General features: G+C 53.7%; 5 protein-coding genes and 1 long non-coding RNA gene across 22 annotated transcripts; 3 read left to right on the top strand and 3 right to left on the bottom strand.

Annotated features, from left to right (window-relative positions):
• On the top strand, positions 15,005 to 20,049 carry LOC106503231. Its single transcript, XR_001296853.2, has 3 exons — positions 15,005 to 15,490; positions 18,287 to 18,331; positions 20,024 to 20,049. It is a non-coding gene; the product is annotated as an uncharacterized LOC106503231 (long non-coding RNA).
• On the top strand, positions 33,831 to 128,818 carry MPRIP (myosin phosphatase Rho interacting protein). 12 transcript variants are annotated; one of them, XM_018064810.1, is made up of 26 exons: positions 34,192 to 34,231; positions 56,736 to 56,813; positions 58,698 to 58,763; positions 72,222 to 72,360; positions 74,540 to 74,597; positions 81,350 to 81,501; positions 87,931 to 88,015; positions 92,556 to 92,769; positions 93,853 to 94,366; positions 97,366 to 97,507; positions 98,291 to 98,395; positions 99,703 to 99,759; positions 100,695 to 100,763; positions 102,839 to 102,928; positions 104,565 to 104,674; positions 106,756 to 107,293; positions 108,447 to 108,563; positions 110,995 to 114,645; positions 117,216 to 117,363; positions 117,897 to 118,014; positions 118,930 to 119,089; positions 119,814 to 119,933; positions 120,216 to 120,302; positions 120,736 to 120,898; positions 121,789 to 121,874; positions 124,645 to 128,818. In XM_018064810.1, the coding sequence occupies exons 3-26, from the start codon at positions 58,700 to 58,702 to the stop codon at positions 124,714 to 124,716; spliced, it is 7,059 nt and encodes a 2,352-aa protein (XP_017920299.1). In that variant the 5' UTR covers positions 34,192 to 34,231; positions 56,736 to 56,813; positions 58,698 to 58,699; the 3' UTR covers positions 124,717 to 128,818. The 12 variants fall into 12 exon arrangements, with proteins under 12 accessions (XP_017920309.1, XP_017920303.1, XP_017920302.1 ...); XM_018064814.1 differs by lacking the exons at positions 72,222 to 72,360; positions 74,540 to 74,597 and having other exon boundaries at positions 33,991 to 34,231; positions 93,853 to 94,012; positions 94,103 to 94,366; XM_018064813.1 differs by lacking the exons at positions 72,222 to 72,360; positions 74,540 to 74,597 and having other exon boundaries at positions 33,991 to 34,231; positions 93,853 to 94,012; positions 94,100 to 94,366.
• On the bottom strand, positions 135,357 to 138,144 carry PLD6 (phospholipase D family member 6). Its single transcript, XM_018064066.1, has 2 exons — positions 137,710 to 138,144; positions 135,357 to 135,865 (listed from the first exon to the last, which is right to left on the bottom strand). Exons 1-2 carry the CDS (start codon positions 138,125 to 138,127, stop codon positions 135,618 to 135,620), a joined length of 666 nt encoding a protein of 221 aa, XP_017919555.1. The 5' UTR covers positions 138,128 to 138,144; the 3' UTR covers positions 135,357 to 135,617.
• FLCN (folliculin) lies at positions 144,324 to 160,642 on the bottom strand. 5 transcript variants are annotated; one of them, XM_018064804.1, is made up of 12 exons: positions 160,531 to 160,642; positions 156,587 to 156,858; positions 155,264 to 155,410; positions 154,267 to 154,488; positions 153,311 to 153,471; positions 151,886 to 151,977; positions 150,359 to 150,549; positions 148,410 to 148,523; positions 147,536 to 147,659; positions 146,429 to 146,560; positions 146,219 to 146,324; positions 144,324 to 145,574 (listed from the first exon to the last, which is right to left on the bottom strand). In XM_018064804.1, the coding sequence occupies exons 2-12, from the start codon at positions 156,833 to 156,835 to the stop codon at positions 145,373 to 145,375; spliced, it is 1,740 nt and encodes a 579-aa protein (XP_017920293.1). In that variant the 5' UTR covers positions 156,836 to 156,858; positions 160,531 to 160,642; the 3' UTR covers positions 144,324 to 145,372. The 5 variants fall into 5 exon arrangements, with proteins under 5 accessions (XP_017920293.1, XP_017920295.1, XP_017920296.1 ...); XM_018064806.1 differs by lacking the exon at positions 160,531 to 160,642 and adding an exon at positions 160,425 to 160,443; XM_018064807.1 differs by lacking the exon at positions 160,531 to 160,642 and adding an exon at positions 160,337 to 160,425 and having other exon boundaries at positions 154,309 to 154,488.
• Positions 172,999 to 190,836, bottom strand: COPS3 (COP9 signalosome subunit 3). 2 transcript variants are annotated; one of them, XM_005693627.3, is made up of 12 exons: positions 190,677 to 190,836; positions 188,910 to 189,039; positions 186,716 to 186,828; positions 186,583 to 186,632; positions 184,181 to 184,273; positions 182,824 to 183,003; positions 180,630 to 180,770; positions 179,083 to 179,256; positions 177,052 to 177,138; positions 174,813 to 174,926; positions 173,818 to 173,898; positions 172,999 to 173,571 (listed from the first exon to the last, which is right to left on the bottom strand). In XM_005693627.3, the coding sequence occupies exons 1-12, from the start codon at positions 190,729 to 190,731 to the stop codon at positions 173,518 to 173,520; spliced, it is 1,272 nt and encodes a 423-aa protein (XP_005693684.1). In that variant the 5' UTR covers positions 190,732 to 190,836; the 3' UTR covers positions 172,999 to 173,517. The 2 variants fall into 2 exon arrangements, with proteins under 2 accessions (XP_005693684.1, XP_017920290.1); XM_018064801.1 differs by lacking the exon at positions 188,910 to 189,039 and having other exon boundaries at positions 190,677 to 190,793.
• Positions 194,725 to 207,598, top strand: NT5M (5',3'-nucleotidase, mitochondrial). Its single transcript, XM_018064802.1, has 5 exons — positions 194,725 to 195,122; positions 197,719 to 197,819; positions 202,671 to 202,731; positions 203,968 to 204,082; positions 206,987 to 207,598. The coding sequence occupies exons 1-5, from the start codon at positions 194,865 to 194,867 to the stop codon at positions 207,127 to 207,129; spliced, it is 678 nt and encodes a 225-aa protein (XP_017920291.1). The 5' UTR covers positions 194,725 to 194,864; the 3' UTR covers positions 207,130 to 207,598.

Below are 233,693 nucleotides of genomic sequence, written 5' to 3'. Positions count from 1 at the left end.
GGTCCTCTGTGGGCCAGAGCCTCCCACTGCCTGCTCAAGCCCCTCCCCTGCCTGCTCAGGCCCCGCCCCCCTCACCACAGGAGGTCCCCAACGATTCTTGTGAATCTAGCTTGTCTTGTTGTCCACTTCCGGGAGGGCCCAAAGTGCCATCTTTGCTCAAGGCTGCAGCCCCAGTCCAAACCCCCCAAGTGAACCAAGAAAACACAGCGGGTGCTACAGAAATGTGTGCCGACCCCAGCAGACTGCTGAGCACTGGGAACCAGCCGCAGCCGGCGCACCTGAGAGCGGCTTCCAGTCACATTGGCTGGGCCCTTTGCCAATGAAAACAGGAGGCGAAAGTGAGGACCAAGCTGTCTGCGGTGGCGGGGGCCCCCTTCCTGCCACCTGCAGGGCAGGGTCTTCCGGAGCCCACAGAGGGCACAGAGGGAAATAGCTGCTCCAGCCAAGGCAGCCCCGACCTGGGCACCTGGAGCCCAGGATGGGGTTTGTTGACAGCGACATTTTTCCCTACAGCTGCTGTCTGTGGAGATACTATTCAGGCCATTCATGCCCCCATGCCCCCGCCACTGGCCATCAGGGGAGGAGAGGACATGGAGCCTGCTGCAGGAGGGCTGGACACCTGTCTGACAAGCCTGGTCTGCAGGTGAAGTGCCCCATCACGGCAGACATGATGGAGGGGTGGGGGAGGCCGGGGTTGGGCTGAGAAGGCAGAAGTAGGCACCAGCAGGGCTGACCTGGGGCAAAGCCACAGACAATGATTCTAGATCATTCCCAGAATTCTCTGGACGACGACCAGTCGATTCCCTTCTGGAGGAAGACTGACCTTGTGTGCAGACCCTGGCCTGGACTGGGGAGGGTGCTGACGCACAGGTGTGTGGAGCACTATGTCAGACCAGGGAGGGGTAAGCAGGCTGCACTCCGAGGCTCCAGAGAGACCAAAAAGTTAGAGGGTGGGCCAGGATGGGTCAGAGAGGTGGACGGGAGGGCGGGTAGGATCCTGGGTGGGGTTGTGCCGGGCAGCGAGGAGGATGGCCTTCTGGCTTTCCATGAAGGACTGGAGATGGGACAGAGGGTGTGTCAGCCTAGGGAGTGGGCAGGTGGTCTGGCAGAGGGAGGTTGAGAGTGGAGGATCCCTAGGACAGAAACCAGAAAGGACAGAGAGGGGGAATGACAAATATTACATGAGTGCAGGAGGAAATGCCTCCGAACGCCAAGCACAAAGACAAAACAAACACGCAAACCCTCATCAGCAGGGCTGCAAGTGAGACAACCAGCTGAGGAAACGTAACCCATCACCCAGAACAGGTGGAGCGCTACCATCCACCATGTAAAAAGTTCACACAAATCAGCAAGAAAAAGGCAAACAGATAGCGATCTCCGAAAAGGACACCAAGAGGCGACATGCCCAGGTACCACAAGCTTCAGATGAGTGTCCCACACGTGACGCTGGGGCAGAGAGGCAGGAAACGGGACAAGACGCCACGGGCCCATCAGGTCGGCACAAACTTACAGTGAGGACAGGAGGAGAGGGCCCTGGGGCAAGAGCATTGCGACTGCAAGCTGCACAGCAGGGGCTGGGGTGGGGTAGGGAGGACACCCACCAGGTTAGGGGAATCTGCACACCTGCGCTCCATCATCCAAGGCCCTGCCCCGTGAGGAGCAGCCCAGGGGAGTGTTCGCCCTGGTGTGCACAGGTCCACGCACACGGCCCCTGGTTACGTTGGTCACAATTCAGATTTCTATCTACAAAGGATCATTGAATAATAGTATGTTCACAAGATGAGAAAGCCACAGCAGCTATGAACTATACAGTAGATCTGTGTAGACTCCTCCCCTCCCCTCCCTCTCCCCTTCCCCTCTCCCTCCTCCTCTTCCTGGCTCACTTGTTAAGCCAGTTTGAGTTGATTTTCCTCACTTGCAACTAAAAGAACCCTGACTAACACTGATTGCAATGGTAACAACTAGCTTTAGGGCATTATCTTGAAGAGACCTAACGTGTGCATTGCAGCCATGTGGGGTGCGGGGCGCTGAATGCATACTAAGTGGGATTTCCTGCTTCTGTCCCAGGACCAGAAGCAAGCTGGGCCTCTCAAATGGGGGCCGGGAAGGGGCCCCCGGTGCAGCTTAGGGTGGGGGTCAAGGTGGCTCCACCATCCTGCGCTGGCCCAGTACCCCAAATGCCACAGGGATGGTCACTCTTGAGTGAAGCCCTTTTCAAAGCTAACCCACCTGCAAGGGAACACCCAGCCCTTCTCATCAGAAGTTCCACCAGAGTCGTGACGCCACTTATGGAGACCCCACTACGTGCTAAGCCTGCTTTGTGCTACATCTGCCCAGACCAGGGCACCACCCTCCTCTGGGCCCATCACCGCCTATTCTCCATAAATTCAACCCACACAGGCACGTCCACAAATTGTAAGTACACAGCTCAACAAACCTTAAAAAGTGAACATGCCTGTGGGACCAAAGCCCAGATAAGAACCAGAACCTCACTGGCACCCAGAGTCTCCTTGCCCCACCTGCTGCTTTCCCCAGGGTCACGGCCTTCCTGGTGTCCCACCGGCAGATGGGTTTTGCCTGGTTTTGAACTTCACACTCAGAACAAAATCATGCAGCTGAACCAACCATATCCGGCATCTCCTCTTGGATGTCATGCCTGTGAAAGGCACGTGTCTCCCCCAGGCATTCAGTGGCATAGCACCCCCGGCTGAAGACACACAATGTGCCCATTTTACTGCTCATGGATGTTCAGTTGTTTCCAGGGTTTTCCCCGTCTTAGGAATCATGCTGCTCTGGGCACTTTGACTCTCTGTCACGGTCACTCATTAGATGGAGGGCCCACAGAGGGAGACTGGACTGGGTCCACTTCTGGTTCCCCCTTTCCTGTGCAGAACCAGGAGCTGCCTCCCCCTCCGGGGTGTTGGCCTGTCTCCACTCTGGTCCTAGGCCAGAGGATGGACTTCTCCGATTGTCTTCAGCAGACCTGGGCCCCAGGACTGGCGTAGTTTTCTCAAGGATGTAAAGGGTTACCTGCTTCTTGTCATCAAGCCTCTGTGAGCAGGACCAGGTGACCCTGTTGAAGGAAGGTCAGGAAGAGAGAATCCTGTTTCACTCTGGACCAAAACTGTAGACCTGTGGTAACATCTACACTAGTTAGGAACTGTATTTAACTACAAGTAGCAGAGACCGGGGAAATAGTGGCCTTAGATAAAACAGAGGTCTATTCTCACAGGTCCAAGAAGTCAGGTATTCCCAGGGCAGGTGAGATAATTCCAGAAGCATCATCCAGGACCCCCCAATCCTTTCTGTTCTGGCATATTTAGAGTTTGGCTCCATTCTCAAGGTCACAAAATGGCCTCTGGAGTGCCAGACATCATGTATATGTCCCAAGCAGGGAGAAAAGGGAAGAAAACCAGTGGCGCACATGTGCGTGCGTGCTAAGTTGTGCGGTCGTGTCCAGCTCTTTGCGACCCCGTGGACTGTAGCCCGCCAGGCTCCTCTGTCCATGGGATTTGCCAGGCAAGAATACTGGAGTGGGTTGCCATGTCCTCCTCCAGGGGGTCTTCCCCACCCAGGGACTGAAACTATGTCTTGCCTCCTGCTTTGGCAGGCGGGTTCTTTACTACTAGCGCCACCCGGGAAGCCCAAGAGGAACACACACAGCTCTTTATTGCAGTTCTACCCAATAGCTTCTGCTTCCGTCTCTGGCTATCCTGCTTGCTAGGGAGGTGGAAAGGTGGTCTTCGCTGCTCACCTGGTCATCTTGGGAGATGAGACATTAGGCGGGTGACAAGCAGGCTCGTGCTCAGCATCCAAGCCCTGTTTCCTCCTGCCTCATTTGGGATATCGAGGAACAAGGGGCTCTCCAGTGGCCAGCCGTTCCTAGAATCAAGGAAGTCCAATTCCTGAAGCGAAGCGTTCTGGAGTGGGCCTTGCCGACGTGGTGCGTCCTCCTCCTTTACTGGAGGCACACAGAGCCCCTCGGGAATACACACAGTCTCGCCTCTCCTCGAGAACAGGGCTTATCATCCATAATCATGGGTGCTTTCCAAGATGAGTGATAAGAGCGGCTCTCTTACGGGGTCAGGTCAGGTGGGCCTGAGCTCTGTGGGGGATTTATGCCAGAGTCTCTGGCTGGTTCTGGAAGCAGTCCCCCACACCAACAATTGTTGATATGAGTGTTTTGTTGGGGAGAAGCCCCACACCACCCAGATGCTGGCAGGAGGCTCAGGGCACAAATTCCATCTCAGGGAAGTAGGTGGGGTCTGGCCCTCATGAGTCACTTAGCTGGGGCCCTTGGGATGGGCTGGAGGAGGGTCACCCACAGGCTCTGCCTGGGGAGGCCAGGCCAGGGTGCCAGGAGTGAGCCCTGTGAGGCGGGGGCACACACGGGCAGTTCACGGGGTGCACAGGTCTGATGAAAGGGACCCAACAGGTGTAGGCAAGTGTCAACAGCACCCCTGAGAAGTCTGGGGGGGAAACAGAGGGCCAAGGAAGGGACAGGGCCTGTTCAGATGTCAGAGGTGAGATGCTGTTCTGCCCTGAACGTCACCAAAGACCCAGGTTATGGCAGCACGTGCGTTCCTCCCTTGCTTAGGCCAGCTGTGTGCAAAGCCTGAGCTAGCCCTCCAGATGGGGATGCCTGGCCCTCCAGACAGGGGTGGAGTGCCTGGCCCAGGTGTTCCTCCAAGATGAGTCTCAGACTCACCTGTCACTGGCCCCACGTCATCACCAGAAAGTGGTCAATCTAAGACGTGACACAGCACCGGGATGTGTGAACTCAGGGCCTCCTGAAGGATGGGCACGCAGAAAGGCGGGTGACCCGGCCTGCCGAGGGGCTCCAGGAGGAGATGGGCTAGTCTGCCGGCTGAATCCAGGGTTAACCAGCTTCTCTTTGGGAGGAAGGAGGTGTCTCGCCACTGACGCAGCCCGTGGTCAAGAAGGTGCCCCTGGGAGCAGGCTTGGAGCTTTCATGAAGCTCCTCCTGGACACTGCCCCTGAGACTGTGTAGTCCAGGCAACCTGGCGAACACTGTTTCCTCAGAGGGCATCAGCACTCCTGGGCCACCCAGGTTCTCCAGGAACTCCTCCCCGCCCCGCCACCACACACACCTGCTTGTTATGGTATCCCTCACCAGTGGTCTTTTAATCTCTACTTGCATACCTCCAGGGACAGGGAACTCACCACCTCTCAAGGTCACTCTCTTAATCACTGAAAGCTTGTCTCTGTCCTGAGCCAACACTTGCCTCTCTACTGTCTGGCTTTGCTTCCAGGGGGCAGTGAAAATCCTGCTGGTCCATGAGAGCAGAAGCCCAGGCAGTGTGACCACCCACGGTCACACACCTGTCCCCAAGCTGGTCTTGGACTGCTGCGGCTGTGGACAGACCAGGGGCACAGCAATTCCTCCCCCTTCTTCTTCTCCTCTGCCCTTGAAGGCACCAGGCAGCTTCAAAACCTTTATGCGTCATGTGAACACAGTTACATAAATATTACGTGTGCCGATTTTAAGGATCATAAGTGATGAGGTTTCAAGGTGACAAGATTCTTTGTCTTTTTTTTGGAGAAGATATTTGAATGCAGTGCTTTTTTGGGAAGGAGATGGGAGGTGGAGGTGGTTCTGTTTCAGAAACTTGCCTTCCTGGCTCCTTGGCCCAGCTGGACACTGCAGGCTGGATCAGGCTCACATCTGGGCATGCACTCCTGGCTATGCCCAGGTGTGGGTGTCACGTTGCAAAACACAGGCCACTTCTGATGCCAGTGAGGGGCTTGTTCTGCCATGGGGGGGCATACACACTTATGGGAAGGTCCTGAAGAAACAGCCCTGGAGCGGGGTGGAGGGTGGGGAACAGGTGCCTCCCACACCATGCTTGTGCACAAATATTCAGAGCAGCACAATTCACAGTAACCAAGAGGTGGAAGCAGGCAAACGTCCATTCACAGACGAACCAAGTGTGGTCCATACCTGCGATGGAGAATTACTCAGCTTTAGAAAAAGAGATGCCGACCCTGGTTCCAACGTGGATGAAGCTGAAGACATTATGGTGAGTGAAACACGCCAGACACAAAAGGACCGGCTGCATGACCCACTTACATACGACACCCAGAGCCCAATCCATAGACACAGGAGATGGTTCCCAGGGGCTGGGGAAGGGGTGGGGAGCGAGAGCTTAATGGGGACAGTTTCGGTTTGAGAAGATGAACAGTTTCTGGAGGTGGAGGGTGGTGACGGTTGCCCAACAACGTGAACACAAACGCCACCCAGCTGCGCACACTTTAAAATGATTAAAATGGTAAATGCTACTGTTACGAGTACCTAACTATAACAAAAATACTAACACAACCCCCACCCCAACATAAACACCACGATCATCTGGGAAGGCGCCTCTGCTCGGTGCCTGGTCTGTGGGCGGAGTGCGTCTCCGCGTGTCTGCACGCTTCGGTGCAGGGCAGGTGCGCAACCCAGGGGTTTCGGAGAGAAACAGTCGGGGGGTCTGGGGGTGCGAAATTCGGACTCCGCGCACCTTTCGAGCCCAAGTCCTTCGGGGCCGCCCCGAGGGAGGAGGACGGGGGCGCTGGTTTAGGCCCGGGAGCAGACCGGCCGCAGCGCGCTCAGTAGGAGGCTTGACTCAAGCCTCAGGCATCAGCAGGCCTAGCCGGCCAGCACCGCGCACGCCCTGCCCGCAAACGCTGCCCTCCGCCACAGCTGCCCTGAAGGCCACGCCGGTCCTGAGGCCACGCCCGGCTGCGCGGCCCGAGCGGACGGGCGCCACCTGCCGGCGGGGAGGGCGCTGCGCGGGCGGGCGGGGCTTCCTCCGGCTGCCGGCGGGTCTCCGCGCCCTGGGATGACAGCGACCCTCCTTTATCTTCAAAGTCCGAGCCCAGAGACCGCTCTGAAAGCGGCCGGGGTCGTTCCCAGCCCCAAACCCCGCTCGCGGGGGCGGCGGGGCCTGGCCCCATCTCTGCTCCGTCCTCCAGTACGGCCTCATCCTACCCGGGATCACGTCTACAAGACCCCATTCCAGAACGGTCAATCACCTGCCTGGGGATGTGAATTTGAGTGCACGCTAGTGAACTCACTAGAGCCGCTGATGTTTCCTCCTCCCGGCAACCTTCCCCAACCGCCGGGACCAGCCACTGTTCCGCCGCCGGGCACCTGGGCTGTAGAGGGGCTGCACTGGACTTGCCTCACCATGCCCAGCTCTGGGAAGGGGAGTCACAGCCTCATCTTTTTCAAAACTGACTCTGTGCCTCGTGGCTTGTAGGATCTTATTCCCTAGCTGGAATAGAACCCCGGGCCTCTGGTACTGGAAGCACAGAGTTCTAAGCGCTGGACCACCAGGGAACCCCCAGTCCTGCACCATTCTTATGTGGGCAGGAATGGGACCAGCCCCAGGTGGGTATTCAAACTCAACAAAATTTTTTTCCCCTCTTACTAAGACACCCTCATGGATGCCTAGACCTGGACTATTTCAGATGCAATTCGGGATTCACAGGATGAACCCACAGAAAGAACTATCAGATTCTCGGTGGTGTGGCATGTTCACAAAGCAAATTCTCACACCTTTACCCACATGTCTCAGTTGAACAGCTATAGTTCAAATGGTTGAAAGCAAAACGAAGGAACACTTGTCCCGGATCTTTTTTTAATTCTTGACCCTGCCAGCCAGCAATGTCAAAAACCATGTTCAAGATGGCTTTGCCCCAGTGCTTTGGAAGTTAGGGAGGCCTGGGGCAGGGGAACAGATTTCTGCCCAACCACTTACTGTATATGACCAGCCAGCAAATGGGTGTGGACCACATTAGCAACAAAATGGAAACATGCCCCTGAGGTAAAATGTTTTCAGAAGCGAATCAAATGCAGAAAGTGCTAAAAAGAAAGGTTACATCAGCACACTGTGCCACATTTGGGAAATGGGCAGGGTGTGACCTATTGCTGACAACTGAACCTGGCAGCAGGGAGCCTTGGGCAAGCCCTCTGCTTCTTGTCATAAGAAGGAAAAGAAACAAAAGCTTTTATTCAAAGTAGATGACAATTCTGGTTACACATAACAACACATTAATATCACTCACTGTGTCTGTCGCTGGCCCTCTGTCCTCATTAAAACCCCATACAGTGGCGGCAAAACCCTGGTTCCCTGGTGAACACGGCACCCTGAGACCTCCACTGCTGGTGTTCAGGAACTTTCCAACTTAAGGCTTTAAAAATGACACTCAAGGACCTTCCTGGTGGTCAGTGGTTAGGAATTCACTTGCCCATGCAGGGCACATGGGTTTGATCCCCGGTGCAGGAGATCTCCACGTGCCGCGGGGCCACAACTAGTAAAGCCCATGCCCTCTCTAACTGTAGCAAGAGAGCCACCAATGAGGCCAGGCACTGACAACTAGGGAAGCATGTGTGCAGCAGTGAAGACCCAGCACACCCCCAAAATTAATACTTTTTTAAAAATGACACTCAAGTGTAGGCTTAAAACCTTGCCTATATTTTGGATCCCTCTTCTGTATGGGCCCTTGGAAGTGGAAATTCCTAAGTCAAAGATAATTTTTAAGTTTTTTGATAGAGATTTCAAACTGGTGGCTGCAGAGCCATTTTGTCTCCAGCTGAGTCTGATTTGTTGCTGTTGTTCAGTCACTCAGTCGTGTCCGACTCTTTCGACACCATGGACTGCGAGCATGCCAGGCTGCCCTGTCCTTCACCATCTCCAGAGCTTGCTCAAACTCATGTCCATTGAGTCTGATTTGCCCCATGCAAATTTTTTAATTCATGTCAACGTTTTTAAAGAAAGAGAAAAAAGAATAAAAAGAATAAAGATTTTCCAATTGGAATTCAGATTTCAGCTTGTCTTAGAAAATCAGAGCTAGCCAATCAATCAATGTAATACATCACATTAATAGAAAAAAGGGGAAAAGCCAATTGGTCATCTCAACTGATACAGAAAAACACATTCAAAAAGCCAGGCCTCTTAAGATAAGACACTACCAAAATGGGGAGAAAGGAAACATCCTCAGTGTGATAAAGGATATCATACTCAGCGGAAAAGACTGTAATGCTTCCCCCTAAGACAGGAGCAAGATGAGAATGCCTGCCTCACCACAGCTGTTTAGCTTAGTGGTGGAATCCTTGCCAGAGCTGCTACTGCTGCTGCTGCTGCTGCTAAGTCGCTTCAGTCGTGTCCGACTCTGTCTGACCCATAGACGGCAGCCCCCAGGCTCCCCGTCCCTGGGATTCTCCAGCCAAGAGTGGGTTGCCTTTGTCCTTCTCCAATGCATGAAAGTGAAGAGTGAAAGTGAACTCGCATGGACTGCGCCTACCAGGCTCCTCCGCCCATGGGACTTTGCAGGCAAGATACTGGAGTGGTACTCTCCGCCTTCTCTGCCTTGCCGAAGCAATTAGACAAAAACAAAACAAAACAAAACAAATCAACAACAACAACAAAAAAAGAACAAATCATCAAACTGGAAAGAAGAAGTGAAGTATCTCTGTTCCCAGATGACATGACCTTTGTTGTTGCTATTGTCTAATCACTCAGTCGTGTTCCACTCTTTGTGACCTGCCTGTTAGCCCCCAGGATCCTCTGTCCATGGGATTTCCCAGGCAAGAATACTGGAGTGGGTTTGCCATTTCCTCCTCCAGGGGATCTTCTTCAAACCCAGGAGTTTAACTCAGGTCTCTGGCATTGGCAGGCAGATTCTTTACCACTAAGCTACTAGGGAAGCCCCAGATGTGAACTCACATACAGAGAATTCAAAGAATCCACTGAGTAACTATTCAGTCAGTTCAGTTCAGTCACTCAGTCGGAGTCCAACTCTTTGCAACCCCATGAAATGCAGCACGCCAGGCCTCCCTGTCCATCACAACTCTCGGAGTTCACTCAGACTCATGTCCATCGAGTCGGTGATGCCATCCAGCCATCTCATCCTCTGTCGTCCCTTTCCTCCTGCCCCAATCCTCCAGCATCAGAGTCTTTTCCAATGATTCAACTCTTCAAATGAGGTGGCCAAAGCCTGGAGTTTCAGCTTTAGCATCATTCCTTCAAAGAACATCCAGGACTGATCTCCTTTAGAATGGACTTGTTGGATCTCCTTGCAGTCAAGGGACTCTTCAAGAGTCTTCTCCCAACACCAAAGTTCAAAAGCATAAATTCTTTGGCACTCAGGTTTCTTCACAGTCCAATTCTCCAATCCATACATGACTACTGGAAAAACCATAGCCTTGACTAGACGGACATTTGTTGGTAAAGTAATGTCTCTGCTTTTGAATATGCTATCTAGGTTGGTCATAACTTTCCTTCCAAGGAGTAAGTGTCTTTTAATTTCATGGCTGCAATCACCATCTGCAGTGATTTTGGAGCCCCAAAAATAAAGTCTGTTTCCCATCTATTTCCATGAAGTGATGGGATCCAGATGCCATGATCTTCGTTTTCTGGATGTTAAGCTTATTAACGGCAACTTTTCTAGTCTTCAGAGGAGTCCTTGGGCGCAGCAGCTGGAGGCTGTCACCTGACTGCACGTCCTGTGACAGTCTCTGGAAGGGCTACTGGGCAGTGCTCCCCCACAGCTGCTGCCACAGGGAGATGGGAGGCAGCTGACATCTTCCCGGGGTTCAGGGAGCAGCCAGTGCCAGCGTCTGCAAGCAAGGAAGGAAACGCCCCTCCTCTTGTCCTCCCTGGTGGTAAGGACAGGGATGTAGCTGTGAACCATCTCTAGTCTTGTGGATGAGAGAAACACCCCAGGGTGGCCAGACAGGAGCCAGGGATCCAGCTCTATGAAGCTGAGCCTCACGCCAGCCCTGATCGGTGGACTCCGTCTGTTTAAGACACTAGTGTGCGGTACAGCCGAACCTGGTTCCTAAACATAGATGTCCCCGTCTTCTTGTCCACAGCCGGAGTCTGCAGCAGACAGTGGCTGGAGACCTGCACAGGCCCCAGCTCTTAGCGCGGAAGCTTAGTTGCAGAAGGGACGGCAAGAGAGGAACTCTTCTGGGGCACATGACGCCTTTTTCTATGTGTAAAATACATATAACAAACGTACCACTTTAACCACGGTGTTTAGTTCAGTGGCTTTACGTCCATTCACATTGTCCAACCATCACCACCATCATCTCCAGAACTTATTCATCTTCCCAAACTGAATCTCTGAAACCCTTACTCCCCACCCCTCCCCCAGCCTCTGGGACCCACCTTCCACTTCCTGTCTCCATGGACTGGAAACTCTAGGGACCACCTATGAATGGAATCATGCTGTGTTTGTCCTTCTGTGTCTGGCTTATTCCACTGATGTCCTCAAAGTTCATGCATGTCCTCGCAGATGTCAGTTTCTTTCCTTTTTAAGGCTGAATAATATTCCATTGTGTGGATGGACCATATTATGTCCTCTATTCATATGTTGATGCACTTGGGTAGTTTCTTACTTCACTTATGTAATTTTTTGGCTGCTCCACATAGCATGTGGGATCTTAGTTCCCCTACCAGGGATTGAACCCACGCCCTCTGGAGTGGAAGCTGGAGCCTTAACCACTGGACCACAGGCAAGTCCCAAGTTTGTCTTCGCTGAATGATGCTGCTGTGAACATGGTGTCCAAGTATCTCTTTGAGTCCCTGTGTTCAGTTCATTTGGGTATATTTATACCTGTAAGTTGAAGAAGGCAATGGCAACCCACTCCAGTACTCTAGCCTGGAAAATCCCATGGGTGGAGGAGCCTGGTGGGCTGCAGTCCACGGGGTCGCTAAGAGTCGGACACCACTGAGCGACTTCACTTTCACTTTTCACTTTCATGCATTGGAGAAGGAAATGGCAACCCACTCCAGAGTTCTTGCCTGGAGAATCCCAGGGACGGGGAGCCTGGTGGGCTGCCGTCTATGGGGTCACACAGAGTCGGACACGACTGAAGTGACTTAGCAGCAACAGCAGCAGCATACCTGTAAGTGGAATTACTATCTAACAGGATAATTCTGCATATGACATTATAAATTGTTTTCAACTTACTTGGAGCCTCAGTCCTAACAGGGCTAGTCCCTCCCAATCCAGCTGGGAGGTGGTCAGTCCGGTTGCCTGGAGCTCTGGGCTCCATGGCCCGGGAGGCCTGAGGCGTGTGGCTTGGGACCAAGGCTGATGGCATTCCTTGGCCCTGTTTTCAGGGCTGGGAGTCTTGGTGTGGCCCCCCTTACAAACACTTCTCCTGTGATGCTGCAGGTGCCAACAGGTATGTCTCCCAGGAAGTCCAGTTACAGCTCTCCAGAGGCCACCACCAACCACCCCACCCGGGCTCCTCCAGGTGGAGGGGGGCTCCTCAGGAATGAGGGGCAGGCTGGGAAGATGGGGTGCCAGGTACCAGGCCTCTCCTCCCAAGTCACAGGGAGGGCGCAGGCTGAGCCCAGAGGGCCTGTCTCCCTTCCAGGGCCGGGCCTGTCTCCCTTCCAGGGCCTCGCCTGGCTCCCAGTGCACCCTGCCCACCAGATCCTGTCGGGGGCTCTCTCTGAGGGTTAAGCCCCTGCTGTCTCCCCGCCCAGGATGGGGAGAGACACAGGCGGGCAGAAAGGGGCTGGGGTCGTCCTCAGGCAGAACCCCTGACTGCCGACTGGGAGGCTGCTCCCAGAGGAAGTTGCGAAATCTCCCTCGGGACTAATTTGGGCTTTGGTTCGGGGCCAAGCAGGCCTCTCTTTATGACTCTGGGAATGTTCCTGGCGGTAGACATTCCTCCCGTGACGTGGCTTCATGAACACTAGACTCCTGGCCTCCTGCCCTTCCCAGGGGACTGCCTGCTCTGCTTCCCCGAAAAGGGGAGGAACCACCAGCAAAAGGATCAGCCCCTCCGGTACGGGTGATGTCACATCGCAGGGCTCTTGGCAGGGGGTCTGGTCCCAAGCCCTCTTTTTGGTGGCTCCCTCAGTGTTGGCGGAGGAGAGGCCTCAGGCTGGCAGAGCCAGGCTGGACCCCGGGGCACGGCACCCTGGGCTCCCTGTGTTGTTCCTGCTTTTCCCAGACCTGCCCTCACCTGCATCCACATGACCAACACATGGTGATGAGAAGAAGCTGTGACAGACGGAGGAAAGCAGGCCAAGGATACAGACAGCGTAGAGAAGGGAAAGACCAAAAATGGGTGCACTCCACTTGAGGGAAACAGTGAGGCCCGCCTGGGGCGTGCCGGACTGGCTCGGGGCTTAAGAGTTTACCATGAACCCGCAGTCAGGAAGTGGGGAGGACAGGTGCCCCGAGCGGCCGGTGTGGTAGTGGTTCACCCTTTCTGGAATGCTGGGACGCCACCAGGCGGGACCTGCCAAGTGCCTTTAAAAGCCAGCAGTGTCCCCCGCCTCACCCCGGCCTCCCACCTTAGAATCTCCCCAAAGAGGCTGAGCAGAGGCGCGGCAGAGGTGAACGGACAAAGTGTTGTTTAGAAAGGTGACCAAAGGAAAGAGCTGAGGCCGCTACTGGGAGCTACTGAGAGTGGTATTTTGGAAGGAGTTTTTGTTACGCAGGAAAATGCTCATGATATAATGTTACACAAAGAGGCCAGGGTACCCAGTTGTGCGTCTTCAGGGAAGGAGGCCAGGTGATGGCTTGCCAGCCAGGCTGTGAGCAGTAAAGGGGGTATCTCCCCAAGGACTGAGGGACCCGGTCCAGGGCCTTTAAAATTTCTGTTCTGGAGTAATTCTAAACCTACAGAAAATTTCTGAGAGTAAAGAAAGAACTTCCAGGATACCCTTCGCCTCGCATCACTATGGTTCTCATCACGTTTGTTCTCTCGTCATGCTTTGTGATGACATGGGGAGTAACGTGATGCTACGCTGTGTCATGCGTGAGAGTTATGCAGGGCGGTGTATCATGTATGCATGTTTACTGAGGTGTTCTTTGAGCCACTCAACGGTCAACTGCACACCTCAGGCCCTTCACTGTGAAGACTTCCAGGTGATCCCTTGGGGTCCTGAGATCAAGGGCATTCTCTTCTCAAGGGCAGTGACAGAATTCACAAAGTTAATGCAAATAGACTTGGTATACGGTCCACTTCAAACTTTGTCGCCAGCCCAGTAACAGTCTTTATAACCCTTTCCCCCACCCTACCCCCACAAACCAAGGCCACGTCTATTTCACTCCCTTTAATGCTGAAAATGGCTCTCTGCCTTCCTTCGTTTTCCACGACTGTACAGAGTTACTTTCTACAACATCTGTCACTTTGGGTCTGTGAGGACTTTTCTGGTGATTAGATTCACGCGTGCACTTTGGGAACGTGGTGGCAGAGACCCCTCAGGGGACCGAGCCTGAGCTAGAGGCTGGGTGTCCTTGCTTGCAGGAAAAACCCTTGCACAAGTGTCTGGGGGCCTGGCAGATCGGGGAGCCCAGGTGCCCTCAGCGGGGCCTGCCCACCAGTGCAGCCCACCTGGGCTCCTTCCCTCCCCTTCCCTGCCTCGTTTCCCCACTCATCTATTCTGATCCCCTCCACCCAAGCCGCCTGCCCTCAAAACCCATCTCAGGCTAGGGTACCCCCAGCCAATGGAGCTCGTGCAAGAGCCTTGATGCTCTCCCACCCACCGTGGCCAGCCATGAGGTGTGACTGGACATTCTCAACCTGTAAATTCTACACAGTCCCGACCTGCCCTCGTGCTCATTTCTGGTCCCCTGCCCTGGGGGGGCTGGACTGTGGGAGGCACATGGCGGGTGCTGTTGGGGTGTGGTTCCTGAACAGAAGGCAGGAGAGGGGGACCTGAGTGACACAGCGCCTTTCCCCAAGTGACCTGGCCACAGTTTGGAAGGGCTGAGTGCCATCCACAGCAATCCTGCCAAACCGGCTGGAACCTGCCTGGCTGCATGCAGGGCCCCTGAGACTTGAGTCTCCCCACTCGGGGGCAGGTGGCGTCAGACAGGCCCCCAGAGGCATTCCCAGTGCGGGGCCCCTCCCCGGACAGAGCCCACTCCAGAGCTGCCTGGGGCCACACCCTGCGAAGGTCTGGCTCTTTTATATATAAACCCAGACGGACTGCAGAACTCTGGTCATCACTGAACACATCCAGTGTGCTGGACACCAGGCTGGGCAGTGGGATCTCATGGGACTTCAGCCTCCTTGGGGAACTGGGCCTGAGCTAGTGTTCTGCTCTCAAAATTCCAGTGCTGGGCAGGGAATGAGTGGGCGGCCCTGAGGGCTGAGGACAGCGGGGCAGATGTGGGGGCAGATGGAGGGTGGCTTGGCTTGCAAAGATGAGTTCAAGCAGAGCAACCGCAAGTGCAAAGGCCCTGAGGCCAGAGACCCCAGAGGGAAGCCAGAGGGGCAGCAGGTTGGGCGAGGCTAGGATCATGGTTGCTGATCAAGAGAGATTCTGGGTAGGCTGAGAGGCACCCCTGGGGGGGTGACAAGAAGACAGCCAGAACTGAATCTGTGTTTCTAATCAACTCCTGTTCAGTTAGGACTTCACCGGAAGGTGCACGGGGAGTCGGGCCATGACCGACCTCAAGACGCAGGCCCTGGGATGAGTGTGGAACCTCTGCGCACTTTACACTCCAGGTAACTGAGGCTCAGAGATGGGAGGGAATTTCCCAGGCTCCCCAGCGGCACCCTGTGGAGCCCCTGGTGCCAGGCTGTTCTCCCCCCATGCCCTGATGTCCTCTTGTGGCAGGTGCATCTGTCCCCTAAGAGGGAGGAGACCAAAGAGGGAGGGGTTTCCCGCACGAGCTCTGGCCCGTGGCTCCGCCCCACCTCTTCTGTGTTCTCACAACTGCCCAGGAGGCAGTCACACGCAAGCGCAGGGGACTGAGCGGGTCATGGGGCTAACGGGTAGATGTGAAGGAGTGCACTCAGGCACCCTTCTCTGCTCCTCAAGGCCTGACCCTACCCACGAGGCCAGCCCACATGACCTTGGGTCTGAACTCACCTCCTGCTGCTGTCTCCTTTGGAGCTTCCTGACCCCTCCAGCCTCCAGGCTCCCAGCTGGAACCAGAGGATACTTAGAGATCCTTCCAGCAGGTCTGGGCAAGCAGGGCCTGAACGCGGGCCAGTGGCTGCTGGCCCCCCACCCATCAGCTCCACGGGGTACCTCCCACTGAGGCCTGGGCCAGGCTACTGGGCTACACTGGGGCTTCTGTCATGACTCCTGGGGCTGGCACGCGAGCTCAAGGCCTCTCTCAGTCCTCTCCAGCCTCAGTTTCCCCTGCAGTGAAGGGCGGGAAGGGTCTGGAGAGGCGGGAACAGATTCCCAGAGTCCCAGGACCGCCCACGCCCTTTGTCCCAGGATCCTGAGAAAGGCCAGGCTGATAAGGCTGTGGGTGGCCAGATGACAGCATTCTTGGGACTGCAATGAGGTGGGAGGGGCCCAGGGGGCAGCAGCCTGGGCCCCCGCTGGCCAGGGCGCGCCTTCCTGGCATTTCAGCAATGTGGAAGGCGGGGGCCACAGCTGGCGGCCTCAGTCTTAGGAAGGTTGAGGGTTCGAGGGCAGAATGCTCCTATGCGGGAGGGAGGCAGGGCTCTCCCATACAGGGCTCTCCCATACTCTCCGGAGCAGCGCTACTGTACCTTCTCCCTGGAGGGGAGACCACTCAGCCCGTCTGGGGGTGGGGTGCAGCACAGCACTGCCCCCCTCCCCACTACCTTCAGCCCAGCCTCACCCCTAGGCCTCCAGCTGTATTTCAGCCCATGCCTAAAATTCCACCCTCAAGGTACAGTTCTTCCCAGGTGAGGCATCACCTTGGGTGAAAAATGTAGATTTCCAGGCCATAAAATGTGAGCAGGATGGATCCAAATGGTTTCGAGGAAACTGGCTACATGCTACATGCATGCGTGTTAAGTCACTTTAGTCATGTCTGACTCTTTGCTACCCGATGGACTGTAGCCCACTAGGCTCCTCTATCCATGGGATTCTCCCAGCAAGAATAGTGGAGTGGGTTGTCATTTCCTCCTCCAGGGGATCCTCTCGACCCAGGAATCAAACCTGCATCTCTCGTGACTTCTGCATAGGCAGGCTGGTTCTTTACCACTAGCACCACCAAGATGGAATCCAAATGGTTTCGAGGAAACCAGCTACTCTGCCAATGCCCAGAGAAAGCTGCTGCAATCAGGCCCAACAGATGGAGTTGGTCCAGGCCCAAAGCTGCCTTGCCCAAGGGGGATCTTGAAGGCCTTTCCCGTGGGTTAGGGGAGTAGGGACCCCAGATCAGTTAAGGGGGATCCCAAGGCACCTGCACTGGTACCTTGAGATGTGGGTGTGGGGGAAACGGGAGCCCTGAGTGCCCCTGCTTGCCATGGGACCTGTGCTATCTTTACCCCACTGAGCACCATCTTTCAAAGGGGTGGGGTCATGTGGTCCTCCTCTTAGAGCTGCTGAGAGGAGAGGTGTGAAGGCGGAGCCAGGGCCAGGCATACCCTGGGTGCTCAGTAAACACTGGTGACCCAACAGATTGCACATGGTCCCCAAACACGTTTGACCTCCCAGCCTTTTTCCACGGGGCATGCCCAGTGGTGCCTGGCAGTGGGAAGACCCCCCTTGTGAGAGGTGAGCTCCCTGTTGGTGCGTGAGGCAGGTCACCAGAGTCTGGTGGGAATGGGCCTCCAGTGGAGGAGGAGGAGGAGGAGGAGGAGGAGGAGGAGGCTGCAATGGCTGGGGACCCAGGCGGGAGGCCCTGGGAGCCTGGCAGACCCCTTCCCACAGGACCAGGCTCAGGAAACATCCATATTTCCTGTGAGCATGGCCCCAGGCTGGCCTGCTGGGAAGGCTGCTGAGGACTTGGCGGACAGGGCTCCCGGCGGGGCTGTTAAGTAGCATCCCTGAGGCTGACTTCCGGTCTGGAGGGAAGCAGGAAGCCGAGGTTCAGGAATCCTTTTTCTTTTCCCTTAATGTTAGACCATCTTTTCTTTAGTACATTAGCAACCATCATCTCTCATCAATGCTCAGAGACTCACTCTCTGCCTCTTCTGATATATATATGTATAATATATATATATATTTATATAACATATATATATTTAAGCGTATTGGTTGTTGTTTACTTGTTATGTCTCTCTGTGACCCCGTGGACTATAGCACACCAGGCTTTCCTGTCCACCACCATTTCCTGGAGCTTGCTCAAACTCATGTCCATTGAGTCAGTGATGCCATCCAACCATCTCATCTTCTGTTGCCCCCTTCTCCTCCTGTCCTTTCCCAGAATCAGGGTCTTTTCCAATGAGTCGACTCTTTGTATCCGTATATTGGTTAACACTAAAAATTATGATATCTTTCAGACCTCCAGAAAAATGTAAAGAACATAACAAATATCCACATTTTCACCTCTTGAACTTAACAAATGTGAGCATTTTCCCATGTTTCAGGTCTTCTTTCAAAACAAAATTGGACTACGCATCAGAGATGTGTAGGTAAGTAAAATGTGGTCCATCCATAGAAGGGAAAATTGTTCAGCCTTGAAAAGAAGCACTGACACACACTGCAACGTGGATGAATCCTGATCTAACTCTCACACTAAGTTAGAGAAGCTGGCAAATCTGTAGAGACAGAAAGGAGAGCAGTAGTTTCCAGGGATGAGAAGTGGAGAGAATGAGGGTCCAGGGTTTTTGTTTGGGGTGAAGAAAAATGCTGTAAATTTCTATCAGAGTGAATAGAATAGAATGAAGAGCCCCTTGAGAGGTGCACAAGTCCATGAATAGAATGAAGAGCCCCAAACTGCACATTAAAAAAAAATAACTCCATTTATTTATTTAGTTTTGGCTGCACTGGGTTTTCATTGCTGCTCGGGCTGTCTATAGTTGTGGCGAGCTAGGGCTACTCTTCACTGCGGTGCTCAGGCTTACCGTTGGGGTGGCTTCTCTTGTTGTGGAGCATGGGTGCACAGCTTCAGTAGTTACGGCTCCCAGATTCTAGAGCACAGGCTCAGTAGTTGTGACACACAGGCTCAGTTGCCCCGAGGCAAGTGGGATCTTCCTGGATCAAGGATTGAACCTGTGTCTCCTGCATTGGCAGGCGATTTCTTTACCACTGAGCCACGAGGGAAGCCTGGATTGTACGGTAAAAAAAATTCTTCATTTATTTATTTAACTGGGTCTTAGTTGGAGCACATGTTATCTAGTTTTCTGATCAAGGATGGAACCCAGGCCCCCTGCACTGGGAGTGCAGTCTTAGCCACTGGACCACCAGGGAAGTCCCTAAAGTATGTTTTAAATGAGTGAATTTTGTGATGTGTGAGTTACACCTCTGTAAAGACATGCGTTAGTTTGCCAGGGCTCTGGACAAAGCCCCACAGGCTGGGCAGCTTCAATGCTGGCACCTCCTGCCTCCCGGAGCCCACGCAGGGCTGGTCCTGTTGCAGCTGCAATGGGAGGAGCCACCCTGTGCTGCAGACGGTCGTCTTCATCCCTCGATGCCTGCCTCTGTGTCCAAATATCATCCTTTTAAGGAGACCTGTAATACTGGGTCAGGGCCCTGCCCTCATGACCTCATTGTAACCCCGAGCCCCTGTGAAGACCCCATCTCCAGGGAAGGAGACAGTATCATTCTTTCAGGCATGTGGTCACTGATGCAGAGACCCTGAGGGCTCCAGCCAGAAAAACGCACTCCACACACCCATGGTCACTGGAGTCCAGAGCTGCAGTGTCTCCCTGCCCCCTGCCCCCACCCCCAGGGGCTCTACCTCATGCCCTGAGTTCCCAGCACTAAGCTCGAGAAGAGCCCAAGGACCCTCGATGGCCACAAAGCCTCAGACACAGGAGCAGAGCACAGGTCAGAAGTCTGAGGACAGAGAAGGAAGACCAAAACCCAGCCTCAGAGACCATCAGGGAAGGCTGCTCGGCCTCAGCCTCATTCGCTGGTGGGGAGCAAGGTCCCGAGCCCTGTGGGGCCAGAGCTGGGTGTTGGGGGTGCCCAGGGCGGGCGGGGTCAGCAGCAGTGCCTGTGGCTCCTCTTCTCCAAGGGTGTTCTAGAAGCGCCCTGCCCTGGTGGCGGTGCTCAGTAGTATCTGACTCTTTGTGACCCCATGGATTGTAGCCTGCCAGGTTCCTCTGTCCATGAAATTTTCCAGGCAAGATACTAGAGCGGGTTTCTGTTCTCTTTTCCAGGAGATCTTCCCAACCCAGGGATCAACTCCCCGTCTTTTGCGTCTCTTGCATGGGCAGGTGGATTCTTTATCACTGAACCACCTGGGAAACCCTGGGAGATACCCAACTCCATCCCCTGAGTGGGTGCATTCCATCTCCCCGAGGCCAGGACCAACCACTCATCCTGCTGAGAGCTAGCCACCATGGCCACCAGTGAACCTGGGGCCAGGAGGGCAGCCGGGTCCTGGCTGAGGCCACAGCAAGGCTCCCTATGCCCTGCAGGACCTTCCTGAAAGTCTGCGTGCGTGTCCGGCTGTCCTGGAGGCCAGTGCCATCCTCGCCCCTCTGGTGCCCGCCCCCCCCGGCCAGTGGTGGCTCTTTTCAGTGGGTTAAAAGCAGACTCTGAGCAGAGCATCTGGGGGCAAGATTGGAATGGGGTCGCTGGAGATCCGTCCACGGACTCACGCCCTCAGTGGCACCAACTGCCAGCCCTTCTGTCTGCTCCTCTTGTGGTGACAGGCACAGAGGGACATCAGCTGGCACAGCTGGAGGAGCCGGCCCAGGATCCCGGCCGAGGCCGTCACGAGCTATGCAACTTCGGGAAGTCACGTCCTGGTGGAGGAAGGAGCCAGCCTGTCAGCCCCCAGGGAGAGGCTGAGTCGGCCCCAGCACGTCCGCTCCGCCTGCCTGGCCCAGCCCAGCCCAGCCCCACGTCCACACGCAGAGCGCTGAGGGAGCGCGTGTGAAATAAATGTCTCACAGCCCCTGGTGTCAGTCTTCCCTTGATGATGACAACCAGCCACTGGACCTTCCTCCAGACCAGGCCTCCCTGTTCAAGCGTTATGCCTGGCCCATCCTGCAGAGGGCTTCCCAGGTGGTAAAAGAATGCCTGCCAAGGATGGGGAAGATCCCCTGGAGGAGGGCATGGCAACCCACTCCAGTATTCTTGCCTGGGAAATTCCATGGACAGAGGAGCCTGGTGGGCATGGGGTCGCAAAGAGCCGGGCACGACTGAATGCTAAACAGCAAACAGCAGCAGCCGCCCTGTGAGACCCCACCCCTCAGAGGTGGTGGCTCAGCCGGGCAGGGACAGTGTGTCCCCGAGGCCACCCACTCGAAGGAGCAGCAGGATTTACACCAGACTGCAGAACTTATGTTTCTTTTTTCAGGGTTACCCATTTTAAAAAATTGTGTAGATCTGGCATGTAGTTCAGTGAGCATGTGAGCACACACGTGTGGCTCCAGATAGGGACCTGGCTTCGTCTCTGTGGTCCTTCCTTGCTGTTCATTCCTCAGGTTTTGTCATGATCCCTCTCTTTGCAGGGGAGGAGATGAGACCTCTCGGGGAGGGAGGGGGAGGTCACACCCAGAGTCGGAGAGACCTGGAACCACACACCACCCCTGCCCCGACACCCGTGTGCTCCAGGCAGGATCTAGGGACCCTGGTAGTGCTGAGAGTTATCTGGTGGGGGCTGTGTAGGCTGAGTCCTGACTCCCTGCCCACTAGCTCTGCAAATGGGGTAAGTGCTCCCAGCCTCTGCTTCACCGTCTGCAGAATGGGCGTGATGGGGTCAGGAGGGTTAGACAAGTCAGGGCAGATGTAACACAGGCCTGCACCAGGATAGAACACATACTGTGTTTTACTCCTGTTATAAAGTCTCGGCGTGTGGTCGAAAGGTCAGATAGTGTCAGTCCTCATTCCTGGAGCTGCTCGGGCTATCGTGGGTGGGGGTGGGGAAACCCTCCGCCAGTGCCTCCCCGGCCCCTGGACAGATGGACAGCCTCCACCTCTGGGTGGGGCCGGGAAGGAATCCTGGCTGATCGCTGACAATGAGCTGCATTCTTCCGAGAGGCTGCCCAGTTCATGGTCCACCCCAATGACTGACGTAAGCCCAGGGCGTGGCCAAGCGCACCCAGGGGCAAGTCTGTAGCCTGGTGCCCTGACCATGACCCGGGGATCCGCACACGCACCCAGGCCTCAGGCTGCCAGGCAGCCCAGCGACAGCCACCACAGGCAGGACTTCCAGTTGCACCTCCTTCATGAGCTGCAGAGTTCCCACGCTGAACCACAGGCCAGCGGCCTGGAGAGGTCACACCTGAGTCTGACCCATCGTTGGGCAGGGCAAGAGTAGATGCCTGAGGCCGAGCTGTCACCTGGGAAGTGTGCCCACAGCCGCACCAGCCTCTGGCCTGTGACCCACCAGGCCTCTCCAGTTTGGGCCAGACTGAACACTCCACTCCTCTATTGGATCCAGGACCACAGTGGGGCGGCCGGTGGTGGTGGGCGCTGCTCTCCTGAGCTGTCTGTTCATTCCAGGAGCCTCGGAAGCCTCCCACGGCCAGGCAGTTTCAGAAGGAGACTCTGGGGCGGGGGCGGGATTTGTGCAGAAGGAAACAGGACACACACAGCTCTGTTCTCAGCACTGGCCGGCCAGTGCAGGAGACGTGGGGTTTCAGAGTGAGGGTGGCCACAGGAAGCACAATCCCAGCTCTGCCCACTGCTCAGCATGGGGTTTCCCATCCCATTCTTAGGGCCTTGGGGGCTCGCTCCTCTGTTAGTGAAGCGTGGCTATGCCATTGCTGTGTTTAAAGAGGACGTTCTTTCTACAGTGGCACCAAAAGCCCCTTCTCTCAACATGAAGCCCCAGATTCTTCTCTAGGCCTCCTGGCCCCAAAGCAAGCTGGCTCCTCTGGCTGCCTCTGCACCAGCTCCAAGATTCCCATCGTGGTGGGGAAGTTAATGAAATGCCAGGTGACCTAGAGCATCTTCCTGTGCACCCAGGGCAACCAGATGGGGCTGTTTTATCAGCCGGGGGATGCAGGGAGAGGAGCCAGACCCTGGAAGGGCAGCCGGACCCCGGGCACTGAGGGAGGCTGGGGAACTGGTCTGAGCACTCCATATAGTAGGGACTGGGGGAGGACTTTCAGGCAGCCTGTGGGGGAGGGGGAGCCAGGTGGACAGTACTAGTGAGGCTGTTCAAGTCAGTGCCCAGGAGCCAAGAGGAGAGAAGGGAGCCTGAGTATCAAGTGAAGCTTAGCTTCAGGTACGGTTTGCTGCAGGACCCTGAGGTTAAGGGTGTGACTAGTGACTCCCCTCCCCCATTGTCCCCCAAAGCATAGTTACCTTCCTCCCTGGGACACAATGGTGTTCTTAATAGTCTCCCTCCTTCCACTCTCGCCTCATCCCCTACCATGTATCCATTCTCCACGCATTTTAAAAACCATACCCCTCCCCTGCTTTAACTCACGGCCTGTGCCTTCCTGATGCCCTTACAATAAAGCAGAAACTCCTGGCCAAGGCCAGTGGCCCCCAGCAACCTCCCCAGCCCCATCTGGGTGTCCCCTCTGTCCCCACCCCACTCCTTTCGCCCTCACGGGCTTTGTCCCTGCTGTGCCTTGCTGGCACATGACATGTGGCAGCTCCTTCTCTTAGGTGCAGCTCAGGTGTCCCCAGTCCCGGGCCACCAACATTGCGGCCCCTCTAGTCACTGTCCAGAGTGTGCCGTCCAGCAGGAACTTCTGTGATGATGGAAAAGCCCTCTCTCTCTGTGCCGCCCAGCTTGGCGTCCACCAGCCACACGTGGCTAAGGCTCAGCTAAGCAGTGGCTGCTGCAGCCAAGGCACCTTTCATTTTACTGTGGGGAGCTGTGGCCGGTGGGTACCCTGGGTGGAGCTGCCTGGTGTCACATGGGTGCGCTTGGCATGAGTCGACATGGTCTTATTTCTGTGTTTCTTGTCTGTCTCTCTGACCGGAGGGTAGGCTCCATGAGGGTAAGGGTTGTGTCTGTCTTGTCCGTGCCTGTATCCCCAGGGCTCAGAACTGAGCCTGGCTTCAGTAGGTGCTCAATACGTGTTTTTAATATATTTATATTTATTTGGCTGTGCTGGGTCTTAGTGAACTCTTAGTTGTAGCAAGTGAGATCTAGTCCCCTGACCAGGAATTGAACATGGGCCCCCTGCATTGGGAGCACAGTGTCTTAGCCACTGGACCATCAGGAAAGTCTCCATCAATACATGTGTGTTGAATGAATGAATCACTCCTATGGGCTGTGAACCCTGGGATACCGGGCTCTATGAAGGGAATGCTAGTTCTGCTGGGGACTTGCTGTGTGTCCTCAGGTCAGGATCTTGCCCTCTCTGGGCTCAGTGTCCTCATCTGTAAAACTCTGGGGCTCTGAGGATTCCTGCACCTGTTACTCAGTCCAGCTGCTCCCATTCACCCATCACCTCAATCTCCCACCCCTCCCCCAGCCCACAACCCTGCTCACCTGTAAACAAATTACCTTCAGGTAGTACTTTTGGGGGTGATGAAGCTGTGGGGGATGTGTCTTAGGTGAAATACTCTCTGAAGGGCAACGTCAAGGGGCCCCTGAGCTGAGCCAGGCTGGTGGCTGCATCATGTGTACACAAAGGAGTGGACTCCTGAAGCTCTGAGCCTGGACTCTGCAGCTGGCCTGCCCTTGACCTTCTCACCCTGTGGCTGGGACTTGGGTGCTCATGGGGCTGCTTAGACCCTACTTAGGGACTTGCAGGAACCAGGGAATTGAGAAGCTGGTGCTGACTGAATGACCCAAACTCTGAGCCTGGATCCCAACACTCCCACATACATGCACACATATGTACACTCAGTGGATACAACACACAACTACATACAGTAACATACACAGAGGCATGGACATGCCTGAGATGCCCAGACATACAAGAGACATACAAGCAAACACAACCCAACCAAACAGATCAGACACACAAACATAAACACACACAGGCACACTTGTATGCATACACAGTACAGACACGCAGGCAGTCCCATGGAAGCACAGATATGTAAGCATCAGGGCCAGCCAGACAGGGCAGCTGCCCACAGACACACATAAGCATAGAGCCTTGTCTCACATGTGTACAACAGAGACACAGATGTGTGCATCTGTGCAACACACACACAGAGAGTTGTGGAGCTGTGGGTGACATGCCAATACTCGTGTAGCATACACGAGTAGTGTACACTCGTGGTAACACACCAATACATAACATGGCCATGCCCATGTACACCCTCAAAGATGGCCAGACACCCCAGATACACACAGACATGGACGCCCAAGGGGATGCTGAATCCATCACTCATATGCACACGCATAGAGTGACCTGCCCAACCAGAGGGTCAGAACCTGGGCATGCGGGCCCTGAGCAAACCTCTGCCCCATCCTGGCTGTGTACATGGCCGAGGCTGGGATAGTGGCATGCCCTCCCTATAACCCCCCTCGACAGCTGGCTGTCTTCCAGGCCCAGGTGCAGAGAGGGGTGAGGTGGGATGGTGCTGCTTGAACACGGCTTGCAGGCCTTTTGGCTGCTCAGCCCTCTTCTCCTTGGCCATGTGTCCCTGGGGGGCCTCTCCCCACATCTGAGTGAGCCCTAGAGACTTTGGTAACAGCCTGGATTTCGATTTCTTCTGAAAAATGAAAAGATCCATCAGGACTGGTTCCACGTCCTCCAGGACGACTGGTTGGAACCAAGAGGCTGCTGTCCATTTCAGAAGGACATTGGCACCTCTCCCCAGCCCTGGGCCTGCAGCCATGGGAGTCTGTGCGCTCAGACATAGTCTTCCCGCGTGTTTGTGCATGTATTTTGCATATACCTCCATTTATGTATATGCACACACTTGGTTGGTGACTAATTACAAAACTGGGGTCATTCAACCAAACTATATGAGCCTAGACACAGATTCCCCCTTTAATGTATCATGTACCCGTCCCTATGCTAAGAAATACCTATCTTCCGTTGCCTTAAAATACTCTACTTTTTGGAATGACTTAGCTTTGTAGCCAGGAGAGCACACTCTGTTCCTGTCCACGCTTCACCCAGCCTCCCTGAATGCGAACCTCCCCTACTAAACCATGGCACGTTTGCCAAAACTAAAACATTAACATTAGTAAATTATCATTCCCTAAACTAGGAGCTTCATCAGGATTTTGCCGGTTCTTCCGCAGCTGTCCTTTTCCTATTTCCAGACCTCGTCTGGGATCCCACTTGGGGTTCAGGCCAAGCTGCTTCCTCTCCTCCTGTTCCGCAACCTTGACAGTTTTGAAGGGTGTGCTCAGGCATCTTGTAGAATGCGGGTTCATTTGGGTTTGTCTGATGTTTTTCTCGTGATGTGACTAGGGTGGCAGTTTTGGGGGAGATCGGTCTCACTGCATCGAATCTGGGCACCTGAGGTCTGTGTGATTCATCACAGCTGATGTCCGGGGGGAGCGCCTGCTGGGCTTCTCCACTGTGACATATGACGGTCCCCTTTCCCTACCCCGAGCCTTGGATGCCCGCCGGGACGTTGGGCCACACTCGAGGAAATAGGAGCATCTCTGTGCATTATCACAACCAGCTCACTGACAGGGCCACATTTCATTTCGGACCCGCCCTTGCACGTTGCGCTGGGACCCCAGCGTCTGTCAGCTCTGTTGCTTTCGGTGTTTCCTTTCACAAACAAAGCAGCAGAGAACGACACTGAAGCTCAACCTCACATTCAACAGATATTTTCCAAGCAGCCTCTCTGTGACAGGCGCGGCACACCCGGCAAAACGGCGTCTGCCTCCCTCTTTCATCTTGTTTTCCTGGAATAAATTCGTGGGTCGGGATTGCTGGGTCAAAGATAAGCACATTTTTAAGGCTTTGATAAGTGTCACGAAACAAACCTCCAGAAGGATTGTACCAGCCTGCCCTCTGGACTGGCTTTCTTTTCTGTTTCAACCTTTATTATTATTGTTAGGAAAATAATTCATGTTTCTATGAGATAACTAGAAATGACTTACTGGACATTAGATGATGTTAAAGAATTATTATGTTTTTAGGTGCGATCATGGTGCTGTGGCTGCTTTAAAAAAAAAATAGTCCTTATCTTTTAGAGACACATGTTGAAATTTGTGTGTGCGTGTGTGCACCTTGCTTTATTGCAAGATTCATTTTATTGTAATGGTCTGGAACCAAACCCACAATGCCTCCAAGGTGTGCCTGTGTGTGATCTTTGCACACAGTGAAGTGTTTATGGAAGAAATGGTATGAGTTGGGGATCTGCTCTAATATAATATGGGAGGGGAGGAGGGTGCCTAAAAGGAGACTCATCCTGAGCTGGTGACTGTGGAGCTGGGGGTGGGAATACCAACCTTCATCACAGGATTCTCTATATTAATAAAAACCAAATGTTTGTATACTATAAATCTGTAGCTTATCTGAGAGTTTCTATTCTTGTACCTCCCAAGGTTAATTTCAACAGTCTGGCATCTGTGCCTTTAGACTTCCTCTGTGCAAATGCTGTGTGTGGATATATTATCTATCTCTCTATCTCTCTATCTCTCTATCTATCTATATACACTTAAGGCAGGAATCAGCACAATACACACCATTTTCCCATCAGCTTTTTTTTAAAAGGTTTATTTGAGATGACATTGACTCCTTTATTAAATTTTTCTTTTCTTTTTAAATAATGATTTTATTTTTGGCTGCATTGGGTCTTCGTTGCTATACGAGGGCTTTCTCTAGTTGTGATGCGTGGGTTTCTCATAGCGGTGGCTTCTCTTGTTGTGCAGTACGGGCTCTATAGAGTCTGGGCTCAGCAGTTGTGGCCCACATGCTTAGTTACTCCACGGAACGTGGGATATTCCCAAACCAGGGCTGGAATCTGCGTCTCCTGCACTGGGAATGGGGCATCTGGGCCACCAGGGAAGTCCCTCTCACCAGCTCTTTTATTTTCAAGTAAAAACATAATATTTTTAAATAATTGACTGCATGACATACCCCTATGCTTTCTTCCTACATTTACTTTTTTTTTTTAATTGGAGGATAATTGCTTTACAATGCTATGTTAGTTTCTGCTGTACAACAATGGGAATCAGTCATGACTATATATATCCTCTCCCTCTTGAGCCTCCCTCCCACCTCATCCCCAACCAGTTTTTAAACTTCACCTTACATTGCAGAAGGCTGAACACTTTGACCCTCTCACTCCTTATTGGCTTCATGGCACTCCCCTATATCAAAGAACTATCATTTATTTATCAGATCTCCCAGAGGTGGCCAGCTGGAGTGTCTCCATGTTTCTGTCCTCGAGAACAATGATGCCTTGAGCATCCTTATCTGTGACATACCTTTGTGCACCCACGTGAGAAGTTCCACACCTCTCTTCCCAGAGGACTCACTAGGTCAGAGGGTGTGCATGCTGAAAATTTTAATAGGACAGCTAAATTTCCCTCCTGCTGGACTTTATCTGCCCAGGGCCTGTCGTATCTGAGGACTGTGGTCATTTGGTGCCTGTGGGAATCAGGTTGGAAGGCGCCTACACGCTCCTCTGACCTCTTCCGAGGGCAGCGCACCTGAGCCCCAGGGAAGGTCAGGGCCCACCTGCCCACAGCACCCTTGGCTGTGTAGTGTAGAGCACTGGTTATAAATGGACTGCACACGTCTGAGTTCAGCCTATTTACTGATTCTATCACCTTGAATGAGGTCCTTGACCTCCCTATGCCTCAGTTTCCTCATCTGTAAACTGGGAGTAATACTAACCCCAAGCGGCAGGCAGGGAGGGGCCGACAAGCTGAGCTTGCAACATTTGAAGTATAGGTCATTTGGGGTGGCTTTGGGGGGGACTACTGAAGATGGAGGGTACCAAGAAGTCCCACTAGGCACAACTTGGTGCTGCAGGAACTGATTTGCATTTAGTGAGATTATATGTGAGGGAACACAGAACCCAGCATGGAGCACACTGAGAGCGCTCCATGGCCACAGAACCATATGATTCGACGTGATGGCTGACAGGGGCTAGACCAGGACCGGGGAGATCCACGTTTCTGAGAGACTGGTCAGGACAGGGAGGCCTGACCGACAGGAAAAGAGGGGACTCAAGGGAGAGGGCCAACCTGGCCCTCTACTTGTTAGTGTAAATAAAGTTTTATTGGAACCCCATCTCACTCATGCACTTATGTATTGCCTATGAAGCCTCCCTGGAACAACAGTTGAGTGGGTGCTTGTGTTAGAGACCAGGTGGTCTGCAAAACCTAAAACATTTACTAGCTGGCTCTCTACAGAAAAAGCTTGCCAACCCCAGCACAGGGGTTCTAGGCACAACAGTAAAAGCAGAAAGCTTCTGAGCAACTACTGTCACAAGTATCAAACTAGACATGTCCTGTGTACTAATATATTTCATCCTCACAGTAACCTATGAAACAGACAGTGTTTGTGGCAGCCAGTCTCAGGGGCCCAGGGAAGCACTCCCAGGGATGCAGGCCCTGGGGCGGTGCTGGGGCTGGGCAGTGACACTGACTCGGAAGATGGAGGGATGGTGGACCCGGTGCCAGGCTGGGAGACGCCTGCTGGTTCTGCCTCCTCCCTCCTGGACTTTGGGGATCCCTGAGCTGTGGGGAGAGGCCACGGAACAGAGGCAGAAAGGAAAGACCTCAGCCTGGACACTGTCTCACTGTGCTCTTGTGAGACCTAGCAGAGCCACTTGTTGGGCCCAGTCAGCTCACAGAACCGCAAGAGGCAGTAAAGCAGTTGGTCATGAGCTGGGTCGGATGGGTGTTTTCATGCAGCCACATGACCTCCTGGGCCCTCCCAGGCTGGTGACCTCTCAGCTTGTTACTTCCATTCTGCCTGAACCAGTGGGCCACACCCCCCTGCCCCGACAGCAACCCCTCAAGGAGTTTTTCCAGAGGCTGATTAAATCAGAATATGTGGGTGTAGGGGCCAGAGTAGGTGTTTTTTAAATCCCTTAAGACTGAAGAACCTCAGCTCCACCACTGTTTCCAAAACTTGCCCAAAGATCAGGCAGGCCTGGCACAGCATCTACAGCATAGCTTCCTGAGTGCTGCTGGGCCCAGGTCCAGCATCTCCGAGGGGGGCCATGAGCTGGAGGGGCAGTGTGGCCCTTGGTGAATCTCATTGCCAAGTTTAAAGCAAAGGGGAGAGGACAGCCAGCCCCCAGGTTGGAGAACTGTTTGGCAGTTTCCTGTTACGTGAGACACACTCTCACCAAATACCCAGCTAACCCTTCTTGGGTGTATCCTACAAAGCAAGTGCTTTCCTCAGCCAGAGTCAGGCCAAGGATGTTCCTATGAGAGTTACTCATCATGGACCAGACCGAGAGCATTTGCAGGGCAATCCAATCAGCGGACTCTGAGGCAGTGTTGAGGCACTGACACGCATGACAACGCGGGATCCGCAGACCCACAGCTGAGCGAGGAAAGCCAGACACAGTGCAGATTCCATTCACATGTGGTTCAGGGCAGAGGAGACTCATCCACGGTGACCGAGATCAAAGGGTGGTTTCCCTCTAGGTGTGTCTCTACCCTGAGGTTCTGTCACTGAATCTGAGACTGGGTACTCGCACGTGTGTGTGTATATGTGTATGTGTGCATCTGCGTGTATGCACGTGTATATGTATTCGTGTGTGCACATGTATGTGTGCTTGTGTATGTGTATGTGTAGTGCTTGTGTATGTATGTATGCGTGTACATGTGTTTGTGTGTATATGTGTACATGTATATGCATGTGTGTGTGTAGTGTGTATGTATGTGTGTTTGTGCATGTCCATGAGTCCTGCTCCCTTATAGGATGGTGTTGGGGCACAGAGCAGTGAGATGCCCCTGTCTGCATTTGGAGCCCATGTGAAAAGCACTGCTTGCCTCGTCATTGCCCGCTTGAGCTTTACATCATCCATAGAGATGTCTGCAGTGGACAGATTGTGAGTGGACAGCCCAAAGAGCATTCACGTGCAGTATTTGATGTGGTCCCAGGTGCTGTTCTAAGATCCCTGAAACAAGCCAAGGTGATAAGTTGCCCCGTGTGCATGGGTATTATACTCTGGTGTGGGAGACACAACAGTGAGATGGGACAGACAGTTTTTGTCCATTCACTTTGTAAGTGCCTACTCTGTGCCAGGCAGGGAAGCTCCGGGGAAATGGAGCAGGACTCCTGACCCAGCCCTGCTCGCATGGTGCCATGGTCTGGTCCTGTCTGGAGGACAGCACTTAGAAGGTTAAGTATACCTGATTCCCTCTTGGATATTCCCAAATTCATTCTGATCGTCTCCTTCTGACTCTGTCCTAGTTGAGGCCACTACCTGGGCTGTGGCAGTAGTTTCTGATCAGTTGTGTTTCCAATCTCCTCCTCTGCTTCATTCTCAGGCCAGCAGCCCTTCTTAAGTGTTCAGTCTAACAACATCACTTACTAGTTTCCACCTGCCCGGGAAGCTTTGGGGTCGTTTGAAGCCTGTGTGAGTTTGAATCCTCTCTTAGAGGGTATGTGTTGTGACCACAGGCAAGTTCTTTAAACGCCCCGAGTCTCATGTGTGTTTTCTGTAAAATGGAGATAAAATGATGATAATAAACACCAACAACCCATCTCCGTGAAGAGGCCAGGCTGTAACCCATGGTAACAGGTGTCCGTTCTGCAAGGGCTGAAGCTCTGTGAGCGCGGTCTGCTCGCTCTTTCTGGATCACTCTTGACTCTGTCCTACTTCTGTCTGGAAATGCTCGCCCTCTGCCTCATCCTGGCTGGTTCCTACTCAGCTCATGTCTCAGCCCTAGCACTGCCTCCTCCAAGCACCCCTCCCAGAAGGTGCACGCACACAGCTGGGTCCCCTTGTCTGGACCCTCACAACAGCCCGGGTTGACTGTCTCTGCCCTCTGCTCTTATCTGTCTCTGCTTGCTCAGTGTGAGCTCCTCTCAGGTGGCTTGAATCACACGTCATCTTCTGCCCAGCTGCAGACCCTTTCCATTCAAGGCAGGTGCCACCTGTGTGTGCCGACTAGAGCTGAACATGCCAGGCATTTTCTTTTTCACTTTTCTTTATTTTTTGGTCACCCCACGCAGCATGCGGGATCTTAGTTCCCAGTCCAGAGATGGAACTTGTGCCTACTGAAGTGGAAGTGTGGAGTCTTAACCCCTGGACCATCAGCGAAGTCCCCCAAGCATTTTCTTAAGGGCAGGAGCCTATGAGTTGGCCTTCAGGCATGGGTAAGACTTTAAAAATTATTTTAAAACAAGTTGTGAAGCAAAAGTTAGTTGCTCAGTCGTGTTCCACTTTGTGACCCCACGGACTATAACCCGCCAGGCTCCTCTGTCCATGGAATTCTCCAGGCAAGAATACTGGGGTGGGTAGCCATTCCCTTCTCCAGGGGATCTTCCCAACCCAGGGATACCACATAATACCAAGTCCAAAGAAACAAAAGGGCTCACAGTGAAAATTAAAAGTAGGTTACCTCTCACCACCCAGCTCTCTCCCCAGAGGCCAGCATTGGTGTCAGTTTCTGAGGATTCTGTGCAACTCTCTCTGTCCCCTGACACACACACATTTTTTTACTCTGCAAAAATGTAAACCAACAGAAACATTACAAGGATAGGACAATAAACACCCTTTGCCTAGATTCACCAATTAACATTTTGACACATTATGCTAAATATTTTATAAGGATTGTGTCATGTAATGCTCACAACAAGAACACAATCATGCCAGTTTTGTAGATGAGGTAACTGAGGCAGCCGGCAGGTGACGGCACTTGCCCACGGTCAAGAGCTGGCCTTTTGCCTCAGGTGGCCGCAGGATGTGGATCCACCTTTCTTCAGCTCCCTTTGGAGGGAAGTATTGTCTTACACTGACTTGAAATCCACCTCCCTGCGATGTTCATCGGATGCTCAGTGGAAAAATACACAGCCCTGGAAGCATCTGCTGCTTCTAAAACCTTCCATTCCCTAAGCAACAGCTGCTGTCCCTGCCACTAACACATGCTTCGGTGTCACCTCCTCTGTGAGGCGAGTTGGCTCACCCCCCCCCCCACCGTTTGAAAACTCCGGTGGTGGACTCCTGACTGCCAGCAGAATGACCTTTACCCGTCAGAGCTGGAAACCCGAGGTCCAGGCTGCCAGCCCCATCCCGTCCGGCTCCTTCCTCCCTTACCCCAGCCCCTCCCAACCTCTCGCCTTCTGCTTGGATTCTCCCTCTTCCCTGAAGCCACCCCCGATCTCCCCGAGGAGCCCCCTCTCTGGGCTGCTGAGCCTTCTGCCTGCGCCTCCTTTACGGTCTTCGCCAAGCGGTCTTTTGGTAAGGAGGCTGGCGAGTGGACGACTGGAGAGTCGGCCCGCCTAGCGCAGCGACCCCTCCCTCCCCCAGTGACTTCGGGCGTCGGAGCCTTAATATCCTCCAGCACGTCATGGGGGCAGGAATGCCTGGCTTAGTAGCTGGCATCGCGTCAGCCCTCGCTAATCTCCCGCAATAGAACTGACAGCTCTTCCAGGCTGACGCCTCTTAGTCACCCCTCGAAACCCTACCTCCCTCTCCTTAACTTCTCCGCTCCTTAGTGTCCGCCCACGTAAAATGTGGATGGGGAGGCTGTGAGTCTCGCGCATATCAAGTACTTGGAACTGTATGGAGCCTTACTGACCGCCACGCGGGGCCCGCGCCCAGTGGGTGTCAAACTAATCCTCTCCGCGTGGGCGCGCGACCGCGAGGTTGCAGGAGCTGTTTGCGGAGCCGGCTGGTAGGCCCCTCTCCTTCCCGCCCCTCCCACAGGCCCCGCCCCGCCTTCAGGCTCCGCCTCCGCAGCTGTCAGGCCCGGCGGCCGCGCGCCCGTCCACCAAGCCTGAACGCCCCACGACTCCCCTCCTTCCTCCGCCTACACAAGTTACCTTGCGCCAGGCCGCCTTCTGTCCCTCCCCCGACTCCCATTGGCTAGAAGGTTTCTTTGTTAGCCGGGAGGTGGAGCTGCCATTGGTCTGACGAGGCGCCGATCGCGCCGGGACGCGGGCCCACCCCGCGCGCTGCCCCTCCCCGCGCGCTGGCCCGTCGCCTCCTCGCGCGCGCCCGCCGCCCTGGAGTGCGCCCGGCGCTCCGCTCCCCTTCGCTACGGCCGCGGGCGCCGAGGGCTGCGCGGGCACCGAGCGCGGGGACCGGCGGGGCGGTGGGAGCGGGAGCGGGCGCGCGAGGCCGCGTCCATGGGCCCGGGGCCGGCGGGCGGCGGCGGCGCGGGCGGGCGGCGAGGGCCGCGCGCTCTCTGAGGCTCTGGCCTGCGTGCGCGGCTGGAGGCGGCGGCCGGGGATGCGGCGGCGCCCGGCCTGAGCCCGCGCCCGGCCATGTCGGCGGCCAAGGAGAACCCGTGCAGGAAATTCCAGGCCAACATCTTCAACAAGAGCAAGTGTCAGAACTGCTTCAAGCCCCGCGAGTCGCATCTGCTCAACGACGAAGACCTGACGCAGGTGAGCGGCCGGCGCGGGCGGGGCGGACAAAGCGGCGCCCGCGGGACGAGCGGCGCCCTCCGCTCGCCGCCCGGTGACTCATGCGTTTCGGCGGCTCGGGGCGCCCGGCCGAGCGCGGGAACAAAGCGCGGGGCCGCTTGCGGCCGTCCGGCTCCGCGCCCCCCCGGCCCCCCAGGCCCCCCCGACTCATCTCTCGCCGGTGGCTCCGGGCGGGGGCGGCCTGGGTCCAGGTCTCGCTCCGGGCGCGACCCCGGGCCGCCGGCAGGAGGGGCTCGCGGCCTCCCCGCCCCCAGAGTCGCCGCTCCCGGCAGTGTCCCTCGTCCCCGGGGGGCTTCGCAGGCTTCGTCGGCGGAAACCCGCCCACAGCGCGGCGCCGGGCCGTCCCGCGTGCCCGGGCGGGGTTGCTGGGGCGGCCGGCCTCCGGAGCTGGGCTCTGCGGCCCGGCGCGAGCACTCCCGCTTTCCGGGCCATCTGGCCCCCACGCGGCCTCTCCCCGGCCCCCATCTCCTCGAGGTCTCCTTGGTCCCCCTGCGTGGGGCTGGGAGCTGACCTCGTCGCGGCCGCTTCCATCGGCGCGCCGCTTTCGAGTGGCCGGGGCGGGCCGTTTCTCTCGCTGCAGAGTGGGTGGCCTGGCAGGGATGACGGCACGGGACCCGCCGCCGTCCCCAGCGGCCAGGAAAAGACTCCCGTTACCGAGACTCCACACCCGGGGCCGCAGAGTCAGAGCGTCAGGACCTCAGGACCCGTTTCCCGGTGGTGGTCCCGGTGGTGGGTGGGCTTCTAAGGGACATGCCCTTCTCTCCACCGGGACTTCTCTCCCGGGGAAGCAGTTCCTGTGACGATGAGGGTCCTGGACCAGGACTCAGGAGACCCGAGCTTCTAGGCTTGCTGTCACTGGCAACTGCGTGACCTTGAACAAGTCCGTTTGCTTGGTATAGTTTCATTTCCTTCTCCATAAATTGGGAGCAGGAATCCCTGGCTCTCTTCCCTCACCAGGCTGTTAGGAAAAACGGCGTGATATCTTAGTAAACTTTTTCCTTTTACAGCTTAAAAAACAAACAAGAATCAACCTGAAGAATAGTAAACTTGAATTTAGAAAGTTTCTGGCCTTGGCAAGGGTTATTCTGAGAGTTTTCTAGTTATTCCAGGCAGCTGTTTAAATTGGGTGTTTACACCTCAGAGGGCTTGTTTTCTGATTCTTAAGCTTAGTTGAACTGGAATGAAATCTGCATATTTGAAATGTATCTTTTTAAAATGCTGATTATTAATTGGATTCGTGGGTGGATGTTGCAAATTTAAAAGTACCTTATTCTTGCAGTGTATTCACAGTTGAACTGTATGTAGGTTTTGAAATAGGCCTGGGCCCTCCCGGGTACAAGTGGAATGGTAGTTTCTGAAATGATTGGGTTATTTGTGCCTGGAGGGATTACGCCAGGCTTCTACCTCCTGGGATCTTTCAGGAAGAAACTGCTCTTGAAAAGAGGAGGGAGACTCAGGGCCGTTGCCAACAGCCTTAGCTTCTGCTCCCTGCATCCGGCCCTCCACCCCCCGCCCCATCCTCATGGCTCCATTAGGAAACCTCAGCCAATCGGTTCCCATCAGTCTTCCCCAAGTCCTTGCTTCCTGTTGGCCCTCCCGCCCCGAGCTTATTTTAGACCGTCAAGGCTGGAAGATAGATCAAGGATCATCCAGGCTACCTCCTCTTTAAGGTGTTTATCCGTTAGTTGTTCTCCTATGCATTTCTCTGCATACACACAGTCAAGTACAGTGAAAAAAAATCTTTTTTAACCTAAACTGTGTGCATTTTTGCTCTGCCACATAATTTTTTTTCCCTCTCCTTGATGATATCTTGTAGCCATTTTCATGGTCATACATGTATACCAAACTTGTTTTGCATTTTATATGGTCAGGGATGTACCATAGTTTAACCATTACCTTATTGCTGGGCAGCAAGGTTCCTTACTGGTTTTGTTGTTATAGATAGTGAATGCTTCAGTGAACAGCTTTCTAACTGCTTTTGGGTATGTGTGTGTGCGTCTGCACCCGCAAAAGTGCAAGTATTTCTCTGGGGGCAGATCTGTAAAAATAGAATGAGTGAATTGATATAAAATGCATTAAATATATATATATATATATATATATATATATATATTTTACAGATAATCATAAAATTGTCTTCCGGAAAAGATTGTATATCTTATCATTGCCACAACTGGGTATTATCAAATGATTTAGTTCTATAATTCCCAAGTTACCAGTGAGGTTAAGCCTCTTTTAATAATATTTGTTGGGTATCCTTTCTTCTTTTGTGGATTTTCATATTACTTCCCCATTTCTCTATCAGGTTAGTCCCCCCAACCCCTCATCCCATTGAGTTGTAGGAGTGTTCTGTATATATTCTAGGTCAGGAGTCCACAGACTTTCTGTAAAAGGTCAGATAGTAAATATTTCAGCCTTGTGGGTCATAGACCTTTGTGGCTACTATGGAGCTCTACCACTGTACCACAGATGCCGCTGTGTGAAGCTGCTGTAGACAAGATGTAACCTAAGGGGTATGGCTGTTTCCAGTAAAACTTTATTTACAAAATCAGACAGTTGAGAGGATTGGCCTGGAGCCATGGTTTGCTGACTCCCACTCTAGATATTAATTTGGTACCTGGGTCGTTTTGTGGCGTGCAGGCTTCTACAGCACGCAAGCTCAGCAGTTGCAGTACCTGTTATATACTATGTTTAAGTGAATGTAAAGTGTTTTCTCTTTAGTCGCTCAGTCGTGTCCGACCCTGTGACCCCAAGGACTATATGTAGCCTGCCAGGCTCCTCTGTCCATGGAACTCTCCAGGCAAGAATACTAGAATGGGTTGCCATATTTTTCTCCAGGGAATCTTCCCGAACAGGGATTGAACAGAAGTCTCCCACACTGTGGGCAGATTCTTTACCTTCTGAGCCACCTGGGAAGCCTTTATATTGTAGTTTTAAACATGAATGCAGTTAGGTTTCCATGTTTTCCTTTATAGTTTGTAGTTTTACTCTCATGCTTATAAAGGTTTTATTTCCAGCATTATAAAATAGCCTCTAATATTTTCTCTAATATAAGTAAGCAAATATTATTTTTATGCGTAACTTTGTTTGTGGTTTTTTTTGGCCACACTCTGTGGCTTGTGGGAATCTTAGTTCTCTGACAGGGGATCGAACCTGGGCCCTTGGCAGTGAAAGCAGCATGGTGTCCTAACCACTGGACCTCCAGAGAATTACCTGTGCTTAGCTTTTTAACCCATTGGGTTTGTGTTGTAGGAAGATAATAATTCTGGCTAAAGGCAGAAGCTCTAATAGATGCTTTTGAAGAAGTCCAGGTAAATGTCCGTAAAGGTCTTCTCCAGGTCAGTGCTGACACTGGGAACAAGACATTGGCAGTCGATCAGAGGTGGGAATTGAGGAAACCTGATTGGGTAAAAGTACCTTTAACGGCAGTTGAGAATAGCAGATTTGGAGTAAATTTGGGGGAGTAGGGAATTCCCAAGTTAAAAAAGCGGTAAATTTGACTTCAAGGAGGTGGAGGTCCAATGTGGTCCTTAGGTGGAATCACTACTTAGGTAGTTGGTTAGAGCTGGAGGAGGGGTTGGGGCCCAGTGGGAATTCTGATGTCGTAGGAATGAATGGAGTAGCTCACGAGGCTGTGTAGAGTGAAACGAGATGGGGGAGGCTTGTTGGTCAGTGGGAGCAGCAGATCTGGAACTCAGGGGTCTTGGCTTCCAGGTCCTCGTCCAAGCCTGGGTTCCTGGTGGCCATTGGCTGGATGTCTCCCTCTCCAACTGACTTGTGCACCATTAAGCATGGCTTTTTGTGAAAGAAATCACCAAACTGCAGTTTTAGTCCCTGGTCTAGCACTGTTTTGTTGGTGGGACCTTGGCTGGGTTGTCTCTCTCCAGGAGAAAGAGGAGGTTCGTCTTGGTCTTTCCCGGCTCTTCAGCCCTGCTGTGTCTTCCCTCAGCCCCTCAGTCTTAATTCCGCCCTTGCTGAGCTCATCCTCCAGTGCTGGGGCTTCTGGGGCATTGGGGTAGCAGTCCCAGACATGGAGGTGGGTGGACCAGGCCTTGCTCCCCTTGTGAATCATTTCACCAGTCAGTTCATCATTTCTCTTTGTTCTGTGACTTTCTTAGATGTTCCAGGGTATGGAACTTCTTTATTTGACTTAACATTTATCTCAGAAACAACGGAAAGATTTCATGCCCACCCATTTTAGAAGATTTGTGATTATTCAGCTTGGTAGATAGTTTGGTAAAGGGTGTGTCAGAAATCCCAGACCTTACAAATGACCAAACAAGCGCATGAAAAATGGTTAATATCGTTATTAGGGAAATGCAAATTGAAACCGCAGTGAGGTACCACTTCATACCCACCAGGATGGCTGTAGAAGAAAAAGGGAAAGTGTTCAGTGTGGTGAAGATGTGGCGACGTTGGAGCACTCGTGCATTGTTTCTGGGAGTGTAAAATGGTACAGTTGCTTTGGGAATCAGCTTGGCAGTTCCTCAAAAGAATCAGCACGTGACTCAGCAGTTCCATTCCTAGCGTATACCCAAAAGAATTGGAAACAGGTATTCAAACAAACAGTTTTATGCCTATGTTTCTAACAGCACTATTTACAATAGCTGAAAGTAGCACCAACCCAAATATGCATCAGTGGATGAACAGAGAAATTATTGTCTGTCCACACAATACAATATCATTCAGTTATAAAAAAGGAATGAAGTAATGAGACGTGCTACAACATGATTGACCCTCAAAAACTAATATTAAGTGAAAGAGTCAGACACAAAAGGTCAAACACTGTATGATTCCATTTATATGAAATGTCCAGAACAGGTAAATCTGTAGAGACAGAAAGCAGATTAGTGGTTGCAAGGGTTTTGGTTAGAGGGGAACAGGGCACACCTGCTGATGATGAACAGAACCTTGAACAGAACCTGATCAAGGTTCTGTTTTGGAGTGATGAAATGTCTTAGGCAGAGATGCTGTTTCCCTAACACTATGAATGTACTAAACGCCACTGAACTATTCTGTTGAAAGTGGTTAATTTTATGTGATGTGAATTTTGTCTCAATAAAAAAAGTTCAAGAATCACACACACACACACACACACACACACCCCCACACACCACACCCACACCCACACACACACCCCTAAACCTGCCACACACATACACACACCCACCCTAAACCTGCCTTCTGCTTCTAGTGTCTCTGGAGTGAGTATCTGATTATTTTGTTTCCAGAGTCTAGGGATTGGCAAATACTTACTTAAAGCGCCAGATAATATTTTCAGCTTTGTAGGCCCACAGGCAAAATTGAGGCATTTAGGTATGTACTTATATAACCATTTGAAAATGTAAAAACCATTCTTGGTCTTGGGACCTTAAGAAAAAGTAACCAGTGGGCTAGATTTGGTCTCTAGAGTGAGCATACAGAGCTTTCCAACCCCCAACTCAACTGCCACCCCTCACCCCCTGCCCCCGCCCCATTAGACCAGCCCTGTCCGGTAGAACTGTAATGCAAACCAGATACGTAATTTAAAATTTTCTGGTTGCCACAAAGTAAAAAGAAACAAGTGAGATTAATTTTAATTATATTTAACCTAATGTATCTAAAACATTAATTACTGTTTCAACATGTAAACATGCTGTTATATGCACTTTTACCTTTACAGCACCTTTGGTCCAGACTAGCCTCATTCCAAGTGCTCAGTGGCCACATGTGGCTGTTGTCTACAGTGATGAGTGGGGCGGCTCTGGCTGCAGTGGCCTGGCCCACAGCTGGGTTCTTGAGACCCTCCGGGGAAGTCCAGGGTGGGAAGGCTGTGCCTGTGGATTTTTTCTCCTCAGCTCGCGTTCGGAGTCCTGGAGCTACAAAAAGAGTTATCAGCTGGGTATTGATACTCTTATCTGCATCCCCTCATGGTGTGTTTTTGCCAACTTCAGGGGGTTCTTTCTTTGAAAGTCACTTTTTTTGGGGGTGACTCCTTTCATTGTATTTGAGAGCTCTGGGCTCTGGTTCCTGCTGCCCCAGCAGGGCAGAGGAGAGCAGGGTGCCGGCTGGTCAGGGCTTAGTAGACACATGCTGTGGGGAGCGAGTGAGAGCCTAGGGTGGCTTGGTGGGGCACGTGGAGGTGGGGTGCCTGCACCCCGCACCACCCTCTGTTTGCTTAGTGCTCCGCAGCTGCATCCTAGCTGCTTTTCCCAGCATTCTAGCTGCCACTTGACCTTTCTTTCCGAGTTCTTGTTCCCTGGCCCCGCAGAAGGGCTACAATGGAAGACCTGTGTTCTATTCTTGGCACAGACATTGCAGGGTGACCCAGAAAGGTCACCTATGTTCTCCTGGCCTCGGTTTCCCAACTCCAAAGCCACTGCCCACATTTTGTTCTCAGGAGTGGTCAAGTTCGCTAACAGAATGGATGGAGAGTACTGACCAGGCCTGTGAAGGCTACTGAATCCCTTTGTGGTAATTAATATTCCAGAAAGGATGCCAAGGGCCTCTGCTGTGGGGAACAGCCTTTGTTTGGGCTCTCTCCAGATCACTGGCACCCTGATGCTGTTTAGCTGAAATAAATTTGACTTGGAATACTTATCTTTAAGTTGTTACCAAGTTGCCATCTAGACTTGAAAAAGGCGCCTTAAGCCAAGGAGGAGAGACTAGAGGGAGCTGCGCTTCTGTTGCCTCCATCCTCATGCTGTGGGCGGCGGCCAGGACACGGGGCAGTGCGAAGCGCTGGGGGCTGGTTTCGAAGCAGTTAATCTGAGAAAACAGGCTTCCTTTATCCCTGAAAATTTACTCTCTGAGCATCACTTTCCCATCTGAGACGACACGGTTGAACCACGTCAGCGGTTTTCAAACTTTAAATTGCGGAGCCTTTTACTCAAAGGAGTCTCGTACAGAAGCGTGTATGAAGCCGGAAAAGTGACACGGTTCGGGCGGCACGCGGTTGGTGCTTGGCCTCTCAGCCGTTTGTTTGTTTCCCACACGTGGGACCTCCGCTTGTTTCTGAGCGTACAAGGGGCAGGTTTGAAGACTTTGCCTGAGATCTCCCTTTGATTTTAGCAGAGGGCTCTGTGACTGATCTGGGCTCTCTCACAGCTGCCCTGGGCTGGGACCCCCGAGTGCCCAGCGCCACTGCTCTGATGCTCTCATTTCCTTTGGGGGCAAGAGCCAGAAGCTTGGCATTTTGTCTCTGGAGACTGGACTAGACTCTTCCAAACCACTTGCTGGTTTCCTCAGGGTCATCCTAGTTCACATGAAACCATAGCCTGATTCTTGCCTGGAGCCTGTAACCCTTCTGGCTCCTTCCTCCCCTTGCTCAGCTTGGTGTGTGTGCTGTGCTGGATGGCGGGGGCAGCTTGCAGTGAGGGTGAGTGGACAGGCCTGTGGAGTCCTCCCGAGCCTGCGTCGCCCTGGGTCCGGTGTTGTGAGTACCATGACCTCTTTCCACTGTCTTCAGCTGGGAAGGCGAGCAGGGCTGGGGGCAGCATGGCCGCCTGTGGGGCAGGGACATGGAGAACCAGTCAGGCTTAGGTTAGATCAGCCCTGAGGTCACTGAGCTGCCTAGGGATGGGCTGTGTTCCACCTGGTTCCCATGCCAGCTTATATGCGGCCAGGAGCCGGGCCTCCCTTCTCCTGGGAAGGCCACTGTGACTTGTTAACCTGTTAAGGTTTCAGTAGGAGGCCGAGGTCTGCAAACTAAGTTGAAGCTGTTTAATGGACTTCTAATTCCTACCCCGAGGAGAAGGGGCCTGAGGGGCTGGGTGATCCACCCACCCTCAAGCAGGTGAAGGATTGTCCCCGTTAGCAGATGGAGCCACTGAGACCCAGAGAGGTTCAGCCTAGGTCACAGGAAGGCGAGTGTGGAGTTTTCAGAGTTCTGTTTGCCCACTCTGTCTGAAAGCAAATGTTAACCTTTCTGTCAGAGACAGGGCCTTGCCCTGACTTGGATTCCTTAGTCGGTGGGGGGCATGGGAAGGGCAGAGCATTTCGCAGGTCCTAAAGTCTCAGCGTTGTGGTATTGCACATCTCCTGGACAGGCTGCTGGCCTGTTGCAGTGACCATACCTTTGGTGAGCCTTGGACGGGAATCACTGTTTTCCCCTGAGGGATTCCCAATCAGGAAGTAGTTGTGTCCTTGACTCCAGATCCTAAAGCCCTTGTTGGAACAGGGAGACTCCATGTTCTCTCCCCTCCCAGTGTCCTGGTGCGCAGCTCAAGGGGCCAGGCAGGGGAGCTGCTGCTGGGAGTCCCAGGTGAACCAGAGAAAGAGTCCAGGTCCCCTGGGTGCTACTCTCAGAGCCTCTCTACCTCAGCTGGCGGGTCTTCTGCTTGGGGACCGCTCTGACCTACAAATCTGACACAGTCCCACTTTTAGTTCACACGTGCTCGGGTAAGGGAATGGGAGGGTTGAGGACGGGGGCTTTCAGCTTGGATTTGGGTCTTATGCTGCTTAAGCAACTTACTCAGAGTCTAAGTGTCTGCATCCCTCCTCTGAAAATGGGGGCTGCAACAGGACCCATGTCTGGGTGCCTGTGAGGATGGGGGTTGCAGGAAAGAGCAAGCCTCAGCTCTGTAAATGCCTGAGTGTGTGGTGGGCACGTGGAGACCCAGAGAGGGGACCTGCCTCTGTGATGAGATTCTGCAGCATGGCTGCCATCAAACTCTTTCTGTCTACCTGGTGCCCACACCACAGAAGCCCAGGCTGCCCCTCTCTTGTGAGCTGCTTGGCACCACTTAGCAGCTGCCCCACATGAGCCCCTAGGGATTGGAAGGACCATAGTCCGTTTGCTTGTGGGGGTTTGATTTTCAGAACGTATTCAAGTATAAAGAGTGAACCAGTTTTAAGAATTTTTAGAGTATAAGAAGCGAAGAGGCAGGGTTCCCCTGGTGGTCAGTGGCTAAGACTCTGTGCTTCCATTGCACGAGGCACAGGTTCTGTCCCTTTAGTCAAGGACCTAAGATCCCACATGCTGCTCTGTGTGGCAGAAACAACAACGACAAAACTGGAGAGACCAGGTACGCTGGGCTAGGACCTACCACTGGAGGGTGTGGGCTGCTCCAGAGGCCAGCAGCCGGGGCAGTAGCCACCCCTGAGCACCTGCCGAGCCCAGAGAAATGCACACTGCCAGTCCCAGGAAGGGCAGCTGGTTAGTCGAATGGCAGTGGCATGCCCCAATTTCAGAAGTCACTTTGTGTGGAAGTGTCTCAGTTGCCATCAGCAAGGTGGCAGAGGGTTAAGAGAAGCTGCTTATCCTGCAGGTGCTCCTGGGAGCAGTTATCTGGGAATCCAAGCTCTCGTGCACTGGGCCTGGGTGAAAAGGGCAGAGGAGCATAGAGAGCAGCCTGGGCCTAGTACTGAGTCGCTGGGCAGTGAGCAGGAGATTGGCCCAGGCCCTTGGGTCCCCAGCTTTGATAACTCCCCTCAGCTGGCAGGGGGTCCTCTGGCTTCCTCCCCCCCCGCCCCACATCCTAGGGATCACACACTTTTCCAGGGGGTAGAGCCTTCTGCCAAGGGCACCCTTCCGTGGGGTCTAAATGAGCAGATGTGGCTCCTTGTGAGAGTTTGCAGTCTAGCTTGTCAACAGGCAGGTGCCATCTCAGCAGACAGCCCATTGACTCTCATCCCTACATCTCCCTTCCCTGCTGGAAACTTGTGAGCTTGGGTTTTCTTCCTGGGAATGGAGCCAGCGTACTGGCCACATAGCCGTCTCTGGTGTGGTTTTCTATACTTAGTTGGAGGAGTAGTTGATGTGCTCTGGGATTATTTTCTGGGGCAGTGGTGGGATTCAGAGCTGACAGTTATTGCTGTGTGCTCCGGCCACTGCTAACCGTTTACATTCACTGCAGCCTTATGAATTAGAGAGATAAGAAAACTGAGATGGAAAGAGGTCCTGGAACTTGTGCAGACAGTCTGACCTGGACCCTCCTCCCAGGGTTCCCAAACGGACCTGAGTGGGCTCAGGCCAGCCTTCTGGACCTTAGATCTCTGGCCCTGTGTGGCCTCTGGCCCTTCGCGTCTGGGAGCTGCCCTGCCAGAGTGTGTGTGTGTTGGGAAGGGTGGAGTGGAGGCGAGGCTTGGGCTGAACTTGTTACATTTCCTGTCTCTCCCTTACTTCCTTTCATCAGACTCTCCTGTCCTACCTGTCACTTTATAGGAAGCACTGCTTTTTGAGGGACAGGGTGTGACTTTTTCCTGCAAAACCATTGGCTCCAAAATTTGTCCCACGCATTCTCTGGCATTCCTCCCTTTGCCACAAATGGCGTCATGTTCCAAAAATCCCGTGGCCACGGGCTCCTAGTCAAGCCCAAACAGAGAAGGGTTTTTTTTTAAAGTGTTCCTTTCCCCTCTTCCTCCAGCTGCTGCAGTCCAGGGAGGAGGCCTGGGCATGGACTGGACTTGCAGGGCATGTGTGTGGGCAGAGGGGTGAGCAGGAAGCTGAGCTGGGGAATGAGGGTTGGTGGCCAGCAGGCTGGCGGCTGCATGCCCTCCCATCTCAGGGCCTGGGATCCAGTGAGCTCTGTATGTGAGTTTTTGTTTTTTTGTGGTAAAATTCATGAAATGTAAAATTAATAATTTTAAAGGGTTCAGTTCACTTGCATTTAGCACAGTCACAATATGCTAAAGTCACCAGCACTCTAATGTAAACATCTCGTCACGATATGCTAAAGTCACCAGCACTCTGTAAACATCTCATCACACCAAAAGAACATCCATTAATACTGAGCAGCTTTATCCCACTTCCCACCCCCATCCTCAGCATCCACCAGTCTGCTTTCTGTCCCTACTGATTTACCTATTCTAGATATTTCATCAAAATGGAATTGTAGAAATTGTGACCTTTTGTCGGGCTTTTTGCACCGAGCATGTTTTCAGAGTTCGCACGGTAACACGAAATCAGTGTGTACTGCTTGTTTCTGGATGGATATTGCATTCTATGGCATAGAACATTTTGTTTATGTCTGTCTGTAGATGGACACTTGGGCTGTTCTGCGTCTGGCTATTGTGAATCGTGCTGCTGTGAACACACATCTGTCTGACCCCTCAGCTCTTCAGGGTGGAGACTGGCTTGTGGGGGTATTGCTGGGTCCCGTGGAGATCTGCTGTGAGCTGCACCGGGAAGCACCTCATCAGGCAGACCTCAGCACTGTGGACAATGGGGTGCAGGGGCAGAGATGGTGGCACGGGCGGGTGGAAGAGACCAGGGTAAGGACCTGGAGGGGCTGTGCCTGTGTGCAGGAGCAGCCAAGGCCACCCCCCACCCCGACCTCCATTCCCTCATGAAGATCCTGTTGAGCAGGAGCTAAGCTGGGGCTTCAGTGTCCTGGGGTAGGGGGCCATGGGAGCTGAAGGCCAGGCGATGCAGGGAGACGCTGGTGCACCCCTGAATGGTGAGGTGTGGGGAAGCTGCTGGGAGCCAATGCCAAGGGGCCTGGGGTCAGTTAGACAGCTGTTGTTTACTTCTTTGATCTCTCCTAAAGGATTTTTAAAAACGGTCACCAAAAGGGGGAAACAACCCCAGTATCATCAGTAAACGAATGTGGTCCGTCCACACAATGGAATATTATTTGGCCATGAAAAGGAGAGAGACAAGCACCCACTATGGCACAGCTGAGCTTAGAAAACATACACTCAGTGAGAGAAGTCAGGCACGAAAGACCACGTGTTACCTGATTCCGTTCGTGTGAAACATCCCTATTAGGCAACTTTGTGACGACATAAAGCAGCTTGGTGGCCGCTGGGGACCCCAGGGGAGAGTGCGGGAATGGCAGCTGAAGCGCACAGGGCTGCTTTTCCACGGTGACGAAGCTGCTCTAGACGTGATGGTAGCAATGGGTGCAATACAAACCTGGATTTGTATTGAATTTTACACTTGTTGTACAACAGAGGAGTTGTATAGTGTGTGAATTATGCCTCAAAAAAGTAAGTTGTTACAAAAATAACCTAAAGCCATTATTATCCCCATCTCAGTTTTGGTTTCTGCTTGTTGTTTGGTCGATAAGTCGTGTCCAACTCTTTTGCGACCCCATGGACTATATACAGCCTGCCAGGCTCCTCGGTCCGTGGGATTTTTCCAGGCAAGAAGACTGGAGTGGGAAGCCATTCTCTTCTCCAGGGAATCTTCCCAACCCAGGGCTGAAGCCCACATCTCCTGCTCAGCAGGCAGGGTTTTTGCCAGGAAAGGAGCCACCAGGGAAGCCCAGCCCACATTTTGCCAAACCATTATTTGACATCTTTGTTTCCTGTATTTCTGTCATTTTTGGCTTGGTGTTTGCTGCCCATGTGTAGCTAACACTGCAGATTCCACCTCTGTCCTCTGCGCCATCCTAGTTACCCCAGGTCCCCAGGAGCATGCTCGACTGCCATGGCATTGGCCTCACCGTGTCGCACCCACGTGTGCACATCTGCACACACAGCTTGGGGCTCAGCTGTGGTCAGGTGTGTGGCAGCAGCGTGGATGTGTTCTATGCTGAGAGCATTTGGCGTTAGGGTGATTGTTTCATCAAGTATTTACTGTCTTTGCCTCCGTCCAGTGCTACTTCTGATTTGGCCGAAGGGTGGGACTGTCAGAGGATTCTCGGACTTAGAGCTCCGGAGGAGGGCCCCAGAGGCTCCAGCCGCATGGCAGTTTGGATGCGCCCCCCCACCCCTGGGAACCCCGCTCTGTAACGTGCTCCCAGGGAGGGGGCGGCACTGTGTGAGAGGCTCTGCTGCTTCTAGGGGGAGCGTGGGGCTCCTCACATGCCAGCCGGCCTCCCTGACCTCCATCTCTGCCGTTGGCCTGTGCTCGCTCCTCTCAGAGGCCTCGTCCACATCCTTCCTCTCTGCTCCCTGCTGCCGAGGACCTTACCCTTAGCTCCAGGTTTTGCGTCTTTGTCTCATTGTAGGTATTCTCAGTGGCTGTGTTGTCTTTGCAACCTGACTTTTGGCACCAGGAACGTGTAAATTGCCTTTCTTGTAAGTTTCTTTCTTTAGGGCCATGTGTCCTGGTGTAATTAGTAGGCTCCCTGCTCATTTCCCAGAGTGTCCCAGTTTGGATGCTAAATGGATAGAGTTGCTCTACTTGTGAGGCTCTGCTTTTTCTGGGCGGAGGTGGGAGCCTGTGCTCGCACTTCTGTCTTTGTGTGCACAGATAGGAAAGGCTCCTCCTTCCGAGGAAGAGCCCCATGGCCTCTGTCTGCTCCCTAAACCCCTTCATGACCCTTGGTGCCTGGCCATGCCGGGTGGACAGCTCCATGGAGGGTGGCTTGTGGTGGTCCATCCTGTGGTGAGCTCCTTACAGAGACCACGAATCAGGACTCCACGCAGATCCCAGGCCTCAGGTGGAGGGATATCTGGGGAGGCCCTAGTGACGAGGTCAGGACTAGACCCTCAAGGAGAATACCCACTAGGGTTGTGCATCCTGCTGGGGTGGCGCCAGCTTTTACTCCTGGGAGTGGCTCACTGATGTGGCCTCGCCCTCGCCTTGTCCCAGCCAGGGCCTTGTCCCGCCCTCGCCTCTGTGCGTCCAGAGGTTAGAGGCATGATACGGGGCCAGGTAGCCTTGACTCACACTTGCTGAGACGCTGCGGTTTCCTTGTATGTGAGATGAGGAAGAGTGGTACGGAGTGCGTGAGTGAAGTGCCTGGAGCAGTGACCTGCCTTGTAAGTCGTGGGTGTTGACTGTTGGCACTGGGGAGTAGGACGGCTGGGTAGCAGAGCAGATTGGAGGGCATTTCGGAAAGCCTGCCCACGCGCCCACTCGATGCAGCCTGCGTCCTTAGGGCCACTCGCCTCGTGGCTCCCCTTTCTCAGAAGCCATGCTTTCTCTCACCCTGGGTCCTGATGGTGTTGAATCTGGCGCAGGGGCTGCCCCGCGACTGTGCTCGTCTTGGCAGTGGCCGATGGCCCTCTGCTGGCTTTCAGAGGCAGATGGCATGCCCGGGAAGCTCATGCCGGCAGGTGTGCCCACGTGGAGGAGTGTAGTGTGGGTCTAGAACAGAATAGCTGTAAAGCAGCAGGACAGTGTCCTCTGCTGAGGGCTTGAGACCCTTGGATGTGTCTTAGAGACGACTCCCAGCACAGTGGCCCGCGTGGTGTTGGGAGGAGAAGCCTGAGGTGGGATCTGCAGGGATGGCTGACCTGGTTGCCCCAGTAGGTTTGCTCTAAGTGAGAAGCCCACGCTCCTGGGGTCTTGCTCTACTGGCTTGTGGAGGTGTGTGCTGACCGAGGTGTGGGTCAGGCAGGTGGGACAGGCGTCCCTCTGCGGTCTGCCCAGATGGAGTGTTCTTTCTCAGGTGGCCGGGACAAGGCGAGGGCGAGGCTTCAGACTGACCTGGATGTGTGCCTACACTTTGTGTTACTGACTTACCTCCACATGTCCCAGAAGAGACAGGCGACCTCACAATCTCCTGTGATTTACATGCTCATAAAGATAGCCAGACAGCTGCTACCCAGGCATCATTTCTCCTTTTGGAATAGAAATGCAGAAAATATCGAAAAGCCTGTTTGCTATGAGCGCATGGAAGCGTTTCCACAAAAACTCTTGGGGAAAAGAGGAGCAGGGAGCCAGCCTCAGAAGCACTTAGCTTCAGTCTACAAACACCCCATCCTCGGAGCGTTCACTAGATCCTCACCTCCGGCCCCTGTGCAGCTCCTCATCCTTCAGCTCAGCCCAGGAGTGCCCCTGAGCTGGGATGCTGGCCCCCACAGTATGGGTCTGTCTTCAAGGCTGTGTGGCCGCTCTCCTTGAACAACTTTCATGAGGCTGGTGCTTGGAGTTGACATGTCCAGCCTTGTGTGAGGGTGCCTTTGTGGGGTTCGTGTGCTTTGCCCCGCCTGAGTCAGGCATCCTGGGGTCCCCTCCGGGCTGGCCTTGGATACTCTCTACGGCCCTCCCTTCCACGCTGTTCTGGGGCCGTCTCGTACGCCAGGTCCACTCTGGGGCTCGTTCCCCTGAGCACTGCTGGCCCTAAGCCCCGCCCCCGGTTTGGTTTGAGCTCCAAACCAGCACTGGTTTGCTGGTCTGTGTTGTCTCTTTAGGCTCCGTGTCTGGCTGTGGGATTACCAGGGAGGAGCAGGGAGACGAGTTCTCTCCTCATGTGGCCGCTTGGCTACTCTGAGAATGCCGGCTTTCCTGCGTCGTCTCTGCTTTCTGTCGGGGCCACTGTGGCGCACGCGGTATTGGTGGGGATTGGATTCAGTAAAGGGAGGACAGTTGGAGGCCAGCCTGTCCACGTGCTCCTCAGCACTCAGCTTGTCCCTCAGTATTGGGGATGGACAGGTTCCTCCCGGTGACTGGGCTCCATGTGTGGAAGGAAGAGGTGTGGCCTGGGCTCACCCTGTCCTGGCTCAGAGGCCTTGCAGCAGCACCTGGAGGACAAGTGGGGAGCAGCTGAGTGCTGCCTCAGTGTGTCCACTGACTCACGCGTCAGGTGGCCCTACTTTGCAGTGGGCACCTTGCTGAACAAAGGTGGGATGTGAAAGCAGAAGGGCTGGAGATGGCGGGGGGCTTGGAGAAGGGCCTGGGGGTAAGCAGGGTGCTGCTGCAGAGTGGGGTTTCCTCTCTGCAGAGGCCCATGTGTGCAGAGCCCCGAGGCCAGAAGACAGTTTTCTGTTCATAGGAGGTGTGAGTATGGGCACAGCTTGCAGGAGGGGAGCCCCAGTAAGTTCTTGGTAAGCAGCTGGCTCTGGGTTTGTTACTCTACTTGAACGGACCCGCGTAGAGACAAGGGGCTACTCCTGCCCATGGAGGAGAGGTGCTTGTGGGGGGCCTTTAGGATGACAGGGGTGGGAAGGTGGTACTGCATTTATGCGTCTGCTTTTCTCAGGGCCCCTTGCACTCTGGGGCAGGTGAGTCTGAGGGGCCAGAAGAGCGAGCTTCGCAGCCTGTCAGAAGTCTGTCACATACGTCTCCTTTCTTTGAGCCTCAGATGGGCCCTGTGGAGCTGAGAGCCCAGCAGGTAATGCCTGGACGCCGTAGGGCTGGTTGTGATTGGGCAGTGGTGTCCAGAGTCCTGGATGTGTCAGGGCAGCATCAGGGGGGCAGCTGGGTGATGTTCTGTAAGGCAGGCTGGGTGCCTGCTCCTTCCCTGCCTGCAGCCCGCCCTGCCCACTTGGCCCGATGGAACCCAGGCCTGCCCCGGGAGGGTGGTGCAGGGGGAAGGGGACGAAGAAGCCCGCATGGTCCAGTCGACAGTCTTCAGAAACTGCGTGTGCCTGTGGCCTCAGGAGAAGCTGAAGCCATGGCAGGCTGCTTGGCCTGGGGCTGGCCCCTGTGAACTGCAGAAGCAGAAGCCTTCGTGGCTAAGCCTCTTTGCTGTTGGGTTGCAGTGGGTCCTCTTCTGGGGGGGCATATGCCTGTGTGAGTGGAGCAAGTATCCTAAAGTAATAGGTTTTTGGTTTTTTATTTTTTAATTAAAATTATTATTTTGAGATCATTGTAGTTTTGCACGCAGTTGTGAAATACAATCCGGAGAGATCCTGTGTATTCTTTACCCAGTTTCCCCCAGTGGCTGCATCTTATATTAATAAAATTACAGGGCATCGTCACAGTCCTCCTGCCCTCTTACCTCTGCTGCCTCCTTAACTCCTAGCAGCTGCAAGTCTGTCTCCGTGTCTAGAAATTCCACATTTCAGGCATGTTGTGTCAGTGGAGTCGAACATCATGTAACCTCAGGGTTGACTTCCACTCACCCTAATTCTCTGGAGACTCATCCAAGTTGCGTATATCACCAGTTGTTTCCTTTTAATTGCTCAGTAGTATTCCAGAGTGTGCATGGATTAACCACTCATTCGCTGAAGGACATCTGCATTGCTTCCAGGTTTTCTTGGCCCTTTACAAATAAAGAGACAGTAATCACTCACATACAGTTTTTGTGAAGTGTAAGCTTTTATTTCTCTGGAATGTGTCCAGGAATGCGGCGCCTGGCTTATGTGGTAGTTGGGTGTTTGGTTACTTGCTTATGGCTGCACTGGGTCTTGGGTGCTGCGCCCCGGCTTCCTCTGGTTGCGGCCAGCGGGGGCTGCTCTTCCATGCAGTGCTTGGGCTTCTCGTTACTGTGCTTCTCTTGCTGTAGAGCAATGGCTCTGGGTGCGCAGCTGCAGCACGTGGACTCAGTAGTTATGGAGCGCGGTCTTAGTTGCCCTGTGGCATGTAGAATCTTCCCAGACCAGGTATCAAACCCACGTTTCCTGCATTGGCAGATGGATTCTAATCTGCCGAACCAGCAGGGAGGTCCAGTATTTCATTTTTTTTTAATGATTGTAAGCAGTACTTTTAGGAAGTACTTGTTTTGCTGTGCTGAGTCTTCGTTGCACCACGTGGGGTCCTTGATCTTCGTTGCAGCATGGTAGCTCTTGGTGCGGCGAGTGGGATCTAGTTCCCTGACCAGGGATCGAACCTGGGCCCCCTGCATTGGGAGCTCAGAATCTAGCCACTGGACCACCAGGGAAGTGCTAGTATTTTAACCCTTCTCTCCTTCCAGGATTCTGACGACACAGATATTAGGTCTTCTGTTCCCACAGGTCCCTAAGACTCTGTTCTCTTATTTTTTAGTCTGTTTTCTCTGTGTTGTCTGTGCGATTTCTCTTCTCTTGTTTTCCAGCTCACTGATTCATTCCATTGTTCCCATCTTTCTGCTTTTTGAGCCCATCCATTGAGCTTTTGATTTAGCTATTGTATTTTTCAGTTTGAGAATTTTCACCTGGCTCTTGCAGCTTCTGTTTCTTTGCTCAGGCTCTCTGTGTTTTCGTTTATTCCAAGCATGTTCATAATTTCTTGTTGAACCATGTAGCATGGCTGCTTTAAACCTCCAGCAGATAATTCTGACATGCCTGACACCCTGGTGTTGGCATCGACCTTCCTGGTTCTTGGTATCATGGTGATTTTTCAACCTGGACAGTTTTGTGTCACGCCAGGTGACTTTGGGCTGTGTTTGACCTCTCTCTTTCAGTCGGGTTTTTCTAGCACTGCCCAACAGGGGAAGCAGGGCTCTGCCTCCTGCTTCTCAGTGGAGGTAGGAGTCTGGCTCCTCACCGGGCTCCGTGGACACTTGAGGCAGGAGGTGCGTGGTTGCTGCCGTAGGGGGCGGGGTTCAGCCCCTCAGGTGTCCTCCTCGGATAGCAGGGAGAGGGAGGGGACCTTTACTGCTGGGTGGGCAGGGCAGTCCTGGGCCCCTGCCTGTTGTCCCACACCTCGCCTACTGAGTAGGAAGTCTCTGGAAGTCTGGCCTCTGCTGGGGGAGGGTGGGAGTGTGGCAGTGTCTCCTCTGTCCAACTTGGGTAGGCAGGTTACTCTGGAAGAGTTCTTTGTTTTGCCAAGTTGTCCCTTCCCTGGTTCTTCGACTAGGGAGAGCCTTTCCTGAGGCTTTTTCTGTTTGTGCCTGTTGGCGCTTCCATGTGGCCTCTCCTCCAGACCCCGATCTGGGACAGTGAGGCCAAAAGAAACCCAGGCTGCACACTTCCCAGCGGTGCCTCGGCTCTTCTGCAGTCTTCTCTCCCGCTTTTCAAGTCTCCTTAGTTTTGTCTAACATACAGTGTCCAGGCTTTTACTTGTGCTTAGTGGGAGGCATAGGGACGTTACATCTCGAAGCAGAAATGTCAAGTGAGCAATTTCGAAAGGGCTTTGGGCTGAGGAGTATGGCACAGCCACCAGCAAGCAGCCTCTTCCCAGAGGTCAGCGGAAGTGCAGCCTCTGGTTTATTGGTGTGTGAGGCGGGGCTGAGTTTAATGGAAGGGAGAGAGGCCTGGCGGGTGGTCCCAAATGGTGACTTTTGCACAGGGACTGGACCAGTGGGCTTACTCCCAGTGGCCTGCTTGAAACAGAACTCCCAAAGTCCCATCCTTTGGGCCCTCAGTATCAAGAAGAGTTACCTGCTTCTCCTGTCCCCCTGCCCCTTAAAGTAAACCCGTCACCCAGGCAGAAAACAGCAACAAAACTACAGGCCACTAGGAGTTTCTAGAGCCCACTTCCTGTGCCAGCTGCCTTTGGGGTCACCAGAGCCTGTATGTCAGGTCACTTGGGGCTTCCAGGGGAGGTGAGGCAAGAACAGGAGGGATGCTGCCCTACAAACCTCTGGCTTGTGGCTTGTAAACCTCTCCTGTGGGGACAGGCTGTGTGTGGCGCTTCTGGACTCACCAGCATGGCCAGGTTGGCTGTTGCCATTTCTAGGCCCTCTGAGAAACAGTGAGGGCAGCAGCTGCATGTCTGGGGCACCCTTCTTCGGACCGAGGGCAGGTGGGCATGTCTAGCTTGAGGTTCCCTGAGGAGCAGGAGGCTCAGAGCGTGTGTCCCCGGGTGCGGCTCTCCAGGCTTGTGGAAGGGGTTCCAGGTCTGGAGCCTTCAGTGAGAGGCACTGACGAGTTGAGGGAGGGCGGCAGCTGAACCAGCCCCACTGGTGGACAGGCTCCTGCCTCCGTCTCCGCTTCGGCCGTGCCCATGATCACCAGTGCTCCCCTCCCCAACCACTGCCTCCTCACATGTCATTTGTTCCCAGTTTGCTTGCTGTGGACTGTGAACCCATGGAGGGGGAGCAGTTTCTTATTTATCTCTGCTTCCCCACTGCCTGACATAGGCCTTGGTAAATGATTTTTTTTTTTAATAGCTTTATTGAGATGAAACTCACATACCATATATAGTTGACTTATTTAAACTGTGCAGTTCAGTGATTTAATGTATTCCCAGAGATGTGCAGCTATTATCACAGTTTTAGAACGCTTTCATCCTCCCAAAAGGAACCCTGTGTCCTGTAGCCGTCACCCCCCACAGCCTATCCATCCCCTCTGTCCTGGACAGCCCCGTCTGCTGTTTGTCAGTAGGGTTTGCCTTGGTAAACGCTCCTGCAGAACACTGCCCACTTCCCGGGCTGCTGGAGCCCTTGTCTCTTGCCCCGTGCCCTCCTCTGGCCCAGCCTTCCCACCTTTCAGGACTCCCTACTCACCTGGGTGGGGTCTGCTTTGGGGTGATTCGCATAAGGAAGTCACACCAGGTGAGGTGGGTGCTAGTAGGCTTGCCAAGGAGATGTTTGTGGAGCGAATAATGATGCTGCTTGCAGGCCAGGTTCTGAGGGACCTGGCCAAGCCCATGTCTCTCACTGCCGTTTTGAGGAAAGGACAGGTAGGTGTAGCTGACAGTGTGGTCACCCCAAAGCCCTGGAGCCAGAAAAGGGGAGGGTGGTATGTGATGGAAGCCAGACAGAAACTGAGGAGACATGGCCTTGGGCTCTAACCTCCTGATTTCGCAGGCCAGAGACCTGCACCCGTGGCCATGGTGGGGAGTCACCTGGCTGGGGTACAAGGGGTCAGCCCCCAGCGCCAACTCGGCTGTCCTGTGTGTGCATCTCCCAGTGGGGCAGAGAGAGGCCGAGTGTGCTTGTCTGCCTGGGGGACGGCTGGGTGCCTCTGGTGCTTGCTGAGAAAACAGACCTCGGTTCTCTTTGCTTCTGCTTTCCCAAGCAGTATTTCAGCCCACATACTCCACGGTCCTTCTGGGCCATGTCCCTCTAACTCCTGATTCCCTGCCAGCACCCACTCCCATGTTTCATCAAAGCCAGTCTTGCTTCCTTCCTTCAGCCTACTCCATACCCCATGCCCGAAACCCCTCTTTCTGTTCACGGGGAGAAGCCAGTGCTTTCCCTGGGTTTCAGGCCCCTGTGGGAGCCTAGATACGCTCACCCCACATGCTCTGTGACCTCTGGCAATTGACCTCCCCTCTGCAAGTCACAGATTCTACAGCTTTTCAAAATGAGGTGATGTGACAGGGCCTCCCAATTTGGAAATGATGAGTAAAGCGCATGCTGAGAGGACCCTAAGGCTCTCCCTGGGGTAGTCTATGTGTAAACAGCAGCTGGAAGGTTTGGGTTTTGATTTGTTTTGCTGTTTGTGCCTCAGCTGCCCTTTCTCAAGTCTGGTGTGGCCAAAAAGGGAGGTGGAGTCTGAGTGTCTTCATCCTTTAACTCCTGTTGAACTCCGCTGCCAGGCTCTCGGGGGAGGGGGCACTCTTTGGATGTAAGAAATACAAAACTAGCCATCATTTATTTAGGCTTTTTAGGCCAGACACTGTACTCAGGCTATTTTTCCCCCTCTTAAACAATTTTTGAGATAATTGACATACCATAAAATTCAGTCTTCTAAAGCATTTGTTGTTCAGTCGCTAAGTCGTATCCCGCTCTTTTGTGACCCCACGGACTGCAGCCTGCCAGGCTCCTCTGTCCTTGCATTCTCCAGGCAAGAATATGGAGTGGGTTGCCATTTCCTTCTCTAAGGGATCTTCCTGGACCAGGAATCAAACCCGGGTCTCCTGCATTGACAGAAGTCTCCTGTCAAGAATTCTCGACAGGAGAGCTCTCTGTCATTTCATTGGCAGGGCCACCAGGGAAGCCCTTTTAAAGCACAGGATTTAGTGATTTTTAGCATAATGACTCCCCTGTCTGATTCCAGAGCATTTTCATCACCCCCAAAGAAACCCCACACCTGTTATCAGCCACTCTCCATTTCTGGTCCCTCGACATCCTGGTAGCCACTCATCTGCCCCCTCTTTCTGTGGATTTCCTGATTCTGAACCTTTCATATAAGCGGAATCGTGTCATTTGCGGTCATTTGTGTTTGTCTTCTTGACTTAGCATAAGGTCTTTAAGGTTCAGCCGTGTTGCAGTGTGTCAGCGCTTCGTGCCTTTATATCGCTGGATGCCGTTCCGTTGAATGGATGGGCCACATTTTCCACCTGCTGATGGCCGCTGGGGTTGTCTCTACCTTTTGACAATTGTGAATAGTGCTGCTGTGAACATTCACATCCAGGTTTTTACTTGAGCACTTGCTTTCAGTTTTCTTGGGTATGTGTACACCTAGGAGTGGAATTCTGGGCCGTAGGGATTCTAAGTGTAACCTGAGGAACTGCCAGACTGCTTTCCCAGCAGCCTTGCCGTTTTCTTTCCTGTGCTGGGCCGTATTTCATCAATCCTCACGTAAGATTCGTGAGGCGCAGATGCAGCTGTTGCCGCACTCACTTTTGCACGTGAAGATGAAACTGGAAAGGTTTTCAGCAAGGTCATGCAGCCGGCAAGTTGGTGATTCTCTGGCCACGCTCGTGGCGATGGCTGAAGCAGTGTCTCTGCTCCCAGGCTTTGTGCCCTCGGGACGAGGGCCTTTGGCTGTGCTGGTCACAGGCTCTCCCTGGTGCCTGCAGCTCCCGTGGTGATGAAGAACGTGACCCTGGTGGCTTGATCAGGAGCTTGTGGGGCGGTGTCTGCTCCTAGGAGTCTTGTGTTCTCCGTTTGTCTGGTCTCCCGCTGGGTTTCATGTTCCTGTCTCCATAGCAGGTGCTCCAGGCCTGCTGGAGCCTCTGGCTCCCCAGTGTGTCTCCTGCTGGGAGTGGGTGCATGCATGGAGGGCTTGGAGTAGAGGTGGATTCTCTTCCAGCGGGCACTTGTCAGCTTGGCGTTAGCTTGCCCGTTGAACCTGTCCAAGGCCACTGATGACCAGCCCTCCTTCTCTCCTCTAGGCAAAGCCCATTTACGGCGGCTGGCTGCTCCTGGCTCCTGATGGGACGGACTTCGACAACCCAGTGCACCGGTCTCGGGTAAGGACTTCAGAGTGCATTCTTGGGGGAGGACTCACCAGGGAGGGCGCTCTGAGGCAGATGGACCATGGGAGGAGGGAAGTGAGCTGTGGGTCCTAGGGTGGTAGGATCCAAAGGAAACCCTTACTCAGTGAGCTTGCAGAGCCCACAGGAACAGCCTCAGTTACACATAGTTGCACCTCGCCCTTCATTCAAAAGAATGCTACCTGTTCTGTGAGTCAGCTCTAGAAACTGGTAAATGGAAAAGGTCAGCGGGCAGTTCAGCACATGTCTGCATTGTGCTCTTGAGGCTCCCTGTTCCTTCAGTGCTGGGGTCCTGCTCCTGCAGCCCCCTCTTCCCCTCCTTTCCTCCCCAGCTGGGGGCTCAGCAGATGAGCACGAGTGAAGGGAGGCAGCCTCCAGGGCCCATTTGGCTTCTGTCCCATCTCTGCTGGGCACCCAGCCCCTGGGGGGCGGGTTCTGCTGAACACAGGATGCTGCTCAGGCAGGTGTGAGAGGAGCAGGGAGATGTCAGACCAGCAGCACCCCAGTCAGTGCTTATTCCTCTGTCAGAGGTCCCCTTGGATTTGGCTCCAGTTAAAGCTCGCTTTCCTCTTCCACGCATGCTCCTCTGGGAACTGCCGCCGACCCCTGCCATCCCCTGATTCCGGAGGGCCTCTTCTCCCACTCTGGGTCTCTGCTGCCCCAGCCTGAGTGTCACACACTGGAATGGGGCCGTGGTACCCATAGAACATGCCTTGTATCTGGGGTCTTCAGGCCTTCTCTGGAATGGGTTTTAATTTTAAAAACAATGCACAGGAGCCTTGGGAATATTTCTCGGGAAAGGCCCAGGTGGCCCAGCCTTCTGCAGGTCCTCTTGCAAGGCCACGTGAGTGCCCTGTGCCTGCCACCCAAGCATGAAGACCATGGGGCTACTGTGTTCAGTGGCTGCAGTACCTGGGGGGCAGCCCTTTCTCCTATTTCATATTTAGGTCACTAAATGGCAATAGAATTGCCTTTTCCAGCTTCTGATGGGAAATTCATTATTATAAATGATATAATTCTGGTCCAAACTAAAGAGCCATGATATTTTAGTTCATTCTTGTGGCCTTATTGCCAGTAGAAGTATGAATTCTGTTGGACTTGTGGAAATGTTGAAGATAGATTATGGGTCTTCATGACGAGCCCTGAGATTTGGGGCCCAACGGTCTCATGTTCTAGACGTGCCCCCTGCCCCCACACATTCAAAAGGAGGGCCTCTCTACCCCCATGTCAGTGCCATTGGGCCTCCATCAGCCCCGGTGGCCTGGCCTTTGGGTAGAGGGCAGGCAGGGGCCCCTTTTTCTGGTCAGTCCCTCCCTGGATATCAGAACCATTCCCACTGGTTGCCCCTTCTCAGTTTTGACTTTTGTTACTGCTCTCCTCCTCAGTGAGTCTTGGAGCCTGGCTCACTTTCCCCTTTCTCACACTCCCTGTGGCTCACTGGAACAACCCTTTTATATCACTTTTCCAGAAGTGGGGAATCAGTGCCTAGCAATTCTCAGGTTATCCCATAATCAGGTCAGGTAATTCAACAAATCATGAATTCACACGTATTGTAATAAGCTCTGTACTCGGTACATGAAGAATAGAGAAAGTTGATCTGGGCATGGCTCCTGCTCAGCAGGAGCTCGCAAATTGAAACAGACCAGGCAGCTTTTTCAGCCTCAGTAACTGGAGACATGCTGGGTAGTTTGGGCCTCTCGCTGGCCCAGTCCTGACTGACGAGGCCTTGCTCTTCCACCCCGGGGCCCCGGAAGTGGAAGCTGTGCTGCCAGCAGGCCTCAGCGGCAGACCTGTCAGGCGCAGGGGCTCCTCGTGAGGAGGCGGGCCAGAACCCTCCCTATCCTCTGTGTTCTGTTGTAGAAATGGCAGCGCCGGTTCTTCATCCTCTACGAGCACGGCCTCTTGCGCTACGCCCTGGACGAGATGGTGAGTGCGCTCTTCCACCCCACCCTGCCCCAGCCTTTGCCAGGCCTCTTCAGCTGTGTGCTCTCACTGGGGCTTCTGCTCCGAAGCCTGGAATTTTGAAGCACGTGTGGCAGCTAGTTGCAGTGGCCCTTAACAGCCCTGACCTTTGCTTTGAGGTACCTTCTGTGGCCACGGGTGAGAGTCAGTAGGGAGGGAACAGGTCCTTTCTGTTCAGGGAGAAGGAGCCCCTCAGTAAGAAGTGGAGGGACTGCAGGGCAGGTGGGGTGGCCCTGTGCCCGCCGGGCTCTGCAGACCCCCCTACTCTGGCCCAGGGCTCCTCTCATGTCTGTGGCTGTAGTTGCTGTTGCTCATCCAATTTATTGTTCAGAGGCCTCCTGGCCATGGGGTTGGTGTTCCTGTCACTAAGTTGGGGTGTACAGACCCTGTCCTGTCCTGCCACCTGCCTAGTTTGCTTCCTGGGCTGGAGGGACATTTACCAACCTGGTGGAATATTCTGGCTTTTCTTTTCCACTCATTTTGTCTCCTGGCCTTTTCTCTAAAGGAGATGGTCTCTCCTAACTAATCTAAAGTATGACTGAATTCCAAAATTGAGTACCTTTTCCTGTCCCATTGGAATGTGCGAGTGTGTGTGCTCAGCGTTTTTAATTGGGACGGTTCGGGAACATCCATTCACACGTGTAGCACGGTGGACCCCACCCTTTCAGAGTGCATCTGCTTGCTGCAGGGGTGTGAGCAGAGGACGCTGCAGTCTGGTGGACACGTGGATTTTTGGTGGTTTTCACAGCGGGTACATTACCAGGTCATCAGTGCTGTTTCCACGTGGGGGCTCCTCATCATTGTGATGCCACGTGGTCACCATTTTGCGTACGGGACATGTTAACGGGTCTGATATCTAAGGATGCAATTGATAGGTACGGTACTTTGTTCTGTGTCAACTAGTGCCTCGTTTCCTTCTAAAAAAGAATTTTCTTTTTCTTCTTTCTTTCTGATGAGGATGTTTGTCAACAGGATGGGCGGCAGGGGCTTTCCTGTGGACCCATCTGTGTCCAGAGCAGCAGGAGGTACTGGGGTGGTGGCACTGTGGGGGTTGGGGTAGAGTAGAATTTACTGGAGGCAGGAGCAGACAAGTGGATTCACCTGGACACACGTCCTTTGGTGATTGCACTGTCCTGTGTGTTTGCCCAACCTGGCCATCACCCCAGCAGGCACCCTGAGGTGGGAGCTGGGCCCGATGCATGGGGGTTTACTTTGTCCTCCTTGTGCCTGGCTAACTGCTCTGAAGTCCTGCAAAGACTGACCATGGGGAAGGGGCCTCGGAGTTCACTGGATGACTTCCAGGCAGGACTGCGCCATGAACCATCCTGAAAAACAGTTCCTGGACTTGGCTTGGAGACTGATGATTTTGATCAGGAAATCTTTCTTTAGGTTCAGCTGGGGTTTGGTACAGGCCATGGTCTCTTCAGCTCAGCTGCACAGCATGAGGGCGGCCGCTGGGTAGACACGCAGTGCACACTGGTCTGAAAGCAGGTCCTGCATGGCCCCCCACACCCTCTACACTCCCTGCCGCCTGCCCATCCTGAGATGCTTGGGCAGAGGTGGGGTGTGCTGCACTCAAGAAGAAGGAAACCCTGGAAAAGCAGGGCTGTGGGGAGGGCGGTGCCGAGTGGAAGAGCTGGCCCTGCTCGTGGGTGAAGGGATTGGCTGGCGCTGCCCTCAGTGCAGGCATACGGCCCCTCCAGGAGTAAGGGAGCTTCGTTTCTCTGTGTGCCAGGGAGCGGTAGCCGTTGTGTTGAAACGCCTGTAAAGTGACATGTTTCCTTGTTGCGTTAGGAAAGCCCCCATGGTGGATGTTCTGAGAAAGCCTCCGGAGGTTGGCACTGTGGGGCTTGCAGGGCTGGAGTGGTCTCTCCAACCCTGTGGTCTGTGTCAGGTCCTTCTTGACAGCTCACTCCCGCCTCTACCTGGAGCAGGTGGCCACTGTGCCGAAGTTGCTGTGTGAGGCCTCCAGGGCCGCATGGCAGAGCTGCTGTCCTGAGTCTCAGCGGTGCCAGGGCGCACAGGTGCTGCTGGACCTCGTGGAGGCCATGTGCCGTCAGACAGAGTGCAGTGCCCAGGACGGCCCCACAACCAGTGCCGGCTCAGAGACCCTGTGTGGCCTGGTCAGTGGCTTACTTATGTTTTTCTAAGAGATTTAAGCATGTTTGACTTGCTGTCTTCTCTGTTCTTACAAGGTTCAGAAGGACTTCCCTGTGAGATGTCCTGGGAGCGGGGGAGGTGATGGGGCGGGGTATCCTGCTGACTGGGACCATGCCAGTGGAGTAGTCCTGGGCTTCTTGCTGCTGTGGGGGGGTTTCTGTGGGGTGTTCTGCTCATCGGGCAGCTGCAGGGCCAGCAGAGCTGTTCGTGCGGCTCACAGCCAGGGAGCAGACGGGCACCGCTTCTCGCGGCTGCTCAGGGCAGTCAGACCCCGTCCCCACCCCAGCCCATGTAACAGCCATCTGGTTGTTGGTCTCCAAGAGCACCAGCTCCACACCCGAGCACTAGCAGGCCTCTCAGATCAGAGGAACAGGCCCCTGGCGAGAGCAGCAGCTCTGAGCCGCCCCAGCCACTGCTAATCTGCCACTGTTTCGGAGTTTAGTTTTGCCCCATCCCTTCCCAGGTAATCTATTGCATGTAATAAATTGTAGCATTTTATGGCTAGGCCCTTAACACTTAGTCACAGTTTGTTTCAAATTGTTACTTGGGCTTTTACATTTACAGTATTACTATTTGTTTTCATTTGCTTAAGTGTGGTCTAACAAACTGGCTTTTTTCCCTGCGTCCCTAGGACCCCGATAGTTCTTGGTACCCCTCTCTGCACTGTCTGACTTGGGGTCTGGGGAGCACAGGTCCTGTCAAAATTGTTGAGTTGAAATCATCAACTTTGTAAGTGCGTTGCAGCAGGACTTCTGTTAAGCATGGGGAGGAGGTGGGATCTGGGTACTCCTGGGGGAAGGATTAGGTGTGTCCTGCCTTGAAGCTCTTAGTGGTTCCTCAGCAGAGAGAGAACACACTCCAGAGGGCTCAGAGCACAGGTGGGGACTCTGAGTGCGAGGGGGCTTTGGTCCCTGGAGGGCTCCTTGGAGACGCCTTTCTGTGTGGGGTCTCCTGCTGGGTCTGGGGCCTCAGGCTAGTTTGACTCCAGAGGTAACTGTTGCCTTTCTCTTCCAGGCAGCTCTGAGATGGGACTAACCTTCGGGATCACTTTTCCTTTTTTGGGAAATTTCTTTCTCGATACACCCACATACCCTGTAACTGGTGGGTGTGGAGGAGAGGCAAATTGCCCAAAAAAGGAAAAAAAATTTCCCAAACGCAAGCAGAGGTGAGGTGGGCTCAGGGCAGTCTCACAGACAAGTGGGAGCCTGAGCAGTTGGGCTGGGCCTCTGGTTCTTGCGGAGAGGACAGAGTGAAGAGTCTGGAAGCCCAGCCGGCTCCCCTTCTCCTCTGCCTTTGTTTCTGTCCCTATGCTGTGCTGTTCCTGTGTCTCTGCCCTTGAGCTGTGGTGCTAGGGTCACTAGAAGGCTTTCCTGGGGGAGCTCCCCATCCAGAGGGGAAGCAGCCCCCAGTCTCAGGTGAAGTTGCTGGGCAGTGAGACTCGGGGCGAGGGGAACCTGTGGCCAATGAGCTCTGGTAGCCTGTCTCTTGATTTCACTTTCTCTTCCTTTTCCTCCTGGAAGCCAGGCAAAAACATTTGTTGTTGTTGTTTGCTTTTAAACTGTGGTAAGATATATGCAACAAAATGTACCACTTCAACAACTACAGTTGAGCGGCATTAAGCACACTCACGCTGATGTGTACCCACCACCACCATCCCTCCACCCCTCTCTGGAGCTCTTCCCATCTTCCTGGGCCAAAGCTCTGTCCCCATTAAACCCTTACCACACACCCTTCTACTTCCTGTGCCTCTGGATTTGGGGACTCCAGGGACCTCCTGTAAGTGGGGTCATGGTACTTGTCCTTGTGTGTCTGGCTCGTTTCACTTAGCATATGTCCTCAAGGCTCATTCATGTCGGAGCACATGATAGAATCTTACCGTGGAAGGTCTGATGTAGTTAACTCTGCCCTGAAGCGAACTGACCATGGGTCTCTCCTCTGTGATTCCTGTGGAGAGGCTGTGCCCACACTTCCAGGGCAGGTGTGTGGAGCCCTCCCAACTGTGTGCCCTGAGATTCCTGGAAAGGCAGCCCAGACCACAGCTCTGCTGAGCCACCTTCATGGGGTCCCTGCTGCCGGCTCCTCAGTGTGTGTCACACCCCAGTCGTGTAGTGGGGAGTCTGGTAGCCCTCATGTGCCTTGCTGGAGGGCAGCTGTGGGCTCATCAGTCCCCTGGGCAAGGCGCTCCAGCCAGAGGAGTCACCTCAGGGTCTGCTCACGGGCGAGGTGGTGGGCTTGGTCTGAGCACTCCTCAGAGGAACTGAGAACTGCTGGGCTGTGGGTCTGGCTACTTTACAGTTTTCTTCCTTAGGACAGTCCTGGAGGATGCTTGATCCTGGGACCTTTGCCTACTTGGTTTTCCATGTGTTTGGGCCCCAGGGCAGAATGGGGAGGGTCTCAGCTTGGCCTGCTGCCCGTGGGGACGCTCCTCTGCAGCCCAGTCTCCATCACACCCCTGCATCAGAGCCTCCAGATTGCAGGGCTCAGGGACCGCAGTTTCAGTAGCCACCCCTGTGACATGAAGAGGCATAGGCACCAGAGCAGCCCTGCTCTAAGTGCCAGCCCTCCCTCCCCCGACCTGCCCCCACCTGGAGCTTTCCCAGGCAGACTGATTATTCTGATTCACTGGCAGCCTTGGTGGCTATCATGTCCACAGCCATGGCGGGAGGCCATGTGGCCACAAGAAGGTCCCTTTCACGATGAAGCACACAACTCGTTGGGATGCATGTGAATGGTAACCACAAAGCTGAACCACAGTGCGCACCTTCTTCAGGGCAATGGGTGGATTGTGGAGTCAGAGCTTTCTGGAAGGAGTGGGGGCCTTGGCCTCCACCCTGCTCGTCATAGGGGTTGCAGGGGTACCATATGCTCAGCCCGGTGCTACGTGGCTGCTCTTCAGGCACCTCCTCTAACGTGATGTTCGCTTCAGTTACTGCTTGACAGGTACTGCCCTTCCATTTCACAGAAGAAAACTGAGGTCCCAAGAGATGGTGGCATCACTCAACTTGTGAGTGTCAGAACTGGGAGTTTGCGAGCTGGTGAGATGCCTTCTGGGAGAAGGACGGGTCCTTTCCCCAGCGGCCCCACCCCTCTGCCCGCCACTGCTGCTGCTGTGTCTAGTGGTGGGCGGCTCGGCTGCACCTGGCCACTGCGTGCAGTGTGGGGAGGGGTGCTGGGTGCGGGCTGGCTGGGCTCTTGGCCTCCGGCCCACCCTCGGGTTTGTCTGTGGCCGCAGATGGGAGCTCTGGTGGTTTCCCGTGTGCCTTCCAGCTCCTTGAAGTAGACTCGCTTCAGGTTTGCAGTCGGGTGTGTGGATGTACGTTCAGAGGTGTGTGGAAAGTGCAGTGTAGAGTTCACCTGTGCCTCCAAGAGGCGGAGAAGCTTCCTCTGACCCCCATCTGATGCTTTATGAATCAGTCTCATGTCTTTAGATTTATTTGTAAACCTTTCATGCATTTGGCCTGGCTTTGACCTTGGTACTTTTCCACCTGGGTTCAGCTTCCAGGGCACGGAGGCAGACCTACTGTGTTGGGGCTGGGGGCCCGAGGGGTGCAGGGAGAGGGCACTGGCGTGGAGTCCGTACCTGGAGGGTTTCCTCCAGTCCCCCCTCTCTGAGAAAGTGGCCGGTTTGCCCTCCACATGACCTCAGGGGCTGTTGGACCCGCAGTGACTCCTAACTGTTTTCCTTCCCTTGTCTGCTCAGCTGTCCCTCCTCAGTCCTGTGGTTGCTGTGGTAAAAATGGCAGTTTTAAAAAGTAACTTTAAACTTGGAAGTGTTTTCATCCTCATGTCAGCCTGTGAGCAAGATGGGGGCTGTGAAAGAGCAGGGGCAGCCCCAGCCCTGTGGGTGCTCCGCGTCCTGCAGGGCTCTCCCGATGCTCTCACAGGCAGGCTGGTGACCTCCATCTTCCCCACGGAATCCTGCACAGAAACGTAATGGGAGCTTTAAACTGACGCAGTCTGGTGCTACTTCAGTTGAAGCTGTGCATGATCCACCCTTCCTTCACCACCCCCCACCCCAGCAGCCCTGGCTGGACTGGACAAACCTCCCCAGACAGAATCACCCTGGTGCCTCAAGGCCCAGCCCGCAGTCTGCATGAGCAAGCCTGCACCACCTCTTCCGTGTCCGCCAGTTAATTATTTTTCCAAAATAATGAACTTAAAAAGCATTTGCCAAAGTCTGAGTGCTTTACCAGTGTGAACAGCCACCCTCCCTCCCCCTCCCCCCCCCCTACCCATTCTGTGAGCTCTGAGGCCTCCACAGGGGCTGGGTGAAGGGGAGAGCAGCTGGGGGCCGGGGAGGGGCTGCTGCAGGACAGCTCAGCGGGAATGCTCAGCAGCCAGGCCCCAGCCACATGTCAAGAAGGTGACTCCAGGGTTGAGGCATTGCACCCCTGCCTGCCTTCATTTTTAGACTTGAGGGCTGCAGCTGAATTCTTGTCCTGTCTTTACTTAATCATGACAGCTACACATGATTTTCACGTCTCTGGGAGGGATGTTGTCACAGTTAATTCCTTAATGACTCTTAAGTATAAGTGCATTGGGGATGAAATATAGTCTGTAAAGGGCTCTGCCTCTGGGCTTCCTGCAGGCTGCTTTGCCCTGGAGCATCCTTGGGTCAGCTTCAGGTTACTTGGAAATGTTACGGTGGGTGACAGGAAAGGGCATGATGAACCCAGCTGGGACTGGGAACTCCTCCCAACCAAGCCCTGTTGTCCAAAGATCAGGGGTCAGCAGTGGCACTCAGAAGTGTCACGCACCTTCCTTCCTCAAGTATGACTCCCTGGGACGCAGAAGGCCGCACCCATTAGAGTGAAGCATCCTTTGGTACAGGTATTCCCTGGAGACTGGTGGCCAGATTGTAGGCCCTTCTCACTGAGTGGCTTAAGATGTCTGAGCGTGGTGTCTACCGGAAAATACAGCATTCTGCATCTGGTAGCTTTTTGTTGTCATTTACCACTCTTACCTGCTGGCCTGGGTGACATTTCTCAGTGTGGAACAGCTTGGGGGTGGAGGCGACCAGTGGTTACTTATGGGGCTGTTTGGAATGAAGAACAGAGCAGACTCCTGGGAGTTACAGCAGAGGGGTTTCAAGAATGATCGGGTCCAGAAGTCCGTTTGTGGCTGGGGAAATCCACCAGTAGGTATGGGGTTACCTGGTCCTGAAGGGAAGGGCTTGCTGCTTCCACGGGGCCTGAATCTGGGGCAGGATGGATGCTCTGTGCTGCCAGTGCCTCAGAGAGCAAAGAAGTTAGAGGAGAACATGCAGGAGTGAGTGGGTGCAGAGGCTCAGATAGAAAGGAGCACGTGTGTACCTGCCAGGTGGGGTGGGAAGGCTCTGCAGGTAACCCTGAATCATTCAAAGAGCCAACAGAGGACATAGGCACCACTCCCAGGGGGCCTCCTTCCTCTGTCCCTGGTCCCCAGGACGCAGATTTCCGTGTGAGTCTTCCTGCACAGGGCAGTGAGTGCTTTAAGGGAGAGCCTTGCTATTTGCCTGCATAGACAGAACCTTAAACTATGCATGTGGGTGTGGGAGAAGCCTGGCACCTGTCAGCTGACCCAAGGGTGGAGATCAATCTGCCATCCCCTTTGACTCTGGCACGTCTGCTGTACGCGTTTAAGAAGCCTCTCCCTGCCCCGGAATCCTCCCTCTCTGACTTTGAGACTATTGAGAGGACCTGGCCCGGCGAGTGCCTTTCCGTGTCACTGGGGCCATCCCGTGTGCCTTCATTCCTTCCCAGTTACCCACGTGCTCAGTCATGGGCAGCAGGGTAGAGATGCACTCCCTACTGTGTCTGGTGCCCTCAAGCCTAATGAGAACCACGGTCCTCTTTCTGACTCTCCCGGTGTGCCCACAGCTGTTGTGGGACACCTGTGGCTTGTGAACAGAGGGGCTGCAGGTGATGTTACGTCCTGCTGCCCACTTGGGGCCCCTGCCAGCCCTTTGCATGTGCACGGCTCTTACAGAGTTGGAGGGGGTCATGGGATGGTTGGAGCAGCAGTTCTGTGAGCTGGTGGAGGGATTTCTGGGGACCTCACTCTTCAGGGGTAGCAGCTGAGACTGGGCTGTGGTGGGCATCCTTGGTGGAGGTCCTTAGAGCTGTGGGTGGACTTCTGTGGCGCTGCGACTCTGGTCTGGAGGGTGAGCGTCTGCGTTAATAGGCTGGGTGGGTCTGGCCCTCCTGCAGGGACAGGAGTGACTTTGGGTTTTAGGAAAGGGAGCAGCTTGGAATAATTGGTTAGGGAGCAAATTAAGTAGCAGTAGGGAGAGAACTGTCGAAAAAGAGTCATTTTATGAGAGTCAGCAACAGGAAACATTTGGGGTCCAAGAGACAAAGCCAAGTGACTGGTATCGGTCTGTGCACCCATGGTGCCCCCACACGTGCCTGTGCAGGGCCAGGTGGCTCGAGGCCAGGCTGCAGAGTCCTCCAGGGCACAGCCCTGCACCCTGACTTCTTGGGACCCCATTGTGAGCCAGCCCTCCCTGCCTGACCGTGGTTTTTTTTTTTAACTTTCCTGGGAAACAGGCAATACAAACAGTCTGATAAGCCAGCCCATGTAAGGTATTAAATGGAGGGCTAGATCAGTCATGTTTATGTTATTCTGACCCTGTGAAAACTGCCACTCAAGCCACGTAATGACCATGGCTGTACTTCCTTCCACACTTGGTTTCTCTTGACGTTTATGGTTGCCCTCCCCCATTCATTTTGATTTATATTTAACTAACCTTAATTGAACTTTGCACTTCCTGACAGAGCTACAAGTTCTCCTTAGTGTGGGCACGTCCTTCGGTCAGAGAGTCTTCTTTTTTTCCTAGTCACATCCCTCATGGCGACCTCTCTCTGCTTGTCCCATTTGGCCTGGCTCTTCTCCAGGCCTGCTGCTTAGCTCTTGGCCTGGGGCTCCCTTCAGCCTTCTCCTGAGTGTTTTAGGTTGATCTCTTGTTTTTGGTTTGCTTCTCTACTTGGTAAAGCCTCTTGAGAATGGCACAAGGGGGAGAGCTTTGAGACCTTGCATGTCTAAAAATGCCTTTTTGCTTATACTCTCGATTGGCAGCTGGACTGGTTATACAATGTCAGGCTGGGAACAGTGTCCCCTTGGAGTTTTGAAGGCACCATTGTCTCTTATTTCTACCATTACCGTGGAGTAGTTCACGTACGGTTCCTGACCCCATGGTGAACGAAGGGCGTTTTCTCTCTGGAAACTCTGAGAGCCCCTGGGCTCTAGAATTGCATGGGCTGTGCTTTGCTGTGGGCCTGTTTTCTCTCACTGAGCCAGAAGCCTGTGTGCCTTTCAATGAGGAAAGTTCAGTTTTTCTGGTCCAGTAGTTTTCTTGTTGTTTTTTTTCTTCGGGTGATTTTTTTGTTTTCTCTTCCCTGGTCTCAGAGCCTCTGTTCCTTGGCTCTCGGTTCCTGTGGACAGTCTCTAACTTTATTATCTTTTTGCGTGGCTTTGTTGTTCCTGAGACCTCATTAACCTTGCTGTAAACCCTTCTGTTTCTGATCCCAGTGATCCTGTTTTGTTCTATTCTGGTTCTTATGTCAGCTGTGATACTTACAGTTTCTTGGGGCTCATTTCTTGTTCTTTGTGTATCCCTTTTTATAGCATCTTATTCCAGTTTCATGGACACAGTACTGTCTCTTATAATTCCAGTTATTTTGAAATTCCATTCTGTCTCTGGTCTGACTTGCTTTCTTCTTAGTTCCCTCCCTGCCTGTTTTGGTCTTGGGCTTTCTCAAATGACTGTGACCCATAGCTGTACATTTGTATTGAAGAACGAGGTTATGTGTGCGCAGGGTTTATGTGGTGATTGGCCGGCCTTGTCTTAGAAGGACAGTCAGGCTGGGAACTGGAGAGCCCCCCGATCCAGGTCCTCCCCTCTCCTGTCTGAGGTGGCCTCAGCTTTCAGGATGATGACTTTCATGGAATCTTCCACCTCCTGCCCCTCGCCCCCACCCTGCCATGCACACACACCCCCACGCCCCCACACATACCCCCCACCCTGCCATGGTGCTTCCTGCCCTGATTCCAGAACCTTTTCAGAGAGCACCTTGTGGGTGCTGCCCATGGGAGCCTGCCCTGTGGGCTGGTGCTCCTTGAATGGGGACTGCCCAGCCCTCCTGCCCATCTCGCCTCTGAGGTTGGCGGAGATGCTGGGCTACTCCTGAGCATGAGGAATTCTGGGACCCCTTGAATCTGCTCCCCCGGGTCCCTCTCCAGGTGTGCACAATTTATTTACTATCCCACATCTGCTGCTCTCTCCTGTTTTTTGTCTTTGAGAGTTATAGCTTTTAAAAATCTGTGGTCATTTTTTATTAGAGTTTTATCAGCAACTTGAATGCATCTCTGATTTTGGCCGTGCTTGACTGGAGGCCCCTCATGCATTTCAGGAGTCAGTGTCCACCCTGGGCCTCCCCCTCGTGAGCCCCACTCCTCTGTCCTCTCCTAGATGGTCTGTGGGGCAGGTTGTTGCCCTGGGTCTGCACAGCTCGTGTGCCAGGTATGGTGTCTTTGAGAGAGAGTGTAAATGTGCCTGCTGCGAGTGTGTGTTCACCTCCTGAATTAAGGCTGCAGTGCCTTTTATGAGAAAGAGATACTTTTCATCTCTTAGGGAACAGTTCTTCTGGTCCAGGAGTTTTTGGATCAAGATGAAATTGATTCTCTGGTTGGAAACCCCAGGGTTAACGATGACTGCTGTTCCAGAAAAGTTAGAGGGAGACTCCGTCTAATCTCCCTTTGGCGAATGAGGCCCTTGACTGACTGGGCCCAGGCACCTACTTGCACCAACAATAAGACGCTTGTTGGCAGGGGCTGGGCAGGTCCCGTAACTGATACTCTGGCCGCCGTGAGAATGGCCGTGGGGGTGTGCGGCACGGGCCTGTCCTCGCTCCGGGCCTCGCGCGCTTGTTCCCTCTCTCACACCGTGTGTTTTCCTTACGGTGCTCCCTGTGACCTGAAGGAGCCAGGAGAGGTTGATGCATTCATCCACTTGCTGCGTGCCTTGGGCAGGCTGGGAGTTGGAAAAATGGAGATGAGGAAGAGTCCTGCCCTCCAGAACCTCACAGCCCATATCAGGGAGGAGGGTTAGCTGGCACAGGGGCACGGCGCTGAGAGACACATGCCCTGCCTGGCTGCAGAGGTGTTCCCCTCAAGCTCTGGATCGCCCTTGGGAGAGACAAACTCAGAGCATTCCAGAGGTGGGCGTTCAGGATTGGTCAAAGCACACAGATGGTGGTAGAAGATGGGACTAAAGAAAGAGGGATTTCTGCCCCCTAAAGCCAGAAATAAATATTTCATGGCAAAGAATTTGGGAAACAGTAAAAGGCATGTAGAAAACAACGTTGCCCTGTGCCCCGAGGCGAGAACGTGCAGACGCCATGGTTTGTGTGTCCTCCCAGGGTGTGTAGTTGTACACTTGAGTGAGGCCCCAAAATAAGATTGTTGTATTTAATGAAACGATTCTAATGGTTCCCTGTGTCACCCGTCACAGCACAGTCTTGAACAGCTACCTGTTAGGTCACCAGGTAGCTGTGTTTACTGTGTTCCATACTGCAGGCATTCAAGTCGCTTTGAAGTGTTTTCTTTTTTTTCTTTCTTCCCTACTCTCTTCCGTTCCTTCTCTCTCAGTATAATGGTTCAGCCGACGATCCCAGAAGCAGAGTTGCTGGGTCCAGGCTGTGAACCATCTTGAGGCAGTTGATAGTTACTGCCAGATTGTGCTCTGGAAACTCCGTGCTCCTCAGCTGGGAGGAGGGTGTCCTCTCCATTTTCCTCCCTCCATGTCCGGATCCCCCAGATTTGTGTGGTTGTCCTGGAGGTTGTAGAGGGGTGCTTTCTGAGTGAGGCACCCCACAGATGGTTAGACCATATTTATAGTCTTAAAGAACTGAGACAGCCTGATGCATTGGAACCCTGATGATAACTGAAAAGCCTTATTTTAGCTCCCATTTCATTCCTCCACAGTCAGACCAGAACCCGCAGCAAAGGAAGTTGGAGTGGTTGGCATCACACCTTGGCCTCTTGCACCTCCCCATGCTTCTGAGAGCTAGGGGACTGGAGCAGGCAACTGAGGGGCGGCCCTGCCAAGAGCCGGGCACCACTGCTCCTTGCCACAAAGCTGCTGAGTGGCCATGACATCTGCCCGGCTTATAAAGCGTGGCAACAGCCTGGAGGGGTGGGGTGGGGTTGGAGGGGGCTGCAGAGCCCTCTGCTCCTGCTTGCTTCCTTTTCCCTGGAGTCCGAGGCACCCTCCCTGCCTGCCGCGCGTCGCCCCAGGCTCTTTTCTCCATCACCCACTGGCCTTTCAGAGTTGGACAGAGACAAAGGTTTCCGGCCCCAGAATGTCCCTGCTTGCTTAATTCCCATGCTCTAAAAATATCCGTACAGAGCTTCTTCCTGCCCAGTCTCCAGTCTCCTCCCTACAGAATCCGCCTCGCTGCCCCCCACCCCTCCCCCGGGGAAGAAATAAGATCCCCGTTTCATTGCTCTTTCTAGGCTCAGAGTGGAATAAATAAGAAACGATGGGTTTCCACAGTTAAAAGGGGAAAACTGCCTTTGTTCGGCCTGGAGGGCTGCCACCCGCCTGGGTCTGGGTCCACACTCTGAGGGTCCTGCCTCCTGCTCTGGGAAGGGCACCAGAGAGGAAGAAAGGCGGGGGGAAAAGCAGCCCACGTGGGGTGGCGGAGGGAGGCCAGCCTTCTGCAGCCGGCGGGCCTCCTGCAGTGAGTTGCTGTGGGAGTGAGGCCGGTCTCCCAGGCCCCTGCCCGCCTGGTCAGTGTGGACCAAAAAGGAGTCTATGGGAAGCCTCCACCCTGGGAGGCTGTGGAGACTCCTGCAGCTTTCTCAGGCATTCCTGGATTGGGCTGGAGCCTCGGCCCCTCCCCCAACCCCCAAACCCTGGATGCGTGCCTAATTGAGGCTTCATTTATTCCCCCGTTTTCTCAGCTCCGTAGAAAGAGACAGGCAAGTGGGTGAGGCCTCCCAATCCTCAGAGCATGGGGGTAGTAAGGGGTAGCTGGGGGAGAGAATTACTCCAGGGTGGGCCTCCTCCATCCCAGAGGGGCTGTGGAGGGGGGAGGGGCAGGGAGGGGAGCCAGGGCAAAGGGGCTGCCAAGCTCGGCAGTGGTGGGAAGAATTTCTTTTTTTCTCCCCACTCAGAAACCCAAAAATAGCCATGTCAAAGGCACAAGCCTTGCAAGCTTGGGGCCAGCTGAAAGCCATTTGCTTCTCAGCCCTCCCTCTCTTCCCTCCTCTTCCTCACAGGCCCTTTCCTTCCAAGCTCCTGCCCAGTCACGGGAGGACAGGGACTGCCCCCGCAGGAAGAATGGACACCCTCTCTTCCATTGCTGCCCCAGACTGCACCTTCACTGGTTCCCACAGAGAACTCTCAACCTACTGCCCTGTATCCTGGTGTGAAAAGTGCCCCTGCATTTGCTTTTCTTATAACTTTGAATTTGCTGATTAAGATTTCTTAAAATGCAGCAAATCTGTGGCTAAAATGTAGACAATTAAAAATATGTAAATACTGGATTGGATCTTGAAACCAAGGGGAGTGGTCATACACAGGGGAGCAAATGCCACAAAAACTGTTTGCTGTTACAACTGTTTTTCCCAATCATAAAAGTAACATACTCGTTGTACAGATTTTGGGAGAACAGGACAGCACAAAGATGAGATGATAATACGACAATTCAGAAAATTCTCTGATAGGAACTTCTGGGGTTTATATGATGAGATGCCCTTTCTGGTTTCCTTGATCAGAGTTACTCCCGCTGGGCATCACGTCTCTGCTTCCAGCCTGTTGCTCAGCCCTCAGCAGAGGGCAGAGTGGATGGCCTTCTGCAGGGGCACCCGTCTTCAGGGGTGCTGCAGTGGGGGCTGACCTCCATCTGGGCTGCCGTGGCTTAACAAACAACACGGTTTATTTCTCAAGTCCAAGATCTGTGTGCAGCATGGCCGGGTTCTGGCAAGAGCTGTCTGGTGAGAGCTGTCTTCCAGGTCCCAGACTGCTCCTGTGTCCTCAGGTGGTGGAGAGCAGAGAGGACCTCCCAGAGGCCCTGCTTCCCGGCACCGGGTCATTGAGGGGTAGGGCTTTAGCGAAGGAGTTTTGAGGAGACAGTAACGTTCAGTTCATAAAGAGGCCCTCCAGTGACGCTGGCCAGGCTCTGCCAGTGCCCTGCAGCGTCCTGGGTGTAGGGTGATGGCCAGTTAGGCTGGAGACCTGTGTCCCTGCATCCTGGAGGGACTCTGCCTGGAGGTCCAGGTTGTCCAAAGCGTCATCAGCCTGGCCAGGAAGAGCACAGCACCAACACAGGCCGCCCAGGCTCACGGCTTGTTTTAGGCTGCACTTTTCTGGTGGCTGAGAGGTTAAAGCGTCTGCCTGGAATGCAGAGAGGGTTCGATCCCTGGGTTGGGAAGATCCCCTGGAGAAGGAAATGGCAACCCACTCCAGTACTCTTGCTTGGAGAATCCCATGGAGGGAGGAGCCTGGTAGACTACAGTCCATGGAGTCGCAAAGAGTCGGACACGAATGAGCGACTTCACTTTCACTTTCCCCTCTTGAACGGAGAAGGCGATGGCAGCCCACTTCAGTGTTCTTGCCTGGAGAATCCCAGGGATGGAGGAGCCTGGTGGGCTGCCGTCTATGGGGTTGCACAGAGTCGGACACGACTGAAGCGACTTAGCAGCAGCAGCAGCAGTTCCCCTCTTGGAACTCGTCAAAATGAGATGAAACTGAATTGGCCCGTCCTCAAGCAGCTTGTCAGAAAACACCTGGGTTGTTGTGTGTGGGCTGACTTCCAGCTCCGCCTGTTAGCTGACTGGTCACTTCTGTAGCCTCACTACATCACGTGTTCTCAGTGGTGTGGGGAAAGGAGCAGTGCTTTTCAGGATGAGCGTGGATACTGGACGCTCTGGACGAGACTGCAGCTCCATGGCCTGTCTTCCTGCCGCCCTCCTGTCTCACTGCAGGGGCAAGGTGGGGGAGGGTCTGGCTCTGCTGTCAAACAAAGGCCTGCTTCCCCAAAGGAGCCCCTTCCTCTCAGGTTTAAGGACATCTGTTGCCTAATTAAGAGATGAATGTCTTGAAATAGTACATCTAGATTTTTTAAAAGTGTATTTTCTGTGTTTTTTTAAAAAGAAACAAATTTTAGAACCATTTTGACAGTAGCATGGACAACAATAGGGACTCCAGTTGTGTATGTTTCCTTGTTTTTGAAATTATTTTCTGCAGTGGTGACAGCCCCCACCGCAGGGTCCTGATGGGTCCAGGAGACAGAACACACATCTCCAGGGTGCACCCCTTTATGGCTGGGCGGCGTCTGCCCTCTCCCTCCCCGTCCTCGGTGTCCCCAGGCAGCTGATGGGTCCAGAGAACTCGGGTGCTCCCAGGCCTCCGTGAGCAGCTTCTCTGAGGTTTTGCTGGGGGCAGACATCTGCTGTTAGGAACCAGGTGTGGGTGCTGGGAGAGCCAGCGGCAGTGGCGGGGCTCCAGGGGTGGGGGTGGGGCAGGAGAGCTGGGCCTGGAGGAGGTGAGGTGGGAACAGATTGTAACGGTGGACCTTAACACGCCACCGGGTCAGTGCGGGGCCCAGGAAGTGCACACCTCCAAGCCCTCGGTGGGAGTTTCCAGGAGGAGAGGTAAGTGAGAGCGTCCTTTCTTAGACGAGGCCCTATCAGCCTGCCAGGCCTCAGCTTCTCACAGCCCTTGTTGGGCAGGGAAGTCTTTGCAAGCAGAGAATGAGGCAGAGAACCTTGCTATCAAGCCCCTTCTCTCTGGAGGTTTGTCTCCTTCTCTCACTGTTGGGAAGTTTAAGCAGGAGGGCATCGGCATTGATGTGCTCCAGGCTTCCTACCCTGAGAGGGAGAGGGTTGGTGCCTGTGGGTTTTCTTGTGGACTGTGGAGAAGCATTTGAGTCTGGGAAGAACAGGGCTCTGGACTCACTCTGGGAGGCTCCAGCCCCTCTGCTGATGAGCCCCACAGATCCCTGGGAAGGAGCCTAGGAGCCTGTATGGGATGCAGCTTCAGTCCTGCAGCCGGGTTTTGTGGGTCAGAGATGGGAGGGCGGGATGCGTTGCTCAGCACCATGGCATTTGGGCACAGGCCTGTCCTGAGACGGGTTGGGGATGTCAGCCCCGGGCTCACAGCATGTGTGCCCTGGACCTGCACTGTTGCTGCAGGTGGATGCCTGTGGGCACCCAAGTGTCCCTGGAGCCTGGGGTCCCTGGGGGGCATGGGGAGGGTTGAGGGGCCGTGGCCATGCCTGGCCTGTGTCCAGGCTGGGAGTCCCCTGCTGGATACTCTCGTTACTGCTCTGCTCCCCTGTGCTCTAAAACTTGGACAGCAGGGGAGACCCAGTGACTTCTGATGTGGTGTGAGCTCAGAGCAGACTTTCTCGATTGTGTGGATTCTTGGAATAAATCAGAGAATTTTTCCATTAAAAGGTTATTTGAAGTCCTTTGGGCACCCACCTTGGGTGGGTCCTGCCTAGCCATATTCTGTAGTAGCACCAGCGCCACTTGGTTTCAAGGCTCAGCAGCGTGGTTGACAGGAGGGGGTGTGTGTTGGTGTATGTGTGTGCGTGCGTGTGTGAGCAGCGTGGTTAACAGGAGGGGTATGTGTGTGTCTGTGTGAGCAGCGTGGTTGACGGGTGTGTGTTTGTGTGTGAACAGTGTGGTTGACAGGAGGGGTGTGTGTGTGTCTGTTTGTGTCAGCAGCATGGTTGACAGGAGGGGTGTGTGTGTGTGTGTCAGCAGCGTGGTTGACAGGAGGGTGTGTGTGTGCACACGCGTGTGTGAGCAGCATGGTTGACAGGAGGGGGGTTGTGTGTGTGTGTCACTAGCGTGGTTGACAGGAGGAGGGTGTGTGTGTCACTAGCGTGGTTGACAGGAGGGGTGTGTGTGTGTGTCTTTGTGTGTCTGCAGCATGGTTGACAGGAGGGGTGTGTGTGTCTGCGTGTGTCAGCAGCGTGGTTGACAGGAGGGGTGTGTCTGTGTGTCAGCAGCATGGTTGACAGGAGGGGTGTGTGTGTGTGTGTCAGCAGCGTGGTTGACAGGAGGGTGTGTGTGTGTGCACACGTGTGTGAGCAGCATGGTTGACAGGAGGGGGGTGGGTGTGTGTGAGCAGCATGGTTGACAGGAGGGGGGTTTTGTGTCTGTGTGTCAGCAGCGTGGTTGACAGGAGGGGTGTGTGTGTGTCTGTGTGTGTCAGCAGCATGGTTGACAGGAGGGGTGTGTGTGCGCGTGCGTGTGTCAGCAGCATGGTTGACAGGAGGGGGGTTGTGTGTGTCTGTGTGTGTCAGCAGCATGGTTGACAGGAGGGGTGTGTGTGTGCACGCGCATCAGCAGCATGGTTGACAGGAGGGTGTGTGTGCGCGTGCGTGTGTCAGCAGCATGGTTGACAGGAGGGGGGTTGTGTGTGTCTGTGTGTATCAGCAGCGTGGTTGACAGGAGGCTGTGTGTGTCTGTGTGCGTGTGTGTGAGCAGTGTGGTTGACAGGAGGGGTGTGTGTGTGTGTGTCTGTGTGTGTCGGCAGCGTGGTTGACAGGAGGGGGGTGTGTGTGTCAGCGTGGTTGACAGGAGGGTGTGTGTGTGTGCACGCGTGTGTGAGCAGCGTGGTTGACAGGAGAGGTGTGTGTGTGTCTGTATGTCAGGCGTGGTTGACAGGAGGGGTGTATGTGCATGCGTGTGTGAGCAGCATGGTTGACAGGAGGGGTGTGTGTGTGTGTGTCAGCGTGGTTGACAGGAGGGGGGTGTGTGCGCGTGCGTGTGTCAGCAGCATGGTTGACAGGAGGGGTGTGTGTGTCTGTCTGTGTCAGCAGCGTGGTTGACGGGGTGTGTGTGTCTGTGTGTGTCAGCAGTGTGGTTGACAGGAAGGGTGTGTGTGCCCACGTGACCCGCCTGCATGCTCTGTGTGGCAACAAGCTCCCCCCATTCTATGTTCCACCGGGATGCTCACACTGGGTCAGAGCCAGAGGAGGTGGACCTGGCGCTCAGGGCCGGAGGGTCGAGGCGGGGGCCTCTGCCTGTGTGCGGTGTGGGGACGGCACTCTCCTCTCATCACAGGATGTGTGGCAGCCCCACCATGCCCTCACCTTCCTGTGGGGGGCAGGGTTGCCTGGTGTGGTCTTCACCTTCCCAGTTGGTCGAGGGCCTCACAGGGTCACCAAGGAGAGGACCCGTGTCCCTCCTCCTCCCCTCAGGAGGTTGCCTGAGGTTCCGTTTTCTCTCTCACTGCGGCTGGCAGGGCCTTTGTGGGTGCTGGGGCCTGACGATACCACGTCCCCAGGCGTGCCCCCGTCTGTGAACCCTGCTGTCCCTCACCCGCAGTGGGCTCGCAGCAGCTGTGTTTTCTCTCTCCTCTCCCCTCTGTTATACTTTCATCAGGTCCTCTTTGGCCCAGCCACGAGCTGCCTAGTGACCTAGTGCAGCTGGCCAGGGCCTGGGCCATCCAGCCCGTGGTGCTGGGCCTGCTGTGGCAGTGAGCAGACTGGTCTCCCCTCCAGGTGGTTTTTCCCAGCCTCGGCGTTAGATGCGTGAAGGGGCTTTTTGGTAATTCTGATGCCCAAGCCCCACCCCCAGAGAGTTTAAATCTGGGCATGGAACCTCCATTTAGTTACCTTTCCAGGTCATTCCATTATTCAGCAAAAGTTGAAAACCATCACATTAAGCACTCAGGCCTTACAGCTTAGGACCTTTCGCCTTCTCTCCAGCCTCTCTGGTGGTTCCTGGTCCCCAAGAGTCTGTTCTGGCTGCTTCAGACCTCAGCATCGGGGGTCTTTCAGCACCAGAGTGAGCAGGGGGCCCTGCAGGAGGGTTTGCTGAGTGCCACGGCCCCAGCAGCTGTGTGGCTTCCAGCCCACCCATAGCAGACGATGGTGTGCTCTCTCCCAGTCTGCCTGGAGCCGCTGGGCAGAGCAGCACTGCCTTCCCCCAGGCACGGCGCCCTGCAGACCAGAGCTGGGCATGCATCTCCACAGCAGGCCGCACTGCCTGCATGCTAGGGCCCACCCCCCTCTGTGAGCAGCTCCGCTCTCACAGCTCTCTCGGCTGGAAGAATGGCTTCTGCTAGGAGGTGCCTTGAGCCCCTGGCCTTTCCCCTCTGTGCCTGCCCTCCCTCCCTCTTTACCCAGCATGCCCTGGAAGAGAGGGCTCCGAAACTCGTGCTAGAGGCAGGAAGTGTAGAACTAGTGTCTGCTCCCCCACAGGGATCTCAGATACAAGGAGCTGTGATGGGTTTTTCCCCAGGACTTCCCTGTAGAGTCCAGGTGCGGGTATGTAAGGTAGTGGTGCCCTTGGACGTGAGTGGAGTCTGTACAACTGAAGGAGAAGGGATCGTGCTGGGTGCCTTGTGCACAGTGGTGAAGTTGCCCATGGAGCACTGGATCACAGTCTGGGCCACTTGGGTGTGCTGGGGCCCAGGCAGGCAAGGGGAGAGGCTGGAATGATCCACATGGTCCTGGATTCAAGTGGAGGAGACCAGTGTGTTTAGCTTCAGAGACACGCTCAGGAGAGAGAGATCCTGCAATTGATAGATAGGAATAGGTTGGGGGCGGGGGGTGGTGAATGTAGACGTGACTGCACAGGTTATACGCACCTGTGTTTCCTTGTCTGTCATCTGAGAAGGCCTGGAGGCAGCAACGCACTGAAAGCAATGAGCATACCTAGTTCCTCAGTATTGATTTCTAATTCTGTTCTCCAGTGAAAGGAACCAGGGATCCTTGGAGAAATGGCCGATTCTAGGATCAGGGAATGGCAACCCACTCCAGTGTTCTTGCCTGGAGAATCCCAGGGACGGGGGAGCCTGGTGGGCTGCCGTCTATGGGGTCGCACAGAGTCGGACACGACTGAAGCGACTTAGTAGCAGTAGGATCAGGGTAGGTACATACAAGCTGAGCCTGGGGCACCTTGCCCTGCAAACAGTGGGACGTGTGCATGCTGGTAGGCCACATGGTCAAGGCCAGGACAGTCTGAGCCACAGAGCCATCGGGTAGTGCCGGGTTAGTCTGTACTGTATGGGAGGCACACTGAAGTCTAGCAGGGAAGGGCCTGTGTGGCTGTTCCCGTGCTGCTGCTTCCCGGGCTTGGGGCGGGGGCGCTGTTGAGGCCAGAAGGCCTGGCCCCTGTGAGCCTGGACAGGTTTCCCAGGCTTCCTGTCTCTTGCTCCCCCTTCTCTGTGTGTGACAGGATGAGGTCACACCTGCCTCATGGGAGGTCATATTTAAGGAGGGATGAGAGAGACTATAACTGGGTGATCCTGGCTTAGAGGTGGTAGAGAGAGGCTCGTGCCCTTCAGCCCTCACCTGTCACGTCTCTGCCTTTCGTGGCCCTTCTACAAACTTTCTGAAGGAGGTAGCACCTTCTTATCATGGAGAGATTGCCAAAAGTCTCAGGGTACAGTTGGTGCCTGAGTCCCGTTGCCACACGGAGCTGCGGGGCCGGCAGGGAGCTCTCACTGTGCAGAGGGACCAGGGAGCAGCTTGGGCCCTGAGCCCTGGAGCAGTGACCTCTGAAGAGGAGCGCGTGTCGCCCGGGGCCCTCTAGGTGCAGTGAGGAGAGAACGCTGGAGCTTCTGATGCTGTACTTTATGGCCCCCGCTGAACTCACCTGTGTGTGTTGCTTGTGTGTAACACAGGGTAACTCATCAGGGCCGTGCACCTGCACCGGCACCATGAGGGAAGGGGAGGAGAGCAGAGCGCTGGGCCTGCCCGCTCTCACGCTCGTGCCTCGCTCCACACGGTGCCCTCCCTGGTCCTTCCTGTGGCCCTGCCTCAGAGAGGCCGTGTATTTTGTTGGGGCCAGTGGGGATCAAGTGTCTTGCCTGAGGGAGTCTGCCTTTGGAGAGCGCAGAGACCACCACCCAGGGAGGGTTCTACTGGGCACTGGCACGATGTGGGGGAAGGCAGCCAGGGCCTAGAGCTGAGGCAGGAAGGTGGGAAAGACAGCGCTCATCCCGAGGGAGGTGGGGGACCTGGGCCACCACCCTCGTCAGCTGCTTGGTTGAGGACCACCCACCAGGCTCCCTTCTCCAGCTTAAGGGCTGGCCAGGAGCCTCCAGGAGAGGTGCTACAAGGCTTTACTTCACTTGGGAAGCGCTCAGCTTGGCGTGGGTGTGGCTCCCTCTCTCATGCCCACTTGGGGGCACTTCTGAGACAGGACACACTTAGAACACTCAGTGAGGGTGCATGCTCTTCTGTGGGCACATGGTTGCCCTCCTGCCCTTCTGCCTCTGTCCTGAACTGGGCCCCAGGAGGACGGGTGGATCCCAGAGGCCCCACGGAAAGGCTTCTTGGAGTGGGGAACTTACTCCCTGCCTTGCAGTGACCCTGCGAGCTGGTGGCTGTGTCAGGGTGAGGACTCCGGAAAGCCACCACCTCTGGGGTCTGGCTCCTGGGTGGCGCCCCAGTGGACAAAAAGGGAACTGGCTGGTGATGGGTCAGCAGAGCTCGGCATCTCATCTTCAGACCAGATCCCCTTCCTCTGTGTTGCAGCAGGGGACTGGCTGGTGGAAGGGAACCCAGGCACTACTGTGGGCCTTTTCTGCCCCTGCTGCTTCTCCAGAACCAGCCGGGAAGTGCTGGGCCCTTGGGACGGGCTCCTTGTGGAGGTGGAGGTGGGGTGGGAGTTAGAGCTTGGGCTCCCCTCCCTTCACAGAGTCTTCGGCCTGGTGTGGTGGCTGCCACGGCCCCCTGCCTCCTTCCCCAAAGCCTCCTTGTGTTCCAGGAGGGTCCTCACTCATCCGCTCAGTATCTTGTTTTTGGATTTCTCTCCCTAATGTCAGTGCCTCACAGCTTTGACTGAGAAAAGGGGGGAAGTGCTATAATTTGTCCCAGCCCTGGCCAGGCAGCCCTGAAGGAGGCCTACCTCTGACGACCCCAGGTGCGAGGCTCCAGTCTGCCTGCCCCACAGTCCGCCTTCAAGGTGTGCTTCTCTCTGGCCCCTCCTAGCCTTTAAAAATAGCCTTGCAATTTCAAAACCACCTCCTGTAGCTTTTCTCACTGCTTTCTGGATCAGCCACCCTCTGAGACCAGGCTCCCGGCTGCCTCTGTCACCCCCGCTGTCCTCAAGAGGCGTCTGCTGCCTATTCCCCACACACAGCCCCCGCCCTCCCCCAGCACTCATGGGTTGTTCTTTAGTGGGAAGGAACGTGAAGCTGATTGTCCTCTGAGGAGAGCAGGCCTGTCACCGCTTTCCCCCGGGGTGGGTCAGTAGGACGCGGGGCTATGAGGGCCAGACTGAGGCAGCCCACCCCCATGCTCTGCGTGGCAGGGGGGTCTGCACAGCTGTGAGGCCCCAGTGCTTATGGAGAAGCCAAGAGGGTCCGGAAGGACCTGGGGAGACAGGGATGTTCCCTCTGCCCCTAGAGTGACTCCTGCCCTGCCTTCCTCTTGCAGCCCACAACCCTCCCACAGGGCACCATCAACATGAACCAGTGCACAGACGTGGTGGACGGGGAGGGCCGGACGGGCCAGAAGTTCTCCCTGTGCATTCTGACCCCCGAGAAGGAGCACTTCATCCGGGCCGAGACCAAGGAGATCATCAGTGGGTGAGTTTCTACATGTGTATTGAGCGAGGTGCCCCACCTGCCCGGGTCCTCGGACTATCTGCGCCTTGTATCTGCTGAGTTCTCTCTCCGTCCATCTTTGGTTCATCCCCGCCCACAGTTGCCCCGCTGCCCCTGCACGCCTCACTCCCCTGCCACCTCCCTCTGCTGGCTCAGCGCATCTTCCAGGCCTCTCTCTGGTCTCCCAGTCCATCCTCACCTCACTCTGGCCGCCTCTCACTCAGCCACAAGGGGCTCGGTCTCCAGAGATCCAGCCTCACTGGCCTCCTGCCCGAAAGGCCCTGGGGCCCTGCCCAGGCCCCTCCTGCAGCTCATGCACTGCAGCTCTGAGCTGCCGGCCACGCATGCCCCCTGCTGCCTCTCGCCTGCCCTCCCTTCACCCTCCAGTGCGGCCCCCAGGAGGCCTTCCCCACGAGGCATGTGGCTCTGTCAGCTGGCGCTTGTGAAGGCTGGGGTTTGCCCAAGTGTGTTGTCCTCCTCAGCCAGCGGTCAGCCCTGGAGCAGAGGCTGTGTCTCCCTGATGACCCCCGTGTCTGCACTTAGGAGTCACCACAGGGTGCCCACACGCACTGCTTTTCTTGTCTGCATGGACACAGCAGAGTTCTGGGCCACCCCACCCCCCCACCTCCAGCATGCCCTGGGTGGAGGCTGGGAGAAGCCCTGGAAAGTAGAGGGACCCAGATTTCCAGGCAGCTGCCAGCTCAGGGGGCTGAGCTCCGTGCTCTGAGCCCTGTCACATCTGCCTCCTGGGGGCCCTGCTCTTCTGTGTACGCAGCTGCACAGCTGTGTGACATGGTGCGTGACAGCGAGCAGGTAGCCCTGGCCCAACCAGGAGCTTGGGCACTGGGTCATGGAGAAACTTGTCATTCTCTAAGGTGCAAAGGAGGAAATAAACTCCCTGGGTTGAGGGGCTGGGCTGATTACTGCGCAAGGAGGAGAAGGAATTAGGACATCAGGCACCTTGCGTTCGGGAAACGGTGAGCGATGGGCTGGGCTTTGGGGCCCCATCAGCTGCAGCTGGCCACGGCTGCTGTGGGAGGAAGTGAGATCTCATTTTCACTGAGGTGGGTGTGGAACGGGGGCCAGACCCATGCTGCTGAGGGGTGGGTGGCTTCTTCCTGGGGTGCCAGCTCCCTGCTAGTCATCCTCCTGTGGGGAGAGGCAGGATTTTGTTTCTAACGCCAGGGGCAGACAAGAGGACCAGTTTCACTGTCTCGCTTTAATCCTCCTCTTAGAATGTCATGGATTTTAAGAGCGTAAAGCATTTTCGTTGTTGTTCAGTCTCTCAGTCACGTCCAACTCTTTAGACACCATGGTCTGCAGCACGCCAGACTTCCTTGTCCACCGCAAACTCCTGGAGCCTATTCAAACTCATGTCCATTGCGTCGGTGATGCCACCCAACCATCTCATCCTCTGTCGTCCCCTTCTCCTGCCTTCAGTCTTTCTCAGCATCAGGGTCTTTTCCAATGAGTCAGTTCTTCACATCAGGTGGCCAAAGTATTGGAGTTTATCAGCATCAGTCCTTCCAATGAATATTCAGGACTGATTTCCTTTAGGGTTGACTGATTTGATCTCCTTGCAGTCCAAAGGACTCTCAAGAGTCTTCTCCAGCACCACAATTTCAAAGCATCAATTCTTCAGCACTCAGCCTTCTTTATGGTCCAACTCTCACATCCATACATGACTACTGGAAAAATCTGACTATACGGACCTTTGTCAGCAGAGTAATGTCTCTGATCTTTAATATGCTATCTAGGTTGGTCATAGCTTTTCTTCTAAGGAGCAAGCATCTTTTAATTTCATGGCTGCAGTTGTTGTCTGCAGGGATTTGGGAGCCAAAGAAAATAAAGTCTGTCACTGTTTCCATTGTTCCCCTGTCTATTTGCCATGGAGTGATGGGACAGGATGCCCTGATCTTAGTGTTTTGAATGTTATTTTAAGCCAGCTCTTTCATTCTTTCACCTTCGTCAAGAGGCTCTTTAGTTCCTCTTTACTTTCTGCCATAAGCGTGGTATCACCTGCATATCTGAGGTTGTTGATATTTCTCCCAGCAATCTTGATTCCAGCTTATGCTTCATCCAGTACGGCATTTCACACGATGTGCTCTGCATATAAGTTAAATAAGCGGGGTGACAATATACAGCCTTGACATACTTTTTTCCTGATTTGGAACAGGTCTGTTGTTCCATGTCTAGTTTGATCTGTTGCTTCTTGTCCTGCATACAGGTTTCTCAGGAGGCAGGTCACGTGGTCTGGTATTCTCATTAAGAATATTCCAGTTGGTTGTGATCCACACAGTCAAAGCCTTTAGTGAAGTCAGTAAAGCAGAAGTAGATGTTTTTCTGGAATTCTCTTGCTTTTTTGGTGATCCAACAGATGTTGGCAATTTGATCTCCGGTTCCTCTGCCTTTTCTAAATCCAGAGCTTGTACATCTGTAATTTTTCGGTTCACGTACTGTTGAAGCCTAGCTTGAAGGATTTTGAGCATGACCTTGCTAGCATGTGAAATGAGTGCACTTGTGCAGTAGTTTGAACATTCTTTGGCATTGCCCTTCTTTGGGATTGGAATGAAAACTGACCTTTTCCAGTCCTGTGGCCACTGCTGAGTTTTCCAAATTTGTTGGCATATTGAGTACAGCACTTTCACAGCATCATCTTTTAGGATTTGAAATAATTCAGCTCTTCCACTAGCCTTGTTCGTAGTGATGCTTCCTAAGGTCCACTTGACTTCGCACTCCAAGATGTCTGGCTCTAGGTGAGTGATTACACCACTGTGGCTATCTGGGTCATTAAGATCTTTTTTGTGATAGTTCTGTGTATTCTCGGCTTCCCAGGTGGTGCCAGTGGTAAAGAACATGCTTGCCAATGCAGGAGACATAAGGGACGTGGGTTCAATCCCTGGGTCGGGAAGATCTCCTGGAGGAGGGAACAGCAACCCACTCCAGTATTCTTGCCTGGAGAATTCCATGGACAGTGGAGCCTGGCGGGCTACAGTTCGTGGAGTCGAAAAGAGTTGGACATGACCAAGTGACTAACACTTTCACTTTCCTGTGTATTCTTGCCACCTCTTCTTAATATCTTCTGTTTCTGTTAGGTTTGTTCCATTTTTGTCCTTTATTGTGCTTATCTTTGCATGAAATGTTCCCTTGGTATCTCTGATTTTTTTGAAGAGGTCTTTAGTCTTTCCCATTCTGTTGTTTTCCTCTATTTGTTTGCATTGTTCACTTAGAAAGGCTTTCTTCTCTCTCCTTGTTATTCTTTGGAACTCTGCATTCAGATAGGTATATTTTTCCTTTTCTTCTTTGCCTTTCACTTCTCTTCTTTTCTCAGCTATTTTTAAGCCCTCCTCAGAGAACCATTTTGCCTTTTTGCATTTCTTTTTCTTGAAAATGATTTTGATCACTATAGTGTTAGGAACCTCTGTCCATAGTTCTTCAGACACTCTGTCTATCAAATCTAATCCCGTGAATCTGTTTGTCACTTACACTGTGTAAGCGTAAGGGATTTGATTTATACCTGAATGGTGTAGTGGTTTTCCCTACTTTGTTCAATTTAAGTCTAAATTTTGCAATAGGGAGTTCATGATCTGAGCCACAGTCAGTTCCCCAGTCTTGTTTTTGCTGATTGTATAGAGCTTCTCCATCTTTGTCTGCGAAGAATATAATCAGTCTGATTTCGGTATCGACCATCTGGTGATGTTCATACATAGAGTCATCTTGTGTGTTATTGGAAGAAGGTGTTTGCTGTGACCAGTGTGTTTTCTTGGCAAAATTCTGTTAGCCTTTGCCCTGCTTCATTTTGTACTCCAAGGTCAAACTTGCCTTTTATTCCAGGTGTCTCTTGATTTCATACTTTTGCATTCCAGTCCCCTATGATGAAAAGGATATCTCTTTTTGGTGTTAGTTCTAGAAGATCTTCTGGGTCTTCATATAACTGTTCAACATCAGCTTCTTCAGCATTACTGGTTGGGGCATATGCTTGGATTTAGTATGATATTGAATGGTTTGCCTTGGAAATGAATCGAGATCATTCTGTCGTTTTTGAGACTGCACCAGTGTACTTCATTTCAGACTCTCTTGTTGACTCTGAGTGCTGGTCCTTTTCTTCTAAGGGATCACTGCCTGCAGTAGTAGATGCAGGGGTCCTCTGAACTAAATTTGCCCATTGCTGTCCATTTTAGTTCACTGATCCCTAAGATGTCAGTGTTCACTCTTGCCATCTCCTGTTTGACCACTTCCAATTTACCTTGATTCATGGACCTAACATTCCAGGTTCCTACACAGTATTGTTCTTTATAGCATCGGAGTTTACTTTCACCATCAGTCACATCCACAACTAGGTGCTATTTCCGCTTTGGCGTAGCCTTTTCATTCCTTCTGGAGCTATTTCTCTCCTCTTCTCCAGTAGCATATTGGGCACCTACCGACCTGGGGAGTTCATCTTTTGTTGTCATATCTTTTTGCCTCTTCATACTGTTCATGCGGTTCTTAGGGCAAGAATGCTGACGTGGTTTGCCATTCCCTCCTCCAATGTCAGTGGTTCTACAGCTGGAGATGGGAGGCCAGAGATGAAGGGAACCTGATCTCCCCAGGCACGAGCGGCAGCAGAGCCACTCGTGGGTCCTGGTTCACACCTGCTGCCATGGCCTGTCTGGCAGGCACCCTTGGCTGAGGTTCCACTGCCCAACCAGACTCCTCAAGGAGATTTGGCATCACACACACAAACACACACACCCGAGTTGGGAGGGGTCTGGGTGACGTAGCACAGGAGGGGTGTCTGAGGTCCCAGGGCACTAGCAGTATGGGAGCTGGGGCCCAGGTCAGCACCACACGGTCTGGCCTCTGGCGGGACCTCCCTCTGGTGCTTGGCAGGGGCTTCAGGAGCTCTCTCCAGTCAGCTGTGTGGCCGTGGTGCAGGTCTTCTCTCCTTCCCCCTCAAGGCCCTGTCGTGTGAGGCACACAGGTTTGCCCAGCTTGGTAGTGTTACTAGTCAAGAGCGACAGGACCAGTGTTCATGGGCGCAGGGCTCCCTGATTGCTTTGCACATGCCTGCCGCAGCCCTGTTCCCAGGCCCTGGAGGATGATGTGACTTCACAAGCAGTCTCTTTTCCCCTCCCAGGTAGAGCTTGGAGACGGGCCCTCTGCAGGCAGGGTCCTTGGTGTGAACTTTGCAAAGGAAATTTGTTCCCTTTGGCAGGCTAGAAAGCAAGTCTGTTAACCCACAAGTACTCGAACTCCTCAGGGTACATGGGTGAGCCCTTGGAGCCTGCCCGTCTGCTCCTGTGCAGAGTGAGCCGTCGTCACCTCCTGGCTTCGGGGCCCTGGGAGCAGAGCCTGTGCTCAGATCTCCTCATGCAGTGCACTCGCGCGCTGTCAGGCCGAGAACCCCTGCTCTCACCTAACTGGGCCTCAGCTCCGCTGCTGGAGGGGTGCACTCCACATGCAGCCCCTCTCCCAGCTGCCAGCAGCATAGCCACCCCAGTGGCATCCCACACACAAATACACTAAAGGACCACCTCTGAGAACTAAAGATACGCCCTTCTTCCTGCCCTGGGCTTGGGTGCTGGTCTTCACTGCTGCCTTAACCAGTATGGTGGTGGTGCAGACCCTGCCTTCCTCAGCAGTTCAGCTATTGCCAGCAGGCTCTTGTCACAGGCTGGCTGCAGGCCCACACAGACCCTTGTGTCTGGGCAGAGTTGGCCCAGCATCCCCTGCAGTACTGTCCCCTGTGGAGAGAGCACCGCCCTTCCCCCCCGCCACACCTCCTCCTCCCACCACACCTTCTCTTTCCCCTCGCTGTGACCTTCCCAGCTACTACAGAGCTCCAGAGAGGCAAGCAGTACCCCCCTGGTTCCAGAGATGAGAGGCCAAATCCCCAAGGGCTAGGAGCCGCCTGGGTCTTGGTTTGAGGGGAGGAGACCCAGATCTGAGGCCATGCTCTTCCCTGCCTTCCCTGCTGCTGGTCCAGAGTGGACCTTCCAGTGTGTGGGCCCTGGTGTTGGTCCCTGGGCAGTTCCGCTAGGCCTTTCCCAACCGCGTTCCCAGGGTGCCCCGACGGGCACCCTCATTGTGCAGTTTGGGCCCAGAGGTGAGCCCCTCCAGAGTACGGGAGGTCAGCTGCACAGTGCCAGAAGTGACCACTGTGGGAAAGTTTGGCAACAACTGCTAGGTTCTTGCCCCAGTGGTCCTCGGGGTTTCCCAGTCACAGTGTGTCTGTACTGGCCAGCCGTACTCCAGGAGGGCGATTTTAGAGTAGAGTCTCAGCCCCAGAGGAAGGCTGGTAACAAAAACAGTGCCAAGGCCTTACCAGGCCAGTGGTCAGCCTGTCCGTGTCCCAGTTGTGCTGCTGGCACTTCCTGCCCCGGAGTGGCAGCTCTGGTCTGACTGGTGCCATACCCTCCTCTCTCCCAGGTGGCTAGAGATGCTCACAGTCTATCCCAGGACCAACAAGCAGAACCAGAAGAAGAAGCGGAAGGTGGAGCCCCCCACACCACAGGTGAGGCATCCCCTCGGTGGAGCTGGGGCAAAGAAAAAGTGCCCTGGGAGTTTGGGGGATTCAGGACCCAGCCTAGAATTGGGGGCAAGGGAAGGAAGGGGTGATGCCAGAGCTGAGGCAGCCCTCAGCCCCGGGGTCTTCACTTTCCTTCTCCGAGTCTGTGGGCTGCCTTCTGCACAGTCCTCTGCAAGCCCCAGGGCAGGACCCCCACTTGGAGAGGTTGACCTGCTGTGCGGCTGCCCCCAGAGGTGTCACTGCACAGTGCCCATCCCTCCCCCCGACCGTCCCGCCAATTGCTGGGAGCCAAGAGCATGCTGGGAGGAGAGGCTCAGTTCAGTTCCACCTTCCACACAGACAGTTCTACAGACAGCAGGCTGGGCAGGGGGCCAGGAGGAGTGGTCCTGCAGTGCCTGGCCGCGAGGGGCTCTCAGGGTAACCATAAATGGAGAGCACTGGCACAGCCTTAGTTCTATGCTCCTACCAGCTCCCACGAGGCCAGAGTGGGAGGTGGCTGGGGCAGTCCCCCGGGTCCAGGGCTTCCCTCCGCTGGCTGGTCTGCAGGGGCTCAGGGCACCAGAAGGGCTCAGGGCCTCAGTGGACTGATTTGTGAAATGGGCCTGTTGAAATCGAGTTCTCAGATTACTGTGAACAGTGGCAAAAGTGCCAGGCCCCTCTTGGGTGCTCAGTACAGTGACCCTGGAGCTACACAGGCTTGCACTCTGGGAGTCCACTTGTGTGGATTGTTTTCAGTAGTAAATCCCGCAGGACTGCACGGTCCTCTAATTGGTTGAATTCATGGATGTGGAACTGTGGGTACAGTGGGCCAGCCTAAGTCGTGCTGGATATCTGACTGCTTGGAGGGTCAGCGCCCCAGCCCCATTCATTGGAACAGTCGATCATCTATGAACGTGCACCTTCTGCTCCACGTTTCCCTGGGACAGCGCCCTTGCCTTGTGTACCTGAGCCCCCCACACCCTTGCGAGGGAATAGGATGCAGACCCGGGGCCTGTTGGCGTCTCAGAAGCCCCAGAACCTGACAGTACTCCCGTGGAGGACCTGATGACCCCTGGGCTCAGCAGTCCCTGCTGGCTCCTCTGGGCTTCCCGAGGGGCAGCATGGGCAGGACAGGGTGGTGTGCCTGGCCAGAGTCCCTCTCCCTGCACGCCCCTCAGACTTCCCTGGCCTGCTCTCAGCCAACGGTCCTTATCTGCTCTCTGCCCACCCACCCTGAGGGGATCCCAGGCTGACACCCACTTGGAAGGTAGTGTCCCTGGCAGAACGTGGGCAAAATGCAATCGCAGTCATTCCCGGAAACGCAAGGTGCAGCTTCCTGCTAGGAAACAGCAGACAGAGAAATCCCCAAAACTTCTAGCTTGAGAGAACCCCAGGTGGGATCACAGTGTTTAGCGTTGCATATGTTTCTGCAGTGATGCCTCAGGAGCAGTGTCGGGCAGAACTCTTTTGCCTCTAAATTGGGCAGCTGCACAGCAGGAGGTACTCCAGCCAGACGAGGGGGTCTTTTCCGCTGTCCCCAGCCCCATGAACGCCCTCTCCCCTCAGTGTTGCTTCACACTCTGAGTGGGGACATCACCCACTTGCCAGAGGTTATCTTGGCCCCTGGGGCATGGAGGGCCCCAGCCTCCTTTGCTCAGCCTCTGGTTCCCTGAGCATCATGCCAGAGGCTGCAGGTTTCTGGCATCCATGAGTTTTCATCCGGGACTGACCCCATGAGTCAGTCTTGAGGAGGGATGTGGGGCCTCTCCAGAGGAGAGCTGGGGGTCTCTGGGCCAGCACCCTCAGCAACCTGAGATGGAGCTGGGAGGAAAGGCTAATGCCTTAGGGGCCTCTATAGAGAGAAGAACCCAAGACCCCAAACCTAGCCTTTTTCTCATTGCCCCAGAGTTTTGGGTCAGACTAACGGGCCTGGGAGTGTCCCTTTGCTGTACCCTGCCCTCCAGGAATCCAGGCAGGCAGGGGGCCCAGGGTCCTGCTTCAAGGAGGATGTTCAGGCATCTGGGAGGTGGGGCCATGGAGTGTGCAGGCACCCCTCAGATCAGAGGGAGGTCGAGAATGGGGCTGTGGGGGGAGAGCGGACAACCCCTCGGCTGGGGGCTGGGTTGCAGCAGAGCCCAGAGCAGTGGGGAGACAGGCTGGCCCAGACCTATAGAGCTGGAGCCTGAGAGGCATGGGTTCCCAGGAGCCTCTTCCTTCTCTGGCTGTTTGAGGAAGGGCGTCCTGGTACCCAGATGCCTAGAGAGGAGTGGTCATCCACTGAGTGTGTGACCAGGGGTTCCCCTCTCCATCTCCCTAGACTCCAGAGCTGGGACTTGGGTAAGGCTCAGGGCTGCGTGTTCACCCAGCCTGGTGTGCAGGCTAGGGGCACACATCCTTGGGCGGAGCTGTGGGAGGCTGGCTCCTCCGTCTGCTCACCCACTTGGGTTCTTGGCCCCTGCTACTTGGTCTTTTTCAGGGATGTGTAAAACAGCAGGCCTCTCTCTGTGATTGAGGCTCCAGTCAGGCCCTGGTCCGACCCACTACAGGCCCAAACATTTGCTGTGAGCTGCCACCTCTTCTCAGGCATCTTGTTTACCTGTTGGGACCTGCTGCCATGCCCGCTCTGGGTCAGAACCCTCCTTCTTACTGGCCCTCTGCTCAGCTGCCATGCCCCAGGGTAGAAAAAGTGGCTTTCTGTGGGAAACTTGGTCACAAGGGGCCTGCTTAGCATGTGGAGGCTGCAGAAGCCCCTTGACTGGGCCTCCCTTCCTGCCCCATTTTCTCTTCGCTCTCAGCTGGCTTCTTTATGGTACTGACAGCCCTGGGCTTTTTCCCCGCCTTGCACGGGTGCCAGGGCTCTGTCGGTATAAGCGCCAGCACCCCCACCAGTGGTGGCAGTGTGGAGGGTGGGCGTGGTGCCGTGTGGCCCTGGCCCCGCCCCTGCCAGGTCTGCTTTCCACCCATGTGCTCTGGAGGAGAGAAGTGGCTACCCAGAAACCAGCCCCTGCCCTGCCCCACTGCCCCTGCTGATGTGGCGAGGCTGGGCACACAGGCAGGAGACAGCAGGCTACCACGGGAGACTCACCATGGATCTTAGCACCTCCAGGGCCCTGTTCCTCTGGGCTGAGTCCTAAGAAGGTCAGGGGCCCAGGAAGCAGGCCTGGAATTTCCTCTTGGAGATCCTCACCAGCACCCTGCCCCATGCTGGGTTCACCCCAGCATCAGGAAGAAGTGCATGTGCCAGGGCCCTACTCTCACGGGCACAGTGCTGCCCTTCCTTTACAGCCCATGTTGGCAGCCTCTATGTCCCTTGGTCCAGCTCCCCTCTACGGAGGGGACGGACTCGTCAAGCATGGTATCCAGGTAACGCCCACAGAGCCAGGGGCCAGGGCCACATGGCACCACGCCCACCCCCCACATTGCCAGCACTGGCGGGGGTGCTGGCCTCAGCGCGTGGGCCCCAGGTTATTGTGGAGGCACAGCAGGCCACCCAGAGAGACCTCTGCTCAGGGCAGCATGGCTGCTGGGTGTGGAGCCAGGGCGCCACTGACCACAGGCTCGGGGCCTCGGGGCTGGTGTCCTGGGGTCGTTGGAGCTGGTTCTGTTGGAGCCTTGGGGAACCGTCAGAAGCCACGTTCTTCCAGGACCCTACCTCTTCCATGGTGGCTCAGAGCGCTCAGGAGTCTCCAGCCAGGGAGGCAGGGCTACTGACGGCTGTGACAGAAGGGGTGTTGGGCGTTCCCGGGTCTGCGGGAGAGCCATCCCAGCTTCATCTGTCCCAGGAGGCCCGAGACCCTTGTGGAACTGAGGAAGTTCTGGACTAGGCAAAGTGCTGGCTGTCTCACTGTGGACACAGGTGCCCACCCAACAGGCACACCCCATCCTGGGCCCTCCTCTCCCAGAGGCCCCTGGGGGTGCCAAATGCTCAAAGCCCCACTCTGCCTCTTATTGGCCCTGTGAATGCGGGTTGCCACCTCCTCTCAGCCTAGGTGAGCTCCCCTTGTAGGAGCTTTTGGGGTGGCTGGTGAGAACCGGAAGGTGTGGTGCTAGTCAGAGCCCAGCAGGCAGTCTGTTTTTGGGAAGGACCGCCAAAATGTACCTCACTTTGAGGGGTGCCCAGAGCCATCCTGCTAGTGGCAGGTCAGGAGCAGGCACCCCAGTGCCTGGGTGGGCAGGAACTCGGGTCCGGGGCGTGAGCAGGTGCCATAGGCTTACAGTGTGGAGTTACAGTCCTCTGTATGCTCTGGCTAAGTACCTCGTACACAAATGCTGTCCCTTGGGGCAGCACCAGCTGCAGCTTGGGCTCCCACCTGGGCTCCAGGCTCCCATTCTGCATGCCTAGAGGCTTTGGGTGCTGGCTGGGGCTGCAGAAGAAAGAAAGCTTCCAACCCAGCCGGGATGTCTCTGTGCAGAACCTTGCTTCCTGGCATCTGGGCCTCTGACACTGCAGTTGACCTTGGTAGCCAGGTACTCGGGCAGCCCAGACCCAAGCGCTGGCTCGGGCAGGGTGCTTCCCGGCTTGCATGGACACCACTCTCCCCTGCAGGAGCCAGGGCCGGCCAAGATGGCTGTCACCAGCAGCAGCAGCAGCATCCCCAGTGCTGAGAAAGTCCCCACCACCAAGTCCACACTCTGGCAGGAAGAAATGAGGGCCAAGGACCAGCCAGACGGGAGCAGCCTGAGTCCAGCTCAGAGTCCCAGCCAAGGCCAGCCTCCTGCGGCCAGCACCCTGAGGGAGCCAGGGCTTGAGGGCAGAGATGGTAAGTGGTAGCCAGGGTGGCCACCGTGCCTGCATGTCTTGGTACCCCACCTCCCAGCACTAGTCCGGGCCTCCTAACAGGGCGAGCAGGTGCTGGGGCTCAGGTGCCCCTGTGTGTCTGCTGGCCCACCAGCCTTCAGTTGCTCCCGTGCCCCAGCCTGGTGTCATGAGAATCGGGATGCTGTGCAGTGAGCTCTGTGTCCAAAGGAGCCTCTGCTCCCCGTGGCTGCTCTGTGTTCAAGGCCTGGTTATCTGAAGCCCACTGTGTCCTGTGAGCAGCATCAAAGGCTGTCCAGTCCTTCTCCCACTGATGCACCCTGCCCAGGCGCTGGCTGAAGCAGGGGAACAGCTGGCAGGAACAGCTGGCACGACCACATGTCTCCTTCCAGGACTTGCAGTTGTCTGAGCAGAGCGGGGCAGCACTTGGTCTCTGTTGTCCAGGCCTAGAGGGCTCTGCATGACAGGCCAACTTCCCTGTTTCCATCTGTCCACTAAAGACACATGGACAGCTGAGACTGTGCTCACTCAGGCAAGATGCAGCTTGTTCAGGCTCTGGGCAAAAGCCGCTCGGTACTCCCCCACTGTGGGTGCCCACCACATCCAGGATTTGCCTTTCCTCTGCTCCTCCTGGGTGGCCTCCCTGCCCGTAACGATGCACTGAGAGGCTGCATGGCCTCTCGTGATGCGCTCTCTGTCATGATGTACTCGGTTTCCAGCTTGGCTGTGTGGTATTGGGGATCTCAGTTCCCCAACCAGGGAATTGAACCGCACCCCCTGCAGTGCAGTGTGGAGTGTTAACCACGTTCCCTAGGTTCTCCTTGGTGTTCAGTGGGAAGTGGTTGTTGGTGGGATGTCCCTTCTTGGGGATCCTGTTGTCCCAGCTGAGCCCCCAGACTAGAGCTCAGGGACCCCTGGCCATCTGGCAGAGAGGTACCCATTAGGGAGAGGCAGGTAAGGATGCCCTGTTCCTTTCCTGGGAAAGGGCTCTGCCCTAGGGTGGGCTTGGACCTGCGTGCCTTCTCCAAGGGTCGTAGAACCAGAGGTGGCAGCAGGCTGAGCACGTCCCTTGTCCCTCGTCTTCCAGAGGAGAGCACCACAAGTGGTGACCGCGTGGACTGTGGCCGCAAAGTCCGGGTGGAGAGCGGCTACTTCTCTCTGGAGAAAACCAAGCAGGATGTGAAGGCCGAGGAGCAGCAGCTGCCCCCACCGCTCTCCCCGCCCAGCCCGGGCGCCCCCACCAACAGGTACAGCGACTCCAGCCCACCCTCCTGCAAGCCTGGCCATCCCCTTCCTCCCCCAGGTCCTCAGTTCCCTGCCCGAACCGTCTGCAGCAGCTCCTTCAACTCCTTGGATGTGGCCAGCCATCCCCCTGCCCATGTGGACTCCGGCAGTGCTGGGGGGCGGGGAGCAGAGAGACTGGGGCGTGCCTATGCCTTTAAAGCCAGCAGGCAGTATGCCACCCTGGCCGACGTCCCTAAGGCCATCAGGATCAGCCACCGAGAAGCCTTCCAGGTGGAGAGAAGGCGGCTGGAGCGCAGGACTCGGGCCCGGAGCCCGGGCAGGGAAGAGGTGGCCCGTCTGTTTGGCAACGAGCGGAGGTAAGGGCCGGGGGGACTGGAGGGCCAGGGTCTTGCACACACTCTACCCACTCCTGCAGCCCCTACTGTGCACACTCAACATGCTCTCTCATACAGGTACCCACATGTGCACTCACAAACGCATACATTTTGTGACATTCTGTCACGGATTTGGAGATGGGCCAAGGCCAGGTGGAGCTGTGGTCTGAGGCGGGGAGGGCCCTGCACTTGCGGAGAGTGAGGGAAAGAGCATGGTTCTGTCACTGAAGCCTCCCAAGTCCAGGCCTGGACCAGAGTGCCCCAGTGCCCCTTCCAGTAGAAGCTTCCAGCCCCACGTGTAAACAGAGCCTCTGTGCAGTAGCAGGGCTCGAACCCTCGTGTGCAGTGGGTCATGCAGGCGTTCAAACCTCCCAAAATGATTCCAGAGCCTGTAACATGCTGCTTGCAGAGGAGGTTCAGACCCACTGTTAGTGTAGTGTCCTCGGCCCCACCCCCAGACCCAGCTCAGAGTTGGAGCAAGTGGGGTCATTGGATGACCCTTTGCAGAGCCCCGGTTGCTTTGCTCCCCTGCTCCTTCCCACCCACCTGCCCTCCCAGGCATCTCCTCCAGCACTAGGAAAACACACTTGAAGAGAGAAGCAAACAGAAGGTCCCTCAGTCCTGGAGGGGTAGGGGACACACCCTCCAAACAGCATCTCCACCTGGTTTACTAGTAACCCTTTGAGGTGTGTGAGCACTCCATACGCAGGGCAGAATCGGGAGCAGGGCTCCTCCTCACGGGAACAGCCTGGGACAGCAGAGCTGGGGCAGGGCCGAAGTTGTCCTTAGTGTGCTTAAGTGTAAGTGAAAGGATTTGCTAGATGTAGGAGGCCAGTGGCCTGGGCAAGGGGGCTTCTCACCGCGTCCTGGAGGCCCCCAAGCAGGCAGCCACACCTTGGTTTGGCGGGGACCAAAGAATTAACATTCAGCACACCTGCTTGGCTTGGAGTTCCCTCCCGGCTGTGGCTGGGACAGATGGCACCTCTGGGGCTTTGCTTCGCCTGCTCTGTCACCATGGGGCGGGGCTTTTGCCTGGTGTGGCTCCCCTGGGGCCCTCTCCTCTGCATCCTGACACTGTCACGTTACTTCTTGCTGCCCTCGTGTCCTCTGGCTGGCTGCTGTCCTGTCCAAGGCCTGCCCTCTGACCCTGAGCCGCTCCTGGTGCTGGATTGGACCCCTGTCTTGTGGTGCAGAACAGAGCCCCAGATGGGCAGGACACCAGCCACCATGCCCAGGGGGCGGCTGCCGGAAGCCTGGCTGAGAGGCCTCAGGGTGGGTGTCCTGACTAGTCCTGGCCTTGAAGTAGTCTTTGGACTGGCCGCAGAGCCTCCCCAGTGTTTCTCAAATGGTGAGCTGTGCCGAGCAAGTGTGGCGGGGGTGGCTGATTGAACCACTGGTGGCTGACACCAGGCCCAGCTGCCAAGGTCCCACCTGCTGCTTGGCTGGGAGTCCAGACCAGGCTCACCGGGATGCCTTTGCTGTCCCAGCTGTAGGACTACAGGGACCTGAGCTGAAAAGGCCCCACTTTACAGATGCCTGAGGTGGACTCCCCCAGACCCCTGGCAGGTGGCACTTCCCTCCCTCTTCTGACCTCTCGTGGCTGGCCCGGCCCATAGCATGCAACTGGCCTGACTCACTGGCCCCTGCAACTCGAGGCCATCGTGGGGCTTTCTGGTCCTGAGGTCGGTTGGAAGAGCTCTCATTCTACATGTGAGCGGGTCTGTCCTCTAAATCTAGCAGGATACTTGGGACAGGCCACCTCGGGTGTGCAGCCAGCCGGAGCACCGGCAAGAACTCCCCGTGGTTCCCAGGCGCTCCCACGCCGCCTGGCTTCCTGCGCTCGCTCGCTCGCTCCCCCGCTGCAGCTGCTGCTGGCCTGCAGGAGACTCCACGGGAGCAGAGATGGCTCCACAGGGAGCTGGTCCCTGGGAGTCTGCCTTCCTGAGGAAGGACCCCCGAGAGCCCCTTCCACTGGTCCCCTCCCAAGGACGAGCTGGCCTCCGGGTTCCCCTCCTCTTCCTCATGAAGTTAGGCTTCAGGCTACTGGGCCCAGTGGCCCTTCACTTGCTGCCCTCGACTCTGCTGCTAGTCCGATGCAGGGACAGCCCTCCCTGTGAGACAGCTCAGGGGGAACAGGGTTCTGGCCTGGGGACACGTGGGCAGCTCATGAGGGTGCATCCACCAGGCGGATGCTCATGTCGCGGGGACAGGATAGTCTCCCTCCTCAGTGATCGCCTTGGGATTTTGCTTTAATTCTTGGGATGATTTTGATTTACCATATTTGATTTTTACCAGCGGTTCTTTCTGTTTATTCATTCTCCAGCCTTGTTTTCTTCCAGGTCTTGCCCCTCTCCACTCCTCCTGCTGTGTCGCTGTGACGTTACTCGCCCCTCCTCCGCCTGCTTCGCTCCCATCTCAGCTCCGTCTCCAGCCGTAGATGGCCTGATGATGCCGCCCGCCCTTTCACACGAAATCAACTTGCTTTGTTTTTAATTTGGGTTTTGATTCTTTTTACTGTTGGCAGAAACAATGTTAATTCATGGGTCTTTTTCTTGCTAAATTTTGGACACCCTGGGGTGGGGGCTGCATCCGATCTGCTGAGGCACGTGGTGAGGCCAGGGCGCCTGAGGTGCTGGCTGCCTTCTACCAGTCTGTGGCTCAGGAGGGGGCGCTGGCGTGTGAGAGCCGAGTGTGTCAGCCTAACAGCCCGTGCGGCATCTGCGGTGCGGGGCTGGGAGGCAGAGGGCAGGGCCATGTGCAAGAGCTGCCCCGTGTGGAGGTGGGAGAGGAAGTGGGGGCATCAGGCAAGCTGGCCGAATGAGGGGTGTGTGCGGCCGGCACCCCACACGAGGGTGGCCCAGGAGCTCGGGTGAGCCAGCGTGGGGTGCTGGCTGCAGGAGCCCCTCAGACTCCGGACCATGTCCCCTTAGGCTCCGGGGACCCTGTCTCCCCGCTCAGTGGCCTCGTGCCCTCTCTTGCAGGAGGTCCCAGGTAATAGAGAAATTTGAGGCCCTGGACACAGAGAAGGCAGAGCACATGGAGACCAACTTGTCCACCGGGCCCTCAGCCTCAAGTGACACTCGACAAGGCCGCAGTGAGAAGAGGGCATTCCCTAGGAAGCGGGTGAGCGTCTGGGCTCTGGGCAATACTGGGGCGGTGCAGGCGGTAGGGACGGGTGGCATATGGCCCCCCCATACAGCACATTCACATGTGGGTGCACTTCTGCCCAGCTTCCTGCTCTCGTTTTCTGGTCGTTTCTTGCGTCTCTCACCTTCTTCCCTGAGGGAACTTCTTGAGGGTGAGGCCCGTCTTCTGCATTTTCCTCTCGGAATTCCGTCCGTCTCTGCTCAGAGCTGCTCTCGTGCGCCTTGGGTCCCAGGTCCTAACTAGAGCCATTCTTCCTCTCTGAGGCTGTCTGGCCTTCCTTCTCATCTTTTCTGGCCATGGCCAGAGCCCTCGTTTCTCTGCTGAATCTCCAAGGTGGATTCTGCTTCTGAAACTCCCCTCCAGGGCCCCTGCTTCTTGAGGCTCCGCCAAGTCCACCCTCTGTCTTCCTCCTGTTCTCTCTGGGCTCTCCTGCTCGCTGCACAGAGCCCAGCTTCTTCCCTCTGTGAAGGCCCAGGGAGGATGGGGACCCGGAGAGCCAAGGGGCTTGTACATCTGCAAGAAAAGGCTGCCCTGTCCACCAGAGCGGCTCAAGCCCCGGCAGGTAGCTGGAGGCTCAGGACCAGGAGTCTGGGCGTGGGTCCCATCTGCACGCAGGTCCTGGCCGCAGGGGCAGAGGTGCCGAGGTACCAGACAGCAAAGCCCCACTCCTTGCCCGCAACACGGCCCTGAAGCCCGCCCTCCTGCGGCTCCAGCGGATGAGGGACTGGCTGGTGCTGACGGGACTGCTCTCTGCCACAGGACCTCCCCAGCGAAGCTCCTCTCCCAGACGCCTCGGCCTCCCCCCTGTCTCCACACCGAAGAGCCAAGTCACTGGACAGGAGGTCCACGGAGTCCTCCCTGACGGTGAGCCCGGGCTCCTGTGCTCCGAGGCCTGGAGATGTCGCCCCTGCTGCTTGTCACAGGGCTCTGTCTGCTGGTGTCCGTGCTGGCTGCCCCCGTGCACGGGCCGTCATGTCTGTGTGAGAAGCAGATGCTGTGTTTCTGCCCCTTCTTTGGGCCATGTGGGCATCCTGAGCTCTGAGATCTCCGGCAGAGGAGGCCACCAGGACTGCAGAATTTTGACTCCGGGGGTTGGGGCCACAGCACGAGCCTCTGTTCTTCTTGTTTTGAGTGTTTGTCTCTGTAACGTCTTGGAGGCAGGAGCCCCCTTCCCACCGGGCACGTCACTTGTTCATGGGGTCACCATGGAGGGGGCCTGGCCTTCGCTTCAGGGTGTGGGAGCTGTGGCTGTTGGGTGGAGGTAGGGAGTGGTCAGGCAGGTCTGGCGGGACTACCGCCCCCTCAGGGAGCCCCGAAAGGCAGATCAGAGCCCCAGGAGTGAAGACAGTGGCTCACATGGGTCCCTCTTGCCTTCGTCCTCGGCCTCCTGAGGAACCAGGGCTGGTCCCACCCCCCCAGGCATGGGGCCCCCAGCGGCTCCTGAGCTGGACCAGGGCACACGCTCTCTCACCTGGAGTCTGGACTTTGCAGCAGAGGCTCCAGGGCACCCATGGCTGCTGGGTGTCCCTCCCCGGGGCACGTGTTCTCTTAACTCTCCTTGGGTCCTTGGACACTGCAGTGCTACATCTCTGTGCACCTGGCCTTGCCACGCCCACACACGAGACACCAGCCAGGCCCAGGGCTGCGAGAGCCCTCCGGGTGCTCTCAGGTGCTGTCAGCACCTGCTGTCCTGGCTCTGCTGCTTGTAGGGAAGCGGGGGCTCAGGGTCATCCTGGCAGGCCAGTGGCTGGGGGCTCCTGGCAGCTCACTGCTGCGCCGTGCTCACACCAGGTGCCATCAGTCTTCCTGTGGCTTTTATGAGACTCTCAGTCTCGGCCGTCACTGCTCATCTTCCCTCCACGCGAGATGCCGGATGGCTCTGTCTGGACTGTTCTCTGCTTCCCGGCGGCCCTGCTGTGCTGCTCATGGGCCGAGGGGCCACACCTGCGCCCTGTGCGCAACCTTGCCCTCCTTGGAGATGCACACCCGAGAGTGGCTTGGGCAGCCCCTGCCAGGGCAAGGAGCCACATGTGCTCATCTGGCACGTGGAAAAGCCCCCTTTCCTAGGGCCCCTCACTGGAAGAGAAATGCCTGCCTCGTCAGTCCGCTTCTGCACAGATCCAGACACGAGGCTGCTTTTCTCTGAGCTGTTCTTTATTCCTCTCTCTTAGCCCGACCTGCTGAATTTCAAAAAAGGCTGGCTGACCAAGCAGTATGAGGATGGCCAGGTGAGTGGCTGGAACTGCCGTGGCCCCAGGCGCCAGGGAGCAGGTGCAAGGTCCAGCTGGCCTTGTCCCCATGGGTGTGAGGGCACTGGCCCTTGTCCACCACCTCCAGGACTGTGACCACGACCCCATCTCCTCAGAAGTGGGGGTGTGGTGGGCAGTGGGGGCACCAGCCTGCCTGCTGCCAGCATGTGGACTGCTCTCCCGCTCCTGGTGGGCATCAGCCTCAGGCCTGGGGATGCCCTTCAACCTGAGCTTCCCGCCTGGCCACATTCTGCAGAGGTTTCCTGAGAGCCCAGGTCCCCCAAGAACAGGCTCCCTGGTTGTGAGGTGGTAGGCAGCAGCTGAGATGCTGCCACAGGTCTGGGAGGAGCTGGCGGACTTGAGCAGAAAGACCAAGCCACTAGTGGCTGCTGGGGTGGAGACCAGGCCTCTGGGAGGCAGGAGAAGCCTCGGGTCCCTCTGTGAGACCCCCGGATGCCCCTCCCCACCCTCCTCCTCTCTCTCTCTCTCCCCTCCGTACCCACCCCGTCGGCTCTGCCTGCAGACTCAGCGCCCCTGTCGATCCTCACAGTGAAGACTGGGAAGTCTGGCTGGTTGTGATTGGGTCACCCCTGCTGGCAGCAGGTGGGCACCCCTCTGGCTAGACAGCAGGTGGCCGCAACTCACAGGCTGCCTCCTTGGGCTTGGGGGACCTGGCTCCCCTCTGCAACCACACCCCTGCGGGTGGAGTGCCCACACCACCTTATCACAGGGGAGAAGGCGTGTGCATGTGGCTGCCTGTGGCCTGAGCGGAGTCCTGTGTGTGTGCCCCAGCCAGAGGGGCCACCTACTGTCTTGAGTTCCCTTGCTCAGGGAGGTCCCCCAGGACCCTGGCTGTGGAGCGCCTCGGAGCAGGAGTGTGGAGTTCAGTCTTGATTTTTCCCCTTCTTTTTTAGTGGAAGAAGCACTGGTTTGTCCTTGCTGATCAAAGCCTGAGGTTCTACAGGGACTCAGTGGCTGAGGAGGTGAGTGTCTCAGGTCCGCCCTGTGTGCTGACGGGTGGCCCAGTCCAGCCCTGGGGCAGACTCTGATGTTCTGGGACTGACTTCTGCTGGAAGTAGGCTCTCCAAGCCCTGCTTCAGCACCTGGGATGGGGGGCTCCAGCAGCTTTTCTTGTCTGTGTTTTTTGAAAAACACTGAAAGATGTCTCATTTTAAAAGTCAGGATGAGCAGTTTTGTTCTTTCTACACGGAAATATTGTGGTGAATTGTCTTGCAAAGAATCAAAGTAATGCATCTTGTCCCCTGTTTTCTGGACAAGGATGGGATGTGGCAGGTGAACTTGGCAGCCTGGTTGAGAGCCCTGGTTCCGTGGTTGAACACCAAACAGAAGGGCTTTTTCTTCATCTACAAAAAAACCTCTTCTGAGTTTGGCATTCTGTTCCTACACCTTTCCCTTGCTTCCCACTCCAGGAATCTCCTTTGGGAGATACAGTCCCAAATGTGAATGATATTAGTGGTTCTTGTGCCTCTGTAAGCACAGGCGACAGAGGCTGGTGGGCAGGCAGATGGGGAGTAGTGTGGGTGCCAGCGGCTGCAGGAGCACACGCAAGCGCTGGGTTGTTCTCACAGTGTACTTTATGGACCCCTGGAGACCCATCCAGGGTTTTATAACAAAAATAGTGCTGTAAGACTATGATGCCGTTGACCTCTTCCCTTGTGCTGGCCTTTGTGCTGATGGTGGGTGCTTTAGCCAGCCAGGCTGCAGGAGCAGACAGCCAGTGTGTCCTTCACTGCCACACGTTTACAGTCTTACAGAAAGGGCCTTCACAGGACAGGAAAAGTGCTGATTACTAGTCTCAGCCTTCAGCACCTGCCAGAAGCTGGCACAGTCCCTTGTGCTGCTTGTCCAGGCATAATGCCACCTCATGGGGAGCACCCGCTACGACCGTGCTGCCCTCTGCCATCCCCCCTCCTCACGGCCCACCATCTCTGCTTAAACACCAATGCACAGATGCGCACTCGATTAAATAAACCGAGTCTCTTCCTTCAAGGAAAACGACTGACAGAACTGTTACCAATGATTCAATTTGAGGTTTTAAGAAAAACTGGAACTTTGGAAAACTTGTGTTCATTGTCGCTCACCTGACAGTGTCCCTGAGGCTAGACTCCCTGATGAAATGGGCAATGATGACAGTGGACCCAGCGTTCGCTCCGGAACAAGGAGCACGCCAGTGTCTGGGGACTCTCCCAGGAGATGGGACGTGGTGTCGCGCGTGGGTCAGAGGTCCATTCACGGAGCAGGGTAGAACCATGGAGGTTAACATAACAGCAAGGGCAGAAAGACTCCACTATGCAGTTCACCTTTAAGAAGCTACCACTTGTCAGAGAAGAACAGCCGCAACTGTCTGAAAAGACTTCCAGCCTGAGTCTGTGTGAGGCCAGGCCCTCCTCATACACTTCAGCCAAAAGCTGCCAGCAGACTGAGTTCAGAGACCCATGTGAGAATCCAGCTGTCCTCGGAAGTTAGGCATTAAAGGCAGGTGCAAAAATCTCTTGCTGGTTTTTTTTTTTTTTTTTTTTCAAAATTTTTTTGATGTGGACCATTTTTTAAGTCTTTACTGGATTTGTTACAATATTGCTTCTGTTTCATGTTTTGGTTTTGGCTACAAGGCATGTAGGATCTTAGCTCTGCAACCAAGGATTGAACAAACACCCCCTGCATTGGAAGGCAAAGTTTTAACCACTGGACTGCCAGGGAAGTCCTGCAGGTTTTTTAAAATAATACTTTTTATTTATGAAATGGGTTTGTGCTCTTAAATGACTAAAAATTTTTATTTTTTTTTTCAGTTTCTAATATGGCAAATATCAATAGATAAAAACCCCCATGAACAAAAGCTCTTTGGGGCCCTCAGTTTTTAAGAGTGTAAAGGAGGTCTGAGAACCCCAGCCTGGATGTCCCTGGCAGGATGGGGGTGGGGGTGGCATGGATGCTTCTAGGTGGTGTGTGGTTGGCAGCACCTGTGAGAATACCTGTCCCGTAGACATAAAGCTCACGGGACACTGACCTTTACCTTCTAAACCTCTCACCTTCTCTGTAGGCAGCTGACTTGGATGGGGAAATTGACTTGTCTACGTGCTGCGATGTCACAGAGTACCCAGTGCAGAGAAACTATGGGTTCCAGATCCATGTGAGCAGGGTGGGGCTGGGCGGCAGGCTGGGTGTGAGGGGCAGGCCTTGGGCCTGACGGGCGGGCACCTCATCCTCTCCTTTTCTCAGTCCTGTAGCTCCCCACCCATCCCCACTCTGTGATCTCAGCAGAAAGCAGACGCCAGCATCTCTCCCTCAAGGCTGTCTAGAGCCTTTGTAGTAATAAGGTCTTTCTTTCAGTAGAACAGGGACAGCTGGAAAGAGGTGGGGTATGGGGAGTAAGAGTGAAGGTGTTGCTTCTTCAGCTCTCAGGGCACTAGCTTCTCATGCACTTATTCTTTGCTCATCGATGTAGCCACTCACCGGAGTCTTTCTGCCCCACAACCTTGTGAAGGACTCCAATGTGCAAGGTGCTGTCCCATTCTCAAAAAAATTATTTGACTGGACAGATGGAGCACTTCTTACTGACCACTTTATCAAAGATGGGGTTTAAGGATTATTCAGGGGTAGCCAGATGAGGTGATGGCACAGACCCCCGGCTATGCCAGCTGGCTGATGCCCACTGCAAGTCTGAGGGTGCTCCAGAACCCCCACAAGTCAGATAACTAGCTGGGAGGACTCAGAGCACAGGGAACACTCTACTTAGAACCGCAGACACACTCTAGCAAAGGGTACAGATTGGGATCAGCCCGAGGAAGCACCTCGTGGAGAACTGTGCTGAACAGGAAGCTTTCACATCCTTGGGGACAGTCTCCCTATTGGCACTGACGTTTGGTAACACACAGAGCTTCCAGCCTGGGGAGCTTGCTCGGGCTTAGGCCTGGCACCAGGCCCAAGTGTGTCCAGAGTGCTCATAGCAGCTTCATAACCCATCAACTGGATCATTGTCCATGTGGTCAGGCAAGCTCCAGCCCTTCCCCCAGAGGCCAGCTGACATCACACAGCCAGGCATCTCCCTCCCACACGCCTAGTCCTTCGGGCTGGCTAGCCCCCACTCTGCTCCACAGTGGTGCAGGGCAGAGGCCAGACCTGTCCCTGTGCTGTGCTGCGTTTAGTCGCTAGGTTTCCCGAATTGCACGTGGATTCTTTACTGACTAAACCACGAGGGAAGCCCAGACCTGTCTTTGGGAAAAGCTAATTCTTCCCTCCTGAGAGCGTGAGGTGTGCGACGGGCACCCAGCAACCTGCCAGCAGCCTGCCAGCTGCCTGCCAGCTGCCACCCTGGGCTCCTGGGCTGGGACTCCCCTCCTGACCTTTGGGCCTAGATCCAGCACGTGGCAGTGACCAAGGTTAACCAAACTCAGAGAAGACCGAGTTCAGAGCTGAAGGCCAGTGAATTCATAAGAAGGAGAAATCCATCCCCCAGTCCGTTGGGCTGCAGGGCATCTGGCAGGGCACTCCACCTGTGACTTGGGGGCTCTGATGATTCCCTGTGCCCGTGTCCTGCAGAAGGGAGAGGCATGCTCAGTGAGCTAGACCTCTAGCCGCCTCTGCGGACGGTGCTGGGGGTGGTGCCAAGTTCCTGCTCTCTGGGCCTCGTGCTGAGACCCCCTTCCCTCAGCCCCTCCCATCAAGAGCAGCTCCTCTGGGAGGGGAATCCCGGGGGTGAGTCCTTCCTGCGAGCCCTTTGGGGTCAGCGAGGGGCACTCATGGCTAACACCTTGTCTTCGGTGCAGACGAAGGAGGGCGCCTTCACCCTCTCTGCCATGACGTCCGGAATCCGGAGAAACTGGATCCAGACCATCATGAAGCATGTCCACCCGACCTCTGCCCCAGATGTGACGAGGTGAGCCAGTCAGGTGCCCAGGAGGCTCAGTGCAGCCGCCCTGTCCCTCTGTCTGTTACTTGCACTGCCCCCACACCCTGCCAGCCCTGCCCAGTGCATGAACTCCCTGGGGCCTGGGTGTAAGGCATCTCTGGCCGCTGAGCCCTGGTTGGTCAGAGGCAGCACCAGATGCTGTGTCCACAGGCCACCTCAGCGTTGCCTTTTCTTGGTCTTCCTGCCTCACTCCTGCATCTGCAGGATGTCTGTGCAACCAGGACAGATGTCCCTTTGGAGCTTTTGGTGTGGGTGTCGAAGCTGGGGATGTTCCTGTGTTCATAGCCATGCTCTGGGAACCTCATCATTTGCCCCCCACTTTCCTCCTGCCTTGATGGTTAGAAACCTGCTGTTTTCATTTCACAAAAAGCAGATAGATCAGGATCTCTGCATGCAGCTGGTTCTGTGACACCCAGAAATCTGCTGCCTTCACTCCTGGCCTCAGTGCTTTCACTGGTCCTAAGAGTTTCTCCCTTATGCTTTTCCCTCCTGTAGTCCCAGTGCTTCTCAAGTGCCTCTCTTGGGCTGGAGGCCATGCCCGGAGGGTGGCCCTCGTGCCCACAGAGCACTCACGTCTCCTCCTGGGGGTGGCTTCACACCTTTGCCAAGTCCTGCCTCCCGGCTGGTGACCTACATTTTTGAACAGAGTCGGGAAAGGATCCTAAAGGGACTCTCCTTTCTACTCTTTCTGTCCTGTCCTGACTCTATTCCTTCTTTCATTAGACGAACAGAATATTTGGTTGTTCCTGAGTCTGTATGACCAGGAGCAGAGGCCAAGGCCCTCCCTGGGCTCTCTGAGGGACCCCATGTGGCCGGTCCAGCTCTAGGTGGGGGGATGTTGGCTTTGGGGTGTCACAGAGCAGGTGTGGGGCTCTGGCCTCAGAAGCAGCGTGGAGAACGTGCTCAGGCCCACGTGGCTCGGGACAGGTGCCTCCCCTCCACATCAGGGCCACAGTGTCCTCCTGACAGGAAGAGACTCCAGTGTCAGTGGTCTGAGCCGAGGTGCTTGCCTCACTGTTGGCTCTGTGTGGGGAATTTTATACTTTGAGGAAAGGATAGATGTTTTTAGTGCAGCTAAGGCATGCATGTCCCAGGAAGGTGTAGATGCCAGAAGTTGTAGCTCAATCCATGTGCTGCAGCCCCAACCTGGTGGGGTTGCAGGGGCTTCCTCTCCAGAGAGAGTGGCAGAGAGGCGGTGTGTTGGCCTGACCATCACACAGTTGGGGCCCTGGGCCAGCTTGCAGTTGGGTGTTGTTGAGATGTCCATCCTGGAGAAGTGTGCCCAGGCATGTGGTCCTGGCCTGGAAGCCCCTAGGACAAGAGGGTACCTCTTCCGGAGGCTCCTTGTCTGTGTTCCCTGGAGGCCCCCAGCCCTAGCCCTTGCCACTCAGGGGCTTCCCACCCTGTGCTGAGGGCTTGGGTGGGACCAGAGGCCACTCTGCTCAGGCTGAGAGGGGTGTCTCGGGATCTTGTCCTCAGATGGCCACAACTTATGGTTGTGGGGGAGGGGGTGCACCCGGCTGCTGGGCAGGCAGGGGTGTCCTCCAGTGTCTGGCCCAGGTGGGCCACCAATCTTCTTGAGTCCTGACCAGTGAGCCCCTATGTGGTGCTGGCTCGTGGGAACCACCTGGGTGAGCCAGCTCAATGGCCCACAGGTGGTCCCAGGGCTGTCACACCAGCCACCAGAGTGGTTTTTTAAAACACAGACCTGACTGTGTTCCTTACCTGCTTATTGAAAACCCACAAGCCTTGAGGAAAGTAGCTGCTCCCGTTCACTCTGTCCCCACTGGCCCAGCACACGCTTCCCTCCCATATGGCCTCGTTTGGATGGTGGCTGTGCCCAGCAAACCTGACAGGGCTCTCAGACCCTAGCATCATCCAGCAGGAAACCTCTGGGCCGTTGTCTGCGGCTCCTTCTCTGCCTGCAGGGCTGAGGCCCCTGGGATTCCCCCCAGGGACTGCAGCTGAGCAGGAAAAGCACATAATGACAGCAGGGGCTGGGCCTGGTGGTGGGGGCCCCACCCGACCACTGTCTCTGGCCCCTGCAGCTCGCTGCCGCAGGTGAAGGCCCGGAGCGGCTCCCCCTCGGAGACGAGGCCGCTGGAAAAGCAGGACGGGGAGCTTGGGGAGCCCGACCCTGAGCAGAGGAGGAGCCGGGCGCGTGAGCGCAGGCGCGAGGGCCGCTCCAAGACCTTCGACTGGGCCGAGTTCCGCCCTATCCAGCAGGCCTTGGCCCAGGAGAGGGCCGGTGGCCCTCGGGCCGAGGCGGAGCCCGGGGAGCTGGAGCGGGAGCGCGCACGCCGGCGGGAGGAGCGGCGCAAGCGCTTTGGGACACCTGACGTGGAGGGGCCCAGTGCAGATGATGCGGCCCTGCGCATGGAGGTCGACCGGGGCCTGGGGCCGCCCACAGCTGCGGAGCTCAGGACCCAGAATGTGCATGTGGAGATCGAGCAGCGCTGGCATCAGGTGGAGACCACCCCCCTCCGGGAGGAGAAGCAGGTGCCCATCGCCCCCCTGCACCTGTCCTCCGAAGACGGCAGCGACCGACTCTCCACGCCCGAGCTGACCTCGCTGCTGGAGAAGGAGGTAGCATCCAGGACGGGTGGGCGGGCTGGGTGATTCCATGCAACCCCCTTCCTTGGCCCTCTCTGTGCCCAACAGTGTAGGAGCCGTGGGCCTAGGCCCAAGGGCTTGTAGACCCCTCAGCAAACCAGGCACATAGACAGGTCCCAGATAAGTACTAGGAGGGCGGGCTGGGTCAGGGGGAGGTGCACACCAGGGCTTTCCATAGACCAGAGGGGTGGGTACTACCATTGAGAGCCAGCGGTGCCAGAGGTGGGTGTGGGGTGAGTTGTGTGTATTACCTGCCGTTTCTGGGGCACAGTGAACAGGTAGGCTCCTGTCTGGGCACAGCAGCCTGGCACCCTGGGTAAGGCCGGAGGGGTGTACATGGCTGGCCTGCCTGCTGATTCTGATGTGCTCTTTACTTTGGGGTCTGATGAAACCATAGGCTGGGCAGCTGGCCTGCCTTCACCTCTCATCTTATTTTGTTAGATTCATGAGGCTGATATGTACCACTAGCATCAACATTTTTCTATGACTGTTAATACAATAATAGAGGCAGAACACAGTAAATTAACAGTCCAAAATCAGATTGCTCTAAACAGCTGGACTGCAGGGCAGCAGGCCACACACACTGGACTCTGAGACTGTTTCAGACAGCACAGTTTGATACGAAGGTCCCTGTAGCCTGCAGCTGTAAGGGGCAGGAGCCGATGGCTGGACTCACAGCTGCTAGGAACCACAATGAGAGGCTGCTTGCTTCTTGAGGACCCATCCTCCCCAACGTGATTTTATACAAAATCCATCATGTCCAGCTTGTCGAAGGGGTTCTGTAGGAGCCAAGGTAGAGTCTTGGACAAGGTCTGCCTGGAGCAGCACAGGCCTTTTTGGCCATGCTGAGGACACCCAAAGGACCCAGTGGGCAGTCTTCCCTCAGGCACAGGCATGGAGTCCTTGTTCCTGTAGGGCCTGGCCTGGTGCAGCCCCAGCATCTGGAAGCTAGTGGCGCCCACGCAGATTCACAGCCTAAGCTGAACCGTTGGTGCAGTGTAGACCTGACAAGCGCACCTGCTGGCGAGCTCCGCCACGCTGGACCAGGAGGACCACAAGGGCCATGCCATGCTGCTCCTGACCACTGCTGCCATCCTGCTTCACATGTGTGTCTTTTTGCCTGCAGTTGGAGCAGAGCCAGAAGGAGGCCTCAGACCTTCTGGAACAGAACCGACTGCTGCAGGACCAGCTGAGGGTGGCTCTGGGCCGGGAGCAGAGCGCCCGGGAGGGCTATGTGCTGCAGGTAGGGCTGAGGGGCTGCCACCCTCTGGGCACCCCCGGGCTTCATGTGCAGGACCCAGGCAGGCTAGGAATGTGCAAAACCAGTGCCAGGCTCTAGGGCCATCTGTCGCGGGAGCAGGCGCTCTGGGCAGTGTGCTGCTGCTGCTCATATAACATTGGGAGAATCTGATGAATCCTCTACAGGCAAGGCTCTTTTGTTTTCTTCATAAAATAATTATGGTTATCTTTCTCTTCAGCTCTCAAAGAGCCCAACATATATTTATTAATCAGTGTCACATGTTTGCAAGTCATCTCTAACTTCATAAGAACAGCATTAGTCTCATTTTACGGAAGAAACTGAGGAACAGACAAGTGCCTCCTTAGGATCCGCTCATGGCAGAGCTAGGACCGTGTCTATGCCCCACCCACAGGGCAGCCTGGGACTGTCCACTCGCCTAGCAGCCCCACTTCTTACTTTCTGCTGAGCCTGAGGTTTGAGGGGGAAACGTGGCTGCCCAGTCCCGAGCCAAGTGTCCAGACCCATCGTCTCCTGCAGGTGTCTCTGTGCCAGAGTGCCAGTCGCCAGCTGGTCTCAGGGAGCCACGGGTCTCACCAGGCAGGAGGGCATCTGGGCAGGGCAGGCTGGTATGAGCTGCCAGTCCTGCAGTGCTCCAGGCCCACACCAGTTCTGGGGTACAGCACTCCGCTGCCCCCTTAGCAAATGTGTGATGGAAAGAGGTGACAGACAGAGGAGCTCCAGGAAGAGCAAAGCAGGATGGTGGGACTGAGAACATGAGTCTTGTCATCAAAGGCTGAGGGCACCGCAGTCCAGTCAGGTCCTGCACCCCGTCCCCCAGCATCAGGTTCCTTGTCTGTGTAGACCAAGGCACGGTCCCAGAGGGTCCCCCCCCCCCCCCCCCGACTCTCCAGGCCCCTGAGTCACTGTGATACGTCTCTGCATCTGCAGACCGCAGCACACTGGTTTCCTTGGTCCGGTGGACCTTCGGGGGCAGTCTGTCCTCCTGCCCCCCACTCCAGAACACCCTCTGGTGGATGTTTTTTCTGCTTTCCTTTTCCCCAGCTTTGGCCTCAGTCCTAGGCACCCTATGTGCCCTGGACCCTCCTCCCAGCCCTTCAGCCATAGTTATTGCCATGCCCAGTTCAGACCCTGAGGCCCTGGGGACCTGGTGTGGGGACACCCCTCTTTCCTGCACATGTCACTCTAGGACTTTCTGGGACATCTGTGCAGAGACCCCGCAGGTTTGCGGAGCACCTTTTTAAACCCTGGTTGGGCTGCCAGCTGACATCAGGCCGAGAAGATAACTGGCAGCAGATTTTGCACATTGCTAACCTCAGAACCCTCCTGTGTCTGACCCGGATGGTTGCATGAGCCTGCCCCAAGGCCAGACATATTAATACTTCCCTGCCAGGTCAGAGGGCAGTTACTCTTAACCTCCCTCTGCTTTCACACTGCTTATGATCTCAAGTCTGGGTGAGCGAGGAGGGCCTCTGGGGTTAAGGGTGAGGAGGGTCATGGTGGCGGGTGGGCGCCGTGCTGCCAGCCGGGAGGAGGAGCTGGCATGTGTGGCCGTGGACTGTCTCTTAACTTGCGTAACTGAGTGTCACACCTGTGGCTTCCCCGCCAGCGTACCTCGAGGGAGCCATGGGCAGGCCAGTTCCCAGGCTGAGCTGTTCTCACTCCCTTCATGTTGTTTTCTCCTCCGTTAGTTAGTTCTGTGTATTTTGCATGCCTTTCAGTTTGAGGAGTTTTGTTTCAAGTGTTTTATTTTCTGCATGCTTCACTTTGTTATTTTGAACTCCACAAAGGTTTGTTTGTTTTGTTAACTCTCATGTTTTACTCCATGGTTTCCGTTCCCCCTCGTTTTGTCTTCTTGCAGGTAGAGGTTAGTTCTTCTTGTCACTGTGGAGGACAGGCGCCACCTCCCACAGGAGTGTCTCGGATGTCACCTCACTGACGTCCGCCAGCGGTGCCGCCCTTCCTTCTCCTGTGCCAGAAGGAAGGGGCAGCGTGTCGGGTGCTGCGCTCTTGTGGGGTTTGTGGTCTAGAGCCATGTGCCTTTTGTTTCGCAAAACAAATGATGCTCTGCTCTGCTCCTGCCCGCGCCTCCTGCCAGAGTCTCGTCCCGCAGTCTTCGTTTGCTTACCACTGTGCTCCATTATTCAGTTCTGTTTGGTTTATTTCTCCTAGAAGCTGTGCAGTTAGAGCTGTTTTGATGTTACTGTTCATGTTTTCTGTTTATCTGGAAACAGCTGCTTACCAAAAAAAATTGAGATTTGTTAGGTTTTTTTTTAATGGGAAAAAAAAAAATTGTGCAAAGGATAACAGACAGACCCACAAAGGAGCCTTTCTGTGGTTGACCCTGGCCAGAGGTGTGACACTCAGAACTGGGAGGCCGAGTGTTACTAACCCATGTTTCATCGGTTTTTTTAAGACCGAAGTGGCCACCTCCCCGTCCGGCACCTGGCAGAGGCTCCACAGAGTCAACCAGGATCTGCACGGCGAGCTGGAGGCCCAGTGCCAGCGCCAGGAGCTCATCACACGGCAGATTCAGGCCCTGAAGCGCAGCTACGGGGAGGCCAAGGATGCGATCCGGCACCACGAGGCCGAGATCCGGAGCCTCCAGGCGCGGCTGGGCAACGCCGCCGCCGAGCTTGCCATCAAGGAGCAGGCGCTGGCCAAGCTCCAGGGCGAGCTGAAGCTGGAGAAGGACAAGGTGCGCGAGCAGCTGGAGGAGCGGCAGCAGAGCGAGGCTGCGCTCAACGCCCAGCTGCGCACCAGCGAGCGCAAGCTCCAGAGCGCAGAGGCCCTGCTGCTGGGGAGGACGCAGGAGCTGCGGGACCTGGAGCGGCAGCAAGTGCTGCAGCGGGACCGGCACAAGGAGGTACAGCAGTTGCAGGAGCGCATCGCCGACCTCAGCCAGCAGCTGGGTGCCAGCGAGCGGGCCCAGAGGCTGATGGAGGAGAAACTGCAGAGGAACTATGAGCTGCTGCTGGGGAGCTGCGAGCGGGAGAAGCAGGAGTTACTGCGGAGCCTGGCGGAGGCAGAGGACAGGGCCCGCGCCTTCGAGGGGCGGCTGCAGGAGCATGAGCACCAGGTGGAGGCTCTGCAGGAGGAGAAGCTGAGCGCTGGGTCTGAGGGCAGCGAGGCGGTGCAGCGGCTGGAGGAGCAGCTGGAGATGAAGGAGGCCAGCATCCAGAAGCTGGCCGAGCATGTGCAGAGCCTGCGCGATGAGCGCGACCTGACGCAGCAGCGCTTCCAAGAGCTGCTGGGCCGCGTCTCCCTGTCCGATGGGGATGTAGCTGCACTGCAGGAGAAGCTGAGGGGAAGGGAGGCCGACTACCAGAGCCTGGAGCACTCCTTCAGGAGGGTGGCCGGCCAGCTCCAGGGCGCACACACGCGGCTCCAAGAGAAGGAGGAGGAGCTGCGGCGCCTGCAGGATGCACACGAGAAGGCACTGGAGAGGGAGGGGCGGGGCCTGCAGCAGGCTCTGCTGGGGCCGTCCACCCTGGGGAGCAGCCTAGATGAGGAAGACGAGAAGCTCCAGGCAGAGGGGGAGATCGAACGGCGACTGGCCACAGAGTCTCTGGAGGATGCCGAGGACAGCCTTGCTCGTGTGGGCCTGCAGTGCCAGACTGCCGGCATGCCTCTGGGCCTGCCCTGCTTGGAGCTGGAGGACGTGGCCCCAGGGGAGGACCTGGGGGACAGCAGCCCCAGCAGAGAAGAGAGCATGGTGCCCCTGAGGTCGGAAGTGTCCTCAAAACCTGACCAGGGAGCACCTGGCATTAAGAGGCAAAGAATCCGATTCTCCACGATCCAGTGTCAGAAGTACACCCACCCTGACGGGTGTGAGAAGACCGGAGCCAGCAGCATGTCCTCGGACACCAGTCAGGAGCGCTCACCCTCGGAGGAAAGTATGTCATCAGAGGCTACCCCCAGCTCACTCCCCATGCCCAGTGACCCAGATGCTTACCTGTCCATTATCCACTCCCTGGAGACCAAGCTCTACGTCACGGAGGAGAAGCTCAAAGGCGTGACAGCGAGGCTGGAGAGCCAGCAGGGCCAGAGCCAGGAGGCCCTGTTTGCGCTGCACCAGCAGTGGGCCAGCACCGAGGCGCGGCTCTGCGAGCAGCTCCGAGCCAGCCTGCTCCAGGTCACTGCGCTGGCCGCCCAGCTGGAGCAGGAGAGACAGGCCAGGGTGGAGGCGGTCGAGAGCCATGTCGGGGAGCTCAGCGACGTCCAGGTGAAAAACAGCCAGGCCCTGGCTTGCCTGGAGAGCTGTAGAGAACAGCTGCGGTCCCTACCAGGGGACGCAGGAGCGGGGCTCTTGGCTGGTCTTGAGAGCCTGCTCATGGGTGCTGTCCAGGCCCTGCATCCCCGGCCAGCTTCCACGGGGGAAACAGGCTTCTTTGAGGAGGAGAAGGCGCCATCCCAGCAGCTGCCACACATGCTTACACTGAGCGAGGAGCAGCAGCTGCAGCTCCTCTCTGAGCAGATCGCTCTGGAAGCCGCCCTCATAGACCAGATTGCAGACTCGCTACGGAACACGACATCAGACATGTCACAAGTCTTCCTGGAGATCGCTCAGTCAGGACGGTGGCCGCTGGAGTCTGAAAGTGCTGTGGTCTGTCCAGGGGCCCCAGCAGATGCCTGGGCCAAGAAGGTGCTGGTGGATGGAGAGTTCTGGAGCCAGGTCGAGTCCCTGAGCCGGCACCTGGAGACGCTGGGCGGAGAGGCAGCCAGTGCCTCGGGAAGCAGGCAGCCATGTGCCCGGCCAGCCCCAGCCCCTGCCCTGGCGGACGCCACGTGGGTCAGGGCTGAGCTCAGTCTTGCCGCGTGCTCGATGAGGGAGTCCCTCCACCGCAGGCTCCGGAGCATCCAGGAGACCCTCCAGGGGACACAGGCAGCCCTGCAGCAGCACAGGTGCATGCTGCAGGAGGTCCTGGGGGCCTACCGGACCCCTGCCTTTGAGAGGGTGATGCAGCAGGTCTCGGAAGCCCTGCAGCTTCCACTGGGCACCAGAGACGGCGACCAGGTGTCCTGGGCCAGGCACCCACCGGTAGAAGCACCAAGTCATCAGGACCCAGCCGGCTCCCTGGCTTGTCCCTTGTCCAGCCAGAGTTCTGGAGTCTTAGCTGCTATTCAGGAGGAGCTTGCCCTGCAGCTTAAAGATAAGGCCAGTCTCCTGGGGGAGATTTCTGCCTCCCTAACCTCACTTCCCTCTGTGGAGGTACTCGGGGACTGTCGGAAGCTCCTGCAGGCATCCCAGCATCTCTTGCGCCGTGCTTGTCTGGGAGGCCTTGGCCAGTATTCTTTATTAGTTCAGGATGCGATTCTTCAGGCTCAGGTGTGTTACGCAGCCTGCAGGATCCGGCTTGAATATGAGAATGAGTTCCGGGGCTACAAAGAGTCCTGGCTGGGCCAGAGGGACCCCTACGAGGGGCATGAGCAGGCCTTGGGGGCCCTGCAGGGGGAGTCCAAGGAGCTTCTCTGTAAGCAGAAGGGCGAGTACTTGGACGTGATCGCCTTCACCCAAAGGGAGAACATGGAACTCCAGACCAAGGTTGCCCAGCTGGACCAGCAGCAGAGGCGTCTGGAGTTGGCGCATGGCGAGCACGGCGAGAGCCTGGCTGCCCCACCAGAGCAGTTCAAGGAGGAGGTGGTCCAAGTGGAGGGCGTGCTGCAGGCCGCATGTGGCAGGGTCAGGGGCCAGCCTGACACTGGGGCCAGGGCCGAGCATGACCTGGGGGGGCGGCCTGTGGAGCAGGTGCAGGCCCTGGAGGCCAGGTTCCAGCTCAAGGTCAAGGAGCTCCAGACCATCCATGAGGAGGAGCTGCGGGCCCTGCAGGAGCACTACTCGCAGACCCTGCGGTGCCTGCAGGAGACTCTGTGCCGCTACCAGGGCCAGCCCCCCTCTGGCTCACTGGCCAGTGGCGAGGCCGAGTCCTTGGCGGGGCTGAGGGAGCGTGTCCGGGAGCTGGAGGCGCAAGTGGACGTTCTGCGGGAGGAGCTGGAGCACCAGGACCCGGCGGGCGGCATGGCCTCCCTGCAGGAGGAGCGCCAGAGGGACTTGGAGAGCCTCAAGGTCTCAGCACAGAGTGGTCGGGGTGCGGCTGGGACAGGGTTCTCAGCTCCAAAGGCGCTGTTCCCCCTCGACCGCCTGTGGGCACAGGGGGTCCCAGCAGAGCCCGGTGGGGGGGCCCCACCTCACCTCCAGGCTGTGCAGACCTGGACTTGGCGAGGTTCCTCTCCTCCTAACTGTCCTGGGAGGGCAAAGTCAGGCTTCTCAAAGGACAGGGGTGTTTGCCACACAGTGTCAAGGGCCACTTCCCACCTCCCCCTCAGGGGCCGTGTCCAGTGGGGAGCCTTGTGCAGGAATGGTTACTCTCTCAAGGAGATGCAGCCTTCCTTTCCCCACACGTTTGAAGAAGTGACTTTCCCCCAACACATCCATCCTGTTTCACACCCCTGTTGGTGAGCAGGACTCCATGGCCCTGGCCTGTCCAGGTGACGTTCCCGGCCCTGGAGCATTCAGCTGTGTGGAGCTGCCCGGGCTTTGGGCTGCCTGCTCTTGGACTTCTTGCCACACGAATGCAGTAAATGCCAGGCTCCTCACGTGTCCCCCTTCTAGCCAGCACCACGTCCAGTGCTGAGGTGGCTCTTTTCTGCTGTGATAAGCACTTGGGCATTGGCAGGCACTTTGGCACCTGCCAGGCTGTTTCCAGTGCCTTTTCCCAACTCAGTCCAAACCTTTTGAAAGCCATTCTGAATCTCAAGGAGGTTTCAAGGGCTGATGGAAAGTGCTGCACTGTCCCATGAGGTCAGGGCACAACAGCAAGGCATTTGAAAGTAACATCCCAGCTACTTCCCCTGACACTCAGGGTCTGCACGGGAGGCAACTTAGACGAGGCCCGGACCGGCCTCTTGTGTAGTCAGCCTGAAGTCAGGAGAGAAGCCCCTGTGCTGATGTGGGTGCATGCTGGGCCCCTGCAGGGATGTAGGCCAGGCTGAGGACTTGGGTAGCATTCTGTCCTGAGTCTGTTCTCATCGGGTCCTGTGAGACACACAAATTACAACCAAACTGCTCGCCTGGGTGCTGGGCTGACAGCAGTCACTTGAGGGAGACTGGGGTCTCAGTTCCTCTCCTGACAGCTGCAAGCTGGTGCCTTTTCTGACACCTCTGCACAGTAGTCATGGAGGAACCGACTGACCCCACGGTTTACTGTCTTAAAAGTTAGAATTGTGTTTACAGGTTAACATATGCTCTCCAAGGAAGAACCTGAGTGTTTCTGTAAGAAGAGTTCTGACCCTTATCTTGAAATACTCTTAAAACATTCTCATCTAACTATGACTTCGACCCTTCCCCTTGTGTTGACCAAGAAGCCATGCTGAACCAAAGCATGTGGGAGGGCAGCTCTGGGACTCTCCAGGTGTCCAGGGGTGTGAGAGCTGCAAAGAGGAGACAGGGGCTCCATCTGAAAGCCACTGTGAGGAAGAATGTCCCATGAGTGGTGGACAGCAGGTCTGTCCCAGGGAAGTGCAGACCCTGAGTGTGAAAATGCTGACTGGGGAGTCCAGAAAGTTCTCTCTGCTCCTGTGGGAGTCAGACAGAGGTGCCCAGACACAGACTGGGTTCCTGGTATCTTTCCTGGATCCGGACACAAGAAGATCCCCCAGACTTAGATCAGAGGTGACGTGGCTACGTTCTCACATCTCTGAAAGAGAACTGAGAAGCATGGTTCCTGCACCTTAATGAGCGAGGCCCTCTCTCTCAGAGAGGTCCCAGTGTGCCTCCATCCAGAAAAGAGCTGCACAGACCAGCCCTGACGGCCACAGGCACACTCACCCACCCCGTGCAGAAGACTAACCTGATATGCCAGGCCTGGGGGATACAGGGTGGGTGTATGGGGTAGTTGGACCACTTCTTAGCTCCCCAAGCCCACATCCAGGTCATAAACCAAGCCAGGCTGGAGCAAGGCACAGACCAGGCCGGGGAGCAGTCCTGCCATGACCTCAGTGCAATGAGCAGAGGCACCTGGTAATTAGCACCTCTCTTTGTACTCCTTCACAAGGAAAAGGAAATGTCCCACACCCTAATCTAATTCTTCCAGCGCATGCCTGAGAAGTTCAGTGACCATCTCAGAGTGGCCAGCTGGGCAGTGGCAGGGCTGGGCCCCCAGCTCTATGTCCTGGGTCACTGTCATTCATAGGGTCTCTCAGCTCCTGGCAGCTGACCAAGACTCATCTCTGTTTGCAGCTGTGCCCGACGCCCGGGGTATGGCAGTTCTCAGCACGTCAGTGGTTAACTCAGACCAGACCTGCCAGCCTCTGCCCGTGCTCTGTGTCGTCCTGTCAGTCCTACCTGGCAGTCACTCCATAAAGGGCCAGGGTGGGCTGTTTTCAATACCATGGCAGCCTCCTCCTACCCACAGTACCAGCTCTTTGCAGAGAAATGGAACTCAATCACAGGAATCAGGCAGCTCACTGGGTGAACACCCTTTTCTAACTGCTCTGGGAGTGAGTTGGTGCCAGGCTCAGCTCCAGAGAGCAGCTTCCCGCCCTGGGGGCCTGGCAGGGTGGGGCTGTGGTCTTCTCAGTCGCACTTTGCTCAGGGAGCCAAAGGGAAGTGGGTAAAGCCCCTTGTGCACCTTTCAGGCCACATGCGAGCGGGGGTTTGCAGCCATGGAAGAGACGCACCAGAAGAAGATCGAGGACCTGCAGAGGCAGCACCAGCGGGAGCTGGAGAAACTGCGGGAGGAGAAAGACCGCCTCCTGGCGGAGGAGACCGCAGCCACCATCTCAGGTGGGAGTTGCTCACCCCGGGATGGGTGATGGGCTCTCCCTAAGCTGGGCACAAGCTCTAACCCTTCTCCAGGGGGACAGCAGGCTTAAGGAGCCCTTCGGGAGCTCATGAGCCCCGAGCCAGTCACATCTGTGCATCAGAGGACCTGTCCTCGTCCGTCTCTTTGCTGGTACTTCTCTGATAGCAGACACCTCTGCGGTGCCTTGGTCTGTCAGAGCCTGGAGTGTCAGCACCAAGCACTGGGCCTCGGCCAATGTTCCCTCCTTTGTGTTCCACAGCAGCTTTGGGTCTTAGCACCGAGAGAAGACAGGCCAACCTGAAAGCCTGCTTATTCTATATTATATTGGACGTTTATGGAATCAGGTTTTTTTTTAAATATTAAAACCAAACCCCACCTGATCCCTTTTGTTTGGGAATTCCTGGGGAATCCTGGCCCAGCTGCCAACAAGCCAAGCCTCAGCAGTGCGGGATGTCCCCTTCCTGTTGGGCTCGCCCCGAGCCTCTTGGTGCTGAGGGCCACATCCTGTCCGCAGCCATTGAAGCCATGAAGAACGCCCACCGCGAGGAGATGGAGCGGGAGCTGGAGAAGAGCCAGCGCTCCCAGATCAGCAGCGTCAATGCGGACGTCGAGGCCCTGCGGCGGCAGTACCTGTGAGTTGGGCTGGTTGGCTGGGAGGGCGGTGTCTTCCGCCTGTCTTTGTACAAGCCTCTGAGACGTGGGGTCCTGGCAGCACGGGTGGAGGCCCAAGGCACTGAGCCCACTCAGAGCCTCCTGTTCAAGGCGCCCCACACTGCCCTGGCCCAGCACTGCTCTCACAGCCCAAGTGGTCCCATTACTGAGCTGAACAGAAGCCAGTCAGTAAAACAGAGAGGGTAAGATGCAGCAGAAGAGGTCTCAGTCAGATCTTAAGGACCCACCTGGGAGACCCCCGGATCCCTTCTCTCCATCAGCTGCCGCTGCTTCAGAAGCTGGGGGGTGGAGGCGCAGTGTGGACACCCTAATTGTGTGTGCAGATGCGGCCACAACCCCCACGTCTTCAAACAGCACTCACTGCGGTGCTGTCTGCTGAGGCGGCAGGGGGAGGCGCGTCCACCCCACAGCTGCTCTTGAGCTTTGCCCTCAGGAGAACCAGCACCCCTGGGAGCTTTCCCCTCGGCCACCGCAGGCCATGCAGAGCCACCTTCATGGGGCCGCATTGACGGCAGAGGCGGGCAGCAGCAGCAGCTGGAGGGGGTCTGTAGCCCTTTGGCCTTGGTTTTCCAAATCCAGGTAGAGCTGGTGTAGGCTGTCAGCCAGCTCCAGAAATGGCCCAGTTCTGATCTCCATCAGAAACAGCACGTTTTGGGTGTGAGGGTGAGGCACTCCCAACCCCAAACCCCAGGAGAGGAGTTCAGGCTGCCGGGGGATGGACGGAGCCCCCAGGCTGGACTGCACACCTGCGCTGTGACGGGGCACGGGGCTCTCATGGCTGCCCTGCCTGGTGCTGTCCCGCTGTCCCTTGAGTTTGTGAAGGGGACACTGGGCCCAGGGCGTGGCCCGAGGAGTGAGTGGCGCCCTCCCCCCAGGGAGGAGCTGCAGTCCGTGCAGCGTGAGCTGGAGGTCCTCTCGGAGCAGTACTCGCAGAAGTGCCTGGAGAACGCCCACCTGGCCCAGGCCCTGGAAGCCGAGCGGCAGGCCCTACGGCAGTGCCAGCGCGAGAACCAGGAGCTCAATGCCCACAACCAGGTGAGCCTCACAGGGGCCCCGCTCCGCAGGCTCCCCCCGATGTCCGGCTTCACCAGGGTGTGGGCAGACATCACCACTGCTGCCAGCTGCTAGCCTCGGGCTCTCTTTCTCTTGTCACTGTGTGGTTGGGGCCCAGGGCTCCACCCCCAAGGCTGGGACTGTGTTTAAACACCTCCCAGTCAAGACCATACAGTGCTCACATAGGATTTTGTCAGATTATTCTCTTAAAACATGCCTGCTGCTTAGAAAATTGGGGCATACTTAAAATATGTACTGATGGAACAGCTCAAGGTAGGTCTAGTCTGAAAAGAGCTGCTCTGTGTGCATTGGACCGCTCATCCTCCCAAGGCACTGAGCAGACAGGCCTGTCTGCCTGGCCCCGGCTCGAGACCCTGGGGGGCCTGCAGCTGTGTGCCTGGTCACTGCAGTGGCCCAAGTGACCGCCTGTCAGCTGGAGAGAAGGGACACGAAGCGAGGGCTGAGGGCAGCAGAAGGCCCCAACCTGCAGAGATGGGGACACACGGAGCTGCGCAGCACCGGCTGTGGTGACAAGAGGGGCTGGGAGCACGGCTCCTGCGGGGCAGCTCCATGGAAACCTCTGCCCCGTGCAAACGGCTTCTGCACAGGTGTCACAGCTCACATGCTAACTCAGACACCCGGCTGCACTATGATAACAGCCCTAGGCAGCTCTGAGAGCACCTTGTGGTTGTGTCGCTGTCTCCAGGAGCTGAACAACCGCCTGGCTGCAGAAATCTCACGGCTACGGACACTGCTGACTGGGGACGCCGGTGGCGAGGCCGCTGGTTCGCCCCTCACACAGGGCAAGGACGCCTACGAGTTAGAGGTATGGCTCAGAGCCAGGTCCCTTCAGCTTGCAGCGCACGAGTTGCACGTGGGACCAGGGGTGGCCCCAGCTTACGGGAAAACCCAAGTCATGCCAGGACACGAAGAGAACAGTTAGCCGCCAGGCAGCATGGGACCTCTTGAGGCCCCGGGACCTTTACGTTTAACCCGTCCTCACTCCCTTGCCCCCGTCCCTGGTTTCCACCACATCACAAGTGCTGACCTCCAAAACCAAACACTGAACAGCTGCGTGACCCTGCAGCTCCCTCATTTCTCTCTCTAGGTCTTGTTGAGGGTCAAGGAATCAGAAATTCAGTACCTGAAACAGGAGATCAGCTCCCTCAAGGACGAGTTACAGACGGCGCTGCGGGTAACGCACGTCCCATGAGGGCCTGGAGGGTGGGGCCACGCGGGTCCAGACCACACGCAGAGGCCCGAGTGCATTCACCGTCACAAGTGTTCTGGATGGTGGCTCTCGGGCGGGGCAGCGGACATGAGGGCGGGCAGTCCTGCCCCCGCCTGGCAGGGCCCAGGGCTCCAGCACACGGCTGTTTCCTGCGGGTGCTCCTGGAGGCGGACTCACTTGGGGTGGCCAAGACCGGGGCTTCCAGCCTGAAGCACAGAGCTGCCCTCAGGGTCAAGGCAGCGCCAGCCTGCTCAGAGCCGGGGCCCTGCCATGCCTATTGCACTTTGTGTCTGGTTTCTGCCTCCACAAGGTGGGGTCAGCCTGCTTCCTCTGCTTCTGGAGGCATCCCTAGTCCAGTATGTCTGTAACCACGCTCTGCTGTCCTTTTGTCCCCAAGGACAAGAAATACGCCAGTGACAAGTACAAAGATATCTACACAGAACTCAGCATTGTGAGAGCGAAGGCCGACTGTGACGTCAGCAGGTTGAAGGAGCAGCTGAAAGCCGCCACAGAAGCACTGGGTGAGAAGTCCCCGGAGAACCCGCCTGTGTCCGGATATGGTGAGTCCTGCGGCTCTGGATTCTCTCTCTGGAAACTGGGTGGTGGGGCTGCTGGCCCTTGTTCCAGCAGAGGAGCCCCTTCTGGGTCAGACTCTCTCCCTGGCTGCATGGGCAGGACGTGGTGGGTGCCAGCTCACACAGGGCAGTCACCCTTTGGTACACATGTTCACGACCGCAGGCCATGTTTCTCGTTTTCCTGACGGACTCCCTTATTCTGGAAGTGGCTCTCACTGGTTTGTGATCCTGGGGTTTCACCATAAAACCTATAAAAGGCCGCAGGGCAAGGACTGAGACCATGTCCAACCTCACTGATCCTGGAGCCTCCCCCTCAGCCAGTGAGGACCCTTGCTTGGTGGCCTGCATCGCTGCTGGGCGGGCATTAGGAGTTCTCCCAAAGGCAGGCAGGCCACAGGCAGCAAAGTTCAGCTCAGATGTAACACCGGCTGCTTCACAAGAGTCTGGGGGCCAGAGGACTTCGGGTTAGCCAGAAGTGCATGTATCCTGTGACCTGGCACTTCACACAGGAGCACAAAGCTGGCTCAGCTTCCACAGTCAGGGGGCTGGCCCGCTAGTCACCCACCACGCAGCTCTTCACAAGAGACGGGGAGCGAGCCTTTAGTACAGGAAGCTAGAGCCCGGGGTCTCGGGAGGGCAGGCAGCAGGGGCCCAGCAGCAGCAGGGCCGTGGCCAGCCTGGGGCCGCAATCATCCTCCACGCCTCCTCGTGCCTTGTCCTGAGGATCTTATGACTTACGGTTATGGGCTTGGCGTTCCGCTGGTTTGTTGATGAAGATGTCACGTGGGTGACGATGCTAAAAGCTGGGAAGCCCTCAGACTTGTGTGTTTTGGGGGGTTTACAAAACTAGCACCATGCCCTCTTCATCTTCTCAGACATCATGAAGTCCAAGAGCAACCCTGATTTCCTGAAGACAGACAGGTCCTGTGTTGGCCGGCAGCTCAGAGGCCTCAGGTCCAAGGTGAGTCTGGGGGCCTGCACTGGGTGTGCAGAGCCCACCAGGGGTTGCACGGAGGGTCCCCAGGGTGCCTCAAGTCATGCACATCCCACTGGGTCAGTGCCAGGGCTTCAGGCCGAGCGCCCCTTGCACAGCAGCAGGACTGTTTCCTCGGTGACGGCGGGCCTCCCAAGGGCCGTCCTGTCGTCTGGACCGCTCCTCGCACATCTATAGTTCACACTGACGCCGTCTGCACACTTTCCTCCACATGGGCCCCTGCCCCCTGCGCACCCCTCCACGGGAAGGTGGGCGGAGGGTGGGGTGCCCAGCTTGTTGCACTTAGGATTTACTGTGTGTGTGTCTTGTTTTTGCTCTTCCCCTGACAGTCCGTAATTGAGCAGGTCTCATGGGATAACTGAAACGACCCGCTTCCCGGCCCCCCTGTCGTGTAGGTAAACCTCTTCTCACACCACTCGCCTGCTGCCCGCGAGGAGCGCTGCCTGCATGCACTGCTCGCTCCTCCACGGAGCTCGTTTTCCCATCACTCTTGTTCTTCCTGCTCAGCAGCACAGACAGGATCCATGTGAAGTTTCTTACCTCTTCCGGGGAGTTAACTGTAACCTCTTAACAGAGGGGCGGCTCCCCCCGCCTGGCCGGCTGCCCAGAGCCACATGCTGGGGGGCGCAGGCGTTGTCAGCCCTTCATCCCGCGTGTCGAATGGTGTGTGCTCACGTTCTCTTGAGACACCGCTTCCTCTGTCAGGAGGCAAGCTTGACAAGACTCTCCCATCGCTGAAGTAGTTCCCACTCCCCACCTCCAGGATTAACAGGCCAAGGGGGCTGACGCCTCATGCCTCTGGGAGGAGCTGAGCCCAGCAGTCTGCCCTCAGTCCATTCAGTTCCCTACAGTTCTGAGTCGCTTCCCACCGGATGGTTCAGCTGGTCAGAAACTTAGTTGGGGCTTTTTTCTTTAATGTGGAAGCAATTCTATTTAGCAAACCCAGACTTGTCCTTTGGTTTCTGGTTTTCTTCTTATTGACGAGTCTTCCTTGCCTGAGGCTGGCCTGTCTTTGCTACAGGTTCACCGTGGGTGCTATGAGCCTTCTGCCTGCGCCTGTGAACAACAGGCCCCACAGGGAAGCCTTGCTCCAACGAGCCCGCTGCCTCAGGCGGACCACAAGTCCGGGGAAATAAAGTACTTTGCAGGACTTGCCTGCAATCCAGTGGTTAGGACTCGGCACTCTCAGCACCAGGACTCCGGTTCAGTCCCTGGTCGGGAACGAAGATCCTAAAGTAGTACAGCAAGGAATTTGGGCTCTGGATAAAGGGCCAGATCTTTGTTCACAAGGCCTCTGCAGAGGTGTGCTGGGAAGGCCTTGCACGCTGGTGAAGGCGGGGGCAGGAAGCAAGAGTTAGTCTGTCTGGGGCTCTCGGTGAGGCTGGACCAAATGAGTTGGGGGAAGCTCAGGGACAGGGTTCCCTAGAGTCACGTTTGAGTCAGTTTGGCTTGGCAAGTTTTCGACATAAGAACAGCGTTCTTGCTGGCCCAGGGAGAAGCTGGGCCCTTGCTGTCTTCCTCAGGGACACCACTGGCCACAGCACTGGACCTATGACGTGCTGTCAACAGCCAGCCGCACGGCTCCCGTGTGGCCCTCTGTCCTGATGTGTCTGTAACACCCCCACCCTCCGTGGGGAGACAGGAATTAAGTCACCCAGAAACTAACCGTGTCCCCAGGGCTTTCTGAACCAGGGTCTGCTCTGTGGATGTCTGCCTTTCCTGTGGGTGCTTCTGTACCTGCTCCCTCAGGAACAGGAGGGCTTGGCCCCACCGGGTCAGCAGCTCCTCGTCTTAAGAGCAGCCAGGCTTCTCTGGGACTGAAAGCAGACGGGGTGTGTGCAGGCTCCTCGGGGGGAGCCCTGTCTGGGCAGCTGCGCATGGAGTCACAGAGGTGCTGAGTGGGCAGCAACTGACCCCTCTCGGCCTGTGACAGGGCTCGGAGGCCTCTGTCCTCGGGAGTTGGTGATCTGCTGCTACTTAGGGAAGGAAGGTCCCAGCTAAAACAGAGTGGGTGGCAGGTTCCAGGGCCAGCCCCTGGGTGAGACTGGCTGCTGTGTAGATGGCGGCACTGCCTGAAGCAGGCGTGCTTGGGAGCAGAGTCCCGAGAGCACGTGAGGCCCTCGTGCACATTAAAGCTCGTCACAGTGGGACGTGGGCTTATCCCCTTCCTCTGACTCGGTGGCGTCAGAATTAAAAAAACAGGCGAGCAGCACTGTCCTGGGTGAAGCTGGGGCCCCAGAGAAAGCAGACCCAGACCTGCCCTCATGCTCAGGGAAGCCTGCACGTGCCACGAGGGTCTGGATGTCCTTCACCTTTACTGAGGTCCACACAAACACGGGCAGGCTTCCATCCTGAAAGGCTCAGGAACGGCCTCCGTGTCCCCAAGCCCCAGGAGAGACCAGCAGGGCCTATGAGGCCTAGGAGCAGGGAGGCTATCCACCCTGGAGTGTGCTCGGGGCCTCCCGGGGCCAAACATGGGCACAGAAGGTGCCTCCTTGTTCTCTGCAGGGTCTTCTCTCCAGCGCCATTGGTCTCATCCTTGCTTGTTGACAGAGCCCTAAGCTCAGCATCGGTCTTGTTTCTGACTTTTTATTTCTCGTCCAGTAACACCACTTCCTCCGGGGCCGTGGCCCTCCTCGCACACCCACTAACCCTCCGGGGCCCCGCGCCGTGCCTCACCACCGGCCGCCTGCGCCATGCAGGGCTGAGGCCAACAGCCTGTCTGTTTCTCCACCAGAGTCTGAAGGAAGGCCTGACGGTGCAAGATCGCCTGAAGCTCTTTGAGTCCCGGGACCTGGAGCGCGACTAGTTGCTCCCGTGCAGCTTGGACACACCTCCCGGCCACAGCCCCCGTGCCACTCCTGTCCATCCCTTCATTTTTTATTGTCGTCCTTGTTCTTGGTGTTGTCGTCTGCATTGACTGTGGTTGGATGCATGAGAGACTGGCCTGTGGATGGCTCGCTCCACTCCCTGTGGTCTTCATTCAAGCTTTCCCTGGTTTCTGCAACCTGCCCTGCCTTGCCCCGGCTCTCTGTCAGTATTACGGCCCAGCAGCCTGGGATAAGCTAGCTCTGTCTCACCCCGCGCGCAGGCGGGGCAGGAGGGGCCACGAGGCTGTGCTGTGGGTCCCGTGCTGACAGCTCGCAGCCCAGGGAGGACCTGGAAGCCCAGGGTAGGGCTGAGCCTGCACCTGCCCCGTGGGCTTGGGGCGAAGGGAGCAGCTCTTACACATCCGCTGACACCGCTTAGAGCCGCACCCCAGACCGTTGTGGTGAACGCTTCACAGCCTGGGAAGTGCTGCAAGCAGCCACTCCTATTTTTGTCTGTTTTTTATTAAATCTTGCACAAAACCCGGCCCCTCTCATTCCTTCCTATGCTCATTCTTTCTTGGTCACCAGGAACCCTACTCTTCTCACATGAGGTGGATGCTGCCCTGCAGCCTGGGTTCCAGGCTGGAATCACTGTGACAGCATGTTTCCTCGGTCACTGGAGGAGGAAGCTCGCTCACCCCTCCGTCTTTTGGAAAGAAGCCCCTTCTTGCTTTGGGAAAGGTTGACCAGAGACCATGTTATGTCAAGAAGGCAGAGAGGATGTTGGAGCTAGATGGAAACCAGCCGTTGTGACGTGTGCTCACTCGAGCTGAGGCCCAGGGCACCGGGGCGCCCACGCAGGGCTGCACTCGCGCTTCTGTGTTCTTGGTGGCCTGAGTGACACGCTTCTAACCACCACCAGGCATCCTCAGCACTAATCCTATGAGGACAGGAGCAGGGACACAGCCCCAGGGGAGCCCGCGTGGCATCTGGCCAGCACTTGGACGAGAGCCACAGGCTTGGGGTATGCAGGTACTTTGGGGGTGAAAATGCACACATCGTTGTACAGTATCTAGATGAACACATGAGGCCGCGTAGGGTGTCCCTGGAGGCAGGGCAGAGCGCGGGTGTAGAGTGTGCGGCCCCGCCCACTTCGCTGGGACAGCTCAGAGCACCTGGCTGCAGGGCCTTCCCTATTCCTGACTCTGCTGGCCACTGCATTGCTGCTGTTGGTCCATGTTTGCAAAAGCTCCTTTAACCCTGCTCATCAGACACCCCTACACCAGCACATCTCAGAGCCGCCTACGTGGGTGATGGCTCTGAGGGTCTGACGATGGCAGGGGCGGGGCTCTCTGGGCACTGAGACTGTGCCACCGCTGCCTCCTTCCAGGGTGCAGGGTCCACACGGAGCTGCTCCGTCTGCCGGTGGGCCGCACGCTGCCACTCATCAGAGCAAAGGAGCTTCTACCTCTGTGTCTCCATCAGTGAACCTGGGGTCTGACCTAGCACTCCACAGCGGCCCCTGCACCCACAGGTGGCAGGACTCGCCTCTCTGGAGGCGGCCAGGAGCCACACTGCAGAAGCTTGGGCCACAGGGGCTCCCCAAACCCCCACCCTCTGCCCTGGGCAGTGCTGGCCATCGACTTGAGGTGAGGGCTGTGCATGGCTGGAGGGAGCAGGCTGGACACACGGGTCCCTGCTCTGCGGTGTCCTTGGCACACCCCCTACAGGCACCCCAGCTCCTCGACGGGGGCCTGCCACGACCGCAGAGGAGGAAAGAGCACAAGTGGGGGCAGCCTTCGAGGGGGTTTCTGTGCTGGCAGGGAAAGGGTGCCCAGGGGGCTGTGGACAGGGAGGCCCAGCCCCCACCCCACAGGGAGTGTACCCCCATGTCCCCAGGGATGGGAGGGGACCACTGCGTCTACTCTTGCTGTAAACGTTCACTCCTTCCCTGGGGACCTGCAGGCACCTGCCTAGGGGACAGCTGGACAGAGTGGCGTCACCTGACCGCTCTGCCCGCGCACCTTCAGCACAAGTGCCAGGCTCGGGCCGCCTCTGGTCATGCATTCCGCCAGCCACGGGCAGGACTGAAAGCCAGCGTTCCGGTGGCCATGCTGGCTGCAGTGCGACACTCAGGCTTGTGCCACTGGGCGTCAGAACCAGTGTGGCCTTGTGGGGGAGGCGGTGGCCATGCTGGGGAGACCGGCGGAGGTCGAGCTGAAGCTCAGCAGGTGGGAGGAAGAGAACGTGGGAAGGGCCAGCCCCCGGCCGGAGACGTGGAGCCTGTCACTCGCAGCATCCAGACCCATGCAGAGCGGGAGCGGCAGTTTGTACAAACGCGTGCTTGTGACCCTCAGGGTCTGCCTGAGCAAGCCGAGGACGACACCCACAGGGCCCTGTCCTGCGAAGGGCCCGCCGCCACCTCACTGCGCCTGCCCAGCGGCCCTGCGTGCAGGGCGCCTGGGACACTCCCGCAGCGGGGCTGCCATCCTCTCATGGCACGGGGCTGCCCTCCTGCCTTCACACGTCCACACTCGCCAGGCGCTACTCTCCACAGCCCGAGGGCAGGCCTTGAAACCATGCGTTTCGGTACCCTGATAGAAGATGGGACAGAAACCCAGGAGGGATGCGAACGCTCAGTCTCGAGAACAGCAAGTTCCTCTGTAAAGGGAAGGCCTCCCCTTCCCTGAGCACGTGGCGGCCCGGATGCACGGGTGCCGCCCCTCCAGGCCCCTCAGGTGGCTCCCTGCTCCTCTGCACAGAACTGGGACGTCGTGCAGAGCAAGCGGAGTCCACAGGGCTCAGGGTCACTGCCATGGATTTCTGTGACACAGTCTGTGTGGGTGGGTTTCTCTTTCTCCTTATACAAGCACCGCTGTTTAAGACGAGAAGAAACAGCTTGGGTACAACACAGTGCCAACCAACGTGACAAGGCAACGTTTTTAATAACTGACCTACCTTTTATAAAGCCTGAGTCATTTAACAGGTGGTTCTGTTTCCTCCTGAAAGATCTCAGTAATACCTGTTCCTCATTCTTGGCAAAGTCACTCAAAGTCTTGAGGGAAAACCAAGAGGGCGCAGGAGCGCCTGTTTGCCCAGGCCACGAGCAGGGTGGGCCGCGCCGGCAGCCGCCGCATCGGTCTGCCAGCACCGCGGCCGCGTGGGGGCCACGCACTCTGGGCCTGGTGTGGCGGCTTCACGCTGCCGCTGCTCCACCACACAGACCCGCAGGCCCGGGGCTGGGCCTCCTGCGATGCTGCCTGTCCGCCAGACGTCCCTGCCACCCACCCTCGCCTCCACAGCTAGCCGGGACACACGTCAGCGTTTATTTCATAGGAAGCTGGTAATAGAACACAAAGAACACAAAACTCATTCTTGTTTATGTTTGTATCACAGCCAATTGATTTTAGGATTTAACCTTAGTAATAACAACGTATCTACTGACTCTTAGGATTCAAAACCAGTTAAGTGATAAGAGTTTTCCTAAGTAGTATTTATAAAATGTAAGGTTCTAAGTGTCTCCTTAACAATTAGAATCCTCAGATTTTCCTCACAGACACACTTCTATCAGGGTGACTGTCTCAGCCCAGACTCAAGACAACACATGCTGTGCCTGACTGCTGGGCCCGGACAGAATGGGGACACGGAGACAGCGGCTGCCTCTGCGACAAGTCTGTGGGTGGTCCCTGGCGGCAACCATGCCTACCCCCACCTGCTGCTCATTCAGGGGGCAAGTGCTCAGAGAACAAGCCTGCATCGCTCTGTGCTGATGCTAAAAGAGAATGCTCATCAGACAGAGCTGCACTCAGCCTTTGGGAGGCCCAACCCTCGTGGAGGCAGAAGGGGCCCCAGGAAGAGAAGAGTCTGGTCAGCTTGCTGCTCTCTGACAATTCAAAACTTTTACCATTTAGTTTAAAGCTCTTTTTTAAAAACAAAATTTCTGATCAAGTGTTCGCTAAAACTGAAGTGTTACTTTGTCAAAATATTTATTCCTTTGTTTGACATGCTAGATTCCCATGGATGTAGCGGATCATTTCTACTGTAAATATTACCTAACTTTACATAAACAATGTCATAATAAACTATTTTTGCATCACCCTTCGTATGCTGTGAAGAGAGGCTTTGTTTAACAGAAGGACACGAGGAAAAACAAGCATTTAGGTCAAAAGTCAGAATCTGGGTCAGGAACCTAGAGGTTTATAATGGAGTTTTGGTTTAACTTTTACAAAACCCATGTTTTAAGTTTTGGAGGCGCTGTCAACATTTTAAGATCAGGAGATTTCAGATGTTCACACACAGTGAATAGTTAGTCTTTTTACCCATTTAAAAAATTATTCTGGTCAAACAAATGTACACATGGCTTTGGGACACTGATCTAATCCAGTGATGTTTAGCTTTACCACACACTGTATTTTAAAGCAATGTAAGTACAATTTTAAAAATCAGCCGGCAGCTGGGAAAGTGATAAAGACACAGCAAACGAGGCACAGAAGAGCGCACCCTCCACATTTCAGGACAGCTATGAAACACCCAGCTGCCATCGCACTCGACGCTAAGACTGAAAGCTCCCCTGTGCCCAGAAGCAAGACAAGGATGTGTATTCTCACCACCTCTGCCCACTGTGCTGGAGACCAGCCAGAGCTCAGCAGGAGCAGAGGTGACCGTCCACCTGTAGATGGCAGGACCCATGTACAGGAAATCGAAGGAATCCACCAAAAAATCATTAAACTAAAAATGAGCTCAGCAAGCATGCAAGATCCAAGGCTCAAATACAAAAACCGACTGACTGCTCTACACTACTAACAATCTGAATAAAGTGTAAGACTTGTATACTGAAAACTATGAAACATTACTGAAAGAAATTTTAAAAGACTTAAATAAATGGAAAGGTGTCCCTTGTTCATGAGTTGGAAGATGCAATATTGTTAGAAGAGCAGTACTCTCCAGTTTCACTTACAATTCAAGGCAACCCCTACAAATCGCAGCTGCCTTCATCAAGTTGATCAGCTGGCCCAAGGTTCCTGAGGAAACGCACAACGGCCCAGAGCGATGCTGGGGAAGACGAATGAAGCGGAGGACTCTTTCTACTGGGTCCCAGGACAACTGCAAGGCTTCCGGGATCAAGACAGTGTGGTACCAGCATGAGGACTGACATACAGGTAATGGGACAGAACCAAGGGTCCAGAAAGCCCCTACATTTACAGTCAATGGACTTCAACAAAGACGTCAAGACCATTCAGTTGGGGGGAAACAGCCTCTTCAGCAAACGGTGCTGGGACATGCAGCTACCCACAGGCAAGAGAATGAAGTCAAACCCCCTAATTCAGGGTTCCCCAGTCCCTGGCTGCACAGCAGGAGGTAAACGGCAGGAGGGCAAGTGAAGCTCCACCTACTGCACCCCAAGGCTCGAACCACCGCCTGGACCACACCTCACCCTGTCACGGAGAAATCGTCCCACGAAACCAGTCCCAGGTTCCAAAATGGTTGGAGACCACTGCCGTACATCCCAGCACATGCAAAAATTAACCCCAATGCTTCACAGACCTGAATATGAGGCTTTCAGAGAAAAGAGCAAACATTTGTGATTCCTGGCTGCGCAGTGATTTTTAGTCAAGACACCAAAGCAGAAACAGGAAGAGTAAAAATAGATAAACTGAACCATACCAAAATAAATTACACACACTGCAACAATACCACCAAGAATGCGAACAGATTGCCCACAGGTGGGAGGGGGGCGCCTGCAAATCACACTTCTGATAAGGGACCAACATACAGAGTATACAAAGACTCCCACAATGCCAGCAATAAACAGGCAATGCGACTTTTTTTAATGGGCAAAGGATTTGAATAGACATTTCTCCAAAGACTATATAAAAGGTGGAAAAATAACACAACTCAACGTTACCAGTCCTTCAGGAAACACAAGGTAAAACCACAGGAAGGCAGCACCTCACACCCAACAGGCTGGTGATGAAGCCAGACAGTTGCTGGGGAATGGCAGCCTCACGCAAAAGAAAGAAACCAGGACGTTTCCTCACACCGTACATAACAATCAGCTCAAAACGGAATAAGGGCCGATTGGAGACCGTGTGGAAAAGAAGAGAACCTCCCTACACTGTCAGCGGGAACGTAAGCTGGTGCAGCCGCTACTGAGGACAGTGTGACAGGTGTCACAGAATCCTGCAGGCACACTCCTGGGCACGCGTCTGGAAAGACAAAAATGCTGATGCAGAAAGATAACACACCCCAGTGCGCACAGCAGCACTGTTTAAACCGCCAAGATACGGAAGCAAGCTAAATGCCCATCAACAAATGAATGGATAAAGAGGTGGCAGTACATACAAACAATTAGAATATTATTCAGCCATAAAAAACAATGAAATAATGCCATTTGCAGCAACATGGATGGACCCAGAGTTTATCATGCTGAGTGAAATAAGTCAGAGAAAGACAAATGTATTACTTCTATGTAGACTCTCAAAAAAAAAAAAAAAAAAAACAAATGAACTCATTTCCAAAACAAAAACAGACTCAGAGACATAGAAAACAAACTTGGTTACCAAAGGGGGTATAAATTAGGAATTTGGGATTAACAAACACTACTGTATGTAAAATAGATTTTTAAAAAATGACTTATAGTACGGGTAACTACATTCAGCATCTTTTAATAATCTCTTACAGAAAAGAATCTGAAAAAGGTTAGCAACATATATGTATGGATGTACACATATATACACACACACTGAATCACTGTGATGTACCCTTGAAACTAACACAACACTGTAAATCAGCTCTGCTTCCATTTTAAAACAATGGATTAAAGACCTACATGTAAGACCAGAAACCATTAAACTAAAAGAAAATATGGATGGAATCTTCTTAACCTAAATTGTAGCAATATTTTTTTAATGTCTCTAAGGCAAAGGAAATAAAAGCAAATACAAACAAATAAGACCTAATAAAATTTAGAAATTGCAAAGCAAAGGATATCATCAACAAAAAGACAAGCTACTGAATAGGAGAAAATATCTGCAAACAATATGACTGATAAGGGCTTAATATGCAAAATGTATCAACAGTTTATGCAACTTGACATCAAAAAAAACAAACCACCCAATTTAAAAATGGGAAGACCTGAATAGAAATTTTTTATATATGAAACATGCGCATGGTCAACTGGCAACATCGTTAATTATCAGTGAAACACAGATTAAAATCACAATGAGACACCCCCTCACACCTGTCAGAATGGCCATCACCGTGAAGACTACAAATAACACGCTGGAGAGGATATGGGCTAAGAAAACGCTCCTGCACCGCCGGTGGGAGTGTGAATTGGTGCAGCCGCTACGGAGCACAACAGATTTGAGGAACGGAGATTTCTCAAGTTAAAAATTACCATGTGACCCAATGATTCTACTTGTGGCCATATATTCAAAGCAAATGAAAACACTGATTAGGAAAGAATGTTCATAGCACCACAATTTACAATAGCCAGAAACTGGAAGCAACCTAAATGCCCATCACAGATGAATGGATAAAGAAGTTCTGGTACATACATACAAAGGAATACTACTATTTAAAAAAAAAAAAGAATGAAATAATGCCATTTGCAGAAACATGCATGGACGTGGAGGGTATCATGCCAAGCAAAGTCAGAGAAAGACAAATACTGTATGGTACCACACGTGGAATCTAAAAAATAAACGAGACCAGTAAAAACAAAAAAGGGAGAGACCTGATATGCAGAACAAACCAGTGGTCATCAGCGGGGAGATGGGAGGGGGAGGGGAGACGAGAGTAGTGAATTAAGAGGTACAAACTTCAACACACAAAATGAGTTACAAGCATATTTAATACAACATATAGTCAGCATTCTATAACAACTAAATGGACTATAACCTTCAAATATTATGAAACACTGTTGTATGCCTAAAACTTACATAATATTGTACCTCATTATACCTCCATTTTAAAAACTAATTTTTAAAAAAGTCAAATAATAGCTTTTTGCTGGTGATGATGTGGAGGAAAAGGAATCCTTATACCTGCTGGTGGGAATATAAAATGGCTCAATTGCTTTGGAAAACCATCTGGCAATTTATAAAATGGTTAAATAGAGTTTTATGACCCAACAATTCCATTCCTAGGTATACACTCAAAAGACTCAAGAACAAGTCCACACAGACACTTGTATGTGAGCATTTACAGCATTATATTTACAACAGACAAAAGGTACAGACAACCCCAGTGTCCACCAATTGATAAACAGGTAAACACAGTGTGATCTGTCCATACAGAGACTTATGATTCAGCTATAAATAGCAGCAAAAAAATGCTGACACCTGGCTCAACATGGATGGCCCTCCAAAACACTACACTTAGGCAGAGGAGGGGCACACTGAGATCACACTGAGACCGCATGTTGCAGGATTCCATCATACAAAGCATCCACAGCGAGAAACCCACAGAAATGGGTTCCTTTCTGGAGTGAAGAAAATGCTCTGAAAATTGATGGTACTGATAGCTGCACAACCCTGTTACTATAGTAAAGAACAACCAAATAACTCTGTTAACATACTGACAACTAATAATCTGTTAATATACATCAATACACTCAGCTGCGCACTTTTAAAATAGTAACTTTTATAGTATGTGAATCTCAATGAAGTGTTATTTTTAAAGGAGTCAGTTGCTTTAAAAACCAATTCAGGGGCTTCCCTGGGGGCCCAGTGGTAAAGAGGAGCAACTAAACCTGTGCCCCAAAACTACTGAAGCCCGCACACCTGGAGCCCATGCCCCATGATGAGAAGCCCGCACCCACAGGAAGAGGAACCCCTGCTCCACACAATTAAGGGAAGCCCTCGCAGCAACGAAGCCCTAGCACAGCCAAAAATGAATAGAAAAACTATTTAAAAAAAGCAGTTCAGCGCAAGCAATGTAGCTGCATGGTTTCATTCCAACGTTCTCCCAAATATGACAGGTACAGGGAGACTGGCAGAGTCACATTACGACCAGGACGATTTCTTTTATCACGAAGTTCTCAAAAGTTTAAAGTATCTTACGTGTAACGGTACCAACATTCCACGTGTGCTGTTAGGCTGCACCCCTGTCCCATGGTTAAAATGACAAGCTTGAGCCCCAACTACAGGCTGAACGGGAGGCTGTGGGGCAGGGCTGGGAGGGCAGCAAGAGGGGGCCGCCTCTAGTTCTCTTAGGGAGTAACTGCCAAGCCTCCTGGGGTTGACTACCTCCTATAAAGGTCCTGTTCATGCCAGAATCCGGTGGACAAAGCATGTAGCTTCAGACACACACTATACAAGTCCCTTCCCAGCCTCTTCCCCTCCGGTTACTGCCCCGAGGCATGTCAGCTACACTTCCAGCGTCTCCTTAGGGCGCCTGCGCAGCTCTGGACACACTCTGGACAACTGCTGCCCAGGACAAAGCCCCAGACTCAGCCTGAACTGTCTTCTGCACCAAACGCACATCCACAGCTCAGCTCACCCGCCCTCACCAGCTGGAAGCCTGGGACCTCCCATGGCCTCAGCAGTGACCCCCACCAGCTCGTTGGGAGGACTAGACACGCTGGGCTCGGCCCAAGCCCTACTGCGACCCAGCCGCCCCTCCTCTCGCCTCTCCCATCAGCGCGGGGCTCTGGTCACCTCATGCAGTCGCCCACCCTCAGCAGGGACAGCCTCCACTCTGCAGGCTGATTTCAGTGCTCGCCTCCTCGGGCCCTCAGGACAGAATGCCTGTTACCTGAAATTTAGGTTAGGTTCAAACTCCTACCACAAAGACAACTATAATGAAAACAATATAAATCAAATTAAGTGAAATAAAACGTTACACGGGGTGAAACCATTTCACAACTTTGTCAACAGCAGCCTTGATGGTGGGGCTGGTCTTGGGTGGTAGGTGCTTCTGGAAGCAAGCCCTGCGGACAGGGGGCTGGGGGTGCTGAGCCCCACGGGCCGGAGAGCCACTGAGGAGCATGGCTGGGAGTCAGCTCAGCTGCTCAGAAGACACCAGGCTCCCCCAAGTCTTCACTCCTCTGGGAGACAGTGGGGTCCCCCAGGAACACCCCCAGGTCTTCACTCCTCTCTGGGAGACTATCTTGGCCAATGGGTTCTAAATGGCTGGATGCTGTCCCCACCCCGCAAAGCTACTATTTGCATGAAAAGGCAGACACACACGCAATTGGACAGGAACGGGAGCAAGTTTATTCAGGGGGACCCAGCTCAGGCGAGAAGCACTGTCACCATGAAGCCACATGACTTCCAACCCAAGAACCATGCTTTACAACTTCAGCTGAGTTCTGTCTGGGTTTACCTGTCCGACATCCTAGGTCAAAGGTAACTTTAAATCAAGAGAAACACTACGTTGGCGGGGGGTGGGGGGAACACTTCAAAGATGTCACATCCGTGCCAGAAATCAGGACAGCCCAGTGAGGCCACCCCTAGGACCCACCTTGCCTCAGGGATACTGAGCACGGCCTCAGGTGTCATGGTGAAGGTCAAGTCTACATAGACAATCAAACTCCCCTGAATGTAAGAACATGAAAAATTACAATCCTAACGTGCGCAAACAGGAGCAGCTTCTGGACACCAGTCACCCAGGTTCTGAAGTCTGGATGTGGGGGAGGGCAAGGGAGCATGGGGGGCGGGGCAAGGGAGTTTTGGGGGACCCGGGAGGCATCAGAATCAGGAAAGGGACTCTGCTGCCTCTCCAACCCTGATGGAGGCACCCAGTCCGAAGCACCTCCCTTCCACTGCAGGACAGTCTCTGTCCTTGCTAAGCCTGCACTCTCTAAGGAAAGTCACTACTCAATGCAAGAAAGCCCCCCTTCCTCGCTGGAGCTCGGCAGGACTCCAGCCTGAGGGCCGCTGGCCTGGAGCCCGCCTCAGCGAGCCCTCTCCTTCTGAGGGAAGAAGGAGAACCTGGTGGGGTCGAACTCCTCCCAGATGCGCTCGAACTCCTCCAGGAAGAGCCGCACGTACTCCTCGTCCTCCACGATGAGCACGTTCTCCCTGTTGTTCTGGATGGCCTGCGTGGTCCAGTTGAGGGAGCCAGTGATCAGCACCCTCCTGTCCACGATGGCGAACTTGTGGTGCATATAGCCCAGGTCTTGGTCGTGCCGGACCTGGATCCCTGAGGAGAGCGAGACGCAGCTGCTGCCCGGCAGCTCAGGGGCTCCGGCCGCCCCGCACGGGGCCCCCCGCTCCCTCCCCAGCCCCTCCTCTCGCTGTCCACCGCCCGAGCTCTGGCTCCTTCTCCAGCGTGGATGTGCTCACAGGACTGACTGCTGCTTGTGTCCAGTGGCACAGGCACTGTCAGGTCTGGGTGGTGACAGCGGCTGAGCCAGGCAGGGGCCGGGCCCACCAGCCCCAGGAGAAGGCCTGGCCAGCAGCAGGGACAGGAGAGTTAGTTTCTCTGGAAACGCCTCCAGCCCTGACTGGGGGAGGCTCCCCACCCCCTCCAGTGTATATGACACACATCACCCTCCACTACTGGTTTCAAGACGAGCCAGCAGCGACTGAAGTAAAACCCATTTGATCTCAGGTTCACGTGCCCCTAAGGTCTCCCTCGGGCCCAGAATCAGATCCCTCATGTAATCAGGACCTCGTGAAGTTGGGGGACCAGCCCGGGGGGACCTGCGCAGAAGACACCAGGCCCCAGACCTGAAGCCTAAGCTTTGGCCCCGTGACCACCCAGCTGACGCGGCCTCCCCTCCTGCTGTGGCTCAGGGCCCCTCGCGCACCCGCCTCAACATGTGCACCTCGGCCACAGGGTTGCCTGTTGCTCCTCGCACCACAAAACAGGCCCTCACGCAGGTGACTCCTCAGAGCAGCTGTCTGCGCCCCACCCATGACCCTCCCGGGCACCTCCAGGGCTCCTGCTCTGCCAGACCTCCCTGTGGTACAGTCCTGTTCTGCACTTGTGGACCCGGAGCCTGGAACCTGTCCAGTCAAACACAAGGGACGGCTGAGCAGTGAGAGAAGAACGACCGCAGGGACGCCCTCAGAAGAGTCAAGGGTTAGCTGGAATCTGGTTGTGGGGTCCCTTCAAGGTTCTTGCCAAATCTGAGGTCCTAGGATTCTCTACAAGAAAACGGCTGTGCTGAAACAGCCAAGCTTCCCCAACAACAGAACCAACACAGGATCGCAAAGCTGCCAGGAAGAGCCGAAGTCAACGTCCTCAACATTGACATCGTCTCCATCCCGCCCTGCACAGACATGAGGACCAGGGTAGCATGCACCCATGTTCCCACCCCAGGTGAGCTGAGAGCAGCCAGGACAGTTCTCAAGGGCCCCACGTGCCTGGCACAGTGGCCACGAGAACAGGCAGGTCAAACGGTCGCTAAAGCAAGAATGACCTTTGCAGGGGCCTCAGTGACCGAGGGAAGGGCAAGAGGTTCGGACTCCTAATCGTTCACGCAGGACACAGCATCACACGGGGGCAGGCGGAGGAGTTTCCAAGTAAGGCAGGTGTCAACTTAGAACACCCTCGCAATTACTCATACTTCCCGGGTTCATCGTTCCCACTCCAGTGAGAGGCAGGTCCGCCAGAGACCTGACTTCCCTGCCGTTTGGTAGCTGAAGAAACAAATTACCTGCTCACTAACTAACCATTTCAGCTCCACGTCTTACCTTATTTTAAATATTCATTTCAGATGCCCCCAAAGAAGATTCACTAGTGAATTTAAGAGAAAACACTTTCTCCTCCGTTTGGTCCTTAAGCCGACGCTGCATCTCTGCACACCTGTGCCCTGCACAGACTTCTAGGTCCCTGAAAGGCTTTGCTTGCGGACCTGCTTCCAGCCTCGGCCCCTCCGGGGTTCATGCCCAGGTTTCGGGCTAAAGACTCTGCACAGAAGCTCCTCTGTACACCCCGGACGGCTGCCAAGGGACGTGAGTGTCTCCCCAGTCCTCCGACGCTGCCCCAAGCGCCCCGCAGTCCTGCCTCCACCTCCCGTGGCCCAGCGCCCGGCCTACCTGCCTTGCGGAGCAGGCCAATCTGCGAGCCGTTGAGGGCCATGTAGTCGCAGTCGGTGACCACGCGGACGCGCACCCCGCGCTGGTGCAGCAGCTGCACGGCGCGGCCCAGCTGCGGGCTGGAAAAGGCGAACAGGCAGAGCTCCAGACTGACGCGGGCGGCCAGCAGGGCGCTCAGCAGCCGGCTCAGTGAGCTCTCGCCGTGGGGCAGGCTACACGGGCAGCCCGAGGGTGTGGCACCCGGGGACCGCAGCAGGGCTTCTGTGCAGGTCACTTGTGATGGGAAAAACAGCACCTCGCGCCGTGGTCGCCGCCGACGCCTGACCCACAGCCAGCGCAGCACGGTGGGCAGTGTCTCCAAGGCCAGCGCGAGGCCAGCAGCCGCCACCACAGCCACCTGCCAACGTAACGGCCGCATGGCGTCTGCACGTACCTTAGGCCCCACGTGCCACGTACGCTGGCCGCATCCTGCGCCTGCGTGCCTGCCACGCACGTACGCCAGCCACCCATTGCGCCTGCACGCCAGCAGGTCACGTGTACCCACCGCCAACTGCGCCTGCGTGAGGGCCAGGCAGCCAGCCACCCATCGCAACCTTGCACCGACTGCCCACGTGCTCCCGCCTGCTGCGCTATGCGCTCACTGCCAACTGCGCATGCCTGCGAGGTCGCCGCCTCCCTCCCAGTGCGCCTGCGCCCCCGCCGCCCACCACCCACGTGCGTGTCCGTGCACCACCTGCCTCCGGCATACGTCTGCATAGTCAGCGCCATCGCCCACTGAGCCTGCGCACCTGGCCCTGAGGGATGCAGGTGGCAGTGGCGAGGAACCCACAAAGTTCCAAACTGGAACAATGCGAGGACCGCTTAAATAATGCAGAACTGGCTTGTACCCGAGGTGTAAATGTGCATCCTCTATGGTGGAGTGAATGAGCAAGGAAAGAGAGGAACTTCTCCGCCCGACAGAAGAATCCCTCGTGATCCGTGGATGCTTGTCCTGAGGGTGCCGCCCGGGGCTTGAGGTTGTGGGGGGCGCCCTCTGCGGAAAAAGGACAGCAACCCTCACACGCGGAAAATGGGCTGAAGGGTCCCGTCTGAGTGCCTGAGAGACTTGGCCGTCTTTCCCCAAGTTGTGACCGGGTCCAGTCAGAAGGAAAAACCCACGGGAAGCTCGGGTTAGAGGACTGCTTTCACTTCTCACTGGACGCCTGGCCAATGTTGTTCAGGTCGGCCAAGGGCACGAAAGAAAGAGCCAGCTTGGACGCTGTCACGGGTCAGCACAGACTGGGGAGACCTCACACCTGTGTGCCCTGCACTGGATCCGGACACAGAAACATGACATTGGTGAAAAAGCTGGTGAAATCCAAATAAAGTCTAGAGTTTAGTTAATAATAATGTACCGATGTCAGTTTCTTCACGTTAAGGAATGAAAGTAAAGGGAGAGGCTAGGAGGAAGGGAAACTGAGTTGAGGGGTAAATGGAACTCTGTGCGATCTTCGAAACTCTTGGGGAAATCTAAAGTTATTCTGAATTAAAAGTTTATTTAAAATGTGAGGCACACACCTTCCATCTGGTGCAGCCCTCCCGCTGCATCCCACACAAACACATTCTACACAAAGACTTGGACACAAATGTTCACAGCAGGCTTGCTTGTAATAACTCAAATCTGGAAACATAAATGTCCCTCAATAGATAAATGTTTCCATATCAATGCGACAGAATACTATTTAGCAATAAAAAGAAACCATTGATACGCACTACTACAAAGAATGCCCATACCGCCACACAATTACACTCATCACACATGCTAGTAAAGTAATGCTCAGAATTCTCCAAGCCAGGCTTCAGTAATACGTGAACCGTGAACTTCCAGATGTTCAAGCTGTTTTTAGAAGATGCAGAGGAACCAGAGATCAAATTGCCAACATCCGCTGGGTCATCGAAAAAGCAAGAGAGTTCCAGAAAAAACATCTATTTCTGCTTTATTGACTATGCCAGTGCCTTTGACTATGTGGATCACAAACTGTGGAAAATTCTGAAAGAGATGGGCATACCAGACCACCTGACCTGCCTCTTAAGAAACCTATATGCAGGTCAGGAAGCAATAGTTAGAACTTGACATGGAACAACAGACTGGTTCCAAATAGGAAAAGGAGTACGTCAAGGCTGTGTATTGTCACCCTGCTTATTTAACTTCTATGCAGAGTACATCATGAGAAACGCTGGGCTGGAAGAAGCACAGGCTGGAATCAAGATTGCCAGGAGAAATATCAATAACCTCAGATATGCAGATGACACCACCCTTATGGCAGAAAGTGACGAGGAACTAAAAAGCCTCTTGAAAGTGAAAGAGGAGAGTGAAAAAGTTGGCTTAAAGCTCAACATTCAGAAAACGAAGATCATGGCATCTGGTCCCATCACTTCATGGCAAATAGATGGGGAAACAGTGGAAACAGTGTCAGACTTTATTTTGAGGGGCTCCAAAATTACTGTAGATTGTGATTGCAGCCATGAAATTAAAAGACGCTTACTCCTTGGAAGAAAAGTTATGACCAACCTAGATAGCATATTCAAAAGCAGAGACATTACTTTGCCAACAAAGGTCCATCTAGTCAAGGCTATGGTTTTTCCAGTAATCATGTATGGATGTGAGAGTTGGACTATGAAGAAAGCTGAGCGCTGAAGAATTGATACTTTTGAACTGTGGTGTTGGAGAAGACTCTTGAGAGTCCCTTGGACTGCAAGGAGATCCAACAAGTCCATTCTAAAGGAGATCAGTCCTGGCTGTTCTTTGGAAGGACTGATGCTAAAGCTGAAACTCCAATACTTTGGCTACCTCATGCAAAGAGTTGACTCATTGGAAAAGACTCTGATGCTGGGAGGGATTGGGGGCAGGAGGAGAAGGGGATGACAGAGGATGAGATTGCTGGATGGCATCACGGACTCGATGGACGTGAGTTTGAGTGATCTCCAGGAGTTGGTGATGGGCAGGGAGGCCTGGCGTGCTGCAATTCATGGGGCTGAAAGAGTCGGACACGACTGAGCGACTGAACTGACTGACTGACTACAACATGGATGGACTTCAATTATGCTGGGATTGGCTGCAGAAACCTACAGGTCTGCTGGCAAAAAATGGTGGACTCGGTTGTGAATGAACTATGAAAACACACAGCCTCACCAGCCCAAGCTTGCAGTCCATGTTGGGGCAAGCAGCAGATGAATTAGAAGTCTAACAGACACCCTGCGAGTGAGAGGACCATGAAAGGGCCAAGTCATGGTCTCCACACAGCCCTGGCTGACTGGGCAGCAGCGGACAAGGGGGAATGACCCATGAAAGCACAGGGAGAAGTCAGAGCAACAGAGGCTTGAGAGTGTCCCACACCCACAGACAGATCAGCAGGGTGTGAGGCCTGCAGCTCCAAGTATTTGGGTTAAACTAAAATCACCAGTGACTCCCACATTTGAAAGACTCACAGGTGCCTGCTACAAACAGATGAAAATTAAAAGCTGAGCAGACACACTAGGGGCTGCTCACGGCAGGGGAAGAGATGCTGGAGTTTTAAGTCCAGCTAAGTTCCAAAGGATAGCAACCTCAGAAAGACAAAATGCAGAGTTGCTGCACTCTTATTATCAAAAATGCCTGGTATTCAACCAGAGCTTACCAACATGCAAAGAAAAAGGAAAGTGTATCCTGTGTGCAGGAAAACAAGCCAATAGGAACTAATTCGAGTGGACTCCGAAGTTGAATTTAGTAGGAAGGGACTTCAAAACGACTCTTACAAACACCCTCAAAGAATTAAAGAAAAAGGAAAAATACGACAATGAGTAAACCAACTCCATTAATACAGAGTATTTACTAAAGTCTATGCAAACTGTCAGCATAGGTTTTTTAATTGTAACAAATGCATGTCTTGGGTCAGGGGTATATGGGAACTCTGTACCTTCCCCTCAATTTTGCTGTGAACTTAAAACTGCTCTAAAGAACTGTATTTTAAAAAGTCTGTGCAAACCACATATCAGATGAGGATAATTTCCATAGTATATAAGGAATTCCTACAACTCAATAGCAAAAAAATTAAAAGAATAATTCAATTTAAAACTGTGCTAAAGACTTGAACAGACATTTCTCCAAAGACATGACTGGCCAACAGGTATTTTAAAAGATGCCCAACATCACTAACCATCAGGGAAATGTAAATCAAAACCACAATGAGGTATCATCTCACACATGCTAGGATGGCTGTTATCACGGAGGTGAAGAAATCAGAACCTGTGTACTCTGTTGGTGGGAGTACCTGCTACTCCCTCCACCAAATGGTGCACCTGCTATGGAAAACAGTATAGAGATTCCTCAAAAAATTAACATAGGACTACTGTATGATTCAGCAGTCTCACTTCTGGGTATTTATCCAAAAGAACTGAATTTGGGATCTCAAAGAGAAATTAGCACTCCAGTGTTTGGTGTGGCACCATTTACAATAGCCAAGATGTGGAAACAGCTTCAACATCGATCCACACATGAATGGATGGAGAAAGCAGGGTGATATCCCAGTGCTCTGGCTAGATCTCGCTGCCACGTTGGATGAAAGTGGTGACAGTATGCATCCTTGCCTTGTTCCTGATCTTAGAGGAAAGGCTTTCAGTCTTTCACTGTTGAGTATTAAGTTTCCTGCAGGTTTTTCACATACAGCTTTTATGTGAAAGGGAGTTTCCTATTTCTATTTGGCGGAACTTTAAGTCACAAAAAGGTGCTTAATTTTCCACGTGCTTCTGCATCAATTGAGGTAACTGGGTTTCTTTTGTTGACAGGGCATATTACATTGATTGGTGGTTATATGTTGAACCATCCTTGCGTTCCAGGAATAAATCCCACTTGGTCACCGTGTCTAGTTTTTGTGTTGGTTGTTTCTTTAATATGCTGCTGAATTCTGTATTTTGTTGGGGATTTTTGCATCGATGTTTATAAGGGATATTGGTCTGCAGTTTCCTTGTCTCTTTTTTGGCTTTGATATCAGGGTTATGCTGGCCTCATAGACTGAGCTGTGAAATGTCCCCTCTCCTTCAATTTTGGTTAAAGTTTGAGAAGCACTGGTATTAATTCCTTAACTGTTTGGTAGAATTCACCAGTGATGCAATCAGCTCCAGAGCTTTTCTTTACTGGATTTTTGATTACTGATTCAATCTCCTTACTAGTTATAGGTCTATTCAGATTTTCTATTTCTTCATGATTTAGTCTTGGCAAGTTTTCTGTTTTTCAGCATGTTTCAGGGTTATCTAATTTTTTAGCATACAATTGCTCATATTACTCCTTTATAATCCTTTTTATTTCCATAGAATAGGTATTAATGTCCCCACTTTCATTAACTTGATTTTTTAAGTATATCTAGCTAAATGTCAATTTTGTTGATTTTTTTGAAGAACCAAATTTTAGTTTTCTTGATTTTTCTGTTTTATTCTCAATTCCATGCATGTATGTATGTACTTAAACCCATGAGCTAGAATAAAGGGGGAAAAGGCATAAGGAAGAAAACAGATCCCTCTTGCTTATCATCTAGGTTTCACCTCTCCCTGCGGAGTGAGTGACCCTCCCTCACTCTCCACTGCAGTATTGCACTGCTCTGACTACTCTGTGTTGGCCTAGTCACAGTAAATATTTTCACTTGTTTAAGCTGTTTACTGTTCACTTTCCTCACAAGATGGACATTTCAAAAGAGGAGGGAACTGTATTTTTAGCCCCTAAAATAATGCCTTGCAAATAGTAAGCAGTCAGTAACGAGTGGTTTTCTGTATCAATTTCCATTTGTTCACACATTATTTTCTTGATTTTCTCCACATCTTCCTTAAGTTCTTTGAGCAGCTTTGTTTTGAGCAACTTTAACACAGATGTTTTAAAGTCTTTGCCTAATATGTCTGCCGTTAAATCTTTTTCATGGACAGACTCTGTTGAATTCAGTTTTCCTTTCAATGTGCTGTCCACACCTTCCTGTTTCTTTGTATGTCTTGATTTTGTCGTTGCTGAACACTGGATGTTTAAATCCCCCTTCCCAGGGGTTTACTGTTTTTTTGTTGTTGTTGTCATTTTTACTTTGTAGGCTCTTTACCAAGGAAGTGTAAACTTCAATTTTTCTCAGATTTGTTCCTGAGCCCTTCCCTGGAGTGCACAGTTCCTTTTTCTCATTCGTGTAAATTGTTTATGAGTGTCCAACTCTTTAATGTCTTGCTCCTGAGAGGGGGAAAGAGGGCCCCAGCCCACCATCATTCCCTGACAGACACCTCATCCAGGGGTGGTGGGGTACAGCCTCAGTGGCTGCCCCTCTTTATCTGCACTCTGATCAGATGCAGCGATCAGGCACAAAGGACACCCACCCTCATTCCTGCAAGCTATATGCACGTTGATCCTGCCACATGGCTAGGGGTAGGAGAAGGGAACCTGAAATTGTACAAAGAGCTGAAACTGACTGAAAATTAATCACAATTTATTAAGTCTTTCCCTGGAAATTGTAAGCCTCCAGCAGAGAGTTCCATAACAGTTCTATTACTGGTCTTATTCTAACCATTTTATTTTCTGTGACTGATTCCAAGAAAATCTGAGGTATCAAACCAATAAAACCATGTAGTCAACAGTTTATAAAAATATATCTTTATTATTTTGATGTTCTTGCACAATACATATACCTAGTCATATAAACATGGTCTTCCTGTTAAATATAAATTAAACACAAAAAACGATAAATCAGCAAAATTACTGGAAAATCCTTCCAAACCACAAATCCTTATTAAAAATGTACACAGGGACAATGAACCTGTCTTAAGACACCAAAATTAACTGCAGCCAAATGTAGACGTTTAAAGAAGCAATCAAGGGCAGAGTGATATGGAATAAAACTACAACGGGTGTCTCAGCTGTGTACATAGTGAGCCAGGCCAGTCAAAGGACTCCAGTTGGCATTTCAGCAGAGTGTCATCTCTGTGCAAAAAGATCAGGGCTTGTCCTCAAGCTCAAGATACTCTCAAAGCAACCATAGCAGAGAATGGGCAGAAGAGTTGTGGTTAAAACTTAACTTAGAAACAGATAACTTAAAAACACGAATTCCAGATGCTCCAACGATGAGCGTGGAACATCCACTCCACCCAGAGCCATTCCCAGAGCTCTGACTTGAAGCCAGGTTAATAGCAGTGACTCCAGATTAGCACATACTCTGAAAAACCATAACTACAGGGAAACTCACAACACATACAAAACCTGGAAAACCCTTGCTGAATTCCAGAATAGAAAGGTTCAACCGCTGACCTTGACAGGATCTGACAGTGAGGCTGAGGTACCTCAGGTGAGGCTGAACAGGCAGGAGATACATACTTTCCGTCTGTTCTTCTCCCCGAGGGGGCGCGAACGCAGGGGACAAACTGTCACAAGCCTCCAACTGCCTTCTTCAGGGCTGGAGCAGCTCAAAGTTTGTGGGATGGTGCCAAGAACCACACCAGGCGCGAACCCCACACAGAGAGCAGAGTTCAGCTCCAACAGCTTCTACTCCTGAGCAAACAGTGTCAGGTCAGCATTCGGATATAGGACCACCTGTGACCGCCATCAGAGACCTGTGTCTGAGCGTCACGGCAAGGTGGCCATTGCCACTTCGAGCAGGCCACCTAGACGCTTGTTCCCATGGTGGGGTCAGTTGCGAGGCTCCAAGGCCGTGGGGCTGCGGACAGTGGACATGAGGTGTGACTTGTAAGTTTTGCTCAAGCCTGTCATCCAGAACTTGAGCAGCTTGACGTTGTCCTCCTCAGACGCTCCAAGGATACTCAGGAGCTTCTGCGTGTCCTCTTTGGGCCGACTATCCACCTTGGTGAATTTAAAAAGGACCTTCACTTTGCTGTAGGAAATCAAAACCAAACACTCAGCTACCGTAGCTCCATCAGCAGAGTTCTGGTCCTGGGGCCTAAGAGGCTTCAAGACCAGCAACAGCTTGATAAACAGAGCAGAACAGTAACAGGGGAGTCAGCACGGCACAGCAGCAGCTCACGCCTGCCCTGCCGTTTCCCACTTGCTCAGTTCTAATGCCGCTGCATCTAGACAGGGATGTTAAAAAAACAAACATTCCTTCCTGTTGTGAAAGGAACTGCCTGCTCTGAAGCTTCACTGCACTATTTAAAGTCGGAACGACGTTTGGCTAATTAATTGACAAAAAATTACTAAGAAAGCAGGAGGGAATAAAGTTATCTGCTGTAATAGAATGGGAGCTATCCGATCTTTCAACTTTTTACGTTAATTAACCATCAAAAACAACTGCTTCCTTGGAGAGCACAGAGCAGCTTGAGGCCCAGGTGCCGAGTCACCTGCTCAAGGTCACCCAGCTGGCTGCACAGCGGTGGACTCGTAACCTTTCCCCTGCTGCACCGCCCCCAGCGCCACGGCCTCAGCTCTTTTTCTGGTTTGCCTCAGCAGAACGCCGTGCTATTGGCACCCCAGCCCTCCCCAGAAAGCAAGACTCCAGGAGCAGCGACAGCGCATACTTACTTCATCCACTCTTCCTTGAGGCACACGAGGCACTGGTCCACCACGTCCACGGACAGGTTTTGGTTGGTCAGAGCAGCCTCCATTTTATTCAGGATGGTGGGGCCGACTGGGGGCAGGGCAGAGGGGGTCAACACCAGGAGAGCCTGAGCACCACCCCCCAACACCCCCCAGCTCATTTTGGGATGAGGTAGCCCGCTCAGCGGCACTTACCTCGGTCTGCGGCTACAGGACTCCCACTGGTCACCACAAACTCATACTTGCTGAGAGGCTGCTCACCCTCACACCCAACCGCAGGGAGGCTGGAGCGAGTGGCCGTGTGGACCTCCACAACCACAGCAAACTCTGGGGCAACACGGACACACTGCTCTGTCAAGTGTGCCCCTTCACCCCATGACAAGCCCACCTGACTCTGCGGCTCCAAATCATCTCAGACCATCCTGGGAGACACTCTAGTCACCCGAGTTTAATACTTGGACCTTTAAAATCTTCTGTCGTTTGTGAACACAGTTGAGAGTTCACTTTTGACTCAAACTAACAATACATCAAATGACGATAACTACTGATTATGTCATATACCACAGTTGGCTGAATACTAAACTACTCTGTGAGAGGGATCCTGCTATAACCCTACTTCATAGGCAGGGAAACAGAGCGTCTAAGTGACTTGCACGAGGTCACATGGCTATGGCGGTAATAACATCAAGCCTGTCTTTGAGACTAGAGCCTGTGCTCTGCATACTGCCTCCTGGACTCACGGCCCAGCCTGAGAGCTGAAGGACGGCAGCTCTGTGACCAACCGTCTGACCATCTCACAGAATCACCAGAGGAACCTGGACATGCCAGGAGGTGGGGATGGGTGCCCAGGCTGATTCCCAAATGCCCCCAACTGAAGAGGGATGCCAATGAGCTTCCTGGCCGTTTTTCTAGAGCAGTGAGCTTGTCTGTCCCAAAGGTGGGGCTGAGCAGAGCAAAGGCCACTGTGCTGAAGGGCAGCAGGGACGGATTTAAGGCAGATAAAATAGGAGACCAGAAAGAGGAAGACCACAGGGCAGAAGGATCAGTCCAGCAGGACTCCTGAACCATCCCCAGGATGGGACATGCTCCCACGGAGAGCCACACCCCAGCAAGCTACCCTAACCATAAGCTTGTCCAGCCCAACCCGCACCCGTCTTAAAGACAGAAAATAGAGGTCAATGCCATTGGGAAAGTGGGTCCTGCAACATGGGAACCTCCTGCCTCTGAGGCCAGCAGATGTGGTCCTCAAACACCCAGTCGTGTGGTTTCACTATGAGTCCCGAGGACCAACGAGGCACGAACCTGAGGCCAGCACGTGGGGAGGGATCTGCACGTTGGGGCTGAGGCCCAGGAAGTTGCAGCGGTAGGCCTCCTCGTACTGGCTGCTGTAGGGGATGACGCGGACACAGCCCACGGGCAGCATGGTCTGCAGGGACACACGGCCCAGAGTTGAGCACTGCCCCGGCTGAGTCCATCCCCACACCCCAGTGCACTCAGCACTCTTGCAGAGCCCCTTCCTCCCAGGGGGTCCCTGGTCTCCTGGCCCCAGGCCGTCTCCCCCACAGCCCCACCCTGGCCTGCTCAGCAGAGTTAGCTCCTCCTCCACTCTGCAGCTGCTCAGCTGTGTGTCTCTTCCCTCATCCCCAAACCTTTGAGAGACTGATCTCATGCCCTCAGGACCTAGACAGAGGATGGTACGCACGCACCCTCAGAGCCAGACCCGGGCCGTGGCACCACTACACCTGCGGGGTGCACCACGGCGGGCCCATTGAGAACGCGCTGTGCAGAGGCCCTGGAGGCCGAGCCCACCCCCGGTGGAGGGGGCTTCTCAGAGGGGTGGGGATGGGGAAGCAGACAGGATGTGATCAGTCTATGAGGACAGCAAATTCCTCATGGGAAACAAAGCCACAAATCACTACCTTTTTTTTTCTAAATATCTTGGAGTTGAGCTGTGTGTGTCTTGTGGAATCAGTTCCAACCAGGGATGGGACCCAGGCCCTCATCAGTGAGAGGGCAGACGACCCCCATATTAATAGTGGAGAAAAACACAGATCTTAGATTCAGGCAATGAGTCTCTGACATGTCCTAACACCCACACCTCAAGTCCAGAGTTCATAAAACCCACCAGGCCAGTACTGTCTCCCTACCACCATGAGAGAAAAAAACACCCTCTCACCCGAAGGACTTCGAAGGCTGAATGGACGAGGTCTGAATCTCTGCTCTTCCAGATCACCTGGTTCCCCATGAGGACGTGCCAGGCCAGTGTGCGGAAAGACGGGGCACCCAGGACCTGAAAAACACAGCATACAGCTTTCCATCCAGACACTTTGCCTGTGGAGCAAAGGAGGCGGGCCAGGAGAGAGGAAGTCATCTACCTCCAGAGGGGGAAGGCAGAGTTGGGTGACATGCCCAAGGACAGGAAGGGGCAGGGGGCCCTCTCTAAATTCACAACTGAAAGCCTGAACCCAAAGCTCTTGTACACTTCAACATCTTTCCCCCAATTTTATTCTTAAAAACTTAAGAGCTGTTCATTCTAAGCTTTCTGCAACATACCTTCTCTCTCTACACACTTAACTATGGCTCAACCACTCAAGAGCGAACCAGGGTTGTGACTCTTTAGTACCAAGGAAGAGCGGGGTCTTCACACCGGCTCACCCAGGGCTGCCCTGTTCAGTGTGGATCCACGTCCAGAGCACACCTCCACTCCTCCTCCTGGGAGTGAGACTCCCTGATCTATCCTATCTCTGTTGTCGTTCAGTTGCTCAGTTGTGTCTAACTCTTTGTGACTCCGTGGACCATAGCCCGCCAGGCTCCTCTGTCCATGGGATCCTCCAGGCAAGAATCCTGGAGTTGGTTGCCATTTTCTTCTCCAGGGGATCTTCCTGACCCAGGGATTGAATCCCATCTACTGTGTCTCCTGCTGCTGAGCCACCTGAGAAGCCCGTCTTGTCTTTTTCCTGCTTTAATCAACCGATTAACCCTGAGGCACTGACATTTTGCCGACAAAGGGCTGCCAAAGAATTGATGCTTTTGAACTGTGGTGTTGGAGAAGAGCCTTAAGGGTCCTTTGGACAGCAAGGAGAACAAACCAGTCAATCCTAAAGGAAATCTACCCTGAATATTCATTGGAAGGACTGATGTTTGGGAAGATTGAAGACAGGAGGAGAAGGGGACGAAAGAGGACAAAATGGTTGGATGGCATCACCAACTCAATGGACATGAGTCTGAGCAAACTCTGGGAGATGGTGAAGGAAAGGGAAGCCTGGCGTGCTGAAGTCCATGGGGTCGCAAAGAGCCGGACACGATGGAGTGACTGAACAACAACTCACAGTTGTGAAGACCTCATCCTGTTACCCAACACCACCCACCTCCGAGGACCTACCTCCAGGACCCACCCTGGCAGAAGCCCAGACCCCTCCCAACTGTCATCCACAGAAACAATCAGCACGGCCTGCAGCCTAGTCAAGGACGAGCTGAGTGAATGGTTTTCACCCTGAAGTGCCACAGAGAACCTGTTGTTAATCAGGCTTTACTTAATTTTCCAAAAAACAAATCACTTGTCTTCTGACAGAATTCATGCTCAACCTAAAAAGAGAGAGTCTAAGGAGGAACTGTCGGCCTCTGTGAGCCAGTAGTCCCTCCCCCAGCACCCCCATTGGTCATGCCCCACTCCCACCCGCACTGCCGCGCAGGCTCCCTCTTATACTGAATGACAAGCCCTTGTTTGAATGCAATTACTAGAGTTGGACACTCAGATCTCTTGATTCTTTGTAAGACTACCCACTGTTTTCAATCTACAAAGCATCCATGTTGCATGCAAACCAACAATGTTGCTCAACTCCTTTAGAAGGTTCCAGAACCACAAGATACGAGACTCATGAAAAGCCGACTGCTGGGCCTCTCTTTAAAGACACCCCCTCCATCCTCACTGAGCCTGGGGCTCAGACACCCCAGATGCCCACTGTCATCTACAGTCACCCACTGAAAAGGTTCCTGGTCCCTCCTGAGCACAGCAGGCCTGAAGGACAAGGTGTGCCACATGGAGATGAGCCAGAAGCAGAGGCGGGGGCTCCTGTCCCAGTGTCTGACCCCTCTATCCCCTCCCCTTCCCCCGCCACCACCTACCTGCCTCATGTGCCGGAGCGATTTGAACACGGAGAGCTTCCGTGGCTGCCAGGCTCCACAGTCTGAGAGCAAGGAAGACTCTGCTGGACACTTGGTCAGCTCCCGCACCTCTGCCCCCTCTGACAAGGCAGGGCCTTTCTCCTCCTCTTCAGCCTCAGAGTTGTCCCAGCTTTCTGATTCCTCTTCCAACTCTGCAAGATGGACAACAACTCAAATTTCGCAGCATGCAGCCCTGGGTTCCTTTGCTCTCTGGACACCACCACCACTTCAGCCTGGGCACCTTGTGGTTAAACCGACCAGAAGACTACTGACTTCCAGTTCAGGCCAGCTGGCTATACTACTCGCTGCCTCTGGAGCCCTGGGGGGCCGGGAGCGGTCAGTCTGTGTTCTGTCCACGGCCAGTGGAAGAAGTCAAGCCAAGGCTGAGCAGAGCATGCAGGCGCTACCCTGAGGGCTCCATACGTCCTGCCCTGAAGTCAGTACCTTGCTCCTCGCCTTACAGAAAGGAGGAGCTTGTCATCTCAGTTCACCTCACAGCAGCCTCACGAATGCAGTATCCTCACTCCCTGTCACGCATGAGGGTCAGTGCCTGGGCAACACAGAACATACACGTGTCCCAGAGCCGGATCTGAAGGCACATCTGACTCCAGCCTGTGCTCTGAACCCCTACGTTCATCTTTTTGACAAAAATACAACCCAAGACGTGACAGTGAGCCCTGCACATCTGCAACTCTCTCAACACTCTCGACTCTGTGTAAACAGATTTCACCAACAGACTGCCCTTGCCCTCTTCACCAGCGAAGAAACACGCAATCACTATAATCAATGGTCCACGGTCGACTGCACCGTGAGAGCACCATGGTGGACTGTGATCCAGTGCCTCGCCCTTGCAGGGAAGCCTGTTCAGATGCAAGTCACCTGATGACAGAAACAACCTTGAAACAGCTCCAGCTTGTTAAGATCAAGCATTTGCAAGCAGCAGCTTGTCAAGCACAACACGAGTCTTGTTCACCCCACATCGCTACATCACTAAAAATCCAATCATCTCCAAAAGAAACGTGGACTCTCAGACCCCCAGGTGGTTACCCAGATGTGGAGAGCTGACCACAGACCTGAGGAAGGTGGCCCAGACACCAGGCTTAGGAGCCACTGCCCTGATGAAACCCTTGGGTCCTGTGAAGCACAGCACTCTACTGTTACAGAACAGAGCAGGGAGCAGGCCCCGTCCAGAGAGGCGGGAAGGTTGAGAGCCTTGCTCACCTGACCCCCAAACCCCAACCCTCCCCACCCAAGCAACAGCTTCAGGGGTCAAGGGAGGCTTTTCCAACCTGCCTGGACAGACTCTCACGGAGACCATAAAGGAAGATGAGACAGGAAACCCCAATAAACCCAAGAAGAGCTAAAGGGCCAGTTTCTGCTCCCAGGGTGCCCTCCATCAGCTCTCTACCAGGACAGAGGGGTGGACTGAGCACAGGACAACCCTACAGCCACCCCCCAGGCTCCCAGCATGAGCACCTCCCTGCTTACCTGCAAGTTGCTCCATCTGGACCAAGGTGTCCTCGGTGGGTGCACCTTCCAGGAGCTTCTCAGTCAGCCGGCTGCCGCATGCTTTCAGGAGCCTGAGAACAGAGCATCAACTATGAAATGTTCTTGCTAAAAGGAAAACAGGACTCGAAACCAATGGACCCTGCTGATCTGACTACCAGATAACAGAACACTCGGGCATAAGGACGCAGCTGAGCACCATCCAGTGGTTGCTATCAGCCAGGGGTCCAGCAAAGCTAGGAGCAGGGGTGCAGGAAGGGCTGCCCCTGACAGAGACCCAGCAGCACCTGCGCCCGTGGCGATACACCCCCCATGCCAGGTCAAGCCTGAGGCAGCACAGGACAGCGAGCATGGATGGGGCTGGAGGAAGCTACAGGAGTAGTCCACTTCGTGGCATGTGATGACTTAATGGCTGAGGCATACAACTAAGATTTGCCTTAAAAAACATTCTAGAATAAAAAAGTGAGGGAACATATGAAAAAGCATTAAAACATTGATAACTGCTAAAGCAAGACAGCAAGGGTGTGTAGTACTTCTTACACGTTGGGTCTGTCTGATAATTTTTGTAATTAATGATTTTTTAAATATAAATTTATTTATTTAATTGGAGGCAAATTACTTTACAATATTGTATTGCTTTTGCCACACATCATAAAATAATTTTTAAAAGACAGAACACTTGGGTGGGGAGACATGTTTCTCCCTTAGTCTGCAGGTTCTCAGGAGCTGCACTATAGGATTTCCATGTGAGCACATGGCTTAGGTGACGCTGCACAGGATGGGAACCTGGGGTGTCTGGAAGGAACGTACCCTGCAGGGGAGGGACAGAAACAGTCTGTGGCGGGTGGGCAGACTGCAGTGGTTTCCAGGTTGTCCACAAGTCTCTTCCCTCCGCACGGTGGAGCCTGAGCCTCCCACCTGCCTCAGGTGGGCCCCTCTAACGACAGCAGGTGAAGGCAGATCTGAGGCCACTGAGGCCTGGGTGTAAGAGCGCCAAGCCCACCTCACTCTCCCAGGTCACTGGCACAACCATGGTGAAGGGCTGAGGCTGCCCGCCCACAGCTGGACCAACCTGCTAGCCCCGAGAGGGAGCCAGCTTCAGAGAACAGAAGCTCCTCCTGAGACCAGAGCAGCCCAGGTCAGCCCCCTCCAAATACTGACCCATAAGAGCTGAGCAGTGTAAGCATTCACTGCTGTCCCAGGAGAGGAGAAACCACCGGCCTTGGCCTGGGACCAGCAGCTAAAAAGCAGCACCTTCTCAGCGACCTCTGTGTGCTCAGGGGCAAGGACGACTGGGCCAAGCTCAGGCTCACGAGCCACACACAGGTGCACCCAGCGATGGTCCCCCTAACCTAGGCACAGTCCGGCCAACACTCTAGCAGCCGCGAGAAGACCAAGTCTGGTTACCAGGCGAAGGAGGTGTGCAGGCAGGCCCACAGGCTGTCATCATTGGTCAAGGACGTCAGTGAGCGGGCGGCGTTGCCGTTCCTCTGGTGCAGGAATGGGGTGAACGCTGTATTCATCCTCTGGGCACGCTGTGGGCACCCGAACTGCTCCGCTTCAAATACCTGAGTCACGGAGGGAGAGGACGGCCCTTCAGGACAATCCCAGCTGGCAGCCCAGGGCCCTCTGCTCTCTGGACCCAGAAGAAAGACGGGGCCGCCATTCCCACCCCAGCAGGACACTCTGTCCCCATGCGGTCAGAAGCCGCCTGAAAAGAACATCAGTTAAGAATTTCTCCTGCAGCCTCCCTGCTCAAGGTGGCCATGGGGCTGCTCTCCCAGTGCTCTTGGCTCCCCCTCCAGGCACAGGGGCTTCCACTGCTCAGACCCTGTCCAGGGGGGATACACAACCACCCCCGACAAGGAGAGGAACCAGGCCTCCAGGCCCAAGTGCCCCCCAAGCAGGCACCTGTGACCAGCAGGCCCCCACAGCTGCCACCCCAGCCACCAGGCTGACACAGTGAGCAGAGCCCTCTCGCCTGAACTGGACACAGAGCAGCAACAAGCCACTGGGGTTTAGGGACTGTCTGTTACCAGAGCACCACCAGCCTGTCCCCACCAGGTGGCCCTGGACGTCCACGTGGAATGTGAGTCTGCCACACCGTTAGGGACAGGCTTCTGAAACGATGGTGAGAGGAAGCAAAGACCAGCAGGGATCATGCCAGAGCACCTGACTGCAGTTAAGCCAGAGCCGAGTAAGAACCAGGGCAGTGAGACTCGAGAGAGATAGGCTGGCCTCCAGCTTGTGGCCACAACTGACTCTGCAGTGGTCAGGACCCCAAGGCAGGCACGCTGGCCCCCTCCTGTTCCCTCTGCGTGGAGCCCTCCCATCCCGCCCCCGCCACCCAGCCTCCTGGCCACCTTGAGCGCCTTGCCCTGGAGCTCGTCGATGATCCCGCGGACCTTGCCCAGCAGGAAGGGCCAGGAGTTGATGAGGTAGATGCGGTCCATCATGATGGCGATGATGCTGTACCAGCGCTGGAAGCCCCGGGCCAGGCTGTCCTTGATGAAGAATGTGTGGCTGAACACGAAGCCATGCTGCTCGTCCCCAAAGAAGATGGGGCCCTCGCGGCCAGGGCAGACCTGCGACACAAGGACAGTGCTCCAGGACACCGCCCTCTATACGCAGGTGACTCCTGCTCAGACAGTTCTTCCTGCACTAATGAACCAACACCGATTACAGGGAGAGTGGAAAAGGAGGAGGAGAGAGGAAACACCCGCTTCCATCTCTCCTGTGATCAAACTCCCCAAAGAGAAGGTTCATTACTGTGGAACGCAAGGGCCAGCGGATTCCTTAATTTCTTTCCACCTTGAGTCATATATAACTCCCGTAAAAATATGTGATCTACCCCAGGCTCAGATCTGCCAACATCACTCATTTGGAACATATCGGAGGGAGGACAAGCCTCGAAGGTCTGAAAGTGGGTACAGTGACAGGAAGCATGAGCGAGTAAACCACAAATTCTCTATGACAGAGACATACAAGCTAAGATGGAACGCAACAGCAGTAGTCACATGTCTTAGAAACACCCTGACTCACTCCCTGGTTAACTCAGAGAGCACGCAGTGGGCACTGAGGCTGTGACATGGCGGGGACATCTGATGGGAGTGACATGGCCTACACACACTCTACACATTAGCAGTACATCTGGGAAGAACAAAGACTGCAGGTCCAGCGCTTACAAGGGTGAGCTAGCAACCAGCCAGGGTGCTCTGCAGCTCACTGTGGAGGCCTGCCTGCCCGCGTGCTTCATGACAGGACTGCCAGCTGCCTGCCTGCCCATGACCAACATTGATGCTGCCCAGGCTGGAGTGTATGGGAACGACTCCTCAGAGGGCCCAGGTCATGGGCGCTCACCTCACAGCTCAGGCTCCGCACGCAGGCCTGACGGACGATGCTGAAGAGCTGGGGGTGGTTGGGGTGCTGATGACTGACATACTTGATCGAGGTCTCCTTGTCATGGCTGATGTAGCCGGGGTGCCCTGCAGCAAGTGACCGGCAGCCCTGCTCACGAGAGACACAAGAAAACTAGTTAGTCAGGAAGCAAGCAACACACATTCTTCCCCTTGTGCGAATCTCAAGCAAAAGAATCTATTTTTGTAAAATACAACTGGCTCCTAGAGTTACACTGGCTGAGGAGCTCCGTTTCCTGAACAGGAAAACCCAGATGGGAACCTCACAGTGGTCACTGAATCTAGTCTACCACATGCCCACAGCAGGAGTCCTGGGGAGCTTGGTACCTACCACTCATCTAACTTGAGGCACGAACCCAAGACAGTCACCACAAGCACCCCCACCTTCGAGGCAGCAAAACAGGCTTGGAGCCGAGCAGCGGCTCACAGCAGCTTGTGCTGGCCTCCACTCTGATCTGGGCACAACACTGAGCAGGGCCTCAGGAGGTAGCCACACTCTGAAAACACAGGCTCAGACACTCTGCCATGGAAGTGGGCTGGACCAGTGGCCCTGTCTGCTGCCCCTCTGAAGCCACCGCCACACTGGTGCCAAGGCTGTGCGTCCCCAAGGCGACCCCTCCCTGTGCGATGCAGGACCCTCCCAAGGCCATTCTAGCTCAAGGACCCTCCCCCAAGGTCCCATTGCCCAGGGCCCCCTCCTGCCTGCCTCCCTGTCACAGGTGTCACCTGCTCACAGCAGAGGCCCTTCCCCACCTTTGCTTCCTCCCTCTCAACCCCTCACAATCAATCAACCTCAAGCTTGCTGACTGCTTCTCAACAAACCCAAACTAACGTGGCTGGATGTCTGTCCACCCTGCATGGCAGGTCCAACACCACTCGATTTCCAGTCCCAACCCAGGGTCTGCACGTGAAGAATCAGCCTGGTTTGGGGACCTGATCTTCATTGCCCAGAGCTCAGGAAGCAGGCAGAGTGCTTGAGAGGAAGACACCTGACTGAGGGGACAGGAGAGGAGGTCGGCAGCGCGTGAGCACTGTGCAGAGGGGAGGCCGGAAAGGCAGGCTCTGTGATGGTGGCAAGCGCCTGCTGGCCCAGAGGGGCTGGAAAGAGCAAGAGCTGGCATGAGGGGAAAGAGTCAGAGGGAAGAGAGGCAGCAAGTGCATCCCAAGGGCCCAGAGCTGGGAGGTCACATCCATGACCAGGAGGTCAAGCCCAAGCCCCTGCAGAGAAGAAACGCACCCCCCCACCAGGGCCCCAAGAGACACTGGCCTCACACATGTCCGACTTCTTGGGCCCCGGGCTGCTGGACTCTGCGCTGGCACCTTCTGCTGGGCTGTGTGCCCGGATACGACTGCTCATCTGAATGCCACCCTCCTCCTCGTCCGCTGGCTCGCCTCGGCCGGCGCCGTCTCCACTACCAGCCCCCTGCGGCAGCGGGGCGTGCAGGACCTCCGTGCAGAAGAGCGTGCGGGGGCCGTGCAGCTCGCAGAAGTGACAGAGCGCGACGATGGCATTCATGGTGCCCTAGAGATGGTGCTGGGCTGTGGGAAGAGAGAAATGCCCGAGATAGCCCCAGAACCCGCCCACTCCAGGGCCCAGCGACCTGAAGGCTGTCCCTACCCTGTGGGGGCGGGTCATTTGGCCAGTGGCACTGCTAAGCACCCAGTCTGGATCAGCATGGCATCGCATGCAGGGACACAAAACAGACACTGTCCTTGGCACGTGGAGTGAGGACCAACAAGACACACGGAACTTGGGGTCACCCAGAGGACCGTGATGGCAGGGCTTGTGGGGACAAGAAGGGACAGTGCCCTGGGGCGCCTGTTCCATGATCAGCCGTGGGGCAGCTCCAGTGCCAGGCAGCGCTTCAGGTGCCATGCTGCTGCCTCATAGAGCCCACCTCCCAGGAGGGGAGGGAAGCAGGGCTATTGCTTCCTCTCATGTGGCGACAGCATCAGGGAGACAAGGCCAGGGGTCAAGGGCAGAGAAGCCCTGGAGGAGGCGGGATCTTGTTTCAGACAAAAGGGCTCCTGATTGAGAGCTGAAGGAGCAGAGGGCACCACAAAGGCTGAGGAGGGGGCGTGAGGGGGTGTGAATGTTTGCAGAGCTGGGGGTGAGGGCAGAAGTCAAGCGGGGGTGGATTTTAGGGCCATGATAAGACCCCAAACTATCTTTCAGAGATTAGAGAACCTGTGGGAATTCTGATGAAAAATACAATAAATCTGAATGTTACTTTAAAAGATCATTTTGGTTGCTGTCCCAGGTAGACACAGGGAAGCCAGCTGGCCTGGGCAAGGCCAGGCAGGGGAAGGAGGTGAGGACAGTCCATGCGTGACTGTACCCCAAGGAGAAAAGCAGACGCTGCTCATGGGTGGGTTGCGGAGCACGAGGAAGGAAGCAGGGCCAAGGGAGCTGGGAGCAGAGAGCAGTGCTGAGGTGAGCCCCCGGCTGAGATGACGACAGGCTGGCATGGGGCAGGGGCAGCGCTGAGTGGGGCGGTCAGGGCTGGGGGTCCCTGGGCCGCTAGAGCATAGATGTGAGAGGAAGGAAGAGCTGGTCAAAGGGACAGAGAATGACCAGCAGTGAGACAAAGTGCACTGTCACTCCAGGGACCACAGAGCAAAATCCACGAGGGAAGCAGAGTCCTGGAAGGGCCAGGGGGCAGGGGGGTGTGGGCACCAAGAAGGCGGAGGTGGCGGGGGGGCGGTGCAGACACAAGTGTCCTCTGCTGGGGAAACCTTAGAGGTGGGGGGTATCCACTGGGCTGCAGCAGTACTGGAGGCACAGAGGTGAGACGCTGACAGCCCGGTGGACCTGAGACGCGCCACACAGCAGGGCCTGGGAGGCAGGCTAAAATGGGGAAAGTCTGTGTTTACCACAGCAGTAAAGTGTGGCCAAGCACTCAGCCGCCACTGCACTGGAGCATGAGGGTCACAGCAGAAGCGGCAGAGTCAACCCAAAAGAGATGCCTGACGACCAGACAGGAGGAGGGGTGGCTGGAAGGCTCAGCGAGCCAGAGTATGGGGGGGTGGTCCTAGAGGAAGGTGGGCAGTGGGAGAGAAGATAGTTTAAGACAAGAGGACACTTCGCTGGAAGACCTTGAGTTCCATGGAGATTCTGGAGAGCAGGACGAAGAGGCAGGGCTAGGAAGAAGGGTCCAGAATGCCACCCCCCCCCGCCCCCCACCTGAAGACCTCTACTGGCTCATTGCCCCTCCTAAGTGCTCATGCCCATCCATCACTCTCTCCCCTCTCCCTGCTTTATTGTACTGGATCATATACTTTGTCTCATCTTCAGCAGTTCCTTGCACATAGCGGGCACCAAGTTAACACGTGTTAAATAAATAAGTGAATTTAGGAGCTGCCTGGAGAGAGGACAGTTGTTGCCACAGAAAGTGGAACACTTGTGGAGGGTGTCCACGTGAACCTCTATACTTATCAGGGCCACGTGGCCACCATCCCACCTAGGCGACAGCCAGCAGGGCCATTTGCACATGAGTTGGGCAGGGCAACACAGTCACACCTCAGCTTCAAGACCTGCCATTTTCTAGGCAAGGAAAAGTATCAGAGCCAATTCTAAGAGCAGCAGGCAAGGGAAAAAAAAAAAAAGTAAGCTGCTTACAGCTAACCTCGAGACTTCCCTGGTGGTTCAGACGGTAAAGCGTCTGCCTACAGTGCGGGAGACCTGGGTTCGATCCCTGGGTCGGAAAGATGCCCTGGAGAAGGAAATGGCAACCCACTCCAGTATTCTTGCCTGGAAAATCCCATGGACGGAGAAGCCTGGTGGGCTATAGTCCATGGGGTCACAAAGAGTCGGACACGACTGAGTGACTTCACTTTCACAGCCAACCTCAAGTGACAACATGAAAGAGGACGTGGGGACCCCACAGTTCTCAGTGCTTCAGCAGGGGCTCGCCCTGTAAGCTGCGGCCCACACAAAGTTGATGATGTGATAAGAGAGTCCATGGCAATGTCTGATCCCTTGAGACACAAGTATTTATATTTAAATATCCTTGTAAAGTTTAAGATATTCAAGTACATAAAGTCATCATCCTTCCTACTCTTGGTTACACATCATGCCCATTTAACCCTTCAGACCACAGCCCAGCCTGTGGGCAGAGGTGATGCTGCTAAGCTGCTTCTGAGCACCCAGGATCAAACTGTCAGGCTACGCTTTTTCTGAGTGACACTCACTCCTGTCTGACAGGACTTCTGACTCCTCGGATCACAGCCGATATAAAACTTAGCTCTTGAACCGCTCACCTACAGACTCAAGAAAATCTCTCTCCAGTCCCGAGTAGCCAGGTGATGTCCAACGGGTCCAAATACCTCTCTCAGCATCAGCCTAAAGCTGAGCGCCACCGGCCTGGGAGGAAACCACGGCCCCAGGCACCCTACCTCGGGCAGCGTGAGGCCGGGTCTCCGACTCCAGTCTCTACCGGATGACCAGCAGTCATTCCTCCCCAACCAGCTTTCCAGAAGACAAGGAAGAAGCAGAAACCCTCCCCCGCCGGAGACGCTCAACAGGACACCTCGTCGGGCAGGGTCCTGTCCACGCCCTCTCCCACCGCGACAGGAACGTGAGCAACCCCCCGCCCGGGGCACCCCGGCCGGGTCCCCCCGCCCCTGCAATCCGGCCGGAGGACCGAGTAGGGTTAAGGACGGTCTGGGCACCAACACTCGACAGACAAGCCCAGTTCACGGCGGCTCTCGCCCCACATCGGACGGGCTGCAGCTCCCCGACGGCGGCACGGCCTCCGGTACCAGAGACGGGCGTGTGACCCTCGACGGCATTTAACCACTAGTGACTTGGCGCGTGAGCACGTCCACCCCGGGGGTCCCCGTGCTGGGGACCCAATGCCGCCGGCCGCCGCGACCCACCCTTTCGCGACGAGGCCGCGCCTGACCTCACGCGCCAAGCTGGGGGCCTCCTCAGCTCCAGGCCGCCGCACCCCGCCCCCTGCCCGACCTCCCCGCCAGCGGGATCACCCCCCTCGCCCGGAACAGCGTCCCTACTAACCCGACAGGCTGCGGCACGCCCTGCTCCGAGCCCTCCACCGCGCCGCCCCTCTCGGATCTCCGCCCCCCCGCACCCCGGCTGCCCTCACCAAGTCCCCTCACAAGGGGCCTCGCCCGCCTCAGGGCGCGTGACTGTCGGGCCGTACCACCGCCCGGAGCCGCGGAGGGGGAGCCGGCCGGCCGACGCCCCCGTACCCGAGGCGCGCGGAGCTCCGCCAGACCCGCATCCCGGGAAGACCGCACGGGTCCGGGAGCTCCGAAGTCCGGTGGGACCTTAGAACGGTTGCCAGACCCGTCCTCTCCGCCGCCCAGCCCGCGCCCCCACCGAGAAGCCCGGAGTGGTTGCGCCCGCGCGGGCCGGTGTGGGGCGGGGAGGGGGTGGAGGAAACCATTCCAGGAGAGGGGAGGATGAGTTAATTTAAAGAGCATTTTTTAAAGAGAATTGAGGAAAAGTAGATCCATTCTAGGACTCCTGGCGCATACCAGGAGGAAGAGAGAAAAAGGACGTCGCGGATATATAGGATGCTATAATTTCTTTTCGTTTTACGTTTTTATTAAATTTCCGATGGAACCAGTGTTCGGTGGAGCGCGCGGGCTGGGGGCGGGGCAGGAGGCTGCCGCTGGGTGTCTTAAGAACTGCGCGACGCGGGGACCGGGGCCTGGGAGCGCGCAAGCGCGATTCACCCCGCTTGCTCTCACCCGCTGTAGCACGTCGTTTTAAATGTGGAAAATTCTGAAAGAGATGGGAATACCAGACCACCTAACCTGCCTCTTGAGAAATCTGTATGCATGTCAGGAAGCAACAGTTAGAACTGGACATGGAACAACAGACTGGTTCCAAATAGGAAAAGGAGTACGTCAAGGCTGTATATTTGTCACTCTGCTTATTTAACTTCTATGCAGAGTACATCATGAGAAACGCTGGACTGGAAGAAACACAAGCTGGAATCAAGATTGCCAGGAGAAATATCAATAACCTCAGATATGCAGATGACACCACCCTTACGGCAGAAAGTGAAGAGGAGCTAAAAAGCCTCTTGATGAAAGTGAAAGAGGAGAGTGAAAAAGCTGGCTTAAAGCTCAACATTCAGAAAAGGAAGATCATGGCATCTGGTCCCATCACTTCATGGGAAGTAGATGGGGAAACAGTAGAAACTGTCAGACTATTTTTGGGGGCTCCAAAATCACTGCAGATGGTGATTTCAGCCATGAAATTAAAAGACGCTTACTCCTTGGAAGAAAAGTTATGACCAATCTAGATAGTATATTCAAAAGCAGAGACATTACTTTGCCGACTAAGGTCCGTCTAGTCAAGGCTATGGTTTTTCCTGTGGTCATGTATGGATGTAAGAGTTGGACTGTGAAGAAGGCTGAGTGCCGAAGAATTGATTCTTTTGAACTGTGGTGTTGGAGAAGACTCTTGAGAGTCCCTTGGACTGCAAGGAGATCCAACCAGTCCATTCTGAAGGAGATCAACCCTGGGATTTCTTTGAAAGGAGTGATGCTAAAACTGAAACTCCAGTACTTTGGCCACCTCATGCAAAGAGTTGACTCATTGGAAAAGACTCTGATGCTGGGAGGGATTGTAGGCAGGAGGAGAAGGGGACGACAGAGGATGAGATGGCTGGGTGGCATCACTGACTCGATGGACGTGAGTCTGAGTGAACTCCAGGAGATGGTGATGGACAGGGAGGCCTGGCGTGCTGCAATTCATGGGGTCACAAAGAGTCGGACATGACTGAGCGACTGAACTGAACTGAACTGAACTATGGAGTGATGATCCCTGGTGGCTCAGTGGTAAAGGATTCGCCTGCCAGTGCCATGAGACGCGGGTTCAATCCCTGGGTCGGAAACATCCCCTGGAGGAGGAAATGGCTACCCACGCCAGTATTCTAACCTGAAGAATCCCATGGAGAGGAGCCTCGTGGGCTATCAGATAGAGTCCATGTGCCGCAAAGATTCAGGCATGACAGCGACTGATCAACAATCTTCTGTGTACTTAAGGGATTGGTCCAAAAGTTTTCAGCTCATAATGTGTGTGGCCGAGGTGAGTGGGCGCACAGTGGCCAGGAGCCGAGGGCCTGTGACTGACTCGCGGGCCACACCTCTCTGGCTTCTGTCCTGAGCGAGGACGCATTGTTTTCTGTCTCCTTTTACTTTGTGGTAAGATGGGAGTACTAGACCACCTTAACATGTCTCCTGAGGAACCTGTTTGCAAGTCAGGAAGCAACAATTAGAACTGGACTTGGCACTGCTGAAAGAAAGTAAAAGTGTTAGTCGCCCGGTCTTGTCCGACTCTTTGCGACCCCATGGCCTGTAGCCCTCCAGACTCCCCTGTCCATAGATTTCTCCAGGCAAGAATACTGGAGTGGGTAGGCGTTCCCTTCTCCAGGGGATCTTACCGACCCAGGGATTGAACTCAGATCTCATGCATTGAAGGCGAATTTTTTACCCTCTGAGCCACATTAAATGGTACTCTGGTTCAAAATTGGGAAAGGAGTATATTTCCCAAGGGTGACAAGGCTGTATATTGTCATCCTCCTTATTTAGCTTATATGCAAAGTACATCATGCAAAATGCCGTACTGGATGAATCACAAGCTGGAATCATGATTTCTGGGAGAAATATCAACAACCTCAGACAAGCAGATGATACCACTTTATGGCAGGAAGTGAAGAGGAACTAGAGTCTCTTGATGAGGGTCAAAGAGGAAAGTGAAAATGCTGGCTTAAAACTCTAAGTTCAAAAAACTAAGATCATGGCATCTGGTCCCATTATTTCATGGCAAATAGAAGGGGGAAAAGTGAAAACAGTAACAGATTTTCTTGGGCTCCACTGTGGACAGTGACTGCAGCCATGAAAATAAAAGATGCTTGCTCCTTGGAAAGAAAGCTATAACATACCTGGACAGTGTATTAAAAAGCAGAGACATTAGTCTCTAGTCTTTGTCCGTCTAGTCAAAGCTATAGTTTTTCTGGTAATCATGTATGGATGTGAGAGTTGGACCATAGAGAAGGCTGAGCGCCAAAGAGCTGATGCTCCTGAATTGTGCTAGAGAAGATTCTTGAGAATCCCTTGGACAGCTAGGAGATCAAACCAGGCACTCATAAAGGAAATCAAACCTGAATATTCATTGGAAGGGCTGATGCTGAAGCTCCAATACTTTGGCCACCTGATGCAAAGAGTCAACTCATTGGAAAAGACCCTGATGCTGGGAGAGATTGAAGGCAAAAGGAGAAGGGGGTGGCAAAGGATGAGATGGTTAGATAGCATCAGACTCAATGGACATGAATTTGAGCATACTCCAGGAGATGTGGAGGACAAGGGAGCTTGGCATACTGCAGTCTGCAGGGTAAACAGACTCAGACACAACTTAGCTACTGAACAACAAAGTATAGCTGTGCCTTTCCCACTTCTAAAAGAAAACATTTCCAATATCTGTCAAGGTGAACAGCATTCAACCTAGAAAATGGCTACAGCAGCAATTCTGAATACAAAGCTGATCAACTGACTTCCATGCTAATAAAGAACAAAACTTTCTAAAGCTTTGTTGCCATGGCTGTTTTTATTTAACAAGGAGATTAATAACTAAAAAAATCCATGAGGCTTCCCTGGTGGCTCAGTGGTAAAGAATTCACCTGATCCAGGAAGATCCCACATGCCCGAGAGCAACAAGAGCCCACTAGCCACAACTACTAAAGCGTGCATACCTAGAGACTGTGCCCCAAAACAAGAGAAGCCACCACAATGAGAAGGTTGTGTACCACAACTAGAGAGCAGCTCTGACTCGCTGCAACTAGGGAAAAGCAATGAAGACCCAGCACAGCCAAAAATAAATAAAAATTTTAAATCCTATTGCATATTCTGTTGCTTTAATCAGGAGGACAGATTTTTTTTTTTAATTTAAAACTTTTTTTAGTAATCCTTTTTCCCATTTTCTCTTAGTGGTAGGTTGTCAGGAAGCATTTAACAGGAGGCTTCCTGTGTGATGTTTTGGATCTGTCAGGAATCCTCTGTTCCTTATTAATTCCTGAATATTCAGGAATTAAGAGGAGAGGCAAGCCTCTGCAGGGGCTGAGGAATCCAGGCATTTCCTTCATTAGTTTTCAATACAGTGATAAGTACCCTCTTCCTTATGTACCATATGGTAAAAGGGATTGTTTACAACTCTCTCTCTAATATGGATCACCTACGTTTTGTAAATCTGGAATTTTAATCTTTATCTTTGCTGAGAATAACTAATTTGTAAGGCAACCCAATCCAGTGTTCGTGCCTGGAGAATCCCAGGGACAGGGGAGCCTGGTGGGCTGCCGTCTAAGGGGTCGCACAGAGTCGGACACAACTGAAGCAACTTAGCAGCAAGAGCAGCAAGACAGTATATATGCCCACACCATGTTGATTAAAACACCTTTGCTCCATCAGAGCTTTGGTCCCTGTGTCTTCTCTCTCTTCCCCACCCCTCTTTTTCAGGCTAATTCTCTGGAGCGCAGAGGCCCTCTGGGTTCACTTTCCTGCCTGGGCTTCTAAGACCCTCTCGAGAAGGCGCTCTGTGCCTTCACCCCATTGAGAGGGCACCTGAGGCCTTCGTGAACAGAGCAAGCCCCGTGTCAGGGACTTTATTGGTTTTCTGTGTAAACCAAGGAATATCTCCCTCTTTCTCTCTCCTTTAACTTCTTATCGTTGACTCTGGACCACCAGATTCTGGTCCATTAAAGGACCTCAACTGTAGGTGTTCTTGAAACTAACATTGGTCAGTCAGGTTTTAAACCAAGAAAAAAAAAACTGCTTTCTCATCTTGTAACTAATTCCAGGAACTCCTCATTTTGTGTGGAGGACATCACCTTGCTCAGATTATCTTTATTTCCATGGTGATAGGCTAGGAAAGGTCCCAAGTGAAGGAAGGTTTATTCAACCACTGTCATTTTCAATAAAAATGTGCATTCAACTACAGATGGATTCCATTTATGCCATTAATATCTTTCCCAGCATTGCTTTTGGAGGTGCTTTCTCAAATATATAAATCTGTTTAACTACATGTCACTTCCTTTAATTAGTAAATTATACAAAGGTTTAATTAAACTGGACTCTCAGGATAAACTTCTAAGGACATTCAACAAAAAAGACATCTTAGAAGTCAGAAAATGTAACCTGTATTATCAGTGGGAAAGGCAATCAAAACCCAGCAGCAACGTTCAGAAAGCATAGCTGGCAATAATGCCCAATTTTGTTCAACCAAACGAAATACCATGCTAAACCTCAGAGCTTCATTGTAGGAGTCTCAAGAAATGTTACCAAAAGTACTGGGTGTACTCTTGCCCAGCATTCACCACCCAGAACATGTTATTCCACCACTGAAATGGGCTTAATCAGAATTAAAGATTGCTTGCTGCTTCTCTGCCTTCCTACTCCTAATCACGAGGATTTTCTGGGGAGTACTGACAGCTGAGCATCGGACTGAGGGGTGTCTCACCGATGCCAGCTGCCACGACCACAGAGCCAAGGGAAAAGTAAACGTCTCACTGAGATGTCCTTCGATGTTTCCGAGTGCACTCTCCCTCACGTAGGCCCTCGTGTAGCTATAGAATACAGCTGAGGTTTGAATCAGAATCACCATGTCCCTCCCTGAATTAGTTTTCAGTTTCAGAAAAAAGAGGTATGTTTCATTTGTAAGCAAACTGGACGTAACATTGTTAATCACATCATTATTTCAAGGATACTAAAACAGTTTCCCTGTTATAAAAATTAATAATGCAAGCTTTTGTTTCTTGCAGTAAAATGAAGGTTTTCATATATGTGTAACAGTTTGGGAGTCTGACCAGCCACGGAGAGGCAGCAAAGCAAGTGATGGGTAATATTTTAGAAGGGAGACTCAAGCATGGCTTGTATATCACGTTGAGGAGTTATTAGACACGTTGGAGTTATTAGACAATCAACTCTGCATATAAGGTGTCTGGCTAGTTGCAAAGCAAGAAAACTATTAGTCGTCAAATATTATCTCCGAAAAAAAACCCTTAGTGTTTATTTTTGCATTTTTATCACAGCACTTTCAAGGAACTTATTAACTCTCCTCCCCAATTAGAATTCAACTGATAGCTCATTCATATATTAATCTAACACTAGCTGCTTGCTAAACCCTTAACTTTTTAGTCTAATGATAAATTTAACAGTCCATTATGGATCCAGGCTCATTAAATGCCTTTGACTAGCAAAAGTTCTCTGGTTTCAGCTTTTGATTTCAGGAAAGGATAAGGAATTTTGTCTTTGTGTACCACCATCAAGTTGTTTAACTGCTTAAGAAGAGGAGGAGTCATATTTCCCTTTTCACAAGTATCTGATTTACCCAGTCATTCAGTTTCTCTGGGCCCTTTGCAACTGCTCAGATTTACATGCAATTAAGTGGCTCAGAAAAGGTGGCAAGAATACATAGAAGAACTATACAAAAAAGATCTTAATGACCCAGATAACCACAATGGTGTGATCACTCACCTAGAGCCAGACATCCTGGAGTCCAAAAATGAAGTGGGCTTTAGGATGCATTACTATGAACAAAGCTAGTGGAGGTGATGGAATTCCAGCTGAGCCATTTCAAGTCCTAAAAGATGATGCTGTGAAAGTGCTTCACTCAATATGCCAGCAAATTTGGAAAACTCAGCAATGGCCATTGGACTGGAAAAAGTCAGTTTTCATTCCAATCCCAAAGAAAGACAATGCCAAAGAATGTTCAAACTACTGTACAATTGCACTCATCTCATATGCTAGCAAAGTAATGCTCAAAATTCTCCAAGCGAGGTTTCAACAACACGTGAACTGAGAACTTCGAGATGTTCAGGCTGGATTTAGAAAAGGCAAGGAAACAGAGATCAAATTGCCAGCATCTGTTGGATCATGGAATAAGCAAGAGAGTTTCAGAAAAACATCTACTTCTATTTTATTGCCTATGCCAAAGCCTTTGACTGTGTGGATCACAAAAAACTGGAAAATTCTTAAAGAGATGGGAATACCAGACCACCTTACCTGTTTCCTGAGAAATCTGTATGCAGGTCAAGAAATAGCAGTTAGAATCAGACATGGAATAACAGAATGGTTCCAAATTGGGAAAGGAGTACGTCAAGGCTGTATACTGTCAACCTGCTTATTTAACTTATAGGCAGAGTACATCATGGTCAAATGCCAAGCTGGATGAAGCACAAGCTGCGATGAAGACTGCTGGGAGAGATATCAATAACCTCAGATACCCAGATGATACCACCCTTATGGCAGAAAGTGAAGAACTAAGAGCCTCTTGATGAAAGTGAAAGGGGAGGGTGAAAAAGCTGGTTTAAAACTCAACATTCAAAAAACGAAGATCATGGCATCCAGTACCATCTCTTCTTGGCAAATAAATGCAGAAACAATAGAAACAGAGACTTTATTTTCTTGGGCTCCAAAATCACTGCGGATGGTGGCTGCAGCCATGAAATTAAAAGATGCTTGCTCTCTGATGTAAATCATAGCAGGATCCTCTATGACTCACCTCCCGGAGTAAGGGAAATAAAAGTAAAAATAAACAAATGGGACCTAATTAAACTTAAAAGCTTCTGCACAATGAAGGAAACTATAAGCAAGGTGAAAAGACAGCCTTCAGAATCAGAGAAAATAATAGCAAATGAAGAAACTGACAAAGAATTAATCTCAAAAATATACAAGCAATTCCTGCAGCTCAATTCCAGAAAAATAAGCGACCCAATCAAAAAATGGGCCAAAGAACTAAACAGACATTTCTCCAAAGATGACATACAGATGGCTAACAAACAAATGAAAAGATGCTCAACATCACTCATTATCAGAGACATGCAAATCAAAACCACAATGAGGTACCATCTCATGACAGAATGGCTCTTATCAAAAAGTCTACTAACAATAAATGCTGGAGAGGGTGCGGATAAAAAGGAACCCTCTTACAATGTTGGTGGGAATGCAAACTAGTACAGCCACTATGGAGAACAACGTGGAGATTCCTTAAAAAACTGGAAATAGAACTGCCATAGGACCCAGAAATCCCACTGCTGGGCATACCCACCCAGGAAACCAGAATTGAAAGAGACATGTGTACCCCAATGTTCATTGCAGTACTGTTTACAATAGCCAGGACATGGAAGCAACCTAGAAGTCCACTGGCAGACGAATGGATAAGAAAGCTGTGGTACATATACACAATGGAATATTACTCAGCTATTAAAAAGAATGCATTTGAATTGGTTCTAATGAGGTGGATGAAACTGGAGCCTATTAAACAGAGCGAAGTAAGTCAGAAAGAAAAACACTAATATAGTATATTAACGCATATATATGGAATTTAGAAAGATGGTAAGGATGACCCTATATGTGAGACAGCAAAAGAGACACAGATGTAAAGAACAGACTTTTGGACTCTGTGGGAGAAGGCGAGGGTGGGATGATTTGAGAGAACAGCATTGAAACGTGTATTATCATATGTGAAATAGATCGCCAGTACAGCTTTGGTGCATGAGACAGGGTGCTCAGGGCTGCTGCACTGGAATGACCCTGAGGGATGGGATGGGGAGGGTCAGGATGGGGCACACATGTATACCCATGGCTGATTCGTGTGAATGTAGGGCAAAAACCACCAGAATATTGTAATTAGCCTCCAATTAAAATAAACCAAGAAAAAAAAAGAGGGGAAAAAAACCATGCTTGCTCCTTGAAAGAAAAGCTATGACAAACCTAGACAGCATATTAAAAAGCAAAGACATTACCTTACCAACAAAGGTCTGTCTAGTCAAAGCTATAGTTTTCCCAGTAGTCATGTATGGAGTTTGACCATAAGGAAAGCTGAGCACTGAAGAATTCATGCTTTTGAACTGTGGCGTTGGAGAAGACTCTTGAGAGTCACTTGGACTGCACGTGGGCAGGGGCAATCACGTGGACATCAAACATCAAACCAGTCAATCCTAAAGGAAATCTGTCCTGAATATTCATTGGAAGGACTGATGCTGAAGTTGAAGCTCCAATACTTTGGCCACCTGATGCGAAGAGCTGACTTATTGGAAAAGCCCCTGATGCTGGGAAAGATTGAAAGCAGGAAGAGAAGTGGACAACAGAGGACGAGATGGTTGGATGGTATCACTGACTTGATGGACATGAGTCTGAGCAAGCTCTGAGAGTTGGTGAAGGATAGGAAAGCCTAGTGTGCCACAGTCCATGGGGTCACAAAGAGTCAGACACGAATGTGAAACTAAACTGAGACTGAAGTGGCTCAGACCATAAAGAATCTGCCTGCAATGCAGGAGACCTGGGTTCAATCCCTGGGTCGGGAAGATCCCCTGGAGAAGGGAATGGGTACCCACTCTAGTATTCTTGCCTAGAAAACCCCATGGACAGAGAAGCCTGGTAGGATACAGCCCACGGGATCTCAAAGAGTCAGAAGTTACTGAGCAACTAACTCTTCACTTTCAAGTTTTCTTCTAACAGTTGGCTAGTGTTTCAAGTTGAAACCCAGAAACTTAGAATTTACAAATCAAAAACTGCATCTTTGAAAAGCAAGTAATAGGAGAGAACTAGAATATAAGCTGACCAGAGAAGGGAATGTGATCAAGGGTAGAGCACCTATGAGCACCATGCTTAAAAAGCTGACAGCTTTTTGAGACCCTCTACCAAATTACATGGGGATTCCCAGGTGGCTCAATGGTAAAGAATCTGCCTGCCAATGCAGGAGACTCAGGAGACATGGGTTGGATTCCTGGGTCGGGAAGATACCCTGGAGAAGGAAATGGCAACCCACTCCAATATTCTTGCCTGGAGAATTCCATGTACAGAGGACCCTGGCGGGCTACAATCCATGGGGTCGCAAGAGTTGGACATGACTGAGCAACTGAGCAGACAGGCGTGACAAATTACATGCTGGAAAAGTGAAAGCATTTGTCCCTGGTTAGATTGCACACGTGCATGCTCAGTCATGTCTGACTCTTTGCAACCCCATGGACTATAGCCCGCTAGACTCCTCTGTATATGGAATTTTTCAGGCACGCCTTCTGTGTCTCCTGCTTATCAGGCATATTCTTTACCACTGAGCCTATTGAATTATACCTCAAGTTAACCAAATTAATCTAGAAGTAACTTTAAGAAACACCTTCTTATGTATTTGTGGCTCATGTTGGCATATCACAGGACATGTGAGATTAAAAAAAATCTAAGAGACTTTGTCCAACTCTTTACTAAAAATGTGTGTCTAAGCAGCCCTTTTTCCTAAAATTGTTTTATCAAAAGTTCAGGGCTCCAGTGGGTTGAGGAACATACTGTGAGCAATGTCTATTTAAAGTATACATTAAATGGGAAAAATAAAAAAACCTTCCTAACTCAAAAGATTGGCTCAATTTTTGAATGTTTTATGTCTTGCAAAATATAATCAAATCACACCTTTATCACTGCATCAACTCGTTAAGATTCTACGGGCACTATCCTGTTACTAAGGCTAGTTCACAGAAATGTGCTGTTAGCCTTGTTTGGGACTCCAGTGTACTCAACAGTCAAGAAGGTGACTTCCATGTAGGGCAGAAAAATTCTGTAACCTTATTGCTTGCCCATTTAGTGCCATTCTTTGGCTCAGAAAACACCTTCTGCCATTTAAAATACATGCAACTATAAGTTTCTTTAAAGAATACTTTATACTGATACATCCCAAACTGGAAGCCTTGCAGACCAAGCATAATTACCTAAGAAAGTCTAGACTAAAAGCTGAATACTGTTACTTGGGCAAAGTGAGTGAGTGTGTGTGTGTGTGTGTGTGTGTGCGTGTGGCGGTGGGGGGAGGGGTGGTGCAAGGGAGTGGGCACTCACTGGGCACCAGTACAAATAGAAACACACATTATTCAAGCACTGAACTCTGAGGGCCATTAGTTACTAATTCAGAATACTTCCTAACATTGGAGAGTGCCACAAAGACACACTTGAAAAGTCCTAAGAAAATGAGTAGGTCCACTACGTGAGGTGTGTCAGGTTCTTTGTAACCTCATGGACCATGTAGCCTTCCAGGCTCCTCTATCCATAGGATTCTCCAGTCAAGAATACTGGAGTGGATAGCTATGCCCTCTTCCAGAGGATCTTCCTGACCCCGGAATCGAACCCACGTTTCTTAGGTCTCCTGCACTGGCAGGCAGGTTTGTATTTTTTTACTGCTAGCACCACCTGGGAAGCCCAACAGTCATTAACCAGGTGTCAGAAAAGGAAACAAGTCTCACCAAAATTTGTAGCGCTTAGGAGGTTGAAGAGGTCCCCAGTGGACTGGGGTCCCGGATGTGTATGCAGGGGAGGCCTGCCTCCTGGGCTGGAATCACTGCCTGGGCACGGGCGCTGCAGTGAGGTGGACACCCTTCCAGGGTCCAGAGCCAATGTAGGGGGCCTGCGCCTTCCCTCCCCAAAGCCAGAGAACACACGAGGTGGGTGCAATGCGGAGGGCTGAGAGTACCCAGCCCCTCTTCCCTAACAGATAGCAGGGGCCCCTGCAAACACAGGACCAGGCCCTAAACACCAGGCCCCTCTAGAGATCAAAGTTTCAAAACTGATGTGGTGTTTTAGTGAACCACTATCGTGGGGGAAAATCAAGTGTCCACATCAGAACCCATGAGTTACCCTTGCCTTAAATAGCCATGACTGCCACCTACTAGAATTCTCAAACATGTTTTAGGTGATTTTAATTCAGATCTGGGTAAATCAGAAGTTGTCCAGTTGTTTTTAACAAAACAAAACTATGTGTAATTCACCACATTGATAGAAGGGAAATTTCCATTCAGTATTTCCTAAGTACAAGCCAGAGAAGGCGATGGCACCCCACTCCAGTATTCTTGCCTGGAAAATCCCATGGACAAAGAAGCCTGGTGGGCTGCAGTCCATGGGGTCGCAAAGAGTCGGACACGACTGAGCGACTTCCCTTTCACTTTTCACTTTCATGCACTGGAGAAGGAAATGGCAATCCACTCCAGTGTTCTTGTCTGGAGAATTCCAGGGACGGCAGAGCCTGCTGGGCTGCCATCTATGCAGTCACAGAGTCGGACACGACTGAAGTGACTTAGCAACAGCAGCAGCAAGTACAAACCTGTGTAAAATGGCATGGAAACGAAGCAGCTCACCTGAGTTGGGGAGCACTCTGGACAGGGGGCGGGGGGGGCGGTCACAGCCAGCCCAGGGTCACTGGGACCCAGCCTCATCCATGCACTTATGGATCAGATGCTCCGTGGCCACCTTCCTGCAGCACAGCAGTGGGTGGCATGATGGACCACACAGCCTCAAAGCCTTTCTACTGGGGCGACTCCTTAGGCATGAGATTTCAAGAGTTCCTTTGGCATGGTATTTCAGAGTTTCCTTTTGTAAACAATGAAAATGTAGTGATCACACAACTTGACCCATTATAGTGAATGTTACTCACAAGGGAGATGCTCTTTAGGGACCTAATTCCACTGTATCCAACCGCACTTTTCAGTCTCCGCACCATCCTGGGACCAACTCAGGGGACCCAAGTCAGATGCATCCCAGAGTCCTGAAGAGGGGGGACCCTGAGCAGAATCCAAACGCAGCTGTGCAGGTGGACAGGAAATGCTTGTAGAGAAAGACGGGGCAAGTCTGCCCTTCATCTCACAGACAGAAGAGCGCCACACACACGAAGGTTCACAAGACTAAAAGGGTATCTCTTTAATTCAGAATGCCTCACATGCATGGTAATTTAATTCTGAAACATTGGATTCTGCCTGAGAGATTCTCCCAGATGTTTTTTCTCCTCTCAGCTTTTTTTTAAGGCAACTGATATCAACTTCAGATTCAAATGTTCCAACAACTCCTAAAATCTACATCTGTTCAGAATGAACATGTTCTATAAAAGCTTTTCAGAGGGAAAAGGTAATACAGAAGATGAATGAATGTTCAAATAATTTAAAACAAAAAGCCAGATTTAATGCAACAATAACATTAATCTGAGGATAAATAAACCCACAACAGGCTTTAAAGTTTGAAAATGTTTTCCTTTCTTCACAGAGAGAATGGTTTACTGAAAGCACACGACTGAAGACATCAAAACAAAACGCACTGTCTCTACGTCCAGGTGAGATGGGCCTGATCCTCTAGCCGCCTCCCGACACCTGTCCGGCCACAGGGATGGGCGATGGCTTCTCTAACTCAGGATGGGTGTCGGCTTCAGGAATAACTGGACGGCTTGTTTCCTGAGTCATCTTCCTGTGACCCCATGCTCTGGGAGGGAGGCGGGAGTCAGTGCACTTGTCTGCCTGAGCAAGAGCTTCCTGCCAGCAGCTCCAGAGGATATCACCCCGTGTAAGAGGGAGGCAGTTCCAGGACCCCCACCCCCACCCCTAAACACACTTCCAGCCTGGACTGTGGAAATGCTCTCCACGAGCACGTCTCCGTGAACTTCACTATTACAGGGACACCACCCAGCTCCCTCCAGCATATTTCTGTTAACGAGGGGGGCCCAATCACCTTCTGCACGAACTGGGGGTTCACTGTGATCTCCTGGTCCATGGCCTTCAGCCGCTCGTCCAGCTCTATACACTTCAGCATCTGTGTGGAAGCAGGTGGACAGGCTGAGCAGGTGGGTTCTGGGCAAGTTTATCCTTTTGAGCCTAGACTATTTGGGTGCTACAAGGTCACAGCCTTGAGCCAGAGAGGTTCTGGAGTCAGAATTTGGGATCAGACAGTTAACACAGCACAAACAGTGCACATTGCCACCCCATAATTAAACTAAACACATGACTGTCTTTGGCAGTGAAACCTAAAAATGTTCACATAAGTGTCATTTTAGGTGGCGTTTGACACCAAACGAGTTACAAAAAATACTTCCAGCTTTCAGGGTTTTAAAAAATTTGGAATTGCCAAAAAGAGATTCTGGTGACTTACCGCTTTTCATATTCTGAAGCTGTTTGGTTGAATCCATCTGCCTATCAGAGGTAAGAAGCCAGTTGGCCCCCGTGAGCCCAGCTCACGCCCGGAGGCCCTGAGAGCAGCATGGGCCGCAGTGCAGAGGCAGCGGCTCCCTGGTCCCTGGCTGCTGCCCAGCGGGAACCGCGGCCGGCCTTCCTCTCTGCCGCCTGCTCACCCCTGACCTTCTGACCCGGGACTCCAGATTCAAGTTACTGAAGGCTCCACTGTGTAAGTGGCTACTGGGTACACATGAAACTGTACTCTGTCAGACAAGTGCACTGACTCCCGCCTCCCTCCCAGAATGCTGTACTCTCCCAAGCATTTCAGGAGTTGAGGGAGGCTCTGACAAACTGGACAAGGATGCTAACCTACCGTTTATTTATAACCAGACAATCGGGAAGAGTCCATTTTGAAATTAACTTTCTAGGAAATTAGATGTCCTTAGAAACTAGTTGGGAACTACCCATTTTAAAACTAAAATTATCCTGGAACCGAAGCAGTACTGCAAATGTAACATCACAGACATCAGCCCAGAGCGCTGGCGTTTGTGTTACCTCCTGGTCAATGTTGTGAAGCATGGCAGGGTTGTTGTATTTTTCAGGGTTATCGTGGAAACTGACCATCCCATCCTTCTGATTAATACTTGCAAAAATCTCACCATCTTCTATCTATAAAAAGAGAAATCAGGAAAACAGTTTAGCCCCAAAAATTATGTGAATAAGTGGTGTTTCAATGCAGTCAGGGGAAATCACAGAGAGCAACAAGTAAATCAATCTGTAAGTGTTTTAGGCTCTATCTGTTTCTTCAACTTGCTTCCCTCTCTTAAATACCTAATATGTGCAGGGCACCATGAGAGACTAAGGAGTAAAATCCACATAAAGTGAGTTAACCTTTTCTTCGACTGTGCCACGCGGCCTGCAGGGTCCTAGTTCCCCAACCAAGGACTGAAAGGCCACAGACTTAGCCACTGTACCACCAGCGACATCTCCTAGTCAACCATTTTAAAGGGAACAATTCAGTAGATTCAACTACACCTGTGATGCATAGGCACCACCTCCACCCAGCGTCAAAAGATCTCACTGCTACCCGGGGCCCCTGCCCCGTCTGCGTAGTCACTGCCCAGCCTCCTCCTCTCAAGCCCCACCTCCACCTGTGTACTCTCCACACTGTGCACATGCCTGTTCTGGAGGTTTCGTGGAAGTGGAGTCAGACAGTGCGTGGTCCTATGTGTCTGGCTTCTCTGGCACAGATATTCTGAAGCACCCTTGCATCTTTAGACAACTTCTATGAGATATAATTGAAATTGTCCTTGAGTTTTACAAAAGTGAAGCCCTAAAAAATTTTTGGTTCACTCCAGTAGCAATTATCCTCTGGTCCTTTAAGAAAATTTTTCTGCTAATCCTGATTCCAAGGCAGCTTCAAAGTGTAGGTTTTTTATTTTCATCAACAGCCGGGGATTAAGTTGACAGCCAAATCCTGTCCATGCAGCTAAAAAGGGAGCAGCGGATAGAAAATCCCAAAAGGGTGCTGTCATTCCTGACACACCAACGCTCCATCTGGGATGGTGGAGCTGAGCTGCCTGGGCTGGTTGCCCAGCCCGGGGGACGTGGTCCTAGTTAATGAAGTGCCCGCAGCCCGACACAACCGAACACAAGGCGTAACTCCCTGACTCTGTGAGCACACGGAGGATCTCACAGCAGACAGAACACACCTAGTGGAAACGCACACCGGGTTCGCCAGCAGTGTGCTCTGTAAAATCCACAACAGGAAACCACCGCCATGTCTACCTGATGGACTCGTGCCGTGAAACGCTGCAACCCTGAACATGAGCCGGCTGCAACAGCACACAACACAGCGCATGGGGCTCGTGATGCTGGGCAGAGACAGCCAGACCCGAGCACACAGGCTGTACGTTCCCTTTCATAAGAAGCTCAAAAATGGGGCACCGCTAAAAGTGGGACACTACAAGCCAGGATTAAAAAGAACCTTTCTAGGCAGATGCAGGGCTGGACCCTGGTTTGAGAAGGCTGCACACTGTATGACTTCAACCATATGACATTGTGAAAAAAGCAAAACTGGAGAAAATGAAAAGGTCAGCAGTGGGAGGGGTGGTAAGGAACTGGCAGAGCACAGGGCATCTGCAGGGCAGAGTGGATGCTCCATGCGATGCGGTCATGACAGATTCATGTACACGCACATGTACCCAAACCCACAGAGTGTCCAACACATGAACAAACCTGATGTAAACTATGGACTTTGGATGAAGACCTGTCAGCGGAGGAGCATCAGCTATGACAAGGGCCCAGTCTGGTGGGGACACTGATCAGGGGAGGCTATGATTGTGTGGGGGGACTGGGAACGCTGTACTTTGCCCTCAATTTGGCAGTGAATCTCAAATCACTATTAAAAAGTTATATCTTATTTAAAAACAAAAATCCCTGCCTTCATAAATTTTACATGGTAGGACAGGATTTTTCAGGCTTGGCAGTATTGACGTTTTGAGCCAGAGAATTCTTTGTGGTGGGAGCGGCCCCTGTGTGCAGGACCCGGCTCCACTCGCTATAAGCAGCACTCCCTGGCTGTGATGACCAAGAACATCCTCAGGACACGACCGTGCAGGACACTCATGCACACGTCCCAGGAAAATCCCAACTGTGAGGAAGCTGACGGATCACCCACAGTGGTGCCACTGGGTGCCCTGCCTCCTTCTCTACGCCTCCCACGGCAAACACCAGTAATCTTTACAAGGACAAAACTCCAGTAAGTAACTTCTGGAAACAGAAACACACTTACCATGTGCAGGACATACTTTTCTGCCTCCTGAGGCCCGGACAGCTGCACGCGACTCGCCATATCTTGTAACGACAGTGTTAAAAATGTCTGAAATTCAGAAGTTAATCAATCACAGGTAGAAACAGACTGAAGAGAGAAATTCTACTAAATGTGTAGACTCCTACTGAGTCACTGATCACATTCTCAAGAGTGTACAGGCTAGCTTTCTGTTGCAAAGATGACTTGAACTGCATGAGCTAAGGTTTCAGCATCACTTTTCTAGAGCAACGACTTCTAGGAAACACCCTCCACATGCTTCCTGGGTCTAGAATGACGTGTGTGCCAGGCTGCTCGCTGCAGCTCTACCTGTGATGGCAAAGGTCGGAACTGCCCAGATGTCTGTCAGCAGAGGACTGGCTGAGTGCAGCAAAACCACACAAATGGACTCCTACACAGCTATAAAAAGCCTTACAAAGTGAGGATGCTTTTCATGAGCTGAAATTGAAGACATGCACATCTTAAATGTAAAAAGGGACACAGAACAGGGTCTGTATCTGGCTCAGATCTCTGAACAAGGAAACTGCATGCGTGTGACAGCACACATGCGTGTGAATGTACATGCTTACACACTCTCTGCGGGGATGCCCGGGAAGCAGTGACGCAGAGCTGCCTCTGGGAAAGAAAAGGTCCGCTGCAGTATAGGGACTGGGTGGAGATTTTTGGGTCTTTGCATTTTATATTGTAAATATATTACCTTGTAAATAATATGAAATTAAAAAAAAACAGATTCATTTCAAAATTCAAAGTCAGAATGTGTAAACACATTGAGGGTTAAAAGGAAACCAGTGGGGGGTGGGGAGGGGGAAGGAAACCAGTGTTTATCATGGTCTGCCTGGGACCTGATGAAAATGCCTTTCAGGAACAAATTAAAAGAGCCCCTTTTTTAGAGCAGCTGGCAATATTTACCACTCCCAGCTGTAAATACAATGCATTTTCAAAGCAGACCTTGTTAAGATTCTGATGTTGAAAATTCTTGGTAAGCCAATGACCAAAAAAACTCTAAATATACTTTAGTTCAGAGTAGCACCTTCTTCCCAAATGAAACTCCTGTGAATTCTAAGAATCTCGGTAGTTTAGCACCAGTGAGGACTAGAAAAGGGAACATTTCGAAATATACAGAACTGTCATTTTTCCTTTCAAAGTAAGAAACTTCCGCTTGACTGTCCACCAGAAGAGAACTGGCTTAGAAAGTTATGATTGTCTGTACAACAAAGCACAATGTACAGTCACTGTGATACAGGCTTACATTGCCATGGAAACCAGAAAAAGGATGTAGAACAGCACATAGCGTATGACCCTGGTTACAGTCAGTGGGAGTGTTCACACATATGGAGCAGACGGATCCGGAGAAATGTCCCCAGAACATGATTGTGGAGCAGGTCTGAGCCCCCGTGATAATCCCGTGTCCCCGGCTGCCCGGCAGACAGACATCTCGTCCACTGCGTCCTCACAGGGCTGCGTCTCGGGGGAAGAGCTGCCCCGTCCCTGCTCACTGCAGCTGTTCTTTGCCAGTTTCCCATTACCTGCAGTGAACACCTCTATCTCCCTGGCTCACATAGGCTTTGTTTCCATTTTACACTTTCCTGGACAGTCTTAACACTTGATAACAAGCATATTTTCCAACATCAAAAGCCACTGGGTCTATTTTCATCTTAAAAAATAAAAACTACACAGTTGGCTTACCTTCCCCAGAGCAAGTGCACCAGCCAAGCGCCCGCAGGTGAGGCTGTGTGAGGTCCTGGGCTGCACAGCTGTACCCTTAGCATCTGCCCGGGCCATCTTCCTCCCTTCAGCTACCTATCTGCCTCCCAGAGCAGCCATGTCTCCTCCCCGCTTCTTCTTCACCTGCTCTTCTTCTCAAATACCCCATACTAGCCCTGGTAAGGCCCCCCTCAAAGTCCCCATGGGACCGGCTGGGACCCTGTGCTGCTGCCTCAGTGCAGACAAGGACCGGGGAACGGAGCCCGGCTCTGAAGGCCCACAGGGCTGCACCTTGGTGAGTCTTTGGATGTTCTTCTTATACAGCGAGGACAGGCACTGCTTCACCAGCCCCATGTTGTTGTCGCGTGTGAAGATCTCGCTGTGCTTGGTCACCAGGCTGCGGAGCTCCGAGGGGTTGTTGGTGGAGTACACTTGCGCTAACTCGTGGTATGCATTGCTAAGAGGCTAAAGGTGTGCAGGTGGGAAGAAACCAGATTCGACAGTTAGCAGAACAGAGCCTGTATGAGACGCAAAAGGAAACGTGGCACTAACTGTGGAGCAAGGAGGTCCAGCGTCCCTTACTGTTACCCAGCAAACTGTAAGTTACTCTAAGCAAATGCCTGGTTTTCAAGACCAAGGAGAGAAGTTTACCATGGTGCTCCTTGTGTAGCACAGAGCAGGCCTGGAGCCTGCATCAGTGACGGCCACAGGCCTTTTTCTCACAGGCAGCTCCTGACTTGTCCCAGATAAACCACCTTGGGAAGAAAGGAGGCAAACACCCACCCTTCTCAGCCCCCTCTTGCTCCACACATGCCTCACCAGGTGCCATGGGACAACCAACTGCTTCCAGGGGAACAAGAGACCCCTGGGCTGAGGGCCCCTCAGAGCGGAGCTGGGCCCACCACCCGGGTGATACAGCTCCTCATCTTCCCTGCAGACACAGGGCAGGGCTGCAGGAGCAGGCGAGCGGTACTGAGCAGCATAGGCAGACCTGGCTCGAGCAGGAGCCCTACCCTGATGCTTGAGCCCTCGTCACCACTCCGTTAACCCTGCAGACAAACCGAAGCTCTTGTGAAGGTGGTGAGTCATGAGGACCCCACTTACGAAAGTGCTCCTGCTGGAACAGTCACTCCAGGGCCATGGGGGCCACCTGCGGGAGTTCTCCAAACCCGCATCACTCTTGGGTGGGCTCCAAGGGCCTCTCACCCACCCCCAAATGCCCATCTGTGACAGGCAGCCTGGAGCCCAAGAACCACGATGGGTAGCTGAAGGACACGGGCAACACTCAACAAGACAGCACAGAAACCTTCCTATCAGGAAGACTTTCAAACTGACCTCCTGAAACTTTGAGTTTTGTTCAAGGAGAGTCAGCACAAAATTGTTATCAAATGATAGTGACTTCAATTTAAAATAAAATAAGCATGAATTACGAGAAAATAAAAAAGGAGGTCATTTCTCCACGTGGTCCTGGGGCCAAGTCCTTAGGAAAACCATAACAGCTCAGTGAGCAAAGCTTGGGGTCTAAGAGGATCTCCTAGCACCTGGTCAGAGTTCAAGTCCAACAGAGCATAAGCACTGCTCTATCAGAACCTTAAACCCCTACGCCATGACCACTCAGAGCAAGAGCGTGGACACAGATTCCCGGAACACCCCACCCCATCGAGGGTCGGTGGGCATGGATGAGTCAGGGTCCAGCCAGACGCCCAGGGGACGTTGAGAACGTCTACTAATTGAAGATGCCAGGAGAGTCAAGTCACATAGATTACAGAACTGTGTATCACCACAGCTTTGTAGCAACAGAACATGTCAGCTGAGAAATCACTGTTTTGAATGCTCACCTTAATGAATCTACCCACAATCTGAGAGGTGTATTTTGGCAGCTGCTGTACTTTGCCCAGCAGGATCAGAGAGACCAGGATATACTTCTTATACGACTCCAGCATGATGTGACTGACGGCCATGGCAGGTGTGGTGATGGCCTGGGTGGAGAGGAACATCAGAGTGAGGACTGAGCGTGAATTTGGAAGATAGTACTGACACCCAGTCACTGCCTTTAATGACAACTGGGCTCTGGCATGATCACCAAGGTGTGCAACTGTTCCCCCTACCTAATTTCAGGACATTTTCACCCTCCTAAAAAGAAACCCTGCCGGACAGGGGTCACTGCCCATACTCCCCTCCCCAGCCATCCACTCCTCCACTTCAATTCTTGTTGGACTTGCCTGCTCTGGACATTTCATATGAATGGCTTTTTTTCCCCCTACTTGGCTGTGCTGTGTAGCTCATGGACTCTCAGTTCCCTGACCAGGGGTTAAACCCAGGCCCTTGGCAGTGAGAGCATGGAATCCTAACCACTGGAGTGCCAGAAGTTCCCATAAATGGCTTCACAGGGTCTTATGTGAGCAGCTTCACCGTGACACTTCCAGGGCACACACTGAAATAACCTGTGTCACAACCTATTCTGTTTCAGGCAAACGGTGCTCCACGTAAACAGAGACCACCTCGGTGGGTGGGCCTCTGGGCGCACGGCTCCCACTGCCGAGGACATGCACATGTGTGTCTAGGTGGATGTCTGCTGTCACTTCTCTCAGGTGCAACCCTGGGAATAAAAGTGCTGGGTCACATGGAGGTTTCAGGTGTAACCTTTTGAGGAACCCCACACCCCTGTCAGCAGCCAGCACCCCATCACAAGAGCCTGCTGTGTGACCTGGTGCCACACCATGGCTCTGAGTTGCACTTCGCTTTTGATCAGGGCTTCTGGCCATCTGGATATAGTCTCTGAAGAAATGTCTATTCAAATCTGTCGCCTGTTTTAAAACTTCAGGGCTTTTACTGTTGAATTTCTCACAGCTCTGCACATTCCGGACGCGAGTCTCTTTTCAGAAATATCACCTGCAAGTATTTCCTCCTATTCTGCAGCTGCCTTTCTACATTCTTTCACATGGATTCATGAAGGTGAAGAATCCAAATCTATCACCCAAATCAGCCCAAATGTCCCAAACAAAATCCAAGCCCCTGGGCCTTTAAGGCCGTTCTGAGTTATTCCACAGAAACACTCCTGTAAGAGCACGAGGACACAAGCATCGCTTTCACACGAAGCAGCAGAACCTGCTGAAGGGCCTGCCCACCGGGGGCCAGGGAGCACCCAAGGCCACCTGCGCTCGGGGTGAGGTAGATGCAGCTCTCACTCATGTGATGTAATGCTGTGTGATCTGAACTGTTTCTTTTTCTTTTTTTTTTAAGCAAGTATATCTTTTGGAATGTTTCAGAAAAGCAGTAAGAAAAGATGCCTGTCTGGTATCAGTCACGTCGCCTGCCCAGCAGAACCTCCAGTCGCCCTGTCCCAGGCCCCAGCAACACTGGTCAGTCCCGCTGACCAAGGCTACGCCCACTCACAGGCATGTGCACATGCTTGCACAGCATCTCAGATACACTCTGAGCTCCTCCAAGGTTCAGAGCACCTTTGATTACCAGAACGTGCACTCCGAATCAAACTGAACTACTGAACATCTGACAAGTTCATCTTAAAACACTATTTGTTCCCAGTCCTGTCTTTTTAGGCCCTGAGCGAGCCTCCAGAAATGCACATCTCATCACAGACACAAAACGGTGGAGGGGAGGCACTTTTTTCTCTGAACTCCTTTATACAGTCTGAATTATGAACCAGAAGAATGTCCTATTTATTAAAAGAAGAAACACTTGGGAATTCCCCGACAGTTCAGGGCTGGGGTTCAGTGCTTTCACTGCTGTGGCCCAGGGTTTAGTCCTTGCTTGGGGAACTAAGATACTGCAAGCCACGCAGCATGGACCGAAAAAAAAAAAAGGCAAAAAACCTAACCCAACTTCACACCTCATTTCAGAACAAGAAGACGTGACAAAGATCACTGGGCTCCACAAACATCCAGAGACACACAGAACTCAACCCGCACCAGACAGAATTCGAGTCCCTCCCTGCCTTGGGCCCCTGCCACCAGGCAAGGCACGCCTCTCTGACCACACAGGCTCATACGCCCGAGCTGGGGGAGGGACCACCTGCTCGTAGAAGTAGAGTGCCCGCTCGAAGTTCTTCAGTCCGGTGTAGACCATCCCGCCATAGTAGTAGTAGCACAGGAAGTGCTTGGCGTCGTAGGCCCCGTTCTCCTTGCAGATGTCCACCATGTCCACATCCAGGTACGGCAGGGCCGGCTTAAAGCACTTTGCCAGCAAACACAGCTGTGGCGAGAGATACATGCCGCCATCACCCCACATGCACTTCGGCACACATCAGCAAAAGGAGAAAACACAGGAAGTTCTAGAAAACGCTTGGCTTTACATCTGACTTGACTAGAATGATTTAAACGTTGACACGTCCATCTTCTTAGGCATTCAGAATAAAACAGCATTTCTTTGGAAAAGGCTAACCGGCTGTGACATGAAGAGCTCACAAGCGAAGCAAAGCCCGGGCATCTATAGATGATGCACGAGTGTGGGCTCTGCTCTCCGCTGCCCTGGTGGCACGGGCACAACTCCTCTCAGACCTCTCCTTGCCTGCTCTGACTCCCTTGGCTATGAGCAGAGAATGTGCAGCCCAAGAAAGCAGGACCGGCAGAGCCCTCGGGCCTGGGTGACAGTGGAACCAGACACGCGGGGGTGCAAACACTGCACACCCGAGACTCCTAAACTCTCCCGTGTGCCCGTCACACCTCCACCACAAAGTGTTTCAAGAGAAAAAAAGAGAAAAGAATGCACGCCTCCATGTGAAGTAAGAAGATGTGGTTGAAATAATCCACATCCCATGTTATTCATCAAGGGAACAATCTGGATACCCCACAGAGACTGGCTAAACCCACAGTATGGAGTTCTCTGTGGCTATAAAGCACTAACACAAAATCATCTCCAAGACACAGTATGTAAGAAAAAGACATTGTATAGATTGCTACTATTTGTGTTTAAACTAGAGAGACAAAAATATACACGTATCTGCTGGTGTGTGCTAAACTGTCTCTGGAGTGCTGCAGGAGAAATGATCAACCCCAGCTTCCTCGGGAAAGGAGGGATGGGTGGCAGGGGAGCAGGTAGAGGCCGGCTTCATCACACATATCCCTCCTTTGCTATCTGGGTTTCGAGTCACACAAAATAAACAAACAAGTAACATCTTCAGGTGTGAGAACTCACCAGTTGGTTCTCAGGCCCCAGAGCTCCTACTGGGAGTGCTATCAGGGTCACAAGCACCACCCCCGACCCCAACCTGCTCTCACATCCCACTGACTGGCTGGGTGGCAGCCCACGGCTGGTGGTCAGCAGCCCCAACATTCCCTTCCAGCAACAGTGCAGCTTCTGACACTTAAAACATGGCGCCATCCCAACCACGTCCAACTTTGACCGGGGTGGCCGGCCCCCTGGTGCTCACCTGGCAGAGGTCGGCATGCACAGAGGTCAGCTGGTTTGTGTTCATCTGCATCTTGTCAATGGCTTGCCTGAGGACGCCAATTCCTCGCAGAGGCTGTCAGAAAGAGGCCTGTCAGTTAGGGTCTCAGCGGGGCGGCATGCCTGGTCCTAAGCTGTCCCTTACAAGTGAAAGTAACCCTATAGGCAGGCTCCTCTAAATGAGAGTGACCCTACTGACAGGCTCCTCTAAATGACAGGCGGGGGGGTCCCACAGCCTCTGGAGAAGCTTCTGTCTCTCTTCAGTCAGAAAGTGTCGTCTTAGGCTGTTTGTTGTCATATTTACAGTAATTAGCACAAATTTTTAAAATCAGAAAGCTTTTTCTAATTAAGAGATCAATAATCAAAAGCAACATTACGTTCTCAACAGTTTGTTATATTTACAGGTAAACAAACAACAATTTTCCAAATCATTAACCACAGAAGTGGCTCGTGCTTAGGAGACTTAACTGAGAACACGGGTGCTGGCCCTTTCCTGCAGGACAGTCTGGGGGTCACCTGTAAATTCTCTTCAGCAACATCTCTTACCTGATGGTAAATTACTGTTGAAAGCGATACCACAAGCTACAAACAGACCATTTTCCTGCCCTGATCGTGAATAACAAGACCGAGAATGACGAGAGGTGCGACCAGCTTCTGGGGAGAAGATGTGACCGTGAAAAAGGGGAGGAACTCACAAGCTTTCCTCAGTGAAGACTGATTGGATATTTTTAACCATCTCCCTCAAACAACAGTTAGGCAGTGCACCTACAAAATTATCAACTGAGTCTTTGTTTTCAGGCTCTTTCACACCTCAGTCTTTTAAAGTTCAATTTCAAATCACAAAGAAACATCCAAATTATAACCTGTGTCAGCATCACAATAAATAAAGACTTCACTAGATTAAAGGAGACTAAAGACTGGAGAAGGAAATGGCACCCCACTCCAGTACTCTTGCCTGGAAAATCCCATGGACAGAGGAGCCTGGGAGGCTGCCTGGGAGGCTGCAGTCCATGGGGGTCGCAGAGTCAGACACGACTGAGCGACTTCACTTTCCTTTCCTTTCTTTGTAGACAGATAACATGACAAAGTTTCAGACACAACACTACACATTAATACTGCTTAACTCTTCGTCTGAAACTACAGAGCTAGGTTAAATGAAAAAAATGAATAAAGGAGACTAAAGAGACACAATCATGTAATTTAACCTGTGATCTGAAATTGTCTTTTGTTACAAAAGACATTAGCAAAAACAACTGGTCCCAGTGTAACAAGGTCAGATGTGTTAAAGGGTTCTATACATGTTTGTCTTCTGATGTCATGCTGACGTTACATTAGGGAATGTTCTAAGTCGTCCTAGTTTTTAAGAAACACTCACTGAGCTCTCGGGGTAAGGGGGACCATAGCTGCAACCTTCCTTCTTGCGGCTCAGAAAGGAAGGAGACAAGACTGAGCAGGTTAGGGATGATACCAACACCTAGGGACTCCAGGTGGAGGGCATTTACAGCAATTAATTATACCAACCTAACAACTTCTTATAAAGTGAAAATTAGGTCATCAGTTCAGTTTAGTCACTCAGTTGCATCCAACCCTTTGCGACCCCATGAACCGCAGCACGCCAGGCCTCCCTGTCCATCACCAACTCCCGGAGTCCACCCAAACCCATGTCCATCAAGTCGGTAATGCCATCCAACCATCTCATCCTCTGTCGTCCCCTTCTCCTCCTGCCCACAATCTTTCCCAGCATCAGGGTCCTTTCAAATGAGTCAGCGCTTCGCATCAGGTGGCCAAAGTATTGGCGTTTCAGCTTCAACATCAGTCCTTCCAATGAACACCCAGGACTGATCTTTAGGATGGACTGGCTGGATCTCCTTGCAGTCCAAGGGCCTCAATTAAAAGATTTAACAAGAAGGCCTTCCCTGGTGCCTTCAATGGTAAAGAATCTACCTGCAGTGCGGGAGATGCAGGTTCCATCCCTGGGTCAGGAAGATCCCCTGGAGAAGGGAATAGCAACCCACTCCAGTGTTCATGCCTGGAGAATTCCATGGACAGAGGAGCCTAGCGAGCTATAGTCCAAGGGGTTGCAAAAGTTGGACATGACTGAGCGACTAACACACACAAAAGGTTTAACAAACAAACAAACAAAACCTGCATTTTATAACATGAAGGGCGCTAGAATGGCTATTCCGAACTTAAGCAGCAGCTGCACCCTGGAGGCACCTCTCCTGTGGTCAGAGCTCCCCCAGGAGATGTTCTGAGCTCTCCAAACCCATCACATACATCTGAGCATCAAGGTCTCAGCACAAGGCTGGGACCCTAATGCTCGGAGCACTGCACAGGTTACACACAAGTGAAACGAAACTGTAAATACTCAAACAACAGTCTTACCTGTTTTCTTTCCACAAGTGCATTTGTTAGCTGATGGCAAAGCCCAGCAACTAGACACAATAACAAAATATTGAAGATGTAAGTGAGTACAGGGCAGAACACTTCCACGGAGAAGAAAAGGCGCTGCCCTTACAGGTGTCTGTCGCATAGCGGATGTGCTCCCCGTTGCAGGTGCTGATGAAGAGCTGAACCTGGGAGAACAGCGTCTCAAAGTCGGGAACGCTGGGCATGGAAAACTTCACAAACCTACAACACAGAGAAGAACCAACTGGTCCTGGTTGGGGCCTCGTGGCAGGAAATATGGAAGTCCATCCTGCCTCCAATGCTCTGTGAAGTTAAAGGAGTCATGACACTTTCAAAAATTAAGAACCAGAATCTATGAGATTCTGCTGGCCTGGTTCTTTGCATAATCAAGACATAGAACATAAACACAAATAAAGACTAAGAAAAATAAGCTTAAAGCACAACTTTTACCCAGAGCAAAAAGGCAAGAAATAAAAGACATCCAAAAGAGAGCAACTTTCAAAAAAGAAAATTCTGTTAAATGAGGTCAAATATCAGGCCACTTAATACTCAAAGTAACTAAACTTAAACTTGTAGCCCCAAAATTTGTAAAATACTTTCCTTTTGCATTTCAATGTGTTCAGTACTGTTTACTCACTTAGAAACCCTGAGCAGAACAGATTGAAGGGGGACAGGGAGGAAGCTACGGGCTGGCTGGAGGCCATAGCAGTGGCTCACAGTCATGGTGCTGCCCCAGACCCAGGGGAGAAGGACTAGCTGTGGGGCAGGACCAGAGAAGTGGACTGGTCTGTAGAGGGACAACTAAGATGACCCATCCCGAGTCACCTGGCAGATGGTGCCACCAGGCGCCACCATAAACACTAAAAGGGAGTCAGAGAAAGATTTCTGGGGAGAAATTATGTAAGCCACCACCACTTACATACCACTTACAAGAAAACTTCAAACTCTTCTTTTTAAAAAAGAAAAAACGGAATGGTTTAAACTCATTTCAAGAAAAATGAAACAGGTGTTTTCACCTAACAACAATTTCTCCATCTTTCAACTCGTACTTCCATCTATACAGTATCACAATGCCACCTGACATCAGCAATTACATTTCCCAACGATCAAAATCTGTCCAAACAATCTCATTTGGGCTTCACAATAGGTCAGTAAGGCACTGTGACTTCCACTTTATAAACAAAAATACACAGCTCAGGGCCCCACACCTCATAATCAGCAGAACACGGATACAAACCCAGGGAACCTGGTAACCAGGTCAGGGTTCTTCCCAGGTTTCCTCTAACTGACATACAACGTCAAACATCGTATAGCTTCAGAAAGCTTTCACATACATCATCTCACTTGACACACACATCAGCATAAACTGAAGTGGGTACAAATTGTGCTCCCTGTTCTTTTAATGGGAAAGCACAGCCAGCAGAAATCTTTATCCGCCAGCCACAGCCAGAAGAAGTGTCCACAGCAAAGGCCCTGTTCCGAGTGTGCGCCATCTAAAGCAGTGGCTACTAAGTCTTCAAGATGCTGCATGTACGACAGAGGAGCTGAATCCTGAATGTCACTTATTTGTAAAGATTTACACTCAGACACACAACAGCCATTGACCACCATCCTGCGAGTGCAGGCTAGACCTCGGGCTCTGACAGCACCTTCCTCCTGACACACCCCTGTGTCAGGAGCACCAGCTCAAGTGAAGCCAGACCCTCACTTCAGGTCAATTTGTTCTCAGCTCATCTACATTATTTCAACTTCCACAACAACCATAAAATCCCAATCTATGACACTAAAACATCAAGAGAAAAAAAAAAAAATCAACTGTCAAGTACATAGTTACAAGAGTTCAAAAGGCCAACTGGAATAACGTCTGTTTAACTTGGTCTTAAACCAGCTTAAACTTGTCTGCAGGGTGCTCTGGATTACTCGGAATTTCACTCAGCTCGGCCTCCTGCCCTGTCCTGCCACCCTTTCCTCTTTTCAACTCAGAAAATGGGGAGAATCCCATGGATCACACGAATAAAAGTATTCAGATAAACACAAACTACAGCGCCACAACTGAGATCACCATTTTTTAAAACATTTCAAAATTCGTATTAACATTAAGAATTTTAAAAAATAATAAAGCAGAACAAAAAATACAAGCAATGATTAGCTGCAATGAGGTAAAGGTAACTGCTACAACGTGACTTTAGTTGTGCCAAAGAGCTCACTGTCGTTTATAGGGCTTGCTTCCTACACCAAATAAAGCCAGAGAGCGCAGTGTTGAGGTTGAGCGAGCACAAAGCCGTGAAGGAAGACGCCCTTACAAGACAGCGAGGACGCCCAAGGAGTGCTCCTGGACGTCCAGGGCCCCGAGCACGGTATCCAGATGGGATAAGTTCTTCGCCAGAAGCTCCCCACTCTTGTTGATCAGTTCACAAAGCTGAGTCATTTGCCCTGGAAAACAAGAACGACACTACCATTCAGAACAGCATTCACCAGACCAAAAGATGTCATACCTCAGACCTGCCAGTGCCTAAAGGTGATTTCTTCCAACTCCTTCATTTCAGATGAGGACCCAGAAGGGCCAGAGACACCAAATGATTTTGCCTTTGGCCTCAGTGCTAAGTCTCCCACTTTCCTCTGGCCGCCGAAGGTTTCGCACTCCCACTTCCAGTGCCCCAACCCAGCAGAGTGCACATTACCATCAGCACCAACTCATCTCCCTTCTGTATCCAAAATGTAACCAGCTCTGACTTCATCTCACTCCTCAGCCTCTCAGTCCACGCTTTCCTCTCCCCTCCGCCTTCATTCCCACGCCTGTCACTTTCAGTCTGCACGCCATCATCTTCTGAGCAGCCCCCTTCTTCCTTCTCTACCCCAGCCCTCACTCCACACCAGCACCAGTCTGTGCAGGAGGCGTGAGGCACATCAGTCAGAGGCAGGGCAAGTGACCTGCCTGTCTCTGCTGGGCAGCCTGCTCCTACAGCAGCAGCCTGCACAAAACATGTGTGTGAAGCTTCCAGGCCAAGCGATCCTGTTTGATGCTCACCAGCACGGCCCCGGCTCTGTTTTGTAAGTAAGAAAATTGAACCTGGGAAATGAGTCGTTTGGTTAGTCACCAAGTGACTGAGACAGGTGCATGCGTGTTCAGCAGCTAAAGTAATTCATGTCCAACTCTCTGCAGCCCACCAGGCTCCTCTGTCCATGGGATTCTCCAGGCAAGAATACTGGAGTGGGTTGCCATTTTCTCCTCCATGGGATCTTTCTGACCCAGGGATCGAAGGGGATCTCCCACACTGGCAGGCAGATTCCTTACCACTCGGCCACCTGGGAAGCCCAACTGAGACAGGACTTTAACCCAAACCTAACCTCACGTCACCTCGGGAAACTACAGTCTGTGGCACGAACAAATGAGTGAGTGCCTTCCTCACTCCCAGAGACTCCCAGCCTCACTCCTGACCCTAACTCCTACCAGTTAAGAGAAACGAGGCAGAACCGTTGCGCTGCGCTGCGCAGCGCCGGGAACCGAAGCAACCTCGGGGCAGCCTGGCGGGCAGCACCTGGGTCCTTACACCGGGAGACGCGATTCCCGAGAAAAGGGTGTCTGGGCAAGGTCACGCGGTTCCTGCAACCTTAATGGTTCCTCCCGCTCACTCCTGACAAGCCCGCGCAGTCCGGACGTTTCTATTTCACAGATGAACCAACAGGGTGAGGAAAGGGGCCTCACAACAGCGGCCAGTTACTTTAATTCTGGGCCCAGGGCACGACACTCAGGCGATGAGAGGAACCAACCAAAGGCATGAAAATTAGGGGCAAATTCACAGCGGCCACAACTCCGCCCCTCGAAAAGGGAGCCGGGAGCCAGGGCCCTCGGGGGTCGAGCGCGGCCAGCCGCGAGGGGCCCGGCCGCGCGGCCAAGTCGGGAAGGGCCTCCGGGAAGCGAGACGGACCGAGCTCCGACGGCGGGGGGCGGAGGCCGGGGCCTGGGCGAAAGGGGTCGTCCATCTCGCGCGCTCCTCAGCCCCGGCCCAAGCTCCAAGACCCCCGCCGCAGCCCGGACTCAGGTTCGCGGCCCGCGCCCATCGCCTCACCTTGGGCGGAGAGCTGGCGGACGCTGTTGACAAACTGCTCCAGGGCGGACGCCATGTTCCCGGTAGCCGGGCGGCGGAGGCGGCGCGCGCGGGACCAGGGCCGGCGACCCACCGGAGGGCCTCAGGGCGGTGACGTCACTTCCGCCGCTCAAGCACCGCGAGATCTACCTACCTGGACCCGGCAACTGTTTCCATGGAACCGGTTCTGCGGCTGCCCGCGCCGGAAAGCAGGTTTTTTTCCCTTCCGTCTTCATTCTGTGCGCACGTGAAGTCGCTCCCTGGATTTAAAGGGGATGGTGGGCAAAGGAAGGAACTGAACGCCTAGCTGTTGTTCAGTCGCTCTGTCGTGTCCGACTCATTACGACCCTATGGCCTGTTTAGCCCGCCAGGTTCCTCTGTCCATGGGATTTCCCAGGCAAGAATATTGGAGTGGGTAGCCATTTCCTTCTCCAGGGGATCTTCCCCACTCAGGGAACCCGCCTGTCTTAATCGCAACCTCTTTCCTGAGGCTCTTCCAGCCAGGTAGTAGTTGTCCAGACAGGAAGGCAACCTGCCTTCAAATCCCTTTTCTAGCACTTAGTAGTTCCACGACTCTCGGCGAGCTCCTTGGCTGTCCGCTGCCTTGTTTCCCCATCTGTAAAATCCTCACGATAAACTACGTAAAATACTTATGGCTGGAGAGGGGTGATGTGAGATGGGGCTGCAAGATAAACAGGGGCCATGTCAAGTAAGCCGTGTTAAAGCTACTGGATTTTTCCTTGAGAAGATTGGGGAGCAATGGAGAGTTTCATGCAAGCGAGTGGCATGATCAGACTTGAATATGGAAAAGACTGGCTTCACATGGATAACCTCAGAATCATTTAAGAAGCTATTGCAGTACTGAGTTGACATGAAATATAATAGTAATAATTGTATGTTGGTATAGCGGTAGAAATAAATGGATGTATTTGTATATATGAATGTATAGATGATGACATGTACGGATGAATGATTTTAACGCTTATACTGTAGGACAGAGATGTCCCTGTGTGCTGTATGGCCACATTTGGTCCTCAAACAGAGAACAGATATTTTGAATTATAGGATACATTTCCATGGATATACATGGATTTTAATAAAAGCCAGAACTTTCGAGAGAAGTTAAGCACTATAAGAGTTCAAAATAGCCACAGCTACTGTGTGCTGCACTCCATGGGGTCGCAAAGGGTCGCACGTGACTGAGCGACTGAACTGAACTGGACTAGTCATACTTCAGGTTTTTTTTTTTTTGCCTATTTACTGGGATCTGTTCTCAAAGTGTGATCCCCAGCTAAGAGCAGCAGCAGCACCTGGGAACTTTTTTTTTTTTTTTTAAGATTTATTTGGCTGTGTCAGGTCTTCCTTGTGTCATGTGGGATCTTTCCTTGTGACCCACAGACTCTCTGGGGCTTCCCAGGTGGTACTAGTGGTAAAGAACCTGCCTGCCAGTGCAGGAGACCTAAAAGACGCAGGTTCAATCCTTAGGTTGGGAAGATCTGCTGGAGGAGAGCACAGCAACCCACTCCAATATTCTTGCCTGGAGAATCCCATGGACAGAGGAGCCTGGTGGGATACAGTCCATAGGGTTGCACAGGCCCAGACACAACTAAAGCGACGGAGCAGGCATGCATGCACAGACACTGGTTGTGGCACATGGGCTCTGGAGCCCTGGACTCAGTAGTTTTGGTGCTTGGGCTTAGTTGCTCTGTGGCACATGGAATCTTAGTTCCATGACTGGGGTTCCATCTCTTGTCTCCTGCATTGCATGGTGATTCTTAACCACTGGACTACTAGCTAAGTCCCACCCGGGAACTTTTTGGATTCCACTTTAGATTTACTACATCAGAAACTCTGAGGGTGGTGCCCTGCCGTCTGAGTTTAACAAGTCCTACAGGTAACCTTGATGCACACTGAAGTCTGAGAAGTCCTGGATGTGGCAAAGAGGACCCACAAATAAAATCACACTCATTTCAGTACTGCTAAGAGACATCCCACCCTTCTTTCTTCCTCTCAAGAGTGAAAATGACTGAAAGAGACATGGTTACAGGGATAACCTTGAATATATTTTCCCTTTCTCTTTAAAAGCTAGTCATGTATAAAACCCGGCAGTTACATAAGACACACCTTACAACAAACAGCCACAGAAGTGAGTGGAGATGCCACATTCAATCATCTGTTTTCTCATTTTTTTAAAAAAAATTATTATTTACTTTTGGTTGTGCTGGGTCTTTGTTGCTGCAGGAGGGCTTTCTACACTTGCGGCGAGGTGGGGCTACCCTTTGTCTTAGTGCTCGGGCTTCTCGTTGCAGAACATGGGCTCTAGAGCACAGGTGCAGTAGTTGCGGTCCATGGGCTTAACTGTTGGGCGGCCTGTGAGATCTTCCTGGACCAGGGGTGGAACCTGTGTTGCCTGCACTGGCAGGCAGATTCCCATCCACTGTGCCACCAGCGAAGCTCTGTTTTTCATTCTTTGAAAACACACTTACTTTGTCTCTAATATGTGTCCAACCCTGTGCCAGATCCAGGGACGGGGCTGCATGTATTTGTGATCTAAACAGAAAGTTCTTGCTAACATGAAGTTCTGGTTGAAGAGTAAGACACTAAGCAAGCAAATAAAATATTTTCAGAGAGTTAGCACATGTTATGAAGAAAATAAAACACAGTGATGGGGTAGAAGAAGGTCAGGAAATGCTTCCAAGTTCAGATGGGTGAGAAAGAGCTGGGGGACTTCCCTGGTGGTCTAGCAGGTAAGAATTTGCCTTGCAATGCAGGGGGCACTGGTTTGATCCCTGGTTGGGGAACTAAGGTCCCACATGACCCGGAGCAACTAAAACTGAGCATGGCAACTACTAAGCCGGAAGCTCCGGAGCTGGTATGCCACAACGAAAGATCCCACAAGATGCAACTAAGATTCCAGGGTGCCACAACTAAGACCCAAGGCAGTCACACAAGTACAATAAATAAAGAGATCTTGGGCAGAGTTTCAGAGAGAGGAATAAATGTATGCCAAAGTCTTAAGACCCAGATAAGTTTGGTGTTTCTGGAATAGAGAAAATGCTAGTGTGACTAGAATGTTAATGAGAAGGATCCTGATGTGTCTTGTCTATATAGCTTGTCTATAACAGTAGTCAGAGAAGGCGATGGCACCCCACTCCAGTATTCTTGCCTGGAAAATCCCATGGACTGAGGAGCCTGGTAGGCTGCAGTCCGTGTGGTCGTGAAGAGTCAGATACCACTGAGCGACTTCCCTTTCACTTTTCACTTACATGCATTGGAGAAGGAAATGGCAACCCACTCCAGTGTTCTTGTCTGGAGAATCCCAAGGACAGGGGAGCCTGGTGGGCTGCCGTCTATGCAGTCACAGAGTCGGACACGACTGAAGTGACTTAGCAGCAGCAGCAGCAGCATAACAATAGTAACTGTCTCTTTTCCAACCAGAGTGACAATAAAAGATTTTAAATCCCTCCTCCCAAAACCCACTTATAACAGGGTACATGACAATATTCATTTATGGATTCATTTGAAAGTCGCCAGTTTTATTAAGGCTTTGTGATAGCTGCAAGGCGGGTGTCTGTTCTGGCAGCTCTCTCCAGCTAGTCACTGTAAAGCAGGGGGCGCATCACCCTCTTCTGGTTCCCTCCCTTAAATTCTGCCTGTGTCTTGGCTTATTTGCTTCCTGTCCATCTCCCCTTCTAAGATGTAAGTTCCAAGATGGCAGGACCTCGTCCATATGCTCCACTGAGAGATGCTCTAGGGGCTCAGTAAACGTCTCTGCGACACAGGCCTGCTCTATCCTCGCTGTGGCAGTTGGAGGAGGGAGCCCAGGCCCAGAGTCCCAGGAGAAGGTGCCAGTGGAGATACGGGGACTGCGGACGCCCCGGGGACAGCCCAGCGCCCCGGACTATCCTCCAGGCCACGCCCCTCAGGCCCGCCTCGGTCGGCGCGGGTCCCTTTAAGGGCGGCGAAACCGCAGCCTCGCTCTGGGGCCGGAGCTTGCGCGCTCTTGCCCCCCGCGCCCCGCGCCCCCCGCCCGTACCCCGCGCGCCCCAGGCGCCGCGCGCGCTCTGTGCGCTCCCCGCACCCCACGCGCCCGGCGCCAGGCCCCGGGCCCGCAGTGTCTTCTCCCGCCGTCATGGCCCCGGTGCCCGCGGCGAGCGCCCGCCTGAGGCCATGATCCGGCTGCGCGGCTGGTGCTCGCGGACGCCCCGCGGCGCGGCGGGGCCGGTAGGGCGGCGCTGGGCGTCGGGTGGGCCTGCCGGCCGCGCCCTGCGAGTGCTGGTGGACATGGACGGCGTGCTGGCCGACTTCGAGGGCGGCTTCCTCAGGAAGTTCCGCGCGCGCTTCCCCGACCAGCCCTTCATCGCGCTGGAGGACCGGCGCGGCTTCTGGGTGTCGGAGCAGTATGGCCGTCTGCAACCCGGCCTGAGCGTGAGCATCCCCGCCCCGGGCGCGCGTGGCCCTGGGGCTTGCCTCCCGTAGCACCGAGTCCTGGGGGGCCACGCTGTTGGCTGTCATCGAGGGCTTCTCAAAATTCAGGAGTGCATAAAGCGTAATATACCCAACTCTCCATCTTCAACTGACCTTAATTTTGGATGTACTTGGCCTCAAGTCACATTACTGTTTTCTCCTCCTCGTGGATTTGATGAGCATCTTTAGCATCCATTCTTTTCACCCTTTTACAGCAAAGCGTGGCTCCCAGTAGAATTAGGCCCAGAGAGATTGTGAGCCTTTCTGGACATCACAGCACACAGGGAGTCAGTGTCACGGTGGGTTTGGATCTACTCCTTGGCTTATCCACTGGCCCTGCCGGCCCCTCTGAGCACCTGGGCTCTGACAGGCCGCCTCCCGCAGTGCTCTACTCTCAAAGTCCATAGTGTATGGAGAGGGGACACCAGGCTCGCTCCCAGACAGATGGCTTGGCTTGTACGTTTAAACTGCTTCGTGAAAGGAGCCAGATTTTGCCCTGGACCAACCTAGAGGCCCAGTGTTTTCTACTGTCCCTCAGCTGGCCTTCTGAGGTGGCTGCCAGGAGAGCTGATAGGATTTGAGAGCCTGTTCTGTAACCCAGCTAGCCTGCATCCCCTCCTCTCTGAGGCAGGCTTGATTTTCTCCCTTGTGAAAGGGGCAGCCAGGATCCAACAGTCCGTCTGCGTCCTAAGGTCATCCGGTCCTGTCCTCTGTCCTCCCCCAACAAGTGCCAGCTCTGTGACTCACGAACGGCATCTTGACAGAATTCTGGTTTGTGGAGGGGCCAGTGTTCCAAAGGAAATCAAGTGCCCCTTCTGTTCACAAACACCAAGCCTGGGGTGCTGACTCCTCCCAGTCCTGATACCCAGTTAAAAACGCCCTAGTAACTTTGCAGGCTCTGACGTCCTCCTGCGCCCTGTGTGTGTTCATTCACAGAGGGCGCTCAGCAGCGCAGTCTCAGTACCTCTTTCCTCCCAGTACTGCGTTACCATGCGGAAGGGAAGCCCACCCCAAGCTCTCAGGCGAGTGGCTCTGCCAGTCCCTTGTGCCCATGTGCAGACTCTGGCTCTGAGGGGATGATTTGCTGGTTTCCAAGGCCTGGGAGCAGAGCTCCAGAGGCACCAAGGAGGGCTGTTGCAAGAGCTTGCTGTGCATTTCAGCCCCTGGGAACCTTGCAGGCAATGGGGCTTTGATAGAGGCACATGTGACCTTATCTCCAGCACTGCTGACAGCAGGACCTCCCTGGGTCTCCTGTGGCACAACTGGTCCAGTGTCTGCCTGAGAAGCACCCAGTCAGGCACCCAGCTTATGCACGGAGGCATCCATGGTTTACAAAACATGGGTCTGTCTGTATTTCCTTTGATCTTCACATACCGAGGGGTAAGCAGGGCAGAGGAAGGCATAGCTCATTGTAACTGACTTGGAATCTTACACTGTTCGACAGTTGAACTGATCTCAGAGAGAAGAAATGCCTTGACCAGGGTTTCAGGGCAGGTTGGGGGTAGGAAGGGAAGCTGGGCGTTGGTCAGAGGTGAAGTGGTTAGCCCAGGTCACACCGCCAGGGCCAGCACTTCTGACTCCTCCTCCAGCCTGCTTTCCACCAGTCACAGAGAGTGGCTTTGAAAACAGCCTGTGAAGCCTAGCTGCTTCATTTGTATCCTGGGGATGGCAGTTCTTGCCCCTTGAGGGATGTGAGAGTCAGACATAGTGTATGTTAGCAGTAAGCACTGGTTTGCTTAAATCCATTGAGTTAACCTCCAACCTGTGTGACCTCCATGTGCTCATTGTGGGGGAAGCACTTGTTCTGGGACGGGGGGGCTTCTGACCTGAGGGGGATCTGTTTCTCGCTTCTCAGAGGCTGGGGTTTCTCACTTTCCCCTTGGCCTGGCCCTGGAAGGACGTGGCATACTGCAGACTTGAATGTGGCCAGCAGCATAAAGTGGGCACTCCTCGCCAGGTGGTTGGAAGCTACCATTGTGCTGTGTGACATTAAGTCGGTCTTGTCCCTATTCTGAGCCTTGGTTTTCTCACATGTGGAATGAGGGTCTGCATTTGGGACTTTTAAACTTAAAAACAGCAGAATACTTAAAAAAAAACAAAACTGTTTATTGGCATCCCAACACATAGCACAGATAAGGAGCTGCTTTGGTGGTGTTGAGCAGCCATGCCCACCTTCTGCCCATGCTCTTATTCCACGGGGCTCGGAAGGGCCTGAGCTCCTCCAGCTACTGAACATGAGTGAGGGCTTCAGCATCAAGGCAGGACCTCGCCCACCCTTGCAGCCTCCAAGGTGCTCTGGCCCTTAGAATCAGGCAAGGGCATGGTTCCTGAAGCCCAGCCTTCCCGCCCTCTGACTCCCACAGGGCCTCCAGCAAAGCCAGCTTCTGAACCCTGTAGCTGACTCCTGCTGGATCCTTGTGGAAGCTGGGCCCCTTCTGGAGAGGGGCTGGAGTACACGCCCACTCCACCAACCCGCCTTCAGGAAGACTACCCTCAGGTGTGCGCTTAGGGTGCTGAGGACCCCGGGTGTCACCTGCTTTTTCCCCCCTCTTCTCAGGAGAAGGCCATCAGCATCTGGGAGTCTGAGAACTTCTTCTTTGACCTCGAACCTCTCCCTGGGGCTGTGGAAGCCGTGAAACAGATGGCCAACCTGGAGAGGTAAGTCTGTCCCGGCCCAGGGTCCACGCCCCGTCCTGTGTGCCCTCTGCCTGTCTTCCTCCTGCTTGCCCTGCACCCTGCATGGGCTGACTTGGTAAATCCTCCAGGGCCTCTCTGCAGGCTAAGATGCTTCCATCTAGTAACTTGGGAGAATGTGGAATCTAGTTTGACATGCTTTGCTGGGTGTCCTGGGTTCATTTATTCAACAAATCCCTGAGAACCCTCTGTTAGACTTGTTCCCTGCAACCCTGGAGCTTATAGTCCAGCTGGGGAGCAGGTGGTGAACAGGACATCACTCAGGAAGACTGTGATAACACAGGGCCACATGTGTGAAGGGGTGCAATGGGGACCTGGGAGAGATGGGGAGGAGGTGGCAGCAGGAGGAGGGGGAGACATCTGCCTGACCCTGTGAGCTGAAGCCCCCCTGCACCTGGAACCAGTGCCCACCGCAATCCAGTAACACAGTGCTCCTCCTCTGAGAGCTTAAAAAACAGTCGTCTTACTGAGATGTAATTCATGCAGCCCACACCCAGGTGGTTTTCAGTGGAGTCACAGAGGTGTTCACCCATCACCATCATCAGCTTCACAGCCTATCCGCTCCCCATCCCCTGCAGAGAAACCCTGGACCATCCGCAGTCACTGCCCTCCCCCCACCACCCATGGCAACCGCAGTAGGCCTCCTGTCCCTGGATTTGCCTCTTCTGGACATTTCATACGCATTTCTTATGGTATCTGGCCTTCTGTGGCCGCTTCTTTCACTCAGCACGTTTCCGGTTTATCTGTGTCCCAGAGTGAATCAGCATTTCATCTCCTTTCATTGCCAAGTGACTGTCAGTCTTGTGGCCCACCGTGTTCTGTCCATCTGCTCATTAACTGGTAGACCTTGGGGTGTTTCTTCTTTTTAAATACGGAGACTAACACTGCTGTGAACATTCACCCACAGGTCTTTGTGGTCACTTGTTTTTGTTTCTCTTAGGTGTGTACCCAGGAGTGGAACTGCCAGGTCATGGGCTGTATCCAAACTGTTTTCAGCTGCACGTTTTACGTTCCCAGTAGTAACATTGGAGGGATCCAGCTCCTCCTCCCAGCCCTGGCTGTAGTCTTTTATTATTTTTTTTACTATTTATTTTATTTGTTACTTATTTGGCTACACCAGGTCTTAGTTGCAGCATGTGGGGATCTAGTTCCCTGACCAGGGATCGAACCTTAGGCCCTCTGCATTGGGAGGGTGGAGTCTTACCAGCTGGACCACCGGGGAAGTCTCTTTTTAAAAATATATATTTATTTTATTTAGCTGTGGTCTTTTTTATTCCAGCCGTCCTGGTGGGTATGATGTGGTGTCTCACTGGGGTTTTAATCTGCATTTCTCTGAAGACAAATGCTATGCAGCTTCTTTTGGTGTGCATATCAGCTGTCTGTCCTTTTAGGATAAATGTTTATTCAGATCCTTGGCTAACTTTTTTTCCATTGGGTTATTTGTCATTTTTGTTATTGTTAATTCTTAAGAGCTCTTTATTTATTCTGGGTAACAAGTCCCGTGTGAGATATATGACTTGCAAATACAGTTTCTTATTCTATGATTGTTGTTTTACTTTCTTGCTGGTGTCCTTTGGAACCCAAAGTTTTTATTTTAATGTAGTTAAATTTATCTGTTATATTCTTTTGCTGTTTGTGTTTTTGGTGCCATCTTTAAGGATCCTTTGCCTAGCCCAAGGTCACAAAGATTTGCTCCTGTGTTTTCTTCTAAGAGTGGTATAGGTTTAGCTCTTTTGTTCAGTTTGTTTGATTCATTTTGAGTTAATTTTTTTCATGTGGTGTGAGGTTCTACTTCCTTCTTTTTCGTGTGGGAAATCCAGTTGTCCCAGAGCCATTTGTTGAAAAGACCCTTCTTTTCCTCCATGGAATGGTCTTGGCTTCCTTGTCAAAAGTCAATTGCCCATAAATGTTAGGATTTCTTTCTAGGCTTGCATAACTTTTATTGGTCACAGTTTTGCTTGAATTTAGTAGTCACAATGACAAATCAAATATTTGGTGTGATTTGGCCTTGGTTGTGCCATGTAACCGGAGAAGGCAATGGCACCCCACTCCAGTATTCTTGCCTGGAAAATCCATGGACCGAGGAGCCTGGTAGGCTGCAGTCCTTGGGGTCGTGAAGAGTCAGACACGACTGAGCGACTTCCCTTTCACTTTTCACTTTCATGCATTGGAGAAGGAAATGGCAGCCCACTCCGGTGTCCTTGCCTGGAGAATCCCAGGGACTGGGGAGCCTGGTGGGCTGCTGTCTATGGGGTCACACAGAGTTGGACATGACTGAAGCGACTTAGCAGCAGCAGTGCCATGTAACTGGCCTTCCCAGGTGGTGTTGGTGGTAAAGAACACACCTGCCAGTTCAGGAGGCATAAGAGGCATGGATTCAACCCCTGAGTTGAGAAGATTCCCTGGAGGAGGGCACAGCATCCCACTCCAGTATTATTCCCTGGAGAATCCCAGAGACAGAGGAACCTGGCAGGCTACAGTCCATAGGGTCACACAGAGTCAGACATGACTGAAGTGACTCAGCATGTATGCACATACCATGTAACTGCCTTTGAACTTCATCAGCCTTCAAGGTTCTAATGTGATAAATAGACATCAGGCCCTCTGAGCAGTATATTCTATTCTAGTCTATGATTTGAACTTGATTTACAGTGGAGTGGTGTGATACAACTTCTTCCACCTGTAGCAAAAGCCCAGAGAGGCAGAGAACGTGTAAAAAGCTTTTGCACCAAAGCCTTTTTTTTTTTTTTCCAGGTGTTTTGGGTCTTGGTTGTATCGTGCGGGATCTCTGGTCGCAGTACATGGACTCTAGTTGTGGGGTGCAGACTTGGTTGCTCTGCAGCATGTGGGATCTTCTTTCCCCAATCAGGGATCAAACGTGTCCCCTGCATTGCATGGCAGATTCTTAAGCACTGGACCCCCAGAGGAGTCCCATATAAAGCTTTTATTTTATTTTATTTTTTTCCATATAAAGCTTTTAAAAGCTCTGTTCTTGTCTAGACCACACTCACCAGCTGTAGTCTGGGGAGCTGGGTTGCATGATGGTTAAGGCTCAGTGTGAACCAGAGTGAGCCCACTTCTCCAGAATCAGACCCATAGCACGTTTCTAAACTCTCTGTGACTCGGTCTCTTCACCTGTAAAATGCACACAGTGTAAGCGTTAGCTGCCACTGTTATTACTCGGCAGGATTTAATAGGTGAGCAGCAAGAAGAGTGTCCTTTGGCCAAAGCAGCATGGGGAACGTCCATGAGAGGTTTCTTTTCGTGGTGGGGTGGGTTCCCAGAACTTGTTAGTTTGCAGACATGTTTGAGGATTCTTTAGGGGGCGGCAGAGGAGGCATGTGGGTTCTGGAGCTTTTTCTCAGGTGCTTTATTTTGCAGACATTCCAGCCTGCGACATGCATTGGCCCTTTACTTCCACTCTGGATCTTAGCTGGGTAGACAATTCTGATGATCAGTCTGTCCCCAAAGCTTGCACGGAGAGAGGGGTCGAGTCATAACCAAGTGGATAGCCTTGTGTCTAATGCTTTGTGTTGGAGGTTGCCCAGGAGGGGCTCGTTCAGGTACAGATGCTTCTCCAAGAAGGCGACATCTGACCCCAGACCTGCAGGGTCGAAGTGAATAGTGAAGTGCAGAGTGGGCAGGGGTACAGGCCCCGGGAGAGCAAGGGTTATGCTGATTTGGTAACAAAGGAGTCCAAGGTTTCAGCGAGTGTGGAGCAGGAAGGATATGGGGCACGTGGTTGAAGAGAGAAGGGTGTCATCTCACTTAGGTTTTAAAACCATGGGCTCGGGCGCTGAGTTTGGCATTTCTCCAAAGAAGAGCTCCAGATGGCAGCTAAGCATGTGAAGTTTGCCTCCGCGTTATTCTCCTTAGGGAAATGAGTCACAATCACAGTGGGAAGCCCACGGAGCGACCATGACAAGAAAGACGAGTATAGACAAGGATGGAGGGAGCTTGAAGTCCTTGTCACGGATGGTGGGATCGAAACAGATGCAGCTGCTGCCTCAGCAGCCATGTCCCCTGGGCATGGAGCCTGCTGTAACCCAGCAGTCGCACCGAGAGAAATCGAGGTGCAGATCCACCGGGCCCTGAGCACTGGTGTCCCCAGCAGCTTGATGCCTGGGGGAAGCAGCTGCGCCCTCCATCCTGGCAGCATGTACATCACTGCGACGTCACCGGGTGAGAAAGAGGCCTGAAGTTCCAGTGCCCTTGAAAACACGACCCCAAAGGACAAGACTGCATGCTGTGGGGTTCCGTTAACATGAAATGTCCGGGACAGGCAACTCCACGGAGACACAGCAGGAGAGATCCAGGGCCACAGTCTGAGGCCTCTCGGGACCGCTTTGCAGAGAGAAGGAGCTGGGACACAGTGTCCCACGGGTGCGACCCCGAGGGGCAGGGGACCCACTGGCACTGTTGGTGGGTGCTGGGTCTGGGGTTGTGGGAGGCGCTGGTGCAGCACAAACCTCAGGGGTCCCTGAGGGCCCAGGAGGACCAGCCCTTGACCCAGACTCTGGCTTGCAGGTTTCTTGGCTCCGCATCGAGCAGGGCGCCGATGTCCCTGATAACTGGTTCTGTCCTGTAAAGCCTCCCTGGCTGGATGCTGCTCACCTTCCCCAGTAGTTCCTATCATGTCTGGGTGGTGGCTCCTCACCTCTGCGTGGCTGGCTGCCTGTGGGCTGCCGTGTGGTTTGCAGGCTCCGGGCTGGTGTCCCACGTGGTGGCCGGGGCCATGGCAGGGGGGTGGGGCAGGTGCGGGCCCAGGCAGGGGGGTTGTGGGCACATAGCCTCACCAGCCCGTTCTCTCCCCAGCACTGACGTCTTCATTTGCACGAGCCCCATCAAGATGTACAAGTACTGTCCCTTCGAGAAGGTGAGACACCTGCTGTGGGGCCTCTGCTCACCTTGCTTGCATCCTGGGGAAGGGCTAGGGGTCTGGGCCGGGGCCTCCTCCCAAACATTAAAAGAAAGAAGGAAGGAAATTCTGTCAACTATAGATGTTTCTCTGACTTTTCTTGATTTTTTAAAAATCTCTTTGATTAGCCATTACTTTAGCAATAAAAAAGTAAATACATTTGTCATTCAGGAAACAGTTACCAGGCCCCTGCTGCAACACCGGGCATCTGGGGCTTAAAAATGCCTCTCTCTGCTCTTGGGAGCTGAGGACAGCGCGGCAGGAAAAGAGACAGGTGTCCCAGGCTCTGTGGGCCAGCAGGGAGGAAGCCCAGAAGCCCAGGCTGGCTCCCTGGGGAAGGGAGGAACTGGGAGGACCAGTTGTGAGTGGTGGGACAGCTGAGCAAAGGCCAAGAGACCTGGGGGAGGCGCAGGGGCAGAAGCGGGAGGGGGAGGGAGAGGCTGAAAGGCAGGGCCTTTACAGAACCAGTGGTTTGGGCTTCAAGCAACAGGCACCCCAAGGCCTCTGAAGGGTTTTTAAGCAAAGCCAGGCCTGGAGTGTCCGAGTCCTGGATGGTCCAGATGTCAGCTTGTTCTCACAGACCCAGCTTGGCAAGGAGACAGCCTTACGAAGCGGTTTTGTGAACCTAACAGCACCCAGTTATTCTGGGATGTTAGTGTTACTTTGTGACCGTGGAGGGGCTTTAAGAGAAGTGGGTCATTTGTGCGGGTTCCCCATCTGCTGGGGAAGGTCAGTCGGAGCAGGGTGTTGGGGGAGCCCCCAGACACGCCTGTATCCCTGGCTCTGGCACCACACACCCACTCCCGCTGTGGGTCCAGTTCCCATGTGGCCTCCAGACCAAAACTCAGGTAGGCCTGGAAGGCAGGCCAGTCAGGGTTTCTGGAAGGGATGACACACCTAAGGGTTGCATCCGGTTTCCTTGAGCTGGAGCCTTGCAGGGTGCATGGGGGACCTGAGCTGGGTTGGGGTGTTTAGTCAGAGCTGCGGTACTGCCGCTTCGTAGTTGTGGACCGGGATGGCCCTGTGGTCCCCTGCACGTGGGCAGTCTCCCTGGCAGTGCCCTGGCCTCATGGCCCCCTCCCCTTGGCAGTCTCCCTGGCAGTGCCCTGGCCTCATGGCCCCCTCCCCTTGGCAGTCTCCCTGGCAGTACCCTGGCCTCATGGCCCCCCTCCCCTTGGCCCGCTCTCGTTCCAGTATGCCTGGGTGGAGAAGCACTTTGGCCCTGACTTCCTGGAGCAGATGGTGCTGACCAGAGACAAGACCGTGGTCTCCGCCGACCTCCTCATAGATGACCGGGTGGACATCACAGGCAAGTGGCCTGAAGTGGGGGGGGGGTCATGGGGGCCCCAACCTGAGTGCCCGTCCCCCAGCCCCACAGTCACCAGATTTGTGTGAGGCGTCCTGTCCAGCCCTGAACCTTGAGCTGAGGCTCCTCCCTTGCAGGGAGACAAGCTTCTTCCCCACATGTACCCCCAGGGAGTCAGGGAGAGTGGTCTGACCCAGGGGTAATGCACTGGGGCAGCCTTGATTGAGTCACCATACACCTTGAAGCCTTTGCCTTCCTGTCAAATGAGGGCCAGACTCTGGCTGCCAAACATTTCTTTTTAGCAACAGAATCCTTTCTTTTTTCCTGAAAAGTAATTTGGGCTGAATCTAATATGTAAACCAGGAAAGCAGAACCTAATTTCTGTTGTTGAAGGTGGTTTGGGAGCTGTATTTTTCCCTTTTGCTTATGGGTGTCCCCTTCCCCTCAAAATAAACAAACCTTGAATTTGCTTAACAAGGTGAGGAGAAATGATTGGTTCACCAAACTGAAAAGCTAGGGTGGGAGGGCTTCAGTTCAGTTCAGTTTAATCCAGTAGCTCAGTAGTGTCCAGCTCTTTGTGACCCCATGGCTTCTCTGTCCATCACCAACTCCCAGAGCTTGCTCAAACTCGTGTCCATCAAGTCAGCAATGCCATCCAACCACTTCACCCTCTATAGTCCCTGTCTCCTCCTGCCCTCAATCTTCCCAGCATCAGGGTCTTTTCCAATGAGTCAGTTCTTCACATCAGGTAACCAGTGTATTGGAGTTTCAGCTTCAGCATCAGTCCTTCCAATAAACACTTGGGACGGATTTCCTTTAGGATTGACTGGTTGGATCTCCTTGCAGTCCAAGGGACTCTCAAGAGTCTTCTCCAACACCGCAGTTCAAAAGCATCAATTCTTTGGTGCTCAACTTTCTTTATGGTTCAACTCTCATGTCCATACATGACTCCTGGAAAAACCATAGCTTTGACTAGGCTGACCTTTGTTGGTAAAGTAACGTCTCTGCTTTTTAATATGTGTCTAGGTTTGTCATAGCTTTTCTTCAAGGAGCAAGCATCTTTTAATTTCATGGCCTTAGCCACCATCTACAGTGATTTTGGAACCCAAGAAAATAGTCTGTCACTGTTTCCATTGTTTCCCCATCCATTTGCCATTAAGTGATGGGACCAGATGCCATGATCTTTGTTTTCTGAATGTTGAGTTTTAAGCCAGCTTTTTCACTCTCCTCTTTCACTTTTATCAAGAGACTCTTTGGTTCCTCTTCGATTTCTGCCATAATGGTGCTATCATCTGCATATCTGATGTTATTGATATTTCTCCCAGCAATCTTGATTCCAACTTATGCTTCATCCAGCCTGGCATTTCACATGAGGTACTCTGCATATAAGTTAAATAAGCAGGGTGACAATATATAGCCTTGACATACTCCTTTCTCAATTTGGAACCAGTCCGTTGTTCCACGTCCAGTTCTAACTGTTGGTTCTTGACCTGCATACAGATTTCTCAGGAGGCAGGTAAGACAATCTGGTATTCTCATCTCTTTAAGAATTTTCCACAGTTTGTTGTGATCCACACAGTCAAATGCTTTAGCGTAGTCAATGAAGCGCAGAAGTAGATGTTTTTCTGGAATTTTCTTGCTTTTTCTGTGATCAAAGGGATGTTGGGAATTTGATCTCTGGTTCCTTGCCTTTTCTAAATCCAACTTGAACATCTGGAAGTTCACAGTTCCACATACTGTTGAAGCCTGGCTTGGAGAATATTGAGCATTGTTTTGCTAATGTGTGAGATGAATGCAGTTGTGTGGTAGTTTGAACATTCTTTGGGATTGGAATGAAAACGGACTTTTTCCAGTCCTGTGACCATTGCTGAGTTTTCCAAATTTGCTGGCATATTGAGTGAAGCACTTTCACAGCATCATCTTTTAGGATTTGAAATGGCTTAGCTGGAATTTCATCACCTCCACTAGCTTTGTCTGTAGTGATGCTTCCTAAGGCCCACTTGACTTCGCATTCCAGGATGTCTGGCTCTAGGTGAGTGATCACACCATCGTGGTTATCTGGGTCATTAAGATCATTTTTATATAGTTCTTCTGTGTATTCTTGCCACCTCTTCTTAGTATCTTCTGCTTCTGTCCTTTATTTTGCCCATCTTTGCATGAAATGTTTCCGTGGTATCTCACATTTTTTTGAAGAAATCTCTAGTCTTTCCCATTCTATTGTTTTCCTCTATTTCTTGGCATTGATCACTTAGGAAGACTTTCTTATCTCTCCCTGCTATTCTTTGAAACTCTGCATTCAGATGGATATATCTTTCCTTTTCTCCTTTACCTTTTGCTTCTCTTCTTTTCTCAGCTATTTGTAAGGCCTCCTCAGACAACCATTTTGCCTTTTTACATTTCTTCTTCTTGGGAGGGCTTCAGGTGTGCCTGAATCTAGGAGCTCAGACAACATCCATCGGATTCGGTTTCTTTATCTCCTGGTTCTGCCTGCATGCTCTGGCAGATGCTGCCCTGCTGGTGGTCGTCAGCAGTTCCGGGGTTAAATCCTATTCTCTCGGAACCTCAGTGGGAAAATCTGAAACATTCCTTCCTTGATTACTTTTTGAACTGGCTGGGGAAACATCCTCATCTCTACCCCCATCAGCATCCAGAAAGTGGAATCCACACGAGGGACTTGAAGCTTGAGGGACTTGCAGGGCCCACGGTCAACAGCTGGTGACAAAGCTGGCCTGGGCACGGGGGCAGGATGGCTGGGCATGGGGGCAGGTCAGGCGGACATCTCGAGGGTCAGCTTCCAATGAGCACCTGTGATGGGGTCCAGAGCTGTAAGGAGGTCCTCATCCAGTGGGCTGGTGTGACCCACCTGTGGCTCCTGCCATAGGCCTGAGGTGCTACTCTCTCCCCCAGGAGCCGAGCCGAATCCCAGCTGGGAGCATGTCCTGTTCACAGCCTGTCACAACCGCCACACGCAGCTGCAGCCCCCCAGCCGCAGGCTGCACTCGTGGGCAGATGACTGGAGGGCAATTCTGGACAGCAAGCGGACCCACTGAGCTGGGCTGAGCCCCGGCCCTGTACGTGCCTGGCCGGGCCCTCCACGGACCTCAGTGCAGGGCGGGCCCAGGGGCCTGGACAGGACACCAGGCACCCAGGCCGACCTCAGGCCTCTGGTCTGGGAGGAGCTGGGGCATTGTTCGGTGGGGCAGTCCTCCCCTCCCTCAGGGAAGCCCCCTCCCTGCCGGCAGCTACCTGGTCTGAGGACGATGCAGGAGCAGATGGTCGAGCAGCCCCTCTGAACCTCAGCCCCTGCTGCCTGCCTGACACCCAGTGGGGTCTCCCCCAGGGACCCGCCTGGATCCAGCAACATGGTGCGAGTTCCAGGTCATGCTGGCTCTGTGCAGGGGACCTCACAGCCCGGCCTCTGACCGGCTGGAGGGCTCGGCCCCCACTCCAACCTGGGGGTTTGCAGGCTGGGGTGTTCGCTGGAGGCGTGAACAATAAATGCTGTTCTTAGTCCCCACCCCAAGGTCCTCTGCGTCTGGTCCCTGGGTGTCCAGCTGAGAGCTAAGAGGTGAGAGGCGGGTGGGAGGCACAGCTTGGCAGGTTTGCCTCGCCATGGGCTGCATGGGGTCAGGGATGACAGGCCCTGACCTGGTGGAGGTAGCCATGCTGGCAGCTGCGATGTCCCCGAGTGGGAAGCAGCCCCCTAAGCAGCCACCCCTGCCTGTGCTTTCTCATCCACTTCTGCTGTCTTCCCCACAGCTGCCCTCCAGGAACCCCCTGCTTGCCCCTCAGGCTCTGGGCCTAAGTTGGCCAGGAGGAAGGATAGGAAAACAGCAGGTGGGTCCCAACCAGGAGGGTACTGGGGCTCCATCACGTGATCTCAAAATGCCTCAGCTCCATGGAGAGTGGAGACTGACCCCTTGAAAACATTGTAGATATTCTGGGCTCAAGATGTAGAGCCCCTGGGAGGAGCAGAAGCTCCAGGTTTGGGCAGAAAGACTCAGGGTGTTTCTCCACTTTCTGGGTGAGTTTCCCCAGTTGGGACCCACCCCAGTGTCATCACATCCTGTACACTAACGTGCCCTTTATGTGGCCTCACAACGCCTCTCGCGGCTTGCAACACTTTACGTGGGGTTGGGGGCACGTAGGAGGCGTATCAGAGGTCAACGGAGGATGAGATGGTTGGATGGCCTCACTGACTCAATGGACATGAGTTTGGGCAAACTCTGGGAGATAGAGAGGGACAGGGAAGCCTGGCATGCTACAGTCCATGAGGTCACAAGGAGTTGGACGTGACTGAGTGACCGAACCACAACAGATAGTGAAAAATGAACATGAACCCGCATGGCTGAGTTTTAGTGTGTTTATACCTTTGGTCTTGCCCACAACCAGCCCAGGAGTCCAGGGCTCAGAGAGTTTCCAGGTGAGCCCAGACCACCCAGCAAGCAGGGCTGGGGCGAGCTCAGCCCCCCAGAGGCCGCAGAGGAGAGGCCGCAGGAGGGGCCGGGAAGTGGGAGCCGGGAGGGTAGGGCCTGGTTTGCCACCAACTTGCTGGGACCTGGGCCAAACCACATGTCCCTGAGCCTCTTCCAGGGTTGGTCAGCCTGCATAGAAAGGGTTGCAAAAAACGGACATTTATTCCACAGTGTTGCTTCTCGGTGGAGGAAATGGACTTGCTTAGTGACACGCGGTTGGGGGAGGTGCGATGACCAGAGCCCCAGTGGCTGGAGCCCTGGCATCCAGAACAGTGGGCTTGGAAGGCTCCGACAGGAACCCGGGCAATGGTCCTGACTTGGCCACCTGGTGGCAGCACGACCTATTGAAATGGATGCAGGTGTGTGCACGCGCGTGTGTGTGTGTGTGTGCGCCTGTGGTGATGGGGTGCCAGTGATTACTGGGGGCACAGGCAACCTTGGGGAAGGACGAGAAGGAAGGACTCCTAAGCCCACTTCTGGGCTCCTGGAGCAGCAGCTCCCACCCATCCCCCTGGCCATTGTGGACAAGCTTGGACCCTGGGTGTCCACTGAGCTGAGGACAGTGTCCAGCCCGCCTGGCCAGCAGGAATCCTATCTTAGCCACAAGCCTCAAATACCCATCATGCTTACGACCTCCGAGTGGCTGAGATATCACTCTGCTTTTGCATCAGGCATGTGCGCAGGTCCCGGGCACCTTGGCCTGTGCCTGAGACCCCCCAGATGCCCTGCACCCCCAGATGCCCCACACCCCCAGACTCCCCTCACCCCCCAGTGCCCTGTGCCCCCCAGTTCCTGGGGTGTATCACTCCTGTGTCTCGTGTCCATTTTCCATTTAGAGGGTTTTCTGCACACAGCCACCCCCTGACCTTGGGGGGAATCAGGTCGCTGTCTCCCCAGCACTGTGCCCGAGGGAACGAGGGGCCCCAGCAGCTACATTTGTAGGCTTTTGTCCAGAGCTGCCCTGTCCCAGGGGCTGAGCCTCAGAGGGGAGGGGGCAGGCCTGCAGGCTCACACAGCTGCTTGCCTCAAAAGACTGGGCCATGCTGGGAGGAATGACAGAAATGCTGAAGGATAGAAATTCGTAGAAATGGGAACCGATCACCTCCCCAGCCAACACCTTGGCCTTGTTGGCAATTTTGGTGAAATTAAGAAGAAAAAAAACATTGATTTGATTGTGCAGTGCTGGCTTGGACCCACAGGCTGGGGCCTAAAGAGGCTGGAAGTGATAAAGGTTCTTATCGTGAGAGACGTGGGGCCAAAGGGTCGCTGCTGGTGAGGCCGCCTCCCTACCCGACCCTCCTTCGCAAAGGATAGTTCCCAGGTGGTGTCCGCCGGTGCGGGAGTTGCAGTTCACACATATGGACACCAGATGGCGCCAGAGAACCAGCGCTGACAGCTCTCACCTCTCAGGCCGGTGAGAGCCAGGCACTCGGATCAGACCTGCCTGGACCCAACGTCCTGGTTCTGAAAACTGTGGGCAAGGCCTAGGCCATGCACAGAGGGGACCCCAGCTGCTGATGGGTGAGTGGGAGGTACCTGAAAGCAGAGGGCTTGGAGTGGTTTGGACCCCAGGGACAGACCAGAAGGTAGACTGAGGTCCAGGTGGGTCCAGCTGGGACACCTTAAGTGTCCCTCTCTGATCTCCTGGAGGCCTCTGTGGTAACAGCCTCACTTCCTGGCTCCCCTCATTTACAGGCTCCATACGAACCAGAGGTGCAAACAGGAGCCCTCAGATGTGTTTACAGGTGGACATATTCTTTCCAGGGTGAGGCACCCAGGGGTCTGACCCAGAGACCAAGTGGGGGGCATGACTGCTCTGATTGGAGCTGAGGGTTCTTCCCTGCCCCCACGACTCAGGAGTCCTGGACCCTGGTGGCATCGGAGCCTCTGACCTCAGACTTAAACAAGGGCTGCCTGGCCTTGGCTCTGTCCTCAGACCTCCTCAGCACTGACTGCCTGAACTCAGACCCTGGGGGGTGGGAGTACCTGCTAAGCGAGTGGAAAGAGTTGGGAGCAGGGGGAGGACTAGACACAAACCAAGTTGTCCATCCTAACCATGAGGTTGAGTAAGAGAATCATTTTAATTTTGTGAAATCTGAAGGTGAGAATTCAGAGCTCAAGCTCGGTCCAAATGCCAAAGGCTGTGCCCTTCCCACCACCCACAACTGCTGCTTGGGCCGGGATGGGAGAAAGGAGCCCCAGATGCGGATGACTCACACTGAAGTCATGACTCCACCCCCTGCCGTGGTCCCAGGTCCCAGCCTTGCAGGACATCTTTCTCCTCCAGGAGGTGAACCTGAGCCTGGGGGGAACACCTTAAATGTGGGCAGCAGTGGGGCCTGAGGGAAGGAGGGAGCCTGGGGGGAATCTGGGGCTCGAGGGGCCCAGCTCCTCACAGGACACCTGTTTAGGGCGCCTGAGTGGGAGCCACCAGGTGAGCTGAGCCCTCTTCCTCATCACCCCCAACCCCCCCACACACCTGGGCCAATCTGAGAAGACAGGCATCTGTGTTTGGGAGGTTGAATGTGGGAGCCAGGCTGAAGGGATGGGCAGGGCCCCAGGGGGGTGGGGAGCCCCCAGCCCAGCACATTGGGCATTGTTTAGGGGTGACTCTGCTCTTGCACATGTGGGAAGGCTGTGTGGCTGGGGTGAACCTCAGGTGCCAACAGTCGTCAGGCACCTGAACAAGGGAACGATACCAAAGGAACGGGGTTGAAAACAAGAACTTGGAGCAGGAATACTCAACAGCCTTGGGCAGAGAGCCTTAGCCTTACACTGTGCCCTCAAAAAGGCCAACTAGAGTGTTTGGAAAATTAAATCTGGTCATCAAAGAAACTCGATAAATGGGCTGAATGTGTTAGTGGACGCAGCTGAAGAGCAAGTAGATGCGTTGGATGATTAAGCCGAGGACTCGCAGCATGAAAGGACGAGAGACGAAGGTGAAGATGCAGAAGACAGAGTTCATTTTTTGGTCCAAAAGGAGACAAAGATGCAGGAGGGAACTTCCCAAAGCTGAGAATGTCCCGGAACTCAGATTGAAAGAGGCCACAAGGGCCAGGCAGGATGAATCTGCCACTGGACAGGGGTTGATGTTTTATTAGAGCCTAAATATTTCCAAACAGAAACCAGACAACTTGCAAGAGAATGTAACAAATACTAGAAACAAGAAAAAAAAAGGTAGTAATTATCTCCACATCCTGAGGGAAAATAATTGCACACTCAGAGTTCTTTACCCAGCTGAATGTAAGACTAAAAACACTTCCTGATGACATGGGAGGTCTCAGATCATATGGCATCAAAAACAATTCCTTTTCGAGAATACAACTAATTGATGTTCTCTGGCAAGAAGAAAAACTAATCCAGAAATGGAATATAAGAAATGATGAGTCAAGAATGATAAAAAATTTGCTAAGTCTAAGAATGTGTTGGCTGCTTAAGGATTCGTAACAATTTGGTACTAAAATTATAGATGTTATGAAAAAAGGAGGTAGTTTATGGGACAGGAAAGCATGCCAAAGCTGTTGTCGAGGTGCAGATTCAGCATGAGTAAAGTACTGGTACCAGAAGGTTAAGTATGTGAGTGAAAGTGTTAAGGGAAATCTCCATAAAATAGAGTGTGTAACATAAACTATTTTTTAGAAGGAAACACTGAAGTGGGAAAAACGAAATAAATCCAACAATACTAGGAATGCGTGAGAAACAAAGCACAGGAAATAGAAAACAAAAGTGACACCAGGAATAAGATCAAATATTTCAGCAATTGCAATAAATGTGTGTGTGTGTTGTGTACGCTCAGTTGTGTCTGACTCTTTGCGGTCCCATGGACTGGAGCCTGCCAGGCTCCTCTGTCCATGGAATTTTCCAGGCAAGAATACTGGAGTGGGGTGCCATTTGCTTCTCCGGGGGATCTTCCCAACCCAGGGGTCGAACCCACGTTTCATTATGTCTCCTGCACGCAGGTGGATTCTTTACCAATGGGTTAAATATGCCTATTCATGAAAAAACTCCAGAGATAAGCAACAAAATCCTGTCTTCAAGAAACACGTAGAAATGATAACGACCCAGAACAGTTTCATAGCAGAAGGGAAAATACATTCTTTTGAAAGTCCTAACCAAAGGAAATAGAGGAGTGCACATCAGAATCAGACAAAACAGAAACCAAAGGAAGAATACTTCAAAAGGGATGAAGTTGGACTCATTCATTCAAGGCTGCAAGAAGCAATCTGCCAGCAAAATAAAGGTTATGGAATGTCGTTCCCCTAACAGCATAGTTTCAACATGTTTAAAATAAAAACTCACTGAACTATAAAGAGAAACAGTCGGTTTCAGTTAGGGATAGGTTTTAGTACTTTTCCCTCCGAAACTGACAGGTCAGAAGCATGACTAGGAATATATGTGCACAAGCAGTCCAAAGAGACATTGTATTGTTTTCAAATGTACGTGGATGGACTGGTCATAAAAATAAAACGTTGGCAAAGGAAGGATGAAGCTGTGGAGCCCTGTTATTATAAGGTCACATGACAAAAACCTCTGGCGAAAACCTCAGTACCAAGCCTCATAGCAACTGTTGCCATGAGCCTCTGGACCTAAACCGGCCAGTTCCCTGACCCCATATTAGGTAAAACACCCACTCTATTACCCACCCTATCAGTTCAGTTCATTCAGTCGTGTCCAGCTCTTTGCGACCCCACGGACTGCAGCACGCAAGGCTTCCCTGTCCATCACTAACTCCCGGAGCTTGCTCAAACTCATGTCCATCGAGTCAGTGATGTCATCCAACCGTCTCATCCTCTGCCTTCCCCTTCTCTTCCTGCCTTCAGTCTTTCCCAGCTTCAGGGACTTTTCCAATGAGTCAGTTCTTCACATCAGGTGGACAAAGTATTGGACCTTCAGCTTCAGCTTCAGTCCTTCCAATGAATATTCAGGACTGATTTCCTTTAGGATTGACTGGCTGGATCTCCTTGCAGTCCAAGGGACCCACCCTATAGCCTCCTAATAATCACCTAATGCCACCCTTCCAGCAGGAATTTACTCTGTCTTGAGGCTATAAAAATTGGCTGCTAGCCTGCAGAAGGGTTTGGCTCTTCCTTAAGCCACCCGGCTGTTCTAACAGCACCTCCCATCTGGTCTTCCAGGTGGCTCAGTGGTAAAGAATCTGCCTGCTGATAGTAGACACAGGTTCGATCCCTGGGTCAGGAAGATCCCCTGGAGAAGGGAATGGCAATCCATTCCAGTATTCTTGCCTTGAGAATGCCTGATGGGCTATAGTGCATGGGGTTGCAGTGAGTCGGACACAACTGAGCATAGACACACACCCCCACGCTCTCATTCTGGAAATTCTTTTCTAGCCCAAGTGTGGACCACAGCAGGAGCTAGTTATTCTGGACACAATAAACCATCTCCTTAGTAAAGGGAGAGAAACCTGTGGCTGAGCTCAGCAGAACGGTCAGATCGCATCCTCTCGTGCAGAAACCATAGCCAGGGCAGTGGGGCCAGTAAGAGGGGACAGAGGGAGGAGGGAGGCAGCCTCAGGGTGGGGAGGGAGCAGGGCTTGCCTGTGAGTCCAGACTTGCCAACCTCTGCCAAGCAGCCCCCCGAGCTTTCCGTGAGCCACTCCCGACACCCACTTTGCGGATGGGAAGCCCAAGCTGCACACAGGTCTAGGGGATCACAGCAGGGCCAGGGCCAGGATCTGGACCCATCAGCGTCCCACACAGCCAGGAATTGCGAACCCCCAGGAGGAGCATAAACCACTGTGAGAGCTGCTCTGACGCTGCTCCGGTCCCTCTGGGGAGAGAGCTGGCCGTCTCAGCTGACCCTCTAAGAAGTTTGTGACCTAGAAAACTTTAAGAACCCCTGACTCACACATTGGGATGCTTCCCAGAACTGGAAACGAGGGACTCCAAGAGCCAAGCATGGGGGTGGATGGGGATGGGCAAAGACTCCCCTGGGGCCAGATTGACTGCCCGGGCCCTTCTGGCACACCCACAGGTCAGGACAGGACATTCAGAGCGAAAAGACGGACTCTCGGAACCCTGTCTCTAGTCTAACACTGTCGTTTCACAAATAAGTCCTGAGTCACCTGTGGTCCTTCCGCCGGTAGGCGGCTGCCCTCACCTCGGGGGTCCAGCCTCTCCTATGTGACACCGGGTGGGAGATGGAATTTGGTCCCCGCAAGGAGCCTCCAAGGCAACAAAGCGACCAGAAGCCGTCAGCCGGGGGCCAGATGATGTGGCTTGGGTTGTATTTCGTTTTTTAGGTTGTGTATGGGTTAATTGCTGAGTTGTGTCTGACTCTGCGACCCTATGGCCTGTAGCCCACTAGGCTCCTCTCTCCATGGAAGAATACTGGAGGGCCTGGGTTGCCAGGCCCTCCTCCAGGGGATCTACCCCAGCTAGGGATGGAACCTGGGACTCATTATGGCTGCTACATTGGCGTGGGTTCTTTACCACTAGTGCCACCAGGGAAGCCTGGAGACCCAGGGCAGGAGGGCTGAAAAAAGAAGGCCTGGGTGGCTGCGAGTGTAGACAGGGTCGGGAGTGGGTGGGGCAGGAGACAGGAGAGCACAGGTGGCCTCCACCTGCCCCAACCTCAGCTTGTTGCTGTCCTCGGACCGCTAGCCCAAGGTCCTGCTATGACAGTGACCCCCGCACCCGGCTCCCCTGGGTGACTGTATACGTCTCCTGGATAACTGGCCACCTTCCTCAGCCTCATCAGTGCCCGGTGCCGGTCCGGGTTAGTGCCTGGGGAAATCTGCCAGGAGGATAAATAGGTGTTCAGGTCAAGCAACCAAGCTGTCAAGGATTAGGTAAGGCTGAAGGATCTGTGTTCCTGCTTTAACCCTGAACTCCTGGTGGGGGGGGGGGGTAGAGCAGCCCCCCTAGGGGATGCCTTCCAGATGGCAAGGGGTGTACTTTCAGGAGCCAAACACCGACAATAAGAAAATAGGTCTTCCAGGCTCTCCTGAGAGGTGAAGCAACTTCTTGAAAACTTGGAGGGCTTCCTGGAGGAGGCAAGCTTACTCAGCTTGGAACCCAGAAACCAAGTGTATTTCCTTTCCATCAGGGGCTCCCCTGCCCTGGCTCCCAGGCCACAGGAAGTGGAAACGGGCAGCCAGCCCAGCTTGGGGACACTGCTTAATTCATCAGGTTTCACTGCTTTCCTGAGCACTGTGCCCTCCAGCTGAATATTCAGGCTGACTCCTGGCTTAGCCTCGTCTGCGTCTGTGCAGCTCTATTTTTACAGCCTTGGGGATGGCTGACGAAAACATTTTAAAAGACACACACAAAAATTAAAAATGTAAAAGCCGGGTGCCAGCTGTTTTGTTCAGAAAGCAGGATAACACCTGCATTCTGTCTCACTGAACAGCACCCTATGCTTTGCCCCCAGCCCCACCCAAGGGCCCAGCCCACTTCACCCCTCATCCCCTTGTGTCCCCGCCAAGCCCCTTCCCATCTGTGCCTTGGTTTCTGCCTTGTGAAAAAGAGATGTTTGGGTGAGTGGATTCCCACTCCTCTTGGGTGATTCAAGAACTATTTTCTGCAGGGGTGGAGGGAGGCAGGGTCGAGACCTGGGTTCCAGACCTGCAACCACTGATCCTGCTCCCTCACCATGGCCCAGGCAGCCCATGCCTTCCTCCGAGGGGCCAACACCAGACACTCTGGCTGACTGGCACTTCTGAGCATCCTTCCCAGGTCAGGGGACTTTCCCACGGGGAAGACGGAAGTGTGCTTCCCTGAGGCTCTGGCGGCCAGGCTCCTGCGTCTGGAGAGTTCGGCCAGACACACAACCCACAGGACGTGCTGCGGGAGCAGTGGGCACGGCCACCAGGGTCCAGAGGGACCAGTGCTTATGTCCACTGTGAGCCTTCGTGTCTTTTTTGTTTTGTTTCATTTCCAAAATGAGGTTAACAGTGTTTGTCCCTCTAGATTCAGCATCCACCCCGTCCACTGTTGTAGTCCTGGTCTTGGACCCTTCCTGGAAGTCTGGCTTCCGTGGGAGGATCCGTCAGAGAGCAAGCGTAGGAGGAAGCAGCTGGGGGTCTCTTCCCGGACCCCTCCTCTCCCGAGGGGCGGCCCTGGGGGCTCTGAGAGGCAGTGTAATAGCGACTGTCCTTGGAGCCCAGGAGAGCACTGTGCATCCTGGCTGCAGAGGATGAAACCAGAGCCCTGGCCACGATGCCCTTGGTGCGCCCTTGGCCTGCCTTGCTCTCCCTCCTGTTGTTTTCCTCTGGCATCACACTGTCATCTTGTTTCTCAAGTGAGGATCTTCTTGTCTGCTTCTGCCAACAGAGTGGGTCTGCAATGCACAGGCTGTTCTCAGCTGTCTCCCCAGCACACAGTCAGCGAGAGCGCTTGATGAGTTCATGGTCCCTAATGGGCCCCAGCACTGCCAGGCGCCAGGAGGAGAGGCAGAGTGCCTACAGGCCTCCTTGTGCAGTCATTCAGGTTGCACACTGCAAGACTTGCCCGGCCGGTGGAACAGGGGGAGCTGAGATCAGCCTGAATGTTCCTACCAAGCTGCACTTGGGAGAAAGAGGCGTCTTTTCTGAAGTACCCACAGGGGCTGCATGAATGAGTGCGTCTCTACCCCAAAGCCTGGTTTTTATTTATTTACACAGAAGACTCCATCCTCCGCCTGTGTTCCGCCTCCCAGCCCCAGGCACCTCCCTTTTCATTTTGTCCTCTTTGCCTTCCAGGAAGCCAGCAGCTCCCCCACGGAGTGTTGTGGCCTGAGAGAGGCCTGCAGGGATCAGCGGGGATCTGAGCTCAGAGACGCTGACCTTCCAGAAAAAGGCGGGGTCGGGCCACTGGGAGCAAGTGGTCAGGCCTGGAGAAACCAGTCATGGACGGCTGCAAGAATAATGACCCTGGCCACAAAGTGGACTCAGAGTGGCCTGAGAGGCAATTAGCACAGACCCCTCCCCCACAGCCCATTAAACTTAGGGCAGCTTAAACCGAACCCCATCCTAAAGAACTCTATTTAGAGTCTACTTAATATAAATTGTTCTATAAAGAGGAAAAACTCCCAACAATCCAGGCAAGAGAGCAGCTCCAGGTGGGCGCTGTTAACGAATGGGCTGGAGAGGCAGCCTGAGGGTCATTGAGCTGCTGGGTAGGTAGAGCCCAGAGGTGTCAGGCCCAGCTCAGCCCACTCCGGCTCGCTCTGTCCCAGGGCCCCCGCCGCGCCCAGTCTCTTTAATGTCTGGAACCCAGAGGGGCTATATGTGGGGGGAACTGCCTCTCTGTCTCTGCCCAGGGCCATCAGACCTGGCCAGGACTGGACCCTGCAGTGTGAGGCCCTGGTTGTGTCCCAGCACTAGGGGCATTGCACTCGGCTCTCCCTCTTCCCGAGGAGGAGAAAGTCCTGCAGACGGGGCTCCCTCTGGGCAGCACCCGAGTGTCTCCCTTCTGGCTGCGTGCAGAAAGCCCAGCTGGGACTCCAGGCAGCTGGTGGGGAGTAGGGCCCCGTGTGGGAAACGGTGAAGGTCCCACCTCCCTGTGTAGCTGGGCTGAGACCACTGGTGCTCAAGGCCTCGGGTGCTCAGCCTCCCCTTCCTGGAGCAGGTGGGGCCCGTCTCAGACCCCAGAGCAGCGGTTGTCGGGGGGGCCCCTGGAGCAGCAGCCACAGTGTCACCTGGGCAGGTGTCAGGAATGCTCAGGCTTCCCTGATGGCTCAGCTGGTAAAGAGTCCACCTGCAGTGTGGGAGAGACCTGGGTTCGATCCCTGGGTTGGGAAGAGCCCCTGGAGAAGGGAAAGGCTACCCACTCCAGTATTCTGGCCTGGAGAATTCCATGGGCTGCATAGTCTATGGGGTCGCAAAGAGTCAGACACGACGGAGTGACTGTCACTTTTCTTTTCAAGCTTAGCCGCAGACCCTGGAACCAGAAACTCTGGCAGTGGACCTAGCCCTCCAGGGGTTTCTGGTGAGCTCTCACATTTGAGGTTCCTGCCCTAGTGGCAGTAGAATTATTGCTGCTGTCCATGCTTTTCAATCTTGAACCTGACCGGGACTCACCTGTGGAGTCACTGAAAAGTAGCTGCTGATGCAGCCCAGGAAGGCCCAAGACTCTACATTTCTAGCGAGGCCCTGATGCCGCTGGCCACTGCCCTGCACTGAGCTGTGAGGGTGCAGGCACGTTAATCAGGTGCTTGCTGTTTGCCAGGCTCTGTGCCAAGACCATGACCAGATCGCCTCACTTCACCTCCTGGAAATGCTGAGAGACATATATTATTATTAGCATTTCCGCTTTGTGACAGCTTTATAAATAAATAGTTCACAAACCATACAATTCACCCATTTAAAGTGTGCAGATCAACAGCTTTTGGTCCATTCATAGAGTTGCACAGTCATCAGCATGATCAATTTTAGAACATGTCCACCACCCTCAAAGGGAACCAGCTCCTCTTCACCACCCGTCTTCTGGCCCCTGTCTGGAAGCACACTTACCTGTTCTGGACACTCCATGTAGATGGGATTGCACACGTGTGGCCTGTGGTGACTGGCTTCTTCGTGAGCATAGTCCAGTCTCATCCACTTTGCAGCATGGTGTGTGCTTCACTCCTTCTGTGGCTGAGTAATGTCCCATTGTTGCATGGACCATGTTTTGTTTATCCATCACCTGCTGATGGACATGTGTGTGGCTTCCATCTCTTGGATATTCTGACTAGCACTGCACTGAACATCCATGAACAAGTGCTTCCATTTTACAGATGAGGACACTGAGGCTGAGGGCCAGGCAACCTGGGTGAGGTCACTGCCCCGTCCAGAGTGCCCTTCGCTTCCTGGCCACCCGTCCCAGAGGCCAGCAGAGCTTGTTTCTGGAGGAGGAGCAGGGCCTTGAGGTCCTGGGTCTTAATCTTGACTCAGCTCCTCCCTGGGGAACCTTGGGCTCTCACTTAAGTCTGAGCCTTGGGAGACAGAAGATAAGTCTGTTAAGAGCTGTGTATCTGGGAAGGAAGCAGGGAAAGTGTTCTCGGTGTGGATGGTAGATGAGGTCTCAGCAAGTGTCCACCAGACAGAGTGCCCAGATCAGGGGTCAGAGGGGCCAAGGGCACTGGCTGGGGCCCTTGTTGTCGGAGGGTGTGGTGTGGGGAGTGGGGAGGGCAGGACGCTTCGGGCAGTGCACAACCCATGCAGCTGTCCATGGCGGCCCTGGGGATGGGCAGCTCTTGGGGACACAGACTAAGATCAGCTCTGGTGTGACTGTGGGGCTGGGGGGATTGTGGAAAGGCCCAGAGACTGGCAGTGGCTCCTCGCCGTGGTCACGGGTGCCCGGCAAAACCACAGTCAACATCCCTGCCTCTGAGGGTGGGGCCCACATGCTCAGCCCGTGGGGCCACCGAGACTGGGGAGCCTCTGGTCTGTGCCCTGGGCTGGGACCGGGCACAGTGGAGGAGACTAAAGTCAGGAGCAAGCCCCGTCCTTGATGCACCAACACGGAACATGTGGGCTTTTTTTTTGACTGGAGGATAATTGCTTTACAATGTTGTGTTGCTTTCTGCTGTACTACAGCGTGAATCAGCCATGAGTATACGTGTGTCCCCTCCCTCTTGAACCTCCTTCCCACCTCCCACCCATCCCACCCCTCTAGGTTGTCACAGAGCACCGAGTTGAGCTCCCTGACAGACAGGCTTGAGAGCCACTGACGACTGGGTCTAGCTGGTCTGCCCACCTTTGACGATGTTTCTGAAGCAGCTGGGGAAGTGGCCCAAGTGGCCAGAATAGGAACAGACCATTAAACCGAGGTTCTAAAAATATGCCTTGAAAAATGGACTTCCTGTGTCCACACACAGCATCAGGTGTACAGGGCAGCCTGGGGGTTGTCTGCAGCCCCCCACCTGCTCTGCCTGCCGCTGAGTGGCTGGTAAGAGCCTTCGTCAGCACACCCACCACCTCCTCCTCCCACTCTCTGTGCCCAGAGGGCAATGTGCCTGCTGCTGCCTCTCAGTTACCATCGCACACTCCAGTGTAGGGGGAGGCGGGTGGGCAGAGGAGAAGGTCAGCCAGCATGCTGACTGTGGGGAGAAGCCACCTGCTTCGTGGGCAGGGAAGTTAAAGGACCCCCAGAGCCGGGAGGGGTGAGGGCAGGTGCCACCCCCACTCACCCCCGCAGTCCAGGCTCTGCCCCTGCCCTGCCCCCTGCCTGCTCAGACGACCACCCTCCACCACCATGCTCCGGCTGCCTGTGGGTCAGATAAGCAGGAGGAAGGAGCATGGGGATCTTGTGTCAGACCAGGGTCTGACAGCTCTTTCCGGGCTCCAGGGTCTGCCCCGCTCCTTGCCCTGCAACCTTGGGGTGGTGCCAGCCTCCACTCTGCCAGCCCTGGGCGCTGGTTTCCTCCGACAGGGCTCAGACCACATCATACCCCGTCCCGCCAATGACCTGCTGCGCATGAGCTCCATCTCCTGCCAGACCCCAGCCATGGTCCCAGATGAGTGTGGGGCTTTAAGGCCAGCTACCTGAGGAGAGTAGCCACCTCCAGGTGGCTGGGCTCTGTCAGGCAAGCCCACATCAGGCCCATGGTCTTCCAGAGGGCATGACCCCAGATGAGACCACAACTCAGGCTGGGGCTGCAGAGGGTCTGGCATGGCCTGTGCCTGGGACTGACTCTCTTGATGACCTGGGCAGTGGGCACCATCCTCCTCATTTTATAGACAAAGGGGCTGAGGGTCCAGGAGGTGTGAACTGGCTCAGGCCTGAGCGCCCAACGGGCTCAGAGCCCATCTCCCCCTCCTAGCCCTGAACACCCTGGCTGTCGCCCCAGATTTCGCCTCTGGGAGGCCCAGGGTGACAGGGAGCCCCTAGCACACATCCATGAATGGTGTGGGGTTTGGGGGCCTCAGTCTCCTGTCCAGAAAAGGGGCAGAGCCCCTCCTGGGGTTGTGGTAAAGCTGAAATGGACATGACAGACAGGGATGTGACAGCCTTCATAGGACTCTTCCCATCCTCCCACCTGCCTCCTGCTCCTGCTTGTGTTAAGGACCCCCAAGGCTGAGGAGAGGGGCCTGGTAACCACTGTCTCCAAGTCACTCAGAGACGCCGGAAGGTACAACACTGGAGGCCAGATGGCTGTGGCTGGCTCACCCCTCCACCTGTGTGACAGCTGAGGCAGCAGGACTGGGGTGTTTGTTATGTTCTGGACATTTCTCCAGCATGGTGGGGGGTATGGATTAGGAACCAGGAGTCCCGGGTTCTGGAAAGACAAAACAAGGCAATGCAGGAGAAGGGCAGGGGCCCCTGAAGACACTAGACGCCCGTCTGGCCCTCCCCCAGCTGAGGTTCTCCCAGGAAGACGCTCCTGTGGCTCCCCGGAATCAGATGGGGGGATGACCAGGCAGGGTGTCCCCTCTTGGGTCTTCAAGGGATGGCCCACTTCCCAGTGACCTTGGACAATGCTGTCCCCTCTCTGGCCAGCTTCCTGCCCCTTCCAGGGGCGTGACTGGGTGGAGACTGGATGGTGTACACCCTCCCCTCTCGGGACTGCCTCTTCACACAGAATTTTCCAGGGAACCTCACAGGCAGGAGGGAAGTGGAGGGGCCGCTAGAGGCGCAGACAGGTGGAAGGAGCCACGACTGAGGCAATGTCCCCAGCCCCTTCAGGACTGGGCTGGTGGGGAGCACCTGCCCGTCCCAGTGATGTAACTCTGGCCATGTCAGGGGAGGTTTCGCGTCCAGCTGGCTCAGAGCTCACCTCATCCCACACTTGTCTGCTGATCTTTGGCGTCTATCCGCAGGGACATGTTGTGCTGACGTAGGGGGCTGGAGGAAGGATGATGGGGCTCAGGCACTGTTGCCAAAAGTATCTTGGGGAAAGCGAGAAGAAGCAAGACATGCAGACCTGAGTCCACTCCCCACGGTGGAGGGCCATTACTGAGACCTGCCGGGCTTGTGTTCTGGTGGAAAATGCCCCAGTGCAGGACACACCCACCTGCCCTCCCCCACCCATCTCTGCAGGCATGAAGGGAAGTAACCATGCCAGGGAAACTAGGATCCTCTGGGGACCGGAGGGCCTGTGTGCAGAGGGCACAGAGTTGAGTAATTCAGACACACTGTCAAGAAAGTGCAGGGACACTGACTCAGCTCCACCCCGACCCTCTGCCAGACTTTGTGCAAATCCACTTGCCAAGACTCAGTCTCCTCATCTGTAAAATGGGCTCATTCACCTGACTCACAGGGTCCAGCAAGGCTGAAGAGTTGTCTGTGCATCTCCAGGTGCATGTCTGCCACGTGAAGAGTGTATGCAGGTCTCCTGGGGGTCATTCCACGACCAGGGCTGAGCAGGCCTTGGGTTCCCCATCCATGCCCTAGGAGGCAGGCTTCCTGACCCCAGCGTGAGCCCATCAGAGTTTCTGGGACCAAGAATATGTGATTGAACCTGGCAAAGGGGACTTTGCAGGTGTGACCAAGGTGAGGACCTTGGGACGGGGTGAGTAGCCTGGCAATCCAGGTGGGCCCAGTGCTGTCACAAAGGCCCTGTAAGAGAGGCAGGAGGGTCAGGGTGTCCGGAGAGGTGAGGACAGAAGCAGAGGTCAGAGGGCTGTGAGGATGAAGGAGGGGCCAAGAGTCAAGGGATGCTGGGAAAAGGCAGGAAACAGATGCCCACCCTGCCCACCCTGCCCACCCAGGGCTGTGGTGGGCTCTGGCAAGAGCACAGATCTGCCCTCATGTTGGGCTCTGATCTCCAGAACTGAGTGGAGACGCTTTTGCTGTCTTAAGCCAGTTAAGCACCAGGTCCACTGAGCCCCATGTGTATTTGTTCTGCCCCATCTCAGTGGCCTTGGCTGCACATCTCCTCCGTCTTTTCCGACCTGGAAAGCCTCCTCAGTCTTTCCTTCTCTCCCATGAACTTTACTTTTCAAAGAGCGCTCGCCAGGTGTTTTGTGAAATGTTGCTCAACTTGGGCTTGTCTGATGCTTTCTAAAGATTGGACGGGGGCTGTGTATTATCGGAAAAATGGCAAAAAACGTCAGGAGGCACACGGCACTTCATGCCATTGCTGGGGATCCCAACCTTGTCCACGAGTGACCCTGGCGTCCTCCAGATCTCTCTATTATAGAATTATTGTTTTTTCCTCTGTAGCTAATGAATGTTTGGGGAGAAATAACTTGCGACCATGCAGATCTTGCTTCTCTTAAACATTCTTCCGCTGATTGTAGCGTCCACGGTGGCCCTCACCTGCAGCAGCAAAGTCTGCTGTTCCTCTGTGACCTGCTGACTCCCTCATGCCTCCACGTTTCTTTTTGTTTATTTTCTTTATTTGTTTTCTTTACTTTGGGCTGTGCTGGGTCTTTCTTGCTGCATGGACTTTTCTCTAGTTGTGGCAAGAGGCAGCTACTCTCTATTTGTGTTGCTTGGGCTTCTCATTTCTGTGGCTGCTCTTGTTGCAGAACACAGGCTCTAGGGCTCACAGGCTTTGGTAGTTGCAGGATGTGGGCTCAGTAGTTGCAGAATGTGAGCTCAGTAGTTGGGACTCCTGGGCTCAGAAGTTGTGGCGCACGGGCTTAGTTGCTCCATAGCCTGTGGGATCTTCCTGGACCAAGGAGTGAACCCATGGCTCCTGCGTTGCCAGGTGGATTCTTTACCACTGAGCCCCCAGGGAAGCCCCAAATCCAGTACTACTCTTCATCTTGATTTGTTCCTCAAATCTCAAAGCCAGTGTGGCTGAAGGCTCTGTGTTGATGTCTGTTTGCAAGAAGGTCGACCAATCAAGCCCCGGTCTGTCCGTCTACTCATTGGTCCATTCATTGGCTCTCTCATTCAGCCATCTGTTCATTCGACAAAAATCACTGGGCCCCTGCCCTGCGTCGGCACAGCTGGAGGCCCAGCAGCAAAGGAAACAGGGGAGACTGGGGCCTGTTCTAATGAGGGCTGGGAGAGTGAGGGCTTGCATTTATTCCAGCCAGCTGCTGAGGGTCTAGGGTTGTTTTGTTTTGTTTTTGAAACCGAAGTAGGCTAAGTGAGTCTTCCACACAAAAACTCTCCATGGGGGCCATGATTCAGGATAATGGAGGGCAATCTTATTTAAAGCAAGATGACTCCTCATCTGTTTACATGACCCCGTAACACATTTCTGTCTTCGTCCCTTTCAGCAGAAGCAGTATTTCTAGAACCCTGGCCTTCAGAATCACCTCGCTGGGCAACTTTCAGGCTAGGGTCCTTGGATCCCCTGGGTTCTGGGGTGCCGTAGGGGCAGAGGTCCAAGAGCCAGAGGCTCTCAGCCTCACTTCTGCACCAGAGTGACCCCTCTGCTACCCATTTTATGAACTGGGCTTCCAGCCAGAGTTTTATTGGAAGAACTGTTTCTGGTGCTAAAAACCAGAGTCAGATGCCCCTTGTCTTCCTTTCTGAGGAATGGAAGTGGCGTGGCTAAGAATCCAGACCCGGTGGATGCCAGCCCTGCACCTTGTGACTTCAGGGTCCTCTGTACCTCAGTTCCATCATCTGTAAAATGGGTGACAGATGCAACTGCCACTTCAGTGGGGCTTTCGTGAGGATCGGATTGCAAATTCCATGACCAGCAGGAGCACACTCCTGATTTAAATTTCTAAGTTAAAAAAGGGACAAGGGACCAATCTTCTTAAAAACACTGAAATACTACAAAAGGACCCAAACATATCTAGAAAATTCCCCATCTCATTTCCAAGAGGAACTACAGTTAACACAGCTTAGTGTATGTTCTTCCAGACTGTGTTCTATGCCCTTGCAAACATATACAGTCAGGCTTAGAAATGCTTTGTACAACTGTGGAATTTCACTGTACTTCCTGCCTTGCAATTTGCCACCCACAAGGGATGAGTTCCCTCGCCAGGAACTCTGCAGATTTCCCAGAGAAGGTGGCATTTGAGCAAAGGTGACGCGCACAGAGTAGGGGTGCCACCTATCTGGGGGAATGACAGTCCAGGAAGGGGAATAGTAAGTGTGAAGGCCCTGAGGCAGCAAGGCAGCGAGCCTGGCTTGTTCTAGAAAAGCGCCAAGGGGCCAATGTGAATTGCCACATAGCCCTTAGAAAGGTGCGTCATCGGATGAGGAAACTGGCCCCAAGAAGGGACCCAGAGTGCCCAGAGGCTTGTGTGGCAGCTCAAATGTGACGGGCAGCTAGTTCCTCCTCCTGCCCTGTCCAGTGAGAATCAGGGCTACATGGCTGCTGGGCTGCAGACATGCTGGAGCTTGAGGACAGAGGTGTGGTCCAGGTCGCAGTTCCTGCCCCAGAGCCTCGGTCTCCTAGAAACTCAGGGCTCCTGCTCTTCCCATCGCTCAGCCTGACGTGGCTGAAGCGTGACAAACATTTCTGAGGGCAAGCATGAAGCAAGCTCTTGCACTCCTGGGGCTGCGGGGAGCATGGGGGTCTCACAGTCCCTTATGCAGAGACCTGCACCCCCTCCCCTCTTGGTGGGGCCTGCAGTGCCCCGCGTGGGATGTGTACAAGCCTGTCAAACTAGTTGGGCTGCACGGGGGTGACCTGGGCAGAAGGGGTGGAGGCCTGAGGATGGGGTTGGGACTCGTCTCAGATCTGTTCTCGCAGAGTTGGACACGGACAGGGGGTGTCCTCATGCCGCCAGCACCCCTATGCAGACATTACCCCTCTCCCGGGGGCACCACCCTCTGACCTCTGACTCTGCAGGTCTGGATGTTCTGGTTCTCTCTCCATTCTCTTCCCCAGATCCAAGCAGTAGAGAGGCACAGTCTTCTTCCCACCCCAGTGGCTGCTGTGGGCGGTGTCCCCATGTGGGGCTGCTGGGAACACAGCTGCTGGGCCCCTGGTGCCTGGTTGGGCATGTCCTCCGGAGACTGAGTCCTGCTTTGTTTCTGCAAGAGGTGGCACCAGGCCCATGAAGGGTTCTCTCAGGTGTACAGTCAGAAGCACAGGCCCCCCCATCCACATGGTCCCATGAGCTTGCCTCCCAGAGGCATTGGGGCACTGGGGCATTGGCCTGGGCTGCAGACCCGGGCCCAGAGGTCTGACTTCCGCAGCTCTGCTCAGGAGGTGCAGGGCTCCTGCTCCCTCCCTCATCTCTCTGGAGGTCAGCTTTGGCCAGTTGCCCCCTCACCTGCATCTCCACTTCTCAGATTCCACGTGTCCAAAGTGAAACTCACTGCCTGCCTCCCAGGCCACGTCCTCCTCCGTTTTCCATCTCAGTGACCTTGAGGAGGGGCTGATGTCAATTGCCTCCCTAACATGTCAAAGATGCCCCATGGCCACCCCCACCCCCAGTCCTGAGGATGAGGTCTTACCTGAATCCTCCACCCGCAGCCAGAGGGCACCTTCCAAAGCCCAAGTCTGTGTGCGGATGGTTCTCCTCTGCCTGAGATTCCATGCTAAAGGCCTGGCTCACCTCAGCCTGTGAAAACAGACAGATGGCCACGTGCAGGTGGGAAACAGGACCAGTGCCCCATACCATCTCCGAAGTCAGCTAAAGAAAGAAGAGTGAACCTGGATGCAGCCACAGCCTAGGACCCCAGGTTTTGGAGAGCACAAGGGACCCCAACACATGCATGGGCCTGGCAAAACTCTGGCCATGCCGCCCGGCAGGCTGTTTGCTCTGTCTCCATCTGTGGGAGCTCCGTTAAGTGATGTACAGTCTAATGTAACTGATGTACAGTCTAATCACCATGGGAATCCCAGTAACTGATGTACAGTCCAATGTAGCTGATGTATAGTCCAGTGTGACTGATGTACAGTCCAGTGTGATGGATGTACAGTCCAGTGTGACTGAGGTACAGTCTAATCACCTCAAGCAGTGCTTGGCACACAGTGCTTGTGCCTGTTCTCAGTCGCTCAGTCATGCCCAACTCTTTGGGACCCCATGGACTGTAGCCCACCAGGCTCCTCTGTCCATGGGGATTCTCCAAGCAAGAGTACTGGTGTGGGTTGCCATGCCCTCCTCCAGGGCATATGACACAAAAACACAATTAGAAAAGAAGACTGATCCTGCTGACATGTAACTGGGCTCAAGGAGAAGCCTAGGTCCTCCTGCTGGCACGAGCAAGGCGCCAGGACTTCCTAACACCGAGGCGGCCCTGATGGGACTTTGGTGGGAATGGGCAAGACCTCATGGCAGATGCCTGGCTCAGGGCTGCTGGTGCTTTGACTGGCCTCACCCAGCAGGCCTGAGAGGTGACGGGTTCTTAGCTTTCGGCTCAATGCGCTGCAGAAAGGGACTAGCCCGGCTTGCTCTGCCTCTGGAAGGACCAGGCCAATCTGCCCCCAGCGCCCACTGGTAGCCATGCATACTCTCTGGCTTTCATCTGTAGAGGCAAAATAAACAAGTTAGGGAAAACAAACAGGAAAGCGCGGGGCAGGGCGAGTGATGACCCGTTGATTCACTGCTCGGCAGGAGGCCACTTTGAACCAGAACCCTCTCCCAGCACTTTCCTTGCCCGGCCCTGAAATCACAAACAACCCCTTGGCCAGAGTCCTACCAGGCTTCTGACGAGCACAGCCTGCTCTTCTGACACAGAAAACACGATTAGACATGCACAAGTGCCAGGGAAGTGCCCGGCCAGGTGCTGGACACTTGGCTTCCTAAGAATCCCAACCGGGCTTTCTCAGGACAACAGGGTTTGGGCGGTGAGGGTGATGGTGGCCAAGAGCAGGGAGAGGACACTGTGTTTTGGTGTCGAGCCCTTTGCCAGGGCCAGACCATGAGGCAGCGAGAAAGAAGAATGTGCAAGGATGTTTCAGGACCAAGGAACTGAGTGAGACATAACAGTGGTGGAGCTGAATCACTCCAGAAGCTGGTGACTTTGGGAAAGTGACTAACCCTGGGGCTTGGGTCTGGTCACCTGTAACGCTAGGCTAATAATAGAAACCGCCTCCCCTGGCTTGGCGACTGAATGAGATACTGGAGGTTAAAGCATTTGGCCTGATGCCCAGCGTGGAGTTCAGGACTCATTCAACTCTCGTTGTCATTAAAAGAACAAGCTTCATGTGTTTTAGACCATCAGAGGAGCCGTTTTTCAATGTTGGTTGGTAACGTCCGTGCAGAAGCTGGCCGTGAAAACAGGAAGCACAGACTCTGAGGGCAGCTGGGACTGGAGACCTATTCCGGGTGGGGCCAGCTAGCTGCAGAGCATTTGGCACAAACTGTAGTCTCTCCACCCCTTCTCATTTCTGTTAGCTTCTTCCCTTGGGTGGTGGAGGAAGGGCTGTTTTAGAGGCTGCAGAGAGGAATGTGAAAATCCTTGGTCTTTGTCAGGCTGTAATAAACACATGAAATCTGCTGCATCCGCTCGTTTTTACTGCAAACGCCATTATTTTCTAGTTGTGATGATGGAATATCACCTCACATGAACTTAAGGAGATCCCCAGGTGGTGACGGTGGTAAAGAACCCGCCTGCCAGTACAGGAGACGAAAGAGATGCGGGTTTGAGCCCTGTGTTGGGAAGGTCCCCTGGGGGAGGAACCAGTAACCCACTCCAGTGTTTCTTGCCTGGGAAATGCCATGGACAAAGGAATCTGGTGGGCTACAGTCCATAGGGTCACAGAGTCGGACACAACTCAAGTGACTTAGCACAAACAAGCAATCCTCTCAAAAAGGGATTTACTGCCCCACCTCATAGGAGAGAACAAGGATGGACCTCAACAGCTTCAGGCACAGCTAGATCCAGGTGCTCAAGTCTCCACGTGCTCTGGCTCTCCAAGCCTCCTGGTTACAGCTCAACTTTCATTTCCCAATGAGTCTCCCTCACCCTCCTATACCCCTGCTATCACCGGGGAGCCCACACCAGCCTCACAAAGAACCCCAAGAGGGCACATCCCCCATCCTGTGGCAGCACCTATGTGTCCTTCTCTTCCTGGATGGTCCAAGTGTTCTCACCCACTATGAGCACTGCCAGGAAACTCTAAAGTGCTCCATCTCGCTTCTCTCTCATCGCTGAGCCACAAACTTCAAAAGAAATGCCACACAATTTAGTACTTGCTCAGGGTACTAGCCAGGACCCTGCAAGACAGAAGCCTCAGCTCACACTGGTCTCGTGGCCGCTGGCTCCAGGCTCCACAGTGTCCACAGGACTCCCTTCATCTCTGGTTCTTTCCTGGAGCTTGGCTGTGAGCAGGGCAGCTCCTGGGCCTCGTGGGTGGTGGGCAGGGAGAGGAAACAGAGCTGTGAGGAGACTCATTTGAAAACAGTAATAGTCCACTTCCATCCCCACACTCGCATCCGTCTCTGCTTGCATACCTTCTCTGATGGGGAGCTCACCACTTCCAGGAGTGACTCCCTCTATAAACTTGGTCTCCGGTCGGTGTCTGTCCCCAACTGGGCCAGTCCGGTCTCATACCAGGATAACTAACCACCAGGACCCATCCTCTCCCCCTTTCCCTCCTTCTGCCTGAAACTCACTGGAGGATGGGCTGGACGCACAGGACCATTATCCAGGGAGCCACAGAGCACTGAGTTGATCTCAAAGGGATAGTTCTGCCATCTCATTTCCCTGCCCCAAATAGCTACTTCCTCGCTGGAGGAGGCAGGGTGCTGGGGAGCAGGAAAGGGCCGAGGTAAGCTATCCACAGATGCCTGGTTTCCAGGCCTTCCTGGAAGGTCGCTGTTGACATCAGCCAAGCAGTAGGCAGGCCCTTCCAGGGCCCAGTGTAAACAGAGAGACGGGGAAGGTCAAGGCTGGGGCAGCGAACCTCGAATAAGCATCCCGTCCACGAGCGTGACCTTCTCCCAGAGGAATTCGCCTTGTTTATAGATCATATCGATGCCCAGCCCTCCCATCTCACGTCAAATTGAGGGGAGAGACGGCCGCACACAGTGGGGGCAAGTTAAAATGTGTCCAAGGTTGTTTTAATTGTTTCCGTCTCATGTTTGCGTGAGCGACTTCAAGCTCAAAAGCACACGGGGCACAGTTCTGAGGTGTCTTGGCGCCTGGTCAGTCCAGGGGGGACACGTCTGCACTGGCTATGGGCTGCCATTGGCTGAATGAGGGGAGGGTGGTGTCATCGCAGCCCTGTTCAGCTCGCCCTTCTCCCGGCTCCTTCTCGGCCCAGGGGGTGGACGGAAGCAGGAGTCTCCTTCCCGGGACCCCTGCACCACTGGCCACCATGCCACCCGCCGGGAAGGACATGTGCACTGGCCGCAGGTGAGGTGCTCACCTCACACAGTGGAGGAAGCACGTGGTTTTCTGGAGCCACGTCTGATCTCCAGCCTCTTCCCGTTCTCCTTGCTGTCCCTGTGTCTGTCACCTTGCTGCACCCAGGCTGGTGGGCGAGGGGGCAGTGGGCAGGCTGGGTCTGGCTTGAGTAGAGGACTGTGGACTCGTCAGAGGGCAGGAAAGAGGGGACGAGTGGGAAGAGCACAGATTTTCCGGGGAAGTTGTGGGCTCCACTGGAATTCCTGACGGTGGCACCATAGCCTTGCTCCTGGGCCTGGGGTGGGGGCTTCTGGACCGGATTCTTGGAAGGTGACAAAGGCTGCCAGCATGCACCGTCCTGGATGAGGGCTAGGTGGGTGGTGCAGTGGGGGGACCTGGTGTTTCTCATATTCACCAGAGGCTTGCTTCTCATTGTGGACCTTGGACTGGTAGAGACATGGGAGATCCTTAGAAGTGCAGACGGGTCAGGCCCTACCCTAGGCCCACTAGTTGGAATCTGCATTTTATATAACTTTAGATGACCACTCCCCCACCCCCGACTGTTGTATTTTATCCTGTATTTTATCCGTGGAGAAGGAGAAGCAGGGATTGAGAATCAGGGCCTCGGCTGAGCAGGGGCTCTTTGGAGCTGATGTTTTTACCCAAATCTGGAATCCAGAGCTGGGTCAAAGCATGCTTTTGGTTTCAGAACCCTGAACCAGTGCGGGCTCCACGTAGAAACACACTTTGAACAAACGCGGCTGCGGGTCCCCAAGGTGTGTCTCATCACCGAGCCTGGGATGGCGACTTTACCTGGAAACGAGGTTTTTGCAGACGACAAGGGATCTCAAGGTGTGAGCCCATGGATTCCCTGGCTGGCTCCTAACCGCACTGGTGTGCACAGGTCAGAGACAACAGAGGCACGGACGCACACACCAGGCCAAGGGCAGCGGCCACAGCTGCCAGGGGCTCTCAGAGGGCACACTGCCCCGGGACCACCTTGATTTCAGACAGGGAACAAATCTGGGTCCTTGGAAGCCCCCAGTTTGTAGTCATTTGTTGTGGCAGCCACAGGAAGCTGTGGGCACGCACGCCTTCCCAGACAGGGAAGGAAAAACAGCCAAGAGTGACCCAAGAAGAAGAAATAACCTGGCTGGTCCCCAGTTCCAGTGACCTCAGCTCTGTTCCTCCTCATTTCCTTGTTTCCTTTTTAAAATTGTTTTTAATATTTATTATTTATTTATTTATCCAGCTGTACCTGGTCTTAGTTGTGGCATGTGGGATCTAGTTCCCTGACCAGGGATAGAATCCAGGCTCCCTGAATTGAGAGCACAGAGTCCCAGCCCCTGGACCACCAGGGCAGTCCTCTCCTTGTTTCCTTTTAATGCTCCCTGAAGCCAAAATACAGTCCAGACGGCAGGCACTGGTCCTGCGTGGTTGGCTGGTCACCGGACCGTCGGAACCAGCCGGGCGTTCGAAAGCACTGTGTGGTTTGTTCCTCTCCATCTTGTCTGGAGATTGTTTACAGCAATCATGATGCAGGGGACTGAGTCAGATTTTAACTGCTTACGTGCCCCTCAAACGCAGACTTTTTAAACCAGGCATTTGGCCAAGTCTGCTCAGCCTCGAGGACTGTATTTCAGTTGCTCTAAGGCTGGGGTGACAGCCCTGAATTTGGACAGAAACTCTGCAGGCTCTGGGGCAGTTAGAGCATTTCAACACTTCCCTCTAAAAAGTTTCCAGGACCCAAATACCAATATTCAGGGCAGTAGTTTTCAACCTCGACTCACCTTGGAGATACTTGGGAAGCTTAAAAAGTAACAGTTGGCAGTGTTTGGGCCTCCCACCAGATCAGACTCTCTAGAGGAACCTGGGCAACCACCTGCCTTGTGGAGAAGAGCCACCCCGAGGGGCTCCATGGATGTCTCCTGTGTCGACATCCTTTCCATGTGTATTTATTTTACGTACTTGTTTGGCTGCACCGGGTCTTAGTTGCGGCATTCAGGATCAAGTGCCCCGACCAGGTGTTGAACCTGGGTGCCTGCATTGGGAGCGTAGAGTCTTAGCCACTTGGATCATGAGAGATTTCCCTCAGTGTCCTCTTTGGAAATGGCTTTCTGCTTAAATAACAGCTAATCAACTCTCTGTTGCCCACAGCAAGCACCTGGATCGATGTAGGGTATAGACCATGGTAACCCCCATTTCACAGAGTAGGAACCTGAGGCTCAGAGAGGTGCGGCCCCTTGCCCAAGGTCATACCTCTTGGTAAAGCCTTTGGCAATGAACAATCGCTCCCTTGATGATGCTGGAGCGGCTGGGGAGGGGAGGGGTTCGTAGTGTCAGCTGGTGCCCAGAACCCCATACACAAGAGGTGGGCTTTGCCGACCAGTGGAGAGGGGGCGACCTGACCTCAAAAGGACTCCTGGGCATGGGAGACTTTCCAAGTACAGGGGTGTGTGTCCAGAGTGCGCCTCTACCCTGCTCACTGTCGAGGAGCCTTGGGTCAGGGCTGGCCCCGCTTTGGCCATTGCAGGCAGTAGGGCGATACATGTGAGCACTATTCACGTGGGTGGTCCCTGCCCCTAGGTTGAGTTTTGGTTTTTAGTTTTGGCTTTGGGGCTTTTGGGGGGCTTTGGGGGCATGTTACATCCACATCTATATTTGTATCAGGCAGAAGGGGGGCCTGGAAGGTGGTGCTCACTGCCAAGCAACCCGAGCCACCCCATGACTCATCAGAGTGGAGGCCACTTCACCACAGGTGAGGAGTGGGCAGAGGTTGCCCTAAGGATGGTCCCCAAGCCTCCCATCGCAGCCCTCTGCACTCGGTATCTAAATTAGGCTCACTCTTCCAGAAATCAGGGGTTGGGGCCCCAGAGGCCCAGGAGAGACACAGAGGTGAGAGGTCACAGGGTGCTGCCCCTGGGGGTGCAATCTGGACCTCTCTTGTGTCCCTTCTGGGAGGCTGTGTGGCCTTGGTGCTTACGTGGGCTGTAGTTATAGTACAGTCTCTGACCAGCAGCGGTGTCTGAGGGTTTGTACAAATGAACATCTCTGAGTTCCCAT

The sequence above is a fragment of the Capra hircus genome, chromosome 19 (assembly GCF_001704415.2).
Source record: "Capra hircus breed San Clemente chromosome 19, ASM170441v1, whole genome shotgun sequence".
Lineage (NCBI taxonomy): Eukaryota > Metazoa > Chordata > Mammalia > Artiodactyla > Bovidae > Capra > Capra hircus.
This window is presented reverse-complemented; position numbering and strand designations above follow the sequence as displayed.

Coding starts and splice junctions, on each gene's coding strand:
- COPS3 (XM_005693627.3), bottom strand. CDS start 190,731: ATGGCGTCCGCCCTGGAGCAGTTTGTCAACAGCGTCCGCCAGCTCTCC. Junction 186,633..186,715: donor CCGCTATGCGACAGACACCT/GTAAGGGCAGCG, acceptor TATTGTGTCTAG/TTGCTGGGCTTTGCCATCAG. Junction 173,572..173,817: donor ACCCCCAGTTCGTGCAGAAG/GTGATTGGGCCC, acceptor CCTCCCTCCCAG/AGCATGGGGTCACAGGAAGA.
- NT5M (XM_018064802.1), top strand. CDS start 194,865: ATGATCCGGCTGCGCGGCTGGTGCTCGCGGACGCCCCGCGGCGCGGCG. Junction 197,820..202,670: donor CAGATGGCCAACCTGGAGAG/GTAAGTCTGTCC, acceptor TTCTCTCCCCAG/CACTGACGTCTTCATTTGCA. Junction 202,732..203,967: donor AGTACTGTCCCTTCGAGAAG/GTGAGACACCTG, acceptor CTCTCGTTCCAG/TATGCCTGGGTGGAGAAGCA.
- PLD6 (XM_018064066.1), bottom strand. CDS start 138,127: ATGCGGCCGTTACGTTGGCAGGTGGCTGTGGTGGCGGCTGCTGGCCTC. Junction 135,866..137,709: donor TGGCCTGCTCCGCAAGGCAG/GTAGGCCGGGCG, acceptor CGCTCTCCTCAG/GGATCCAGGTCCGGCACGAC.
- MPRIP (XM_018064809.1), top strand. CDS start 34,109: ATGTCGGCGGCCAAGGAGAACCCGTGCAGGAAATTCCAGGCCAACATC. Junction 114,646..117,215: donor GGGACTTGGAGAGCCTCAAG/GTCTCAGCACAG, acceptor TGCACCTTTCAG/GCCACATGCGAGCGGGGGTT. Junction 120,899..121,788: donor CCCGCCTGTGTCCGGATATG/GTGAGTCCTGCG, acceptor TCATCTTCTCAG/ACATCATGAAGTCCAAGAGC.
- FLCN (XM_018064804.1), bottom strand. CDS start 156,835: ATGAATGCCATCGTCGCGCTCTGTCACTTCTGCGAGCTGCACGGCCCC. Junction 153,472..154,266: donor TCCAGGGCAAGGCGCTCAAG/GTGGCCAGGAGG, acceptor TCCGTGACTCAG/GTATTTGAAGCGGAGCAGTT. Junction 145,575..146,218: donor CTCAAGGAAGAGTGGATGAA/GTAAGTATGCGC, acceptor GATTTCCTACAG/CAAAGTGAAGGTCCTTTTTA.